Source organism: Drosophila rhopaloa, unplaced genomic scaffold (assembly GCF_018152115.1).
Source record: "Drosophila rhopaloa isolate 14029-0021.01 unplaced genomic scaffold, ASM1815211v1 contig_166, whole genome shotgun sequence".
NCBI classification, from domain to species: Eukaryota; Metazoa; Arthropoda; class Insecta; order Diptera; family Drosophilidae; genus Drosophila; species Drosophila rhopaloa.
This window is the reverse complement of record NW_025335046.1, coordinates 1-288,358: the sequence shown is the minus strand read 5'-3', so window position 1 is coordinate 288,358 and position 288,358 is coordinate 1. Positions and strand designations below refer to the sequence as shown.

At 39.5% G+C, this 288,358-nt stretch overlaps 2 protein-coding genes and 1 long non-coding RNA gene across 6 annotated transcripts; all 3 read right to left on the bottom strand.

The window, feature by feature from the left end:
* Nucleotides 1-52,613: 52,613 nt before the first annotated feature.
* LOC108043962 (poly [ADP-ribose] polymerase) lies at nt 52,614-258,903 on the bottom strand. 2 transcript variants are annotated; one of them, XM_044458382.1, is made up of 6 exons: nt 258,626-258,903; nt 227,991-228,132; nt 227,603-227,933; nt 114,144-114,674; nt 89,109-89,678; nt 52,614-54,090 (listed from the first exon to the last, which is right to left on the bottom strand). In XM_044458382.1, the coding sequence occupies exons 1-6, from the start codon at nt 258,737-258,739 to the stop codon at nt 52,800-52,802; spliced, it is 2,979 nt and encodes a 992-aa protein (XP_044314317.1). In that variant the 5' UTR covers nt 258,740-258,903; the 3' UTR covers nt 52,614-52,799. The 2 variants fall into 2 exon arrangements, with proteins under 2 accessions (XP_044314317.1, XP_044314316.1); XM_044458381.1 differs by lacking the exon at nt 258,626-258,903 and adding an exon at nt 238,026-238,219.
* Nucleotides 238,204-241,999, bottom strand: LOC123037482 (poly [ADP-ribose] polymerase-like). Its single transcript, XM_044458383.1, has 2 exons — nt 241,808-241,999; nt 238,204-238,314 (listed from the first exon to the last, which is right to left on the bottom strand). Exons 1-2 carry the CDS (start codon nt 241,919-241,921, stop codon nt 238,204-238,206), a joined length of 225 nt encoding a protein of 74 aa, XP_044314318.1. The 5' UTR covers nt 241,922-241,999.
* A 3,839-nt stretch (nt 258,904-262,742) lies between the features above and the next one.
* LOC123037483 lies at nt 262,743-287,562 on the bottom strand. Of its 3 annotated transcripts, none has more exons than XR_006417516.1 (6): nt 281,526-282,203; nt 277,732-278,021; nt 273,958-274,247; nt 270,219-270,508; nt 266,444-266,733; nt 262,743-262,791 (listed from the first exon to the last, which is right to left on the bottom strand). It is a non-coding gene; the product is annotated as an uncharacterized LOC123037483 (long non-coding RNA). The 3 variants fall into 3 exon arrangements; XR_006417515.1 differs by lacking the exon at nt 262,743-262,791 and adding an exon at nt 286,921-287,562 and having other exon boundaries at nt 265,919-266,733; nt 281,526-281,815; XR_006417514.1 differs by lacking the exon at nt 262,743-262,791 and having other exon boundaries at nt 265,919-266,733.
* Between the last annotated feature and the right edge of the window lie 796 nt (nt 287,563-288,358).

Genomic DNA, 288,358 nt, shown 5'->3' with positions numbered 1-288,358 from the left:
GTACTTCCATCCCTTATAATATTATGGTATGTACAGAAACCTGGTTAAGGCCAAATATTCTTAGCTTCGAAATTTTCCCGGGTAAGTACATAATTTACAGGCTTGATCGTCAGTCCAGACGGGGAGGTGGAGTCTTGATTGCTGTCGACCCAACCCTTTCGTCTGAATTACTAACTTTCGAAGAATTTAATGTCATCATTCGATGAAGTATAAAATTATCGTTTCATATAATACTTGTTTATATATCCCACCAACATCTGAGTTGCCAATTTCCGCAAATCACCTTTCCATTATCAAGTCCATTTCCAAAAAACTGTAAGATCGAGATCAGTTAGTAGTATTAGGTGATTTTAGTATACCTAGTGCGACATGGTCCCGAGACAAAAACTCTAATATTTTACTTCATTTCGCGCAGCATGAGTTTATTGACGGCTTGCCTTACATTGCGCTATGCAAAGTAAACCATGTTAAAAACACCTTAGGACGTTTACTGGATTTGTGTTTTGTTTCAAATTCAGAAGGCGTTTGTCTATTAAGAACATATCCACTTACACTACCCAAAGATCTATATCAACCAACGCTAGAGCTGACTGCAGATGCGAGAATAGAGCTTGTGGCAAACCGTGCAAATAGCGAACCCTACAGCAGAGGATCCGAAGGTGGGAACCCTGACAACGAGGCATGAGGAATGCGGGCAGTCTAATATATACTGCTAGCAAAAATAATAAAAGAGTGAATTCAGTTTGGAATATAAACGTGTTTTTATTGCTAAGAGATATCCGTTTTGTGAGTTATTACATTGGCGACGAGGTAAAACCGAGACCTATAATTGGTGAATTCTAAACATACATTTAAGAGGAATGGCTGCAAATGAAAATAGTTTTATTGGCATTGCAGTATTTCAGTGCGCATGTATGTGTGACTTGCAAGAACAGTCCTTCTGTTTCTTCCTTTCTGTCATTCGTTGCCGAATGGTGGGAATGACAGAGGAATTCGTGAATTCGAGAATACATCGAAACAAAGTCAATTGAGTCAAAAAGAGAATTTTGATTCAAAGGCAAAAACGAATACATAGCTCCACTTAAAAGAGGGACTGAGTGACACTAAGTTGCAAGTCATGAGAATTATTGTAAAAGCGCACAGGAAAACGCAAAACAGAAATGCGAAATAATTAACTGAAGAACAGTTAGTTTCAAGTTAAAAATGAAAATAATTTTGAATCGAATTATTGGTTACGATGGCCAAATCATAAGCTGACACAGTCAGAGGCAGTTTGCCAAATTCCGCTAAAAAATGGCAGGAACTATCGAGTAGGCCTGTGGCGTGGAGCGCGTTGCTAGCCGAAATGTTTGTCTGCCAGATACCCGCCCTTTATATACATAACAACAAGCAACAACTTAATGAATATGAAATTACTAATTCTATCTATACACACCAATATATATGATACATATACCACATTGGAAATACATACATACATGTGAGCAATGGCATGGAAGAACACAGTAAAAAAAAAAAAATAAGCTGACATGGTCAGAGGCAGTTAGCCGAAACACAAGCTGACACGGTCAGAGGCAGTTAGCCGAAAACACAAGCTGACACGGTCAGAGGCAGTTAGCCCTAATAAGAGTAAAAAAAAAATTTTTTTTCTTTTACTTTCAGATAATAAATAACAAGATGTGCGAAAATATTATTAAACCGTTTCTTTGTAAAACAATAGAAAGGTCTTTATTGCGGAGCGAGTGGGAAAAATGGCTTCGGGCATTCAAAATATATATCGACGCAGAGGACATTGAAACACCCAGTAAGAGACGGAGCAAATTATTTCACTTGGGAGGCGTTGAGTTACAAACGGTCGCTTATTCGTTGCCCGATGCTCTAATCGATCCAGACGAGGATAAACAGACTGATGTATTTTTGGTGTTGGTGAATAAACTAAATAATTATTTTTCGTCAAAACAAAACTCAACCTTCGAACGGCATCTGTTTAGGAGCCTTTCTCCTTTGGAGGGCGAAAGTTTTGCGAAATTTGTTGTCCGTTTGCGTCAGCAAATGCAGAAATACTGTTTCGGAACCACAAAGGCCGAAATTGAAGAGATTTGTTTAAAAGATAAAATTATGGATTCCTGGACTTCCTTTCAATTAAAGAAAAAACTATTGGAAAAAGAACACACCTTGGCTGAAATCATTGAAGCTTCTCGAGTAGACGAGGAAATTAGTAAGCAATCCAAATCGATGCTAGCCAAATCGGATGAGACAATAAATAAGATATTCAACCGAAAGTCTGAAAAGGAAACCGAATGTGGCAGATGTGGTCGCATCGGGCACGCGCATGATAACGCCACATGCCCTGCACGGCAGGTTAAGTGCAACAAGTGCACTCGCATCGGACATTTCGCCCGGAAATGCAGAACAAGTTTCAAACGCCAATACACACAGCCAAATAATAATGGCGCCAAGCGAGTACGGTCACACGTGCGATGGGTTCAAGATGCAGATACCTATTCTGAAGTGAAGGGAACGAAAGATAATTGTTTCCGTATCTATAGTGATGGTGAAGACGATGAATCCATTGATTGCTACATCGGTGGCCAACTTGTTTTACTAATAATTGACTCAGGATCCCGTTTTAATTTAATCAGTCAAACGGATTGGTTGTCAATGGAACAAAACAAAGCAGTAGTCTTCAACATCAGATCAAATTCCGAGAGACGTGGCTACGCCTCAAACAAATTGCTCAGCGTAATTTGTGTTTTCGAGGCTCCCATATCAGTCGGCTCAAACACAGAGGTAGTCGCATCATTTTATGTAATTGAAAATGGTACACAATCACTATTAGGCCGAGATACCCCCATACAATTGAAGGTCCTCGCATTGGGATTGCAAGTAAATCGAATGGAATGAATTACCCCGTTTCCCAAGTGGAAAGGAGTGACGGTCAAGCTCTTAATTGACCCGAAAGTGAGACCCGTACAACAGCCTATGAGACGCATCCCAGTTGCGGTCGAGAATAAGGTTTTGGCTAAATTGGAAGAAGCATTAAACAACGACATTATAGAGCCAGTGCACGGCCATAGCCCTTGGATCTCACCATTCGTGGTAGTTTTTAAAGAAAATGGCGATATACTTATGTGCCTGGACATGCGGATGGCGAATAAAGCAGTAAAAAGGGAACCCTGCAGACTTTTGAGTCATTCATGACTAGGTTGGAAGGAGCAAAATATTTTTCGCGAATTGATTTAAAGGATGCATACCACCAATTAGAACTGGATGAGGAGAGCCGGTACAAGCGTTTAATGTTCGGAATAAATTCAGCTCCTGAGATATTCCAACGGCGGCTCGAAGAACTGTTAGCGCCTTGTTCCAAGGTCCTAAACTATATAGACGATATCATTATTTTCGGAACAGAAGAAGAACACGAAAAAACCGTCACGGAAGTCCGATCAATATTTAAGGAAAATAATGTCTTGCTAAACGATTCAAAATGTGTTTGGAAAAGGAATCGTTTGAAATTTTTAGGCCACATTTTATCTGACAAGGGTGAAGAGTTGGGGCGTCGCGGGTGTTCGTCGATGGAAGGCAGCTTCGTCGGGCGTTGCGGCTGTTGCACGTAGCCGGGCAAGCTGTGGAATAGAAGGTGAAAAACACTCGACGATCGCGGTGCGCAAGAAAAAGAACAAAAGAAACTCGTGGGACTTTTCGTGTTATAGCGCGGACCGGCCGGGCGATGTATTTCAGTAATGAGACAATGAAAGACTAACTTAAGCCTAATTGAGCGCTGCGTTTCAAAGCGCAGTGGAGAGATTCCGGGAGCGGGAAGGCGGGAGAGCCTGGAATCGCAAGCGTCCAGTTCGGGAGAGCGGGAGAGCCTGGAGTCGCGAGCATCCAGTGCGGGCGAGTAGGCATTCGCTACGAGGGAAGCGCGGGCAGTTTAAAAGAGGGGAGAGCGGCGTAAACATTCCGTCCCCCTTGCAATCGCTAACGTTGCAAAAGAAAAAAAAAGCCCACTCCTGTCGTCTAGGCTTGACTGAGGCGCCGGACAGGATCCACCCGAATGCCGTCCTCTGGGCCACTGGGAGTCCCTCGTCGACCAAATGGAAGCCCGGTCGGATGACCTTGGCGTAGACATCCGCACCCAGGACTACAGAGATGGTTGCCGGCAAGTAAAAGCGTTTGTCGGCCAACGGGAGGTCCCCGTATCTGCCGACCACGGTGTCCGAGAGCTCTCGGATGGGGGTGCGGATGCGGACGTTCGGCTCCACTTTCAAGACCACCTCTAGCTTGAAGCCGTTGTCGCACTTCGACCGAATTGTCGCCGTGCGGCAAGCGGAACGCGGACGCCAATGATGCGCTCTGCGAGTTGGCGGATCTTGCCGGCGCGAGCGCTGCTGAGAAGCGGCGGATGCCGAGCGCCTTGGCGAGTTGGCGGATTCTGCCGGCGCGAACGCTGTTGAGTAGCCGACGGCAGGGGACGCTCGTGCATATGGAGGAGCGTGTGGTGCTTCCCGTTGCACGTTTTACATTTGTCGCCACTGCGACAACTCCCGTCGGAGTGCTCGTGGGCGAGACAATTTGAGCAGTACTTATTAATAAGCGAGGAACCATGATGTGATCTGGTAGTGAGTAATGGATAAAAAAAGATGATTTGAAACTGCTTAGATGGCGAGGATTGTTGGGGAATTATGTGGAGGATGTTGGTTGAGGAAGACGGTTGGAGTGTTCTCCTGGCAAAAGAACCACCTTGGACGCTTGTAATCCTACGTGCCGTGAGAATGCTGACGACACGGACATTGCCGTCAGCCCCCGGAAAGACAGAGTCGATTCTGCCAAGGCGCCTCTCATTCGAGGTCCTCCTCCAGATTGTCCTCCTTGACGACTACCATGTCGCCAACGCGGAGATTTGCGGTCGGGGACTGCCACTTGTTACGCTTGTGGAGCTCTTTGAGATACTCCTCTTTCCATCGAGCTTGGAATTGTTGATGGAGCGCCTTTAAGTGTTGCCACCGATTCACAATGGACTTGGATTCCCCTTTTAATTCGGGTTCCGACAGAAGAGGTCCGCCGACTAGAAAATGCCCTGGTGTCAATGCTAAGAGATCAGTGGGATCTTCAGACATAGGAGATAGCGGTCTGGAATTTAGACAAACTTCAATTTTCGCTAGGAGGGTTGAAAGTTCTTAAAAGTGTACTTTCGAGTAGCGGTGGACTTGTAAAACAAGGTTTTGAAGCTTTTGACACCCGCTTCCCACAGGCCTCCCATATGGGGTGCCCCCGGAGGAATGAATTGCCAGTTGAGCTGCTGATGACTATACGCATCAGTCACAGACTCTTTTACGGCTTTTAGAAAATCTCGGGAGAGCAGGGTGGCAGCGCCGACAAAGGTTTTCCCATTGTCGGACTGCACTTGACGGGGACAACCTCTTCTGGATACGAACCGAGCGAAAGCGGCGAAAAATTTCTCGGTCGTCAGATCGGATGTAGGCTCTAGATGGATGGCCTTTGTAGAGAAACACACGAAAACCAACACATACCCTTTTGTAATTAGGCAAGCTCTGCCTGTGTAATTTTTTATGTCGAAAGGGCCAGCGTAGTCCATCCCTGTGTACGTGAATGGCCGGGCAAGAGAGACTCGCTCTTTCGGAAAACTTCCCATCATCTGAACTTGCAATCGCTTCTTATGGATAACGCAGACCTTGCAGGAGTTAATAACGGCCTTTACCAAGTTCTTTATTTTTGGAACCCAGTATCTTGACCGGGTGAGACGTACAACTAACTGGTTACAGACAATCGTGGAATCGGTCCAACAATGGAGTTTCGAGGACAGCATCGGCATATGGGGAGGATGGATTCGGCAATCTCGGATAGCAATAGAGCTCCACACAGGTCTAGTCTGGGAAGCGACACAGTTTTTACTGGCGCCACGCGCGTCTTGGCCGTGAGAAGATGCACTCCATCTCGACGCGCACATAGATCGCAGCACCGTACGCCTTTTGAGAGGCATCACAGAATCCGTGATGTTCCACTCGGAATTCTGGGCGGAAGGAAACCCATCTGGGAATTCGGACTTGATCTAGGACTGAGTAGCTTTTAAGGAAATCACGCCACTTTTGGCACAGTTCAATTGGAAGTTCATCATCCCACCCTAGATCACGCAGCCAGATCTCTTGCTTGAAAATCTTGGCACAGACCACGAAAGGAGCGAGCCAGCCTGCTGGATCAAAGAGCTTCGCAATTTGGCAGAGAACATGCCGTTTTGTGAGTGTAGCTTCGGTGGATAGGTCGGGGAGGGCGAAGAAAAACTCATCGGATGTTGCTTTCCAACGGACTCCGAGAGTTTTCGCCGTGCTTTCCGTATCTATTTCGAGGAAATCGGCAGTTAAAAGATGATCGGTTCCGATATGAGCCAGAACTACTTTGTGGTTGGAGGTCCATTTCCTCAATGGAAAACCAGCCGAATCGAGGGCACTCTGCAACCCGCGAATGGTGAGGTGAGCCTCTTCCGCAGAGTCAGCTCCCGAAAGGACATCATCGACATATATGCAACCACGAATAACTTTACTCGCCCTTGGATGGGTTAGTTGCACGTCGGTCGCCAGCTGTTGCAGAACCCGAATTGCCAGGATCGGTGCACAATTGACCCCAAACGTAACAGTTTTTAACTCAAAATCTCGAATGTATCCTTCCATATCGCGGAATAAGATACGTTGGAACGCTGTCTGCTTCGGATTTACCCAGATCTCCCGGTACATTTTCTCGATGTCAGCTCTCTACACAAATCGGAAATATCGCCACTTCAGGATCTGGATGGTTAAATCGGACTGTAGGGCCGGGCCAGCATGAAGGATATCATTCAAGCTGACCCCATTGTCTGAAGGGCTGGAGGCGTTGAATACCACTCGAAGTTTGGTGGTCGTACTCTCCGGTTTTAATACTGCGTGGTGTGGCAGGTAGTAACATGCTGAATCGTGGGTAGGAAGGACTTCTCTCATGTGATTGAGGTCGAGATATTCTTGAATAACTGAGTCGTACTTGGATTTTAACGTACTGTCCCTTTTTATCCGCTGCTCGTTTCTTAAGAATTGAGCCAGCGCCTGGGATCTGGAATGTCCTAGGGAGCAATTAATGTTCTCAGGATCTCGAAAAGGAAGACTCACGACATACCTGCCGGTCTCGTCTTTTGTGGTGGTCCGAAGGAAATTGTCCTCACAAATCACGTCGGATTCTTTTGCCACTTTTACTGACAGATCCTCCACCTCCCAGAATTTGGTGAGGAGTTTATCGAGAGACGCTTCATACGTGTGTGCAACTTGCGTGGAAAAGGATGATATTTGATCATGCCTCGAAGCGGGTACTGGTCCTGTTAGAATCCAGCCGAAAATGGTCTCTTGACCGAGAAGCGAGCCACAGATGTTCGCTCGGGTACCGCTTAGTAGAATGGAAGGAAGTATATCGGCCCCGATTAGAATATCTATTTGTGCGCTCTCATAAAACTTTGGATCCGCTAACGGAAGTTCGGGAAGGTCTCGCAGGAAATGTTGCGGAAGCGGACATGAAGGAATATTTCCGGCTATTTGTGGAAGCACGTAGGCAGTGGTGTTTAACTGCAAGCTAGGCCGGGTCGGAGAACGGATCGTGAATTGACAGATCTTTTTGGTCTCAGCGGAGACCGTTTGATTAAGTCCTGAGACCTGTGCTCGGATAACCTGGAACGGCAGTTTAATCAGGTTGAAAAGGCGCTCAGTGATAAAGGTCGCCTCAGATCCGGAGTCTATTAAGGCTCGCGCTTGGAAATTGGAACCTCGATGGCATATATTAATTATAGCGGTGCCTAGGAGGACTGACCTAGTGCCTGCCGCAAAATAATTCTGAAGCGTTGACTGCGTGCCACTGGCAGCCGAGGGACCGAGAGTATTTGGTCTGGATCTGGGCGTTGGCGTTGGATTTGCGCGCGCTGGGGATGGGCTGCCTCGGTGTAGGAGGGTGTGATGGCGGCCGCGGCACGTGAAGCAGTTATGTGCGCTTTTGCAGTCGCGCAACTGATGTGTCCGCGCAAAGCAGTTTAAACACAGCTGTTTTCTTTTTATATATGCGATGCGTTGGTCGACCGTCATCTGGAGAAATTTGGCGCATGTGCGTACAGGATGGTTCTCTCTATTACAGAGATCGCACCCTCTAGGTTGCCTAGGTGCTACCCTTGTCTCGTATGAATTTATTCTTTCTAGACGCCGAGTTGGAAGTGGATGCCCTGGGCTGAGTCTGACTAGAACCTGATGGTCGAACATCATCTATTGCTTCTAGTGTCCTGTGACGCTCCGTTAGGAAAACGTTCAGCTCGTGCCACGTAGGGATCTCGGCTTTGTTATGAAGGGACTGCTCCCATAGGGAAAGCGTAAGCTTTGGGAGTTTGGACGCGCATATATACATCAAGAGGCAATCCCAAGTTTCGACCTGAATACCGGACATTTCTAGTGCAGTAAGGCAACCCTGGATGGTACTTTGAAGTTCTTTCAAAGCTGACCCAGACTCGTGTGTGACGGACGGTACATTGAAAAGTATCTTTAATTGACTGTTTACTAACAATCGCTTGTTTTCGAAACGCTCAGTGAGGTTATGCCACGCTGATCGAAAGCCATCATTAGTAAGGGGTGAATTTGAAACTATATTGTGAGCGTCGCCACTCGTTTTAGCATTAAGGTGAAATAATTTTTCGACAGGAGTGAGTCTGGGATTGTTGATATAAATTGCCGTGAATAGATCCCTAAAGGTTGGCCAACGAAGATAGTCGCCGGTAAAAACTTCGGTATCGCACGGCGGAAGCCGGCAGCCGGACGGAATGTATGTCTGAGAAGGATCAGCTGGCGTTGGGGAAGGTTGCGGAAGTTGCGGAGTTTGCGCTATCATATCTGCTATCTGGGCGCCGCACCTTTCGTACGCGCTGTAGCAATAACCGTACTTAGCCTTGAGGACTGGCAAGCTGTCAGCTGCACCTTGTCCGGCTGCTACAAGGCATGCGGTACAGGCATCGTATTCTTTTTTGATGCGGACCCATACCTCTCGGATTTCGTCTCGGCGAATATTGAGGACGGATAACGTAGGAGGGACCGCCGAGGGAATATTTATTCGCGATTCCAATTCGGACAGTCGATCCGAGACTTCAAAAAATTGGCTCATAGCGAGGTCGGCAGCCGTTGCAACCATTTTTGTGCTGGCTCGCGTGGTTCTTTCGATGGAAGAAGGAGCCTTTTTGGGAGGTGGCGTCTTGACCTTTTTAGGTGTGGGCGTCCTTACCGTGATTTTTGGTATTTTCGGTGATGGAACAGGGGATAGTGTGTTGGAACTTTCCCTGGACATACCAAACTAGGATGCTGTTAGGATGGAATGTGCGCACTGATATTTCGGACAAAAATCAGAGAAACAATTACGAACCCACTTATGGACCGGTGGAAATAGGGTATCGACTAGCTCAAAAAAATAGTCGATATGCGTGGTTGAATTATTGTTAAAATATTCCCCAGGCTTTTGGTGGAACGATGGAGCAAGAATGAAAAAAAATACCAAAAAATACCACAAAATAAAAAAATACTGAAAAATACTGTATTTGATCAGGTATTTGTCGTTTAGTATTTTATAGGGGGTGGTTGGCCGAATTAGGATGGGATTGGATGTCCCCGGCAGTGTTTGGAGTTTATTGGTTTTGTTTTTCTTTATTTTTAAAAAAAATATTCGGAGACAAAAAAAATACCTTGCAGTGGTATGCGGGTGGTATTTTTTTCCAATTTTTCTTTTTTAAGCCTAGTATCCAGATCGACAAACGATTACGCTAGCGTAAAAACTTTAATCTTTCTAGTGTGACCAAAAGTTTGAGAGTTCATCAGATTTAAGCGTGCTACGGTCGTACTGTCAATCAGCTGGGTTTGTTGACAAGCAGTTAAAATTCAAATATCGTATTTGCGGGAAAGAGCCCTTAAAAGATATTATCAAATACCTTGGCAAGACAAGTCTGCCGCTGTACAAAGAAATTAAAAAACAAAACAATTTAAATTTAAGTTGTTTTTTTTAATTTACTGATAATTATTTGCTAATTTAAAGTTCATAGCTGCACTTTTATTGTTTTTTCGTACATTTTGGACATAAAAAATATTTTGCTCTGACAAGAGGCACCCCAGATAGTATTAATGTTATTTTGTCCTCACATGTAAACACCTGCAATCGACTTTTGTGAGTTTTTTGAGTTTTTCCCTCCATTTCTTATAATGTTCAGTGAGAAGCGCACGCCAAAAAGATTAAATTTTTTAATCTTTTCGCTAGGGTTCACCCAAAGCTAATTTCCGCAGACTGGCAACGCTATGGAATTTTCTGGTATTTTTTTCGTCGATCAGGAGACCGACGTGAAAAAAAGGGCCGACGAAAAGTTAACGCCAGCTGTTTGCCTCTCGATCTCTCTCATGACTGGCGTACGGTTTTCGTCGATCTGGATACTAGGCTTTATCCCCCAAAAAAAAAGAATTGAGTATCGACATATATGTAGACTTACCAAGCTCAATAAATAAGAAAAAAATACTGGAATGGGCGTTTTTTTGGAAAAAATGTGAAACCGAAGAAACAAATTAATAAATCAATAAATTAATAAATTGATTCCACTAGTTCCACGATGGCGACAGTATTTTATATTACTCTCCGGTTTTAATACTGCGTGGTGTGGCAGGTAGTAACATGCTGAATCGTGGGTAGGAAGGACTTCTCTCATGTGATTGAGCTCGAGATATTCTTGAATAACTGAGTCGTACTTGGATTTTATCGTACTGTCCCTTTTTAGCCGCTGCTCGTTTCTTAAGAATTGAGCCAGCGCCTGGGATCTGGAATGTCCTAGGGAGCAATTAATGTTCTCAGGATCTCGAAAAGGAAGACTCACGACATACCTGCCGGTCTCGTCTTTTGTGGTGGTCCGAAGGAAATTGTCCTCACAAATCACGTCGGATTCTTTTGCCACTTTTACTGACAGATCCTCCACCTCCCAGAATTTGGTGAGGAGTTTATCGAGAGACGCTTCATACGTGTGTGCAACTTGCGTGGAAAAGGATGATATTTGATCATGCCTCGGAGCGGGTACTGGTCCTGTTAGAATCCAGCCGAAAATGGTCTCTTGACCGAGAAGCGAGCCACAGATGTTCGCTCGGGTACCGCTTAGTAGAATGGAAGGAAGTATATCGGCCCCGATTAGAATATCTATTTGTGCGCTCTCATAAAACTTTGGATCCGCTAGCGGAAGTTCGGGAAGGTCTCGCAGGAAATGTTGCGGAAGCGGACATGAAGGAATATTTCCGGCTATTTGTGGAAGCACGTAGGCAGTGGTGTTTAACTGCAAGCTAGGCCGGGTCGGAGAACGGATCGTGAATTGACAGATCTTTTTGGTCTCAGCGGAGACCGTTTGATTAAGTCCTGAGACCTGTGCTCGGATAACCTGGAACGGCAGTTTAATCAGGTTGAAAAGGCGCTCAGTGATAAAGGTCGCCTCAGATCCGGAGTCTATTAAGGCTCGCGCTTGGAAATTGGAACCTCGATGGCATATATTAATTATAGCGGTGCCTAGGAGGACTGACCTAGTGCCTGCCGCAAAATAATTCTGAAGCGTTGACTGCGTGCCACTGGCAGCCGAGGGACCGAGAGTATTTGGTCTGGATCTGGGCGTTGGCGTTGGATTTGCGCGCGCTGGGGATGGGCTGCCTCGGTGTAGGAGGGTGTGATGGCGGCCGCGGCACGTGAAGCAGTTATGTGCGCTTTTGCAGTCGCGCAACTGATGTGTCCGCGCAAAGCAGTTTAAACACAGCTGTTTTCTTTTTATATATGCGATGCGTTGGTCGACCGTCATCTGGAGAAATTTGGCGCATGTGCGTACAGGATGGTTCTCTCTATTACAGAGATCGCACCCTCTAGGTTGCCTAGGTGCTACCCTTGTCTCGTATGAATTTATTCTTTCTAGACGCCGAGTTAGAAGTGGATGCCCTGGGCTGAGTCTGACTAGAACCTGATGGTCGAACATCATCTATTGCTTCTAGTGTCCTGTGACGCTCCGTTAGGAAAACGTTCAGCTCGTGCCACGTAGGGATCTCGGCTTTGTTATGAAGGGACTGCTCCCATAGGGAAAGCGTAAGCTTTGGGAGTTTGGACGCGCATATATACATCAAGAGGCAATCCCAAGTTTCGACCTGAATACCGGACATTTCTAGTGCAGTAAGGCAACCCTGGATGGTACTTTGAAGTTCTTTCAAAGCTGACCCAGACTCGTGTGTGACGGACGGTACATTGAAAAGTATCTTTAATTGACTGTTTACTAACAATCGCTTGTTTTCGAAACGCTCAGTGAGGTTATGCCACGCTGATCGAAAGCCATCATTAGTAAAGGGTGAATTTGAAACTATATTGTGAGCGTCGCCACACGTTTTAGCATTAAGGTGAAATAATTTTTCGACAGGAGTGAGTCTGGGATTGTTGATATAAATTGCCGTGAATAGATCCCTAAAGGTTGGCCAACGAAGATAGTCGCCGGTAAAAACTTCGGTATCGCACGGCGGAAGCCGGCAGCCGGACGGTATGTATGTCTGAGAAGGATCAGCTGGCGTTGGGGAAGGTTGCGGAAGTTGCGGAGTTTGCGCTATCATATCTGCTATCTGGGCGACGCACCTTTCGTACGCGCTGTAGCAATAACCGTACTTAGCCTTGAGGACTGGCAAGCTGTCAGCTGCACCTTCTCCGGCTGCTACAAGGCATGCGGTACAGGCATCGTATTCTTTTTTGATGCGGACCCATACCTCTCGGATTTCGTCTCGGCGAATATTGAGGACGGATAACGTAGGAGGGACCGCCGAGGGAATATTTATTCGCGATTCCAATTCGGACAGTCGATCCGAGACTTCAAAAAATTGGCTCATAGCGAGGTCGGCAGCCGTTGCAACCATTTTTGTGCTGGCTCGCGTGGTTCTTTCGATGGAAGAAGGAGCCTTTTTGGGAGGTGGCGTCTTGACCTTTTTAGGTGTGGGCGTCCTTACCGTGATTTTTGGTATTTTCGGTGATGGAACAGGGGATAGTGTGTTGGAACTTTCCCTGGACATACCAAACTAGGATGCTGTTAGGATGGAATGTGCGCACTGATATTTCGGACAAAAATCAGAGAAACAATTACGAACCCACTTATGGACCGGTGGAAATAGGGTATCGACTAGCTCAAAAAAATAGTCGATATGCGTGGTTGAATTATTGTTAAAATATTCCCCAGGCTTTTGGTGGAACGATGGAGCAAGAATGAAAAAAATACCAAAAAAATACCACAAAATAAAAAATACTGAAAAATACTGTATTTGATCAGGTATTTGTCGTTTAGTATTTTATAGGGGGTGGTTGGCCGAATTAGGATGGGATTGGATGTCCCCGGCAGTGTTTGGAGTTTATTGGTTTTGTTTTTCTTTATTTTTAAAAAAATATTCGGAGACAAAAAAAATACCTTGCAGTGGTATGCGGGTGGTATTTTTTTCCAATTTTTCTTTTTAAGCCTAGTATCCAGATCGACAAACGATTACGCTAGCGTAAAAACTTTAATCTTTCTAGTGTGACCAAAAGTTTGAGAGTTCATCAGATTTAAGCGTGCTACGGTCGTACTGTCAATCAGCTGGGTTTGTTGACAAGCAGTTAAAATTCAAATATCGTATTTGCGGGAAAGAGCCCTTAAAAGATATTATCAAATACCTTGGCAAGACAAGTCTGCCGCTGTACAAAGAAATTAAAAAACAAAACAATTTAAATTTAAGTTGTTTTTTTTAATTTACTGATAATTATTTGCTAATTTAAAGTTCATAGCTGCACTTTTATTGTTTTTTCGTACATTTTGGACATAAAAAATATTTTGCTCTGACAAGAGGCACCCCAGATAGTATTAATGTTATTTTGTCCTCACATGTAAACACCTGCAATCGACTTTTGTGAGTTTTTTGAGTTTTTCCCTCCATTTCTTATAATGTTCAGTGAGAAGCGCACGCCAAAAAGATTAAATTTTTTAATCTTTTCGCTAGGGTTCACCCAAAGCTAATTTCCGCAGACTGGCGACGCTATGGAATTTTCTGGTATTTTTTTCGTCGATCAGGAGACCGACGTGAAAAAAAGGGCCGACGAAAAGTTAACGCCAGCTGTTTGCCTCTCGATCTCTCTCATGACTGGCGTACGGTTTTCGTCGATCTGGATACTAGGCTTTATCCCCCAAAAAAAAGAATTGAGTATCGACATATATGTAGACTTACCAAGCTCAATAAATAAGAAAAAAATACTGGAATGGGCGTTTTTTTGGAAAAAATGTGAAACCGAAGAAACAAATTAATAAATCAATAAATTAATAAATTGATTCCACTAGTTCCACGATGGCGACAGTATTTTATATTACTCTCCGGTTTTAATACTGCGTGGTGTGGCAGGTAGTAACATGCTGAATCGTGGGTAGGAAGGACTTCTCTCATGTGATTGAGCTCGAGATATTCTTGAATAACTGAGTCGTACTTGGATTTTATCGTACTGTCCCTTTTTAGCCGCTGCTCGTTTCTTAAGAATTGAGCCAGCGCCTGGGATCTGGAATGTCCTAGGGAGCAATTAATGTTCTCAGGATCTCGAAAAGGAAGACTCACGACATACCTGCCGGTCTCGTCTTTTGTGGTGGTCCGAAGGAAATTGTCCTCACAAATCACGTCGGATTCTTTTGCCACTTTTACTGACAGATCCTCCACCTCCCAGAATTTGGTGAGGAGTTTATCGAGAGACGCTTCATACGTGTGTGCAACTTGCGTGGAAAAGGATGATATTTGATCATGCCTCGGAGCGGGTACTGGTCCTGTTAGAATCCAGCCGAAAATGGTCTCTTGACCGAGAAGCGAGCCACAGATGTTCGCTCGGGTACCGCTTAGTAGAATGGAAGGAAGTATATCGGCCCCGATTAGAATATCTATTTGTGCGCTCTCATAAAACTTTGGATCCGCTAGCGGAAGTTCGGGAAGGTCTCGCAGGAAATGTTGCGGAAGCGGACATGAAGGAATATTTCCGGCTATTTGTGGAAGCACGTAGGCAGTGGTGTTTAACTGCAAGCTAGGCCGGGTCGGAGAACGGATCGTGAATTGACAGATCTTTTTGGTCTCAGCGGAGACCGTTTGATTAAGTCCTGAGACCTGTGCTCGGATAACCTGGAACGGCAGTTTAATCAGGTTGAAAAGGCGCTCAGTGATAAAGGTCGCCTCAGATCCGGAGTCTATTAAGGCTCGCGCTTGGAAATTGGAACCTCGATGGCATATATTAATTATAGCGGTGCCTAGGAGGACTGACCTAGTGCCTGCCGCAAAATAATTCTGAAGCGTTGACTGCGTGCCACTGGCAGCCGAGGGACCGAGAGTATTTGGTCTGGATCTGGGCGTTGGCGTTGGATTTGCGCGCGCTGGGGATGGGCTGCCTCGGTGTAGGAGGGTGTGATGGCGGCCGCGGCACGTGAAGCAGTTATGTGCGCTTTTGCAGTCGCGCAACTGATGTGTCCGCGCAAAGCAGTTTAAACACAGCTGTTTTCTTTTTATATATGCGATGCGTTGGTCGACCGTCATCTGGAGAAATTTGGCGCATGTGCGTACAGGATGGTTCTCTCTATTACAGAGATCGCACCCTCTAGGTTGCCTAGGTGCTACCCTTGTCTCGTATGAATTTATTCTTTCTAGACGCCGAGTTAGAAGTGGATGCCCTGGGCTGAGTCTGACTAGAACCTGATGGTCGAACATCATCTATTGCTTCTAGTGTCCTGTGACGCTCCGTTAGGAAAACGTTCAGCTCGTGCCACGTAGGGATCTCGGCTTTGTTATGAAGGGACTGCTCCCATAGGGAAAGCGTAAGCTTTGGGAGTTTGGACGCGCATATATACATCAAGAGGCAATCCCAAGTTTCGACCTGAATACCGGACATTTCTAGTGCAGTAAGGCAACCCTGGATGGTACTTTGAAGTTCTTTCAAAGCTGACCCAGACTCGTGTGTGACGGACGGTACATTGAAAAGTATCTTTAATTGACTGTTTACTAACAATCGCTTGTTTTCGAAACGCTCAGTGAGGTTATGCCACGCTGATCGAAAGCCATCATTAGTAAGGGGTGAATTTGAAACTATATTGTGAGCGTCGCCACACGTTTTAGCATTAAGGTGAAATAATTTTTCGACAGGAGTGAGTCTGGGATTGTTGATATAAATTGCCGTGAATAGATCCCTAAAGGTTGGCCAACGAAGATAGTCGCCGGTAAAAACTTCGGTATCGCACGGCGGAAGCCGGCAGCCGGACGGTATGTATGTCTGAGAAGGATCAGCTGGCGTTGGGGAAGGTTGCGGAAGTTGCGGAGTTTGCGCTATCATATCTGCTATCTGGGCGACGCACCTTTCGTACGCGCTGTAGCAATAACCGTACTTAGCCTTGAGGACTGGCAAGCTGTCAGCTGCACCTTCTCCGGCTGCTACAAGGCATGCGGTACAGGCATCGTATTCTTTTTTGATGCGGACCCATACCTCTCGGATTTCGTCTCGGCGAATATTGAGGACGGATAACGTAGGAGGGACCGCCGAGGGAATATTTATTCGCGATTCCAATTCGGACAGTCGATCCGAGACTTCAATAAACTGGCTCATAGCGAGGTCGGCAGCCGTTGCAACCATTTTTGTGCTGGCTCGCGTGGTTCTTTCGATGGAAGAAGGAGCCTTTTTGGGAGGTGGCGTCTTGACCTTTTTAGGTGTGGGCGTCCTTACCGTGATTTTTGGTATTTTCGGTGATGGAACAGGGGATAGTGTGTTGGAACTTTCCCTGGACATACCAAACTAGGATGCTGTTAGGATGGAATGTGCGCACTGATATTTCGGACAAAAATCAGAGAAACAATTACGAACCCACTTATGGACCGGTGGAAATAGGGTATCGACTAGCTCAAAAAAATAGTCGATATGCGTGGTTGAATTATTGTTAAAATATTCCCCAGGCTTTTGGTGGAACGATGGAGCAAGAATGAAAAAAAATACCAAAAAATACCACAAAATAAAAAAATACTGAAAAATACTGTATTTGATCAGGTATTTGTCGTTTAGTATTTTATAGGGGGTGGTTGGCCGAATTAGGATGGGATTGGATGTCCCCGGCAGTGTTTGGAGTTTATTGGTTTTGTTTTTCTTTATTTTTAAAAAAATATTCGGAGACAAAAAAAATACCTTGCAGTGGTATGCGGGTGGTATTTTTTTCCAATTTTTCTTTTTTAAGCCTAGTATCCAGATCGACAAACGATTACGCTAGCGTAAAAACTTTAATCTTTCTAGTGTGACCAAAAGTTTGAGAGTTCATCAGATTTAAGCGTGCTACGGTCGTACTGTCAATCAGCTGGGTTTGTTGACAAGCAGTTAAAATTCAAATATCGTATTTGCGGGAAAGAGCCCTTAAAAGATATTATCAAATACCTTGGCAAGACAAGTCTGCCGCTGTACAAAGAAATTAAAAAACAAAACAATTTAAATTTAAGTTGTTTTTTTTAATTTACTGATAATTATTTGCTAATTTAAAGTTCATAGCTGCACTTTTATTGTTTTTTCGTACATTTTGGACATAAAAAATATTTTGCTCTGACAAGAGGCACCCCAGATAGTATTAATGTTATTTTGTCCTCACATGTAAACACCTGCAATCGACTTTTGTGAGTTTTTTGAGTTTTTCCCTCCATTTCTTATAATGTTCAGTGAGAAGCGCACGCCAAAAAGATTAAATTTTTTAATCTTTTCGCTAGGGTTCACCCAAAGCTAATTTCCGCAGACTGGCGACGCTATGGAATTTTCTGGTATTTTTTCGTCGATCAGGAGACCGACGTGAAAAAAAGGGCCGACGAAAAGTTAACGCCAGCTGTTTGCCTCTCGATCTCTCTCATGACTGGCGTACGGTTTTCGTCGATCTGGATACTAGGCTTTATCCCCAAAAAAAAAGAATTGAGTATCGACATATATGTAGACTTACCAAGCTCAATAAATAAGAAAAAAAATACTGGAATGGGCGTTTTTTTGGAAAAAATGTGAAACCGAAGAAACAAATTAATAAATCAATAAATTAATAAATTGATTCCACTAGTTCCACGATGGCGACAGTATTTTATATTACTCTCCGGTTTTAATACTGCGTGGTGTGGCAGGTAGTAACATGCTGAATCGTGGGTAGGAAGGACTTCTCTCATGTGATTGAGCTCGAGATATTCTTGAATAACTGAGTCGTACTTGGATTTTATCGTACTGTCCCTTTTTAGCCGCTGCTCGTTTCTTAAGAATTGAGCCAGCGCCTGGGATCTGGAATGTCCTAGGGAGCAATTAATGTTCTCAGGATCTCGAAAAGGAAGACTCACGACATACCTGCCGGTCTCGTCTTTTGTGGTGGTCCGAAGGAAATTGTCCTCACAAATCACGTCGGATTCTTTTGCCACTTTTACTGACAGATCCTCCACCTCCCAGAATTTGGTGAGGAGTTTATCGAGAGACGCTTCATACGTGTGTGCAACTTGCGTGGAAAAGGATGATATTTGATCATGCCTCGGAGCGGGTACTGGTCCTGTTAGAATCCAGCCGAAAATGGTCTCTTGACCGAGAAGCGAGCCACAGATGTTCGCTCGGGTACCGCTTAGTAGAATGGAAGGAAGTATATCGGCCCCGATTAGAATATCTATTTGTGCGCTCTCATAAAACTTTGGATCCGCTAGCGGAAGTTCGGGAAGGTCTCGCAGGAAATGTTGCGGAAGCGGACATGAAGGAATATTTCCGGCTATTTGTGGAAGCACGTAGGCAGTGGTGTTTAACTGCAAGCTAGGCCGGGTCGGAGAACGGATCGTGAATTGACAGATCTTTTTGGTCTCAGCGGAGACCGTTTGATTAAGTCCTGAGACCTGTGCTCGGATAACCTGGAACGGCAGTTTAATCAGGTTGAAAAGGCGCTCAGTGATAAAGGTCGCCTCAGATCCGGAGTCTATTAAGGCTCGCGCTTGGAAATTGGAACCTCGATGGCATATATTAATTATAGCGGTGCCTAGGAGGACTGACCTAGTGCCTGCCGCAAAATAATTCTGAAGCGTTGACTGCGTGCCACTGGCAGCCGAGGGACCGAGAGTATTTGGTCTGGATCTGGGCGTTGGCGTTGGATTTGCGCGCGCTGGGGATGGGCTGCCTCGGTGTAGGAGGGTGTGATGGCGGCCGCGGCACGTGAAGCAGTTATGTGCGCTTTTGCAGTCGCGCAACTGATGTGTCCGCGCAAAGCAGTTTAAACACAGCTGTTTTCTTTTTATATATGCGATGCGTTGGTCGACCGTCATCTGGAGAAATTTGGCGCATGTGCGTACAGGATGGTTCTCTCTATTACAGAGATCGCACCCTCTAGGTTGCCTAGGTGCTACCCTTGTCTCGTATGAATTTATTCTTTCTAGACGCCGAGTTAGAAGTGGATGCCCTGGGCTGAGTCTGACTAGAACCTGATGGTCGAACATCATCTATTGCTTCTAGTGTCCTGTGACGCTCCGTTAGGAAAACGTTCAGCTCGTGCCACGTAGGGATCTCGGCTTTGTTATGAAGGGACTGCTCCCATAGGGAAAGCGTAAGCTTTGGGAGTTTGGACGCGCATATATACATCAAGAGGCAATCCCAAGTTTCGACCTGAATACCGGACATTTCTAGTGCAGTAAGGCAACCCTGGATGGTACTTTGAAGTTCTTTCAAAGCTGACCCAGACTCGTGTGTGACGGACGGTACATTGAAAAGTATCTTTAATTGACTGTTTACTAACAATCGCTTGTTTTCGAAACGCTCAGTGAGGTTATGCCACGCTGATCGAAAGCCATCATTAGTAAGGGGTGAATTTGAAACTATATTGTGAGCGTCGCCACACGTTTTAGCATTAAGGTGAAATAATTTTTCGACAGGAGTGAGTCTGGGATTGTTGATATAAATTGCCGTGAATAGATCCCTAAAGGTTGGCCAACGAAGATAGTCGCCGGTAAAAACTTCGGTATCGCACGGCGGAAGCCGGCAGCCGGACGGTATGTATGTCTGAGAAGGATCAGCTGGCGTTGGGGAAGGTTGCGGAAGTTGCGGAGTTTGCGCTATCATATCTGCTATCTGGGCGACGCACCTTTCGTACGCGCTGTAGCAATAACCGTACTTAGCCTTGAGGACTGGCAAGCTGTCAGCTGCACCTTCTCCGGCTGCTACAAGGCATGCGGTACAGGCATCGTATTCTTTTTTGATGCGGACCCATACCTCTCGGATTTCGTCTCGGCGAATATTGAGGACGGATAACGTAGGAGGGACCGCCGAGGGAATATTTATTCGCGATTCCAATTCGGACAGTCGATCCGAGACTTCAATAAACTGGCTCATAGCGAGGTCGGCAGCCGTTGCAACCATTTTTGTGCTGGCTCGCGTGGTTCTTTCGATGGAAGAAGGAGCCTTTTTGGGAGGTGGCGTCTTGACCTTTTTAGGTGTGGGCGTCCTTACCGTGATTTTTGGTATTTTCGGTGATGGAACAGGGGATAGTGTGTTGGAACTTTCCCTGGACATACCAAACTAGGATGCTGTTAGGATGGAATGTGCGCACTGATATTTCGGACAAAAATCAGAGAAACAATTACGAACCCACTTATGGACCGGTGGAAATAGGGTATCGACTAGCTCAAAAAAATAGTCGATATGCGTGGTTGAATTATTGTTAAAATATTCCCCAGGGTTTTGGTGGAACGATGGAGCAAGAATGAAAAAAAATACCAAAAAAATACCACAAAATAAAAAAATACTGAAAAATACTGTATTTGATCAGGTATTTGTCGTTTAGTATTTTATAGGGGGTGGTTGGCCGAATTAGGATGGGATTGGATGTCCCCGGCAGTGTTTGGAGTTTATTGGTTTTGTTTTTCTTTATTTTTAAAAAAATATTCGGAGACAAAAAAAATACCTTGCAGTGGTATGCGGGTGGTATTTTTTTCCAATTTTTCTTTTTAAGCCTAGTATCCAGATCGACAAACGATTACGCTAGCGTAAAAACTTTAATCTTTCTAGTGTGACCAAAAGTTTGAGAGTTCATCAGATTTAAGCGTGCTACGGTCGTACTGTCAATCAGCTGGGTTTGTTGACAAGCAGTTAAAATTCAAATATCGTATTTGCGGGAAAGAGCCTTTAAAAGATATTATCAAATACCTTGGCAAGACAAGTCTGCCGCTGTACAAAGAAATTAAAAAACAAAACAATTTAAATTTAAGTTGTTTTTTTTAATTTACTGATAATTATTTGCTAATTTAAAGTTCATAGCTGCACTTTTATTGTTTTTTCGTACATTTTGGACATAAAAAAAATTTTGCTCTGACAAGAGGCACCCCAGATAGTATTAATGTTATTTTGTCCTCACATGTAAACACCTGCAATCGACTTTTGTGAGTTTTTTGAGTTTTTCCCTCCATTTCTTATAATGTTCAGTGAGAAGCGCACGCCAAAAAGATTAAATTTTTTAATCTTTTCGCTAGGGTTCACCCAAAGCTAATTTCCGCAGACTGGCAGCGCTATGGAATTTTCTGGTATTTTTTTCGTCGATCAGGAGACCGACGTGAAAAAAAGGGCCGACGAAAAGTTAACGCCAGCTGTTTGCCTCTCGATCTCTCTCATGACTGGCGTACGGTTTTCGTCGATCTGGATACTAGGCTTTATCCCCCAAAAAAAAGAATTGAGTATCGACATATATGTAGACTTACCAAGCTCAATAAGTAAGAAAAAAATACTGGAATGGGCGTTTTTTGGAAAAAATGTGAAACCGAAGAAACAAATTAATAAATCAATAAATTAATAAATTGATTCCACTAGTTCCACGATGGCGACAGTATTTTATATTTCTCCCCTTTTTTTTCCTTTTTGGAACTGGCAGTAATTCTCAGTATTTGTTTAATTTTATTGGAGTTGAACTTGGTGTTTATTAATTTTGTTGGAATTTATTTATGGGATGATTGAAAAACAGCTGCCCGAACTTTTGCGGGCTGTGTATTGGTGACGCTGGAATGCGCGGGATTATCGAGCTTTTTGCGGTACTGCAATTCGCGTGTATGTGTAGATGTATGGATGGATAGTGCCCAAAATATGTAAATAAGAAAAACACACTGAGACACAAAAGTTATTTCACGTCGGCTTTAGGAATTTATTTAATATATATTTATTGGATGGCCGATGGAAATACTTGAGCTTTCGGAATTGGGGTGTAGTTATGTAGAACAAGAGAGAACGCTTTAGTCGGGTGCCCCGACTATCAGATACCCGTTACTCAGGTAAAGCGAGTGCGAGAGAGATGGAGATAGAAACTTTGATCACGCATAACTTTTTAACGAATGGTCAGATTTGAAAAATTTTTTCTACACTTCAATAGGTACTGAAGTACACAATAAAACTGCATTTTTACTTTTCCGAAATATTTAAATTTTTAAAATCGTATTTTAGCGATTGTGGGCGTTAAAGGGGGCGTGGCACCTTTTTGAAACAAACTTGCGCTGCGTAGGAACTCCTAGAATCTGCATGCAAAATGCCAATCTTCTAGCTTTTATAGTTTCCGAGATCTCAGCGTTCATACGGACAGACAGACGGACAGACAGACGGACAGACAGACGGACAGACGGACATGGCTATATCGACTCGGCTAGTGACCCTGATCAAGAATATATATACTTTATAGGGTCGGAAACGCTTCCTTCTAGCTGTTACATACTTTTGCACGAATACAATATACCCTTTTACTCTACGAGTAACGGGTATAAAAATATGTATAAATGTATGTATGTATATATATATGGAATATGTAATATGGATGTAATATATGTAATATGGATGTAATATATGTAATATGGATCTAATATATGTAATCAATATGGCGGAAAATTTTATTGTAAATTTTATTTATTGTGGACTGTATTTGGATTTTTAATAATGTAAGCAAATATTGTCACAGCGGATGTACAATAAAAAATTAATATCAAAAATATTTGTGGGCCGAAATTGGCGGAACACTTAATTTTTGTTTCACTTTTTTGTGGAAAATTAATTTGAACTCAATTTTGAAATGAATTTATTTTTCACTGTTCATTGAATTTTTTGAAATTAATTTATTTTTCACTGTACGCTTGACTTTTTATTTGCACACTTTAATTTGGATTTATATTTTTTATTTTTCTTCGATTTGATGTTGGATGTATATTTAGTGGATGTACGGCCAAATGCGAATATGAAACTTGTACATTAATATGCACACGAAAAGGAATTATAAAATAGGCAATATGGCCGCACGTTAAAAGAGAACGAAGAAATAAAAGACGGAATTGGAATTGTAATTTACTAACTGCCGTCGTCGGATTAAATCAGACTTGGATTTTAGACAAATCGTACAGAAAGTCAAACGAATTATGTTCTTCGAATGGCTGACTGTCGACCGGCAGTTAATAAAAAAAATTAATAAATTGGCGGTGCGCAAGAAAAAGAACAAAAGAAACTCGTGGGACTTTTCGTGTTATAGCGCGGACCGGCCGGGCGATGTATTTCAGTAATGAGACAATGAAAGACTAACTTAAGCCTAATTGAGCGCTGCGTTTCAAAGCGCAGTGGAGAGATTCCGGGAGCGGGAAGGCGGGAGAGCCTGGAATCGCAAGCGTCCAGTTCGGGAGAGCGGGAGAGCCTGGAGTCGCGAGCATCCAGTGCGGGCGAGTAGGCATTCGCTACGAGGGAAGCGCGGGCAGTTTAAAAGAGGGGAGAGCGGCGTAAACATTCCGTCCCCCTTGCAATCGCTAACGTTGCAAAAAAAAAAAAAGCCCACTCCTGTCGTCTAGGCTTGACTGAGGCGCCGGACAGGATCCACCCGAATGCCGTCCTCTGGGCCACTGGGAGTCCCTCGTCGACCAAATGGAAGCCCGGTCGGATGACCTTGGCGTAGACATCCGCACCCAGGACTACAGAGATGGTTGCCGGCAAGTAAAAGTGTTTGTCGGCCAACGGGAGGTCCCCGTATCTGCCGACCACGGTGTCCGAGAGCTCTCGGATGGGGGTGCGGATGCGGACGTTCGGCTCCACTTTCAAGACCACCTCTAGCTTGAAGCCGTTGTCGCACTTCGACCGAATTGTCGCCGTGCGGCAAGCGGAACGCGGACGCCAATGATGCGTCGATGCAGCTCGTCGGCGTACACGGGTCGATGAGGGCGGCCGTGTCGAAGGTCTTCAGCCCGGTCTCCAAAGTGACCATGGCCGTCGGCAGGACATTCACACTGTGCCGTTGAAGGATGGACGCAAGTGACGGAGCCGGTCAGAGGAGGCTGAGCCGGCGGAGAGGCAAGCGCTCTGCGAGTTGGCGGATCTTGCCGGCGCGAGCGCTGCTGAAAGCGGCGGATGCCGAGCGCCTTGGCGAGTTGGCGGATTCTGCCGGCGCGAACGCTGTTGAGTAGCCGACGGCGGGGACGCTCGTGCATATGGAGGAGCGTGTGGTGCTTCCCGTTGCACGTTTTACATTTGTCGCCACTGCGACAACTCCCGTCGGAGTGCTCGTGGGCGAGACAATTTGAGCAGTACTTATTAATAAGCGAGGAACCATGATGTGATCTGGTAATGAGTAATGGATAAAAAAAAGATGATTTGAAACTGCTTAGATGGCGAGGATTGTTGGGGAATTATGTGGAGGATGTTGGTTGAGGAAGACGGTTGGAGTGTTCTCCTGGCAAAAGAACCACCTTGGACGCTTGTAATCCTGCGTGCCGTGAGAATGCTGACGACACGGACATTGCCGTCAGCCCCCGGAAAGACAGAGTCGATTCTGCCAAGGCGCCTCTCATTCGAGGTCCTCCTCCAGATTGTCCTCCTTGACGACTACCATGTCGCCAACGCGGAGATTTGCGGTCGGGGACTGCCACTTGTTACGCTTGTGGAGCTCTTTGAGATACTCCTCTTTCCATCGAGCTTGGAATTGTTGATGGAGCGCCTTTAAGTGTTGCCACCGATTCACAATGGACTTGGATTCCCCTTTTAATTCGGGTTCCACTATGGACAGAAGAGGTCCGCCGACTAGAAAATGCCCTGGTGTCAATGCTAAGAGATCAGTGGGATCTTCAGACATAGGAGATAGCGGTCTGGAATTTAGACAAGCTTCAATTTTCGCTAGGAGGGTTGAAAGTTCTTCAAAAGTGTACTTTCGAGTAGCGGTGGACTTGTAAAACAAGGTTTTGAAGCTTTTGACACCCGCTTCCCACAGGCCTCCCATATGGGGTGCCCCCGGAGGAATGAATTGCCAGTTGAGCTGCTGATGACTATACGCATCAGTCACAGACTCTTTTACGGCTTTTAGAAAATCTCGGGAGAGCAGGGTGGCAGCGCCGACAAAGGTTTTCCCATTGTCGGACTGCACTTGTCGGGGACAACCTCTTCTGGATACGAACCGAGCGAAAGCGGCGAAAAATTTCTCGGTCGTCAGATCGGATGTAGGCTCTAGATGGATGGCCTTTGTAGAGAAACACACGAAAACCAACACATACCCTTTTGTAATTAAACAAGCTCTGCCTGTGTAATTTTTTATGTCGAAAGGGCCAGCGTAGTCCATCCCTGTGTACGTGAATGAACGGGCAAGAGAGACTCGCTCTTTCGGAAAACTTCCCATCATCTGAACTTGCAATCGTTTCTTATGGATAACGCAGACCTTGCAGGAGTTAATAACGGCCTTTACCAAGTTCTTTATTTTTGGAACCCAGTATCTTGACCGGGTGAGACGTACAACTAACTGGTTACCTCCGTGCAACGTTATGAGATGCGTAAAGTTCACCAGTAGTCGAGAGAGTGCACTTTCGTACGGAGGATTATAGGATGTCGTTCATCATATCGCAAATTTTCGGAGGCCGTTATTCGGCCGCACGCCCTTATAAGCCCTTTCTCATCTAGAAAGGGGTTCAAGGAGAGGATGGAACTTGTCGCGGACACAGGACGCTTTTGACTCAAGCAGCGATATTCATTAGCAAAATATCTGCGCTGAGTGCTAATGACCATGAGCCGTTCAGCGGCGACAAGTTCTTGGGCTTCTAGATGGACTTCCGGAATCGGCGACTGTTTCCTACATCGCTGGACAAAACGGTGGACATACGCAAGGACCCGTAAAGCTCTATTTAACTTGGAAAAGCGATCAAGGATGTCTTCTGTCGGAATGGACGCAACATGGGCCTTTACAGGACGCCTTTCCACTTCGGTCACCTGTAAGTCGGTGCTTTGGGCAGGCCACTGAGCTCGTGGCTTTTGCAACCAAGTGGGCCCATGCCACCAAAGGGAGTTGTCGACCAGTTCTTGTAATGGCACGCCCCGACTGGACAAGTCAGCTGGATTGTGTTCGGATTGAACTTGCGACCAATTGGCTGCCTCTGTGGACTGGGTGATCTTTGTTACCCGATTGGCAACGAACGTTGTCCACTGGCACGCTGGTTTGGCTAGCCATGCAAGCACAATCGTGGAATCGGTCCAACAATGGAGTTTCGAGGACAGCATCGGCATATGGGGGAGGATGGATTCGGCACTCTCGGATAGCAATAGAGCTCCACACAGCTCTAGTCTGAGAAGCGACACAGTTCTTACTGGCGCCACGCGCGTCTTGGCCGTGAGAAGATGCACTCCATCTCGACGCGCACATAGATCGCAGCACCGTACGCCTTTTGAGAGGCATCACAGAATCCGTGATGTTCCACTCGGAATTCTGGGCGGAAGGAAACCCATCTGGGAATTCGGACTTGATCTAGGACTGAGTAGCTTTTAAGGAAATCACGCCACTTTTGGCACAGTTCAATTGGAAGTTCATCATCCCACCCTAGATCACGCAGCCAGATCTCTTGCTTGAAAATCTTGGCACAGACCACGAAAGGAGCGAGCCAGCCTGCTGGATCAAAGAGCTTCGCAATTTGGGAGAGAACATGCCGTTTTGTGAGTGTAGCTTCGGTGGATAGGTCGGGGAGGGCGAAGAAAAACTCATCGGATGTTGCTTTCCAACGGACTCCGAGAGTTTTCGCCGTGCTTTCCGTATCTATTTCGAGGAAATCGGCAGTTAAAGATGATCTGCAACCCGCGAATGGTGAGGTGAGCCTCTTCCGCAGAGTCAGCTCCCGAAAGGACATCATCGACATATATGCAACCACGAATAACTTTACTCGCCCTTGGATGGGTTAGTTGTACGTCGGTCGCCAGCTGTTGCAGAACCCGAATTGCCAGGATCGGTGCACAATTGACCCCAAACGTAACAGTTTTTAACTCAAAATCTCGAATGTATCCTTCCCTATCGCGGAATAAGATACGTTGGAACGCTGTCTGCTTCGGATCTACCCAGATCTCCCGGTACATTTTCTCGATGTCAGCTCTATACACAAATCGGAAATATCGCCACTTCAGGATCTGGATGGTTAAATCGGACTGTAGGGCCGGGCCAGCATGAAGGATATCATTCAAGCTGACCCCATTGTCTGAAGGGCTGGAGGCGTTGAATACCACTCGAAGTTTGGTGGTCGTACTCTCCGGTTTTAATACTGCGTGGTGTGGCAGGTAGTAACATGCTGAATCGTGGGTAGGAAGGACTTCTCTCATGTGATTGAGGTCGAGATATTCTTGAATAACTGAGTCGTACTTGGATTTTAACGTACTGTCCCTTTTTAGCCGCTGCTCGTTTCTTAAGAATTGAGCCAGCGCCTGGGATCTGGAATGTCCTAGGGAGCAATTAATGTTCTCAGGATCTCGAAAAGGAAGACTCACGACATACCTGCCGGTCTCGTCTTTTGTGGTGGTCCGAAGGAAATTGTCCTCACAAATCACGTCGGATTCTTTTGCCACTTTTACTGACAGATCCTCCACCTCCCAGAATTTGGTGAGGAGTTTATCGAGAGACGCTTCATACGTGTGTGCAACTTGCGTGGAAAAAGATGATATTTGATCATGCCTCGGAGCGGGTACTGGTCCTGTTAGAATCCATCGAGCCACAGATGTTCGCTCGGGTACCGCTTAGTAGAATGGATGGAAGTATATCGGCCCCGATTAGAATATCTATTTGTGCGCTCTCATAAAACTTTGGATCCGCTAGCGGAAGTTCGGGAAGGTCTCGCAGGAAATGTTGCGGAAGCGGACATGAAGGAATATTTCCGGCTATTTGTGGAAGCACGTAGGCAGTGGTGTTTAACTGCAAACTAGGCCGGGTCGGAGAACGGATCGTGAATTGACAGATCTTTTTGGTCTCAGCGGAGACCGTTTGATTAAGTCCTGAGACCTGTGCTCGGATAACCTGGAACGGCAGTTTAATCAGGTTGAAAAGGCGCTCAGTGATGAAGGTCGCCTCAGATCCGGAGTCTATTAAGGCTCGCGCTTGGAAATTGGAACCTCGATGGCATATATTAATTATAGCGGTGCCTAGGAGGACTGACCTAGTGCCTGCCGCAAAATAATTCTGAAGCGTTGACTGCGTGCCACTGGCAGCCGAGGGACCGAGAGTATTTGGTCTGGATCTGGGCGTTGGCGTTGGATTTGCGCGCGCTGGGGATGGGCTGCCTCGGTGTAGGAGGGTGTGATGGCGGCCGCGGCACGTGAAGCAGTTATGTGCGCTTTTGCAGTCGCGCAACTGATGTGTCCGCGCAAAGCAGTTTAAACACAGCTGTTTTCTTTTTATATATGCGATGCGTTGGTTGACCGTCATCTGGAGAAATTTGGCGCATGTGCGTACAGGATGGTTCTCTCTATTACAGAGATCGCACCCTCTAGGTTGCCTAGGTGCTACCCTTGTCTCGTATGAATTTATTCTTCGAGACGCCGAGTTGGAAGTGGATGCCCTGGGCTGAGTCTGACTAGAACCTGATGGTCGAACATCATCTATGGCTTCTAGTGTCCTGTGACGCTCCGTTAGGAAAACGTTCAGCTCGTGCCACGTATGGATCTCGGCTTTGTTATGAAGGGACTGCTCCCATAGGGAAAGCGTAAGCTTTGGGAGTTTGGACGCGCATATATACATCAAGAGGCAATCCCAAGTTTCGACCTGAATACCGGACATTTCTAGTGCAGTAAGGCAACCCTGGATGGTACTTTGAAGTTCTTTCAAAGCTGACCCAGACTCGTGTGTGACGGACGGTACATTGAAAAGTATCTTTAATTGACTGTTTACTAACAATCGCTTGTTTTCGAAACGCTCAGTGAGGTTATGCCACGCTGATCGAAAGCCATCATTAGTAAGGGGTGAATTTGAAACTATATTGTGAGCGTCGCCACTCGTTTTAGCATTAAGGTGAAATAATTTTTCGACAGGAGTGAGTCTGGGATTGTTGATATAAATTGCCGTGAATAGATCCCTAAAGGTTGGCCAACGAAGATAGTCGCCGGTAAAAACTTCGGTATCGCACGGCGGAAGCCGGCAGCCGGACGGAATGTATGTCTGAGAAGGATCAGCTGGCGTTGGGGAAGGTTGCGGAAGTTGCGGAGTTTGCGCTATCATATCTGCTATCTGGGCGCCGCACCTTTCGTACGCGCTGTAGCAATAACCGTACTTAGCCTTGAGGACTGGCAAGCTGTCAGCTGCACCTTGTCCGGCTGCTACAAGGCATGCGGTACAGGCATCGTATTCTTTTTTGATGCGGACCCATACCTCTCGGATTTCGTCTCGGCGAATATTGAGGACGGATAACGTAGGAGGGACCGCCGAGGGAATATTTATTCGCGATTCCAATTCGGACAGTCGATCCGAGACTTCAATAAACTGGCTCATAGCGAGGTCGGCAGCCGTTGCAACCATTTTTGTGCTGGCTCGCGTGGTTCTTTCGATGGAAGAAGGAGCCTTTTTGGGAGGTGGCGTCTTGACCTTTTTAGGTGTGGGCGTCCTTACCGTGATTTTTGGTATTTTCGGTGATGGAACAGGGGATAGTGTGTTGGAACTTTCCCTGGACATACCAAACTAGGATGCTGTTAGGATGGAATGTGCGCACTGATATTTCGGACAAAAATCAGAGAAACAATTACGAACCCACTTATGGACCGGTGGAAATAGGGTATCGGTGGAAATAGGGTATCGACTAGCTCAAAAAAATAGTCGATATGCGTGGTTGAATTATTGTTAAAATATTCCCCAGGCTTTTGGTGGAACGATGGAGCAAGAATGAAAAAAAAATACCAAAAAATACCACAAAATAAAAAAATACTGAAAAATACTGTATTTGGTCAGGTATTTGTCGTTTAGTATTTTATAGGGGGTGGTTGGCCGAATTAGGATGGGATTGGATGTCCCCGGCAGTGTTTGGAGTTTATTGGTTTTGTTTTTCTTTATTTTTAAAAAAATATTCGGAGACAAAAAAAATACCTTGCAGTGGTATGCGGGTGGTATTTTTTTCCAATTTTTCTTTTTTAAGCCTAGTATCCAGATCGACAAACGATTACGCTAGCGTAAAAACTTTAATCTTTCTAGTGTGACCAAAAGTTTGAGAGTTCATCAGATTTAAGCGTGCTACGGTCGTACTGTCAATCAGCTGGGTTTGTTGACAAGCAGTTAAAATTCAAATATCGTATTTGCGGGAAAGAGCCTTTAAAAGATATTATCAAATACCTTGGCAAGACAAGTCTGCCGCTGTACAAAGAAATTAAAAAACAAAACAATTTAAATTTAAGTTGTTTTTTTTAATTTACTGATAATTATTTGCTAATTTAAAGTTCATAGCTGCACTTTTATTGTTTTTTCGTACATTTTGGACATAAAAAAAATTTTGCTCTGACAAGAGGCACCCCAGATAGTATTAATGTTATTTTGTCCTCACATGTAAACACCTGCAATCGACTTTTGTGAGTTTTTTGAGTTTTTCCCTCCATTTCTTATAATGTTCAGTGAGAAGCGCACGCCAAAAAGATTAAATTTTTTAATCTTTTCGCTAGGGTTCACCCAAAGCTAATTTCCGCAGACTGGCAACGCTATGGAATTTTCTGGTATTTTTTTCGTCGATAAGGAGACCGACGTGAAAAAAAGGGCCGACGAAAAGTTAACGCCAGCTGTTTGCCTCTCGATCTCTCTCATGACTGGCGTACGGTTTTCGTCGATCTGGATACTAGGCTTTATCCCCCAAAAAAAAGAATTGAGTATCGACATATATGTAGACTTACCAAGCTCAATAAATAAGAAAAAAAATACTGGAATGGGCGTTTTTTTGGAAAAAATGTGAAACCGAAGAAACAAATTAATAAATCAATAAATTAATAAATTGATTCCACTAGTTCCACGATGGCGACAGTATTTTATATTTCTCCCCTTTTTTTTTCCTTTTTGGAACTGGCAGTAATTCTCAGTATTTGTTTAATTTTATTGGAGTTTAACTTGGTGTTTATTAATTTTGTTGGAATTTATTTATGGGATGATTGAAAAACAGCTGCCCGAACTTTTGCGGGCTGTGTATTGGTGACGCTGGAATGCGCGGGATTATCGAGCTTTTTGCGGTACTGCAATTCGCGTGTATGTGTAGATGTATGGATGGATAGTGCCCAAAATATGTAAATAAGAAAAACACACTGAGACACAAAAGTTATTTCACGTCGGCTTTAGGAATTTATTTAATATATATTTATTGGATGGCCGATGGAAATACTTGAGCTTTCGGAATTGGGGTGTAGTTATGTAGAACAAGAGAGAACGCTTTAGTCGGGTGCCCCGACTATCAGATACCCGTTACTCAGGTAAAGCGAGTGCGAGGGAGATGGAGATAGAAACTTTGATCACGCATAACTTTTTAACGAATGGTCCGATTTGAAAAATTTCTTCTACACTTCAATAGGTATTGAAGTACACAATAAAACTGCATTTTTACTTTTCCGAAATATTTAAATTTTTAAAATCGTATTTTAGCGATTGTGGGCGTTAAAGGGGGCGTGGCACCTTTTTGAAACAAACTTGCGCTGCGTAGGAACTCCTAGAATCTGCATGCAAAATGCCAATCTTCTAGCTTTTATAGTTTCCGAGATCTCAGCGTTCATACGGACAGACAGACGGACAGACAGACAGACGACAGACGGACATGGCTATATCGACTCGGCTAGTGACCCTGATCAAGAATATATATACTTTATAGGGTCGGAAACGCTTCCTTCTAGCTGTTACATACTTTTGCACGAATACAATATACCCTTTTACTCTACGAGTAACGGGTATAAAAATATGTATAAATGTATGTATGTATATATATATGGAATATGTAATATGGATGTAATATATGTAATATGGATGTAATATATGTAATATGGATCTAATATATGTAATCAATATGGCGGAAAATTTTATTGTAAATTTTATTTATTGTGGACTGTATTTGGATTTTTAATAATGTAAGCAAATATTGTCACAGCGGATGTACAATAAAAAATTAATATCAAAAATATTTGTGGGCCGAAATTGGCGGAACACTTAATTTTTGTTTCACTTTTTTGTGGAAAATTAATTTGAACTCAATTTTGAAATGAATTTATTTTTCACTGTTCATTGAATTTTTTGAAATTAATTTATTTTTCACTGTACGCTTGACTTTTTATTTGCACACTTTAATTTGGATTTATATTTTTTATTTTTCTTCGATTTGATGTTTGGATGTATATTTAGTGGATGTACGGCCAAATGCGAATATGAAACTTGTACATTAATATGCACACGAAAAGGAATTATAAAATAGGCAATATGGCCGCACGTTAAAAGAGAACGAAGAAATAAAAGACGGAATTGGAATTGTAATTTACTAACTGCCGTCGTCGGATTAAATCAGACTTGGATTTTAGACAAATCGTACAGAAAGTCAAACGAATTATGTTCTTCGAATGGCTGACTGTCGACCGGCAGTTAATAAAAAAAATTAATAAATTGGCGGTGCGCAAGAAAAAGAACAAAAGAAACTCGTGGGACTTTTCGTGTTATAGCGCGGACCGGCCGGTGATGTATTTCAGTAATGAGACAATGAAAGACTAACTTAAGCCTAATTGAGCGCTGCGTTTCAAAGCGCAGTGGAGAGATTCCGGGAGCGGGAAGGCGGGAGAGCCTGGAATCGCAAGCGTCCAGTGCGGGAGAGCCTGGAGTCGCGAGCATCCAGTGCGGGCGAGTAGGCATTCGCTACGAGGGAAGCGCGGGCAGTTTAAAAGAGGGGAGAGCGGCGTAAACAAAGGGAATTAATGTTGATCCGGAGAAAGTGACGACCATCACATCTTTTCGAAATCCGAAAAATAAGGAGGAGACCCGAAGCTTCCTTGGTGTCGTCACATATGTCGGAAAGTTTATCCCGGACTTGGCCGATCGCACTGAACCACTACGACAGTTGTTAAGGAAAGAAATTAAATTTGTTTGGGGCCCTAAAGAGAAAGCAGCGTTCGATGATTTAAAAATTAAATTGGCCGAAATACCCAGACTCTCGTATTTCAACATAAACCACCGAACACGTCTGATTGCCGATGCCAGCCCTGTGGCACTAGGCGCGGTTCTGCTCCAGTTCACAGATAACAATGAACCATTAATAATTTCCTTTGCAAGCAGGAGTTTGTATGATGTGGAGAGGCGGTACTCGCAAACGGAAAAAGAAAGCTTGGCATTAGTATGGGCGGTGGAAAAGTTCTATTACTACTTAGCAGGATTGGAGTTTGAATTAGTTACCGACCACAAGCCACTCGAGACTATATTTAAACCGTCATCAAAACCACCAGCTCGCATTGAAAGATGGCTTCTTCGCTTACAGGCTTTCAAATTGAAGTTTATCTTTAAAGCCGGAAAAGAGAATATATCAGACTCTTTGTCTCAAATATGCTTCATATCATCAACAAAGGATTTGGAGCCACGAGCAGAATATAGCATTCTTCACATACTACAGAGCTCAATCCCGGCATCAATGAGTATATCCGAAGTAGCAGAGAAGAGCATACGGGACGAAGAAATAGTCGATGCTATGACTTGCCTAAATGACGATTCTTGGACATCGGCGATATCAAAAAGGCTCTACCCATTCAGGCATGAGTTATCGACAGTTGGTTCAATCTTATTGAGAGGAGACCGAATAATAATCCCAACTTCTCTTCGGCAGAAGACACTGGAGTTAGCCCATGAGGGTTACCCGGGCGAATCCGCAATGGAGCGCCGATTGCGTTCCAAGGTGTGGTGGCCTGGGATTGACCGGGAGGCTGAAAAATTCGTAAAATCTTGTAAAGATTGCCTTTTAGTCTTCCAAGCTAGCAATCCAGCACCGATGAACAGAACGACGTTTCCAACGGGTCCGTGGATTCACGTGGCGTCCGATTTACTGGGTCCATTGCCAAACGGCGAGTTCTTGCTCGTATTCATCGACTATTTTTCACGTTACATGGAATTTAAGTTCCTTCGTACTATAACTTCCACAAGCATAATTAACACTATGAAAGACATTTTCTGCCGACTTGGGTTTCCAAAATACTTAAAGACAGACAATGGACGACAGTACATCAGCAAAGAATTTTAAGAATATTGTAAGATCTCTGGAATTGAACAGATTAGAACTCCGCCCTACTGGCCCCAGGCAAACGGCGAGGTAGAAAATATGAACAAGTCACTAGGGAAGAGATTAAACATAGCTCATTAAAACAAGGCTAACTATAAAGAAGAAATCCAAAAGTTTGTTCATATGTATAACGTAATTCCACATGGCAGTACAGGCACTGCACCCACGATGTTAATGTTCAACAGATTGATTCGAAATAAGATGCCAGGAATTCAAGACTTAGGAGGCAAAATGATAGATTCGGCAGGGCGAGACCGCGATGATTGTGTTAAGCAAAAGGGAAAAGATTTAGCTGACAGAAAGAGAGGGGCGAGGGATATCGACATCGAAGTAGGAGACAAGGTACTAATCAAGAATGTTGTATTCCCGTACAAACTAACACCTAGTTTCGACCCCACTACATATGCTGTAATTGAGAGGAAGGGGAACATCGTAACAGTGTCAGGAGATGGTCGCGTTTTAACGCGGAACATTAGTCACCTTAAAAAGGCACCCAGTGAGAGCTTACCGAACGATACATCCAAACCTGGTCTCTTACCCGAAGCACAGCTGATTTCCCCAGAAGATTTCCAGGATGCACAGCAGTCTGAACTTCAACCACCGCAGGCATCCAATATGAAAGAACCGAGCCCGGACCAAGGATTAAAACTGGGACTGGAAAAAAAGGAGGGATGTGGCAACCCGCTGCAAATAGCGAACCCTACAGCAGCGGATCCGAGGCATGAGGAATGCTGGCAGTCTAATATATACCGCTAGCAAACCAACAGTGTGTGGTCTCGGAATAAAAAGTGAATTCAGTTTGGAATATATATTATTTATATTTTATAATGCATTGAATTCCTTATTTTATCTGTGTGTTCCGTTACACTATCCGTCAATTTACAATAAACATCCATGGTTTAATAAGGAGTTGTCGTACCTAAAAAATACTAAGTCTAGACTTTTCAATAAATTTAAAATGTGCGGATTACAATTTGCCTTCTCTCGATACCTAAGGGGTCGGTCAAATTTTATCGTGCTTAACGATTTTTTATAACAAAAAACTATCTGACTCGTTATAGGGTCCAGTTTTCACAAGATCCAGAACAGTTTTTTAATTTTGTTAACACTAAGCGTAAATCAGCCTGTTACCCAGCATCGCTATCATTTAAAATTACAGCAAATACTGATCAGGCAATTGCCGATCTATTTGCCCAGTTCTTCCAGACAACATATTCTGTTTCATCCCGTCATCATATCCAAGTCATCATATCCAAGTCAAACTTAATTTTTTTTCCGAGGTTAAGCGAAAGCTCCCTTCTCTTGGATCTCCATAAAGTTAAACCAGTATATTCACCGGGTCCTGACGGAGTTCCAGGCTGCGTGCTTAGATACTGTGCTAAAACTCTGTATAGACCTCTGCTCACATTTGTATACCCTTGCAGAGGGTATTATAATTTTGGTTAAAAGTGTGCAACGCAGTAAAGGAAACATCTCCGACCCTATAAAGTATATATATTCTTGATCAGGATCGCCTCCTGAGTTGATATAAACTAGGCTCTCAGTTTTGAAGATATCAAATTGAAACTTTGCACACACCCTTCTTTCCTCTGCACGCAGTATATAAGTCGGAACGGCCATAGACTGATTGATCGGAAATCCCATAACTTTGATGTTCGTAAAATTAGGAAGTTGGGATTTTCTATAGGTTTTTTTTTGGCCAATAAATCCGACGTACCAAATTTAATAAGGATCGGCCGACTATATCCCACAGCTGCCATATAACTGAACGATTGGAAATGCCATAACTTTGGTGTTTTTAAAGTTAGGAAGTTGGGATTTTTTATGAGTTTTAAGAATGCATCATAAAAATAGTTTTGGAGAATTTAATCCGCCCTTATCCAAAAATAAGGTAAAAAAGAGAAAGTCTTTGGAAACTTTAGTATTCCCCTTCATATGAAAGGAAGTTAATCGAATACAAGCAATTACAGAGGTATATCGAAATTATCCGCCATCCCAAAGCTTTTCGAGAACGTTATTACACCCCACTTGCAACATCTTTGTAGATCAAAAATATCTCCATGTCAACATGGATTTATAAGGCGAAGATCTACGACGACAAACCTTTTGGAGCTAACGTCATGCAGACTGACGTAGTTTACACTGATTTTAGTAAAGCGTTTGATTCAGTAAATCACTCGCTTCTTGTATTTAAGCTAGACTTATTAGGGTTTCCATGTGATCTTCTAACATGGATCTCAAGTTTTCTGAGTGGTAGGACTCAACGAGTCCTCTTTAAAAACTCGATCTCTGATTTGATCCGAGTTACTTCAGGCGTCCCACAAGGAAGCCACCTTGGCCCACTTCTTTTTACTTTATTTATAAACGATCTTCCTCTAGTCTTGACAAAGTCGCGTGTCCTTATGTACGCAGATGACGTTAAGTTATGCCTGCAATATAACGAAATTTCTAGCAGTTCAGACTTACAATCTGACCTAAACGCTTTTCAAACATGGTGTTCTGAAAATCTCTTGGATTTAAATAGAGCTAAGTGCAAAGTAATGACATTTTTTCGGGTGAACCCACAATATGCAACGTATTCGCTGGGTGGTTGCGCGTTGTCTAGAATTACGCATGTTGATGACCTTGGCGTCCTCCTTGACCCTAAACTTAAGTTTTGTGACCATATTACTTCTATGGTGAATAAAGCCAGGGGAGTACTTAGATTTACTAAAAGGTGGTCAAAGGAATTCGAAGATCTCTATGTTACAAAGACTCTGTTAATTTCACTAGTCCGTCCAATCCTGGAGTACTGTTCAGCACTTTGGAGTCCTCAGTATGGTGTACATATAGACCGGATAGAGACTGTGCAAAATAACTTTTTATTATTTGCTCTACGCGGCCTTAACTGGAATGCAAGCCTTATTTTACCATCCTACTCTAGTAGACTCCTTCTAATTAATCTACCATCCTTATTAAACCGTAGAACGATGCTTGGCACTACTTTTATTCATAAACTTATTCACCGAGATGTGGAGAATAGGGCTCCGAGCGTAACAAGCACAGCTTGGTGTCGTATGGACCACTTGTTGGCGCTGATCATAGAGCATCAACGTCCGAAAAAACAAAAAAAATGTTGCTGCTGCTCGCGTACCTCCATAGCTGGGAGCCATTTGTCCAGATAGGCTTGAGAGTAGAGTTGTAGAACAGGACCTTGTAGTCCAGACGCAGTGACGATCAAATGTTTAATATCCAGTGGAAGCTGCTGGCTTTAGTTTTAGATACAGTTTCTTACTCGTCTGTCGAGGTGGACGCCAAGATACGTTACTTCGTTGACTTGTGAATCGGCGTACTATTCAATGACGTTATGTGTTTACATTTTTGTTCATTTATTATAATACGCTACAATCGAGAACCACTTCTCAACTACGTTGTTGATCGGCAGGAATTGTGGGGTCTTTTCCGGGCTTCGGTATCATTATTATAGTCGATTTTTCCATTTGCTTGAATAGTAGCCGATCACATTGAAGAGTTGCAAACAGCCTCAATATCAGAGTTTGGAAGTTCAATTATTATTTATATTAAAAACGCTTTAGAGATGTGAAGCAAAAGTTTCGGCTCTATCTTCGTCGCTGCGGGCCCAGCTACCTGATGAGATTCTTTTCGGTGAGCCCTCCGCAGAGGATGTTTTGTACTGGTTGGCGAAAGTTTTCCGATGTAACGCAGTTGTGCATTTTCGCCGTTTTTTTTCTCAGTGATCGGTTTAGTGTGCGAGGTTTCCTTAAGACGTTGTTTTGAAGATAGCGATCTGTTGGTTTGCCAAGCACGTCGCAGACGCCACTTTTCCAGTACAAGCTGTTTCATTTGCAGCTTTTTGAAACAAACTTGCGCTGCGTAGGAACTCCTAGAATCTGCATGCAAAATGCCAATCTTCTAGCTTTTATAGTTTCCGAGATCTTAGCGTTCATACGGACAGACAGACGGACAGACAGACGGACAGACGGACATGGCTATATCGACTCGGCTAGTGACCCTGATCAAGAATATATATACTTTATAGGGTCGGAAACGCTTCCTTCTAGCTGTTACATACTTTTGCACGAATACAATATACCCTTTTACTCTACGAGTAACGGGTATAAAAATATGTATAAATGTATGTATGTATATATATATGGAATATGTAATATGGATGTAATATATGTAATATGGATGTAATATATGTAATATGGATCTAATATATGTAATCAATATGGCGGAAAATTTTATTGTAAATTTTGCCGGCGGGTATGTGTTGTAAATTTTCGATTTATTGTGGACTGTATTTGGATTTTTAATAATGTAAGCAAATATTGTCTCAGCGGATGTACAATAAAAAATTAATATCAAAAATATTTGTGGGCCGAAATTGGCGGAACACTTAATTTTTGTTTCACTTTTTTGTGGAAAATTAATTTGAACTCAATTTTGAAATGAATTTATTTTTCACTGTTCATTGAATTTTTTGAAATTAATTTATTTTTCACTGTACGCTTGACTTTTTATTTGCACACTTTAATTTGGATTTATATTTTTTATTTTTCTTCGATTTGATGTTGGATGTATATTTAGTGGATGTACGGCCAAATGCGAATATGAAACTTGTACATTAATATGCACACGAAAAGGAATTAGAAAATAGGCAATATGGCCGCACGTTAAAAGAGAACGAAGAAATAAAAGACGGAATTGGAATTGTAATTTACTAACTGCCGTCGTCGGATTAAATCGGACTTGGATTTTAGACAAATCGTACAGAAAGTCAAACGAATTATGTTCTTCGAATGGCTGACTGTCGACCGGCAGTTAATAAAAAAAATTAATAAATTGGCGGTGCGCAAGAAAAAGAACAAAAGAAACTCGTGGGACTTTTCGTGTTATAGCGCGGACCGGTTGGTGATGTATTTCAGTAATGAGACAATGAAAGACTAACTTAAGCCTAATTGAGCGCTGCGTTTCAAAGCGCAGTGGAGAGATTCCGGGAGCGGGAAGGCGGGAGAGCCTGGAATCGCAAGCGTCCAGTGCGGGAGAGCGGGAGAGCCTGGAGTCGCGAGCATCCAGTGCGGGCGAGTAGGCATTCGCTACGAGGGAAGCGCGGGCAGTTTAAAAGAGGGGAGAGCGGCGTAAACAAAGGGAATTAATGTTGATCCGGAGAAAGTGACGACCATCACATCTTTTCGAAATCCGAAAAATAAGGAGGAGACCCGAAGCTTCCTTGGTGTCGTCACATATGTCGGAAAGTTTATCCCGGACTTGGCCGATCGCACTGAACCACTACGACAGTTGTTAAGGAAAGAAATTAAATTTGTTTGGGGCCCTAAAGAGAAAGCAGCGTTCGATGATTTAAAAATTAGATTGGCCGAAATACCCAGACTCTCGTATTTCAACATAAACCACCGAACACGTCTGATTGCCGATGCCAGCCCTGTGGCACTAGGCGCGGTTCTGCTCCAGTTCACAGATAACAATGAACCATTAATAATTTCCTTTGCAAGCAGGAGTTTGTATGATGTGGAGAGGCGGTACTCGCAAACGGAAAAAGAAAGCTTGGCATTAGTATGGGCGGTGGAAAAGTTCTATTACTACTTAGCAGGATTGGAGTTTGAATTAGTTACCGACCACAAGCCACTCGAGACTATATTTAAACCGTCATCAAAACCACCAGCTCGCATTGAAAGATGGCTTCTTCGCTTACAGGCTTTCAAATTGAAGTTTATCTTTAAAGCCGGAAAAGAGAATATATCAGACTCTTTGTCTCGACTATGCTTCATATCATCAACAAAGGATTTGGAGCCACGAGCAGAATATAGCATTCTTCACATACTACAGAGCTCAATCCCGGCATCAATGAGTATATCCGAAGTAGCAGAGAAGAGCATACGGGACGAAGAAATAGTCGATGCTATGACTTGCCTAAATGACGATTCTTGGACATCGGCGATATCAAAAAGGCTCTACCCATTCAGGCATGAGTTATCGGCAGTTGGTTCAATCTTATTGAGAGGAGACCGAATAATAATCCCAACTTCTCTTCGGCAGAAGACACTGGAGTTAGCCCATGAGGGTTACCCGGGCGAATCCGCAATGAAGCGCCGATTGCGTTCCAAGGTGTGGTGGCCTGGGATTGACCGGGAGGCTGAAAAATTCGTAAAATCTTGTAAAGATTGCCTTTTAGTCTTCCAAGCTAGCAATCCAGCACCGATGAACAGAACGACGTTTCCAACGGGTCCGTGGATTCACGTGGCGTCCGATTTACTGGGTCCATTGCCAAACGGCGAGTTCTTGCTCGTATTCATCGACTATTTTTCACGTTACATGGAATTTAAGTTCCTTCGTACTATAACTTCCACAAGCATAATTAACACTATGAAAGACATTTTCTGCCGACTTGGGTTTCCAAAATACTTAAAGACAGACAATGGACGACAGTACATCAGCAAAGAATTTTAAGAATATTGTAAGATCTCTGGAATTGAACAGATTAGAACTCCGCCCTACTGGCCCCAGGCAAACGGCGAGGTAGAAAATATGAACAAGTCACTAGGGAAGAGATTAAACATAGCTCATTAAAACAAGGCTAACTATAAAGAAGAAATCCAAAAGTTTGTTCATATGTATAACGTAATTCCACATGGCAGTACAGGCACTGCACCCACGATGTTAATGTTCAACAGATTGATTCGAAATAAGATGCCAGGAATTCAAGACTTAGGAGGCAAAATGATAGATTCGGCAGAGCGAGACCGCGATGATTGTGTTAAGCAAAAGGGAAAAGATTTAGCTGACAGAAAGAGAGGGGCGAGGGATATCGACATCGAAGTAGGAGACAAGGTACTAATCAAGAATGTTGTATTCCCGTACAAACTAACACCTAGTTTCGACCCCACTACATATGCTGTAATTGAGAGGAAGGGGAACATCGTAACAGTGTCAGGAGATGGTCGCGTTTTAACGCGGAACATTAGTCACCTTAAAAAGGCACCCAGTGAGAGCTTAACGAACGATACATCCAAACCTGGTCTCTTACCCGAAGCACAGCTGATTTCCCCAGAAGATTTCCAGGATGCACAGCAGTCTGAACTTCAACCACCGCAGGCATCCAATATGAAAGAACCGAGCCCGGACCAAGGATTAAAACTGGGACTGGAAAAAAAGGAGGGATGTGGCAACCCGCTGCAAATAGCGAACCCTACAGCAGCGGATCCGAGGCATGAGGAATGCTGGCAGTCTAATATATACCGCTAGCAAACCAACAGTGTGTGGTCTCGGAATAAAAAGTGAATTCAGTTTGGAATATATATTATTTATATTTTATAATGCATTGAATTCCTTATTTTATCTGTGTGTTCCGTTACACTATCCGTCAATTTACAATAAACATCCATGGTTTAATAAGGAGTTGTCGTACCTAAAAAATACTAAGTCTAGACTTTTCAATAAATTTAAAATGTGCGGATTACAATTTGCCTTCTCTCGATACCTAAGGGGTCGGTCAAATTTTATCGTGCTTAACGATTGGTGTTATAAAAACTATCTGACTCATTATAGGGTCCAGTTTTCACAAGATCCAGAACAGTTTTTTAATTTTGTTAACACTAAGCGTAAATCAGCCTGTTACCCAGCATCGCTATCATTTAAAATTACAGCAAATACTGATCAGGCAATTGCCGATCTATTTGCCCAGTTCTTCCAGACAACATATTCCGTTTCATCCCGTCCAAATCCGTACGCCATATCCAAGTCAAACTTAATTTTTTGCCAGAGGTTAAGCGAAAGCTCCCTTCTCTTGGATCTCCATAAAGTTAAACCAGTATATTCACCGGGTCCTGACGGAGTTCCAGGCTGCGTGCTTAGATACTGTGCTAAAACTCTGTATAGACCTCTGCTCACATTTGTATACCCTTGCAGAGGGTATTATAATTTTGGTTAAAAGTGTGCAACGCAGTAAAGGAAACATCTCCGACCCTATAAAGTATATATATTCTTGATCAGGATCGCCTCCTGAGTTGATATAGGCATGTCCGTCTGTCCGTCTGTCTGTTTCTACTTAAACTAGGCTCTCAGTTTTGAAGATATCAAATTGAAACTTTGCACACACCCTTCTTTCCTCTGCACGCAGTATATAAGTCGGAACGGCCGACTATATCCTATAGCTGCCATACAACTGATTGATCGGAAATCCCATAACTTTGATGTTCGTAAAATTAGGAAGTTGGGATTTTCTATAGGTTTTTTTTTGGCCAATAAATCCGACGTACCAAATTTAATAAGGATCGGCCGACTATATCCCACAGCTGCCATATAACTGAACGATTGGAAATGCCATAACTTTGGTGTTTTTAAAGTTAGGAAGTTGGGATTTTTTATGAGTTTTAAGAATGCATCATAAAAATAGTTTTGGAGAATTTAATCCGCCCTTATCCAAAAATAAGGTAAAAAAGAAAGTCTTTGGAAACTTTATTATTCCCCTTCATATGAAAGGAAGTTAATCGAATACAAGCAATTACAGAGGTATATCGAAATTATCCGCCATCCCAAAGCTTTTCGAGAACGTTATTACACCCCACTTGCAACATCTTTGTAGATCAAAAATATCTCCATGTCAACATGGATTTATAAGGCGAAGATCTACGACGACAAACCTTTTGGAGCTAACGTCATGCAGACTGACGTAGTTTACACTGATTTTAATAAAGCGTTTGATTCAGTAAATCACTCGCTTCTTGTATTTAAGCTAGACTTATTAGGGTTTCCATGTGATCTTCTAACATGGATCTCAAGTTTTCTGAGTGGTAGGACTCAACGAGTCCTCTTTAAAAACTCGATCTCTGATTTGATCCGAGTTACTTCAGGCGTCCCACAAGGAAGCCACCTTGGCCCACTTCTTTTTACTTTATTTATAAACGATCTTCCTCTAGTCTTGACAAAGTCGCGTGTCCTTATGTACGCAGATGACGTTAAGTTATGCCTGCAATATAACGAAATTTCTAGCAGTTCAGACTTACAATCTGACCTAAACGCTTTTCAAACATGGTGTTCTGAAAATCTCTTGGATTTCAATAGAGCTAAGTGCAAAGTAATGACATTTTTTCGGGTGAACCCACAATATGCAACGTATTCGCTGGGTGGTTGCGCGTTGTCTAGAATTACGCATGTTGATGACCTTGGCGTCCTCCTTGACCCTAAACTTAAGTTTTGTGACCATATTACTTCTATGGTGAATAAAGCCAGGGGAGTACTTAGATTTACTAAAAGGTGGTCAAAGGAATTCGAAGATCTCTATGTTACAAAGACTCTGTTAATTTCACTAGTCCGTCCAATCCTGGAGTACTGTTCAGCACTTTGGAGTCCTCAGTATGGTGTACATATAGACCGGATAGAGACTGTGCAAAATAACTTTTTATTATTTGCTCTACGCGGCCTTAACTGGAATGCAAGCCTTATTTTACCATCCTACTCTAGTAGACTCCTTCTAATTAATCTACCATCCTTATTAAACCGTAGAACGATGCTTGGCACTACTTTTATTCATAAACTTATTCACCGAGATGTGGAGAATAGGGCTCCGAGCGTAACAAGCACAGCTTGGTGTCGTATGGACCACTTGTTGGCGCTGATCATAGAGCATCAACGTCCGAAAAAACAAAAAAAATGTTGCTGCTGCTCGCGTACCTCCATAGCTGGGAGCCATTTGTCCAGATAGGCTTGAGAGTAGAGTTGTAGAACAGGACCTTGTAGTCCAGACGCAGTGACGATCAAATGTTTAATATCCAGTGGAAGCTGCTGGCTTTAGTTTTAGATACAGTTTCTTACTCGTCTGTCGAGGTGGACGCCAAGATACGTTACTTCGTTGACTTGTGAATCGGCGTACTATTCAATGACGTTATGTGTTTACATTTTTGTTCATTTATTATAATACGCTACAATCGAGAACCACTTCTCAACTACGTTGTTGATCGGCAGGAATTGTGGGGTCTTTTCCGGGCTTCGGTATCATTATTATAGTCGATTTTTCCATTTGCTTGAATAGTAGCCGATCACATTGAAGAGTTGCAAACAGCCTCAATATCAGAGTTTGGAAGTTCAATTATTATTTATATTAAAAACGCTTTAGAGATGTGAAGCAAAAGTTTCGGCTCTATCTTCGTCGCTGCGGGCCCAGCTACCTGATGAGATTCTTTTCGGTGAGCCCTCCGCAGAGGATGTTTTGTACTGGTTGGCGAATGTTTTCCGATGTAACGCAGTTGTGCATTTTCGCCGTTTTTTTTTCAGTGATCGGTTTAGTGTGCGAGGTTTCCTTAAGACGTTTTTTTGAAGATAGCGATCTGTTGGTTTGCCAAGCACGTCGCAGACTCCACTTTTCCAGTACAAGCTGTTTCATTTGCAGCTTCGTTTTGAAACGGTTGGTTTGCACTTAATTAAATTTGAGTGTTGAAATAGTTGCTGCTGCTACAAGTTCATCTTCAAGAGCATCGGTGAAGCAGTCCGCTTCGATGTTCAGCTTCGGGGTTAGTTCAACGTGGGAACTTACATACTTCTTAAATTTTAACCAGTTTGTTCTGTGCGATGTCAGTCTTTGGGGTAATCTTTAGTTTCTGGGCTTTGAATAAGAGCTATTAGCACTTGCGAATGGTCTTATGAAAGGTCCGAAAGCGCTTTGGCTCTTTTTATATTTATCTCACCGCAAAATCTATTAAGTCGGGAACTTTTCTGGGGTCTGTTGGTCAGTATGTGGGGCTACCTGAGGAAACATAGTCCAATTTGTTGCTCAGTTTTATAATTGCATTAAATAGTCGTCTGCTGCTATGAAGATATCTCCAAGTAAGTTGTAAAGATCCATGAATTGTGCTTAAGAAATTGTAAAGCGAGGCGGGCAGTAGGCAGCGGCTATGGCAAGGTGTCCGTTACCTGACTGCACTTTTATAGACGTGGCTTGGAAGTAATTAGCTGCACACCTTTGGGTGAAAGTGGTGTTTGATGCGTTCCCTGATTAGGATGCCGGTCCCGCCGTGGGCTTTACCGTGGTAGAAATTGGAAATTATATTTGTCTGTGAGGTGCGTCTCTATCAGTAGGAGTTTCGACATGATTTTCATTCAGGAACTGTGTTATTTAATTTTTGTGCCGGGAAACGCCATTGGCGTTCCACATGGTTATTCGTGGATTTGTCATCAATTATTTGGACTGCTTTGCTACAAGCAACTGTAACACCATGTTCTGGTTTTAAACCAGTGTTTGCATGGTCGTTTTCATGAATACTTTGTTGCTTCCAGTGGGCTTTGTCACTGTCCTGGGACTTGCTGAACGTTTCCTAGATAAGACTGGAGTGGGTTTAACGTTCCTGTCGGCATCGGCGTGGCCAAATGAGGATCTTCCAGCCGTCCAGAAAAATACTTCTGGCGTCGTTTTTGAGTAAGTGCACGTTTTGAGTATATTGATGGCGCGTTGTTTTCACTCGTCGCATGTGGTTTTTCAACTCATTGTAGACCACAGTCCTTGTAGTTTGCCGTGTGATTTCATCCGCAGCTTCCACATTTCTTCTTTTGGTGCCTTCCTTGTTGGCAGGGCAGTTAGCGGAATTGTTAAAGTCTCCACAAACTACACAGAGTGATCGAAGTGTGCAGTACGTCCTGGTGTGTCTATACTCCTGACGGTTTTTACATTGCACTGGGCCGTTCGTTTCATGTGGCTCTTCCACCTTAATTCTTCGGTGCAATAGGTATTGTACGTTATAGATGGGGTGCACTTCATTTTTCTTCAAGACTGCTGTCTGGCTCCTGCTCTACTTTGAAGAGTGGTTGCTGTTAATGATATTACTAACATTCTTTTCAGAAAAACAATTTTCTTTGAGGGCATCGATAGCTTCATTGGGGGTTACGTCGGGCTCGATCCCTTTTAGTGAAACTTGCAAGCCCTTGCTGCTTTTTAGTTGGTATGAATAGTAGTTTTCCATAGCTTCCTTCAGAGATTTAGACACAGCTCGGAAATGTTGTTCGGATTTCTGAATTGGATGTGATTTTCTATAGGTTTTATTTTTGGACCATCAATCCGACCTACCAAATTTCATAAGAATCGGACGACTATATCCTATAGCTGCCATATAACTGTACGATCGGAAATGCCATAACTTTGGTGTTTTTAAAGTTAGGAAGTTGGGCTTTTTTATGGGTTTTATATTTGACCAATCAATCCGAAATAAAAGAGTTCATAAGAATCGGCCGACTATATCCTATAGCTGCCATATAATTGAACGATCGGAAATGCCATAACATTGGTGTTTGTACAGTTAGGAAGTTTGGATTTTTTATGGGCTTTACAGAATATTCTGCAAGGGTATATCAACTTCGGGTCCGCCCGAAGTCAGCTTATCTTTCTTGCAGAGAGTATTATAATTTTGGTCAAAAGTGTGCAACGCATTGAATGAGACATCTCCGACCCTATAAAGTATATATGTTCTTGATCAGGATCGCGTCCTGAGTTGATATATGCAAGTCCGTCTGTCCGTCTTTCAGTGTGTCTGCCTGTCCGTCTGTCCGTTTCGACGCGAACTAGTCTCTCAGTTTTAAAGATATCGAATTGAATTTTTGCACACACCCTTCGTTTCTTTGCACGCAGTATATAAGTCGGAACGGCCGGGTTCGGACGACTATATCCTGTAGCTGCCATATAACTGAACGATCGGAAATGATATAACTTTTGTGTTGGTAAAGTTAGGAAGTTGGGATTTTCTAGGGATTTTATTTTTGGCCAATAAATAAGTTTTTTATAAGTACAGGGTGGCCCACCTAGCGTTTACTTTTTGAACTATCGATAATTTTGACGTTGACATTTCGAATGTCATTGTCAATGTGTCAGATATTTAGTGGAAAGTTTGCAGTTAACGAAATGGTTAAGTTTACGCTCGAAGAAAATTGGGAAATATTGAAAACTTTCTTCCAAAGTGGAGACTCTTCAACCGAAACTGCAAGAAAATTGCGGTCAAAATTCGGAAAAAATAAAGCGCCTTCCAGGCAGTTTGTGGATAGTTTTGTGAAGCGTGGGCGTGAGACTGTATCGTTGATAGATAAAACAATACGTTTACGTGCTCGTCCAGTTCGGTCGGTGCCCGAAAGTGTCAATGAGAATCCGTCGACGTCACCTCGGCACCGTGCTCAAGAGTTGGACATTTCGCGCATTCCCTGCAACGGATTTTAACCGAAGACTTCCACCTAAGGCCATATAAGATGCAGTTGGTTCAGCAGCTTAAGCCGCATGACCATCCAATGCGTTTTCGGTTCGCAGAATGGGCTCAAGAGCGCTTGGTCGAAGATGACCATTTTTACCGAAAAATCGTGTTTTCTGATAAGCCCCTTTTTCACCTCGGTGGTTATGTTAATAAGCAAAACAGTTGCATTTGGGGTTCAGAAAATCCACACGTCGTCTTGGAGAAGCCAATGCATCCACAGCGTGTGACTGTTTGGTGCGGGTCGGGTGGCATCATTGGGCCGTTTTTCTTTTCTCGTCACAATCGATCTTTTGCGCGGTACGTTCGAAAATCGCATAATGGCCGATGTCAACTGGCAGCCTCGCAGCTGCTATTTGACCACGTTGGACTATTTTTTGTTGGGTGCCGTCAAGGATAAGTGTTACGCCAACCACCCAGAGACGTTTGACGTCCTAAAGCAGGAGATTGAAGTCGCCATTATGCCATTGAAGGCCATAGCATCGAAAATATGTTTAAAAATTGGGTCGACCGAATGGGCTACTGTGAAGCCAGCCGAGGCAGCCATATGAACGAAGTGGTGTTTCATACGAGGTGTGTTCAAAAAGTAAGGTGACTTTTCAAATTTCGCGGGCAACATATTTTCGATTATCGATTTTTTTGTTTTGTTATATTGGTACACTCTTCCCTAACATCTGTACCAAGTTTCAATGGAACATCCTCTTTCGTTTGGTTGTGAGAGGCGTAAAGTTACAAGTTATTTTGCGAGCTCGGCGATTTTTTGCTATCGAAAAATATGGATCAAAGGATTTGCATCAAATTTTGTGTAAAAAATAAAATTAAGTGCTCTGAAACACTTGAAATGTTGACAGTGGCATACGGTGAAACTGTTCTGAGTAAAAAAAATGTGTACAAGTGGTACAAACTCTTCCAAGATGGCCGGGAAGATGCCAATGACCAGCCTCGCTCTGAACGCCCAAGCACGTCAACAACTGATGAAAACGTTCAAGCAGTGACGAAAATTGTTTTGGAAAATCGTCGAATCACTATCAGAGAAGTTGCTGAAGATGTCGGTATATCGCTTGGCTCGTGCCATGAAATTTTTTCAAACGTTTTGGGTATGAGTCGTGTGTCAGCGAAGTTTGTTCCGAAATTGCTGAATTTTGACCAAAAGAACCGTCGCATGAGCATCGCTCAAGAGCTGTTGAATGACGTCAACGACGACCCAGATTTACTCAAAAGGGTCATAACTGGTGACGAATCATGGGTATATGGTTATGATATCGAAACCAAAGCCCAATCGTCCCAATGGAAGAGCCCAGGCGAGCCAAGACCGAAAAAAGCACGCCAAGTTCGATCAAATGTCAAAGTTTTGATCACTGTTTTCTTCGATTACCATGGCGTGGTGCATCAGGAGTTCTTACCATATGGTCGTACGGTCAATAAACAGTATTATCTGGAAGTTATGCGCCGTTTGCGAGAAGCAATACGAAAGAAACGTCCAGAATTGTGGAAAAACAATTCATGGCTTTTGCATCACGATAATGCCCCTGCTCACTCATCTTTGCTTGTGAGAGATTTTTTGGCCAAAAACAACACCACAATAATGCCTCAGCCACCATATTCACCGGATTTGGCCCCATGTGACTTTTTCTTGTTCCCAAAACTGAAGAGACCTATGAAAGGACGGAGATTTGCAACGATTGAAGAGATAAAGACTGCATCGCTGCAAGAGCTCAAGGCTATACCGAAAAGTGCTTATGGGAAGTGCTTTGAGGATTGGAAAAACCGTTGGCATAAGTGTATTGTATCTGAGGGGGATTACTTTGAAGGGGACAACATAAATATTGATAAATAAATTAATAGTTTTTCTTGAAAATACAAAGTCACCTTACTTTTTGAACACACCTCGTACATAAGCCGCAATGTTCAGGCTATCCAATAAAAAACAAAATTTTGAAAAATATATACTCGTTGTTTTTTTATAGCGATTTTAAAAAGCAAATCTTTCGTGGGCCACCCTTTATTGAGAATGCATTACATGAATAATTTTGGAGAATATTATTTACAGAACAGGGTATATCAACTTCGACTCCTTTCATGTTTTTAGTTGAGGTTGTATTTGGCGCTGCACTCGACAACATCGCCGTCCATTCCGCGATAAGAGCCGTTGCTCTAAAAGTTATTGGTTTTGCTGCATTACAACCAATGTAATTTTTGGTGCGACTTCAGAAGTTTTACCGCTGCATGTTCCTGATGCGCCAAGGGCCATTTCTGAAGGTTGGGAGTTTTACATTGATAACTCCGTTGGAGTGGGAGTATCAGTTAGTAGAGAGGGTGACAACGATCATGCTCTTTGGGTATCGACTGACAGTAGAGCCGGGTTGCTCTTTGTAGACGTTTTTCGCACTTCGCCATCGCGCGTAGAGATATACGAGAAGTACCCGTATCTTCGGCTCCCGGATCCTATGCACTCCTTATATAATTTGTCGGTCTTTGAACTTTTAGCGTGGCACAATTATAAAATAATTTGCACTTGTTTTAATCATATCACTGATTTTTTTTTGTTTTAGCATCTTTTTTCCTATTTTGTAATACACCAGTTTGGTTTTTAAAATTTTATTTGTCATTAACACATTTACTTTCTTTAACTTTTCTCGGATCTTTTTTCTATATATTGGTGGCAATGAATTTAAATTGTCATGACAAGAAACAAGAGAAAAAAATAGATTGAAGAAATTTTAAATTGAAAGAGTTATGAAAGGATAAAAAAGAATATAAGAATAAATGACTTTGATTTCTCTTTGCCTATTTTGTAATACACCAATTTGGTTTTTAAAATTTTATTTGTCTTTAATACATTTACTTTCTTTAACTTTTCCCGGATCTTGCGCGAAACACGTCCGCTCTCTTCAGCTGAACGATACATCCGGGAAAGGGGTGCTGAGCAATTTTTAAAAGAACATATTTCTGTATATTGGTGGCAATGAATTTAAATTGTCATGAAAAGAAACAAGAGAAAAAAATAGATAGAAGAAATTTTAAATTAAAAGAGTTATGAAAAGATGAAAAAGAAATAATATTAAAGAATGTTAAATACAACAAGAGAGAACGTTATAGTCGGGTGCCCCGACTATCAGATACCCGTTACTCAGGTAAAGGGAGTGCGAGGGAGATGGAGATAGAAACTTTGATCACGCATAACTTTTTAACGAATGGTCCGATTTGAAAAATTTCTTCTACATTTCGATAGGTATTGATAAATACAATAAAACTGCATTTTTACTTTTCCGAAATATTTAAATTTTTAAAATCGTATATAAGCGATTGTGGGCGTTAAAGGGGGCGTGGCACCATTTTGAAACAAACTTGCGCTGCGTAGGAACTTCTAAAATCTACATGCAAAATGTCAATCTTCTAGCTTTTATAGTTTCCGAGATCTCAGCGTTCATACGGACAGACAGACGGACAGACAGACGGACAGACGGACAGACGGACATGGCTAGATCGACTCGGCTAGTGATCCTGATCAAGAATATATATACTTTATAGGGTCGGAAACGCTTCCTTCTAGCTGTTACATACTTTTGCACGAATACAATATACCCTTTTACGCTACGAGTAACGGGTATAAAAATACTATTGAGTAGAGTTCGAGCCAAAGCAAGTACGAGCAACAGCAAAAGGAAATCTGCTCTTGTATATCGCGAATGGCGTGGTTCTAGCCTTTGCTGTGTTTATATTTGAGATCAAGAACAGTAATTGTAAGTAACACACATAAGTACCACGAGCCAGTCTTTTAATCTTAATATTTACTATCTTTAAATTAAAGGTAAAACAAGAAAGGAATTAAACTTTGACAAGCCGAAGTTTATATACCCTTGCAGTTATTACAAAACCACTACATTTCGATTTATATGCCTATATTACTAATAACAATGAAGCTATGTCGTTTTTGCGCTGCATTTTGCCATCGTTTCTATGACAGCTATATGCTATTGATATCCGATTTTAATTTAATTAAAACCGTAATTTCATTATATTTAAATATTATCAAATCACACAGAGCAACAACAAAAATTAAAAACAACAAAGTTATAATTTTTTTGAATTGTTTTTCCCGATTGTTCCTATGGGAGCTAGAAGATATAGTCGCACGATCCGGCTCGTTCCAACTTATATACTACCTGCAATAAAAGGACAACTTTTGGGAAAGTTTCATGCAGATAGCTTTAAACCTGAGGGACTAGTTCGCGTTGAAACAGACAGACGGACAGATGGAAATGCTTATATCAACTCAGGACGCGATCCTGATCAAGAATATATATACTTTATAGGGTCAGAGATGTCTACTTCACTGCGGTGCACACTTTTGCAAGGGTATAACCAAAATGATTAAATCGTCAGATTAAAAAAAATGTAAGTCCAATGTAACATATTGTTTACATAACGCATGCTCTCATAACACATGCATCTTGGATAAAGTTCTAAAAAAAATGTTTTTTTGGTTGGTCTTCACGAAAAAGCCTCTGTGACTCTTCTTTATATAAGCTTGCCTATGCATGCCGCCACAGGTATTACATTATTTTATTCTCTTTCTCACTCCAAGCCGTTAGAAACAACTCTGCCACATCTAATTTGTAGTTGGAGCCAAGGAAGGTTTTCTATATATGTATACTCCAAATTTTTTATACGACAATTTTATTTAATTTTAAATCATATAAAGCCTGAAAATTTATAATTAAAATTCCGTGCTTTTCGCGTTTTCCTGCTTGAAGCAGACGGCAACTGTGAATTTGATAGTTCAATAATTTTTATTTTTTTTAAAGTACTTAAATCTATTGAAAGCACAAACAAAGGTTTTTTAAATGTAACCATACCAACTCTTTAGTGGCAAGACAAGAAAATATAATTGTTCGTTAGAAAAAGTGAACAACATTGATACACTTTTTCATCTATATGAACTATCTATTAAACTTACTTAGTACCTATACTTAAATTCCATTCTAAACAAATACTGCAAGTTAACTTGCGCCATATCATATACTATGTACTCATTGTACAATAACGTTGATTTTAAATTTTCATTGGTGACTGTTTTTCCATATGGTATTTCGACTCCATCATTTCTGATATAGCTCATTTTTGGATCTGGCATTGTGCGACCATGACCAAAACAACTATGTTTATCCTTTGGTAGTTTTGTAACATATTTTGCTGCAGTGCATTCCATCATATCCCCTAATGCAACTTCTGAAAGAAGCATTAATCCAGTTGAATTTTGTTGACTTGTGCAACAATAATTAGCTGATTTTGATACCATATCAGCAAAATAAATGCCTTTGCCAAACATATAGCCTGTTGGAGGTGCTTCTGGGGGAGCAATTTTCAAACCATGTGATAATATACCAATGAAATTGGTTAATCGAGATCCGTGCCATAACAATTTTCTATTATGTAGCTTCTTAAATGGTTTATAACGCCTTGCTTCCCCTTGGCGAGCAACTTTGAACACATCTACAACGTGAAGATCATAGGAGCTATGGGTAGAAGCATGAGTATTCTTTACATATTGTCTTAGAATTGAAAATTCTTCACTACTTTTATCTAGTGCAACTAATTCAGTTTTTAATTGCCCGTAATGTTTATCTAAAGGATGAATATTATCAGTTGAGTCCTCTCTTTTAATTAAGTTGTAGGCTATTTCAATCTCAGCTAATGAATCAAGCATTTGTCGAAGATCTTCGATTTGTTTGTGTGTTTCAATTATTGTTGGGGATTCAATTCCAAAGTTATGAGGAATCAATGTATAAAACCTATTCGTAGCATCAATCAGTTTTGTATTAGTGGTTCCGGATTCTATTAATTTAAAAATTTCTGTTATTACACCATAAGCAGATTGAATCTGATTTACACTTAGCTTCCCCAACGGCATTTTATTCGTATCAATTTGAAACTCCATTAATGTTCTATTCATAGAATCAACATCAAACATGAGCCTGATTAAATTTTGCAAGGAAGTATCTAACTTCGACTCAACTGAATGACAGCTGTGGGTAAACAACTTTGAGTCAACATCATACTGAATTTCTATTGGGTACATACGACCGGTAATTTTAACAAAGTTGCCTCGTTGTTCGAATTCATTTCCAGTTTTGTCAGCATATATTTCATTGAATTTTTTTTTGGCGGAGTAACTTGTGTCATACTCCTCAACCTTAGAGCTTCCAATACTTGTTCCGATTCGACCCCATGAACGAAAAATCCAGTATCTGTAATTGAGAGTTCAAAAAGATTATTTAAAAAAAATTTAAAAAGATTTTTTGTATTAATTGACAAATTGTTTTAGAAGTCGCTGCAAAACTGTCATTAACATGTTATGTTACCCAACGGATTTTTGGAAGCTTCGTTTTAGACCTAAGAATATACCTATATATATATAAATCTATCACTAAGAAAACTAGGAATCAACGCACAGCCCAATCCACTGGTTAACAATATTAATATGCATTTTTATCACATTATAATAACTTTAAACTGATTTGCTAAGATTTATTGAAGCTCCCCAAGTGGCCCCAATCGCTTCCAATTGGAAAAAAGGTCAATTTTCTTTTCAAAAATTCTGGACGCTAATCCGTTTAACCAATCGAATCCGTGTCTTCGCCAAAAAATAGTTTAAGACATTATAAATGTTTAAAAAATTTGACCGCTTAAATTTAAGGCTTTTTACTATTTTTAACACACATTCTAAAATTACAATTTAGTCAAAAATCTCTTCAAACGTCGAAAAATGGCACTTCTAAACTGAGTATCAAAAATTCCTTTGGTAAAGTTTTTCCTTAAGCTTTAACGATTCATTTGATGATTTCGCCAAAGCACTAGCTATCTTCTAAACAAAGAAACTAAGCAAAAAGTCAATCTATTATCGAATTTTAATGCTCTTTACAGTTATTGCTGCCAGAATAAGCAAAAGACGTTTTTTTGGCGAAAATCTATTTGGACCGGTTTTTGATAGTGTAGTAAAAATATACCATTCAAATTGTTGTATAATTGGTGTATAATGTGTAAGTGAGCAATAATATTATTATTTTAGTTCGCCTTTCTCGGAATTTTAATTTTTTCTATTGAATGTGCAAATTTGTTGATATCTCTGATGTTAACTTAAAAATTTAATCAGTAAAGTCATAAATGATTTGCATTTAAATGAATATTTAGTTATTTTTTAATTCTGTGCAGTTGTGATATACCAATCAGCATATTTGCATTTTGTAAATACATAAATGCGTTTTTGTAGTTTTTAATCTTATTATTCGATATAAACATTGCATAAATTGCACTATTTAAAAAATATTGTCTTAATATTTAAGAGCGAAGCTGTGGGAGTTATGGTTCTATCCTGTTCCAGGATAATGTCCACGTATCCTCCAAGGGTTTTTGTGGAAGTTAAGATGTATGTATGTAGATTGATCCCAATAAATAATTTAAATAGTACGAGTTGTGATTAAGTGTCCACTGCCTTTGAGTTGAAGGTCTAGGCTTAATTCATATATTCTACAGCGGTGGCCAAGTTGCCACCGAATGTAAAACGAATGTTTACAAAGCATTGTTCCATCGTCTGCTCGTGTCATGTATCCGGTGCCTAGGGGTAGGGGTATCCTGTTGCAGTCTCAGCAATCTTTCGGCGGGGCAACGACTCAAGTGGTCGTTGTCCCGATTTGGGCTGTTGTTAGATTGCAACATAATTACAATCCAAAGTAAGTGGCCACCCAGTTAGCGTACCATTTCCAGGGTAGCTCTGGGAGGTTTAGCTGGAGGCTCGTTACCTACCGGCTGGTCGGTAACTCCTCCCCTCCTGGATTGAAGTGACGGCCAAAGTGACGGCGTGGACGACACGAAACTCGGCTCTGGTATGGTGGTAAAGACAACCCTCTTCGTTGTGCTGATAAGAATGATTGATAATAGGACTCCAACCAATATTAACAAGTATACCGCTCCAAAATTGGTGGTCGTAAAGTTTTTCCAATAAAAGATGGAGTTGTAAGCATTGATGGACCTTAAGTTAAGTTTGTGTAAGTTGATATCCTCAATATGTTCGGTGAAGTTAATGTTTTGCACGATTGGGATTGTAGCCTGTATTTTTTCTTCGAATTGTGCTACTACCATGTCTTAGGGGATCTGGTTAATGAATACCTCGCAATTTTTAAACGTAACTAACGCCGATCCCTTTACAAAAATTTCAGTCGAGCATTTTGATACAATGGTCGTGCTATTTGTGTTTAATATTAAAATGTGTGCTGGTTCTACTTCGGTTATTAGTTCTTGGTTCCCTATCTCTTTGAATTTACAATTAGCTGTGCTTAACGTGAATATATTATAATATAATATATAATATACGTCTTTGGCATTATGGTATGCCATGTAATTGGGTAAGATTAGGAATTTAGCTTCGTTTATCGGTAGAGGAATAAGGTGTGTGAATTGATACATTTCGTGCTTAAAAATAGGTATCATAATTCTAAAGTTGATCTTAATTCCGATCATGAAAATGGCTAATTCTAATATGTCGAGAATGTGTTCATTAGCTAACTCTTGCAATTCTGGGTTATTTATTACTTGTTTGATTACGATTAATTCTTGTTCGGAAACAATAAAATTTGGTACAATATTTTGCTTGGCTAGTAACATACTTTCTTCTATATTGCTTAAATGATTTGAAAATAGATCGATATTCATATTTATTCGTGATATGTACTGAATTTACTGTTTTGAAAATAGTATTCTTGTAATCGTTCAAATAACGATTAATTATCTGTTGTTCTTTGTTAATATGTTCGGTTATGTTCTCGAATCTACTCTTAATGTCGTTATTAAATAAATCTTGCCTGTTCGCGCTTGCTGTTAACTCCCTCTTGTTGTTGGGTTATTGTCGATTCTTTGTCCATCTGTGTCATCTGAGTTTCCCGTAACTATTTTGACGACTCTACTTAGTCCATTAATTAATCCTCGTTTTTGTCTCTTTTTAGGAAGTAACCTATCTACTCTATCTATTAATTGCTGAAGTTTAGTCGAAAGGCTGCCGGCCGCGGCTTTTGAACCCGTATTTATTTTTAATTGGTTTATAGCTCTTTCGAAATTAACGACGCCATCAATAAAATCTTGCAGGTTTATTATGTGTGATAGGTATTTGTGGGATTGAACGATCTTAGCTTGTCCCAAGCTTATTTTTCCCAATTGTTGGACCTTTCAGTCCTGGGTTGCGACGAACGCGAATCTGTAAGATCAATAGGAATTTGTTTTGTTTTATTTCTGTTTCTGATTTTAGACTTGTGTAACTTTTGTTTTCTTGCTGATATTAGTGTGATTCTGTTGTCTTTGAGTACCTTATGTTGAGAAAAAAGGGGGTGAGTTTATTTCTTCTATTTTCTTTGCGGAACACAATGTCGTCTGTCCTGACTGGGTTTGGTTGTTCCCTGTGTTCATTGAGTTTATCGATTCTGCGACTCATCTTTTCCTCTAACTGTGCTTTAACCTTGGGATATAATGTGCCTTGAAATTCGTTTAGTTTCTGAAGATAGTCATGTTCGGAGTTATATTCAATATCTTTATTAAAAATGTGGGTTTTTCCCGAAAGTAGTTCAAATGAAGTATGCTTAGTAGCAGACTGTATGCTATTATTGTAAGTGGTAAGAGTTTCGAATAAAATTTCTTCATGATCCCGTTCCAGCTTATGAGCCTTTCTGGTTTCATAAATAATTCTGTAAATTTCAGTTAGCGAAGAGTGCAACCTTTCTACGGGTGAATTACTCGTAGACTGCTGGAATGAAGTCACATGGGTTATAATATTGTATTGTTTACAAAAATCAGAAAAAATCTTCCCAGAAAATTCAGCGCCTTGGTTAAAAACCAGTTTTGTTGGCACCCCAACAAAACAAAAATAGTGCCGAATTTAGAAAACTTATCGATTAATGTAAGGATTGTCTGACCATTAATCGTATAAATGTCCGTATGCACTATCTGTAAAGGTACCTCGGGAGTTTCAGTTTTTTGAAATACTGGCTTAGGTGGCCTTCTATCATACTTAAGTCTGTGACACATGTCGCAAAGATTGATTATTTTGGCAATCTTTTGCTTCATGTACGGAAAGTATAATGTCCTTTTTAAGTGACTCAGGGTCTCTTCGATACCACGATAATTATTGTTCTGATGATAGTCCCTAATCGCCGTCTCCTGTTCTTGTGTGGTAGTAACGTCTAAATCCTTGCATCTGATTAACTTATAGTTCTTAAAGTGTTTGAGGTAAGCCTCCTCTATCAGCTTAAAAACTGCTTTTGAAGCGAAGATGGCGTGTAATCTGTGATCAGTGATAGGATTTCCTGTAAGATTTCTGTTGGGTGAAAATACGGAAATACAATTTGTTTGTATCTCTACTCGACTTAGGGCATCGGCCACGACATTCTGAGATCCCTTCTTGTACAATACTTCATAATCATACTCCAATAGTTGTAGTTTTCATCTGACCAATTTGGAGTTGGGTTCCTTGAAATTTATCAACCACGTTAAGGGTTTGTGGTCGGTAACTATTTGGAATTTTTGGCCGAACAGATAGGGGCGAAAATATTTAGTTGCCCATATAATAGCTAGCATCTCCTACTCAACGGTCGAGAAACTTGTTTCTCGATCATTGAGAGTTCTGCTTGCGAATGATACCGGTCTGTCAGAACCCAGCGTTCCTTGTGATAGAACCGCACATATCGCCACATTACTAGCATCTGTCGTCAGAATGAAAGGTTTATTAAAGTCAGGGTATTTCAATAGAGGAGATCATTACACAGTAAGGTCTTACAAACATTAAACGCTTTTTTGTATTCTTTCGTTAGTAACACTCAAGCTTTCCCTTTTAATTGTTTGGTTAAAGGCTTGGTGATCTTTGCGAAATCCCGGATGAATTTTCTATAATATCCCAACAGACTCAAAAAAGATTTTATTTGGTTTGATGCCATCCTCTGTGACAATGTGTCCCAGGTATTCGATCTCTTTACGCAAAAGCTCAGACTTATCTGGTTGAATCTTCAAATTAGCTCGCTTTAATCTGGACAATACGGAACCTAGGTCGCTAATGTGTTCCTGAGAAAACTATGTTGTCATCCAGATATACTAGACAACAGTCTCCGTTGAGGTCCGCCAAAACGTTATCCATCACTCTTTGAAACGTGGCTGGGGCGTTTGTCAGACCAAAAGGCATACGAACAAATTCATAATGCCCTCCCTGAGCCGTGAAGGCTGTCTTGGCCGTGACTCTTGGTTCCATTTCGATTTGATGGTCCAAGACATCATTAATATTAGGCATGGGGTATCTGTCCTTCTCGTTCTTTTCGTTGAGCTTCCTAAAATCCACTACCATTCTCCACTTCTTTACTTGGGACGCATCCATTCTTTTTGATACTAAAACAAGAGAGAACGCTATAGTCGGGTGCCCCGACTATCAGATACCCGTTACTCAGGTAAAGGGAGTGCGAGGGAGATGGAGATAGAAACTTTGATCACGCATAACTTTTTAACGAATGGTCCGATTTGAAAAATTTCTTCTACATTTCGATAGGTATTGATAAACACAATAAAACTGCATTTTTACTTTTCCGAAATATTTAAATTTTTAAAATCGTATATAAGCGATTGTGGGCGTTAAAGGGGGCGTGGCACCATTTTGAAACAAACTTGCGCTGCGTAGGAACTTCTTAAATCTACATGCAAAATGCCAATCTTCTAGCTTTTATAGTTTCCGAGATCTCAGCGTTCATACGGACAGACAGACGGACAGACAGACGGACAGACGGACAGACGGACATGGCTAGATCGACTCGGCTAGTGATCCTGAACAAGAATATATATACTTTATAGGGTCGGAAACGCTTCCTTCTAGCTGTTACATACTTTTGCACGAATACAATATACCCTTTTACTCTACGAGTAACGGGTATAAATACTGGAGCCTCCAAGGCGAATGGCTGTGTCTGATTATATTCTGATCTAAGAGCTTGCTTATTTGGTTCCGGATTTCTGTTGACTCAGTGGAACTGAATCTGAATGGTCTGCAGAATACCGGCCTGTTGTCAGTAAATTTGACCTCATGTTTTACCTGGTTGTTGAATATTAGTTTGTCGCCTTCGCGATACACTATGACAGCAAATTTCTTAAAAAGTTGAGACAACTGTTGATTTTCCTCATCGTTTAGATGATCAGTTCTAATATTATTAAAGTTTACGAGACAATGTTTTTCCTCATATTTCACGTTATCCGGCATTACGTTCACCACAGTGAAATCCTCTTCTTTGAACTTGTTTACTTCAAGTCCTAAATCAAAACAGAATTTCTTTGGTGTGGCGGAGAAATTATTAATTTCAACCCGAGCCTAATTGTTGCATGCCGTGTAAATGCCTGCTGTTATGAATAAATCTTCTTCGAGTTGAATATGGTCGCATATGAAAGGTCCTTCCTTAACGTTTACAGGGATTGTTATCAGTGATTTAGACTCCTCGTCTATTTCATATAATTGTGAGGTGATATAGGGTCATTTCGACAGTGGGTGTAGTAAAAGTTTCGCGATATCGATATTCGCCGGAAGTTGGGTCAGAATATTCATACCAATCAAACCGTCGAAAAATCTGTGAAAGTTAAACAACAAGAATGGGTATTTCCTTTGATCGTCCATCTCTTCAAAAATGGTCAATATAGCCATTCCTGGAATGGGATATTCCTGAAGAACTGTTGTGACTGTGACGGGTTTCTCTAGCCTAACCCTTTCTTCTTCCGCTACAAATTTCGGGTTGATAAAGGAACCCTCTGCCCCTGTGTCTATTAGAAATTTTAATTTACTTTTGTTTTGAAAAGACAGTTCGATATATGGTAAATTTGCGTCTAAGCGAAATTTTTTTGTCTCGACATTGAATAGTCTTTGTCCATTAGATTGGGTTTTGTTGTTGCTCATAGAGCTCATTTTAGCGGCCGCATTGGAAGTACTTGCAGTGTCGTCGCCTGCTGTAATTGCAGGGAATCTTTGATTACGAGTACTCTCATAGTTATTCCGGTGGTAATTTGGTCTATCATTACGATTGTAACGATTATAATCCCTATTTTGGTACTGATTGTAATCTCTATTTTGATATTGATTATAATTGTTTCTGTTTGAGAACTGATTTGTACGGAAGCGATCGTTTGGCTTATTAAACTGTCTGTTCTGTGCTCCATACGTAGCACTTTCTGCGAAATATAAATTCCTCTCTTTAATAGCCATGTCATATTGCTCCTCGAGTCCCGTTGGTTTAAACGCTCTGACTATCGCACTTAGGTTTCCCCTAAGTCCCGCAAGGAAAACCGTCAAACAAGTCTGCGACACCACCTTCTGCCTAACCCGAATTGCTAGCTGCTCAGGCTCCGTGTTTATTATCCTGAACAAGGCTAAGTTAATCTTCGTGATTTGTTCATAAGATTTTTGTATGGGTAACTGTTTATGTTTTAAATTATAGAGTTCCGCCATTAGGGTCTCCTCGTCCCTCCTATCTCTGCAATGCCTTATCAATGCGTATTTAATCTCATCCCAAATCAAGTTTGCTCCAATTACCGCTTCGCTAGCCTTGCCCTCAATCTTCTGTCCAATAGTCTGGTGTCTGGTCCGTTCCCCTAATCATCAGAATTCTTTTTCGACATTATTGATAAACTCGTTCAATGTGAACTGATCCCCAGAGTACGATGGTAGGAACTTAATAGCGTCGGGAATTCTCATCGATGCGAACAGATCCGCATGATTTACCACCGCGGAATTGAGATAGGACGGTGACGAGTTTGTGCTAGAGTTCATGATAACGGGTGAAGGTGTAATAACAGGTCGTAGGGATAGGGAGGTCTCTTGGGGTGTTTGATTTTTAGTGGTCTGCTTCCTATTACCGCCTCTAGTAACGATATTATTAGTTGGTAATAGTCTCCTGACTTTAGCAATATTAGGCATTAAGTAGGTTTATTTTGACCTCAGGAGAAATTAATTTGTTTAGTGCTACTGAATATAGTGTACTTAAAATATCGTCTTATCTGTACTTAAATTGTAGTATGTATCAGCTTGTATTGTAGTGTAGTGTTTTTCCAGGAACTTTACTCTTGTGGATTTTGCCGTTAAGAATATTTGTTTAAGTATGTTTCCATAAGACAATAACTTCCCTTCGTAACTGGTGTTCGTTGGGATTTACAAAAATGTTGCATATATATAAGCAAATAAGCAAAGACATTTCATGTGTATACATAGAAAGCAATATATTCTTTTTTTTTTACCCGAGAGACCAGCTTTCGTAATTTGCCATAAATCCGAAGCTGACGTTCTTACAAAACACGCGATGGGATTGTACAACTATCTCTCTGTATCTCTTCACAATATGGCATATATTCAATCATACATTTTGCCTTTATCTTTGCATTTTTTCCTTTTTTTGTATTTAATATTTAAGTTTATTTATTTATTTATTATTACCAACAAATTTTAACAAGGTTCACCCCAAAATGAAATCTGTACACAACGTTTTCCGTAGCTTTATTACAGACACTCCGTAAAACACGCAATGGGATTGCGGAGTTATTTCATACTCAGATATTGAAAATCTACTCTTTAGAACTTCTTTTCTTGTCATAGTCCCCCATTACTTGTCCGAATACCACGAATTTTCTTTACATTAGCCCCCTTTTTCATGGGTGGATTTTCCGACGGCACTGGCCCTAGTCCTTTTTTTTTTTTTTTATTATTATTCTTAATACTTTCTTTTTGAGTTCTGACGGCACTAGCCTTAGTCATACTAAAACGCACTGTATAATATTAACACCAGGGTATATATAACATTGCTCTTTAATTCATATTTAAACACACTTTTGACCAAAATTATAATACCCTCTGCAAGGGTATACAAATTAATGGACTTAAAGGATTTCCTGGCTACGCAGAATTATATGTAGTTGCCGATTGGAATTGGATCGAGACGTACATTGACGCTTTTAGTGATACATACCAGGCAACCCTAAAGCTACAATACAAAAATTTAGTTTATAGTGAGTTCATCACAGTATGGATGGAACTAAAATTGAAATGCGAGAATAGCCACAATTTGATTAAAAAAAAACTAGCGACACAGATCAAAATAAGAGATCGTCTATTTGAGTTGAAACAAGTAAGCTGTATGCCGTAGAATGCTTGAAATTTGGTCCTGTTTTATTTACGTTGTAATTTCGAGAAACTATGTTAATAATTAAAATTGTCTTTGTCAAAAACTAATTTCATTGTTTTTTATCAATTTGTAAATGTAACGTAGTTTGCTTACAGCATCTGCGTTGCGCTAACAACACCATGTTAATTTAACAGTACGAATGTAAAACCTCGAAAACAAACACTGTACAACACTTACTATTCTCTTCTCTCGTTCTTGCCTAAAACTTAAAAGTACACGATCTTAAAACGAAAGCTAGGCCTTTTTATTTTAAATTAATAGGAACGGCCGAAGTGGGATGCAAAACAGCATCTCCTCAAAACAACTTGTCCTACACTAAAATCAAAAAAATATTTCATACTTATCGCTTTACTAGGTGGGGTGAAAAGTAACCTCCTTGACCGCCCGAATGCGCTACTACTGCAAAGAAGGTTATGATTCCTTACGGTGCGTTCATATTTAGGCAAGCATACCAAATTTCAGTGCGATACTGCCCTTAGTTTTGTTTTGGCAGCTGATTGTTGTTGACGTCTTTGGCATTATGTTGAATATGGACAAAAACGATTTTCGTTCTCTCATAAAACATTATTTTTTGAGAGTTTTGCCTCAAACAAAACAAAAGAAAGATTGGACAAATATTATGGGGCAAATGCTCCGTCAGATTACACCGTGAAATATTGGTTTCGAGAGTTTCGTGGTGGCCGCAACTCCACTATCGATGAAGTCCGCAGCGGCAGGCCTTCCGATGCGGTTACAGAGGACAATGTCAAAAAAATACATGAAATGCTATTGGCTGATCGCAAAGTGAAAGTGCGCGAGTTAGCAGATGCCACAAAGATCAGTACTGAGCGCACACGCCATATTTTGAGCGAGATTCTGCATATAAAAAAGTTATCCTGCCGCTGGGTGCCGCGCATGCTCACTCCGGACCAAAAACTCGAACGCGAGAGCAGTTCGAAAGAGTGTTTGGACTTACTGATGCGGAATCCGGCGGACTTTTGGCGTCGATTGGTAACTGTTGATGAAACCTGGAATGTTTTTTTTATTTCCACTATTACAGACCACAGAACAGAATGAGTGCCCGACAATGGACCAAAGCGGCACGAGTGCTCCGAAGCGTCCGAGGCAGGCTCGATGGGTCGGAAAGGTTATGGCGTCAGTTTTTAAGGATTGTCATGACATACTCTTCGTGGACTACCTCGAAAAAGGAAAACCATCAACAGCGAGTATTACTGTGCATTGTTGGAGCGATTGAAGGCCGAAATCGCTGCAAAACAGCTTCACATGAAGCGAAAAAAATTTTGTTTTTGCAAGACAATGCATCGGCGCACAAGAGCGTAGCAACCACGTATAAAATAAGTGACTTAGGGCTCCTATTGCTTCGGCATCCACCTTATTCACCCGATTTGGCTCCCTAGGACTATTATCTCTTCCCGAATCTGAAAAGATATCTCATTAATAAAAAATTCAGCTTACGCGAGGAAGTCATCGACGCCGCGGAGGAGTATTTTGCAGACCTTCCGAAAAATTACTGGAAAATCGCTGGAATAAGTGTATCGAGCTAAAAGGGGACTACATTGAATAAAATAAAAAAACATTTGAGAAAAAAAATTTGTTTGCATAGATAAAGTCTTTTGGGGAACTGTCTGGGAAACATCTGGTACACAACTCAGGCGGGGAATTCGAATAGTCTACACATCATTACGTTTCCGAAGGAAGGGGGAGATGCAGGAGATCGGGTTAGCAACAGCGAAGGAGGCGGGAATACCGGAGAAATAAAGGGAAAGAAATGAGGGACCTGGACCTCATATGGCAAGGGCAACAAGGTCGAACGGTAAACTGGCACTTCGGACCCGCACAAAGGCGACGCACCGTGAATTAACGGTACCGCGATGGACCTTGGACCCACGCCCGGCAAGGGCAACGAGGTCAAACGGTAAACTGGCGGACTTCGGACCCGCACAAAGAGGACACACCGTGAATGAACGGTACTGCAGTGGACCTTGGACCTGAGCTCGGCGAGGGAAATAATGGCACCTCCAGCGCCTATAAAAGGACGGGGCAGCTTGGGACAGTACAAGTGCGAGAATCAAAGCAAGTGCTTGAAAGCGGAATAAGTAAATCGAACCCAAAGGAGTCCTTGCGGTGGCTAGGCAATAAAGGAGAACTCAGTTTTACCTGCTAGGCGATACACCTTGCCGACAAAATCCAGACTAAACTCCGAAAGCTAGGCGATAAGGCGAAACATCGTTTCACCTGCTAGGCGATACACCTTGCCGGCCCCGGTAGGGAAGTTCGCATAAGATCCACGGTCTCAGTGGAGCCGTCCCGATGGAGGAGCGACGCAGCAGAGGACAGCGACAAGGGGCAGCAAAATCAATAGCAATAAGGCTATATTTTGAGAAATAATAACATCACTAACATAATCCTTTCTGGCGTTATCCTTTAGTCACGGGCAGTCACTCATTAGAAATTTGGCTGAACGAACTCACAACCTCTTTGAGCTAGCCGCACGTTTACGTACCGAGCACGAAATAAAGAATCATGTCGTTACAACCTTAATTCCATAATATTTAAATAATACCAAATCCCTAAGAAGTTATAATTTTTTTGAATTCTTTTTTACGATTGTTCCTATAATATAGTCGCCTGATCCGGGTCGTTCCGACTTATATACTACCTGCAAAATAAAGACAACTTTTGAGTACATTTTTTCGTAGATAGCCTTAAAATTGAGTAACTAGTTTGCGTAGAAACGGACGAACAGACAGGCGGACGGACAGATAGGCGGACGGACAGACGGACTCTCTTGTGATGCTGATCAATAATATATGTACTTTATAGGGTCGGAAATGTCTTCTTCACTGCGTTGCAAATTTTTGACTGAAATTATAATAGCCTCTGAAAGGATATAAAGATGCTTACCAGTTATCAAAAGTATTTACACACGTTTTATTCTCGTCAAAAATATAGACACATCAAGTTTTTACATATTAGGTCAACTTTTTTAAATCTAAATATTAAATTTTCAAAAAATATTGGAAATTATGTTACTAATATTTAGTAACACGACCTTTTGTGCAAATCCAACAGTTAAGTTTGACCAAATTTCGGTTATTTCATCACGTTTTCGATGCTTGTCAGTAGTCCTTTGCCGTTTCATAAAAGCTTAAACATTACAAGCAGATGCATAAATTGTTGTTCAAACGAACCTTGGCATTGAAAAGAAGCCTCATCTGTCTATACTCGTAGAACATTGTGCCAAAACTCTATTGGCCTTTTATGTCGTTTGGGCTGGTTCGCTTGGGTAATATCAATTTCCTTTCGCACAACATATAAATTGATATTAATTTCTTTCAATCTGCGACTTTAACAGGACTCATGGAATGATTTTTCCATGATTATTCCAATTATTCGTCTGCATTTCCTTTGATTTAGGGCAGACTGCGATTTATATTTTCCAAATTACCGTAATTTCTTCTTTTTTTTTATCAAATTGTAAACAGTTTTTCGGGAAGTTATGTATGATTTTACCAATTCGGAGGCTGGCATTCCGGATCTAAACTTGGTTTCGATCTCAGCTCGGTTTTGTGCAGATAATTTCTTTGTTTTCACAATTTTTAGAATATTTTTTTAATAGTTCGTGCCTTTAAACTTTAAAGATCTTTAACCAAGAGAAAACAACTGCACTTGATCAAAGCTCGTCAAAGACTACTCTTCTATTTGCCTAGTGTAAATACTTTTTTTTATTTCGTTGAATTTTTCATTCAGCAACCACTATTAAATCGAAATTTAGTTGAGATGTTTAAATAATTGTTTGTTGTGTAAATACTTTTGACCACCCCTGTGCATTGAGTAACTTTTGGCAATTATTTCCTTTGTTCTGTTTACCAGTCTGCATTAGCCCATCAAACAGGCTATGCATTTAGGTTTCAAACACTTAAGAAGCCCAAGGACAAAGTTTTAATCTATGTCGCTGTACCAAAATTATGGAAGTCTTGATCTCAAATTGCTCATATACAATCTTAATCTCCCATGTTTGCTATTGATTCTGAGATAACATCCAGACGAATATTATGCTATTATAGTCGGGTGCAAGACTGATAAAAGCTAACGAAGCGTTGTGTTATACAAATATTATAACATTCTACCAAATCTTTTCTTAAGGCTGGAACGACACATCAAAAATAATAAACCAGAACTTACTTTGCGCCGCAGTTACACTAGTCATGTTTCGAGATGCTGGATTTAGCTCGCCACGTCTGGTTTTAGGGACAAAAACTTCTACTCCTTATTTTTGTGTCCCCTTAGCAAGGACCCGGCAAAGTTGGTTCGTGCACGTCGCCTTGGGTGGCCGCAACCGGCTATCCCGCACAAGTTCCTGCCATCGGTAGTCACACTCTGAAACCGTTTAAACTCGGCGTCGGGAAACCAGATGAGACACTCTATGTAGTTTATTAACTATCGAGCGGAAGATCGCACTTTGCTCACCTGAAGTACTCGTTGGTCATAATCCAATTCTATATTCTATGATACCCAATGCTACTTGTGATTTCCACGTAAACGTCAGTCTCTCTAAAGTAGGTTTTGGGTTCGTTTCACCAAATATATATATTGCCTTGACAGAAAGACAAAGCAAGAGTTGGTTGGGATCGTACTTGTTTTTGTATCTTCTTTATATATCTCTATGTATAGTCTTATCGCTACATCACTGCTACTGCTGCTGCTGCTCATTGTCAAGTAGCTTCTTGTTTGCAGCTGAGGCGTCGCTCCTAGCTTGCTGCTCACCGGTGTATGAGATCGTGACGGCTCCACCGATAGTTTGGATGCTATGCGAACCCCCCTACCGGGACCGGCAGGCACTTAGAACTTCGTTCTGCCTTATATCCCAGCCATCTTTATCGTATACTACTGGAGCTCGGACTCGATTTCGCCTAGCAGGTAGAAGTAGGTTATTTTTTTATTTTTGCCTTTTTTTGCCAGACTCCAAACATGGACTCCTTAAGTTCGATTTAACCAAAATTTATTGTATTGTAACCTCAGCCTCAGCCTCTGCGTCTTGCGTCTTTGCGATCTTGATCCTTGGGATCACACACTCGCTCTGATTCTCGTATTCGTACTGATGGGCTGAGCTGCGCTTGCGCAGTCCCTTCTATTGCCCGTGGTGGCCCCGGTCCAAGGTTCATTGTCCGGCCTCTTTGTGCGGGTCCGAAGACCTTGTTGTCCTTGCCATGTGAGGGCCCAAGGTCCAGCGCGGTAACTTTAGTCCACGGTCTCTCCGCTTTGCGTGCGTCCAAGGTCCGTTTGTTTCCCGTTCGACCTGGATGCCCTTGAATCCTTCTCGTTGCTAGAATGCTTATCTGCGTCGGGATTTCTGGGGAGTCTTATCGGAAACGTGATATAATTGAGGATTTCCTCTCTTGATGTTAGTTCATTCAAATTTTCCCCTGACTTGTATTTCCTGTGTTCCCCAGACAGTTCCCGAATTACTTTATCTATGCAACTCCCTGAAAGACTTAAACATTCCCAAGACTGTTTTGCGTTAGACTTTTCTCAAGACAATGCCCTGATGGACTGGATTCTTTCCTTTACGGTTTCCTGTTCCCTAGACAGTTTTCCGCGTGAAATTCAAACTTTTCCATCCAGACACTCCCTGTTTTGAAATTCACCATTTCGTTTCTTGTTATCTGCCCACTCTCTGGACTCTCACCACGATCACGCTTAGACGTCGCCATCGTTTTTGCCATTATAGTTGTCCTAAGTTGGCCAGTGTTGCCCTAGCATGAACGCTCTTCAGTACGTTTCTGGTGATGGCCTTTTTTGTGGGCGATTACAAAATCGTATGTTGGTGCTCCCGCGCTTATCGTGCGATGATTCTTGATTCAACTATTTCAGGGCATTGTGATCCATTATCATTTTGAAGTGGTAGTCCTTTAGGTACGGCTTTAATTTCCTTGATGTTTGCCGGTGCTTATAACAAGAGACCTGTTTTTGATCGGTTCCGATACCTTGGTCTGTGAATTGGAGCCCCAAGTATTAAGTTTCCAGTTACACTTATCAGCTTTTACTTTCAGGTTCGCCGCCCGCAGTCTCCTGCACACTTCTTTGAGGTCCAATGACGGCGTGGAGTGCAGATTAATTGGTATAGGACTTTGCGTTTAGTTGCCAGAAATCTACACACAGCCTCAATTTTCCAATTTTCTTTCTTATCATGACTATTGGTGAGCGGTACAGAGTCCTTGACTACTTTGGCGTTAATCTCGCCCTACTTTTTTGGGTTTATAGAATAGTACCGCTGTTTGACCAGCTGGTTTTCCTTCAGTGTGATCCTGTGTACATCCCATTTTTTGATTTTCAAATTTCTCCAACTCGGCCTTTACAAACCCGCCCATACCCTCTTCCGCCAATCTCCCCGGCGTCTCCACGATTTCCACAGACAGTCTTTGCTCTAGCCCCCCTGGGTGTCTGTCCCTTGTCCCGGAATCAACACGTTGCGTCCTGCGCATTCTGCTCCGATTCTGCCGAGGAAATTCTATCCTAGCACCAGTCCTTTGCAGGTCGAGTACCTTAAACTCGTTTGCCCGCGCCACCAGTTTGTCCAAGTCCCGACTCTCATACCGACGAATAAGCATTCGAAGAGCCGCTATGCTGTTCTCCTTTACCCTCTCCAGAACAGACATACTCAGGCCGAATCAGGGTCTGCATGTCTACCATATAATCCTTGAGCTTTTCTCCGTGGGCTTGCTTTTATTGCACATTGGCGGAAACGGAGATTTTTATACCCTTGCAGAGGGTATTATAATTTTGGTCAAAAGTGTGCAACGCAGTGAAGGAGACATCTCCGACCCTATAAAGTATATATATTCTTGATCAGGATCACCCCCTGAGTTGATATAGCCATGTCCGTCTGTCCGTCTGTCCGTCTGTCCATCTGTCTGTCCATCTGTCTGTCCGTCTGTCTGTTTCTACGCAAACTAGTCTCTCAGTTTTAAAGCTATCGAATTGAAACTTTGCACACACCCTTCTTTCCTTTGCACGCAGTATATATGTCGGAACGGCCGGGATCGGCCGACTATATCCTATAGCTGCCATATAACTGATTGATCGAAAATGCCAGAACTTTGGTGTTTGTGAAGTTAGGATTTTCTATGGGTTTTATATTTGGCCAATCAATCCGACCTACCAAATTTCATAAGGATCGGGCGACTATATCCTATAGCCGCCATATAACTGATTGATCGGAAATGCCATAACTTTGGTTTTTGTTAAGTTAGGAAGTTGGGATTTTCTATGGGTTTTATTTTTAGCCAATCAATCCGACCTATCAAATTTCATAAGGATCGGCCGACTATATCCTATAGCTGTCATATAACTGAACGATTGGAAATGCCATAACTTTGGTGTTTTTAAAGTTAGGAAGTTGGGATTTTTTATGAGTATTAAGAATGCATCATATGAATAATTTTGGAGAATATAATTTATAGAATATTCTGCAAGGGTATATCAACTTCGGCTCCGCCCGAAGTTAGCTTTCCTTTCTTGTTTTTGCATAAAGTTAGTTTGTTTTATTTTCTTTATTTTTTTTTAAATTTTCTTAGTAGATATGTCCAACCTTTATAAAAATATTACAAATATTTTTTGACCGTGTCTAGATTTTTTGTAGCCCTTTAAAGTCAGCTGATTTTGCTAGGTTTTGTGTCCCAAACTTTTATAATTATAGCTCATATCTTTGATTTTAATTATGCAAAATATTATATTATTATAAAATAATATGTAGGATTTTGTTTCATGTTGTATTCTTGCTGATTTATCAAAGCATATCTTAATTCAAAGTAAGCTTTAAAATAGTTTTGTTTCGTGGATCATAACTAATAAGATTAAGCTGAATTACGTAAAGCGCAAATGTGGAAGTTTTGTGTTATTATGTATATATTTAATATTTTATTTTACATTTTATTTCTGGCTTTAATTGGTCTGATCTTTACTTAAGCAATAATATGTCCGATGCAGTTAATGTTTTTTTACACTACAATAAACTCATTTTTTAATTCCTGTGTTCCGTGGTACTATCTATCAATTTCCAATAAATCACCTTGGTTTAGCAAAGAGTTGACACACTTATGAAATGTAAAGTCCAGGCTTTTTAGGAAATATAAATAAATATATATAAATAAATATATATATATTATATATAATATAAATATATAACGGTTCTCAATCTGTTTTTACTAGATATTTAAGTGCTCGGTCAAGATTTACCGTGCTTAATGCTCAGTGTTAGTTACTTAAACCGTTGTAAGGTCCAGTTCTCTCAGGACCCGAAACAGTTTTATAATTTCGTTAACACTAAGCGTAAATCTAATTCTTTTCCCTCCTCGCTGTCGTTCGAAAACATGACGGCAACCACAGATCAGGCAATAGCCGATTTATTTGCCCAATTTTTTCAAACGACATACTCTACTTTAGATTATTCATCACAGCCTTATTCTTACATCATTTCCCAGTCAAACCTCATATTCTGTCCCACTTTAACAGAAACTTCTCTTCTTTTGGATCTTCTTCGTTTTAAGCCTGTTTATTTGCCAGGGCCCGATGGTATTCCAGGGTTCGTGCTTAGGTATTGCGCTAATTGTTATATTATGCGAGTATTATAACATTTATAATGTTGTGACGAACCCGCCTAGGAGGCGTGTACGCCACAATGGTTTTCTTCTATCATTATATTAGTTTTAAGAGAAATATCATGAAGTTTAATAAATATTAAGACATAGATATATTTAAGTTTAAATCACGGGGTGGCAACGCCATCCGATATTTAGCCAAGACACATTTAATACTAGAAAAGCAAGAAGCTAAGATATCAGTAGTGGGAAAATACTAGAAATCCCGAATGCGGGAAAAAGGAGGAAAAGGGTAGGCGATCACACAACAACCGGACAGCGTGACTTTCTCTCGGGATCGCGGAACCAGGCAGACGTGTGATCGGCACACGGCTCATCGAAACTTCGAGACCCCACGTGTGCTCCGCAAGCTTATTCGCAAGACAGGCCAAACGTAACGCCTAACGCGACCTTTCATAGCTTTCTCATCGCGAGTGTTCCGCCGGATCCGTTCTCCGAGATCCAGGACTTCAACGCCCGTCCAGTATTCTCCCGGTTCGGCCTCGCCCGAAGGTCCAGCCCGGTGGATTTTTCGCCCTTGACGCGAAACACAAGACAAGGATTCCACGCGTCCACGATTTCGTCGATACAAATAAAAACCTTCGGTGCAGACTCCCCATCAAAATCATCCGTTCACCTGTAGAACGCAACTCTCTAGTCCGGTGTTTCGGTGATTTACAAATTTTTTGTAAAGGACTCTTGGATCCGACTGAGATCTGTACCCCGGCCGAGAAAGCATCCTTACAATGTTATTAAGTTTAAGCAATTTTGTAAGGAAACAGTTAGTTTTTACTTAAAGAAATACATGTGTTATCCAACAAACGCTACTGCTTTTAGTTCACGGAGCGTATATTGCATTTACCGTACTACCAATAGGTTTCTTGGGAGAAAGTGCTTCGGAGGCTCAGAACTATTAATTCACGCTAGAAAAAACAGCCGCATAATTAATTTAAGGGGGTATGGTATTTAAATTACTACATCACAAGTAGTTTTTTTTGCCTGTTTTTTTAAATTTGTTTTCTGAATGCACAACATTAGAAGAATATTGCGTTAAAATTTTAGATTCATCCGAGTAAAACTTCCGAAGTTATGGGCAATTGGACGTAGGTGAGCTAGCGATTATTCGATGTCCAAAACTTTAAAAACGCTCTCCTGAAAAGTTGCAATTTCAAAGTCGGTTAACACGATCCTGCAATATCTACTAAACGAATCGTCTTGAAATTTTGCACACAATTTCTGTACCTAAATCCGCAGGTACACGACGAGTTTTTTTTTTACTTTTTATTTTTCGTTTTATAATAACAAATATATCGAATTTTTAGGCTAAAATCACGTTTTTGACTTTAAAGTGTTACCAAAAATCCAAAAATTAAATAAAAACAAGAAAGGAAAGCTAGCTTCGGGCGGAGACGAAGTTGATATACCCTTGCAGAATATTGTGTACATTATTCCAAAAATGTACATATTCTCCAAAATTATTCATATGATGCATTATTAATACTCATAAAAATTCCTAACTTTAAAAACACCAAAGTTATGGCATTTCCAATAGTTCAGTTATATGGCAGCTATAGGATATAGTCGGCCGATCCTCATGAAATTTGGAAGGACGGATTGATTAACCAAATATAAAACCCATAGAAAATCCCAGCTTACTTTACAAACATAAAAGTTATGGCATTTCCGATCAATCAGTTATATGGCAGCTATAGGATATCCGACATATATACTGCGTGCAATGGAAAGAAGGGTGTGTGCAAAGTTTCAATTCGATATCTTTAAAACTGAGAGACTAGTTTGCGTAGAAACAGACAGACGGACAGACAGACGGACAGACGGACATGCTTATATCAACTCAGGAGGTGATCCTGATCAAGAATATATATACTTTATAGGGTCGGAGATGTCTCCTTCACTGCGTTGCACACTTTTGACCAAAAATATAATACCCTCTGCAAGGCTATAAAAAAAAATCAACGTAGTTACCTCTAGAAACATATTAACTAATAAGCGATTTTTTTATTTGTTTTTTCTGACGATCCAGTAACGAGTTCTGCTGTTCACCGCAAAACCTTTTTTCTTGGAGGCGCGAACGGCTCATTTATTTTTTTTAATGAAAATTTGTGAAAACGTAGTTTAAATGTTGTACTTTAAAATGGTTATAAAATAATTGATCTGACATTAACCGTATCGCGTAAAAAATTCATGACAATAGGCCTTTTTGTGGCCGGATTAACCATACCCCCCTCCACCCTTAAGTGATGTGTTTTACAGAGTCCTGGACTCTTCCAATGAAGTCACCAGGCACACTGTCTTCCTAAAAATATATTGTACTTTTCCAATAACTTTTTTTCAGGAGTCAGGCGATAGGGAATATGATTTTGATTTCAAGGAAATGTTTGATTTTGAATTGGATCTTGAAATATAAGTACTTATTTTTAGCAATATACAGTTTTCGATTTCGTTTTTTCTAAATGGCGTCGGGCGAAGAAGCGGTCAAATTGTGAAAAATAAATATGCCAAATGTTAGAACCGTATATTTATACCCGTTACCCGTAGAGTAAAAGGGTATATTGTATTCGTGCAAAAGTATGTAACAGGTAGAAGGAAGCGTTTCCGACCCTATAAAGTATATATATTCTTGTTCAGGATCACTAGCCGAGTCGATCTAGCCATGTCCGACTGTCCGTCTGTCCGTCTGTCCTTCCGTCTGTCCGTCTGTCCGTCTGTCTTTCCGTCTGTCTGTCCGTATGAACGCTGAGATCTCGGAAACTATAAAAGCTAGAAGATTGGTATTTTGCATGTAGATTTTAGGAGTTCCTACGCAGCGCAAGTTTGTTTCAAAATGGTGCCACGCACCCTCTGACGCACACAAGCCACAAGCTGTGGCCACAGTTTTGATGATATGAAAATTTTAATTGATATGTATTTGTTTCGTCAATAAATATCGATTGGCCTAATAAAAGTTTGCCACGCCCACTCTAACGCCCAAAAACCCATTAAACGCGTAAGCCTGGCTAGCGCCTACATTTCCGCCTTTCATGGCGCCATCTAACGGATGACTTTGGAACAGCTGGCCAAGGTGCTCAACAGAGTCAACGTTAATTCTCGATAAGGATTTCTATTAAAGGAAATTGCGATGGTTTTCATTTGTCAATACCGAACTATATCCCAAGAACTATGCAAATCAAATCTAGTTAGCCAAATTGGAGGTCTGAGTCAAACAATGGCGTATGTGGGTATGTATGTAAGCATATACATATGTATGTATTTACATTGTACACAGTTGCAATTGCCCGGCAAAGATAACTCCTTTCAAAGAAAGCTATTCGCTATACCCGTTACTCGTGTTGTGCAAACATTTAGACTTTAATATACATAATACAATTTAAGAATGTATGTGTTTAGCCAATATAAGTATGTATGTTTAATATTTCTAGTCAATTTATTGCACTCAAAAACATACACATAAACACAGCTGCTGGTGCAGGACAAAAGCTGCCTGCGCTAAAGCAGCGCTGGTGCTGATGCTCTTGCTGTAAAGCTGCCAGCACTAAGAGATCGCCGAATTCAAATTGATAATTTGAACTTTTTGTCCTTTTTTCCTATGGTCACTATAATTCACATTATGTTAAAAAAAAAACAACAAAAAACACAAGAAGGCATATTTATATTAAGTTGTTTAGCTGAGTAACGGGTATCTAATAGTCGAGGCACTCGACTATAGCGTTCTCTCTTGTTTAAATTATAGTTTGCTTTAAACCACTTTAGGGCTCAGCTCTGCAGCAGCTCCACATTGCTCTTGAGATCTTGTTTATATCGAGACCGTATGTTACGACTGATCAGTCTATCAGTTCCAGTGACTTATTGTTGCCGTCGTGCGGAAGTTCCGCTTACGGACCAACTTGGTCACATTTAAGTAGCCCTTCGAGTGCTGCCTTGTGCTTTCCTTCTTTTCCCGGAATCTTCTCTCCAGCTCTGATACCAAGTTGACAATATGCGGCTTCTCTGCTGTCTGGCCAATAAAGTCTCCAAAAGTATTCCTCATCGCCTCGCCTGACCCCTCGAATTCTACTTCTAAAGCTTCCTGAGATAATGGTGAAAGTCGAATTGAGAAAACCATAATTTAGTATCCTGTAAATTAAAGTCTACGTCGGAAGCCCGTCCTTTGATATCATGTGATCATTGTGGTCAAGTCAGGTCCGTGCTTTAAATTTCTTTTTTGCCTTTTGAATGCACAACATTTGAAGAATATTGCGTTAAAATTTTTGATTGATCCGAGTTATGGGCAGTTAAACATAGGTAAGTTAGCTCGATTTGTATTCGATTTTTGGGTGTCTAAAACTTTAAAACGCTCTCCTGAAAAGTTACCATTTCAAAGTCGGTGAACACGATCCTTCAAAATCTACTGGACGAATCGTTTTGAAATTTTGCACACTATTTCTGTACCTAAATCCTCAGGTACTGACGTCGACTGCTTTTTTTACTGATTATTTTTCATTTTATAATATCAGGTTGTTTGGTAATGACATACCGGTTTTTACATTCAAATTTCGCTTGTGAATCAAATATAATCGTATCTGGCAATGCTGTATATCGTTTGAAAGGTATTGGCGTCACCTTTAAAATTACATATAGTTTGTTTACATGAGCTTCCACGTTAAAAAATTACAATCGATTGAAATAGAGTGCACAAACGCAGAAATTTGGGTAATTTTGAAATTTTATTTCGCGCAGGGAAAAACTGCTGCGGAATCTCGCAGACAGATTATTGCTGTCTTAGGAGATAACAAACTTTCGATTCAAACCGCCGAACAGTGGTTTAGGCGATTCCGAAGTGGCAATTTTGATACCGAAACACCCAAGCCTTCCGGACGACCAGTGACCGTTGATACGGATAAAGTCATAGAAATAGTGGATCGAGATCGTCATGTGATTATTAGAGCCATCGCAGAGGAGCTGCAACTAAGCACGGAAACCGTCGATGTATGGGTGCCTCATGAGTTATCCCAAAAAAACCTTTTCGACCGTGTATCAATCTGCGAATCTTTGTTGCACCGTAATAAACTCGACGCATTTCTGGATCGGTTAGTCACTGGTGATGAAAAATGGATCACATATGACAACATAAAGCGTAAAAGATCCTGGTCGAAGCACTGTGAGTCGTCTCAAACGGTGGCAAAGCCAGGACTGACGGCTCAGAAGGTGTTGCTGAGTGTATGGTGGGATATCAGAGGAATTATCCATTATGAAGTGTTGCCCTATGGCCAAACCATCCATTCTGACCTGTACTGTGAACAACTGGAGCGATTGAAGATTGCACTTGAACAGAAGCGGCCAGCCATGGTGAATCGTAAGGGCGTTGTGTTCCATCATGACAACGCCAGGCCCCATACATCTTTGGTGACGCGTCACAAGCTACGGGAGCTTGGTTGGGAAGTGTTAATGCATCCACCTTGTAACGCAGTTCTCTGGCCGGGGTAGAATCTCAATCGGGGCCAAGGAACCTATACAAGAAATTTATATAGAAGGGTGGGACCTGTAGTAGGAATTTGTATGGGAAGGCTGTAAGGCGCCTCTACGCGCGAGAGCCGTTGGTCAAACCGATCTGAACACGAGGTTGACGACAAGCCATTTGCTAGAGCGCCGCCTAGCGGCCTGCAGTGGGAATAAGGCCGACCACACTGCTTGGTGCGAAACCCCGGGAGGATCCTGTTTGAGGCGTCCCCTGGTGATAGAACGAGGTACTCAGTGGGTGATCGCACTGCTTGGTGGGGAACTTGGGTGAGACCCGTCAGTAATGCCCTCTGGTAGTGGAGGACGATCGCACTGCTTGGTGGTGAATTCGGATGATTCCGATTGGGGTTGCCTGCGGGGGCTACGGGGAGGGGAACTCCGCTGGCCATGAACGGCGGGGTTGATCCGCTCAGGGTGAGCTTGGGGTCTACGGGGGTCGCCCACTCCGGATATACTCGGAGCCTACGGGTGTCTACACTCCGGATATACTCGGAGCCTACGGGTGCCTACACTCCGGATATACTCGGAGCCTACGGGTCTACACTCCGGATATACTCGGAGCCTACGGGTGTCTACACTCCGGATATACTCGGAGCCTACGGGGTCTACTCTCCGGATATACTCGGAGCCTACGGGTTTCTACACTCCGGATATGCTCGGAGCCTACGGGGATTCTAAGGAGGGAGCTCTCGGCCGAAGTACGTCGTGTGGATGCGAAGACAAACACGCGTCGTAGACCGGGTCGAGAACGGGTGGGATTAGAAGGAGGGGAAGTGTACTGTTAAAGAAATAACACGCGGGGCTTTAGTTCTTTTAATTTCAGGCTTCACAATGGGTGTTCTTGCTTACGTGTAACTTCGAGGATGTTAACTGGTGTGTTGCGGATGAGCACAGTGAAATCTCAGGTTAGGCGCTTGGCTTCTGAATCTCGCGTCGGAGGGTTGTTTGCGCACACGTCTATTCGCGGTGAAAAGTCGAAACCAAAGAGGCCGAGTCAGATTTCTAGAGATCGTACTTCAGCTCGCGTCGTGTTCTCTGAACCAGTTCCCTGTTATCGATCGTGATATCGATTGCCCCCCTTCACGAGTGCGATAGCGGGTTAAGGGGGTTCTGCCCGTGGTGCGTGTCTCGGCTTCAAATGTAAACACCAGCTTAATTAGTTTTTCCTTAGTTACTATTACTTCATATTGAAAACATGGGTGGACTCCGTGTCCAAATCTTAAAGCTAATTCTAATACTATATTAAATACTAACTAGGTGGACTCCGATCCTCGGCACGATTAAGTGAAATTTGTGAGCTGTCCGGTGCTCTCCTCGTCGTCGCTGGGTTCCGACTCCCACTCCATGGCTTTGCCCGTAGAGAGGGTGGTGGATGGTCCGAGGAAAAACGTTGTAGTCGGACCGCGGGAAAGCGTCACGGACGGCCCACGAGGGGGAGGGGTGGACGGCCCTGGTCCCATCTCTTCGTCCTGCGAGCAGGTCACATCAACGGGGCAATCCGTCGGGAATCCGAGGTCTTCGGTTGCCTCGGTCTCGTCAGGCCCCATGATACGCAGGTGCACGGGGGACGGTGGGAAGGTCACGATGGGTACCTCGGGTGGCCGATACGGTGCTTCTATCCGGATCGTCTCCCAGCTGGTTCTCATCAGATAGATCCAGGACCCCTGGTGGTATTCGCAGCGGTCCTCACCCGTGTAAACGTAGTGCGCCGGCTGCTCACCGAGTGTGCGTCCGCGTTGTCGGAGTCGCTGGCATCCTCGACATAGGGGGATTGTTCGTCCCGTTCTTCCTCATCGTCGCTGGGGTAGGGGTTCGGGTGATCCCGGTAGTCCTCGCTGCGACCGCAAGGGTTATACTCCTGTTGCTCTCCGCTGACCCGGCTGGACTCGGGTAGTGCTCATAGTGAGTCGGGTAGATCCGATGTCCGGCCGCGTCCGTGTAGTACGGCGAGGCTCCCCCGGCTCGGGGTGGCGTCGGCATCGACTCGTTCTCGGAGTCGCTGGATTCCGGGGCGCAGTTCGACGCTGCCCGGCGGGATGATGTCCGAGCAAAGGATCTGGGAGAGGATGGGGTCGCTCTTCGCGAGACTCCTGGCTGGCGCCTACCCGTCAGGCATGACCGGGTGGATCTCTCGGCGTACGCCGTTCCTGGGTGTAGCCGAGGATCCCGTGTGGCCGTCGACTGGCGGTTACCTTGAACGCTGGGTTCAAGCTCCTCGTCGCTGTCGCCGGACGACAGTACGATGGTCTCCATTTCTGCTCGTCAGCTCTGTGAAAGAAACAACTAAACTAGGGATAACTGGGCTGCAGCGAAAGAATCTCCTAACTTCATTCTTAAGGTCTTACTGGCTTATGACAAATTTAAACTTAGCGGGGACACAAAGGAAGGTTAGGTTACTTATGATCACCCCTCGTTGCTAATGGCGGTCGGTCTCTGGGGCTGCCCGGGTTGGTCGCCGGTGTCCTCTCTGGGAGTTTCGCTGTCTTCATCCTCGGGGTTACCTGTGGAAGAAGAAAAGAACGCTTTTAAGTCTCCAATATTAGCAAGTCGCCCCTTCCGCTGGCCAGGTAGGCGGATTCGGACGACGTTGGGTGACGGGAAAGCGACCACCTTATACGGTCCGTCAAACTTTGGGGCGAGCTTTGCTGCGAACCCCTCTGCTGCTTTAGACAGATGATGTTGTCGCACGAGGACCAGTGATCCCATTTCGGGCTTCCAGGTTCGACGACGCAGGTTATAATGTCTCCCCTGTTCTCGGCTGGCTTTTTGGAGATTGTTCCGCACGATCTGGAAGATCTCCTTCAGGCGTTCCTCTCTCTCCGATGGGCTCGAGGACGTCGTTGCTGTTCCGGGAGTTACGCTGTCGTACCAGGATCCGGGTAGCCGTGGTTCTCTTGCTTGTAGGAGAAAGGCTGGGCTATACCCGGTCGATTCCGAGACACTTGTGTTGATCGCGAGTGAGAGTTCTGGTAGCAACATATCCCAGGTGTTCTGCCCATTTTCCACGTACTGGGCGATCATAGTCTTCACCGTGCGATTCGCGCGCTCTGTCGGATTCTCTCGCGGGCAGTATGGGGCAGTGAATTGAGGTTCCACTCCCGTTTCCTTGAGGAAGTCTTTGAACGCCTTGCTGGTGAACTGTGAACCATTATCGCATACCAGTTTTCTCGGGGCTCCGAAGTGGCCGATGATCCGTTCGCGGAAAGCTCGTATCAAGGTCGCCGTACTTGCTTTGCGAAGGGGTATTAACTCGACCCATTTGGTGAATATGTCGAAGAAGACGAGGAGCATGGTATTCCCCTCTTTGGAGCGGGGCAAAGGTCCGACGAAATCCGCACACAGAACTCCAAAGGGTTCGCTGACCTGTCTCGTTAGCATCTTTCCGGCCTGTTGTCGCTGTTCTGACTTGTATTTCTGGCACGGGATACATTGTCGCACGTGTCGTCGCACGTCGCGGAACATCCCCGGCCAGTAGTACTTTTGCGAGATCCTGATGATGGTTTTCCTAATGCCAAGATTTCCGGCGGTGGGGGCATCATGGCATTCATGTAGGATTCGATCCCGATGTTCGGCTGCTACGCGCAGCTTCCAGGGCACGTAGTCCTGGTCGTCTGGACGGTGGCCGAGATGGCGATATAGTTCTCCGTTTTCAATGATGAAATCGGGGAACTTCTGGGGGTCGTCCCGAACGTCCTTCATCTTTCTTTGCAGCCACTTGCACTGGTGCTCGCCGTCCGTGAGTCTCTGTAAGTGCTCTAGTGGTTACCACGCTATACTTCCCGCGCCGGTAATGTACATCGTACTGATATTGCTGGAGCTCTAAGGCATATCTGGCAATCCTTCCGGTGGGGTTTTCGATCTGGTGATTACGTCGAACCTGTAGCTTTCGAGGTAGCATCGCAGTTTCCGTATTTCCCAGACGAAGGCCAAACATTCCTTTTCCGTGGGCGAATAATTCAACTCCGCGGCATCGAGTTTGCGGCTGACGTAGGCAATGACTCGCTCCTGGCCGTCGATTTCCTGGGTTAGCACTCCCCCGAGTCCGTAGTTACTGGCGTCAGTCTGGAGCGTAATCTTGACGGAGAAATCTGGGCACGCCAGCACTGGTGCGTCTGTCAGCAAACCTTTCAGGAGATCGAATGCATTCTGCTGCTCCGATTCCCACTTCCACCGTTGGTTTTTCCTTAGCAGGTTCGTCATGGGTTGGACTACCGAGTAGGAGGGTTCAGGTTTCGCACGGCGGCTACCTTGTCCGGGTCGGTGTGGATACCCTGGTCACTGATCACATGTCCAAGGTAGGCCAGTTTTCTCTTGAAGAAGGAGCACTTTTCCTGGTTGATGCGCAGGTTAGCTCTCCTCAATCGTTCGAAAACTTTGCGCAGGTTGTCCATGTGTTCCCCTAGGCTGGCCCCAATGACAATAATGTCATCGAGGTAGGCGAACGCGTATGGGTCGAGGTCGGGTCCGATCACGCTATCTAGGGCTCGCTGAAAAGTTGCCGGGGCCGAATGCAGCCCGAAAGGCATGACGCGCCATTGGAATAGGCCGCGTCCGGGTACCGTGAAGGCGGTACATGCCCGGCTATCTTTGGCCACTGGTATCTGCCAGTACCCGTTGCGCAGATCCAGGGTCGAAATGTATCTCGCGTTTCTCAGTCGTTCTAAGATGTGGTTAATGCGCGGCAACGGGTACGCGTCCGGAATCGATTTCGCGTTTAGTTGCCGGTAGTCCACGCACATGCGCCACTGTCCGGTTTTCTTCCGGACCAAGACCAACGGAGCACTGTTCAGACTACGCGACGGTTCGATACATTCCTGCTCCAGCAATGCGTCTACTTGCTCGTCTATGATCCGTTGCATGGCAGGGTTCTTTGGGAAATAGCGTTGTTTAATCGGCCGGTCGTCCCTCATGGTGATCCGGTGTTCCGCTATGTTTGCTACCCCCGCCATTCCTTCAAATCGCGCTAGCTGTTCGCTAAGGAACGCTTGGACCTGTGGATTAGTCTCGCAGCCGCGTTCCTTGCCCTCCTGATTGAGTACCTGATTCCCCTGGGACACAGTGCCCGTATCGGATGTCCCTCGTGGATTCTCGGCGTGTTCCTCCCGGCGTTTCCTGTCGTGGTCCTCGGTTGCCATGCTAGTGTTTCCTCCTGTGGGGCTGGTCGCGTTTCCCGTACTCTATGCTGCCCTTCGGGCGCATCCCTGTCATGCTGTGACCCTGTCTCGTGGTTGGCTATGCCTAGCCGAGGTTCCGTTCGAAAAGGGTTCCTTTTCCGGGCTATGGCGGAGTCAGCCAAGGGCTCCAGGTGGAAGTGGTTATCCACGGCAGGCGCCGGTCGTACACGTTCCTGTTGCTTGGGAGCTGTAGTGACTGTATCCCTATGGGGTTTTCCCACCAAACGTCGTGGGGCTGCCACGGGGTTTTCCTGGAGCTGCGTTGTATCAGGAGAAGCTGCCGCGCACACCGCGTTCGGTGCGCCGCTTCTCGCTAGGGGCTCCTGCGAGTCCGTTGATGGATGTCCGTTGGCTGTGCTGGGCGTAGCTTCGGGGCTGGTTGGTCCTCGCGATCGGAGTCGAGGTGGTGGTTCTGATGGATTGCCTTGATCGTCAGGCCGTGGTTCCTTGTATCTAATCGCCTGACCTTCTCTGGGTCTTTGTCGGGACAGCGTGAGGCTTGCCGTACCGCATCGGAGGGTAGTGCCGATAGAAGCGAGGAAATCCATCCCTAGGATTAAAGGTTCCAGCATGGCGGGCATTACTAGAAGGGGAACCTGAATTGTCTTCCGGGCGAGCGTCACGTCCGCAAGGAGTAACCTTGTTACCTCTACTCGAGACGTGTCAGCGAGATTAATCTGGGTGGCCGACTACGTCGGCGATGTCCTGGCTAACGAAACTCCTCGATGCCCCGGTGTCGATGGTGGCTAACCGTACGTGTCCTCCAAGGTCGACTTCCGCGGCGATCCTTCTTCTCTCTACCCTAAGCGGTGCGGTTACTGTTGGTTCTCCGGTGGATTGGGTCCCGACGAATTCCGCCGGTCGAGGGGACCCATCCTGTTTCCCGGTTGTTGGCGTCGACAGCATTCGACTGTGCGGACGTCCCGTCGTCCGCAGTCCCAACAGAAGTACTGTCGAGGATTCCGGCAGTCGCGGCTGAAGTGTCCCGGTGCTCCGCAATTTCGGCAAGCATCCCGCACATCGATTCGTCGTTCGGGTGCGGTCACCCGGTTAACCCTAGCTGGCGGGGCAGTTCTGGGCTCTGGAGATGTACGGGGTGGGCTCCTTAGGGGGGCTCTCTCAGCGAACGTAGGTTGGGTCTGACCTTGTGAAGGGGAGCGGTACGCTGTCGGATTTCTGGTGGCGGGGTTATAGTTGTTCCTCCCGAGGCTCCGCTTCTGAACGGCCTCGAACTCGGTGGTCAATTGGGCTAATTCCCTAATAGTACCTCGCTGCGTCGGATATACATCTGGTATTCCGGCGCGACATTTTCGTATAGCCTATCTAGCTCTTGGCCTTCGTTGTAGCCCGCATGGCGCATGAGGACTCGGAGATCTAGCATAAAATCTTTAAATGTTTCCCCTTCCAACTGCTCACGACTCCGAATCTGGTCGTCCAAGCGCTGGAGGTATCGGGGTGGGAGGAAAAACTCGAGGAATTCACGCCGATATGTTTTCCAGTCAGCCCCTTGGAGGCGGCTTGTTTGGAACCATTTGTCTGCTCTGCTCGTCAGCAGCTCTGCCTTGGCTCGCGGAAGGAGTCCTAGGTCTATCCCGTAGGATAAGGCCCGACTTTCGACCTGCTCGATGAAGGCTAAGGGGTCTGAATATCCGTCAAAAATTAAATTGTCGGCAAAAACGGCGATTGGACGGCCAAGTTAGCCACCGAGAGGCACAGTAACCGTGAGGCTAGGGGTAATTCGAGCTCGGTCTGTGGGGGAGACACCGGGGATTGCTCCGACGCTTATGTTCGGGGCGGGGCCGCTGGTGCCGGTTTTGTCTTCCCCCAAAGGTGCGGGGCTCGGAGCACGTGATGAGTATTGTCTTCCTAGGTCGGCTAGTCGAGCCCATACCTCTTGGGTTTGTTCCGAGTCTCTAACTAGGGTGACAAAGTTTCGCCGCAAGTCGTCGACGAGCCCCTCGGCGGAGAACCCGAATTCGTCAGCAAAGGCTAGTAATTCGGCCTTCAAGCGGGAATAAATCCACCGCGAGGGAACCCCGGGATTGTGAAATAAGTGTGGAACGGACTCACCGGCAATTTTCTGGTCGGGGTCCATGTTTGCAGCGAGTCTTTGGTGCGTTGTCTTGGAATGATGTCTTCGCTTGTTGGAGTCTTTACGGGGCTACTTGGGCCATACGTTTGTATTTTCACAGACACTCGATCGCGTGGACTATACGGGATCGCGAGTAAGCTCGTGGGCTTGATACCGGGCGCGTTCACTAGTTCGTTAAGGTCATTCTCCCCGGTCGGGACACTTTCGCGGAAACCGTTAGACTACGTCACTCACTCGGGGCCTACGCACTCCCCCATACAGGTGGTAGTTTTCCTGGTCTTTCTCCCTATCAGGTCCCTGCTCGGGCGCCACTTGTAACGCAGTTCTCTGGCCGGGGTAGAATCTCAATCGGGGCCAAGGAACCTATACAAGAAATTTATATAGAAGGGTGGGACCTGTAGTAGGAATTTGTATGGGAAGGCTGTAAGGCGCCCTCTACGCGCGAGAGCCGTTGGTCAAACCGATCTGAACACGAGGTTGACGACAAGGCATTTGCTAGAGCGCCGCCTAGCGGCCTGCAGTGGGAATAAGGCCGACCACACTGCTTGGTGCGAAACCCCGGGAGGATCCTGTTTGAGGCGTCCCCTGGTGATAGAACGAGGTACTCAGTGGGTGATCGCACTGCTTGGTGGGGAACTTGGGTGAGACCCGTCAGTAATGCCCTCTGGTGGTGGAGGACGATCGCACTGCTTGGTGGTGAATTCGGATGATTCCGATTGGGGTTGACTGCGGGGGCTACGAAGAGGGGAACTCCGCTGGGCATGAACGGCGGGGTTGATCCGCTCAGGGTGAGCTTGGGGTCTACGGGGGTCGCCCACTCCGGATATACTCGGAGCCTACGGGTGCCTACACTCCGGATATACTCGGAGCCTACGGGTCTACACTCCGGATATACTCGGAGCCTACGGGTGTCTACACTCCGGATATACTCGGAGCCTACGGGGTCTACACTCCGGATATACTCGGAGCCTACGGGGTCTACACTCCGGATATACTCGGAGCCTACGGGTTTCTACACTCCGGATATGCTCGGAGCCTACGGGGATTCTAAGGAGGGAGCTCTCGGCCGAAGTACGTCGTGTGGATGCGAAGCCAAACACGCGTCGTAGACCGGGTCGAGAACGGGTGGGATTAGAAGGAGGGGAAGTGTACTGGTAAAGAAATAACACGCGGGGTTTTAGTTCTTTTAATTTCAGGCTTATATTTGATAGTTATTGAAAGTAGTTCCCTGGCTGCTGCCCTCACAATGGGTGTTCTTGCTTACGTGTAACTTCGAGGATGTTAACTGGTGTGTTGCGGATGAGCACAGTGAAATCTCAGGTTAGGCGATTGGCTTCTGAATCTCGCGTCGGAGGGTTGTTTGCGCACACGTCTATTCGCGGTGAAAAGTCGAAACCAAAGAGGCCGAATCAGATTTCTAGAGATCGTACTTCAGCTCGCGTCGTGTTCTCTGAACCAGTTCCCTGTTATCGATCGTGATATCGATTGCCCCCCCCCTTCACGAGTGCGATAGCGGGTTAAGGGGGTTCTGCCCGTGGTGCGTGTCTCGGCTTCAAATGTAAACACCAGCTTAATTAGTTTTTCCTTAGTTACTATTACTTCATATTGAAAACATGGGTGGACTCCGTGTCCAAATCTTAAAGCTAATTCTAATACTATATTAAATACTAACTAGGTGGACTCCGATCCTCGGCACGATTAAGTGAAATTTGTGCGCCCTTAGATTTAGGGCGTTACAACCTTATAGTCCGGACATTGCCCCAAGCGATTACCATCTGTTTTTGGCCATGCAAAATTTTTTCGATGGACAAAAATTGAGTTCAGGGGAGGATTGTGAAAATCGAATCGCCGAGTTTTTTGCCAGTCGGGACAACGACTTCTTTAGGAGAGGCATATACAAGTTACCATCAAAATGGCAGAAAATCATCGAAGACAACGGTACATATAGCACTTAAATCGGACAATGCTAACTATGTTAAAATTGTCGTCAAAAATCAATAATAAAGAAACCGGTATGTCATTACCAAACAACCTATTGTATCGAATTATTAGGCTAAAATCACGTTTTTGAATTCAAAGTGTTACCAAAAATTGAATAAAAAAAAAACTCAACGTAGTTACCTTTAGAAACATCTTAACTAATAAATTATTTTTTTTTTTGTCATGATTGATCCAGTAACCAGTTCTGCTGTTAACCGCAAAACCTTTTTTCTTGGAGGCGCCTACGGAGCTTTGCTGCCAACGGCTCATTTATTTTTTTTTTTTCGATTAAAATTTGTGAAAACATAGTTTAAATGTTGTATTTTGATACGCTTATAAAATAATTGATCTGACATTAACCGTATCGGGTGACAAAATTCATGAAAATAGGCCTTTATTTTGGCTGAATTAACAATAGACATAAGCAGTATCTAGTCTTGTCGTATCTATAATAATAGGCAAAACCTATGTTTTTTTTCCTATAGAATATATATATTTTGTAAAACGTTAGAAACAAGGATAGTATCAGTTACGCTTTTAAAATAAAATCCCTAGTTAAATAATATTTTGTGAGGATCGCTTATTTAACTGAGGAAAATTATTATTCATTCGTCTAATAAACACTTCTTTTTCCAAAGTTCATTTTGTCCTTTGGCGCTAAATATTTTTAATTCTTAATTAAATAAGTATTTTCTTTTCCAACGTTTCGAAGTAAAAAAATCTAGGATTTGTTAAGTGTATAATTATACCCTTGCAGATGGTATTATAATTTTGGTCAAAAGTGTGCAACGCAGTGAAGGAGACATCTTCGACCCTATAAAGTATATATATTCTTGATCAGGATCGCGTCCTGAGTTGATATAAGCATGTCCGTCTGTCTGTCCGCCTGTCTGTCCTTCTGTCCGTCTGTCTGTCTGATTTTGGCCTGGTCATGAAATATCGAAAATATTTTTCAAGTGATTATTTTTTCTTTAAATGCCACTTTGTTGGAAATTTTGTAACGAATTCAATGAGGTTTGCCATACCAATATCATAACCATATCAGATTTCATCCGGATTTTGCCTTGTCATAAGGGCGGAGGTCATGATATTTTTTTCCAAAAATTTTTTCAAATAATATTTATACCCTTGCAGAGGGTATTATAATTTTGGTCAAAAGTGTGCAACGCAGTGAAGGAGACATCTCCGACCCTATAAAGTATATATATTCTTGATTAGGATCACCTCCTGAGTTGATATAAGCATGTCCATCTGTCCGTCTGTCTGTTTCTACGCAAACTAGTCTCTCAGTTTTAAAGATATCGAATTGAAACTTTGCACACACCCTTCTTTCCTTTGCACGCCGTATATATATCGCCGTATATATATACCGACTATATCTTATAGCTGCCATATAACTGATTGATCGGAAATACCATAACTTTGATGTTTGTAAAGTTGGGAAGCTGGGATTTTCTATGGGTTTTATATTTGGTTAATCAATCCGACTTACCAAATTTCATAAGGATCGGCCGACTTAATCTTAAAGCTGCCATATAACTGAACGATTGGAAATGCCATAACTTTGGTGTTTTTAAAGTTAGGAAGTTGGGATTTTTTACGACTATTAAGAATGCATCATAATGAATATAATGTACATAATATTCTGCAAGGGTATATCAACTTCCTTTCTTGTTTTCCTTTCTTGTTTTTTCTCTAACGAATTCAACGAGGTATGCCATTCCAACATTCGACCACTATATTTATACCCTTGCAGAGGGTATTATAATTTTGGTCAAAGGTGTGCAACGCAGTGAAGGAGACATCTCCGACCCTATAAAGTATATATATTCTTGATCAGGATCGCGTCCTGAGTTGATATAAGCATGTCCGTCTGTGCGTCAGTCTGTCCGTCTGTCTGTTTCTACGCGAACTAGACTCTCAGTTTAAAAGATATCGAATTGAAACTTTGCACACAACCTTATTTCCTTTGCACGCAGTATATAAGTCGGAACGGCCGGGATCGGCCGACTATATCCTATAGCCGCCATATAACTGATTGATCGGAAATGCCATAACTTTGGTGTTAGTAAAGTTAGGAAGTTGAGATTTTCTATGGGTATATAAGTCGAAACGGCCGGGATCGGCCGACTATATCCTATAGCCACCATATAACTAATTGATCGGAAATGCCATAACTTTGGTGTTTGTTAAGTTAGGAAGTTGGGATTTTCAATGGGTTTTATTTTTGGCCAATCAATTTCATAAGGATCGGCTGACTATATCCTATAGCTGCCATATAACTGAACGATTGGAAATGCCATAACTTTGGTGTTTATAAAGTTAGGAAGTTGGGATTTTCTATGGGTATTAATAATGCATCACATGAATAGTTTTGGAGAATATAATTTACAGAATATTCTGCAAGGGTATATCAACTTCGGCGCCGCCCGAAGTCAGCTTTAATTTCTTGTTTTCTCAGTTTTTCTGCGGAAATGTAAGTTTGTCCAAACCAAATCGATCTGTTGGATACTTTTTAACCATTAAAATTTAATATTACTAATCATGTTAATAGGTTAATAACTTCAAAAGTATCGTTTGCCACTCAAAATACTATGATACGAATTTAGTCTTTTTCCGTTTACTTACTTTGCCATTTTATCCGCTTCCAAAAGCTGCAACTTGTAAAAGGAATTTTTATTTCTCTGAATATCAGTCAAGCCAAGCACAATATTGTATTTATTTTTATTTTCCACGTATACATGGGCGATGTCCTCGAGCCCACTGTCAGGGTCAACAGCCAGACCGTCTTTTACTTTGAACGTCCTTGATATTGGCACGGATTTGGTATATATACTTTTTAACTTTGAGCTCTTTATTGTATCTGGTAAAGCTCTTGATCTTGGATCTATTCCCCAATTGCAGATACTCATACTATTTATATAAATGAAAGCTCCCTCTGCGTCAGACTCCACAAAATTTAAATATTCAATTGGCACAATATGTATGCCAAGCAACTGTGCAGACTCCATCCGTTTAGATTTTTTTTTTACTTCTGCTTCTGTTGAAATTACTGCTATTGTGGTTTCCGTTATTTTGTTTTCACATTTGCCACCCAATTTTTCTATTCGCTTTTTTAACTCCTCCTCTTGATCTTTTAAACCTATTATTGAAAATTTTAGGTTATATAAAGGTGGCTTTTTACGAGTAATTTTCGGCCTGGAATAATATAAATTGAAAATAATATTATAAATAGCTATTGTTTTATTTTTACAGTATTAATAAAATGAATTGAAAATAATATTAATAAAATGCTTTTGATTTATTTTTTAATATTAATATTTTGTAAAACAACGAAACTGGTGATCATCAGAGATCCAAAAAAGGGTAAGACACATCGCCCTAAGCCACAGCACCCTAGTCTGTGAAAATACTACAGCATTGTTGCTGTATACAGAGTTAAATGTAAAATACCAAAAAAATATTTATATACCCTTGCTGAGGGTATTGAATTTACAGTCAAAAGTTTGTTCTTGATCAGCATTACGAGGAGAGCTAGCCATGTCCGTCTAGTCACTCAGTTTAACAAATTTTATAATTTTCAGTATGTAAATCTATTATTTAATCTAGTATATAAGCCGGATCGGACGACTATATATACATCCAGCTGTGTTCTTTGAAATAGCAGTGCAATAGATGCATATTCATTTTTGTTAGTTTATCACATACAGATTGTTTATGTAAACACAGAGATAAGAAACAAGGCAAAGCTCAGTTAGAGTTGCCTTTTTTTGGGATGTCTTGATATTTTTTAACACGTGCATAACGTTTTGATGCTCTTACACGTAAAGTGCAGAACATTTTTGGTAATTTTGTGAAAAGTGAGTTCAATTAAATTTATTATTTCAATTTATACGATAATACGACAATATTCATTTTAGTGGGTAGAGGGCCTCACTGCTTCAAGTAAAAAAATCGATCAGCTTAAAAAGGAGGGCAAAACTTATAAAGAAATTCAACGTACTTTAAATATTCTGCCAAGATGGATTCCATTGCCATAAATTATAATTCGAAGTATGAAAAAAGAAGGTGTGTACACAAAACCACTACTCTTCAGCAAAGCTAATCCTTTTTCATCCTCTAGGGATATAAAAGCGGAGCTGTGTTAATGATTGCAGGGAGGCATGTCGCTGCTCACGGCGTTTTTGGTTCTGAGATGGGTATTGCAGCAAGATGCTACCCAAAATGATTTTGTGATCGCCTCCGAAGCCGTAGAGTAATATAGAATTCGGATCAAGACCAAGTGAGGCCACGATCAGTGACGATTTCGGTGCTGAACTCCCTTGTGTAAGCTGATAGCTGGGTCGTAGATTTGGCTATGATACTCGCAGCGGTTAATGAAAAGATAACGCTTGACTAAGAGGAAGTGACTCTGTTGATTGGCTGTTATATCAGAACTGATTTACAGAGTGAGAGACAACTTTATCGTGAACCTAGCTAGCACAGATAACGGGCGTCGACCAGCTTCCGTAGTAGAAGTTGGCCGTGCGGACGGTATAGCACTGCCAACTTTTACTACTTAAAAAAATAGAAGTCCTCGGCCATGAGTGCGTCATCGCTACCGAGGCTCTGCTTCTCCGCCATTAGATGAGCCTGATAAACCTTTATCTCTATCATTAAGCAGATCGCGAAGCAACTGGCATTTGCAACTCCTTTATATGAGCAGGCTTAAAAGGGGGTGGTGTCTGGTTGAGTTTTGATAAACAGACACGTAAGTTTAACTCCAATCCATTGTTGTACTAAAATTTTGCAACCCACCTCAAATAACCTATTCCGTCGAGCTGGAGTGTTCCTATCTAAATGTTCCTGCTGCGCCTTCTTTAGGTTCGTGATTTTATCCTGGGCAAAGTCAGCACTAGCATGGATGATCTCAAAATTAAACATATTTGTGAAATTTCCTATTATACTGTACGTTCGCCTCAAGGAATAATTGATCATATATTTTCCTTTACAATGTTATACACCTGGCAATCTGTGTACTGTGTAACCTTTCCACTTATCGTTCGACGTACTGTGTAAGGGTTAGGCAGTTGCCATTCAACATCGCACCTATTGGCTGGATGACCGCAAACTTGCTAACATTATCAAAAGCCGTGAGGAAGTACATTCCCTCTATCGAAAAGATGTAAGGAAACAAATTTTCGTTTCTCGGCTTTCCCATGATCAAACATCTTCTGATGTAGTGTATTATATACATACAAGACAAAACTAAAGCCGATTGTAATAGTGTAAAGGTTTAAGTTTTCTGATGCTAGAGACATTTCATCTTTCAAGATAACTGTCCCTAACGAGCTTTTTGAAGCCATATGCTCGGGCGACTTTTGGCCGGATAATATGGTTGTAAAAGATTTCGAGGCTACGATAACGAAGAAGGGGCCCTTGGGAGTAAAACTTACTAGTCGAGGCCAAACCAGTGTACCAATTTCAAAAAACTAACTTCTAACCTCCTTCTTTCCTATCAGAATGCAAGAGGTTTGCGTATCACTTTCCAGGTAAGTACACAATATATAGGTATGACCAAAGACCAATATAAACTCTAAAATGCGTAACGCCCATACATTGGTTTTGCAATATGCAGCTCGTTTTTTGGTGGCGACGAAAATTCCGCTCTCTCCGCTCGCACAAAGTTGAGAGCGTAAAAATCTAAAAATAGAATTACACGAATAAGGAAGTGCGTATGTGTGCGTATTTGTTCGAGAAGACGATTTTCGTCCAGAAATCATTTCTGGACTAAGAAACTATTTGTGTGTCAAAAGAACTTCTATGATTGAACAGGATGATTATGTAAATTGCATTTATGTACAGTGACAAACTTAATTATTGGCACAGCAAGCATGTTAAACTTTGAGGCTATTTTTCTTCTTATAATATGCTGATATTAAAATAAAACAAAATATTTTTAGATAGAAAAATTAATTTTATGTTAAATACAAGTGACTTCATTAATTTATCTTTTATAAATAATTTATTAAAAATAAAAAACCAAAGAATGGACCGAATTTGCCTGAACAAAATTATTGGCACACTTGGGTTTTAATTAACTATTTTGTTAAAACTTTATCGATTTGGCCACTTTTTTTTTTAATTATCACATTTGCCTCTATAATCTTAATGGTATAATGATTTATTTTATAGCTAAAATTGTTTTAGTGCCTTAAAATAAAGGAAAAGTTGTTTGACTTTACAAGGTAAAAATAAAATCAACCGCATGTGTCCAAAAATTAAAATTTAATAAGCAGGATCAATGCAAATCGAAAGTCAACATTGGGGAAAGGATGCCCAGAAGCCATTTTTCCCATTCGGAGTCCTTTGCTACATTTTAAAGGACCCACGCAGTTGCAAAATGCAGGGCACACTGGCTAATCCATGGCTTTGAGAGGCCAGAAAAACGAATTGCTCCTTGTAAAGTCAAACAACTTTTCCTTTATTCGTTTTCCTGGCCTCTCAAAGCAATGGATTAGCCAGTGTGCCCTGCATTTTGCAACTGCGTGGGTCCTTTAAAATGTAGCAAAGGACTCCGAATGGGAAAAATGGCTTCTGGGCATCCTTTCCCCAATGTTGACTTCCGATTTGCATTGATCCTGCTTATTAAATTTTAATTTTTGGACACATGCGGTTGATTTTATTTTTACCTTGTAAAGTCAAACAACTTTTCCTTTATTTTAAGGCACTAAAACAATTTTAGCTATAAAATAAATCATTATACCATTAAGATTATAGAGGCAAATGTGATAATTAAAAAAAAAAGTGGCCAAATCGATAAAGTTTTAACAAAATAGTTAATTAAATAATAATAATTATTTTTTTAATTATAATAATAATAATTTTGTTCAGGCAAATTCGGTCCGTTCTTTGGTTTTTTATTTTTAATAAATTATTTATAAAAGATAAATTATTGAAGTCACTTGTATTTAACATAAAATTAATGATTCTATCTAAAAATACTTTGTTTTATTTTAATATCAGCATATTATAAGAAGAAAAATAGCCTCAAAGTTTAACATGCTTGCTGTGCCAATAATTAAGTTTGTCATTGTATATGGCAATAAAGCTTGATGTAAAACTTTTTATATACCTTAAAAATTAATATCTGCATATTTAATTCATAGTTTCGTTTACATATTTAAATTAAAGCTAAAAACAAAACTTTTAAATAAAAACATATAAAACTGCTTTATTAAATTTAAAAATTTTTCAAATTTACTATATTTAAATTTAATATATAAATTTAAAGGATATTTAATTAAATATATTTCACTTTATTTTTTAATCCATGGCTAACTTTAAAATAGAAATATTAAATTTAATTTTTATTTAAATATATTAAACTTTGATTTAATGACTTAAAATATTTTAAGTAAATATGAATAACATCATATCTAATATTATCAATCTGCATTTAAATCTATTCTTATTTAGTCAAGCAGTTTTATTTGTTTTGTGTTAAAAGGTATGTTTTTATAATTACTTTAAATATATAAAACGAAACATTTAATTTGATACTTAAATTATTTAATTAATTTAATAGAATATTTAACATATTAACTATTTTAATTATTTAGTGTATTTAATAAAAAAAATAGTAAATATACCAATACATATATAAATATTTATTACTTATTTTTACAGGGTAGGTTTAATTTTCAAAATCTAGCTTCCCTAGGAGTATATTTAAATAAAATACAAGTACATTGTATGTAAGTTATCCATTTTTAGAATTTCGTAAATAAAATAAAATTAGCTTTAATGATTTTGTGCCTTTTAAAGAGAAGCGCGCAAACCTTTTTTGTTTCCCCTTTGAGTTTCTTTTTTTTCTAAACAATTAAAATAGTTAATTTACAAATATTTATATAAATTTAATTTATATTATGATAATAATTTTATATAATGTTATTATAATACTTATAATATAAAAATACCACATATTTTGTAATCCATATATTTAAAATACAATAAATATAAAAATATTCATCCTGTTCAATCGCAAAATTTCTGAGGCTCCTAAAAATCGTTCACACGTCGAATGCTGAATACCCTAATGACAATTATTCCAATGTGAAGTCCAATGTGTACTTAGATATATTTGGTCATTACCAAAAAATATTATACATTCGAATAATTAGTAAATAAAGTAAATATAAAGGCAATACAAAATAAGTATTTTTAATAATGTTATAGTTTTAAAATTAAGAGTATATTTTGACAGCGCGGTGCAGCAAATTTCTTCGCTTGTGAATACATGTGCACACATACATTCGTCGGCTGCCGCAGTATGCGTGCAAAAAAACGGCTGGAGCGCTCTCTCGCTGGCTTTTGGGCAGAGAGCGAAAAGCCAGTTGAAATGCCAGCACAAAAAATTCGTGTGCAAAAAAATCGTATGGCGTTACGCATCTTAGAGTTTATATTGGTCTTTGGTATGACCGTCCCTCTAGACGGGAAGGTGGAGTCATAATTGAAGTTGATTCAAACCTCCCGTCTGAGAAGTTATTTTTTGATGAATTCAATACCATTGAAATTATTTGTGTAAAGTTATTGCTTCCTGGTAGCTCTATATACATAACTTGCTCATATATTCCGCCGTTGTCTGAACTTCCTGATTATTTAAATCACCTTTCCGTTATTAAGTCTGTTGCAAATAAGCTTTCCGATAGGGATCATTTGGTAGTTCTAGTAATTTTAATATACCTGGAGTTACTTAGTCCACTGAGGATGGATCTAAAGTCTTACTACGTATAGCACAGCATGATTTTATTGACGGCCTGCTTGAAATATCTTTATCTCAAGTAAACCATGTTCGAAATTCTTTAGGTAGCCTACTTGAGCTGTGTTTTGTATCAAATCTTGAAGTTGTATTTCCGTCCAGAGTAGCACCACTCACGCAACCTGAAGATCCATATCACCCTACAATCGAACTTTCATTTGATACGAGTAGAGTTATAGAAGAAAAATCAGAAAAATCATCCAAACGAATACATTGTTTTCACAAGGCAGACTTTCTAAGGCTAAATAATTTTATTTCTGGCTTTAATTGGTCTGATCTTTACTTATGCAATAATATGTCCGATGCAGTTAATGTTTTTTACACTGCATTAAACTCATTTTTTAATTCCTGTGTTCCGTGGTACTATCCGTCAATTTCCAATAAATCACCTTGGTTTAGCAAAGAGTTGACACACTTAAGAAATGTAAAGTCCAGGCTTTTTAGGAAATATAAAAATACCGGTTCTCAATCTGTTTTTACTAGATATTTAAATGCTCGGTCAAGATTTACCGTGCTTAATGCTCAGTGTTATAATAGTTACTTAAACCGTTGTAAGGTCCAGTTCCGTCAGGACCCGAAACTGTTTTATAATTTCGTTAACACCAAGCGTATATCTAATTCTTTTCCTTCCTCGCTGTCGTTCGAAAACATGACGGCAACCACAGATCAGGCAATAGTCGATTTATTTGCCCAATTTTTTCAAATTACTTTAGATTATTCATCACAGCCTTTTTCTTACACCATATCCAAGTGAAACCTCATATTCTGTCCCACTTTAACAGAAAGCTCTCTCCTTTTCGATCTTCTTCGTATTAAGCCTGTTTATTCGCCCGATGGTATTCCTGGGTGCGTGCTTAGGTATTGTTGAGTTGCCTGGCTGCGAATACGCTTTTAACAGCGCCCAAATGAATACACGAGGTTAATGTTCAATGATTTACTTTATTTTCACTATTTGGTGCGCTTTTAAACGTCGTCTCCGCATATCAGCAGCAAACTTTCGCTCGCGTTGCGTGGCTGTACGTCGCGGCCTCACATACACCAAAGCTCCGCAAGTAACGGTTCTCGTATGCAGCTGATTTGGAGATGGAATATCCTTTAATCGTTTGAGGCAAAATTTCGGCGGCAACATTCTCCCCCCCGTAAACTGTTCTCTTTGTGAGCGACATCCAGCACAGCGATCTTGGCTACGGGCCTTCGAAGCGTTCCCTTGGTAGTTCTTACGGATACCTGCCTAACCTGGCTTCCTTCGCCAAAGTTGTTTCTTGGATGATGCCTTTGGGCCAACAGTTTCGTGGCAGGTTCTCGTCCACGATAAGGACGACGTCGCCGATGGTTATGGGTGGTCGCTTCATAAACCATTTCCCTCTTCGAGCTAGATCTGGGACGTATTCACGGACCCAGCGTCTCCAGAAATGGTCAGCAAATAGTAGACAGCCACATATGCCGCACGTTGTTTGTCGATTCGAAGACTGGCTTGTGGCCACTCGCGTGCAGCACCTTTTTTATTGAGCGGACGAGCCGCTCCCAGGAAAAAGGTTCAAACTTATTAGTTTGGACTTGCGGTGAATACATTTAGCTCGATCCAAGCATTGGATCTCCGACCCAAACTCGGAAGCCTGTGCGTAGCGCCATAGGATGATTTGTGCCAGTTTCACTAACTGGCAGGATACGCTTCTCGGCAGTGGTTCCTTGCGCACCTTTGCTCGTAGTCGCTCCACGTAAAGTAAGAAAACGGCTAGAGCACGATACAATCTACGCCAGTCTGAGAAGTAATCTTCGTTTAGGAGGGGTCTAAGCGTTCCAGTGTGAATGGCGAGCAGTCCTTGGCGTATTTCCTCTCGCGTTGTGTCGAGTTAAGCCATGTGTTGGCGTTCTTAAGACTGGTGGTTTTCGTTGCGAGATCCGCGGGGATAACGTGGGTAGGTACCCACCGCCATTGGTTCACGTTGGTATGTTCCAGGACTTTACTAACTCTATGCATAACATACTGCTGAAATTTTCGTGGGTCCATACGCAGCCAGCTTAGGACGGTTTTGGAGTCGGACCAGTACCAGCAAGATTTTATTTGAAGTCGTTAGTTGGTGAGGATCTGCTTTCTGAGTCTTGCTCCGATAACCGCGGCTTGAAGCTCCTTCCTGGGAATCGATACTGGACTAAGAGGGGCTACTTTCGCCTTCGATGCCGCAAAACTTAGGTAAGTTGACTCGCCGTGGCATATGCGCAGATAGCAGACCGCTGCGTAAGCCATTTCGCTGGCGTCGACAAATGTGTGCAGCTGAACATTGCTTACGTGGTCATCTGAATGGAAGTAGCATTTTGGAATTTGTATCGCTGCAATAATTGGCAACGAGCGTTTCCATTGTGCCCATTTGGGTACGAGCTCGAATGGTATGCGTTCATCCCAGTTGATCGAGCTTCGCCATACTTCTTGTAGCAAGATTTGTAGCGCGATTGTGTAGCACGAAATAAATCCCAAAGGGTCATAGATTGACATTAGTACTTGTAGTAACTCGCGCTTGGTTGGGGGCACGTCTTCTCCCAGTACATTGCGTTTCAGCCGAGCAAATTTCAAGTTGAAAACGAACTTGTCAACGCTGACGTCGCTGTATAGGAAATCGTCCACGTAGTGATAACTTTTAATGGCATTCGCGGCCGTTGGGTAGATGTTCTGGAAGCGCTCTGCATTGGCGTCGCGGATATAGTCCGCGATAAATGGGGCGCAATTAATTCCGAATGTAAGGCGCTCATAGAGTATATTGAAGGTTGTCCAGCTTTCTCGCCGTGGTCTTACCACAGGAACCTTTGTGCGTGTGCATCCGTGGGTCGGACTCTTATCTGATGGAACATCTTGTGCTATATCGCCGCAGATTGAGACCTGGCCGACCCTGAACGAAACTAGTAGGTCGAAAAGTGGTTGCAGCAGGTCAGGTCCTCGGAGGCAACTAGTTGTTAAGCCATTTCCCGTTGGATTGGGCGGCAGCATCCCAAACTAGGCGAACTCTTCCCGGCTTGTTAGGGTTGATAGTTATGAAGGTGAGCGATCTCCCTGGAAGTTAACTTGCGTGCGTAGCCCTTATTTTCGAGTTTGCCCTCTCAGCTCGCTTTGCTTCAGGAACTTGCGTTGCAGGCACTTAAGCCTGTTGAGTGCGTGGGCATCCTTCCAGGGCAGACCGACTTCATATCGTCCATCGTTGAAAACGGCAGTTGATTGTAGGTGGCTCAGGGCTTGACTATCCTCTGCTGACAACAATTTGCGTTGCGTTGCTGTTTCCATGCCAAATGTTTGCTTTATGGCTTCGTGTAAGTCAGCATCTAGTTGGCCGCAGCTACAAACGTGCACATTAACCCGCTCTGTTGCTGGTCCGCTTGTGTTGGACACTAGTCCATCCTAGCCTTGTTTTCGACGCTATGGGCTGATTCCATGCTCCTTCCCGTATCTTGAGGGGCACAGCCAAATGCCAATTGTTGGCCAATGAGAACAGTGGGGCGAGCATTTTGATATGATTCGATTGGGAGTCATTTTAGATATTGGAATCTTTGAGCGAGCTCGCTCATATCGACTGATTGCGCGGGCAGGTTAAGGCGCTCTACGCTGTGTACATCCCTCAGCTTGAACTAAGATCCGGTGCGAGCGTTGGATATGTTGAGTGAGGCTCGTTCGGATGCGTGGTCGGTGTGCGTAGTATTGTTCGTCCACCTTAGGCAAAGGGATTGCCTGACGACCTTCACGTTCGTTCAGTTGCTCGAAGACCTTTCTGTCGATAAGGGTGACGGAGGAGCCCTCATCTAGAAATGCAAAGGTATGTAGTGATTGTTGATTGTAATTAATAATAATTGGAACAACGCGGAAATTTGTGTTTTCCATACGCCGATGAGTGTGGAGCAGTCCGTTATGGTGGTGAGGGACTTCGTCGGTGATGTCGGTCGTTATAGCTGGCCGCCACGCGTCTGGTTGTAGCCCTCTATGAATCAACGGATGGTGGCTTTGACTGCAGCCGTTGATGCCGCACACTTTTCTCAGGAAGCACTGTCGACGATGCCGGTTTAGGCAATTTTGGCATAGTTTATTGACGCGTTTAACGCGTAGCCTTTCCTCTAGGGCCATAGACTCGAACTCCGGGCACTTATGAAGTTTGTGGTCCGCGCTTTGGCAAGCTATGCACTTGGCTCTGCTATCTTCGTGATCCGTTTCCTCCGTATGGTAGTGCAGAGTGGCGTTCCTCGTGTTGTAGAACGGCGTCGTAACCTTGCTGGCTGCCTCAGCAATTTCGTATAGCAATTCACTAAAGATCCGTACTGATGATGAGTCTCCGTTCTTGGCATACATTGCCCACTGCAGCTTAAGTTGGGAGGGCAGCTTGTCCACGAGCTCTTGCACGAGCATCGGGTTGGTAATGTGGTCCTTAACTTCGCACGCTTCCATCGTCGAGTAAACGCCCAGAGCGTATTCAATAAGCGGCTCTAGCTTGTCCCTGGGAGCCGGGAGTTGTTTGACCTTGCTGAGCACCGAGCGGAGAATAAGTTCGGGTCGCCCAAAGCACATTTGCAGAGTTTTATGATTTCTGGCACCATTGCCGGTAGCATTAACTTGCTCTGGACTACATTCCTGGCTTGACCCTTGAGGCTTGCTTGCAGGCGCATAAGATTTTCCGCTTGAGTGTAGCCTGCGATCTCGGTACCGGTTTGGTAGCTACTGAAGAACAGTGGCCAGCTTTCGGGGTTGCCGTCGAAAGTGGGCAACTATTTAGGGATCGCTTGGCGGGCAGCGATTTGTGCGGCGCTTGGTGCGTTCTGCGCGGACGGGGTTTTATAAGCTTCAGGGAGTGTAGCGCACTTGCCTGAACCCTGACAGTCCCACATGGTCGGTGTGTTTGTCGCCCCATGCGTCCGCGCGATTGAGGTTATGTTTGCAGACGGTTCTCGATTCGCACTGACTACACTTGTTGAGGTTATACACATGTGTGGTGGCAGTCCCGGTGCAAGTTGTGTGTGGGGTTGCTATATGGTGTTAAAGCCGTGTCGTTAATTGTAAGCCATTTCTTACATGTCGTGGGAGTCCACTTGCCAGCCACCGTAGTGGTTTTCGTTGTCAGGGTGGGAACCATTCCTTGGGCTGTGCTCACTGTTGAGGTTATGTAACCCAGGTCAACGAGTGAGTTTTCGGCCGCCGGTGACGAGGTCGCTTGGGGTTTACCCGCTTGCAGTGGGTTCTGATGATCAAGGAGGAGGTCTGTTGTAGCTCTGGCAGCTGTTGTACCATGCAGCTTGTTACTGCACTCGCAGCTCCAGCTAACGCCGGTGCCAGCGTTGTTGGCGCAAACGCTCGCAAAATTATACTATGAGCTGCAGCAGCAGCACTGTACCATTCGGTCGTCATCCCCCAGTTTACATTTTCTGCAGTGAAACGTTCCGCTCGGCGTTTCGGTATCTGGCATCTTCACGTGGTGGTTATCTCACTTATATGTATGTATTAAGTCACATATCAGTGTTCCTTGGCTAGCTGGGACGTTTTAAAGAATGTGGAGTTGCCTGACTGCGAATACGCTTTTAACAGCGCCCAAATGAATACACGAGGTTAATGTTCAATGACTTACTTTATTTTCACTATTTGGTGCGCTTTAATAATAATATAATATCAGCAGCAAACTGTCATTCGCTTTACATGGCTGTACGTCGCGGCCTCACATACACCAAAGCTCCGCAAGTAACGGTTCTGTTATGCAGCTGATTTGGAGATGGAATACCCTTTAATCGGGCTTATTGGCTTGAGGCAAGATTTCGGCGGCAACAGGTATTGCGCTAAGGCCTCTTCACAAGTTGTTTACCCTATCTCTAGAAACCTCCCAACTCCCAAATATTTGGAAGGAATCATTTGTTATTCCTCTTTTAAAAAAAGGCAACAAGTTAGAAGCCAGTAACTACAGAGGTATTTCTAAGTTGTCAGCTATTCCTAAGATTTTGATAAAATAATCATTACTCCTCATTTGCAGCACCTTTGTAGATCAATCATTTCTCCGTGTCATCACGGATTTATTAAACGTAGATCCACGATCACAAACCTTCTAGAGCTCACTGCATTTTTAATAAAAGGCTTCAATAGTAGTTTTCAAACAGACGTCATTTACACTTTCTTTAGTTAAGCATTTGACTCTGTAAATCACTTACTTCTTGTTCAAAAACTTGACCTGTTAGGTTTTCCAGTTGATCTGCTTAAATGGATTTCAAGTTATCTAAATGGCAGGTCACAAAGGGTCCTTTTTAAAAATTCAGTTTCTGAAATTCTCCGTGTTACCTTTGGTGTCCCACAAGCCATCTGGGTCCGTTACTTTTTACATTAACGATCTTCCCTCAATTATAAGTCATTCTCGCGTACTTATGTACGCAGATGATGTTAAGTTGTGCCTGCAGTATAAGGACATTTCCTGCCATTTAGACTTGCAATCCGATCTAGATAATTTTCAAAACTGGTGCCGAGATAATTTACTAAATTTAAACGGTTCCAAGTGCAAGCTGATGACTTTTTATCAGGCCAATCCGATATACGCGACATACACATTAAGTGACAGCTCTTTGGATAAAATAACTCTTGTAAACGATCTTGGCGTTCTCTTGGACGCTAAAATACAATTTTCAAACCATTTCGTCCATGGTTAATAAAGCCAGAGGAGTGCTTAGATTTATTAATAGGTGGTCAAAAGAATTCGATGATCCTTATTTGACTAAAACTTTATTTATTTCGCTAGTCCGTCCGATTCTGGAATATGGGTCTCCCGTCTGGAGTCCACAATACGGAATACATATTGGTCGTATTGAATCAGTACAAAAAAACTTTCTTCTTTTTGCTTTACGGCGCCTAAAATGGGATGCAAATCTTAACCTACCGTCTTGTTCTGGTAGACTTCTGTTGATTAATTTACCCTCCCTAACCAACCGTAGAACAATGCTTGGAACTGTCTTTATTTATAACCTTATACATGGTGATATTGACTGCCCCGACTTGGTAAGTCGGCTAAACTTTTCTGTGCCAAGCAGATCAACTAGAAATTATATTCTCCTAATTTTAAATCATTGTAGATCAAACTATGCCTTGCATGAGTATTATGTTCAGACTATAATAGACTTTTTCCTGTAATCTCAAATCTTGACTCTCTGCCGCTCCTAAAACGAGTAAAACTTTCTTCATTGGTCTTACTATTACTTTTTTCCCGGGACCTTTACCTATATTTTCTTATCTCGCGTCTATCTTCTCGCGAATCGTGCCGTACGGTACACGGCTGCGCCCCTCGGTCGGCTGGGCGGGTAAGTATGCTGTGGGTGCCTATTATATTTTTGACAAACCCTGCAGTTTAAAACCAAATTGCGGACGAAATTTAAATAATTTTTCGCAAAAAAAAACAATACAACACGGAAATGTATCTACAGACGAAATTGATTTTATTTCCACACACCTATACGAAAGTAAGAGAGATAGAGGGTCAAAATCATAAATTGATAAACACTTTTGTGTATGAAGATATCAATCGATATATAATCTACAAGATCGAGGATCTCACGCGCAAGCGCGTTGTGAGCACTTGACACGAGCGCAGCTGTTTTCAAATTCCCGGCTTGTTTCAGAGAGTTAAAACTTACTCTGATATTTTCTAGTGGGTAAATACCCACTCGGATATTACCGAGTGGGTACTACTACCCATACTACCCACGTTAACCGCCGGCCCTGGTTTTCATGTGCTGTGCCGTATATGTTAGCAATAACTGTCCTCTACCATGTTTCTAAAGAGTGGTGATTTGTGGGCGCTATAGTGGGCATGACAAGGTTTGAAATTTGCTTGTGCTCTATAGGGATAATTAGAATCTGTATGGGAGTAGATCTCAATTCTCAAATCCATGTAGTTTCCAAGATCTCGACGTTCACACGGACGGACAGACTGTCAGATGGAAAGACAGACAACCATTGATCCTGATTAAGAATAGGGACGGAAACACTTCCTTCTACTTATTACATACTTTACAACGAATACATTATTAAATGTATTTTAAATTTGTATACCCTTGCAGAGGGTATTATAATTTCAGTCAAAAGTTTGCAACGCAGTGACCCTATAAAGTATATATATTTGTATCAGCATCAGAGTCGATCTAGCCATGTCCGTCTGTCCGTCCGTCCATTTCTACGCAAACTAGTCCCTCAGTTTTAAAGCTATCTGCTTGAAAATTTCCCAAAAGTTGTCTTTCTATTGCAGGTAGTATATAAGTCGGAACGAGCCGGATCGGGCGACTATATCATATAGCTGTCATATAACTGAACGATCGTGTTTTGGTGTTTTTGAAGTCAATCCGACCTACCGAACTTCATAAGGATCGGACGACTATATCCTATAGCCGCCATATAACTGATTGATCGGAAATGCCATAACTTTGGTGTTTGTAAAGTTAAGAAGTTCGGATTTCCTATCGGTTTTATTTTTGGACAATCAATCCGACCTACCAAATTTCATAAGGATCGGCCGACTATATCTTATAGCTGCCATATAACTGAACGATTGGAAATGCCATAACCTTGGTTTTTTTTTAAGTTAGGAAGTTGGTCCTTTCTATGAGTATTAAGAATGCCTAATATTTCATAATTTACAGAATATTCTGCAAGGGTGTATCAACTTCGGCTCCGCACGAAGTTAGCTTTCCTTTCTGGTTTGTATTGATTTTTAATCTTTGCATTCTTAGATAAGGTGCTTTCACTTGGAGGAAGATATTGGGAGTGGACGCCTTCTCCAATATGATCTGGTTCGTGCGCTTGATTAGAAATAATGAAGATTTTTCATTGTGAATAGTGGCTTTACTGGCGTGCCCTGGCTTTTACATAACCTTTGCACAGCTATCTTTAATACGCGCTTTCCTACGTTTTAAATTTGGATTCTTGTCCGAGACCGCAAATATGAGGGGATAGTCCGTAAGTATATTTATGTCACTTTTTGCAAAGAGGTAGTGCTAATAACTATTTCTATTAGAATTTTGCCTCGACAACCTTCTAATAAAACTGTGTAATAGGCAAGTGTACTGTGCTCTTATTGAAATAAATAAAAATAATAATAATAATAATTTAAATATCGTCTTTGACTTTCAAAGTGAACGGTCGTGTTTTTTTTCTGCGCTTCGAATTTTGCATTTTGTTTTCGTTTATTCCCATCGGTGGGTTTTAACAAAACAATTTTAATTCTCGTCCGGTTTATTTAAACATAAATTTAAACTCCGTTCGCTTCGCGAGTGCACTTTGTATTTAATACTAATAAATTGTTTTAGTTTTTCGTAATTCTTATCTGTGTTTTCTTTTCTTATATCCCCGCCGTTTCTCTTTTGTGCATGCACTTTAAATTATTTACGCTCCCACTCTCCTTCTCTCTTTGCTTTGAAAGTTCTAAGCGTGCAGTTTCTGCGCTCTTGCGGTACTTATAACTGCTCGTTTATAAATTTCAATTCGCTTTCTTGGTACAGTGGTAAATAAATAAAATGAATAATAAAAATTTAGTCTGCTTCTGCAAAAAATGCAGCCTTGTAATCAGGTCTGACCAGTCTAATATGACTTTCTGGCTGAGTGAAAATATGGTGCACACCAAGTGCGCCGGTTTTACTGGCCGGACAAGTGATGACCTTTCAAAGGGGCCCAATTTGCAGTTTTGTTGTGACGCTTGTCTTGTTGCGAACGAGATGAAATCGTTCATAGGCCAAACTAAAGGCGGCCTGATGGGGCTGATTAGCTGTTTCGGAGTGGCTAGAGATAGTTTTCGCCGAGCTGATGATCTCCTCTCTGCGCTGGACTCGCAATTTAATAGTCGTAAGCTATTAGAAGAGTCCCCTAAGCGCAAAAAGGCCGCTGGTGGTAAGGAGCAAAAGGGGATCTTCTTCGTATTAAGCCTGTTTATTCGGCAGGGCCCGATGGTATTCCTGGGTGCGTGCTTAGGTATTGCGCTAAGGCCCTGTGCAAACCTCTTCACAAGTTGTTTACCTTATCTCTAGAAACCTCCCAACTCCCAAATATTTGGAGGGAATCATTTGTTATTCCTCTTTTCAAAAAAGGTAACAAGTTAGAAGCCAGTAACTACAGAGGTATTTCTAAGTTGTCAGCTATTCCTAAGCTTTTTGAAAAAATTATTACTCCTCATTTGCAGCACCTTTGCAGATCAATCATTTCTCCGTGTCAACACGGATTTATAAAACGTAGATCCACAAATACAAACCTTCTAGAGCTCACTTCATTTGTGATAAAAGGCTTCAATAGTAGTTTTCAAACAGACGTCATTTACACTGACTTTAGTAAAGCATTTGACTCTGTAAATCACTTACTTCTTGTTCAAAAACTTGACCTGTTAGGTTTTCCAGTTGATCTGCTTAAATGGATTTCAAGTTATCTAAATGGCAGGTCACAAAGGGTCCTTTTTAAAATTCAATTTCTGAAATTCTCCGTGTTACCTCCGGTGTCCCACAAGGGATCCATCTGGGTCCGTTACTTTTTACATTATTTATTAACGATCTTCCCTCAATTATAAGTCATTCTCGCGTACTTATGTACACAGATGATGTTAAGTTGTGCCTGCAGTATAAGGACATTTCCTGCCATTTAAACTTGCAATCCGATCTAGATAATTTTCAAAACTGGTGCCGAGATAATTTACTAAATTTAAACGGTTCCAAGTGCAAGCTGATGACTTTTTATCGGGCCAATCCGATATACGCGACATACACATTAAGTGACAGCTCTTTGGATAAAATAACTCTTGTAAACGATCTTGGCGTTCTCTTGGACCTAAACTAAAATTTTCTAATCACATTTCGTCCATGGTTAATAAAGCCAGAGGAGTGCTTGAATTTATTAAAAGGTGGTCAAAAGAAGTCGATTATCCTTATTTAACTAAAACTTTATTTATTTCGCTAGTCCGTCCGATTCTGGAATATGGGTCTCTCGTCTGGAGTCCACAATACGGAATACATATTGGTCGTATTGAATCTGTACAAAAAAAACTTCCTCCTTTTTGCTTTACGGCGCCTAAACTGGGATGCAAATCTTATCTTACCTTCTTATCTTTATTCTTTCTTATCTTTATTTATAACCTTATACATGGTGATATTGACTGCCCCGACTTGTTAAGTCGGCTAAACTTTTCTGTGCCAAGTAGATTACCTAGAAATTATTTTCCCCTAATTTTAAATCATTGTAGATCTAACTATGCCTTGCATGAGCCTTTTAGAGTATTATGTTCTGACTATAATAGACTTTTTCCTGTAATATCAAATCTTGACTCTCTGCCGCTCCTAAAACGATTGATACTTGCTTCATTGGCACAAGATTGATCTAACTATTACTTTTTTTCCCGGACCTTTACCTTTATTTTCCTATATCGCGTCTATCTTATCGCGAATCGTGCCGTACGATACACGGCTGCGCCCCTCGGTCGGTTGGGCGGGTAAGTGGGCCGTAGGACTCCGCTCGAAAAAAAAAAAAACCCCAATAAAGTGAGATCACTCAGTTGATTAACTAAGTCTTCAGACCTATTCTTCTCCGTGTATCAGATTTTACTAATTAGGAAAAAATACCGTGAGTCGGAGGTAATTATGCAGAGTACTGCTCTGCATGCAAATAAATAAATTACTTACAATACTGTTTCCCATAATAAACTCTTAATTAGAAATATTAAATGTTTTGATCTTGAACTATAATTTTTTCAACATTTAAATATATTATTTTATTACCTTTTCTTTTAATTTCTTCTGGCAATTGATAAAAAGGTTTTACGCTCATAAATCTTTGATAGTTTTCGTTCTAATTTTTCGGGATTTAGTTGTTTTTCCCCGAGGCGTTTTGGTTGCCTTCTCTGCAGCCCAACACAGTCCGTTTTAGGATGCCAATATCAAACCGATTTTAATTTAATCGTGCTTTCGAGACTTCGAGATCTTGACTAGTTTTGGAGGTTGGCAGCGTGGCACATCGCTGCTCAGGAAGTTGTTGGTGCTGAGATGGGTGTGGCGGCAAGTTGCTGCCCACAGCTCAGAACTAATTTCGTGTGCCGTCCGTCGTTGTGCACTGCCCTACTCTTATTACAGTTCACCGTTGTATTGGTAAATTGTACAAATAATCATTCCGCTATTAAAAAATTGAATTAATAGATTAATCGAAGTGAAAAAAACATCTACAAAGAGCAACCCGGCTCTACTGACAGTCGATACCCAAAGAGCACGATCTTGCTCCCCCTTTCTAATCACTGTTAGTCCCACTCCAACGGCGTGGAAATCCCAATTTAAAACACCCACCATCAGTTTCGACACTTGGCGCAACATCAACATGCAGTGCTAAAACTTCTGCAAGCACACCAAAAGTAACAGGAGCAACTTTGCTGCAACGGCAGCAAAACCAACAACTTCCACAGCAACGGCTCTTACCGCAAAATCGACTATGATGATGAGACAACGAATTACCCGGGAGATCCAACCACAACAAATTTGCTCTCCTATAAACTCAACCAGAACTGGGTCAAGAGACCCAACCCAAACCAAAGTCCCCACCAATTTACATTAGGAAGAAAGCGCCAAAGCGCTTTCGGCCTTTCATCAAACCATTCGCCAGTGCTAATAAATCTTCTTCAAAGCCCAGAATCTACAGATCATCGCCAGAGACTGACAACGCACAGAACAAACTGGCTAAAAATATAAAAGGTATGTAAGTTCCCACATAAAACTAACCCCGCAACTCAACATTGAAGCGGACATCGACTGCTCCACCGATGCTCTTGAAGATGTACTCGTGGCAGCAGCCACTATTTCAACACTAAAATGAAAAGACGTGCAAACAATCTTTATTAAAACCAATCTGCAATTGAAATAGCTTGTACTGGTTAAGAGGAGTATGCGACGTGCTTGGCAAACCAAGCTATTTTCAAAACACCGTCTTAAGGAAGCAACTCGTACACTAAACCGAGCCCTGAAGAAAGACGCTGAAAATGCACAAATACGGTACATCGGAAAACTTTCGCCAACCCTTACAAAAATCCTCTGTAGAGGGCTCATTTCGATAAGAAACTCATCAGGTAGCCCGCAGCGACGAAGATAGAGCCGAAACTTTTACTTCACATCTCCGAAACGCTTTCCAACCGAACCCTGCCACTGGTCCATTTCTCCTACCACATATCGAATCAGAAACTATATCTTTACCAACATTACTAAAGTCATCGGGGATCTGAAACCAAAATGATAATTGAACTTCCAAAGTCTGACATTGGAGCCCGGAAAAGAGGACACAATTCCGGCATCCTACATACCAATAAGTTTATTATCGTGTCTAAATTGTACGAAAAATGCCTCCATACACGCATAATACCATATCTGGAAGCACACAATGTTATTCCGGCATCCTACATACCAATAAGTTTATTATCGTGTCTAAATTGTACGAAAAATGCCTCCTTACACGCATAATACCATATCTGGAAGCACACAATGTTATCCCGGCACATCAATTTGGCTTCCGTCAAAGCCATGTAACAACCGAACAAGTTACTGTTAACTACATCAGAAATACGCACAGCCTTCGAGCATCGGGAATATTGGAGCGCAATATTCCTCGATGTATCTCAAGCTTTCGATCGAGTCTGGCTCGATGGCCTCATGTATAAACTACTTGAATCTTTACAGTAAGGTGTGACACAAGAACATCTAAAGACTACATTATCGAAACTTGAGTCCCGCAAGGAAGCGCACCTTCGGCCTACTCCTATTCGCTGACGACACTGCAATCCTAAGTAGCTCGAGGTGCCCAACCTGAGCAACATCACAATTAGCCAATCACCTCATGGTAGTTAAGAGGTGTCTATCGATTTTAGCGTATTATAATAATAGTCCTGCGTCTGGACTACAAGGTCCTGTTCTACAACTCTACTCTCAAGCCTTCTGGGCATATGGCTTCCAGTTATGGGGGAACGCGAGCAGCAGCAACATTGCGACATTGACATGCAGCGCGCACAATCGAAAATCCCGGACTATCACTGGGGCACCAAAACATCCACTACGACATCAGCATTCTTGCAGTTAAAGATGAAATAGACAAACAAAAGACGGCCTACAACGAAAAACTCTCCGTGCACCCAAATCATCTCGCAAGAGGCTTGACTCGGGTTTCTAGCAGAACCCGCCTACAACGCAACGACCTTCCAAACCAGCAATAATTCTCAGGGCCCCATAACTCAGTACCATGTATATGATTGTTAGTCAGATTAGTATAAGATTTGATACACTTATTGTTAGTATCAGAATGGAGAAGATTCAATAAATAAATAGCAAAGCATTATTAAATAGAAAAACAAGAGAGAACGCTATAGTCGAGTGCCTCGACTATTAGATACCCGTTACTCAGCTAAAAAAGTTAAAATTATCAATTTGAATTCGGCGATCTCTTAGAGCTGGCAGCTTTAGAGCACGAGCATCAGCACCAGAGCTGCTTTAGCGCAGGCAGACCTCCAATTTGGCCAACTTGATTTGATTTGCATAGTTGAAAGAATGAAAACCATCGCAATTTCCTTTAATAGAAATCCTTATCAAGATTTAACGTTGACTCTGTTGAGCACCTTGGCCAGCTGTTCCAAAGTCATCCGTTAGATGGCGCTATTGTATTGCGCCATCTACCCCAAGACATTGGTACCACGGGCCATGAAAGGCGGAATTGTAGGCGCTAGCCAGGCTTAAGCGTTTAATGGGGTTTTGGGCGTTAGAGTGGGCGTGGCAAACCAATCGATAGGTATTGACGAAACAAATACATATCAATTAAAATTTTCATAATAGCATCAAAACTGTGGCCACAGCTTGTGGCTTGTGGGCGTCAGAGGGGGCGTGGCACCATTTTGAAACAAACTTGCGCTGCGTAGGAACTCCTAAAATCTACATGCAAAATGCCAATCTTCTAGCTTTTATAGTTTCCGAGATCTCAGCGTTCATACGGACAGACAGACGGACATGGCTCGATCGACTCGGCTAGTGATCCTCAACAAGAATATATATACTTTATAGGGTCGGAAACGCTTCCTTCTACCTGTTACATACTTTTGCACGAATTCAATATACCCTTTTACTCTACGAGTAACGGGTATAAAAAAACTAACAGGAGTTTTGTAAAGTGTAAAGCGAATTGGAGTTTGACATTCTAACGGCAACAAAAGGAAAAAACACATGGAAAATTTGTTAAATAAAGTGGAAGTTGGAAATAAAAAAAAGAGTATTTGTCAACACTACCGGAAATTCAGATATTTTTGAGTTTCCAAAGTTGAACTCATGCATTTAAGAGATGATCTAGGTCCTAACTTTCACTGAACTTATCTAAAACTCTCACTTAAGAAAAGGTAATAAAGTGTTTAGGCTGGTGGGAGCTTTTAACAGCTAAGAATGTGCACAGTTATCCGATAAGGTTAATATCAAACAAAAACAAAACTATTTAACTGCATAAATAAACTTTTTAAAATCTTCTCATTCGTCCCGGTTTATTAAAGGATTTAAGCTTTTGGCCTCCACAATCATTTTTTATAGCAGCGCGCCGAACAAGAACATTTTAAGGGGGTCCTCTACGCTCCAAATTTTTAAAAATCGATTTTTTTTTTGCTTTATTTTGATCATATGTATCTAAGAATACGCCACAGAAAGGGTTTGGTTCAAATCATATTCCTTGTCATGTTTCTGGGAACCGGAAGGTACCCGTGCGCGAGTTGTGCCAATCGACTCGACCAGGAACGTATCGACCGCTCCGAGCGCAGAATGAGTGATGCAGCAAAACAGGCCCGAATACAACAGAGGGAGGAAAATGTGGAGAACCAGGAACATCTGCATAATCAGGAGGGACAACTCTACGGCCACGGTATAGCCGATTGACGCGTAAGTTGCAATAATCATGTTTTACACTGTACTTTATCTTTAAACGCGATTTCCCGAAAGTTGTGTTTTTGTAACTTTCAGGTAAGCCTTTTCATAGAAGTTATAGTTCGATTTTAATAATTTTTTTTTTCAATTGTTCAGAAAACACATCGCTATGTTTTCCCGTGTACGATTTTCGAAATTTTGTTTAGTCAATTTTCATAGCTTCTAATAGGTAAAAAAAAACAGTAAAAATCTACATTTTTCACAAATTGTTGCATAACTTTTATAAATTTTAAAATAAAAAAAATTGTACACGGGAAAACATAGTCAACGTAACTCCGATTACAAAAAATATCCGTTTTCTGATTTCAGATCATCCATGTGGAAAAATCGTTACCTAAAAGTCACAACTGCGTTCTTTAGATGGCGACATTTGATGGCACTCCAAGGTTGCGATATTCGTTTTTTTCGTACAACAGAAGAATTTTTTTAATGTTCAAAAATGTACCTTGCAAATAAAAAATTAATTTTTAAAATCGGTTCAGTAGTTTTTTTACAATCCATCCACGAAAACACCCTTCATTTTCGGGCCTCAAGAGTACAGGACCCCCTTAAAAAGTGTATTTATTTAATCATTGTTCGTCACAAAGATTTGACAAAAGTTTTTGTGTTTTTGGGAAGTGCGATCGTCACGCCGTTTTTCCTCGCTAAGAGGGTTTTTGTTTGATATCAAAGTTCAAGTTTTAAAAATTGAATTAAGAGCACAGCGATTGTACAAAAATAAGCACAAATAATTATTAACGCACAAATACGCTTATAGGCTTTGAGTGCCTACAGCACATGTGATTAGTTGTGCCTAGTAATATATTAAAATTGACCTAGATGTCAATGTGGAAAAAACAATTAGATGTGCCAACATACAAAAATATACAATCGGAAAATGCACTAAAACCTCCCTTTGGTACAGACTGGTATGTATTAGTATAAAAATGTGAATCTACGCCCAAAAAACAACAAAAACGTTTCTAAAATAACCAAAACCAAAAAACATGTTTTGAAAATAAGTTCGCACTTATGGACAATGATCACGAAAAAGAATCTAAATTTAAGACCAAGCCACCATTCCAAACAATTCCTAAAAATTTGTCTCTGGAGTTCAAATGAAAATTTCCAGCACAGTTTCTATCGCAGTTTCTATACCAGATAGAAATTCACATCATGCTAATCTCAGAAACGCATAAAAAATAATTTCCCATTAATGAAAAAATATTTTGTGATAGAAATCATCCGGACGACCAAAAAGCAAAAAAAACACCATCTTCTTCCAGCATATGAAACAAGTTAGGTGCAGGCTACAACAATAAACAAAGAGACAAACTTTGAAATGACCTCACTAGTAGCTGTTTACCATGTTTTTTATTAAAACCGTCATTCCATAATATGTAAATATCACCAAATCCCAAAGAACAAATATTAAAAACAACAAAGTTATTTTTATGAATATTTTTCCGATTGTTCCTATGGGAGCTATATGATATAGTCGCCCGTAGACTTATACCTGCAATAGAAAGACAACTTTTGGGAAAGTTTCAAGCAGACAGCTTTAAAACTGAGATACTAGTTTGCGTAGAAACGGACTAACAGACGGACTGACAGACGGACATGGCTAAATCGACTCTCCTGGTGATGCTCATAAAGAATATATATACTTTATAAGATCGGAAATGTCTCCCTCACTGCGTTGCAATCTTTTGATTGAAATTATAATACGCTTTGCAAGGGTATACAAATGGAAACATATTACCTTCACCCTTCACAAGAAATTGTCCACAATCACTACCTAACCTATCACCTATCAATCTTCCGAACCACTGGAGCGTCTTCCAGGCGGAAGTGTGTGCGATAAGAGAAGCACAAGAGAAGGATAAATTTTAAAAACTATTATAAAAATGTTGGCATCTCTTGCCAAACGTGTCCCATCACAGACGATTTTGATCGTTTTACGCTCTTTTGAAAGTACGACGGATAGGGTTTATGCTAAACCAGCAGGTGACCCGTGCTGAATGCAAAAATGTCAGCTGACAATCAAATCAATAAAATATTGGAACCGATATTGAATATTGAAAATTGCAAGAAAACGGTCAATTCTATAAAATATTAAAATACAACACGGAAATGTATCCACAGAAGAAATTGACCTTGAAAGTCAATAAAATATTCGTGTATGACATATAATAATATATATAATAATGTGTGAATAATACATTACCTTATAAATGGCGTAAAACAACTTCTTATGTAAATAAATTTAAAATGGCAGTTTTAACTTACCAAGATCTTTGTTGACTTAAATATTAGGTTTAAATTTAATAAAACTGGTAATTTTTGACACGAAAAGAGAAAGTTAGTGAAAGAAACTGTTTAGTCGAGTGCGTTGACTATAATAAACCCGTTACTCAGCTTACCAATTGCAACTCAGCTGATGACGTATTTCAACAACTTCAATGCCAACACCACAATGTGTGTATATATGTAGTGACGTCATAATAACCACTTAATTTCCTTATAACTTCTTAATACTGGAGTGATTTGAAACAAGTTTGGTGTGTCGATAGATATTAACAGAATACGTGGTAATGTGCGGTGCCAACATATACACCCAATAACTGTCCTCTACAATGTTTCTAAAGATTGTTGATTTGTGGGCGCTATAGTGGTCATGACAAGGTTCTGAAATATGTTTGCGCTCTATAGGGATAATTAGAATCTGTATGAGATTAAATCCCAATTGTTAAATCCATGTAGTCTCCGAGATCTCGACGTTCACACGGACGGACAGACGGTTCTTATCAAGAATAAGGTCGTAAACACATCCTTCTACCTATTACATACTTTTCAACGAATACAGTACTTCTCCAGGAAAGGGTATAAATATAAATATGAATTTTAAATTTGATATATTGATTATTAATACTAACCCATCCAATTCGTCGCTTTTACTCTTCAACTTTAGATTCTTAGATAAGGTGTTTTTACTTGGAGGAAGATATTGAATAACTCGTGCTGATGGCATTTTTTTTACTTCATTCAAAAAAGTATACTTTGCTTTAAGATCTTTTGGTACATTGCATGGTGATCTAGTCGGTTCTGCAAACAACTTGGTGCATTTTGTCCACTCAGAGAGATTTCCGTTACATATATAACCAGACCGATTAAAAATAAACTGAGAGCTGCCGCATTCAGAGCATGATTCAATAGCACCAAAAGTCAGTAAATCGGCGGCTTGATCTAATAACCTTTCAGAGTCACCAGATAGAGGCTGTTGATTATTCGATTTTAAAAGAACTTCAATGTCACTCTTCTTCATTGTACTTTTAAGTTCATCCCGATACTTAAAAATGACGTCGTTTTGGGTTTTTAATTGTTTTATTTTTTCATTTTCTTCACATGAATCCAATAACTCCGTTTTAGTTTTTTTTGCTTCAGGTAATTCTTCAGATTTTATAGCTCTGTCAAAAAAAGAAAATAAGATTATTTAAATTGTTTTTTTGGCTTACATGTTCAGATAAAAACTTAAATTTAATAAACAAATATTCAATGCTTTGAAACATTTATTCTTAAAATAATAATCGATCAGTCATAGTTAAGGATAAAACTAATAATTACTAATATAATTTGTACGATTAATTTCATCTGTTCATCTAGACAATATATAAGACTAAATTAAATTAAAATATTGGCAATAAATCTTAAAATAACAACCGAATTGCCATAGGAGAAAATGAATAATTATTTATACAAGATTTTACGAGGACCGTTCAACTAGGCAATAGATAAGACTTTTGGCCTACACAGGTATTTTCTATTTGGGCGTTTCAAATGAAAAGATTATCGGACGTTCGAATGAAGAGTTACAATTTGGTAACTAATTTAATTTTTACAAATTATGTTTAGGTACCCTTTAAAGCTAAATTCAAAATGTACGTAAATTTGCTAGGTGTCAATAGAATGATTGATTAAATTCGTTCTTTTTAAAACATTTAATCCCCTTTTTTCTATTATAATGTTTTAAAAACACTTTGAGCCTTCATAAAATTTTGAGTTGATTAAAAAAAGTTTTAAATTTTATTTTTTTGACATTAAACAAATTAAGTGAACTTTTTTCTTCCTTTTACTTACAAACAACTTATTATAACCGTTTCCACATCAAATTGGTGATGCATACTTTTCTCCGAGATTCCATGTCTTAGCAGGGCTATTTGCTCTGAACTTTCTTTTCCTTTACAACTTTCGAAAGCAAGTTATTAGACAAGTTATTGGGCAAAAGTTGAGAAATTATTAGGGCTATAAGCGTAAATATTTATGAGAAACCGGCTAATCGGCACGTGAGAGGTCTTTAAAAACACCTCTTAGCTTAAGTGGTTTAGCTAAGGGCAAACTAGATAGTATTTTAAAATGACGTAAAACAGATATTTTTGCTATAGACCTGTCTAACACAATAAAGATTTGTTCAGCAACCTAAAATAAGTACTACAATTTTTTTATAGCTCCAAACTTTAACCAAAAAAATTTTAATTTTGAAAATTACTAAAAATATATATATATATGCAATTGCTCATTTTTTTAAACAATATTATTTATTATATTTGTCATATTACATTATTGAATGTTCCTTTACCTAATTAAAAAGTTCCAGCTGCTACTGTTTGCGTTTTTGATTGCTAGAAATAACAAGAAAGGAAGCAAACCTCGGCAAGCCGAAGCTTATATACCTTTGTTATTACAAAACGACTATTTCGATTTGTATGCCTATATTACTCAAAACAATGAAGCTATGCCGATTTCGCGCCATCGTTTCTATAGCAGCTATGATATTGCTGTCCGATTTTGACAAAACTAAAAGCGTAATTCTGATATAGTAAATACTTACTATATCTTAAAGGAATATTTTGATAAACAGAAAAACAGCAAAATAACAATTTTTTTAAATATATTGATATAGATGTCCAATTTTAATTTAATTGAAACCGTAATTCCATGGTATTTATATATAGTGATACAGTCGCCCGATCCGTCTCGTTCCATTAGGAAAAAATATAATACCCTCTGCCAGGGTATACTAATGACATGTTTGCAGAAATTGGAAGTTTAAAGTTATATGGTATACAGTTTTTAAATTTATACGTCTTAAGGGGGGAAACCAGTTTAGCTGGTTAAAAATTTTTATACCCGTTACTCGTAGAGTAAAAGGGTATATTGTATTCGTGCAAAAGTATGTAACAGCTAGAAGGAAACGTTTCCGACCCTATAAAGTATATATATTCTTGTTCAGGATCACTAGCCGAGTCGATCTAGCCATGTCCGTCTGTCCGTCTGTCCGTCTGTCCGTCTGTCTGTCTGTCCGTATAAACGCTGAGATCTCGGAAACTATAAAAGCTAGAAGATTGGCATTTTGCATGTAGATTTTAGGAGTTCCTACGCAGCGCAAGTTTGTTTCAAAATGGTGCCACGCACCCTCTGACGCCCACAAGCCACAAGCTGTGGCCTCAGTTTTGATGCTATTATGAAAATTTAAATTGATATGTATTTGTTTCGTCAATACCTATCGATTGGCCTAATAAAAGTTTGCCACGCCCACTCTAACGCCCAAAAACCCATTAAACGCTTAAGCCTTAGCGCCATCTAATGGATGACTTTGGAACAGCTGGCCAAGGTGCTAATTCGAGCGGCGAAAACATACAAGAAGGCATATTTATATTAAGTTGTTTAGCTGAGTAACGGGTATCTAATAGTCGAGGCACTCGACTATAGCGTTCTCTCTTGTTCTATGTAAGAAAGGTGAAAAAATGATATAACAACTTAACATTTTGTTCAAAGACCTCCAAAACATTAAATTTTCAACTATTTCGGTCAGAGTTTGGTTTAAATTTTGTACAAATAAATTACTACAAGTACTTTCAGGTACAACCTCTACTTGAGAATGAATCGCAGGATCCCCAGTAGGAAAGGAAGACATGCGGATCACCAGGAGGTGTAGCCACATTATGTTAAGTTAAGAGCAATAGTGAATAAGCGAAGGCAACAAAACAAAAATAAAAGCGAAAAATTTTCTACAATTAAAAATATCTTAATTAAAAATAAAAAAATTATATAAAAATTTAAAATTTAAAATACAAATTTTAAAGTTAAAACTCTAAAATTTTAATTGCATTTAAATTCTAATTCTTCTAAAATTTAAAATTAAATTTCAATATTTTGAGTTATTAAAATTGTATTCATATACAATTTTTCATTAATAACCATTTTTAAATACAAATTGAATTAAAGTTATAAAAGTATTTTAAGGGAATTAAATTATATTAAACATTTTTACTATATTACAATTAAAATTCGAATTAAATTTACAAAATTAATTTAAGTGAATTAAACATTAATTTTTTAAAACTTAATATTTATAATTATTATTCTTAACAACTATTTTTATTGTAAGACAGACCCATGAAAAAATATCTGACCAATCGGCGGCATAACCTTATACGGTCGTTTAACCCATCAAGAATTACAGCCAGAAAAATTTCAAAATAATCAGTTAAATCAAGTAGAACAACATCAAGCTAACCTAGTTCAACGACAAAGGCAAATTCATAGACAGTAATTACATCAGGAACACAGAGACAATATGGAAGCACAAGAGTTACAAGAAGCAGTCAGACAAATGATTGCTGAGCAATTACCTATCCTATTACAACAAGCACAAAACACAGGATTCGATTTTGCACAGGTTCCAAATCAGGAAATTTCCTATAAAAATCAAGCTAGCCTTGAATGTTTGGATAGGGTACCAGGCATCGTAAAAAGCTTAAGAGAATTTTCTGGCAACCCAACAGAGTTCAGCTCTTGGAAAAAAGGTGTGGATAGAGTTCTTAAAACATATGAAAACATGTGACGCTGGGCGCGCACAAAACAATATGAAAATAAAAAGACTAAAAAAGTTAAATGAAAAGAGCGTTAAATTCAAATTCAAACTAAGAACGCTCGCGCGCCACACTTATACCGGCAAATCCCAAATAGGCGGCGGGCACACTAGATCTCGCCGAGCCCTTTTTAAGGCGGATCACGGGCCATAGGAATTGACTGAGCAGCAGACCGTCTTCGGGTACAGAGGCAACTCCCCAGTGGTGGTGAGCAGCAAAGTCACTTTTGGTGGACTGGATCATTCGATCTAAGTCCGCTTAAAAATTGTAGTTAGTTCCCGTAGTACTTCCCTCTCCCACTACCCTCCTTAAACCCGACTCGGCTTGCCGATCCGAAGCTTTCACTAAGAGACGTTTGATTTCAGGATCACGCCTCCTTACGGCTCAGTTCACCGGCCGCGCTCTCTCTCTTGCGGCTGTCTTTAGGGTCCCCAAGCACCAAACTCTCTCTCTCTTGCGGCTAACTTTAGGGTCCCCAAGCAACCTATTCTCTCTCTCTTGTGGCTGACTTTAGGGTCCCCAAGCAACATACTCTCTCTCTCTTGTGGCTGACTTTAGGGTCCCCAAGCAACATTCTCTCTCTCTTGTGGCTGACTTCAGGGTTCCCAAGCAACATATTCTCCCTCTTGTGGCTGACTTTAGGGTCCCCAAGCAACATACTCTCTCTTTGTTGTGGCTGACTGCAGGGTCCCCAAGCAACATTCTCTCTCTTGTGACTGGCTTCAGGGTCCCCAAGCAACATACTCTCTCTCTCTTGTGGCTGACTTCAGGGTCCCCAAGCAACATACCCTCTCACTCTTTTGGCTGACTTCAGGGTCCCCAAGCAACATACTATTATTTCAGGTCCCGGCCCTCTACGTGGCAACCAGCCGCGGGGTCTATTCTACTAGCAGCCGTAATCCCGTGCTGTTCCTCTCGAGCAGCGGGACGGTTCCCGCCACCCGGCAGTCGGATTGGACGAGGGAAACGAAAGCAGGAAGGGCGGCACACCGCCAGTCAGGAGAATCCGTTGGTCAGAATCAGTCAAATGTCAAGAATCTTACCGAAATAAACCTAGTTATCAATCAATTACGGTGTAATTCTCCACGACTTTTACTCTGGGCTGGGTCGGAATTCTCTTTCAGCAACCACGCCTGACACAAAGAAATTTCTGTAACGAACCCTGGCCATCCCTGAGCCATCCTACAGCGACAAACCGTTATACAAACTGTAGGGACAGCTAAGTATTTTGGGATTCTACATACTATACGTAATAAAATCACGGGACCCACAGACACTGCGTTAGAATCTTATAATACTCCACTTAACTAAAATGCAATTTCTAAATGTCTAACTTTGCACTACGCAGATAAGCGGGATTTAGGCACTCTTGAATACAAAATGACAACTTTATTCTCACCAGACGGTAGAGGAATTTCATCAGTCACTCTTTAAACACCTTTCGCTTATCCTAAATAAGGTTGAATGTATGGAATTAGGAATGGAAGCAGAACAACTCATGACGAAAATGTAGAGGGACAAAGCCTTTTGTGCGCGGACTTCGCGGAAATTTATCTCGTCTTCTCGGTATGAACGAACCAACCGATCTTGCTTCAGCTTTACATTTTTGTCTAAAGTTAGAGAACCAAGTGTTCCGTGCAAACCATGCAGTTAATAGAGGGCAACAATCCGGATTTAGAAACGTGCCTTCCCAACTCATAACAAATTTACAACCAACCAGACCACAGCCAAGCAGTCCACAATTGTCTTTCCCCATAAATACCCAGTATCAAAATCCGTTAGTTCCACCCAGATAAAATAATAATATGTTTATTCAACCACGACCCCAATTTTAATAATAACAATCGAATTCCACCAGTCCCATAATATACTGCAATACGACCTTCAGGAAACTTTCCACCGGCTCGACTTCTGGCTGTAAAGCCACAACCACGACCAGAACCCATGGACATCGACAGGACCTTGCAATCAAGACATATTAATTATATGAACAAACCCGTTCCTTTTTGAAGCTGGTACCACCAATGCCTCTAAACAAAGCAGTAAAAAAATGTAGAACTTTTAATATTCAAGCAGCCCCTGACACTTCTTCAGAAGTGGAAGAAGAAACAGTATCCCTTGACGAATATAACGAAACCGTAAAAACACAGGACGAATCACAATCGGAATATCCTGAATATTCTAAATCCATAAGCCAAGTCGACCAGGAATACCAATTCGTTTATACCTACCTTCATTTTTTAGAATAACCAACTCCTCATTGCCATATTTGGAATGCAAACTGAGGAGTGGCAAAATTTTAAAAATATTAATTGATGCCGGTTCAAACAATAATTACATCTTGCCTAAACATCTTGAAAAACAATAACTAAAAATACTGGAGTGGTGTAATAAAGGCAATCTTATTGCTAAAAACAGTAAATAATAATTAGCACTGCGACCTCGTTAATTTCTGCAACCGCAGCCACTGCAACAACAACATCAACAGTCGCCGTTAACAACAACGCGATTTTGAATGCGTTTGCAACTTCTGCAGCGCCGAATAAAACTACAAAGCCAATTGTAAGTACGAGTGCCAATATCGGCAATATCAAAAAACAACAAGTGGGTCCGGCTATACAGAATGGCATGAATCGTTACATCCAAATCAAACGGAAGCTAAGCCCGCAAAATAAAATGGTTGGAAATACACCAAAACACAATTGCCCTAATAAAGGCAGCGAACAACCAGGGGCATCTAGTAACAACAGATTCGCCCTATTGTCGGAAATTGATTATAATCAATCCGAATCTGGACAGGCTGTTCAAAAGAAACCAAAGCCCCCACCAATTTACATAAGGGAACAGAACTCAAATGCCCTAGTAAAGAAAATTGTTGTGCTGGTCGGGAATGACAACTTTTATGTTACTCCTCTTGTTAAAGGGAATATTCATGAAACAAAGCTTCAAGCTAAAACTGAAGATCAATTCAGAGCTGTAACTAATTACCTAGACGAGGCTAGGAAACCCTACTACACGTACCAGCTCAAGAGTAGCAAGGGCTTGCAAGTAGTGCTAAAGGGCATAGAGCCCGACGTATCCACCAATGAGATAAAAGAGGCACTGAAAGAAAAAGGATTCTTCTCCAAAAATATTATTAATATTATCAACAAAAATAAAAAGCCGCAACCACTCTTTAAGGTCGAACTGGAGCCAGAAAGCAGAGCTTTGAAAAAAAATGAAGTGCACCCGATCTACAAACTGCAATTCCTGTTGCACAGAAGGATTACTGTTGAAGAACCGCATAAGCGGAATGGCCCGCTGCAATGCACAAACTGCCAAGAGTATGGACACACCAGAAACAACTGCTGGCTTCGTTCAGTCTGTGTAGCTTGTGGTGGCTTCCACAAATCCGAACCTTGCCCTGCAAGCAAAGAAGACCCAAAGACAAAGAAAAGCGCTAACTGTGGAGATAACCATACCGCAAACTACAGAGGCTGCCCGGTCTATAAAGAGCTGAAGAGTCAGTTTCAACAAGCAAAACAAGCACGCTCCCAGAATGCACGAAATGCGTACGTGCAATCCCAAACCACACCTAATGTTTTCTTTGCGAAAGCAAACCTCGACATCCGCCTAACCTGGCGGAGGCACATTGAATGCAAGAAAGTACATCTCAGACTTAAAGCAAGCAGCCTACACTGGATTATAAATTCTCGATCACCCCTGTGTCTGGACTTTAAAGTTCTTCTCTACAACTCCACCCTTAAGCCCATTCGGACCTACGGCTCCCAGCTCTGGGGGAACGCGAGCAACAGCAACGTTGACATCATACAGCGCTCAAAATCAAAAATCCTGCGAACAATCACTGGGGCACCATGGTATGTTCGGAACGAAAACATCCACAGGGATCTGGGCATACCACCGGTCAAAGATGAAATAGCAAAGCATAAAGCGGCCTATCATAACAAACTTACATTGCACCCAAATAATCTCGCAAGAAACCTAAGACGGGTTTCGAACAGAACTCGTCTGCATCGTAACGATCTACCAGCCCAGCAATAAATATTAGGGCCCGTTAGACTAAATTCAGTCTACATGACTATAAGTTCAGTTATATTCTTAAGATTTGATATACTTATTGTTAGTCTCATATAGAGAAGATTCAATAAATAAAGCATATATTTAATAAAAAAAAATTTGGGAAACGATAGTTTAAAAAATGTAGGAGCAATAATCAACAAATAATCAAAGTAGGAGCAAAGAAAAAATGCAAAGCAGTAAATCTAATTTTAATTTACTCGAAATTTTAAACAATATTACATTGCACTCAAAGACGAAATTGACCGACAAATAAAAGAGCTCTTAGAAACCAATATAATACGACACTCTAGATCGCCTTACAATTCACCAGTGTAAAAAAAAATTAGATGCCTCCAATATAAAGAAATATAGAATGGTAATAGATTACAGAAAATTAAGTAGTATGACAATAGCAGACAGATACCCAATACCAGATATAAATTTAGTTCTTGCACAACTATTTTTTTTTTTTTTTTTTTTTATATATTTTTATTTGTAATCTATCCTTAGGATAATAAACAAATTTTTTAATGGGCATAATCATGGCAGGATCGATTGCGCTTCACTAAGTACAATCGATATACATATAAGGGTATTAATTTTGACTTATTTTACTATATTTACAAGTTTTACTTAATCTATAATCTATCAGGAAGGTCGAGTACGTGGAAACGTTTAAGACGTCTCGTTTCTCTGCTATTGTCTAGCAAGTTGATGGCTAAGTTATTTTCATGGGAATTCAATCTGTTTATATATATTGTACTTAATCTTTTAACTTCATCTCTAATAAAAGGAATTTGCAGATCTTTATGTATTTCGAAATTGCTAATATACCAAGGAGCCCCTGTGATCTTGCACAACTATGAAATAATAATCTGTGTTAGATCGCAAAAGTGAGTTCCATCAAATTTTTTTGAAAGAAAGCGATATAGAAAAGACTGCCTTCTCCGTGAATAACGGAAAATTTGAGTTCACAAGACTTCCATTTGTGCTGAAAAACGCACCATATATATTTTTCAGCGCCCCCTAGACGACATTCTTAGGGAACACATAGGAAAAATCTGTTATATTTATATCGATAACATAATTGTTTTCAGTCCAGACGAAAAAAAATTTAGATACAATATTTGAAACCTTAAATAATGCTAACATAAAATGTCAATTGGATAAATGCGAATTTTTCAAAAGTAAAGTTGAATTTTTAGGATTTCGGATAAGGGAATAGAAACCAATCCAACAAAGGTAGAGGCCATCTCTAACTACCCCATTCCCAAAAACGTTAAGGAATTAAGATATTTCCTTGGACTATCAGGGTATTACAGACGGTTTATTATGGGCTACGCTGCACTAGCAAAACCACTTACCACATTGCTTAGGGGCGAGGATGGGAGCATCTCGAAGAAAGCTTCATCAAAGAAATCTATTCACTTCAATAATGAAGCCATTCAGGCCTTTAATAAATTAAAAAGCAGCCTAATCTCAAAGGACGTAATATTACAATATCCCAATTTTAACGAGGAATTTGTATTGACAAAGGATGCCTCCGATCACGCAATCGGAGCAGTACTTTTACAGAAAGACAGACCTATAGATTTTATATCTAGAACAATATCTCAAACCGAAGAAAACTATGAATCGGCAAAGAAAGAAATGTTAGCCATTTCATGGGCAGTGGAACTAAGGTTAAAATCTATACTGACCACCAACCACTTACACACGATTGTAATTGGAAGGCAGGTATGGCGATTAAGAGATAGAAATCATATCTTGACGAATATAATATAGAACTACTTTATAAACCCGGAAAAAAAACAGAGTGGCCGGTGCTTTGTCTAGGATTCCTAAAAGCAACCAAATTAACTAATTTACAGCAATACAACACAGCGCGCAGAGCTCTGGTCATAACCTCATCCCCAGCGTTGAAGTACCAATAAATGGCTTTAAGAATCAGATATTTACGAAGAAAGATATGAAAAATTTAACACTGTTTTGTATTAACAAACTCGAAATTTTTTTGCAGGGAAAATTCGACTTTATTTTTGACGACGAAAGCGACGAAAAGGAGTATGCTTAATGAGGTTCATTTAACAACTGACTCTTTAATTTCATTATAAAAATGCTTAAGCCTAACTTAACGAAGTGGCGAGAGACGGGGCGAATTCGCGAGAGCGATTAAAGCTTTATTGCGCTCCCGCTCCCGCCTTACACAATTCAACAAGGATCATCATAAAGCGCAAAGTGCTTGACTAAAAATTTACTATTCCGCCGTACACCACCTTTCATAGACACGCTATAACGCGACCAGACTCATAATATTGATCTTATATTAAATATATTAATATTGATAAAACATTTAAGTCCGTCAATCCTAAATGAAATTTTCACATCAGAAGAGATAATGGGAGAAATACAGCGACTTTATCCGGAACATTTTGGATCCATTAAAATCAGGTTCACACAAAATAAAGTAGAAGATTTGACAGAACAAACTAAGCAGGAAGAATTAATATTAGACACACATAACAGAGCACATAGAAAAGCAGATAAAAACAAAAACCAACTTGCAGAAAAATATTATTTCCCCAAAATGAAACAAAAACAAGAAAGAAAAGCTAACTTCGGGCGGATCCGAAGTTGATATAGGCTTGCAGAATATTCTGTAAATTATATTCTCCAAAACTTATCATATGATGCATTCTTAATACTCATAAAAAATCCCAACTTCCTAACTTTACAAACACCAAAGTTATGGCATTTCCAATCGATCAGTTATATGGCAGCTATAGGATATAGTCATCCGATTCTTATGAAATTGATTGGCCAAAAATAAAACGTATAGAAAATCCCAACTTCCTAACTTAACAAACACAATAGTTATGGCATTTCCGATCAATCAGTTGTATGGCAGCTATAGGATGTAGTCGGCCAATCCGGGCCGTTCTGACTTATATACTGCGTGCAAGGGAAAGAAGGGTGTGTGCAAAGTTTCAATTCGATATCTTTAAAACTAAGAGACCACTAGAAACAGTCAGACATGCTTATATCAACTCAGGAGGCGATCCTGATCAAGAATATATATACTTTATAGGGTCGGAGATGTCTCCTTCACTGCGTTGCACACTTTTGACCAAAATTATAATACCCTCTCCAAGGGTATAAAAATAACGACATTAGTTAAACAATGCAGGAAGGGCGGCACACCGCCAGTCAGGAGAATCCGTTGGTCAGAATCAGTCAAATGTCAAGAATCTTACTGAAATAAACCTAGTTATCAATCAATTACGGTGTAATTCTCCACGACTTTTACTCTGGGCTGGGTCGGAATTCTCTTTCAGCAACCACGCCTGACACAAAGAAATTTCTGTAACGAACCCTGGCCATCCCTGAGCCATCCTACAGCGACAAACTGTTATACAAACTGTAGGGACAGCTAAGTATTTTGGGATTCTACATACTATACGTAATAAAATCACGGGACCCACAGACACTGCGTTAGAATCTTATAATACTCCACTTAACTAAAATGCAATTTCTAAATGTCTAACTTTGCACTACGCAGATAAGCGGGATTTAGGCACTCTTGAATACAAAATGACAACTTTATTCTCACCAGACGGTAGAGGAATTTCATCAGTCACTCTTTAAACACCTTTCGCTTATCCTAAATAAGGTTGAATGTATGGAATTAGGAATGGAAGCAGAACAACTCATGACGAAAATGTAGAGGGACAAAGCCTTTTGTGCGCGGACTTCGCGGAAATTTATCTCGTCTTCTCGGTATGAACGAACCAACCGATCTTGCTTCAGCTTTACATTTTTGTCTAAAGTTAGAGAACCAAGTGTTCCGTGCAAACCATGCAGTTAATAGAGGGCAACAATCCGGATTTAGAAACGTGCCTTCCCAACTCATAACAAATTTACAACCAACCAGACCACAGCCAAGCAGTCCACAATTGTCTTTCCCCATAAATACCCAGTATCAAAATCCGTTAGTTCCACCCAGATAAAATAATAATATGTTTATTCAACCACGACCCAAATTTTAATAATAACAATCGAATTCCACCAGTCCCATAATATACTGCAATACGACCTTCAGGAAACTTTCCACCGGCTCGACTTCTGGCTGTAAAGCCACAACCACGACCAGAACCCATGGACATCGACAGGACCTTGCAATCAAGACATATTAATTATATGAACAAACCCGTTCCTTTTTGAAGCTGGTACCACCAATGCCTCTAAACAAAGCAGTAAAAAAATGTAGAACTTTTAATATTCAAGCAGCCCCTGACACTTCTTCAGAAGTGGAAGAAGAAACAGTATCCCTTGACGAATATAACGAAACCGTAAAAACACAGGACGAATCACAATCGGAATATCCTGAATATTCTAAATCCATAAGCCAAGCCGACCAGGAATACCAATTCGATTATACCTACCTTCATTTTTTAGAATAACCAACTCCTCATTGCCATATTTGGAATGCAAACTGAGGAGTGGCAAAATTTTAAAAATATTAATTGATGCCGGTTCAAACAATAATTACATCTTGCCTAAACATCTTGAAAAACAATAACTAAAAATACTGGAGTGGTGTAATAAAGGCAATCTTATTGCTAAAAACAGTAAATAATAATTAGCACTGCGACCTCGTTAATTTCTGCAACCGCAGCCACTGCAACAACAACATCAACGGTCGCCGTTAACAACAACGCGATTTCGAATGCGTTTGCAACTTCTGCAGCGCCGAATAAAACTACAAAGCCAATTGTAAGTACGAGTGCCAATATCGGCAATATCAAAAAACAACAAGTGGGTCCGGCTATACAGAATGGCATGAATCGTTACATCCAAATCAAACGGAAGCTAAGCCCGCAAAATAAAATGGTTGGAAATACACCAAAACACAATTGCCCTAATAAAGGCAGCGAACAACCAGGGGCATCTAGTAACAACAGATTCGCCCTATTGTCGGAAATTGATTATAATCAATCCGAATCTGGACAGGCTGTTCAAAAGAAACCAAAGCCCCCACCAATTTACATAAGGGAACAGAACTCAAATGCCCTAGTAAAGAAAATTGTTGTGCTGGTCGGGAATGACAACTTTTATGTTACTCCTCTTGTTAAAGGGAATATTCATGAAACAAAGCTTCAAGCTAAAACTGAAGATCAATTCAGAGCTGTAACTAATTACCTAGACGAGGCTAGGAAACCCTACTACACGTACCAGCTCAAGAGTAGCAAGGGCTTGCAAGTAGTGCTAAAGGGCATAGAGCCCGACGTATCCACCAATGAGATAAAAGAGGCACTGAAAGAAAAAGGATTCTTCTCCAAAAATATTATTAATATTATCAACAAAAATAAAAAGCCGCAACCACTCTTTAAGGTCGAACTGGAGCCAGAAAGCAGAGCTTTGAAAAAAATGAAGTGCACCCGATCTACAAACTGCAATTCCTGTTGCACAGAAGGATTACTGTTGAAGAACCGCATAAGCGGAATGGCCCGCTGCAATGCACAAACTGCCAAGAGTATGGACACACCAGAAACAACTGCTGGCTTCGTTCAGTCTGTGTAGCTTGTGGTGGCTTCCACAAATCCGAACCTTGCCCTGCAAGCAAAGAAGACCCAAAGACAAAGAAAAGCGCTAACTGTGGAGATAACCATACCGCAAACTACAGAGGCTGCCCGGTCTATAAAGAGCTGAAGAGTCAGTTTCAACAAGCAAAACAAGCACGCTCCCAGAATGCACGAAATGCGTACGTGCAATCCCAAACCACACCTAATGTTTTCTTTGCGAAAGCAAACCTCGACATCCGCCTAACCTGGCGGAGGCACATTGAATGCAAGAAAGTACATCTCAGACTTAAAGCAAGCAGCCTACACTGGATTATAAATTCTCGATCACCCCTGTGTCTGGACTTTAAAGTTCTTCTCTACAACTCCACCCTTAAGCCCATTTGGACCTACGGCTCCCAGCTCTGGGGGAACGCGAGCAACAGCAACGTTGACATCATACAGCGCTCAAAATCAAAAATCCTGCGAACAATCACTGGGGCACCATGGTATGTTCGGAACGAAAACATCCACAGGGATCTGGGCATACCACCGGTCAAAGATGAAATAGCAAAGCATAAAGCGGCCTATCATAACAAACTTACATTGCACCCAAATAATCTCGCAAGAAACCTAAGACGGGTTTCGAACAGAACTCGTCTGCATCGTAACGATCTACCAGCCCAGCAATAAATATTAGGGCCCGTTAGACTAAATTCAGTCTACATGACTATAAGTTCAGTTATATTCTTAAGATTTGATATACTTATTGTTAGTCTCATATAGAGAAGATTCAATAAATAAAGCATATATTTAATAAAAAAAATTTGGGAAACGATAGTTTAAAAAATGTAGGAGCAATAATCAACAAATAATCAAAGTAGGAGCAAAGAAAAAATGCAAAGCAGTAAATCTAATTTTAATTTACTCGAAATTTTAAACAATATTACATTGCACTCAAAGACGAAATTGACCGACAAATAAAAGAGCTCTTAGAAACCAATATAATACGACACTCTAGATCGCCTTACAATTCACCAGTGTAAAAAAAAATTAGATGCCTCCAATATAAAGAAATATAGAATGGTAATAGATTACAGAAAATTAAGTAGTATGACAATAGCAGACAGATACCCAATACCAGATATTAATTTAGTTCTTGCACAACTATTTTTTTTTTTTTTTTTTTTTTTATATATTTTTATTTGTAATCTATCCTTAGGATAATAAACAAATTTTTTAATGGGCATAATCATGGCAGGATCGATTGCGCTTCACTAAGTACAATCGATATACATATAAGGGTATTAATTTTGACTTATTTTACTATTTACAAGTTTTACTTAATCTATAATCTATCAGGAAGGTCGAGTACGTGGAAACGTTTAAGACGTCTCGTTTCTCTGCTATTGTCTAGCAAGTTGATGGCTAAGTTATTTTCATGGGAATTCAATCTGTTTATATATATTGTACTTAATCTTTTAACTTCATCTCTAATAAAAGGATTTTGCAGATCTTTATGTATTTCGAAATTGCTAATATACCAAGGAGCCCCTGTGATCTTGCACAACTATGAAATAATAATCTGTGTTAGATCGCAAAAGTGAGTTCCATCAAATTTTTTTGAAAGAAAGCGATATAGAAAAGACTGCCTTCTCCGTGAATAACGGAAAATTTGAGTTCACAAGACTTCCATTTGTGCTGAAAAACGCACCATATATATTTTTCAGCGCCCCCTAGACGACATTCTTAGGGAACACATAGGAAAAATCTGTTATATTTATATCGATAACATAATTGTTTTCAGTCCAGACGAAAAAAAATTTAGATACAATATTTGAAACCTTAAATAATGCTAACATAAAATGTCAATTGGATAAATGCGAATTTTTTAAAAGTAAAGTTGAATTTTTAGGATTTCGGATAAGGGAATAGAAACCAATCCAACAAAGGTAGAGGCCATCTCTAACTACCCCATTCCCAAAAACGTTAAGGAATTAAGATATTTCCTTGGACTATCAGGGTATTACAGACGGTTTATTATGGGCTACGCTGCACTAGCAAAACCACTTACCACATTGCTTAGGGGCGAGGATGGGAGCATCTCGAAGAAAGCTTCATCAAAGAAATCTATTCACTTCAATAATGAAGCCATTCAGGCCTTTAATAAATTAAAAAGCAGCCTAATCTCAAAGGACGTAATATTACAATATCCCAATTTTAACGAGGAATTTGTATTGACAAAGGATGCCTCCGATCACGCAATCGGAGCAGTACTTTTACAGAAAGACAGACCTATAGATTTTATATCTAGAACAATATCTCAAACCGAAGAAAACTACGAATCGGCAAAGAAAGAAATGTTAGCCATTTCATGGGCAGTGGAACTAAGGTTAAAATCTATACTGACCACCAACCACTTACACACGATTGTAATTGGAAGGCAGGTATGGCGATTAAGAGATAGAAATCATATCTTGACGAATATAATATAGAACTACTTTATAAACCCGGAAAAAAAACAGAGTGGCCGGTGCTTTGTCTAGGATTCCTAAAAGCAACCAAATTAACTAATTTACAGCAATACAACACAGCGCGCAGAGCTCTGGTCATAACCTCATCCCCAGCGTCGAAGTACCAATAAATGGCTTTAAGAATCAGATATTTACGAAGAAATATATGAAAAATTTAACACTGTTTTGTATTAACAAACTCGAAATTTTTTTGCAGGGAAAATTCGACTTTATTTTTGACGACGAAAGCGACGAAAAGGAGTATGCTTAATGAGGTTCATTTAACAACTGACTCTTTAATTTCATTATAAAAATGCTTAAGCCTAACTTAACGAAGGGGCGAGAGACGGGGCGAATTCGCGAGAGCGATTAAAGCTTTATTGCGCTCCCGCTCCCGCCTTACACAATTCAACAAGGATCATCATAAAGCGCAAAGTGCTTGACTAAAAATTTACTATTCCGCCGTACACCACCTTTCATAGACACGCTATAACGCGACCAGACTCATAATATTGATCTAATATTAAATATATTAATATTGATAAAACATTTAAGTCCGTCAATCCTAAATGAAATTTTCACATCAGAAGAGATAATGGGAGAAATACAGCGACTTTATCCGGAACATTTTGGATCCATTAAAATCAGGTTCACACAAAATAAAGTAGAAGATTTGACAGAACAAACTAAGCAGGAAGAATTAATATTAGACACACATAACAGAGCACATAGAAAAGCAGATAAAAACAAAAACCAACTTGCAGAAAAATATTATTTCCCCAAAATGAAACAAAAACAAGAAAGAAAAGCTAACTTCGGGCGGATCCGAAGTTGATATAGGCTTGCAGAATATTCTGTAAATTATATTCTCCAAAACTTATCATATGATGCATTCTTAATACTCATAAAAAATCCCAACTTCCTAACTTTACAAACACCAAAGTTATGGCATTTCCAATCGATCAGTTATATGGCAGCTATAGGATATAGTCATCCGATTCTTATGAAATTGATTGGCCAAAAATAAAACGTATAGAAAATCCCAACTTCCTAACTTAACAAACACAATAGTTATGGCATTTCCGATCAATCAGTTGTATGGCAGCTATAGGATGTAGTCGGCCAATCCGGGCCGTTCTGACTTATATACTGCGTGCAAGGGAAAGAAGGGTGTGTGCAAAGTTTTAATTCGATATCTTTAAAACTAAGAGACCACTAGAAACAGTCAGACATGCTTATATCAACTCAGGAGGCGATCCTGATCAAGAATATATATACTTTATAGGGTCGGAGATATCTCCTTCACTGCGTTGCACACTTTTGACCAAAATTATAATACCCTCTCCAAGGGTATAAAAATAACGACATTAGTTAAACAATGCAGGGGATATGTTAAGAAGGAAAATATGATAGGCAGCCGCCCAATCCACAAATTAAAGAAACCCCGATTCCTGAAAACCCTGTACACATAATCCATATTGACATCTTCTTAATACTGTATAGTATTTAATTATATTTTCATTTTTTTTTATTATTTTTTTTTTCTGAATGCACAACATCTCGTGAATATTGTGTTTAAATTTTAGATCGATCCGAGTAAAACTTCTGAAGTTATGGGCAGTTCAACGTGGGTAAGTTAGCTCGTTTTGTATTCGATTTTTGGGTGTCCAAAACTTTTAAACGCTTTCCTGAAAAGTGGCCATTTCAAAGTCGGTGTACACGATCCTGCAAAACCTAACGGACGGATCGTTTTGAGATTTTGCACAGTATTTCTCTACAAAATTCCTCAGGTAACGCTGTCGAGTTTTTTTTGTTTTTTTTAATTTATTATTTTTAGAGCAACAAATATGTCGATGTTTTGGGCGAAAATCGGGGTTTTTGACTTTCAAGTGCCTTAAAAAATAGAAAAAAAAGTAAAATCCCAACAGTGTTACCTGAGTAATCTTGTCCTTTAACTAATGCAATTATCTTGTACACCGCAAAACACTTTCATGATTATATTTTAAAACAAAACTATAAATATAAATATAAATGGAAAAAATTTTACAAACAAAGAAAAAATAATAATGAAACCCGAAATCCCACGAAATCAAATTACCCCATTGCAAACACAACGCACACAAATTCTGTGATTAGAAGTATGGGTAGCTCTACATATAAAAAATAGAAAGCACTTACAAACCGTACAGAATGATTTTACAATAAACCGAATAACTACAGTTACATTTATTTGCGCCAATGTCCTTGCTTTGATCGTATTAAAAAACTGTATTCACAGAAAAGAACAAGTAATCCCACATATCCAAGAACCGCCTCCACAAGTTTTAAACAACAAAACTAATATTATATCAAACAATAATACCAGAATTTAATAATATTCCCTATTTCTAATGCCCCTTGAGGACAAGCAGGTTTTTAAGGAGGGAGAGTTAATCACAGAAATATTTCTAAATTTTTTCTGAGAAATATTTCAACATTGTCGACGGCAACATTAAAACATTTCAATACAACGGTCAAGAACTCGCAAGTTCAATAACGTAAACACACCAAGAACCCCCAAGTTCAATAACATAAACACACACATCCGGTTAACAGCCACAGCGTAATGCTGATTCTGCAAACCTTGCAGTTTCAGCCGCTCTATCAGAACTAGGCCACCGCCGCGGTCTCTTCCGCGACGTCGACGTCGCTGGCCCAACGCACAGCTTCGATCAGGGTATTTTTAAATGAATAAAATCAGTCTCAAATTGAACTCCAAATAAATCAAACGTTCAAAAATTATTTTTGTGGGTTTTTATTATCCTGGAAATTAGCTTATACACATAGTTCCAAAACCGGGCGCTGCGCAGGATTGCAAATGCGCCCTGGTACATCAGGATCGACGCCCTAGGAAATGACCTCCACATTCCTTCAGTCAGGGAACAGATAAACCGCCACTCGAGTCGGTACAACGATCGACTCGCTGTCCACACCAACCACCTAGCAGCTTTCCTGGCCAACCCGACGTGTAGACGAAGACTGAAGCGAAGACACCCCGCCGATCTCAGGACAAGAGGATGACTCAAGTCCTTAAGCATTAACCATTTACTGATAATTTGTTAAAAAATTTGTTAATCACATCTGTAATATTTTCACGTTATTTGTTCTTTATTATTCCCAACGTATTATAACCATTTAGTTGGTTGATCGACGTTAATTAAATCTATTTGTTAAACCACAAAAAAAAAATACACATAGTAGGCGCCTCCTCACTTTCTCCATGCTCTGCAATTGAATGAGAGCCATGTAAAGAAAACAACAAAGACTTAATTGAATTTTTGAAGCAACGATTATGTTTGATTAGATTGGCATTTCCGATCAATCAGTTATATGGCGGTTATAGGATATAGTCGGCCGATCCTTATGAAATTTGGTATGTCGGATTAATTGGCCAAATATAAAACCCATCATAAAGCGCAAAGTGCCCGACTAAAAATTTACTATTCCGCCGTACACCACCTTTCAAAGACACGTTATAACGCGACCAGACTCATAATATTGATCTTATATTAAATATATTAATATTGATAAAACATTTAAGTCCGTCAATCCTAAATGAAATTTTCACATCAGAAGAGATAATGGGAGAAATACAGCGACTTTATCCGGAACATTTTGGATCCATTAAAATCAGGTTCACACAAAATAAAGTAGAAGATTTGACAGAACAAACTAAGCAGGAAGAATTAATATTAGACACACATAACAGAGCACATAGAAAAGCAGATAAAAACAAAAACCAACTTGCAGAAAAATATTATTTCCCAAAATGAAACAAAAACAAGAAAGAAAAGCGAACTTCGGGCGGATCCGAAGTTGATATAGGCTTGCAGAATATTCTGTAAATTATATTCTCCAAAACTTATCATATGATGCATTCTTAATACTCATAAAAAATCCCAACTTCCTAACTTTACAAACACCAAAGTTATGGCATTTCCAATCGTTCAGTTATATGGTAGCTATAGGATATAGTCAGCCGATCCTTATGAAATTGATTGGCCAAAAATAAAACCCATAGAAAATCCCAACTTCCTAACTTAACAAACACCAAAGTTATGGCATTTCCAATCAATCAGTTGTATGGCAGCTATAGGATGTAGTCGGCCAATCCCGGCCGTTCCCACTTATATACTGCGTGCAAGGGAAAGAAGGGTGTGTGCAAAGTTTCAATTCGATATCTTTAAAACTGAGAGACCAGTAGAAACAGACAGGCGGACATGCTTATATCAGCTCAGGAGGCGATCCTGATCATGAATATATATACTTTATGTAGGATTGGTGAAGTTAGTATCAGTTATTAACCCTATAACTAAGTCGAAAGTATCAGGAGAGTCCAGCTTTAGTATTAAATTTATTTTATGAATAGCCCTATTTATTTTTAATCGAGGTTATCGAAGACAAAAAGGGCAAACAATCGAGTGGTAGACAATATAGAAGTCGTCGAGAGTGCAGCAAGACAGAAGTGAAGAATAGTGTGAAGTCGTCGAGGAATTTTATAAAAAGTTAAAGTCGTATAAATATGGTGCGGTTTAGAAGTTGGTCTCGGTAAACATTTAAAGTTATTTTATTTTAATCGTATTAATAAATCTAAATTTGTACTATCCCACAAATTTAATGGGGGCTCGTCCGGGATAGTCGCAAAAATAGCAAAAGAACCCTGTATGCGTTAACATACAAAATACGATTAAGTGAGAGCGCAAGCGTTGATCCTAGATAAAAGACCAACATTTTAAAAGTCAAAACTTAATGCTGAAAACCACTCCAAAATTTTCTTTACGCAACCTTGAAAATTATGGTGAAATAAATTTTCAAATGTGTGTGTCACGTGAAGCGTCACTCGCAAGATTTATTTGCAAGCCAAGAAGATTTACTTGTATAAGTGGACGTCACGTCGTAGAAAATTTTGCAACATAAGATGAACACTGGAGAGAAGGAAACAACCGTAGAATAAACTGAAGACCACACCACTAAAGAGAATAGCAGCGAGAAGAACGACTGAATTCCAAATTGGCGAACGAACTGTGACGTTTTTTTGAAGCACGAGCTAAATATTTTAAAAAGAGACTATAAAATCTGCTGAACGACAGCTAAGTCAAAAGCAAGGAGTCAACCGTGTTTTACAAAGTCGCAGGTGCGCTTAACATTACGAGGCTACAACCACAAGGATAAGCAGAAGAGGCGCTACTAGAAGAAGTCCTATTAGGAGAAGTGCTACCAAGGAGGCGCTACTAGAAGAAGTCCTATAAGGAGAACTGCTACCAAGGAGGCGTTACAGAGAAGTGCTACCAGAAGAGGCGTTACAGAGGTGTGTCACCAGAGAGGCGCTACCAGAGAAAGTCCTACAAGGACTATTAAAGAAGTTCTGCCCAAGAAGAATCAGCAGAAGATGTTTCCAGAGACGTACTGCTCGAAGAAGTTCTAAGAGTTGCAACTACGAGAAGAGCTGCAACTACCCAGAAGAGCTGCAACTACCCAGAAGAGCTGCAACTACCCAGAAGAGCTGCAACTACACAGAAGAGCTGCAACTGACGAGAAGAGTTGCAACTACCCAGAAGAGCTGCAACTACCAAGAAGAGTTGCAACTACCCAGAATAGCTGCAACTACCTAGAAGAGCTGCAACTACCCAGAAGCACGAAGACCGCAGTGCTAGCCTGTACTGCAAGCTGAACTTGAGTATTTTCTTTCAATTTCCTTAACATTTATTTACATTTAAAATAGAATTCGAAATTAAGTCACCTTTCTTTTGTAGTTAAATAAAGCATTGTAAACGACATCTTAATCGCAACCATGGACTCGAAAGCTATACTATCGATGACAGTAGCTTCTCTGAGGGAAAAGCTGAGGGAGTTGGGCTTGAATACGGATGGTAGGAAGAGCACTTTGGATCATTTCGAGGTGGCACATACTGTTGATGTTGATGAGGATGAAACCGTAAGCGAGGGTGGATCACACTGAGTTTCATGAAGCTATGAGCAGCATTAGCTCGAGATTTACATTGACAGATGTCCAAGATAGCATATCGTGTTTTTCAGGATCAGATCAGTAAGACATAAGCCATTGGCTTAACGAATTTGAAGATGTAGCTATAACTGTAGGTTGGGATAACCTTCAAATATATATTTACGCAAAACAACTTTTAAGTGGAGCAGCTAAGCTTTTCATTAGAAGTTTGACAGGAGTGCGAGGTTGGAATAAACTTAAGTCCGAGCTGGAAAATGAGTTTGGAAAGCAGTTGGGTTCGGCAGATGTCCACAAAATGTTAAGACTTAGGGAGAAAAAAGTGACAGAAACATGTCTAGAATATTTGTACAGTCTAATGGAATTAAGCAAACCTATTAAGCTAGAAGAACAAAGCTTGGTATCTTACTTTATTGAAGGAGTGCCTGACAGCAAAGCAAACAAAGCCGAAGCTCAAAGTTGAAATAGAAATCTATGAGAAAATAAGAGGAAATGCTGTAAATAAAGAAGAAAAGAAAACTAATTCTCACCATAACCAGAAGCAAGTTAAGAAAATGCAGAGTAGTTCGACCAGAAAGTGCTACAAATGCGGAAAGGAAGGACATTTCGCTAAAGAATGCGTTGACCAAATAATTTGCTACAAATGCCATAAAACCGGCCATATTGCTAAGCAGTGTGAAGAAGTGAAACAGTCGTCCACGGTCAAGAAGGAAGCAACATATAAGCAAGGAAGCAACAATATTAGCTTTACCGCAATGATAGATTCTGGCAGCGATCTATGTCTCATGAGAGAAGATGTGTTCAACAAATTCGACAGGCTGCTACTCAGAAAAGAAATCAAGCATCTTAAAGGCATTGGAAGAGGTGAACTGATTACCACAGGATGTTTTGACTTAAACGTTTTTGTTGACAATATAAGCTTTACAATAACTTTTCACGTAGGTAAACAAGAAGAGTTTGAGTATACGGCTATTGTTGGCAATAATATACTGCAGAAGGTTGACATATTGTTCAGTACAAAAGGAGTCAGATTCATTGCAATAGCCACTGAAGACGTATTTGCTGAAACTTTTAAGTCGATGTGTGTGACAGAAATGATTGAGGAACAAAAAGCAGTAGATAGAATCGACTTAAGCCACTTAGATAAGTTTCAAAAATCTAAAGTGGAAAAACTGATCACGGGATACAAACCGAATCAGTCAAATAAGTCGCCAGTCGAAATGAAAATAATATTGGAAGATGATATCCCAACATCTTACGAGAACAAGATATTAATCGAAAAGCAAGTTCAGGAATGGCTAGATGCAGGAATCGTCATTCCCAGCTGCTCAGAGTACGCATCCCCCGTGGTACTAGTGTCGAAAAAGATGTCTCGAAACGTTTTTGCTGTGATTACAGAAGGCTTAATTTGAAAATAAAGAGAGACAATTTTCCCATGGCATTAATCGATGACGTGCTAGATCGCTTGCAAGGCTCAAAAGTATTTACTACCTTAGATTTACCCAACGGATTTTTTCACGTACCTGTCGAAGCAGAGTCCAGAAAATGTCCTGCCTTCGTAACTCACAACGGGCAATATGAGTTTACACATGTCCCGTTCGGTATAAGCAAATCCCCCGCAGTATTCTAATGCTATGTAGGAGCCGTACTAAGAGACCTGATACAGTCCAAGAAAATTGTCGTATACATGGATGACATTATCATACCAACAATTGATGAGGATACAGGTCTATTGGTATTAAAAGAAGTATTGCAAGTAGCATCTAAAGCCCGGCTGCGTATCAAGTGGGAAAAGGGTCAGTTCTTGAAGCGGAAAATTACATTCCTAAGATACGTAATTGAAAACGCAACTATCGCGCCGACAGAGGATAAGGTCAAAGCTGTTGTTAACTACCCAGTACCGCAAAGCAGAAAAGCACTTGAAAGATTTTTGGGATTAACATCATATTTGCGTCGTTTCATGAGAGGCTATGCTCTGGCAGCGAAACCTTTAAGTGATATACTTCGTAAGACAGACAAGTTTTGAGAGGGAAGGAACATTCAGTTAGACGATCAGTGCTTAGTCAGCTTCGAGAATCTGAAGAGCTTATTAATAACTGCACCAGTTTTAAAACTATATGATCCTTGCGCTATAACCGAAGTCCACACAGACGCGAGAAAATTCGGATTTGGAGGAATTCTCATGCAAAAAGACTCAGAAGACCAATTATTTCTCCCAGTAGAATTTATGAGCAGGAAAACTACACAGTGTGAGGAGAAATACAGCGCGTATGAGCTAGAAGTTTCAGAAGTCATCAATTCCGTTAAAAAGTGGCGTATATATCTGTTGGGAATACATTTTACAATAATTACCGATTGCGTGGCATTTGCGATGACCATGAAAAAAGACGATGTCCCACCAAGAGTCGCCCGATGGGCTATGTACTTACAGGAGTTTAAATTTTCCGTTCAACACAGAGCAGGAAATCAGATGAAACACGTAGATGCACTCAGTCGCCTAAACTGCTTTCTTATCGAAGATTCAACAAAATATCGACTAAGAGAAGCGCAGAACCGGGATGATTGGATTAAAGCAGTCAAAAAAGTACTTGATAGCGTCGAGACTTACGAGGATTTTTTCGTCAAAAACAACATACTCTACAAAGATGTTACGAAAGAGCTTTAAGTCGTTCCAGAATCCATGCAAGAAGACATAATCAGAATAGTGCATATCGAAGGCCACTATGGAGCAAAGAAGACAAAGAAGCTAATTGAGAAAGCGTATTACATCAAAAATATTCAAGACAAGGTGGAGAGATTTGTCAAGAGTTGCGTAAAATGCCTTATTATAGATTCCAAGAGAGTTAAGAAAGAAGGATTGTTGACGCCAATCGACAAAATCCAAGAACCGCTGGGTACATACCTTATTGATCACGTCGGACCGCTTACGGACACCAAGAAGAAATACAATCACATAACGCGATCTACAGGAACAGACGAAGTAATAAACAAGCTCGAAAAACAATCTGCGATTTTCGGAAACCCTCGACGCATAGTAACGGACAGAGGCACCGCGTTTACATCCAGTTCATTCAAGGACTATTGCAGTAGCCAGGGAATCCAATTGCTGCAGATAACAACGGGCATGCCGAGAGGTAATGGACAGGTTGAGAGGATCCATAAAATCGTCATACCGATGCTAAGCAAACTTTGTCAGAATAACAAAGCAAACTGGTATTGTCACGTGGATAAAGTCCAACAAATTATCAATGACACACCACCCAGAACGACGAAATATTCTCCCTTTAAAATTCTTACAGGAACGAATATACGTAAGAAAGATGATGACATTAGAAAGCTTCTCGAGGATATAGAAATAGAGGAACTAATTGGTGAACGAAACGAAATAAGGAGGAAAGCTCAGGAAAATATTGAAAAGGTACAACAGGAAAATAGGAAAACATTCAATGAAAAAAGAAAGATTGAAACAGAGTACGATATAGGTGAACTAGTGGGAATAAAGCGAACTCAATATGGAGTAGGAATGAAACTCAGACCTAAGTTCTTCGGACCCTATAAGGTTACAAAGAAAATGAAACATGGACGTTACGAGGTCGAGAAAATTGGAAACCAAGAGGGACCAAAAATAACAACTACAGTAGCTGAATACATGAAAAAGTGGAGTTCATTCGGGGGCGAATAAAATTTCAGGATGGCCGATTGAAGGATTGGTAAAGTTATCAGTTATTTACCCTATAATTAAGTCTAAAGTATCAGGAGAGTCCAGCTTTAGTATTAAATTTATTTTATGAACGGACCTATTTATTTTTAATCGAGGTTATCGAAGACAAAAAGGGCAAACAATCGAGTGGTAGACAATATAGAAGTCGTCGAGAGTGCAGCAAGACAGAAGTGAAGAATAGTGAGAAGTCGTCGAGGAATTTTATAAAAAGCTAAAGTCGTATAAAGTGTGGTTGCGGTTTAGAAGTTGGTCTCGGTAAACATTTAAAGTTATTTTAATCGTATTAAGGGGGTATATACCTTTTTTTGTCGAAAAAAATAGGAAAGTTTGGATTTTTTTTATGAATGTAACTATTGTTTTTATTAAATGAATGATTATATTTTCTGAAAGTTTAGATTGTTAACAATGTTTATGCAAAACATTTTGAAAAAATATTTAATAGTTTTTAAGGTGTGGCTGTTTCCCTTAAACGCCTTTTTTTAAAGAGCCTTGCGGTGATAATTCCCCAGGACAAACGGGTCAACTGATACCGAAAAAATAAAAATATTTCATTAGTTTAAAGTAGTATCCTGTACTTGAACGAACGTTTTAAAAAAAAATTTTTTTTTTGTGCATACGGGAACGTTTTATGCAAAAAATTACGTTTTTGGACGCTTAAATTCTTATAAAACTATCTATTTCGGCGAAATAAAAATTTTTACATGAAAAAACTATCGTTCAAGTACTAATAAAATTCATTACGAACATTAAAAAAAAAATTGAAAAGAATCGGTTCAGTAGTTTTTCGCCAATCCATATCACCGCAAAGTCATTTTTCAAAAAACACCATTTCGAGATATTCGCGTTTAAAGTTTCAAGTTTGGGTTTGGGAGGGGACGAGGCGCGCGGCTAGGAGCGCTGTAACTTTTTTTCTCCTGCTCAAATCTCTAAGAAAATTTGAGGAAATGTTCTCAAGAAGTTGTTCATTAAGATAAAGCAAAATGAAAAAGGTATGTACCCCCTTAATAAATCTAAATTTGTACTATCCCACATTTATAGGGTCGGAGATGTCTCCTTCACTGCGTTGCACACTTTTGACCAAAATTATAATACCCTCTGCAAGGGTATAAAAATAACGACATTAGTTAAACAATGCAGGGGATATGTTAAGAAGGAAAATATGATAGGCAGCCGCCCAATCCACAAATTAAAGAAACCCCGATTCCTGAAAACCCTGTACACATAATCCATATTGACATCTTCTTAATACTGTATGGTATTAAATTTTTTTTTCATTTTTTTTTATTTTTTTTTCTGAATGCACAACATCTTGAGAATATTGTGTTTAAATTTTAGATCGATCCGAGTAAAACTTCTGAAGTTATGGGCAGTTCAACGTGGGTAAGTTAGCTCGTTTTGTATTCGATTTTTGTGTGTCCAAAACTTTTAAACGCTCTCCTGAAAAGTGGCCATTTCAAAGTCGGTGTACACGATCCTGCAAAACCTGACGGACGGATCGTTTCGAGATTTTGCACAGTATTTCTCTACTCCTCAGGTAACGCTGTCGAGTTTTTTTTGTTTTTTTTAATTTATTATTTTTAGAGCAACAAATATGTCGATGTTTTGGGCGAAAATCGGGGTTTTTGACTTTCAAGTGCCTTAAAAAATGGAAAACAAAGTAACATCCAAACAGCGTTACCTGAGGAATCTTGTCCTTTAACTAATGCAATTTGATTTTTTCAAATCAGATGATTCTGTGACCAGTTATCGTGTACACCGCGAAACACTTTCATGAAACGAAACTATAAATATAAATATATTTTTTTTTTTTATTTAACTTTGCTTTTATTTATTGAATCTTCTCTTAATTTTGAGACTAACAATAAGTTTACGAATCTTAACATTAAAATTTAACTAACAGTATAATAAGACTGCATTCTGGTTGCGCGTGCCTCAAGTCGGTCGCTGGGTGGGTAAGTCATTGCGACGAAGGCGTGATTGGTTGATCAACCTTGTAAGACCTCTCGCCAGGTGGTTAGGGTGCAACGATAGCTTGGTAAAGTACTTTTCCTTCTGTTCTGCGATCACTTCTTTGACTGGTAGAATGTTTAAGTCGCGATGTATGTTTTCGTTGCGAACGTACCACGGTGCCCCGGTGATTGTTCTCAAGATCTTCGACTGAGCCCGCTGGACTATGTCAATATTGCTATTGCTGGCATTCCCCCATAACTGAGAGCCGTACATCCATATAGGTTTTAGTACCGAGATATACAGCAGGACTTTATATTCAAGACTAAGGGGAGACCGAGCGTTGATAAGCCAATGAACGCTACTGGCTTTTAGCTTTAGGTGTGTTCTTTTGGCTTCAATGTGCCGGCGCCATGTGAGTCTTCTGTCGAGGTGTACTCCTAGATATGTCACTTCGTTTGCTTGCGGGAGTAGAGTATGGTTTAACATGAGCGGCGGGCAGTTTTGCCTGTTCAGGGTGAACGTAACGTGCTTGCATTTTTGTTCGTTCACTTTAATTCGCCAATCTGAAAGCCACTTTTCTACATCGACCAGATGAAGAGCGAGCTGCGCAGTTGCTTGCATCGGGCATTTTGAGCGGCTAAGAATGGCTGTATCATCAGCAAACGTAGATGTTGTTTGTCGTGTGCTTGTTGGGTTGTCTGCTTTGTGGAGGACATATAATGTTGTCCCGAGCACGCTTCCTTGAGGAACTCCAGCTCCAATAGTGAAATCGTCAGTTATAGCAGTGTTGCATTGAACAGCAAATTTTCTGTCGTAGAGGTAAGACTCTAAAAGCTTATGGGTGTTGAGGGGAGCATTGTCTTGATCTTGTACATTGGACCTTCTAGCCAAACTCTATCAAATGCTTGAGAGACGTCTAAAATATGGCAGTACAGTACTCTCGTTTTTCGAACGCGTTCCGAATTTCTGATGTTATCCGGTTTACCTGCTTACTTGTTCCGTGCTTTTCACGAAACCCAAATTGATGTGACGGAATTCCTTCCTGGATTCTTAGGTATGTGTTTATCCGAGTCAATACGCATTTTTCAAAGAGTTTAGATAAGCATGAGAGTAGGCTTATAGGTCTATACGACGTGGGAATTGTGTGGTCTTTTCCTGGCTTTGCTATCATTATTATAATCGACTTTTTCCATCTCACTGGAAAGTGGCCAAGTTTTTCGATGGCATTAAAAAGCTGGGTGATAGTGCAAACGGCGCAATATGGGAGCTCAATAATCATTTTGGGAGTTATGAGGTCGCAGCCCGGGGATTTTTTCGGATTCAGCTGATTTTTGATGATGTTAACGATTTCGTTTGGGCGAAACTCAATTGGTTCATGTTGAAGCTGAGGCTCATGTGGTAAAGTCGGCAAGGTGAACGCACTAGTGGCAGGATTTGGTTGGAAGACATTTTTAAGGTGGTTGGCGAACGTGCTGGCTCTGTCTGAATCGCTGCGCGCCCAGCCGCCTGTGGGATTTCTAATAGGCATCACGGTTACTTTCGGTGAGCTTAGAGTAGGGTGAGCTCTCCATAGTGAGTGTTTTGTACTAGATGTTGACAATTGCTCTATGTAGCGTCGGTGGACCTGTGCTTCTTCTTGCTGTTCTTTGCCTAGCAGATGGTGATCTGTGAAGTTGCCACTCTCGACGTAAGCGTCGGTTTTCGAGGACGAGCTGTTCTATTTGTAGATTTGTCTCCTTTTGGTTGCTTTGTGTACTTGTAGTTTGGGGTGTTGAAACTCGAGCTGCAGAGACGAGTACAGACTCCAGTGTATTAACAAATCTGTCTACGTTGGCTTCATCGTTGAGATGAGGACTTAGCTCAATGTGTGAGCTAATGTATTTCTTGTACTTAACCCAATTGGTTTTCTGAGATGTCAATTTAAACGATTGCTCCAATGCGCCTGGATGTCGGAGTAGAATAAACAGGACAGGCGAGTAATCCGATGAAAGATCCGAGAGGCATTCGGCGCTTATCAGATTTTTAGGAATGTTTTTGGTAATTGCAAAGTCTATTAAATCGGGTAGTTTCCTTGGGTCTGCCGGCCAGTATGTTGGTCTGCCAAGAGAAACATAGTCCAGCTTGTTTTGGCTTTTATAACTGCATTATAGAGCTATTTTCCTTTTGGAGTCACGAGACGTGATTCCCAGTGTGTGTGCTTGGGGTTGTAGTCCCCTGCTGCTATGAAGAGGTCTTCTAGTGAGTTGAAAAACTGCATAAACTCATCTTCAGCGAGGTGAAGCGAGGGGGCAGTATACGGCGGCTAGTGTAAGTTGGTTGCCAGTATTTGTTTGTATATTTATAGATGTGGCCTGTAGGTAATTTTTAGCAAATTTGTTATGATAGTGGTGCTTAATACGGCTTCTGATTAGAATTCCAGACCCACCATGTGCTTTACCATCTGGATGATTTGTTCCGTAGAATGAATAACCTCGTAGTTGAAAATTGTATTTGTTTGTAAGGTGTGTTTCTGAAGTAGGAATTGAGCTAACTCAAGTTTATGCTGTGAGACGCCGTTAGAGTTCCACGTAGATATCCTTAGGGAAGTCATTATTTGGATTGTTGTGAAACCAGCATTTGAATCAATAGATTTTGGTTTCGCATTAAATCTTGCATAGTTGTGCGTAAGGCTTTGCTGCAGGCTGTATATCATATCTTCAAAGTTGCTTTTTGACTGCTCCGGGAGTTGTTGCTGCTGAGCCGTGTTCGATTCTTGGTATGCTGATTGCAGAAATGAACTCTTTGAGACAGGGTTAACCAGTTCTGATTTTAAAGCGCTTGCGTAAGTCACATTTTTATCAGAGTTTAAGGGTCCTAGTGAGGATCTGGCTGCAGTCGAGAAGAAGACTTTAGGGTTTGATCTGGAAGCTGTCATCTGTTTATTTTGGGTGCGGGCGGCAGTTCCTCTCTGATGGATGCGACTTTTCAGCTCCTTATAAACAGGGCAGCCTCTGTAGTTGGCAGTGTGATTGCCACCGCAGTTGCCGCACTTTTTCGAGTTGCAGTCATCTTTGCTCGCTGGGCAGTGTGCGGAGTCATGAAGATCTCCACAAACTACACACACCGGGCGCAGTTTACAGTATGACCGGGGGCTCCCCCCGAACAAATGCGAGGGGAAAGGCACTGAACTCTGGAACGAAACCGACCTTCTCTAGAGCCGGAACCAGTTCCATCATTGACCTCACATTCGCGAGCGCTGGATTGGCCTCAGGCTCCAGCTGGGAGGTTAGTGACACCTACATGGGTAGTGACCATGCAGCAATAATCTGCACGATAAAACCAAGAAATGGCCCACCACGGGTTCCTAAGACCGTGCCAGGGTACAAAATAGAAACGCTAGACGTGGAGATGGTACAGATGCTGTTTGAGGACCTCTCCACTAGCGGTACAGCTGAAGAGCGGGCAAACCACATCGCAGACTACACAAAGCTAGCCTGTGATGCATCTATGCAGAGAAAGGGGAAAAACCCATCAGGAAGAAGGCCTGCATACTGGTGGAACCAATCCATTGCGGAAGCCAGGAAAGACTGCCACAGGGCAAGACGCGCATACCAACGCTCAAGAGGAAGGCCCGAATTTGAGGCACTTCAAATACTTTTCAGGGAAAGAAGACGAGCCCTGGAAAAAAATATAAAAGAGAGCAAACGCAGATGCTTTAATAATATATGCGAAGAAATAGACTCCAACCCATGGGGCTTCGCATATAAACTCCTCACAAAACGGCTGCGGGTATTTAGTAGGCCATCGCAAAGCAGAAAAGCACTTGAAAGATTTTTGGGATTAACATCATATTTGCGTCGTTTCATGAGAGGCTATGCTCTGGCAGCGAAACCTTTAAGTGATATACTTCGTAAGACAGACAAGTTTCGAGAGGGAAGGAACATTCAGTTAGACGATCAGTGCTTAGTCAGCTTCGAGAATCTGAAGAGCTTATTAATAACTGCACCAGTTTTAAAACTATATGATCCTTGCGCCATAACCGAAGTCCACTCAGACGCGAGTAAATTCGGATTTGGAGGAATTCTCATGCAAAAAGACTCAGAAGACCAATTATTTCTCCCAGTAGAATTTATGAGCAGGAAAACTACACAGTGTGAGGAGAAATACAGCGCGTATGAGCTAGAAGTTTCAGAAGTCATCAATTCCGTTAAAAAGTGGCGTATATATCTGTTGGGAATACATTTTACAATAATTACCGATTGCGTGGCATTTGCGATGACCATGAAAAAAGACGATGTCCCACCAAGAGTCGCCCGATGGGCTATGTACTTACAGGAGTTTAAATTTTCCGTTCAACACAGAGCAGGAAATCAGATGAAACACGTAGATGCACTCAGTCGCCTAAACTGCTTTCTTATCGAAGATTCAACAAAATATCGACTAAGAGAAGCGCAGAACCGGGATGATTGGATTAAAGCAGTCAAAAAAGTACTTGATAGCGTCGAGACTTACGAGGATTTTTTCGTCAAAAACAACATACTCTACAAAGATGTTACGAAAGAGCTTTAAGTCGTTCCAGAATCCATGCAAGAAGACATAATCAGAATAGTGCATATCGAAGGCCACTATGGAGCAAAGAAGACAAAGAAGCTAATTGAGAAAGCGTATTACATCAAAAATATTCAAGACAAGGTGGAGAGATTTGTCAAGAGTTGCGTAAAATGCCTTATTATAGATTCCAAGAGAGTTAAGAAAGAAGGATTGTTGACGCCAATCGACAAAATCCAAGAACCGCTGGGTACATACCTTATTGATCACGTCGGACCGCTTACGGACACCAAGAAGAAATACAATCACATTTTAGCCGTGGTAGACGGATTTTCCAAGTTTGTCTGGTTATATCCAACGCGATCTACAGGAACAGACGAAGTAATAAACAAGCTCGAAAAACAATCTGCGATTTTCGGAAACCCTCGACGCATAGTAACGGACAGAGGCACCGCGTTTACATCCAGTTCATTCAAGGACTATTGCAGTAGCCAGGGAATCCAATTGCTGCAGATAACAACGGGCATGCCGAGAGGTAATGGACAGGTTGAGAGGATCCATAAAATCGTCATACCGATGCTAAGCAAACTTTGTCAGAATAACAAAGCAAACTGGTATTGTCACGTGGATAAAGTCCAACAAATTATCAATGACACACCACCCAGAACGACGAAATATTCTCCCTTTAAAATTCTTACAGGAACGAATATACGTAAGAAAGATGATGACATTAGAAAGCTTCTCGAGGATATAGAAATAGAGGAACTAATTGGTGAACGAAACGAAATAAGGAGGAAAGCTCAGGAAAATATTGAAAAGGTACAACAGGAAAATAGGAAAACATTCAATGAAAAAAGAAAGATTGAAACAGAGTACGATATAGGTGAACTAGTGGGAATAAAGCGAACTCAATATGGAGTAGGAATGAAACTCAGACCTAAGTTCTTCGGACCCTATAAGGTTACAAAGAAAATGAAACATGGACGTTACGAGGTCGAGAAAATTGGAAACCAAGAGGGACCAAAAATAACAACTACAGTAGCTGAATACATGAAAAAGTGGAGTTCATTCGGGGGCGAATAAAATTTCAGGATGGCCGATTGAAGGATTGGTAAAGTTATCAGTTATTTACCCTATAATTAAGTCTAAAGTATCAGGAGAGTCCAGCTTTAGTATTAAATTTATTTTATGAACGGACCTATTTATTTTTAATCGAGGTTATCGAAGACAAAAAGGGCAAACAATCGAGTGGTAGACAAAATAGAAGTCGTCGAGAGTGCAGCAAGACAGAATTGAAGAATAGTGAGAAGTCGTCGAGGAATTTTATAAAAAGCTAAAGTCGTATAAAGTGTGGTTGCGGTTTAGAAGTTGGTCTCGGTAAACATTTAAAGTTATTTTAATCGTATTAAGGGGGTATATACCTTTTTTTGTCGAAAAAAATAGGAAAGTTTGGATTTTTTTTATGAATGTAACTATTGTTTTTATTAAATGAATGATTATATTTTCTGAAAGTTTAGATTGTTAACAATGTTTATGCAAAACATTTTGAAAAAATATTTAATAGTTTTTAAGGTGTGGCTGTTTCCCTTAAACGCCTTTTTTTTAAAGAGCCTTGCGGTGATAATTCCCCAGGACAAACGGGTCAACTGATACCGAAAAAATAAAAATATTTCATTAGTTTAAAGTAGTATCCTGTACTTGAACGAACGTTTTAAAAAAAAATTTTTTTTGTGCATACGGGAACGTTTTATGCAAAAAATTACGTTTTTGGACGCTTAAATTCTTACAAAACTATCTATTTCGGCGAAATAAAAATTTTTACATGAAAAAACTATCGTTCAAGTACTAATAAAATTCATTACGAACATTAAAAAAAAAATTGAAAAGAATCGGTTCAGTAGTTTTTCGCCAATCCATATCACCGCAAAGTCATTTTTCAAAAAACACCATTTCGAGATATTCGCGTTTAAAGTTTCAAGTTTGGGTTTGGGAGGGGACGAGGCGCGCGGCTAGGAGCGCTGTAACTTTTTTTCTACTGCTCAAATCTCTATGAAAATTTGGGGAAATGTTCTCAAGAAGTTGTTCATTAAGATAAAGCAAAAAAAAAATTTTCGATTTTTCGAAAATGAAAAAGGTATGTACCCCCTTAATAAATCTAAATTTGTACTATCCCACATTTATAGGGTCGGAGATGTCTCCTTCACTGCGTTGCACACTTTTGACCAAAATTATAATACCCTCTGCAAGGGTATAAAAATAACGACATTAGTTAAACAATGCAGGGGATATGTTAAGAAGGAAAATATGATAGGCAGCCGCCCAATCCACAAATTAAAGAAACCCCGATTCCTGAAAACCCTGTACACATAATCCATATTGACATCTTCTTAATACTGTATGGTATTAAATTTTTTTTTTCATTTTTTTTTTTTTTTTTTTCTGAATGCACAACATCTTGAGAATATTGTGTTTAAATTTTAGATCGATCCGAGTAAAACTTCTGAAGTTATGGGCAGTTCAACGTGGGTAAGTTAGCTCGTTTTGTATTCGATTTTTGGGTGTCCAAAACTTTTAAACGCTCTCCTGAAAAGTGGCCATTTCAAAGTCGGTGTACACGATCCTGCAAAACCTAACGGACGGATCGTTTTGAGATTTTGCACAGTATTTCTCTACAAAATTCCTCAGGTAACGCTGTCGAGTTTTTTTTGTTTTTTTTAATTTATTATTTTTAGAGCAACAAATATGTCGATGTTTTGGGCGAAAATCGGGGTTTTTGACTTTCAAGTGCCTTAAAAAATGGAAAACAAAGTAACATCCAAACAGCGTTACCTGAGGAAACTTGTCCTTTAACTAATGCAATTTGATTTTTTCAAATCAGATGATTCTGTGACCAGTTATCGTGTACACCGCGAAACACTTTCATGAAACGAAACTATAAATATAAATATTTTTTTTTTTTTTTATTTAACTTTGCTTTTATTTATTGAATCTTCTCTTAATTTTGAGACTAACAATAAGTTTACGAATCTTAACATTAAAATTTAACTAACAGTATAATAAGACTGCATTCTGGTTGCGCGTGCCTCAAGTCGGTCGCTGGGTGGGTAAGTCATTACGACGAAGGCGTGATTGGTTGATCAACCTTGTAAGACCTCTCGCCAGGTGGTTAGGGTGCAACGATAGCTTGGTAAAGTACTTTTCCTTCTGTTCTGCGATCACTTCTTTGACTGGTAGAATGTTTAAGTCGCGATGTATGTTTTCGTTGCGAACGTACCACGGTGCCCCGGTGATTGTTCTCAAGATCTTCGACTGAGCCCGCTGGACTATGTCAATATTGCTATTGCTGGCATTCCCCCATAACTGAGAGCCGTACATCCATATAGGTTTTAGTACCGAGTTATACAGCAGGACTTTATATTCAAGACTAAGGGGAGACCGAGCGTTGATAAGCCAATGAACGCTACTGGCTTTTAGCTTTAGGTGTGTTCTTTTGGCTTCAATGTGCCGGCGCCATGTGAGTCTTCTGTCGAGGTGTACTCCTAGATATGTCACTTCGTTTGCTTGCGGGAGTAGAGTATGGTTTAACATGAGCGGCGGGCAGTTTTGCCTGTTCAGGGTGAACGTAACGTGCTTGCATTTTTGTTCGTTCCCTTTAATTCGCCAATCTGAAAGCCACTTTTCTACATCGACCAGATGAAGAGCGAGCTGCGCAGTTGCTTGCATCGGGCATTTTGAGCGGCTAAGAATGGCTGTATCATCAGCAAACGTAGATGTTGTTAGTCGTGTGCTTGTTGGGTTGTCTGCTTTGTGGAGGACATATAATGTTGGCCCGAGCACGCTTCCTTGAGGAACTCCAGCTCCAATAGTGAAATCGTCAGTTATAGCAGTGTTGCATTGAACAGCAAATTTTCTGTCGTAGAGGTAAGACTCTAAAAGCTTATGGGTGTTGAGGGGAGCATTGTCTTGATCTTGTACATTAGACCTTCTAGCCAAACTCTATCAAATGCTTGAGAGACGTCTAAAATATGGCAGTACAGTACTCTCGTTTTTCGAACGCGTTCCGAATTTCTGATGTTATCCGGTTTACCTGCTTACTTGTTCCGTGCTTTTCACGAAACCCAAATTGATGTGACGGAATTCCTTCCTGGATTCTTAGGTATGTGTTTATCCGAGTCAATACGCATTTTTCAAAGAGTTTAGATAAGCATGAGAGTAGGCTTATAGGTCTATACGACGTGGGAATTGTGTGGTCTTTTCCTGGCTTTGCTATCATTATTATAATCGACTTTTTCCATCTCACTGGAAAGTGGCCAAGTTTTTCGATGGCATTAAAAAGCTGGGTGATAGTGCAAACGGCGCAATATGGGAGCTCAATAATCATTTTGGGAGTTATGAGGTCGCAGCCCGGGGATTTTTTCGGATTCAGCTGATTTTTGATGATGTTAACGATTTCGTTTGGGCGAAACTCAATTGGTTCATGTTGAAGCTGAGGCTCATGTGGTAAAGTCGGCAAGGTGAACGCACTAGTGGCAGGATTTGGTTGGAAGACATTTTTAAGGTGGTTGGCAAACGTGCTGGCTCTGTCTGAATCGCTGCGCGCCCAGCCGCCTGTGGGATTTCTAATAGGCATCACGGTTGCTTTCGGTGAGCTTAGAGTAGGGTGAGCTCTCCATAGTGAGTGTTTTGTACTAGATGTTGACAATTGCTCTATGTAGCGTCGGTGGACCTGTGCTTCTTCTTGCTGTTCTTTGCCTAGCAGATGGTGATCTGTGAAGTTGCCACTCTCGACGTAAGCGTCGGTTTTCGAGGACGAGCTGTTCTATTTGTAGATTTGTCTCCTTTTGGTTGCTTTGTGTACTTGTAGTTTGGGGTGTTGAAACTCGAGCTGCAGAGACGAGTACAGACTCCAGTGTATTAACAAATCTGTCTACGTTGGCTTCATCGTTGAGATGAGGACTTAGCTCAATGTGTGAGCTAATGTATTTCTTGTACTTAACCCAATTGGTTTTCTGAGATGTCAATTTAAACGATTGCTCCAATGCGCCTGGATGTCGGAGTAGAATAAACAGGACAGGCGAGTAATCCGATGAAAGATCCGAGAGGCATTCGGCGCTTATCAGATTTTTAGGAATGTTTTTGGTAATTGCAAAGTCTATTAAATCGGGTAGTTTCCTTGGGTCTGCCGGCCAGTATGTTGGTCTGCCAAGAGAAACATAGTCCAGCTTGTTTTGGCTTTTATAACTGCATTATAGAGCTATTTTCCTTTTGGAGTCACGAGACGTGATTCCCAGTGTGTGTGCTTGGCGTTGTAGTCCCCTGCTGCTATGAAGAGGTCTTCTAGTGAGTTGAAAAACTGCATAAACTCATCTTCAGCTATGGTGAAGCGAGGGGGCAGTATACGGCGGCTAGTGTAAGTTGGTTGCCAGTATTTGTTTGTATATTTATAGATGTGGCCTGTAGGTAATTTTTAGCAAATTTGTTATGATAGTGGTGCTTAATACGGCTTCTGATTAGAATTCCAGACCCACCATGTGCTTTACCATCTGGATGATTTGTTCCGTAGAATGAATAACCTCGTAGTTGAAAATTGTATTTGTTTGTAAGGTGTGTTTCTGAAGTAGGAATTGAGCTAACTCAAGTTTATGCTGTGAGACGCCGTTAGAGTTCCACGTAGATTTCCTTAGGGAAGTCATTATTTGGATTGTTGTGAAACCAGCATTTGAATCAATAGATTTTGGTTTCGCATTAAATCTTGCATAGTTGTGCGTAAGGCTTTGCTGCAGGTTGTATATCATATCTTCAAAGTTGCTTTTTGACTGCTCCGGGAGTTATTGCTGCTGAGCCGTGTTCGATTCTTGGTATGCTGATTGCAGAAATGAACTCTTTGAGACAGGGTTAACCAGTTCTGATTTTAAAGCGCTTGCGTAAGTCACATTTTTATCAGAGTTTAAGGGTCCTAGTGAGGATCTGGCTGCAGTCGAGAAGAAGACTTTAGGGTTTGATCTGGAAGCTGTCATCTGTTTATTTTGGGTGCGGGCGGCAGTTCCTCTCTGATGGATGCGACTTTTCAGCTCCTTATAAACAGGGCAGCCTCTGTAGTTGGCAGTGTGATTGCCACCGCAGTTGCCGCACTTTTTCGAGTTGCAGTCATCTTTGCTCGCTGGGCAGTGTGCGGAGTCATGAAGATCTCCACAAACTACACACACCGGGCGCAGTTTACAGTATGACCGGGGGCTCCCCCCGAACAAATGCGAGGGGAAAGGCACTGAACTCTGGAACGAAACCGACCTTCTCTAGAGCCGGAACCAGTTCCATCATTGACCTCACATTCGCGAGCGCTGGATTGGCCTCAGGCTCCAGCTGGGAGGTTAGTGACACCTACATGGGTAGTGACCATGCAGCAATAATCTGCACGATAAAACCAAGAAATGGCCCACCACGGGTTCCTAAGACCGTGCCAGGGTACAAAATAGAAACGCTAGACGTGGAGATGATACAGATGCTGTTTGAGGACCTCTCCACTAGCGGTACAGCTACTACACAAAGCTAGCCTGTGATGCATCTATGCAGAGAAAGGGGAAAAACCCATCAGGAAGAAGGCCTGCATACTGGTGGAACCAATCCATTGCGGAAGCCAGGAAAGACTGCCACAGGGCAAGACGCGCATACCAACGCTCAAGAGGAAGGCCCGAATTTGAGGCACTTCAAATACTTTTCAGGGAAAGAAGACGAGCCCTGGAAAAAAATATAAAAGAGAGCAAACGCAGATGCTTTAATAATATATGCGAAGAAATAGACTCCAACCCATGGGGCTTCGCATATAAACTCCTCACAAAACGGCTGCGGGTATTTAGTAGGCCATCGCCGACATGCCCAGCCGGCCTAAAGAGGATAGTGGAAACACTATTCCCAGAGTATGGCGCGAACCTCACAGATCGTGAATACTGCGACCATAAAGCTCACAAGTGGCGAAGAAGTCCATCGGGTATTGAAGACAATACTGGACGACAAGGCACCGGGAACAGATGGCATCCCGAATAACGTCCTTAAAATTGCTATTAAGGATAACACAAAAGAGTATGTTGACATGTATAACGCATGCCTAACAGAAGGTGTGTTCCCTAGTCGCTGGAAAATACAGCGGCTGGTACTCATACCAAAGGGGGACAAAGCCAGCGGAGGAGCCTTCTTCATATAGGCCACTCTGCATGCTAGACACGGTGGGTAAAATTCTTGAAAGAATAATCCACTCCCGGCTAGAAGGTGCTCTTGACGAAACCAACGGCCTCTCAGAGATGCAGTATGGTTTTCGAAAGGGTCTATCCACCATCGACGCTGTCGGTAAACTGTGCAAGGGGAAAAGGTGGTTGTACGGCACAAAGCAGTACTGCATAGCGGCAACGCTGGATGTTAAAAACGCATTCAACTCCGCTAGCTGGGACCACACACTAAATGCATTGAGAAATCTTAATGTTCCAATGTATATACAGAGAGTAATAGCGAGCTACTTTGAAAGCCGCCTGCTCCTGTATGAAACTGATTCTGGGCAATCGACCCACAGGGTCTGCGGGGGGAGTCCCACAAGGATCAGTCCTAGGCCCCTTGTTGTGGAATGCCATGTACGATGGGATCCTTAGGATCGCGATGCCCGAAGGTGCACGACTCATTGGCTTTGCCGATGATGTAGCCATAGTAGTCACTGCAAAGAAGCTACCAGATGCAGAGAGAATCTGCAACGAAGCTGGGGAACGAGCAAGCGCATGGCTCGACGCCAAGGGACTCACTTTGGCAGCGCACAAGACGGAAGCAGTCCTGATAAGCACCAGGCAGATAGTAGAGACGGCTAGTATCAAAATTGGAGAAGCCACAATTAAATCTCGCCCAAGCCTAAAATACTTGGGTGTTATGATTGACCACCGGCTAACCCTCAAAGAACATCTAGCGTACGCTAGTGGCAGGGCAGGCAGGACTGCGGCCGCGATCTCAAGGATTATGGCAAACTCTCGGGGACCGAGGCAACCAGGTCGGAGATTACTGGTAAGCGTTGTCACATCGACGCTGATGTATGCTGCTCCCATATGGGCCCGAGCCACAAAAAATGGAAGTTATATGCAAGATGCTGACTCCGTGCAGAGACTGTGTGCCCTGCGGGTATGCTGTGCGTTCCGCACGGTATCCCATGACGCGGCGTTGGTAATCTCGGGAGTTATACCGATTGACTTGCTGGCATTGGAATCAGTTGAGATCCGAGCAGGTAGCACGGAAATCGAAACAGCTGAATCCCTACGGAAAAGGTGCAGAGAACTTACCATTGCGAAGTGGCAGGAGAGATGGCAGAAAGTAGCAAAGGACGATGGACGTATAAGCTTATCCCAGAACTGCAGAGATGGCTGGGACGGAAGCATAGACATGTGGACTTCTACTTAACGCAACTGTTGACAGGACATGGATGCTTTAAATACTATCTTAATAGATTTAAGCATGAACGTTATCCGCACTGTCCACTCTGCGAGTCGGATAACGAGGACGCAGAACACGTGTTTTTTGTCTGTCCGAGATTTGAAAATGAACGAAGAGATCTGAGCATTAGGGTTGGGAGGACGCCAGCCGCTTGTAACCTGGTGGACATTATGCTCGTCTCAGAAGAAAATTGGTCTGCAGTATGCAATATGGCCACAATAGTACTCAAAAAGATGCGCAACGCAGAAAGACCGCGAAATTCCAATAGGATAGAATCCTAGAGAGCCCTAAGGGCATTCCCCCCCCGGTGAAGTAATACCTAACGGTTCCGCCAGGGAAGCGGGGAGGGGGTGGAGTATTTACTGGGTTAGAGTCCCAGACTTCGGCAAGCTATCTCAGCTCCGAGTTGGCTTTCGATGCTTTAGACCACCACTAAAAAAAAAAAAAAAAAAAAAAACAGTATGACCTTGTATGGCCATATTCTTGGCAGTTCGCACATTGTACCGGTCCATTGCGTTTGTGCGGTTCCTCAACTGTAATTCTGCGGTGCAGCAGGAACTGAAGATTGTAAATGGGGTGCACTTCGTATTTCTTTAGGGGCTTATTTTCTGGTTCGACCTCAACCTTAAAGAGTGGCTGTGGCTTTCTATCCCTGTTAAGGATGTTGAAGACTGTCCTAGCGTTAAATCCCTTCTCTTGAAGCGCCTTTGTTATCTCTGCAGGCGTTACGTCGGACTCTATGCCCTTAAGTACGACTTGCAGGCCCTTGCTACTTTTTAGCTGATACGTGTAAAAGTTCTTTTTATTCTCGGAAAGATATTTCGATAATACTCTGTAATTATCTTCAGACTTCATTTGAACCTTTGTTTCCTGGATGTTGCCCTTTACTAGAGGTATTATGTGGAAGTTATCATTTCCAATAAGCTCGATAATTTTGTTGACAAGAACATTGGAACTTTTTTCTCGAATATAAATAGGCGGAGGTTTTGGCTTCCTTTTCTCGACTTCAGTGGATTCGGCCGCCTCAACGTCATAGGCGTCTTCCAAGATTTTAAATCGGTTTGAGTTCGTGGGCGTTTCTATTCCAGCTAGGCTAGCATTGTTACGTGTTATTTTGCGTTGAGAATTTAGAGGGCTCAGCTTCCTTTTGATTTGGATGTAGCGATCCATACCAGTCTGCACAGCCGGCTTAGCACATTCATTGGTTTTGTTCTGTTTTTCGGGCAGCGCAGCGGAAGACGTATTAATATTTGCGCTGCTAGCTGATGATGTCATTAAACGCGCAGTCGATATGGTTGCAGTTGTTGTTGTAGTTACAGTTGACGTTGTTAAAGAAATTTCGGTGCTAGTTACTGCTGATGAGCTTAGGTTATTGCATACCTGCATTGAAGCACTTTCAGCGCTCTTTGGCCGCAGAGACGTCGATGGTAGCGAGGGGGAGCAAGAACGCGCTCTCTCGCTCGCTACGTTTAAGAACTCGGTCAAGTTGGGGGTAATTGCCCGCGCTTGATCAGAGCTTGTATTATTTTCGGTTGCTTTAAAAGAAAAGTACGCGTTATTTCTTTGTACTGAGAGCCGTCTCGGAGCACAATAAATACACGTCTGCATGCGACGACGGTTTAAAGCATTATAAATATAAATGGCAAAATTTTTACAAACAAAGAAAAAATAATAATGAAACCCGAAATCCCACGAAATCAAATTACCCCATTGCAAACACAACGCACACAAATTCTGTGATTAGAAGTATGGGTAGCTCTACATATAAAAAATAGAAAGCACTTACAAACCGTACAGAATGATTTTACAATAAACCGAATAACTACAGTTACATTTATTTGCGCCAATGTCCTTGCTTTGATCGTATTAAAAAACTGTATTCTCAGAAAAGAAAAAGTAATCCCACATATCCAAGAACCGCCTCCACAAGTTTTTAACAACAAAACTAATATTATATCAAACAATAATACCAGAATTTAATAATATTCCCTATTTCTAATGCCCCTTGAGGACAAGCAGGTTTTTAAGGAGGGAGAGTTAATCACAGAAATATTTCTAAATTTTTTCTGAGAAATATTTCAACATTGTCGACGGCAACATTAAAACATTTCAATACAACGGTCAAGAACTCGCAAGTTCAATAACGTAAACACACCAAGAACCCCCAAGTTCAATAACATAAACACACACATCCGGTTAACAGCCACAGCGTAATGCTGATTCTGCAAACCTTGCAGTTTCAGCCGCTCTATCAGAACTAGGCCACCGCCGCGGTCTCTTCCGCGACGTCGACGTCGCTGGCCCAACGCACAGCTTCGATCAGGGTATTTTTAAATGAATAAAATCAGTCTCAAATTGAACTCCAAATAAATCAAACGTTCAAAAATTATTTTTTGGGTTTTTATTATCCTGGAAATTAGCTTATACACATAGTTCCAAAACCGGGCGCTGCGCAGGATTGCAAATGCGCCCTGGTACATCAGGATCGACGCCCTAGGAAATGACCTCCACATTCCTTCAGTCAGGGAACAGATAAACCGCCACTCGAGTCGGTACAACGATCGACTCGCTGTCCACACCAACCACCTAGCAGCTTTCCTGGCCAACCCGACGTGTAGACGAAGACTGAAGCGAAGACACCCCGCCGATCTCAGGACAAGAGGATGACTCAAGTCCTTAAGCATTAACCATTTACTGATAATTTGTTATAAAATTTGTTAATCACATCTGTTATATTTTCACGTTATTTGTTCTTTATTATTCCCAACGTATTATAACCATTTAGTTGGTTGATCGACGTTAATTAAATCTATTTGTTAAACCACAAAAAAAAAATACACATAGTAGGCGCCTCCTCACTTTCTCCATGCTCTGCAATTGAATGAGAGCCATGTAAAGAAAACAACAAAGACTTAATTCAATTTTTGAAGCAACGATTATGTTTGATTAGATCGGTTCGGGATAAAAAGACAGTTAAACAAGAAAAGAAAGCTAACTTCGGGCGGAGCCGAAGTTGATATACCCTTGCAGAATATTCTGTATATTATATTCTCCAAAATTATGCATATGATGCATTATTAACACTCATAAAAAATCCCAACTTCCTAATTAAAGAAACCCCGATTCCTGAAAACCCTTTACACATAATCCATATTGACATCTTCTTAAGGGAGGGTATAGTATTTAAATTTTTTTTTTTTTCTGAGTGCACAACATCTTGAGAATATTGTGTTAAAGTTTTAGATCGATCCAAGTAAAGCTGCCGAACTTATGGGCAGTTGAACGTAGGTAAGTTTAAGTAGGCAAAACTTTAAAACGCTCTCCTGAAAAGTTACCCTTTTCAAAGTTGGTGTACACGATCCTGCAAAATCTATCGGACGGATCGTTTTGAAATTTTGCACAGTTGTTCTCAATTAATTCCTCAGGTAACGCTGTCGAGTTTTTTTTTATATGATGGGCAATCAAAATCTTATTATCCGTTCTAGCAGTACAATCTGGCGCAATACTTAGAATTCCTTGCGTTGGTAAATCAAGTAACTGAATTTGTGCATTCGTACACTGTACTCTTACCTTGGAATTAAAGGGAACCTTAAACAACCAACTACCTTTCTTTTCTAGCTCTGTCCAATTTTTTTTTTTTTTTAAATTGCTTTGCTACTAACAATAAGAGTATCAAATCTTATACTAATCTGACTAACAATCATATAACTGGTACTGAGTTAAGGGGCCCTGAGAATTATTACTGGTTTGGAAGGTCGTTGCGTTGTAGGCGGGTTCTGCTAGAAACCCGAGTCAAGCCTCTTGCGAGATGATTTGGGTGCACGGAGAGTTTTTCGTTATAGGCCGTCTTTTGTTTGTCTATTTCATCTTTAACTGCAAGAATGCTGATGTCTTAGTGGATGTTTTGATCCCCCAGTGATAGTTCGGGATTTTCGATTGTGCGCGCTGCTCGTCAATGTCGCAATGCTGCTGCTGCTCGCGTTCCCCCATAACTGGAAGCCATATGTCCAGATAGGCTTGAGAGTAGATTTGTGGAGCAAGACCTTGTAATCCAGATCTTAGTATCCAGTGGAAGCTGCTGGCTTTAGTATTAGAAATAGTTTCTTACTCGTCTGTTGAGGTGGACGCCAAGATACGTTACTTCGTAGACTTGGGGAATCGGCGTACTATTCAACGACGTTATGTGTTTACATTTTTGGGCACCCCGAGCTACTTAGGATTGCAGTGTCGTCAGCGAACGTAGATGTTGTTAGCTGCTTGTTCGAAGGAAAATCCGCTGTATATTGGACGAACAGAGTAGGCAACCTTTGTTTCGATTGTGCGCGCTGTATGACGTCAATGTTGCTGCTACTCGCGTTCCCACATAGCTGGGAGCCATATGTCAAGATAGGCTTGAGAGTAGACTTGTGGAGCAGGACCTTGTAGTCCAGACGGAGGGGCGATCGAATTTTCAATATCCAGTGGAAGCTGCTGATTTGATTTTTTGCATGAGGCCATCGAGCCAGACTCGATCGAAAGCTTGAGAGACAACGAGGAATATTCCCGATTCTCAAGGGCAGTGCGGATTTCTGATGTTATTCTGCTAACTTGTTGGATTGTACCATGTCTTTGACGGAATCCAAATTTATGTGCCGGGATATCATTGTGTGCTTCCAGATATGGTATTATGCGTGTAAGAAGGAATTTTTCGAACAATTTAGACAGACACGATAGTAAACTTATTGGTCTGTAGGATGAAAGAATTGTGTGGTCTTTTCCGGGCTTCGGTATCATTATGATAGTATATTTTTTCCATTTGCTCGGATAGTAGCCGAGACGTATGATCCCATTGAAGAGTTTACAAATAGCCTCAATAGCAGAGTTTGGAAGTTCAATTATCAGTTTTGGTGTTATTAGGTCACTGCCCGGAGCCTTTTTCGGTTTCAGATCCCCGATCACTTTCGCTATCTCTTTTGGCTGAAGCAATGTTGGTAAGGATATAGTTTCCGATTCAATTTGTGGTAGGAGAAATGGACCAGTGGCAGGGTTCGGCTGGAAAACGTTTCGGAGATGTGAAGCAAAAGTTTCGGCTCTATCTTCGTCGCTGCGGGCCCAGCTACCTGATGGGTTTCTTATCGGAGTGACTGTTTCGATTGGAGGGCTCAGATTTGGGTGAGCCCTCCACAGAGGATGTTTTGTACTGGTTGGCGAAATTTTTTTCAGCGTCTTTCTTCAGGGCTCGGTTTAATGTGCGAGTTGCTTCCTTAAGGCGTTGTTTTAAAGATGGCGACCTATTGGTTTGCCAAGCACGTCGCAGACGCCTCTTTTCCTGTACAAGCTTATTCAATTGCAGATTAGTTTTGAATTGCTTGATTTGCACGCCCTTCGGTTGTGGTGTTGAAATAGTGGCTGCTGCCACGAGTACATCTTCAAGAGTGTTAGTTCGATGTGAAAACTAACATACATTTTATATTTTAACCAGTTTGTTCTAACCAGTTTGATCTGTAGTTTCTGGGCTTTGAAGAAGAGTTATAAGCACTGGCGAGTGGTCAGATAAAAGGTCCGAAAGCGCTTTGACGCTTCTTATATTGCGTGGAATGTTTTTTGTCACCGCAAAATCTATTAAGTCTGGGCCCTTTCTGGGGTATGCTGGCCAGTATGTGGGGCTACCTGGGGAAACATAGTCCAATTTGTTGCCTAGTTTTATAATTGCATTATATAATTGCCTTCCTTTGGGAGTCACGAGTCGTGATCCCCATTGGTTATGTTGGGCATTATAATCTCCTGCTGCTATGAAGCGATCTCCAAGTAAGTTGTAAAAATCCATGAATTGTTCTTCAGAAATTGTAAAGCGAGGCGGGCAGTAGACAGATGCTATGGAAAGGGGTCCGCTATCTGACTGCACTTAGTTGCAAACCTTTTGTGAAAGTGGTTTTTGATGCGTTCCCTGATTAGGCTGCCGGTTCCGCCGTGGGCTTTACCATCTGGATGACCTGTGCGTAGGATGTGTAGCATCTTATTTGGAAATTGTATTTGTTTGTGAGGTGCGTCTCTATCAGTAGCATAATGTCGATATGATTTTCATTCAGGAACTGTGTTATTTCATGTTTGTGCCGAGAAACGCCATTGGCGTTCCACATGGTATTTCGTAGCTTTCAATACTTTGTTGCATAGTAACCATCATAGCTTCCAGTGGGCTTTGTGACTGTCCTGGGACCTGCTCAACGTTTCCTAAATAAGACTGGAGTGGGTTTTCCGTTCCTGTCTGAATCTGTTGTTATTGGATCTCCCGGTTATTCGTTGTCTCTTTGGACTCGGTTTATTTTTGGCTTATAAGCCACCGCGGTGTTCTGCGCGCTAAGCTTACGCTTAATTTGGATGTAGCGATCCATGCCGGTCTGTATGGCCGGGCCCGCTTGTTGAATATTTGCTTGATTTTGTTTTGTCATAATTTTAGTTGACGTTATATTCGGCGCTGCAGTCGACGACATCGCAGTCGATTCTGCAATAAGAGCCGTTGCTGTAGAAGTGGTTGGTTTTGCTGCCGTTGGTGTAGTTATTGCTGTTACTTTTGGTGCGATTGCAGAAGTTTTACCACTGCATGTTGCTGATGTGCCAAGGGTTGATTCTGATGGTGGGGGAGTTTTACATTGAGAACTCCACGCCGTTAGAGTGGGAGTAACAGTGAGTACAGAGGGCGACAACGATCGTGCTCGTTGAGTATCGACAGACAGTAGAGCCGGGTGGGTCTTTGTAGAGCTTAAGCGCTCTTTATTTGGTTCGTCGGTCATTAAACTTTTAGCGTGGCACTATTATAAAATAATTTGCCCTTGATTTAATCATATCACTGATTTTTGGTTTTATTTTGTTTTAGCTTCTTTTCGCCTATTTTGTAGTACACCAATTTAGTTTTTTTTATACCCTTGCAGAGGGTATTATAATTTTGGTCAAAAGTGTGCAACGCAGTGAAGGAGACACCTCCGACCCTATACACATGCAAGAAAAAGTATGCGTACAAACATGTCCCGCAACTTTAGAGCTTAAAAAAACCTTTTGAAAAAAATCTTACAAATTTAATTTTTATTTTAACAGATAGTACATTTATTTACCTTTCGTTTGATGTATCTTAACCCTTCTTACACTTTATAATTTTCCTAATATTCACAAAAATGTACAAAATGGCCTGATTTTGCATCAGAAAAAGTATGCGTACAAAGACAAAAATCAAAAGGAAACTTCATATTTTTGGCAAAAGGACTTGAATTTTATACGAAGTCAGGTACCCCTTTCGTTTTAGGAATTCAGCCAACCGATTTGGCATTGACTGGACCAATCTCGTAGTGTCCTCCACCGATATTTTATTCCATTACTAGACCATCACTTTTTTTTAGCATATCCTTTAATGTAATGGTGTGCTGGCGGATCCTGCGCTCCCGGAGCTCCTGGAGCTCCCACAAATGCTCAATGGGATTGAGATCTGGGGACTGCGGTGGCGAATTTAACCGATTTTTCACATTATAGAGCACCCAAGGCTTCGTATTTATGGCACAATGCTTTAGGTCGTTGTCCTGTTGGAACCAAAAGTCATCCTCCAGTCCCAGTTTCGTGACTCTTTGATGTAAATTTTCTTTTAGGATGTTGATATACATCTTGTGATCCATTGTGGACTCAATGCAAACAAGATTTCCAACTCCACTGGCCGCCAAACATACCCAAACCATAATGCCACCACCACCGTGCTTAACGGTTGGGGCACGGTTTTGGATGTCGAGGGCTGTACCATTCTTTCGCCACACAAGCTTACGGACCTTTATCCCGAATATGCAAAACTTGCATTCGTTGCTAAAAATCACTTTTTTCCAGAATTCCTGGGGCTTATTATTGCATTTTCTGGAGAATTCCATTCGTTTGATTTTGTTGACTTATGATATGAGTAATTTCTTCCGGGCAGTACAGCTGTTTAGTCTTCATTCTTCAAAATTTTGCAAACTTTTTTTCCATGATGATCGTTATTATACATGTCCTTAATATCCTTTGCCATTTGGGAGTTTGTTGTGCTTGGATTTATTTTTATTGTCTTCAAAACGCTTCTCCTCCGACGCTCAGAAAGTTTGACCCACAGGAACCCGATAAATTAAAATTTTCAAGGACTCTTTGTACAGAGCAGTGTGATCTGCCAACTATCCCACCAATTTCCCGATAGTTTTCCTTTAATCACGTAGTTTTACTATGACTTTCCTCAAATCATGGTCAATTTCTTTTATATTTTTTCCCATCATAAAAATAACGTCTGGTTACAACATAAATATGCCAGATTTGATTACAAACTATTAATTAAACTTTGATTATCAGTTATCCATGAAAAAACTGCAATTTAAAAGCTTTTAATACCGTCCTTTTTGATTTATTTTTTTTTGTACGCATACTTTTTCTGATCCTAAATCGGGGCATTTTGTACATTTTTCTTAATATCGGGAAAAGTATAAGTGTTAGAAATTTAAAAGTTACATCAAACGAGAGGTAAATAAATGTACTATCTGTTAAAATAAAAATTAAATTTGTAAGATTTTTTTCAACATGTTTTTTTTAACTCCAAAGTTGCGGGACATGTTTGTACGCAAACTTTTTCTTGCATGTGTATATTCTTGATCAGGATCACCTCCTGAGTTGATATAGCCATGTCCGTCTGTCCGTCTGTCTGTTTCTACGCAAACTAGTCTCCCAGTTTTAAAGCTATCGAATTGAAACTTTGCACACACCCTTCTTTCCTTTGCACGCAGTATATATGTCGGAACGGCCGGGATCGGCCGACTATATCCTATAGCTGCCATATAACTGATTGATCGGAAATGCCACAACTTTGATGTTTGTAAAGTTAGGAAGTTGGGATTTTCTATGGGTTTTATATTTGGCTAATCAATCCGACCTACCAAATTTCATTAGGATCGGCCGATTATATCCTATAGCTGCCATATAACTGAACGATTGGAAACGTCATAACTTTGGTGTTTGTTAAGTTAGGAAGTTGGGATTTTCTATGGGTTTTATTTTTGGCCAATCAATCCGACCTACCAAACTTCATAAGAATCGGCCGACTATATCCTATAGCTGCCATATAACTAACGATTGGAAACGTTAACGATTTAAAGTTAGGAAGTTGGGATTTTTTATGAGTATTAAGAATGCATCATATGAATAATTTTGGATAATATAATTTACAGAGTATTCTGCAAGGGAATATCAACTTCGGCTCCGCCCGAAGTTAGCTTTACTTTCTTGTTTTAATTTGATTTTTCTTTAATACATCCACTTATTTCAGCTTTTCCCGGAGGGGTTTAAAATGTCCAATACGATAAAGAATCTATTACTGTTTTGTATATACAATTGAAACTCTGTTTTGCTTAAGTGGTTGTACTTCACCAGAATTGTCATTAGCAGAATTCAAAGGCCAACTTCCTTTGCAAATTCTCTAATTTTGCTGCCATCTTTCACACTGACTTAAAGTTGATACATATTACGTGACAAGAATCGATTTCAATGTTATAAATTAAATATTCCGAAGAAATATGAACCATAATCATTCTGTCTTCATTCTGTATTGATAAAGGAATAATTCTTTCTGCAATTTTACAGCCCTGTGACCTTTTTGCCCTTCTCCAGGTAGTCGATGTAGATCACACTTTGTGGATTCCAAAAAACTGTGGCCATCGCCTTTCCAGCCGATGGGACAGTCTTCGCCTTCTTCGAAGCAGGTTCGCCGGGTGAAGTCCAGTGGATCCATGTTTCGTCGACGGTCACGAAACGACGCAGAAACTCCTTCGGATTGCACTTAAACAGCTTCAAACACTGCTCTAAAGTGGTCTCACGGTTGCGTTTGTTGTCCGGAGTGAGCAAACGCGGCACCCATCGCGCCGAGAGCTTTTTCATGCCCAAAATTTCATGCAGGAAATGACCCGCGCGTTCTTTTGACATGCCTACTGTCTCAGCTATCTCGCGTATCTTCAATCGGAGGTCTGCCAATACGAGATCGTGGATTTTTGTCACGTTATCCTCTGTGGTAGCCGTTTTCGGGGCACCTAAACGTGGCTCATCAAAAACCGACGTGCGACCACGTTGGAACTCGTTAAACCAAATTTTGACGGTCGCCATCGAAGGAGAAGAGTCACCGTACACAGCATCCAACGCTCTTTGATTTCGCTGCGCGATTTTCCTTCCAAAAACAAGAATCGAATCACAGACCGATATTGCTCTTTCTCAATTTTTCTAAAATCCGCGGACACGTCCGATTCCACACGCAGTCAAAACAAAACTACGAGTCCGATTCGGCTGAAATTTCGAGAGTAGCCGTCTACGAGAATGTACTACACGATAGTAAATTTCTCTTGCGATAGTGACGCCACCGGGAAGTGAGGCTAAGTACTTATCGGACTACCCTCGTATAGTCAACTTATTTTCGATAAATAATCCCCTAGCTGTCAATAGCGTATAGACTTCCTTAATCTCAGTAGCTGTCTTTTTCCCTGGAAGAACTAATGTTTCGGAAAGGATACCTTGAATTTTGGATATTTCATTTTGTAATTGATTTGGCTTAAGGATGTTTGTGTTTAATCTACCATAGTTAATGACAATTAACAGACTTATGATCGCTGCCTGCACCCTTTCACCTTCTTCAATCAATGACTGAAGTTGTTTAGTTACCATAAAGAAATTAATTGACTCCTTATAAACATAATAACTTTCTATAAGAACTTCAGTCATATTTTCAATTCTTGTATGCATACTTTTAAAGTTATCGGTAATGTCTTCAGTCGTTTTCTTTAATAATTTATTTATTTTTATTTATTTTCATTTATTTTTATTTTTTATTTATTTTCTTTTTTTATTGCTGCTGCAAGTGTCACAACTTGACAGAACAATGTAAGCAATAACATAACCATGACGGTGCCTAATTTAGAAAATCTAGGTGAAACCTTTTTCTTTGTTTTCAACTGCCTTTTCCATAACATCCTCTGCTTGTTTTACATCAATTAAGGGACAGATTTTTGTTATTGGTCTTGTAAATTAAGTTTCTTGGGTCTTAACTTTTACAGCTCGCCTTTTATCATCTTTACCTTCTTCTTCCAATTTCCAAAATCTTCATTAATTTGGGAGGACAATTGCCTCCACTGCTAACTCATTTTTCCTTTATTTTATGGGTTTAATGTTCAGTTTTATTTTATGATTTGATATGATTTTTATCGAGGAAACTCCACTAATCTCAGTATAATTTTTTATTTTTGGCAATTTGAGAATTTGTGAAGCTTCCTCCGATATTATCGTACTCTGAGATCCACTGTCAATCACCGCTCTGAGTTTTTCGAAGCTTCACCTAGCTGATTTCACATGAATCAATGCTGTGGCCAATAAGGCTTGTTCCGTCGTCCTACACGTATTTACTTTTTCTCTATTATTGTTAATGTGAAGAAGCGTGTGTTGCGGTTTCTTGCAATTCAAGCAAAGAATTTCATTAGAGCACTTTTTATTGCTTAAATGCTTCAGACTGTTTTAAACAAATGTGTCTTTTTTTTGCCCAGTTATTTCTTTCTGCTGGTTCCATGCCCTTAAATTTATAGCTCTGTGTTATATTATGGGTTGGTATATTACAACAATAACCATGTTCTTTGCTGATTTTGCTTTGAAACTCTTATCTCAAAGGTTTATTATCCTGTGGAAAAGAGGAAACAGAGCTGAATCTTTGCTCTAAAAACTCCAGAAAGTGCCTGAATTTCCTTTGTCCTTTTAACATGGCTCTCATATAAATTTAGAGAATCCTTGTTAAATTTCCGAAATATTATATGGGCAAAAACTGTAGATAAACTTCGGATATTTTTGTCTTTTGTAATTGTGTCAATAAATGTTTTAATTTGCTTATTGGTTTCCAAAATTAGATTGGGTAAATCCATAAGCCTAATTATGTGATCAGAGAAAATTTTTCTTCTGTTCTCATATCGCTTGGTTAGCAACTCCCAAGCAGCTTCATAGTTATCTCCAGTGCCTTGCAGTAAATGGAAAACTACGTTCTTGGCTTCTCCTTTTAACGCTGACTTGAGATAATTAAATTTAAGAGCAGTGCAGTATGAATGAGTTCCAACAACTCATTAAATAGATCCCATTCTTTGGAATCACCAAAGAAAGTTGGTATCTTAATTTTTGGCAGCTTAGGTAATTCCTCTGCCTTTACAGTTATATATTTCTTAACCTGATTTTGTTTATCGTTAAGTCTTTCATCTATAACCTCTAAAATGCTGACGACATCGAATTCTAATTCTAATTCTAAATCTTGTCATAAAATTCTGAGCTTTCAACACAACTTTTTAACTTATCTAATAAACCAAAAATTTTAGTTTTCCAAAATTGAATTTTCTTTTTTATAATTTTAAGGGAAAGTAGATCGCAGTTTAAATTATTAAAGGTGCAAAATCGGTAATTTTTTAAGAATTTTTAATTGGCGATACGGATAGTCATAGCTCAATTTTGGATTTTGCATGTGATAGGGCAACTGTGAATTTTTTCATCCAAAAATATTAAAAATTGAGTGAGATACAGGCAATCTCCGGCGGCGCCTCGAAGAAAACACGTTTTGCGTTGTACACGATAACTGGTCACTGAATCATCTGATATGAAAAAATCAATTTGCATTTGTTAAAGGACAAGACTCCTAAGGTAAAGCTATCGAGTTTTTATTTTTTTTTTCAATTTTTTAAAGTTAAAAACCCCGCTTCTCGCCCAAAACGTCGAGATATTAGTTGTAGAAAGTAGATCGCAGTTTAAATTATTAAAGGTGCAAAATCGGTAATTTTTTAAGAATTTTTATTGGCGATACGGATAGTTATAGCTCAATTTTGGTTTTTGCATGTGATAGGGCAACAACAACTGTGAATTTTTTCATCCAAAAATATTAAAAATTGAGTGAGACACAGGCAATCTCCGGCGGCGCCTCGAAGAAAACACGTTTTGCGTTGTACACGAAAACTGGTCACTGACTTATCTGATATGAAAAAATCAATTTGCATATGTTAAAGGACAAGATTCCTAAGGTAAAGCTTTCGAGTTTTTATTTTTTTTTTCGATTTCTTAAAGTTAAAAACCCCGCTTCTCGCCCAAAACGTCGAGATATTAGTTGCTCTAAAAATAATAAATTAAAAAAAAAACGACAGCGTTACCTGAGGAATTTAGTAGAAAAATACTGTACAAAATATCAAATTGAACCGTCCGTCGTGTACACCGACTTTGAAAATGGTACATTTTCAGGAGAGCGTTTTAAAGTTTTCTTTTTTGAATACAAAACGAGCCCTACATTAAACTGCCCATAACTTCGGAAATTTTACTCTAATCGATCTAACATTTTAACACAATATTCCCAAGATGTTGTGCATTCAGAAAAAAAAATAAATTTAAATACTATACCCCTCTTAAGATGCTTTAAAAAACAAAACAGACTATTTATTAATTTTTTTTTTTTTTTTTGTTCAACACTTTTGTCTCTTACCACTGGTGGGGGAAAACAATCGTGTGAATCTATTTGCAACCTTTAGCTGCAAGTGTCTAGCACTTGACAGAATCTTTAAGGTTTCTTACCACTGGTGGGGGAAAACTGCAAAGTAGTCTGGCCAATTGTTACGCAAGGAAAAAAAGGATCAAGTAGCCTGTACTTAAGATTACAATTGTTTACGGCTCTAGATAGATATGATAATTAGTGTTCTCCTTGAACAATACAATTGCAATGGCCGGAATACTAAGACTTGAACTTTGAAATTACAATTTCCCGTTGATTTGCATTTTATAAGTGTATTTACCAATTTAGCATCAACTTTTTTTTGGAATAAAACTTTATAAATATTATATATTTATATTTTTATATATTATACTCGAAACCCATTGATTTCTTGATTTGTGTCTTCAGTTTGGTTTAAGAGGCTTAAGGTCATAACTGTTATCGTTTGGAATTACCCACAGCTAAGTCTCTTCACAAACTCTTTGGTTAAAGTACCACCTTTAGCACTAATAAGTAGTAGATTCTGCCATGAGAAGATATGCATATTACACAAATTAAACCAAAGTCAGCTATTTCTTTCAACTACGCCTTCAATCGAATCCCGTCCATATCAATTTCACATACTACGCATCAGACGGATACTGTTAACACCACAGTTGATACTATAAACACCAGAGCCACATGTCTGCTGATGTAACCACCAATTTCCGGCAGAGATTTCAATTCAAATTTAATTGACAAATTTCATCTCATATTCTCCGACTCTCTTGGTTTATTCTTTTAATCAGTTTTCGGCTTTTAAGCCGAGGTTAGATTATTTTGATTATTAAATTCGAGGATCGCAGTCAGTTTTTTCATACAAGTAGTAAAGTCCTAAATAAATAAGTGAAGAGCATCTTTTATTCTAAATTACAATAATACAATTATTAGTGACCGTAACAAAACAGTTTATTGCAAAAAAAAAACAGTTAAAAACAAGAAAGGAAAGCTAACTTCGGGCGGAGCCGAAGTTGAAATACCCTTGCAGAATATTCTGTAAGTTATATTCTCCAAAATTAGTCATATGATGCATTCTTACCACTCATAAAAATCCCAACTTCCTAACTTTACAAATACCAAAGTTATGGCCTTTCCGATCGTTCAGTTATATAGCAGCTATAAGATAAAGTCGGCGGATCCTTATGAAATTTGGTAAGTCGGATCGATTGGAAAAAATAAAATCCATAGAAAATCCCAATTTCCTAACTTTACAAACACCAAAGTTATGACATTTCCGATCAATCAGTTGTATGGCAGCTATGGGATAAAGTCGGCCGATCCCGGCCGTTCCGAATTATATATTGCGTGCAAAGGAAAGAAGGGTGTGTGCAAAGTTTCAATTCGATATCTTTAAAACTGGGAGACTTATTCGCGTAGAAACAAACAGACGGACAGACAGACGGACAGACGGACATGCTTATATCAACTCAGGAGGCGATCCTGATCAAGAATATATATACTTTATAGGGTCGGAGATGTCTTCTTCACTGCGTTGAACACTTTTGACCAAAATTATAATACCCTCTGCAAGGGTATAGTAAGCAATTAAGAAGAGGATTGAGGGAACTTCCTCGCCGCAAAAAACTTTTACAAAGAAGGAAGACGACAAAAATATAAAAGCCAACTAAAAGGACGACCCTAAACAAGATCATCAATTTCAAGAAGGACGACCCTGAATAGGTTTTGATTGGTTTTGTAGGGCAGCTTTCTTCGAATGCGCAAGTAAGTTGAGATCGGGCCACAAAAATCGATTCCACAGCGAGAAATAGGTCGGGAAGGAGTGATTCTTTCGACAGGCAAATTTCCCATGACCTGTTGGAGTAGTTTGGGCCGATAACGCACACAATGTATGCAATTTCTGCGTTGATGATTCAAAACTGTAGACGAGTTATTGCCACTAATGCCTTGGGTTCATCATAGTAGTTATTGACAAACGAGTCGCTTTTTGGTAGTAGGATCGGATGGATGTCTTTCATTCCAGCCGGCCTACTACATAAAGCGAGTAAAAATCCATTGACATTCTGTAAGGAATTAATGTTTAAGTCGACTGCATACTTGAGTTTCCCTATGGATTGCTCGGATTTCGTCAGCGAAGTACACTTGTTGAAGATTCCATATAATGCAATGACATGCTGAAACCAATTCTTCAGGTGATGGTGAGATGTTGTATCGAATGCGGTTGTTTTGCGGTAGGGGTTCCCAAATCTTCTCATCAAAGCTGCGACGCGCAAACATTTCCTTTATGAGCTGATCTGTCGAACTAAATAATTCCTTTCTGGTCCTTGAATGACCATAAAGGCAGATTTTCGCTTTTCTACATTATTAATGTCCATATCCAGTGTTTCGCAAGTGTTGGCCGGCCATCCCTTCTCGGGCTGCCGCAAATATGACCTCCGAACCATACTGAGTTTCTAAGCTTCTCCGATGAGCATAATCTCGATTCTAGGTCCGCAGGGTTGAGACGAGTTGGAACGAACCTCAACACGCAGTCCTGGGTAAGGTTTTGTATTTCTGCAATCCGATTGCGACAGTATCGGAACACTGCCTGGGATTCCAACGATTATAACGACGTTACAAACGAATTTCAAACTAGATTAAGTGCCTGTGGTATTGACTTATCCCATTGTAATTTTAACAGCCACAGTTCATTAAGTCGAATTTTATCCGACACGATTATCAGCGCTAGTAATCCGGGCGGGTCGAATAGCGATGAGCCAGTAAACTGTTTCGGTCTGAACGCGAATGTAGACACGTTTCGATGGTGGTCTTAATTAAGTACCAGAGTGCTACTCGATGATTTAATGTCCAAGTTTAATTCCTTGAATTTTGGGGCAGACATGAATTCGGTTCATCCATTTTTTTAGTTCCCAGAATTTTTGTAACTTCTGGTTGAATTTTATGCAATTCCACAACAGAGTTCGTGCCGCAACTGAGATCGTCTACATAAAATTATTTTTTTATTATTTCGGCCCCAGTGGGAAACTTTAGTATGTGCACATATCGAATGCACACTGTACTCAGTGTTATGCATTAATATACGTACAAACACATTGTAGCACAATATTTACATACAAATCTACAACCCAAGCAGTTCCCACAGTGCACGGTAATATGACCACTCTTGAGTGCACTGGGACTGGACATTGCAGATTCAGCATAATTGGCATGCGCGACCGCACGCAATGGCACCAAGTGAACATTGTACCTCTCTCTTCTGCCGGCGTCTCTGCCGGCATAGCTGAGCGATCGTTACCCATATGCACCAAGGCAATAGAATCAAAGAGCAATTCAAGTCGAAAGCCTCAGCAGCTATGGTGACAGCCAAGTTACTTAATTTAAATAAGTAAGCTTACAAGTGTACTAATAATAAAGAAGATCGAATAAAGTGAAAACAACTAAACGGAAAGTCTTATTATTGCCCAAAACAAAAGTGGATTCAAAAAAAATACCTGCTAAATTACTAAAAACTTCTCTTCAAGCTGATCATCATAATATCTTGCAGCTGAAAAGAGCGGACGTGTTTCGCGCAAGCTCTGGGACAAGTTGACGAAATTGGATGAATTCAAAACAAATAAAATTTAAAAACTAAATTGGTGTATTACAAAAAAGGCGAAAAGACAGACGCTAAAACAAAAAAATTAGTCATATGGTGGCACGCTAAAAGTTCAATGACCGACGAACCAAATAAAGAGCGCATAAGGTCCGGGAGCCGAAAAGACGGGTAAAGAAAAGAGGAACCCGATTCTACTGACAGTCGTTACCCAAAGAGCACGATATTGCTCACCCTCTTACTTCAACTCCAACGGCGTGAAATTTCAATGAAACCCAGCGGTAAAACTTCTGCAATCGCACCAAAAGTAACAGCAACAACTAGAGTAACGGCACCAAATCTAACCACTTCCACAGCAACGACTCATATCGCGGAATCGACTGCGATGTCGTCGACTATAGCGCCAAATACAACGTCACCTAAAAATATGACAATAAAACAAAACCAAAACAATATTAAACAGGCGGGCCCGGCCATACAGACCGTGATGGATCGCTACATCCAAAGTAAGCGTAAGCTTAGCCCGCAGAACACCGCGGTGGGTAATAAGCCAAAAATAAACTGTGTCCACAGAGACAACAAATTAACCCGGGAGATCCTACAATAACAGATTTGCCCTCCTAGCTGAAATTCAACCAGAACTGGGTCAAGAGACCGAATCGAACCCAAAGCCCCCACCAATTTTTATTACGGAGAAACGCTCAAAAAATTGTTGCGCCGGTCGGGGACGGAAATGTTGTTCATGATGTTCCGATCACAAAAGGGGAATATTCACGAAACCAAACATCAGACCAAATCCGAAGAACAATTTCGAGCTGTGTCTAAATACCTGGAGGAAGCTAACAATAAAACTACTACACGTACAAACTAAACAGCAGCAAGGGCTTGCAAGTTGTATTAAAAAGAATCGAGCCCGACGTAACCCCCAATGAAGTTATCCATGCCCTCAAATAAAACGGATTTTCTGCAAAGACAAACAAAATAAAAATGAAAATCATATCGACATTATGCTATTGAATTATATATTGCGTGCAAAGGAAAGAAGGGTGTGTGCAAAGTTTCAATTCGATATCTTTAAAACTGGGAGACTAATTCGCGTAGAAACAAACAGACGGACAGACAGACGGACAGACGGACATGCTTATATCAACTCAGGAGGCGATCCTGATCAAGAATATATATACTTTATAGGGTCGGAGATGTCTCCTTCACTGCGTTGAACACTTTTGACCAAAATTATAATACCCTCTGCAAGGGTATAGTAAGCAATTAAGAAGAGGATTGAGGGAACTTCCTCGCCGCAAAAAACTTTTACAAAGAAGGAAGACGACAAAAATATAAAAGCCAACTAAAAGGACGACCCTAAACAAGATCATCAATTTCAAGAAGGACGACCCTGAATAGGTTTTGATTGGTTTTGTAGGGCAGCTTTCTTCGAATGCGCAAGTAAGTTGAGATCGGGCCACAAAAATCGATTCCACAGCGAGAAATAGGTCGGGAAGGAGTGATTCTTTCGACAGGCAAATTTCCCATGACCTGTTGGAGTAGTTTGGGCCGATAACGCACACAATGTATGCAATTTCTGCGTTGATGATTCAAAACTGTAGACGAGTTATTGCCACTAATGCCTTGGGTTCATCATAGTAGTTATTGACAAACGAGTCGCTTTTTGGTAGTAGGATCGGATGGATGTCTTTCATTCCAGCCGGCCTACTACATAAAGCGAGTAAAAATCCATTGACATTCTGTAAGGAATTAATGTTTAAGTCGACTGAATACTTGAGTTTCCCTATGGATTGCTCGGATTTCGTCAGCGAAGTACACTTGTTGAAGATTCCATATAATGCAATGACATGCTGAAACCAATTCTTCAGGTGATGGTGAGATGTTGTATCGAATGCGGTTGTTTTGCGGTAGGGGTTCCCAAATCTTCTCATCAAAGCTGCGACGCGCAAACATTTCCTTTATGAGCTGATCTGTCGAACTAAATAATTCCTTTCTGGTCCTTGAATGACCATAAAGGCAGATTTTCGCTTTTCTACATTATTAATGTCCATATCCAGTGTTTCGCAAGCGTTGGCCGGCCATCCCTTCTCGGGCTGCCGCAAATATGACCTCCGAACCATACTGAGTTTCTAAGCTCCTCCGATGAGCATAATCTCGATTCTAGGTCCGCAGGGTTGAGACGAGTTGGAACGAACCTCAACACGCAGTCCTGGGTAAGGTTTTGTATTTCTGCAATCCGATTGCGACAGTATCGGAACACTGCCTGGGATTCCAACGATTATAACGACGTTACAAACGAATTTCAAACTAGATTAAGTGCCTGTGGTATTGACTTATCCCATTGTAATTTTAACAGCCACAGTTCATTAAGTCGAATTTTATCCGACACGATTATCAGCGCTAGTAATACGGGCGGGTCGAATAGCGATGAGCCAGTAAACTGTTTCGGTCTGAACGCGAATGTAGACACGTTTCGATGGTGGTCTTAATTAAGTACCAGAGTGCTACTCGATGATTTAATGTCCAAGTTTAATTCCTTGAATTTTGGGGCAGACATGAATTCGGTTCATCCATTTTTTTAGTTCCCAGAATTTTTGTAACTTCTGGTTGAATTTTATGCAATTCCACAACAGAGTTTGTGCCGCAACTGAGATCGTCTACATAAAATTATGTTCTTATTATTTCGGCCCCAGTGGGAAACTTTAGTATGTGCACATATCGAAAGCACACTGTACTCAGTGTTATTATATTGTGTTATGTAATAAGCCAAAAATAAACTGTGTCCACAGAGACAACAAATTAACCCGGGAGATCCTACAATAACAGATTTGCCCTCCTAGCTGAAATTCAACCAGAACTGGGTCAAGAGACCGAATCGAACCCAAAGCCCCCACCAATTTATATTACGGAGAAACGCTCAAAAAATTGTTGCGCCGGTCGGGGACGGAAATGTTGTTCATGATGTTCCGATCACAAAAGGGGAATATTCACGAAACCAAACATCAGACCAAATCCGAAGAACAATTTCGAGCTGTGTCTAAATACCTGGAGGAAGCTAACAATAAAACTACTACACGTACAAACTAAACAGCAGCAAGGGCTTGCAAGTTGTATTAAAAAGAATCGAGCCCGACGTAACCCCCAATGAAGTTATCCATGCCCTCAAATAAAACGGATTTTCTGCAAAGACAAACAAAATAAAAATGAAAATCATATCGACATTATGCTATTGAAGGAGACGGACCTCACAGACAAATACAATTTCCAAATAAGATGCTACACATCCTACGCACAGGTCATCCAGATGGTAAAGCCCACGGCGGAACCGGCATCCTAATCAGGGAACGCATCAAACACCACTTTCACAAAAGGTTTGCAACGGACCCCTTTTCATAGCAGCTGTCTACTGCCCGCCTCGCTTTACAATTTCTGAAGGACAATTCATGGAATTTTACGACTTACTTGGATATCGCTTCATAGCAGCAGGAGACTATAATGCCAAACATACCCACTGGGGATCACGACTCGTGACTCCCAAAGAAAGGCAATTATAAAACTGAGCAACAAATTGGACTATGTTTCCCGAGGTAGCCCCACTTACTGGCCAACAGACCCCAGAATAGTCCCGGACTTTATAATTTGGTGGTGACAAAAAACATTCCACGACTTTCAGACTTTTCATCAGACCATTCACCAGTGCTAATAACATTTCTTCAAAGCCCAAATACTAAAGATCACCTCCAGAGACGAACATCGCACAGAACAAACTGGTTAAAATTTAAAAAGTATGTAAGTTCCCACATTGAACTAACCCCGAAGCTTAACATCGAAACGGACATCGACTGCTCCACCGATGCTCTTGAAGATGTACTCGTAGCAGCAGCCACTATTTCAATACCAACATTGAAGGACGTGTAAACCAACCTTTTCAAAACTAAGCGCAAATGAAACAGCTTGTACTGGAAAAAAAGCCTCTGCGACGTGCTTGGCAAACCAACAGATCGCCATCTTTAAAACACCGTCTTAAGGAAACCTCGCACACTAACCCGATCCCTGAAGAAAGACGCAGAAAATGCACAACTGCGGTACATCGGAAAACCTTCGCCAACCAGTACAAAACATCCTCTGTGAAGGGCTCACCCAAATCTGAGATCTCCAATCGAAACAGTCACTCCAATAAGAAATTCATTATGTAGCTGGGTCCACAGCGACGAAGATAGGGCCGAAACTTTTTTTTTCATATCCCCGAAGCGTTTTCCATCCGAACCCTACCATTAAACCATTTCTCCTACCACAAATCGAATCTGAAACTATATCCTTACCAACATTGTTTCAGCCAAAGGAGATCACTAAAGTCATCGGGGATCTGAAACCGAAAAACGGCTCCGGGCAGTGACCTAACAATACCAAAAATTATAATTGAACTTCCAAAATCTGCTATTGAGGATATTTGTAAACTCTTAAATGGGATCATATGTATCGGCTTTTATCCGAGCAAATGGAAAAAATCTAATCATAATGATACCAAAGCCCGGAAAAGAGCACACAATTCCGGCATCCTACTTGCCAATAAGTGTATTATCGTGTCTGTCTATATTGTTCGAAAAATGCCTCCTTACACGCATAATACCATATGTGATAGCAACACAACTAGCCAATCACCTCATCGTACTTGAAAGGTGATTATCTGATTGGCGTATTAAAATAAATGAACAAAAAACAAAAACACATAACGTTTACTCTCAACAGACCAACATGCCCTCCACTATCATTAAATAGTAAGCCGATTCCCCCAAGTCGAAGAAGTTACGTATCTTGGCGTCCACCTCGTCAGACGACTAGCCTGGAGAAGACACATTGAATGCAAGAAACTCTAAAACTAAAAGCCAGCAGCTTCCACTGGATATTAAACATTCGCGCACAATCAAAAATCCTGCGGTCTATCACTTGGGCACCGTTGAATTTTCGAAACCAAAACATCCACAGAGTGAAAGATGAAATAGACAAACAAAAAACGAACTACAAAGAAAAACTTCACCCAAGAGGCTCAGGTTTCCAGCTGTACCCGCCTACAACACGTTGAATTGTTAGTCCTATTAGTAAAAGGTTATTCAACGAATTTGCCGAGGTAGTTCGACATGATGCGTCAAACACCACCCTCAGTTTTGTGAAAGTGCATAGATGGGTTATATAATAGTGCGGTTGAACCAGGATTGGTTTAGTAACTTCCATGTGATTCGAACCGATGTATTTATCCATGAACTTCGCGTACAGAGTTTTCAGCTCTATATCTTTGTTTAGTCGTCGATCCAACGACGAGAATCTAGTACGATCGCGTTCGATTGACGATCCAAGAAGGCAGTGTTCTGCTTTGAACGGTAATCTGCCTTTTGATTCTCTGCGAATTGATTGGGTGAATATATTCTCACATAATTGGAATCTGTCGGTGGGTTTGTCAATATCTTCAGTGATCCAAAAACATTAAAAATTTGTATAAATTGATTCTTCGACTGAAAGGTAAAAATTGTGTGAAGTTCCATTTCCTAAGCTTTCAGCGCGACCAGCAACTATCCATTCAAATACGGGTTTCTGTAGCTTTGGCAGCTAGTTTGATTTGCCCAACAGTTCCAAGTAAGAGATTGATGAAGGCTTCGTTTGCTAGCGGGGTATTTAGAGGGATATTACAAGATAAAACATCAACATCCGAGTCCAAATTTTTTTTTTTTTATTAAAACTTGGTTTTATTTATTGGATCTTCTCTTTATGAGTTAACAATAAGGTTGCAAATCTTAAAATAATACATTATCTAACATTTTAATTTTAACTGAATAGAGACTTCATGGTCCTAATAATTAGCGCTGGATTGGAAGGTCGTTGCGGCGAAGACGAGAACTGCTGGAAACTCGCGTGAGGGCTCACGCGAGATGATTTGGATGTACTGATAGCCTGTTGTAGTACTTTGTTGTGATTTGTGCTATCTCTTCTCTGACGAGTGATATGTGAAGGTCCCTGTGAATGTTTACATTTTGAACGTACCACGGTGCCCCGGTGATGGAACTGAGAATTTTTGATTGAGTTCTTTGCATTATATCCACACTGCAGTTACTGGCATTCCCCCACAACTGAGAGCCGTACATCCAGATTGGTTTCAAAACGGTGTTGTATAGAAGTACCTTATAGTCCAGGCTAAGGGGCGAGCGGCTATCGATAAGCCAGTAGAGGCTGTTGACTTTGAGCTTTAAATGTGTTGTTTTGGCTTCAATGTGGCTGCGCCAAGTAAGACGTCTATCGAGGTGTACGCCAAGATATGTTACTTCATTTGCTATCGGAACCACTGTGTTGTTTAGAGTAAGTGGAGGGCAGTCTTGCCGGTTAAGTGTGAACGTTACGTGTTTGCATTTTTGTTCGTTATTTGATTATTATTTGATTCGCCAGTCGGATAGCCATTTCTCCACTGCCACCAGGTGTTTAGAGCATTTCTGTTATTTTGTGCATTAAACCTTCTAACCATATTCTGTCGTATCACAGTCCAGAAATATCGCAGTGCAGTACTCCCTTTGTTTGACTTGCTCGATGGTTCCATGTTTTTCTCGAAAACCGAATTGATGAGTCGGGATTTTGTTGTGTGTTCTGAGATATGGGGTAATATGTGCCAAGAAGCATTTTTCGAAGAGTTTTGATAGACACGTTAGTAAACAAATTGGTCTATATGATGAAGCAATTGTGCGGTCTTTGCCAGGTTTTGGTATCATTATGATGATCGACTTTTTCCATCTCTCTGGGAAGTGTCCATGTCCCGTTATTGCATTGAAGAGTTGGCAAATAGCTCGAACTGCACAGAAAGGAAGTTCAATAATCATTATACCCTTGCAGAGGGTATAATTTTGGTCAAAAGTGTGCAACGCAGGATCACCTCCTGAGTTGATATAGCCATGTCCGTCTGTCTGTTTCTACGCAAACTAGTTTCTCAGTTTTAAAGCTATCCAGTTGAAACTTTGCTCACAGCCTTCTTTCCTTTGCACGCAGTATATATGTCGACTATATCCTATAGCTGCCATATAACTGATTGATCGGAAATGCCATAACTTTGGTGTTTGTAAAGATAGGAATTGGGATTTTCTATGGGTTTTATTTTTGGCCAATCAATCCGACCTAACAAATTTCATAAGGATCGGCCGACTATATCCTATAGCCGCCATATAACTGAACGATTGGAAATGCCATAACTTTGGTGTTTTTAAAGTTAGGAAGTTGGGATTTTTTATGAGTATCAATCATATGAATAATTTTGGAGAATATAATTTACAGAGTATTCTGCAAGGGTATATCAACTTCGGCTCCGCCCGAAGTTAGCTTTCCTTTCTTGTTTTTGGTTATATTATGTCGCATCCTGGAAATTTTTTTGGGTTGAGTTGTTCATTTATGATTTTGAGTAACTCATGTGGTCGAAATACAATTGGTTCATTCGTAGATGTGTCGATATCTGATGCTGTATTGGGCTGAAATACATTTTGAAGATGTTCTGCAAATCTTTCGGCTCTTTCTCCGTCGCTGCGCGCCCAATTTCCTGTGGATGTCCTTATTGGCATTGCAGATTCTAATGGTGCGCTGAGTGATGATTGTGCTCTCCAAAGGGGGAACTTGGAGCTCATTGGCGATAACTGCTCTATGTAATGTTTTTGGGACCTTTCCTCTTCATGACGTAATGCATCTGAGAGCCTCCGTATAGCGTCTTTTAGCCGTTGTTTTGCAGATGGTGATCTGTTGGATTGCCAGACTCGCCGTGAGCGTCGCTTTGCTAGAACAAGCTGTTCTATTTCAACGTTCGTGTATCTATGATTGTACGATGTTTTTTTGCGTTTGTAGAGTTGACATGCGAGCTGCTGCGACCAAGAAGGATTTTGGATAAGTTGATATCAGCTTCGTCATTCAAACGTGGATTCAACTCAATATGCGAACTTACATATTTTTTGTACTTAAGCCAATTGGTTTTATTCGTTGTTAGTCTGAATGGTTTATCTACCGCAACTGAATGTAGATTTAGTTGAAGGAGTACAGACGAGTGATCAGACGATAGATCTGATAAGGAGTTGGCGCTTATCAGGTTGCGTGGAATGTTGTTTGTGACTGCAAAATCTATCAAGTCTGGCAGTTTTCTGGGATCTGTTGGCCAATATGTAGGTGTCCCAGGTGACACACAGTCTAGCTTGTTGCTTGCTTTTATTATTGCATTGTACAACTGCCTTCCCTTTGGAGTCACAAGTCGAGATCCCCAGTGCGTATGCTTGGCATTAAAGTCTCCTGCTACTATAAATTGTTCGCTCAGAAAGTTGAAATAGTCCATGAATTGGGATTCGGATATTGTAAACCGAGGAGGACAGTATACGGCGGCAAGCTTTAAAGAACGGTGATCCATCTGTACATCTATAGATGTAGCTTGCATGTAGTTAGTGGCGAAGCTATTGTGGAAGCAGTGCTTAATGCGATTTCTAATCAGAATCCCAGTGCCTCGTCAGGGTGGTTCGTGTTATAAAAGAAGTAGTCTCGAATTTGGAAATTGTATTTATTTGTTAGATGAGTTTCTGCGAGTAGCATTACATCGATATGGTTATTATTAAGGAATTGAGTTAACTCGAGTTTGCGCTGTGAGACGCCATTTGCGTTCCACAGTGATATACGGAGTGGAGCCATTGATTACTTAGTCTGTTTTTGAGTAACAAGCAGCTCAATCAAAGCAAAGCTTTCGGGTTTGTCGGTGAACTCATTATTAGCTGAAGATTTAACGGCTATAGGGGGGAAGACATCACGCGTAGATTTCATAGGTGTTATATGTAAGCGAGCAGTGGTCACTCTTTGGTGTGCACGACTTTTCAGTTCCTTGTAGACTGGGCAGCCCCTGTAGTTAGCCGTATGGTTACCTCCACAGTTTCCACACTTTTTGCTGCTGGAATCCTCTTTATTTTTTGAGCATTTGGGGTATGGGGTTTTATCCCACAAGAGCGCTGGAGAGCAAGAGCGCGCCCTGCCTTGCAATGTTAGATTGAGTTCATTACTCGGGCTTGGGGTTATTGATCGGGGTTGGTTAGTTTTTGTTGGGTTTGCGGTCGCGTTGTCTTGCATTGACATGATTGAATGGTATGCGTTGTTACGTTGCAGAGAGAGCCGTCGCTCGTCTTGCTGACGTTGGAGCACCGTATGAGTGTGGAATTCACTCATAGTTTAATGTTTTAGATTTTCTTCTTGTTTATTTACACAAAAAGTACGAAGTTCACTAAGCGTCTTTTCGCCCACTGTGTGTTGTTACTTAGAGCTTGCACTGCTTTTATTTAAATTTTCGTTGACGATAAGGAGACAGGAAAAACACGTCTGCACTCGCCGACGTTCGCGAGCGAAATGGTATACGATATGTTGAGTGACGCAGCAAGCAATAGACATATCGGAGCTTCCAAAGTGCGGTTTGAGTGTAGTGTTTGATGTGTGTACTTCATTCTCCAATGCTTCTTATATCCATGTGAAACTTCTGCCTAGGTAAACGAAGAGTTTGGGCGTACTTCTTTGAGATGAAATTTACGTGAGTCGACGAATCAAGGAGTGCGCGAATATTTGATTGATCTGAGCATGAGTCGTTTTGCGGTTTCGTACCGCTGCATAATGTTCATGTCACCAAATTGAGCGCACCTGAAAGTCCTGACTGGGAAAGGATTTGCGGAGCAATTGAAACTGTGTCCCAAACGTGACGGCTGATGATGACGATTCCTGTTTGTTCCTTTGTGAACGGTAGAGCAATCGAGCTCGGGTGTAGTCGTGGAAACCAGATACTGGCAATGGCGCTCCATCATTTGCAAGCAATATGACCAAGATGGCAAGTTAGAAGATTGCGGAGATTCGTTCCATTTTTTGTCGAACGTATTCTACTTTCTCCATGACGATCCAGATAAGCATTGCTTGATTTATCTGGGAGTCGCTACCTAGCGATTGCAGCGAATTAAACAATGCTAAGGCGCGGTCGATCAAACTCCGTAGGTTTTTACTGCTTCGATCGGATTATCATAGCGAGGTTTTGATAATAATTAGTCAACATGAGATATTCAGTATGGGTAGAGGTGCAGCAACCGATAACAACCGTATTCTTTTGCAAACAAGTTTGAACTTTTTTAATGTAATCCCGAGAGAATGTGAGAGAGCTGTTTACGGTGATCAGAGAGCAACATAAAGCGGATTCAATTATGAGCTTTTGCTCATCACAACGTAAGCTTAGGTACCAACAATTTATTAATATAGTGAGATTTAACACTATCTCACGCTGAGGGGTTAGTTCAGCAGATTCACCAAGCTTCCCGCTCCTTCTAGAAGTACACCTATTCCTCCTCCTTCTTGTGTTTCTGCTAAGAAATTGCTGCATTGGACAGAAAAGGTCATCCACTTCGCCGCGTCTGGATGGAAGACTACTGTGTCAGAGCTTAGACAAGTCCTTTGTTCGGCCAAGTCATGCCACTATTGCTCTACACTCTGGGAATATTCTCAAGAACGAAGAAAAGATGACGTACCTCGGAGTTACCTTAAACCGTCGCCTTTGTTGGAAGGAACAAATTGATCAGTCTTTGGGTCACCGAGAACAAAACATTATAAAATGGACTGGCTCCTTCGATCAGGTAGGAGACAAGGTAGGGCTTTGTCCATTCAACATTAATATGGGAAATCACTTGCTGGGGTACGGCCTGTGATTCATCATCAAAAAGAGTGCAAACGTGCATTACAAAGGCTTTCAGTAGAGAAGGTGGCACCATTATGTGGAAAATCAAGTTATGTTCCAGGAAACGGGAGTGTCCGTGGTAACGAGGACGATTTGTAAATCCTCAACTCGATACCGGGAACGTCTGCTTACAAATATAAACTGTAAGGCAGGACATGTTGCCAAACCAGTGGGTCGACGGCGTATCCGCAGACAATATCCGGCAGACCTATGGATTCTCGGCTGTGACAGACACCGGCGCCTTCTATAACAATGTTATGACCGGCTATGACCACACCAAAGACCAATATAATCTCTAAGATGCGTAACGCCATACGATTTTTTTTTTACCCGAATTTTTTGTGCTGGCTTTTCAACTGGCTTTTCGCTCTCTTGCCCAAAAGACAGCGAGAAAGCGCTCTAGAGCCAACCGCTCTCTTGCACGCATACTGCGACAGCCGGCGACTGTATGTGTGCACATTTATTCACCAACATTTCTTCGCTGCAGCGCGCTGTCGAAATATACTCTATATTTTAAATTCTAACATAATTAAAACAAGAGAGAACGCTATAGTCGAGTGCCTCACTATTAGATACCCGTTACTCCGCTTCCTTTAATAGAAATCCTTATCGAGAATTAACGTTAACTCTGTTGAGCACCTTGGCCAGCTGTTCCAAAATCATCCGTTAGATGGCGCCATGAAAGGCGGAAATGTAGGCGCTAGCCAGGCTTAAGCGTTTGTAAAGGGTAGCTTTTCGAGTGGTGTAGGTTTATTTAGGGATAATTAGGTTGAATATATATTACATATTAAAATTGTAACTTAAAGCGTCTTAAGACGTTCTGCCCAGGAGTACGACTCTATTTCGACTGCCTATAATTATAAGTCTGGTAACACTACCAAAAGGGACTTATCGATACTTTTCGAGGGTTGATGACGATATACTAAATTAGGCGCTGTTCACAGTCGGCCTCTCCTGACAAATCTCTGCGTCCTCGCAAGATTCAGGGGGTGGATCATCTTCCAAGTCGTCATCTTCATCTGGCTCCTCTGGTGGCATCTCACACAAGCGTTTCATCTTGTCGGACGAATACACCGACTTGTAGTGTCTCTGCTTCCGTTGTGCGTGAGGGATATCTTCAACAAGATATCTGTCGTTCGGCAGGACCTTGTTGATTATAAAAGGACCTTTATAGCGAGGCTCCAATTTGCAAGATGTGCCCGTGTTAAATGGCTCATTCTCGACCAACACAAGGTCTCCAAGGCTGTAAACAGTTGGCTTCGCATGTTTGGCATCGTAGCGTTTCTTGGCAGTAGCTCGATGATCGTTGACAGTTTTCGCAGCATCTGCTCTAAGCTGGGTCAATTCCGCATCTGTTAGCATCTTTTGGTCCTGGCTTTGAATTATGTTGGTTATGGCGTTCTTCAAGATATCTCGGGGTTCATAACCGTACAGGAGCTGAAATGGGGAGCATTTAGTAGTACTATTTACCATGGTATTGATGCTCCACTGGATTGATCGAATGTTGTCATCCCAACGCTTATCGATGTCATTCGATGGCAACAACATTGACAAGATGATTCGGTTTGTTCGCTCTGCGTGACCATTGGCTCTGGGTGTCCTCACAGCATTTAAGATATGTTTTACATTGTTTGATTTGCAGTACTTCTCGAAGTCTTTGGATGTAAAAGCTGTTCCACGATCGGTGACAATGCGATCTGGCATTCCCAGGTAGCTGGTTACCTCTTGCAGGACATCCAGGACATGTTCGGTTGCTGTACTTTTTACCGCTCGTACGATGGTGAATTTGGTGAATGCGTCGACTATCACGAGAATATGCTCGTTTCTCTTGGAACTCTTTGGAATTGGTCCCAGGTGGTCCATATGAATCGTGGAAAAGGGGATCGGCTTGATGTCATCGTAGTGGTATTGACCTTCCTGACGTCCACCTGGTGTTTTATAAAGCGCACAGCCCACACATGACTTGATGAAGCTTTTTACATAGTTTCGCATTCGGGGAAACCAAAACATATTTAGAATTCGGGCCATTGTCTTATCTGTGCTCATATGTCCGGCCTTATCGTGACATTCAAGTAGAATGTGGAATCTTAACTGCTTCGGCACAACCCATAACAAATTGTCGTTATGTTTTCGAAACAAGCGATCTTGCTCAATCACGTACTCGTCGGTTTCAGCTTTCTTTTTCAACTTCATGTCTGCAACAATTTTCTGAATCTTCTCGTCTTGTAGTTGTATAGTAAATAGCCAATCCTCTTCGTCGATTATGGTCTTTGCTATCTTCAGACATGCAGTATCCATCTCTCGAGCATCTTCGAATGGAGCTCGACTGAGTGCGTTTACATGGTTCATATGGGTTCCTGCTCGTCTATGTGGAATTCCTGAATACGCAACCACCATCTTGCGATCCGCGGTATCAGTTCTCTCTTTTCCATCGACGTCTTAAGGGCATTACAGTCGGTGACAACCTTTATCTTCTTGCCATAAATGTAATATTTAAATCGCTCCAATGACTCCACGACGGCTAGAGCCTCAAGTTCGTAGCTGTGATAATTCTTCTCCGGTTTGGAAGTAGCTCGGCTATATTAAGCGATTGGTTTCAGCTGATCCAACTCACGCTGTAGCAATACTCCGGCTAAACCAACGGCACTGGCATCCGTATGTATGAGCATGAACTCTGCGTCTAGGCGATAACTAATGACAACTGGATTTGAGATTAGACAATTCTTCAACTCGTCGAAGGCTTCTTCTTGTGGCGTTTTCCAAGTAAACAGCTTATCCTTGAGCAATAGACTTCTCAATGGCGCTGAAATTATAGCATACCCAGCAACAAATTTTCGGAAATAACCAGTGAGACCCAAAAACCTTCTCACATCGGTAACATTTGCTGGTTTCGGAAACATTCTGATGGCGTTCGTCTTAATTTCTCCAGGACTGATTCCTTCTGCGTGTATCTGGTGACCAAGGAATGTGATTGACTGCTTATATAACTCACATTTGTCCAGGTTTAACGTTAATCCGCACTCCTTTAAGACTTTCAGGATCCTAGCAAGCTTCTCGTACATCTCATCAAATGTTTGGCTGCCAATAAGGATGTCGTCCATGTAGTGTATCATATCGCCTTTCTGCACCCTCTTCTGTAGCTCTGCCATGAGTCGATTGAAAACTGCAGGTGCGTTCTTCAATCCGAACGGAAGTCTCTTGAACTCGTACAATCCCTCTGTGGTGATGAACGCTGTATACTTAAGGCTCTCTGGTGCTATATCTATCTGATAGTATCCACTGTTGAGATCCAGGGATGAGAAGTACTTAAATCTTTTCGCCTCCTGCAGACGCTCTTCGATGTTCGGCACTGGGAAATTCTCCTTTTTTATCAGCTTATTCAGGCGGCGGTAATCGACGCACATTCGATCGCTACCATTTGGCTTCTTGATGAGCACCACCGGGCTGGCGTACTCTGACGTTGACATCGTGATCACATCCTGTTTTAGCAGCTCGTCGACCATTCTGCTAACGACTTCCTTCTTTGGCTCTGAAACTCGGTATGGGGCTTGTGCTACTATCTGATTGCTTTCGACGGTGATGTGTGCTTTGACCACGCTTGTCTTTCCTATGCCTTCCAATCCTGTCGAGAAAACATCAGCAAACTTCTCCAGTAAGCTGTGCATTTGCTCACTTTCCTTGTCGTTCTGAAAATTTTCCAGAAGCTTTGCGATCTTGGTAGCATTTACAGGGGTTGTCGGCTGATGGACTGCTCGTTGTATTTTTGAATCGCCTGACTCAAAGTTGAGCTCGAGATGAGCGGAGATGATGACGTCCTGTCCCAATAGAAAATCATCTAGCAATAGATCGTCGTCCGCTATATACACCTTTGCTGTGATCATCTTTCCATCGATTCCTATATCCACAGTCATCTCTTCTGTGAGGATTCGTGAACCTCCGCAAATGCCTCTTATCTTCATAGAGCACTTGTGGCGCTTGGCGTTGATTTGCTCGGCAACTGCTTTTCGGATGAGACTGGCTTGACTACCTGTGTCGATGAAAGCGCTGTAATCGTGCGAGTGTACGCAGATTTTCCGGGTGAACAGATTGTCCTGATTTGCGGCTCCTAAACGCATGACATTCGTAGCTTGGCAACGTCCGTTTGGTTCGTGGAACTTGTTGCATTTGATACAGCGTGACTTTTTGCTCTCCTTTGGACACGAATTAGCAAAGTGCCCCATTTCTCCGCAATTGTAACACTTCAGGGATTCCTTCGACCTTGGCGGCTTAACTTCGGTGTCCTGCTTCTGCTCGAAGTTGCTGGCTATCGTTGAATATTGTTTCTGGGTCGTACTCGGCCTACCTCTGTAAAGAAAATAAGACTCGGCTGCATCTCGAAGTTGTTTCATTGTTGAGAAATGAATTGCTGCAATACTATTTTGCAATTCTCGATGTTGTAGACCTGAGCGAACATATCTGATGATCGCTGCCTCGCTGAGCTTGTACCGCACCCCAAGGGCTGACATCCTGAAACAGTACTCCTTTACCGTCTCCTTTGATCGCCTGGTTGCATTGGCCATGTTGAAATGCACTTCTGCTTCGTCTGGATTGGCACCAAACTCGTCCTGTATAGCATCGGCGAAGTGCTTCCATGTAGTATGTAGAACGGGTGATGAATCTAGCCACATCTTGGCTGGACCTTTTAGCCTGGTATAAATGGCAAGTAACAGGAACTTCTCGTCCCACTGGTAGGCATCAACCACTTTGTTGACACGATCGATGAACTGTTCGACTGAAATGGCACTGTCGTCGCTGGGATCATATTCTGGCAAGGTGTTGGCAATTTCCTTGACTGAAGCTTGCCTCACGTTGTTCGTAGCCTGTACAGGAATGTTCCTCTCGTTGCTGATCTCGTCGATATCTAAATCGATAATTGGCTGCTGTTGTTGCTAATAATTTTCTGCCTGTGCAGGTGCTGCGTTTCCCATTTGAACGGTAACTAATTGCGCTAGCATGTCCTTTAGTTCCTTCATTTCATTTTGCAGTTGAGAAATTGCTGCTGACTGAGCTGACATCGCTTCTTCTTGCTGCATGGTGAGCCCCACTGATGCTGGCAACTCGACGTCCTCTGATTGTTCAAATTCTATTAATCTTTGAACCAATTCGGCTCTCGTGCCCGAAACTGACGCGTTTCTAGATCTTAGCAGGAATCTTAACACGTCGCACTTAAGTTCTGCTATCTTCGGCATTTCTGGCAATTCCTGGTATTTTTGACTACTAGGTGCAAGCGAGACAACTATATGTACCTCACAAAGTTGTGCATCTGCTTGTTCACTCTACGAATACACACAAACTCCTTGTATGCTTCTAGAGAATTCGGCTTCTAGAGAATTCTTATTTTCTTCGAATTGTGAAATTCACCAATACTCACAACTGGTTTGTGTGTATGTGCTCTGGCTTCTCTTGAGACTTCTGCTGCTCTTGAGACTTCTGCGGCCACAGGCTCACTAAGAATCCTGATCTTACTCCTTTGCTTGAGTCCACGGGTTCACTAAGACTCCCGATCTGTTTCGCTTGAAACCGCCTGCCACGTAGAACTGGAACACATCCGTAATCTGCAATTTCCGTTGTCACATAGACCTTTGGGAACACATCCCATTGCAAACTTTCCACGCCGACGATTTTCGCTGCTTTTCCTAGAGTTTTTGGCGATACTCCTCCGCTTCACACATATCCAACCACACTAATCTCACTTCTGAACTGTAAAGGGTAGCTTTTCGAGTGGTGTAGGTTTATTTAGGGATAATTAGGTTGAATATATATTACATATTAAAATTGTAACTTAAAGCGTCTTAACACGTTCTGCCCAGGAGTACGACTCTATTTCGACTGCCTATAATTATAAGTCTGGTAACACTACCAAAAGGGACTTATCGATACTTTTCGAGGGTTGATGACGATATACTAAATTAGGCGCTGTTCACACGTTTAATGGGTTTTTGGGCGTTAAAGTGGGCGTATTGACGAAACAAATACATATCAATTAAAATTTTCATAATAGCATCAAAACTGTGACCACAGCTTGTGGCTTGTGGGCATCAGAGGGGGCGTGGCACAATTTTGAAACAATCTTCTAGCTTTTATAGTTTCCGAGATCTCAGCGTTCATACGGACGGACAGACAGACGGACAGACGGACATGGCTAGATCGACTCGGCTAGTGATCCTGAACAAGAATATATATACTTTATAGGGTCGGAAACGCTTCCTTCTACCTGTTACATACTTTTGCACGAATACAATATACCCTTTTACTCTACGAGTAACGGGTATAAATACTTATTTATACGTATTTCCTTTATATGATAATTATTCAAATGTAGAATATTTTTTAGTAATGACCAAATATATCTACATATAAAAAGATACATAATTTATTTCATACATGACTTCACATTGGAATAATTATCATTAGGGTATTCAGCGTACGATGTGTGAACGATTTTTAGGAGCCTCAGAAATTTTGCGATTGAACAGGATGAATATTTTTATATTTATTGTATTTTAAATATACGGATTTAAAAATATGTGGTATTTTTATATTATACGTATTATCATAATATAAATTAAATTTATATAAATATTTGTATATTAACTATTTTAATTATTTAGAAAATAGAAAAACCCAAAGAGGAAACAAAAAAGGTTTGCGCGCTTTTCTTTCCAAAAAAGCTTCAAATCAAATTTAAAAGGCACAAAATCATTAAACCAAATTTTATTTTCATACGAAATACTAAAAATTGATAATTTATATAAAATGTACTTGTATTATATTTAAATATACTCCTAAGGTAGCTAAATTTTGAAAATTAAACCTACCCTGTAAAAATAAATAATAAATATTTGTATATGTATTTGTATATGTTAAATATTCTATTAAATTGATTAAATAATTTATAATACATTAAATATACTATTAAATAATTAAAATAAAACTGCTTGATTAAATATGAAAATATTTAAATGCAGGTTGATAATATTAGATATGATGATATTCGTATTTACTTTAAATATTTTAAGTCATTAAATCAAAGTTTAATAAATTTAAATTAAAATTAAATTTAATATTTCCATAAATCATTAAATCAAAGTTTAATATATTTGAATTAAAATTTAATTCAATATTTCCATAAATCATTAAATCAAAGTTTAATATATTTGAATAAAAATTAAATTTAATATTTGCATTTTAAAGTTAACAAAAAACAGACATGGATAACATCCTTTATCCTTTAAATATATTTAATTTAAATAAACTTCGCTTTGTTTTTGTTTAAGAATCATATTCATTTAATATATAAACTTTATTGAAATATTTTTAAATTTAGTTAGTTAGTTAAAGTTATGTTTTTAGCTTTAATTGAACATCAAGCTTCATTGCCACATGTACATAAATCCAATTTAAATAAACATCCTGTTCAATCATAGAAGTTCTTTTGACACACAATTAGTTTTTAGTCCAGAAATGATTTCTGGCTGATTTCTGAAAATCGTCTTCTCGAACAAATACGCACACATACGCACTTCCTTATTCGTGCAATTCTATTTTTAGATTTTTACGCTCTCAACTTTGTGCGAGCGGAGACAGCGGAATTTTCGTCGCCACCAAAAAACGAGCTGCATAGTGCAAAACCAATGTATGGCCGTTATTCATCTTAGAGATTATATTGGTCTTTGACCACACCTTATTCGCACAAGAATGGAGCTCTCTCCGCTACCCACTTTTTTTAGAAATAATTTGACAATACACGAAAATAAGGTCCATCCTTGTATGGCAACAAAATATGTAAAAAAAAAATGTTCTTATTGGTTACAACCTATTGAAACAAAATCGGAGCTGTAATTGACACAGAAAAAGGGGAGGAAAGGAAATTAAATTATGATAATTGTAACATTTTAAACCAACTTTCCTTGTCTAAAGAAAGCAACATTCTTCCATTAAAAAATAAATTATAATAAAAAAAACTTTAATCAAAAGGCTTAAATCATAAACGAATCATAGCATATTAAGTTTGGGAACCAAAAATATGAATATTCCGACAAAAATAAAAGTTTGAGAATTTAAAATACTAAACACGCCCGCGTTGAGTTATCGGACACTATTATATTTTTAAAAATATTATTAAATATCCAATTCCTAAAAACGTTCAAGAGCTTAAAATTTGTGCCAAATTACGCGAAGATTGCCATCCAATAACAAAGCATTTAGTATGCCAAAATGGCAAAGTATCTAAAAAAGCGTCAGTTGGACGATTTGGCCGTAAGAGCTTTCAACGAGCTTATAGATTATTTAATTGCACAAATAGAATAGTACAACCGGACTATAATAAAATAGTCCCTTTAACAACCGATGCGTATGACTTCACTAATGGTGCTGTTCTTTCTCCGGAAGCAAATGCATGCAACCAGGGACTTCTAAGAATTCCGATTTGTCCGTAGTGGTTTCACAATTAGTGGATCCACCTATCTCTCAGAATGTAGCATCTCCACCACAAGGGACTACTGAGTCCGGACAACCGGCTCAAGTTGGTTTTGCAGAAACAATGTCTGCTCCACCAAAATCCCTTTTAGTGGTTCCACTAAAGAAACAAATTTTCGTTTTTCGGCTTTCCCCTGATCAAACTTCTTCTGATGAATTGTCTTATATACAAGACAAAACTAAAGCCGATTGTAATAGTGTAAAGGTGGAAAAGTTTAAGTTTTCTTATGCTAGAGACATTTCATCTTTCAAGATAACTGTCCCTAACGAGCTTTTTGAAGCCATATGCTCGGGCGACTTTTGGCCGGATAATATGGTTGTAAAAGAGTTCGAGGCTAAGATAAATAAGAAGGGGCCCGTGGGAGTAAAACTTCCTAGTCGAGGCCAAACCAGTGTACCAATTTCAAAAAACTAACTTCTAACCTCCTTCTTTCCTATCAGAATGCAAGAGGTTTGCGAAGCGTACTCAATAATTGTATTCTGATAGCCTTTCCTTTGCATCTCATATTATAGTGTTCACAGAAACCTGGTTAAAGCCGGAGATCTTTAGCTCCGAAGTTTTTCCAGGTAAGTACACAATATATAGGTATGACCGTCCCTCTAGACGGGGAGGTGGAGTCTTAATTGGAGTTGATTCAAACTTCCCGTCTGAGGAGTTATTTTTAGATGAATTCAATACCATTGAATTTATTTGTGTAAAGTTATCGCTTCCTGGTAGCTCTATATAAATAACTTGCTGATATATTTCGCCGTTGTCTGAACTTCCTGATTATTTAAATCACCTTTCCAGGAAAAAGGTTCAAACTTATTAGTTTGGACTTGCGGTGAATACATTTAGCTCGATCCAAGCATTGGATCTCCGACCCAAACTCGGAAGCCTGTGCGTAGCGCCATAGGATGATTTGTGCCTGTTTCACTAACTGGCAGGATACGCTTCTCGGCAGTGGTTCCTTGCGCACCTTTGCTCGTAGTCGCTCCACGTAAAGTAAGAAAACGGCTAGAGCACGATACAATCTACGCCAGTCTGAGAAGTAATCTTCGTTTAGGAGGGGTCTAAGCGTTCCAGTGTGAATGGCGAGCAGTCCTTGGCGTATTTCCTCTCGCGTTGTGTCGAGTTAAGCCATGTGTTGGCGTTCTTAAGACTGGTGGTTTTCGTTGCGAGATCCGCGGGGATAACGCGGGTAGGTATCCACCGCCATTGGTTCACGTTGGTATGTTCCAGGACTTTACTAACTCTATGCATAACATACTGCTGAAATTTTCGTGGGTCCATACGCAGCCAGCTTAGGACGGTTTTGGAGTCGGACCAGTACCAGCAAGATTTTATTTGAAGTCGTTAGTTGGTCAGGATCTGCTTTCTGAGTCTTGCTCCGATAACCGCGGCTTGAAGCTCCTTCCTGGGAATCGATACTGGACTAAGAGGGGCTACTTTCGCCTTCGATGCCGCAAAACTTAGGTAAGTTGACTCGCCGTGGCATATGCGCAGATAGCAGACCGCTGCGTAAGCCATTTCGCTGGCGTCGACAAATGTGTGCAGCTGAACATTGCTTACGTGGTCATCTGAATGGAAGTAGCATTTTGGAATTTGTATCGCTGCAATAATTGGCAACAAGCGTTTCCATTGTGCCCATTTGGGTACGAGCTCGAATGGTATGCGTTCATCCCAGTTGATCGAGCTTCGCCATACTTCTTGTAGCAAGATTTGTAGCGCGATTGTGTAGCACGAAATAAATCCCAAAGGGTCATAGATTGACATTAGTACTTGTAGTAACTCGCGCTTGGTTGGGGGCACGTCTTCTCCCAGTACATTGCGTTTCAGCCGAGCAAATTTCAAGTTGAAAACGAACTTGTCAACGCTGACGTCGCTGTATAGGAAATCGTCCACGTAGTGATAACTTTTAATGGCATTCGCGGCCGTTGGGTAGATGTTCTGGAAGCGCTCTGCATTGGCGTCGCGGATATAGTCCGCGATAAATGGGGCGCAATTAATTCCGAATGTAAGGCGCTCATAGAGTATATTGAAGGTTGTCCAGCTTTCTCGCCGTGGTCTTACCACAGGAACCTTTGTGCGTGTGCATCCGTGGGTCGGACTCTTATCTGATGGAACATCTTGTGCTATATCGCCAGATTGAGACCTGGCCGACCCTGAACGAAACTAGTAGGTCGAAAAGTGGTTGCAGCAGGTCAGGTCCTCGGAGGCAACTAGTTGTTAAGCCATTTCCCGTTGGATTGGGCGGCAGCATCCCAAACTAGGCGAACTCTTCCCGGCTTGTTAGGGTTGATAGTTATGAAGGTGAGCGATCTCCCTGGAAGTTAACTTGCGTGCGTAGCCCTTATTTTCGAGTTTGCCCTCTCAGCTCGCTTTGCTTCAGGAACTTGCGTTGCAGGCACTTAAGCCTGTTGAGTGCGTGGGCATCCTTCCAGGGCATACCGACTTCATATCGTCCATCGTTGAAAACGGCAGTTGATTGTAGGTGGCTCAGGGCTTGACTATCCTCTGCTGACAACAATTTGCGTTGCGTTGCTGTTTCCATGCCAAATGTTTGCTTTATGGCTTCGTGTAAGTCAGCATCTAGTTGGCCGCAGCTACAAACGTGCACATTAACCCGCTCTGTTGCTGGTCCGCTTGTGTAGGACACTAGTCCATCCTAGCCTTGTTTTCGACGCTATGGGCTGATTCCATGCTCCTTCCCGTATCTTGAGATGCACAGCCAAATGCCAATTGTTGGCCAATGAGAACAGTGGGGCGAGCATTTTGATATGATTCGATTGGGAGTCATTTTAGATATTGGAATCTTTGAGCGAGCTCGCTCATATCGACTGATTGCGCGGGCAGGTTAAGGCGCTCTACGCTGTGTACATCCCTCAGCTTGAACTAAGATCCGGTGCGAGCGTTGGATATGTTGAGTGAGGCTCGTTCGGATGCGTGGTCGGTGTGCGTAGTATTGTTCGTCCACCTTAGGCAAAGGGATTGCCTGACGACCTTCACGTTCGTTCAGTTGCTCGAAGACCTTTCTGTCGATAAGGGTGACGGAGGAGCCCTCATCTAGAAATGCAAAGGTATGTAGTGATTGTTGATTGTAATTAATAATAATTGGAACAACGCGGAAATTTGTGTTTTCCATACGCCGATGAGTGTGGAGCAGTCCGTTATGGTGGTGAGGGACTTCGTCGGTGATGTCGGTCGTTATAGCTGGCCGCCACGCGTCTGGTTGTAGCCCTCTATGAATCAACGGATGGTGGCTTTGACTGCAGCCGTTGATGCCGCACACTTTTCTCAGGAAGCACTGTCGACGATGCCGGTTTAGGCAATTTTGGCATAGTTTATTGACGCGTTTAACGCGTAGCCTTTCCTCTAGGGCCATAGACTCGAACTCCGGGCACTTATGAAGTTTGTGGTCCGCGCTTTGGCAAGCTATGCACTTGGCTCTGCTATCTTCGTGATCCGTTTCCTCCGTATGGTAGTGCAGAGTGGCGTTCCTCGTGTTGTAGAACGGCGTCGTAACCTTGCTGGCTGCCTCAGCAATTTCGTATAGCAATTCACTAAAGATCCGTACTGATGATGAGTCTCCGTTCTTGGCATACATTGCCCACTGCAGCTTAAGTTGGGAGGGCAGCTTGTCCACGAGCTCTTGCACGAGCATCGGGTTGGTAATGTGGTCCTTAACTTCGCACGCTTCCATCGTCGAGTAAACGCCCAGAGCGTATTCAATAAGCGGCTCTAGCTTGTCCCTGGGAGCCGGGAGTTGTTTGACCTTGCTGAGCACCGAGCGGAGAATAAGTTCGGGTCGCCCAAAGCACATTTGCAGAGTTTTATGATTTCTGGCACCATTGCCGGTAGCATTAACTTGCTCTGGACTACATTCCTGGCTTGACCCTTGAAGCTTGCTTGCAGGCGCATAAGATTTTCCGCTTGAGTGTAGCCTGCGATCTCGGTACCGGTTTGGTAGCTACTGAAGAACAGTGGCCAGCTTTCGGGGTTGCCGTCAAAAGTGGGCAACTATTTAGGGATCGCTTGGCGGGCAGCGATTTGTGCGGCGCTTGGTGCGTTCTGCGCGGACGGGGTTTTATAAGCTTCAGGGAGTGTAGCGCACTTGCCTGAACCCTGACAGTCCCACATGGTCGGTGTGTTTGTCGCCCCATGCGTCCGCGCGATTGAGGTTATGTTTGCAGACGGTTCTCGATTCGCACTGACTACACTTGTTGAGTTTATACACATGTGTGGTGGCAGTCCCGGTGCAAGTTGTGTGTGGGGTTGCTATATGGTGTTAAAGCCGTGTCGTTAATTGTAAGCCATTTCTTACATGTCGTGGGAGTCCACTTGCCAGCCACCGTAGTGGTTTTCGTTGTCAGGGTGGGAACCATTCCTTGGGCTGTGCTCACTGTTGAGGTTATGTAACCCAGGTCAACGAGTGAGTTTTCGGCCGCCGGTGACGAGGTCGCTTGGGGTTTACCCGCTTGCAGTGGGTTCTGATGATCAAGGAGGAGGTCTGTTGTAGCTCTGGCAGCTGTTGTACCATGCAGCTTGTTACTGCACTCGCAGCTCCAGCTAACGCCGGTGCCAGCGTTGTTGGCGCAAACGCTCGCAAAATTATACTATGAGCTGCAGCAGCAGCACTGTACCATTCGGTCGTCATCCCCCAGTTTACATTTTCTGCAGTGAAACGTTCCGCTCGGCGTTTCGGTATCTGGCATCTTCACGTGGTGGTTATCTCACTTATATGTATGTATTAAGTCACATATCAGTGTTCCTTGGCTAGCTGGGACGTTTTAAAGAATGTGGAGTTGCCTGACTGCGAATACGCTTTTAACAGCGCCCAAATGAATACACGAGGTTAATGTTCAATGATTTACTTTATTTTCACTATTTGGTGCGCTTTAATAATAATATAATATCAGCAGCAAACTGTCATTCGCTTTACATGGCTGTACGTCGCGGCCTCACATACACCAAAGCTCCGCAAGTAACGGTTCTGTTATGCAGCTGATTTGGAGATGGAATACCCTTTAATCGGGCTTATTGGCTTGAGGCAAGATTTCGGCGGCAACAGGTATTGCGCTAAGGCCTCTTCACAAGTTGTTTACCCTATCTCTAGAAACCTCCCAATTCCCAAATATTTGGAAGGAATCATTTGTTATTCCTCTTTTAAAAAAAGGCAACAAGTTAGAAGCCAGTAACTACAGAGGTATTTCTAAGTTGTCAGCTATTCCTAAGATTTTGATAAAATAATCATTACTCCTCATTTGCAGCACCTTTGTAGATCAATCATTTCTCCGTGTCATCACGGATTTATTAAACGTAGATCCACGATCACAAACCTTCTAGAGCTCACTGCATTTGTAATAAAAGGCTTCAATAGTAGTTTTCAAACAGACGTCATTTACACTTTCTTTAGTTAAGCATTTGACTCTGTAAATCACTTACTTCTTGTTCAAAAACTTGACCTGTTAGGTTTTCCAGTTGATCTGCTTAAATGGATTTCAAGTTATCTAAATGGCAGGTCACAAAGGGTCCTTTTTAAAAATTCAGTTTCTGAAATTCTCCGTGTTACCTTTGGTGTCCCACAAGCCATCTGGGTCCGTTACTTTTTACATTAACTATCTTCCCTCAATTATAAGTCATTCTCGCGTACTTATGTACGCAGATGATGTTAAGTTGTGCCTGCAGTATAAGGACATTTCCTGCCATTTAGACTTGCAATCCGATCTAGATAATTTTAAAAACTGGTGCCGAGATAATTTACTAAATTTAAACGGTTCCAAGTGCACGCTGATGACTTTTTATCAGGCCAATCCGATATACGCGACATACACATTAAGTGACAGCTCTTTGGATAAAATAACTCTTGTAAACGATCTTGGCGTTCTCTTGGACGCTAAACTACAATTTTCAAACCATTTCGTCCATGGTTAATAAAGCCAGAGGAGTGCTTAGATTTATTAATAGGTGGTCAAAAGAATTCGATGATCCTTATTTGACTAAAACTTTATTTATTTCGCTAGTCCGTCCGATTCTGGAATATGGGTCTCCCGTCTGGAATACATATTGGTCCTATTGAATCTGTACAAAAAAACTTCCTTCTTTCTGCTTTACGGCGCCTAAACTGGGATGCAAATCTTATCTTACCTTCTTATTTTAGTAGACTTCTTTTGATTAATTTACCATCCCTAGCCAACCGTAGAACGATGCTTGGTACTGTCTTTATTTATAACCTTATACATGGTGATATTGACTGCCCCGACTTGTTAAGTCGGCTAAACTTTTCTGTGCCAAGTAGATTAACTAGAAATTATTTTCCCCCAATTTTAAATCATTGTAGATCTAACTATGCCTTGCATGAGCCTTTCAGAGTATTATGTTCTGACTATTATAGACTTTTTCCTGTAATATCAAATCTTGACTCTCTGCCGCTCCGAAAACGATTGATACTTGCTTCATTGGCACAAGATTGATCTAACTATTACTTTTTTCCCCGGACCTTTACCTTTATTTTCCTATCTCGCGTCTATCTTATCGCGAATCGTGCCGTACGATACACGGCTGCGCCCCTCGGTCGGTTGGGCGGGTAAGTAGGCCGTGGGACTCCGCGCGAAAAAAAAAAAAAAAAAAAAAACACCAATTACATTTATTTCAATAACTCTAACCAAACCCGAACTTTAGCCATAGAATGGGCTTTTTAAAATTTGCGAAATAATTTATATGGTTTTAACAACATCAAGATCTTCACAGATCATCAACCTCCTTCCTTCTCTATTTCTCAAAAAAACCCAAATATCGGGAAATCTAATTTCGGGCGGAGCCGAAGTTTATATACCCTTGCAGAATATTCTGTAAGTTATGGTATTTCCATTCGTTTAGTTATATGGCAGCTATAGGATATAGTCGGAAGATCCTTATGATATTTTAAAGGTCGGATTGATTTGCCAAAAATAAAACCCATAGAATCCCAACTTCCTAACTTTACAAACACCAAAGTTATGGCATTTCAGATCAATCAGTTATATGGCGGCTATAGGATATAGTCAGCCGATCCCAGCCGTTCCGACTTATATACTGCGTGCAAAGGATCGAAGGGTGCGTGCAAAGTTTCAATTCGATATCTTTAAAACTGAGAGACTAGTTCGCGTAGAAACAGACAGAAGGACAGACGGACATGCTTATATCAGGACGCGATCCTGATCAAGAATATATAATTTATAAGGTCGGAGATGTCTCCGTTGCACACTTTTGACCAAAATTATAATACCCTCTGCAAGGGTATAACAACATAGTTATAATTTTTTAATTTTTTTTTCGATTGTTCCTATTGGATATAGTCGCCCGATTCGTCTCGTTCTAACTTACATACTTCCTGCAATAAAAAGACAACTTTTGGGAAAGTTTCAACCAGATAGCTTTAAAACTGAGGGACTACTTTGCGTAAAAACGGACGGACGGACGGACGAACGGACAGACAGACAAAGCTAGATCGACTCTGCTGTTGAGGCTGATCAAGAATATATATACTTTGTAGAATCGGAAATGTCTTCTTCACTGCGTTGCAAACTTTTGACTGAAATTATATTACCTTCTGCAAGGTTATAACCAGGAGCAACAAATGCTGTTGCAGATGCCTTGTCAAGGATCCAAATCAATACCTTAGCGGAAAGTATCGAATCGGTCTCCGAGAATAGTTTTGAGAATGTTATACAAGCAACAATTGCAGATAACAACAGGTACATAAGTCGATTAATGTATTCGGTAATATCAGCATATAAAAGAGTATGCTACACCAGTAAATTTAATATTAATCTTAAGGGAATATATTCCACATAATATAACAATAGGAATAAGACTTTAATAAAATTCAAAAACCACTCATTGTGGAGCACACAGAGCGCTTTACGAAAATAATTACAAATCACCCGACTATATTATTGGCCAAACTGCAATCAAAACAAATATAATAGTCACCCAGTGCAAATCCCTATCGGATAGGCACCTATCGCGGATGGAGGAGGTGAAAATTTGCACATCGACATATAATACGCCCGAAATCTAATTTTCATTACTTGTATAGATTCTAATTCCAAATTCTTAGAATAAAAATAAATTCTAAATAAAATAAATATAGAGCACAGTTTTAGAAATTTCTCAACAGTATCCAATAGCCAAAACCATGATGTTAGATAACGAGTTAAGACACGGGATCTTTATTATCTTTATTAACAGAAATTGCTCGCTGCATTAACCCTCAACCCACACACAGGGTGAATTTCACCCAGCGCGATTTTTCGGCGGTTCGGCATTTAAAAATGGAAGGAGGATGGGGCTTGGGAGTGGGGGGGCAAAATCTTATGCGCCACCACTACTCGCACTCCGAGTTTCAGCTTCCGTGTCCCAAAATTCGTTGAAGGGGAAACATCGAAAGTTGCTCAGCGGGTGAATTTCACCCAGTGTGTGCGTTGTGTTCCAAATTCCACGTAAGTACAGACATCGTGTTATTTGGAAATTTTAATTGTAGACCCCCTTTTTCGCGTTTTTACATGTGACATATCATTATTTTCATAGAAAAGGCGCCAATATGGTGACGCGGGCGAGAGTGCGCAATTCGCACGAGGTAGACAGGTTTTTGATCAAGAAGAGCAATTGTCGTCGAGTAATGATGCATCCTCGGACGACTCGGATGCCGAGACATGCTACTTCGCGATCCTATCGTAAAGATATAGATCTTGTCGAATTGAAAGCTTTCATAGGGTTCTTATACTATTAAACAAATCCAGTAATGTGGACGCTAAGCATCTGTGGGGTATTCATGCAAGCCCCTTTTATAAAGCAACTGCGTCTCTAAATAGATTCAAATTTCTGATTGAATGTTTGCGCTTTGACGATAAAAGCACACGTGCTCAGAGGAAGGAAGCTGATCGATTCACGCACATTCGCAAAATTTCATATATGAAATAAAATTTTTGAAAAAGTAATGAGATTTCCTTACAGAACCAAACAACCATGAATATTTACTTGAAAATATGAAATATTCTTGAGATTTGTTAATTTATATTAATATATGCATCATAGGAGATAATTATTATGAAACAAGAAAGAAAAGCTAACTTCGGGCGGAGCCGAAGTTGATATACCCTTGCAGAATATTCTGTAAATTATATTCTCCAAAATTATTCATATGATGCAATCTTAATACTCATAAAAAATCCCAACTTCCTAACTTTAAAAACACCAAAGTTATGGCATTTCCAATCGTTCACTTATATGGCAGCTATAGGATATAGTCGGCCGATCCTTATGAAATTTGGTAGGTCGGATTGATTGGCCAAATATAAAACCCATATAAAATTCCAACTTCCTAACTTTACAAACACCAAAGTTATGGCATTTCCGATCAATCAGTTATATGGCAGCTATAGGATATAGTCGGCCGATCCCGGCCGTTCCGACATATATACTGCGTGCAAAGGAAAGAAGGGTGTGTGCAAAGTTTCAACTCGATAGCTTTAAAACTGAGAGACTAGTTTGCGTAGAAACAGACAGACGGACAGACGGACATGGCTATATCAACTCAGGAGGTGATCCTGATCAAGAATATAAATACTTTATAGGGTCGGAGAGGTCTCCTTCACTGCGTTGCACACTTTTCACCAAAATTATAATACCCTCTGCAAGGGTATAAAAATGTAAGTGTGACATTAAAACAAAGAATTTGAGCCCCAACATGCATTACTCTATACCACACTTTACCCGCAACAACGAAAAAATTGAGCCATTTTCAAATGACTAAAAAAATATACTTTTTGTAGAGTACGGTTAAACTGCCATTAAAGTCTGAAATTTCGTACCCTGAACTCTCGAAAAAATACTTTCTTTTGTAGACTGATCACTTTTTTCATTTTAATAACAATTATTGAAAAAAAAGTGACTTTTTCATAAACACCAATCAGTTTTTTACGAATTAAAGTATGAAAAATTAAATTTACAACTTCACAGCTTATACCATTTTATTCTTGAGAAAATTCTCCATACTACAAGAAAAAAATTTTTGAAAATCGGACAATTAAAAGTAAAGTTATTAACGGGCAAATTCGAATGTGTGAAAAGCACCCAGTGTGTGCGTTGTGTTAAAAAACGGAGGTGTGTGCGTTGAGGGTTAAGGACGAACCTAATTTGTTTGATTATTTGGAAGTTATAATTAGATCAGCACAAAAATATAACTTGACAATTCACACTATAACAAACCAACGACCGTATGATATATTTATACCCTTGGTATTATAATTTTGGTCAAAAGTGTGCAGCGCAGTGAAGGAGACATCTCCGACCCTATAAAGTATATATATTCTTGATCAGGATCACCTCCTGAGTTGATATACGCATGTCCTTCTGTCCATCTGTCTGTTTCTACGCAAACTCTCCGTTTTAAAGATATGGAATTGAAACTGTGCACACACCCTTCCCGACTATATCCTATAGCTGCCATACAACTGATTGATCGGAAATGCCATAACTTTGGTGTTTGTAAGGTTAGGAAGTTGGGACTTTTTATGAGTGTTAAGAATGCATCTTATGAATAATTTTGGAGAATATAAAATTACAGAATATTCTGCAAGGGTATTTCAATTTGGTTCCGCCCGAAGTTAGCTTTCCTTTCTTGTATTTAATAAAACCGAACATAATAAAATTTCCCAGTTATTAAAACAAGCACAAGAGAAAATGTTAAATTTACAATACAATCATGTAGGAGAAGAAATTTACGAAAAAAACACGGGGAAAGAAATAAGATCAACTCTATACATATAATCTTCTAAAAGGGTTACTATAAATACCATACGATAAAGATAATATTAAATGTAAAAAAAATGATTTGTCTTAAATTCCAGATAATGATTTCAATAATGTACCTATAGCTACAACCATATCCGAAAAAATGGATTATACGAATCATGAATTTTTTTTTCACAAAGATATCAAATATGTCCTCACTTATAAATTATACGCAGATTGATTTCATATAACTAACATACATTTTTATAGAGATATAATCAATATAGAAAAATAATTTATAAACAATCCTAATAATCAGAATTTGCATTGGGAAATAAAAAATGATCAAAATGAATACACAATTTACACACAAGGTATCAATGAAGTTCGAACTATGAGCAAGATGATAGCAGGCACACCAGATCATGATGATTTCATAGCAGTCAAAAACAATATCGATGATTTAATTCAAAATAATAACGATCATTTTGTTAATATTCCTAAAATATTTAAATAAATAAAAAATCTATATAACGATTTTAAAACAGTCTTTAGAGATCAAAAAATTAAACTTAAAATACACCGTCTCCGCTTGCTTATTTACGATCTTATGAATTAAATGGACATTGTGTCACTTCTGAATTCAAAATTTTTTTATTACATATAAAATACATTATAATTACCGATCGTTGTGAATTATATATTGAAAATCACGACGCGAAATTTAGAAATAAGTATTATGTAATGTCTAATTTCAAGACAGAAATATTTAATAACTACTGCACATTAAACCCAAAAGGTTCTTGTTTTACCAAATTACTAAATGGAAAAAAATCTTAATTAATAAAATCAGATACAAAATTAAAAATGTAGATGTTCTTCAAGAAGGAGACATTTTTGTAAATACACTTAATGACACTCAACTAGATGGGTCATACTAAATAACTTTAAATGTCACCTCCAAAATTAATAACATATCCTCACTAATATAGACAATTCGATATTGGAATACATCACTACAAGAAAATATGCCGACTTCTTAATATCCGAATATATCAAGTCAAATGATTCGGAACTCTCATTAAACATATTAAATCCTTTTATTCAAATCAAACAAACTCAAATACCAATTACATTAATATTAATCATATTTGCTTTTATATATTTAATAATAATTATCATGCGAGATAAATCCGAAGTCGGCTGTTTCTTTCAACTTAGCCTCCAATCGATTCGAACGCAGATCAGTTCACAAACTTCGCATCAGACGGATACAGTAATCACCACAGTCGATACTATAAATATCAGAGCCTCAAAGTCCGCTAATGTGAACACCAATTTCCGGCAGAGTTTTCCATTCAAATTTAATTTAATATTATTAATATTAATATTAATATTATTTAATTGACAAATTTAAATGTATTTACCGACTGTCTTGTGTCATTCTTTTAATCAGTTTTTGGAGATAATTCATTTAAGCCGAGGTTTGATTATTGTTTAGTAAACTCGAGGACGGCAGTCCGTTTTATTATCCGAATAGTAAAGTTTGCCCGAAATAAATATAAAATATTTTTTTTTTGTATGCTTTGCTATTTACTTTTTGAGAGTTCTCCTTTCTGAGAAGTAACAATAAGTGTATCAAATTTTATAAAAATGATCTAACTAACTTGTAATGAGTTATAGGGCCCTGAAAATTACTCCTGGGTTGTCGTTGCGTTTTAGGCGGGTTCTGCTGGAAACTCGAGTTAAGCCTCTTGCGAGATGATTTGGGTGCACAGAGAGTATTTCATTGTAGGTCGTCTTTTGTTTGTCTATTTCATTTTTTACTGCAAGAATGCCGAGGTCCCTGTAAATGTTTTGGTTGCGAATATACCATGGTGCTGAGTGATAGTTCTTAAGATTTTCGATTGTGCATGATGTGTATAATGTCAATGTTGCTGCTGCTCGCGTTCCCCCATAGCTGGGAGCCATATGTCCAGATAGACTTGAGAGTGGAGTTGTAGATCAGGACCAGTAGTTCAGACGCAGAGGCGCTCGAGCGTTTAAGATCTAGTGGAAGCTGCTAGCTTTTAGTTTTTGATGTAGTTTCTTGCATTCGATGTGTCTTCTCCAGGTTAGTCGTCTGTCGCCGAGATACTTGGGGATGACTTGAGGAATCTGCGTGCGACTCAATGATAGTGGAGGGATGTTTGCCTGTTCATTTATTTCAATACGCCAATCTGATAGCCACCTCTCAACTACTATGGGGTGATTTGCTAGTTTTTAGGATTGCAGTGTCGGCAATAAAAGAAGAAGTTGTTAGCTGCTCGCTCGTAGGAATATCAGTTGCATATTGGACGAACAGAGTAGGCCCTAGTGAGCTTCTTTGCGGGACTCCAGATGTCAGATGTTCTTGTTTTGCAACTTACTGCGAAGCCTTTTCCGTTCCAGTTCGAAGGGCATCGGCGTATGAGAAGACCTTCTGGGTATTTAGCTGACGAAATGAGAATCTGGCAGCCGTCCCGAAAAATACTTCCTTCGTCGTTTTTGGGAAAGTGTACACGTTTTGAGTATTTCGAGGGCGTGTTGTTGTCACTGGTCGCATGCGGTTTTTCAACTCCTTGTAGACTACACAGCCCCTGTATGCACTTCATTTCAGCTCTACATTGAAGAGCGGTTGTGGCCTTTTGTTTGTTCGGTCATGCCGCAGCCTAAATAAATTCTTAAAGTTTCTAATCTTAACGTAAATTGAATTCTTGATGTTTGTTTTTTGCCTTTTCTATTTGCCCTGCGTGGCATCTCTTTCAATTACTGTAATTGCTACTCCTTTTAAATTCCTTCGCCGATCGCTGCCTGGCCCTTTGTCCACGGCAAGCATCTACTTAAGTTCAGTTTCGATTTTGTACTCGCTCGCTGAAGGCACGGTCGCAGATCGCCTGCCTATTCTATTTGTTTATACTTTCGCTGTTAAAAGGCACAGTCAAATCGGTCTGCCTGCCCAACCAAATAATCTTAAACATAAACATTTAACATTGTAATTAAGGCCTTGGTGTCTTTTAGAATAAAATTAGTGCATATTTAATTGAAATCTTGTGCGGTTTTATTTTAATTGGGCACCATCAAAGGTTTGCGTTAAAAATAAGCGTTAAAAATTAGCGTGAAAAATCTCACTGACCCAACATTTTGGTGACCCCGACGTGATTTAAAAACAATAAAAACTGAAGTGCAACCAAACAAATAATTTAATTTTCGTTCGTTTGATTGATCGCGGATATACATAACCTGCAAGTTCTATGTACATATGCAAGCGCAAGCGGTAATACATAAACTCCGCTAGAAACTCACATCGTAGCTGCCCCGCGCATCATAGAGAACATTTTGGTTTCGTCTTTGTGTCTTCGTTCCCGCTTTGAAACGTTTTACAGCGGCGACCAAACGTTTTTGTTCGCGAGTTCGTTGCACCCCCTTCCACCGCTATATTGCCGTTTATGTGCAAATAGACGCACATACATTCCGTTAGTTTTTCGGTGGTCAAGAGTTTTGGTACAGCACGCACTGCACAGTGGAATTTAATTATTTTGCGAGTGATAAAAGCTGAAAATAATAAAATAAATTTATTAAAATGTCAACCGAAACAACTTTAGCTGCTTCAGGAAGAATTAGAGCTTCGTGTTAAGCTCTCAAAGGAAAATAAAGCTGCATTTGCCCAGGTCCATGACAGTCTTGAGGAACTCGATTTTAATGAAATCGGCAGCCAGGTTCGCGATGATTTTGAAGAGCTCATCATATCAATACAAATCATGCTAAATCGAGAATTGGGTAAGCGTCAACGTCCAGCACTTCGAAGTTCTACGCTCAGGCCAGAGCCATCTCTGGATTTCCATTCTGTGCCGGCTAAGATCTCATTTGCCTGAATTGAGATTGCCTGAATTTTCTGGTGGCTATACTGAATTTGTCGACTTTCAATCCATGTTCAAAGCTATCATCGACAATGACGTGGAGCTCACTAACATTGAGAAGCTGCAGCATTTAAAGTCTAGCCTGAAGGGTTCCGCCTTGGATACAGTGCGCTCATTAGAAATTTGTGACAGCAACTATGCTGTAGCCTTGGAGTTATTGAATATCCGTTTCAATAATAAGCGTCTAATTTTCCAGTCCCATATAACTGCAATTTTGGGTCTCCCTAAAGTGGAAATGCGGTCCGCAGCGAAGCTGAGAGATATATATATATATATCTGATAAAATAAATGCTAATCTACGTGCTCTTCAGTCAATGGGCTCGGTTGAACAAATCTCAAATTGCATTCTGGTTCATGTTTTACTCCAAAAATTAGGTAGCAAAACTCAGGCCAATTGGGAAGAATCTGCGGCTATTGATGAAATTCCTTCGATTGATCAATTTACAAAAATTGGAAAATGTAGAGCATACTGCAGCATCTCATATAGTTCACAATCAGGAAAAAGCCGCAACAAAAGCATTTTAATTGCCTCTAACACTTTAGGAAATGGATGTGTTGTGTGCGACAACAGTGGCCAGTCAATTTCAAGAAGGGCCATCAAATGCGCAATTGTAAGTCAGGCTGCTGTCGAACTTGCAGGTCCAAGCATCACATCCTTTTGCACCTTGGCACTCGGTCTTCGACCCAGGTTATGCGAGCTCCAGCTGCAGAAAGAAGTAGTAGTAGAAGTAGTTCCCGTTTACGTTAAGTTAAAGTCGCACACTTCTTCAATCTGCTATTGTTGCTCCAGCGATTACCGGCAATCAACCCAGTTTGACCGTTAAACCCGATGGTTGGAAAATTCCCTCGAATATTCAGCTGCCCGATCCGGATTTCTATAGATCTCGGCGAATAGATCTCCTTATTGGAGAAAGCATGTTCTTTCAGCTATTATCTGGCTGCTGGGTTACCCCTATTGCAGAAAACAAGGCTTGGTTGGATCGTTACAGGAGGTAGATCTTGTACTCTCAAGACAACTGCATTACACGGCCAAGCTGTGCACCGTGAATTAGTTGCTGCTGAAGTTCATATGGATGAATTAGTCCGTCGCTTTTGGGAAGTTGAGAGCTGTGGTGAAGGCGTGGTCACAGCCACCAAAGAAGAACTGAAGTGCGAAGCTCATTTCAAGACCAACTTTCGTCGTTTAGACTCTGGTGAATATTCCGTACGATTACCTGCGAAGAACACTCTAGAATTACTGGGTGAATCGTACAATCAAGCTTATCGTCGATTTCTCAATTTGGAGAGCAAGCTAGAGCGCAAGCCAGAAGTCAAGGTCCAATATTGGGCATTCATTCGTGAATATTTGCATTTGAAGCACATGTCGGTCGTGCCCAGAAACTCCGTGAGTCTTTGCAAATATTTTCTGCCCCACCACTGCGTTTTCAAAGAAGACAGCACCACGACTAAATTGCGAGTAGTTTTTGATGGGTCTGTCAAAACGTCAAGTGGACATTCGCTAAACGAGGTTCTCATGGCAGGGCCTACCATTCAACAGAAGCTGTTCAACACGCTGTTACAGTTTAGGACTTTCCCTGTTGCATTGACTGGTGACATCTGCAAGATATATCGGTGTGTTCGCGTGGCTGAACCCGATAGCTTCTTCAATGAATTCTTTGGCGTGACTTACCGGACCAGGAGGTGCAGGTATTCAAGCTTGATACCGTGACCGTGGAACTAAGCCCGCAGCCTTTTTATCCGTTCGCGCGATGCATCAACTGGCGAATGATGAGAAGAGCACATTTCCAATCGGTTCTAAAATCATTTTGCGGGACTTTTACGTTGACGATCTGATCACAGGAGGCCAATCATCACAGGAAGTCCTCGAAATCATGTCTCAAACAGCAATCTTGCTTGCACGAGGTGGCTTTAAGCTCAGGAAATGGTGTTCCAACGAGCGCGATGTCCTTGATAAGGTTCCTGACTCGGAAAAAGAAACATTCCTGAAGTTTGACGATGGCAGCGACTTTGCCAAGACAGTGGGTCTTGCTTGGGATCCTGCAGCGGATGTCTTTTGTTTTTCTCTTTCTCCCATACAGGTCTCTCCAAAGCAATGTAAACGGCTGGTGCTTTCCACAATTGCTCGCGTGTATGATCCGCTTGGTCTCATTGGTCCTGTGGTTGCCAAGGCCAAGATCTTCCTGCAACAAGTCTGGAGAGCGAAGTTGGAGTGGGACGAAAGCTTTCCTGAGGCACTCAACACATCATGGCTGAAGTTGTCATCTGACATGGGTCATACTCAGCAAATGAAGTTTCCTCGACGTGCGCTGCATCCAAATGGTGCTATTGAGATCCACGGATTCTATGACGCTAGCATCGACGCATATGGAGGATGTATCTATCTCGTTTCAATAGCTGATGGCAAACGAGAAGTGCATCTATTTTGCTCAAAATCTCGTGTGGCACCTTTGAAGACTCTCACTGTTCCCAAATTAGAGTTGTGCGCTGCTTTATTACTGGCTCAACTGATGCGGGATGTACGCAACATGAAGCTCTTCGATTGCCCGTTTTTTTGCTGGTCAGATTCTGCTGTAGCTTTATTATGGATAAGCAATGAACCTTCACGTTTTCAAGTTTTTATTGCTATCTTTATTTCAAGAGCTATCCAGTGGCATGAATTGGCGCTATGTACCGACCGACTGCAATCCAGCCGACATCCTGTCAAGAGGTGCTTCCCCGAGCGAGCTTCTGGAATCTGCCCTTTGATTCAGAGGCCCAGAATTTTTGCATAAGGATCAGCGCGCTTGGCCCGAATCTTGTATGCCAGTAAAGACTCTTCCCGACCTCAGAAAGCGCATTTTGGTCGGCGTCGCTAAAGAAGTGGACCTATCTTCAAAATGCAAGTTCGTCAATTCTTGGCAAAAGATCTCCCACACTTTTGGATACGTATACAAATTTGTTCACCGCAAAAGACGTCCTGGTCTCGATGTCGAAGATGTAAAAATGGGCACTCAGATGCTTATCAGATGCATCCAAATGAGCAGCCTGGCTGATGACTACTGGAGGCTGCATTCTAAGCGACAAATTACATCACTTTGGCCTCACTTTCTCCATTCATCGATAGCTTTGGGCTGATGCGAGTTGTTGGCAGACTACAAAATTCGTCCTTGGATTACAATGCGCAGCATATACTCATACTACCACGCCAGCATCCAGTTACAAGTGCATACTGGACTTGCATCGAAAAAAATTGCATTCTGGTCCGCGAGCGCTGCTCGCTAACATGCGTCTTCAATTTTGACCGATAGGTGGCCGAAAAACAGTATCATCTGCAACGTCCAAGTGCGTCAAATGCTTCCGAGCTAAACCACAATTATCTCAGCATTTAATGGCTGACCTACCGAAGGATCGTGTAAATGCAACATCAACGTTCATGGTTACTGGTCTGGATTTCTGCGGCCATTTTGCTACAAAACCGGAGTTCGAAGCAAGGTGCCTGTGAAAACGTACGTCTGCGTTTTCATCTGTTTCGCGACGAAAGCGATCCACCTGGAGCTTGTTCAGGATCTTTCATCACAAGCGTTCTTGGGAGCATTGAAGCGGTTTATTATCACCAGAGGCAACCCTGCCCGGATATGGTCAGATAATGCTACGAACTGGCTGAGCTGAAGAATCTATTCCTGTCTGGCCCACATATTCGAGCTTTAGAGGAATTCTGCCTAGAAGATTAAATTGTGTGGCGTTTTATTTCCCCACGTTCGCCTCACTTTGGAGGCCTCTGGGAGGCTGCAGTAAAAACGGCCAAATTTCATTTTTATCATTCGGTTGGCCCATCTCTATTATCATTCGATGAATTGCGTACACTCGTTTGCCACATTGCAGCAATTATCAACTCACGACCTTTACTACCTCTTTCAGAGAATCCAGCAGACCTTGAGGTGCTAACTCCTGCACACTTTCTTGGCACAGTTCCGCTGGTTTTGTACTCTGAGCCTGACGACACAAAACTAAATTTCAACCGTTTGGACCGCTGGCAGAGAATTGCTTATTTTCAACAAATCTTCTGGTCACGGTGGCGTGAAGAGTATCTGACCCTGTTGCAGCAACGGTCAAAGTGGCGCATCCCCAAACCTGCGCTACAAGTCAACGATGTCGTCCTGGTTCAAAACGAGAACTTGCCTCCTATCAAATGGCCATTATGATGGAGTTGCTCGTGTGGCAGTAATACGAACATCAACTGGAACCACTCGAAGAGCTGTCCGCAAGTTGTACGTCCTGCCGAAGCAAGATCTGGTTGAAAGCCCTGGTCTTCCAACGGGGGGAGAATGTTCGGTCATGCCGCAGCCTAAAAAATTCTTAAGGTTTCTAATCTTAACGTAAATTGAATTCTCGATGTTTGTTTTTTGCCTTTTCTATTTGCCCTGCGTGGCATCTCTTTCAATTACTGTAATTGCTACTCCTTTTGAATTCCTTCGCCGATCGCTGCCTGGCGCTTTGTCCACGGCAAGCATCTACTTAAGTTCAGTTTCGATTTTGTACTCGCGCGCTGAAGGCACGGTCGCAGATCGCCTGTCTATTCTCTTTGTTTATACTTTCGCTGTTAAAAGGCACAGACTTTGTAATTAAGGCCTTGGTGTCTTTTAGAATAAAATTAGTGCAAATTTAATTGAAATCTTGTGCGATTTAATTTTAATTGGGCACCATCAAAGGTTAGCGTTAGTGAAAAAGCTCACTGACCCAACATGGTTCTTGTTAATAATGTTAGTGACATTCTGAGCAGGAAACCCGTTTTTTGTGAGGGCATCGATAACTTCTTTGGGGATTACGTCGAAATCGATTCGTTTTAGTACAACTTGCAAGCCCTTGCTGTTTTTTAGTTGGCATGTGTAGTAGTTTTTCTTAGCTTCCTCCAGGTATTTGGACACAGCTCGGAAATTTTTTTCAGATATGGTCGGAAGTTTGGTTTTGAGAATATTTCCTTTAGTGAGCGGAACAACATGAAAATTTCCTTCCCCGACCAGCGCAACAATTGTGTTGACCAGGGCGTTCGAGCTTTCTCCCTTATGTAAATTGGTGGGTGCTTTGGTTTCGGTAGGATCCCATGACCCCGTCCTGGTTAAATTTAAGCGAGGAGGGTAAATCTGTTGTCCTTGGATCTCCCGGGTAATTCGTTGTCTCTTTGAACACTGTGTATTATTGGCTTAATTTGGGTATAGCCATCTATGCCGGTCTGTATGGCCGGGCCCGCTGGTTGAATATGGTTTTGGTTTTGTTGTCATAGTTTTTGTTGCCGTTGTAATTGGCGCTGCAGTCGACGACATCGCACTCGATTCCCCCGTTGCTGTGGAAGTGGTTGGTTTTGCTACCGTTGGTGTAGTTGCTGCTGTTACTTTTGGTGCGATTGCAGAAGTTCTACCGCTGTTATTGGTGCGCCAAGGGTCGAATATGATGGTGGGTGTTTTACACTAAGCGCTCCAAGCCGTAGGAGTAGGAGTAAGAGTAAGTATAGAGGGTGAGCAAGACCGTGCTTTTGGCTATCGACTGTCAGTAGAGCCGGATTACTCTTTGTAGATGTTTTTTTGCATATCGCTGTCACGCGTAGAGATATACGAGAAGTACCCGTCTCTTTGGCTTACGGAGCTTCAGCTTTTCATTTGGTTCGTCGCTTATTGAGCTTTTAGTGTGGCACTATTATAAAATAATTATGAACTTTTTTTAATCATATCACTGATTTTGTGAGTTGATAACTATTTTTTGTGTGTTTTAGTGTCTTTTCGCTTATTTTGTAACATACCACTTTAGTATTCATATTTTTGTTCTTGTATTTAATACATCACCTTTCTTCGACTTTTTCCGGAGCTCTCGCGAAGCAAGTCCAACCTCTTCGGCTAAACTTAGAATGAGACCACACTATTGAACAGCATTATGTTGATTTAATTAAAATAATTAATATTTTTCAACGAGCAAATATAAAAATTTCTTCCAAAAAATAATTATTCAGTAAATTTCTAGGTAACGTTGTTTTTCATAATTTAATTAAAACGGATCCAGAAAAAATAGACACAATTACAAAATATGCGATTCCACGAAATAGTCCTAAGATTTCTACGCCTAACGAGGTATCAACTATGCAAAAATTGCTAAACCATTAACAAAATATTGTAGTATGCGCATATATTGAATATCTACTGTAAACACACTGTAATACTTTGTTGCAGTGCATTCATAAAGGCCCGGTCAAAAAACCCAAGTGGCAAAACACGAGTCAATCGGCGCGCTCACAGAAAGTGCAAGTGTCAGCATTCTGTTACACGCGCCGGCCGAACTCAAGTGCATGCATATACCCTCGCGCTCCAGCTTAAGAGAGCATAATTTAATACATATAATATATAGGTACATAGCCGTCTCTCTGCCGCCGCCTGCGAGCAGCGCAGCTACGAGACTTAGACTTAATTAGACTTAAAGAATATTGTAAAAGCACAGAGACATTTTGATCGTTGGAGCGGCACCTTTGCTGCTCCTACTAAATAAAAAAACACAAATTGGAACCAAACAGAATAAACTTATTTCATGGCGACCGTGACAGGACCACAAGGAGCAGCGAATCGGGAAGATTAATAATACAATGAGGATACAAGGAGGATATACACAAAAAACACGTACGTGGAGGTCAGAAGAATAAAATTAATAAAAGAATAGCCCGCATAAAGTGGCTGCTATTTGCTCAATCAACACCGCCCGCGTGGACGACGGCGCAAAAACTTTATAATGAGCTTGAATTTTTAAAGGAAACCCTCCAAAATAGAGTACCACAAGGCACAACTCACTCAGCAACCCAAATACAAATAATAAATGAAAAACTAATAACGAAACCAAATATTCCCAAGCCACTGCCGAAACGACCACAAGTCTGCCCGACCGACTGCCCCGGACCTCTCAACTCTGCGGCATGCAATTCCGCATGCATGAAGCCGAAGACCAGTGCGAAGACCAGCACCGGTACCGCCTGAGCCCATAGGCCCAGGACAGCAGCAGCAGATATCAAGCGTGGGAGGCACGACCGCCACCTGCGCCTTCGAAGGAGCGTCAGCGTAGCCAAACCGGCGACGACCAGTTGACGTAGAAGGAAGAAAGAGAAACCAACCAAGCTGGAAGCAAAAATTTTTTTCTACCCATGCACTGCGTTGCATAATTTTTTTGATTGCACTACGATGCATATTTTTTTTCAATAATATAATATTTTGTAAAATTGAGCGGAACCTTTTCTGCCCGATTAGATGTGTAGCCCGTAAAGCTATGCAAAAAACTAGGTAGGAAGTTTGTTAATTTAAATGCGCAGTAATGCGATAAGTAAATTTTCAATAGAAGATCATAATAATTTTAATAAAACACTTTATACACATAAAATAAAAGTATATGCAAAACCCACCAAAATGACTTTGGACATAAAAACAGTGGATTCACTGCCAATGTCATCAACAAGGTAGAATCTAGCAACATCAATCTATATTGGGTACATATACTCTTGATAATCATTGTTGTTATCATGTGCGTCACTCTCTTTTACAAAATTTACAAGCTGCATATTAATTGTATGAAAAAAAGGTATATGAGCCGGGGAAATGACCTGGATAAAATATAAGCAGCAAAATAAATAAATAAAAAACAGGAAAGGAAAGCTAACTTCGGGCGGAGCCGAAGTTGATATACCCTTGCAGAATACTCTGTAAATTATATTCTCCAAAATTATTCATATGATGCATTCTTAATACTCATAAAAAATCCCAACTTCCTAACTTTAAAAACACCAAAGTTATGGCATTTGCAATCGTTCAGTTATATGGCAGCTATAGGATATAGTCGGCCGATCCATAGCATCCAAGCTTATACCAGTTTTTGATGGTAAGGCTGAAAATTTAACAAGCTTCATTGATGCTTTACAAATAATAGAATCAATAAAAGGCGAGCACGAAGAATTAGCTGTTTCCATAATTAAAACAAGGCTAAAAGGTGTCGCCAGAAATCTAATCGGTAATGAAACAAATATTACTGAAGTGATTTCCAGACTAAGAGGCAACGTCAAAGGCGAAACTGTAGAAGTATTATCAGCGAAGCTGATGAACCTACAGCAGCGCAATAAAACTGCTAACCAATACACACAAGAAATTGAGCAGATGACGAAAGCCTTAGAAGGTACATATATAACAGATGGTTTACCTTTAGAGCTAGCCAGAAGTTATTCCACGCAACATGCAGTCAAGGCAATGACTAAAAATTGCTCAATTGATAAGGTAAAACTTATAATGCAAGCTGGCACCTTTAGTACTATGAACTTTGCCGTTTACAAATTTGTCAATAGTTGCACTGAAGCAACTGGACAGTCAAACACCGTCCTATATTTCAAGAACTATCCACAGAGCGGCTCAAATCGCGGACGTGGAAATTATAGAGGTAATTTTCGTGGTAATCACAATAACTACAACAACAATAACTACAACAACAATAACTATAACAACAGATGTCATTTACACTGACTTTAGTAAAGCATTTGACTCTGTAAATCACTTACTTCTCATTCATAAACTTGACCTTTTAGGTTTTCCAGTTGATCTGCTTAAATGGATTTCAAGTTATCTAAATGGCAGGTCACAAAGGGTCCTTTTTAAAAATTCAGTTTCTGAAATTCTCCGTGTTACCTTTGGTGTCCCACAAGCCATCTGGGTCCGTTACTTTTTACATTATTTATTAACGATCTTCCCTCAATTATAAGTCATTCTCGCGTACTTATGTACGCAGATGATGTTAAGTTGTGCCTGCAGTATAAGGACATTTCCTGCCATTTAGACTTGCAATCCGATCTAGATAATTTTCAAAACTGGTGCCGAGATAATTTACTAAATTTAAACGGCTCCAAGTGCAAGCTGATGACTTTTTATCGGGCCAATCCGATATACGCGACATACACATTAAGTGACAGCTCTTTGGATAAAATAACTCTTGTAAACGATCTTGGCGTTCTCTTGGACGCTAAACTACAATTTTCAAACCATTTCGTCCATGGTTAATAAAGCCAGAGGAGTGCTTAGATTTATTAATAGGTGGTCAAAAGAATTCGATGATCCTTATTTGACTAAAACTTTATTTATTTCGCTAGTCCGTCCGATTCTGGAATATGGGTCTCCCGTCTGGAATACATATTGGTCCTATTGAATCTGTACAAAAAAACTTCCTTCTTTTTGCTTTACGGCGCCTAAACTGGGATGCAAATCTTATCTTACCTTCTTATTCTAGTAGACTTCTTTTGATTAATTTACCATCCCTAGCCAACCGTAGAACGATGCTTGGTACTATCTTTATTTATAACCTTATACATGGTGATATTGACTGCCCCGACTTGTTAGGTCGGCTAAACTTTTCTGTGCCAAGTAGATTAACTAGAAATTATATTCCCCTAATTTTAAATCATTGTAGATCTAACTATGCCTTGCATGAGCCTTTCAGAGTATTATGTTCTGACTATAATAGACTTTTTCCTGTAATATCAAATCTTGACTCTCTGCCGCTCCTAAAACGATTAATACTTGCTTCATTGGCACAAGATTGATCTAACTATTACTTTTTTCCCCGGACCTTTACCTTTATTTTCCTATCTCGCGTCTATCCTATCGCGAATCGTGCCGTACGATACACGGCTGCGCCCCTCGGTCGGTTGGGCGGGTAAGTGGGCCGTGGGACTCCGCGCGAAAAAAAAAAAAAAAAAAAAACAATTACCAAAATAACAATGGAGGACGAGGACATTATAGTGGAAACTATAGAGGTGGTGGTAACTCGAACCGAGGCCACAATGGCAATAACCAAAGCAATGTCAGAATAACCCAAAATACTAACCAAAACACATCGGAAAACTCCCAAAGCCCTTTAAATACTCAACAATAAAAGAAGTCAGAGTTCACACCATTAATCTCAGCCAAAATATATTCGTTTCATTTTTCAATGTAGCTACTGGAAAAGAACTTATCTTTTTAATAGACACAGGTGCAGACATTTCCATTTTAAAAGAAACTTCGGATAACTTCCAAAACATCCAAGATGATTACATCATAGACATAAAAGGCATAAGTAAAGAAATAACCAAATCCCAAGGTTTAGTTTCTATGGAGATAGAGACAACTAAATACATAATTCCACACGATTTTCATATCGTAAATTCACATTTCCCTATTCCATGCGATGGAATATTAGGCATCGACTTATTAAAAAATACAACTGTCAATTAGACTTCAAGCCATCTGAAGATTGGCTCATAATTAGACCCAATAATTTAAAATTTCCAATTAATGTACCAATAGCTCATAGTTCTGGCAATAATTCAATACTTCTGCCAGCAAGATCCCAAGTTATTCGGAAAATTGAACTTAATTCAAAAGAAGACAGTGTATTAATTCCAAATCAGGAAATTCAGCATGGTATTTACGTTGCAAATACCATAGCAACATCCAATAATGCCTTCATAAGATTAATAAACACAACAAATACCGACCAAGTAGTCAGTACAGATAACCTAACATATGAATCACTTTTGAACTACGATGTAGTCAACACAAATCCAGACAATAGAAAAAAATCCGTACTATCACAACTTTCAAAAAACTTCCCTCCACAGTTCAAGGCACAGCTTTCTAGCTTATGCACCCAGTATAGCGATATATTCGGATTGGAAACCGAATCAGTAACCACTAATAATTTTTATAAACAGAAACTGAGATTAAAAGATGATGAACCAGTCTATATAAAGAACTATCGAAGCCCACACAGTCAGGTGAACGAAATACAATACGGCTCATATCGCTTCACGCGATTACCATTCGGATTAAAAATAGCTCCTAATTCGTTTCAGAGGATGATGACTATTGCGTTCTCTGGTCTAGAACCTTCTCAAGCATTCCTTTATATGGATGACTTAATAGTAATTGGTTGTTCCGAAAAACATATGCTTAAGAACTTAACAGATGTTTTTGAGAAATGTAGGAAATACAACCTAAAGTTACATCCAGAAAAATGTTCATTTTTTATGCATGAAGTGACTTTTCTAGGTCATAAATGCACTGATAAAGGAATACTTCCAGATGACAAGAAATACGATGTCATTATGAACTACCCAGTTCCGCACGACGCGGACAGTGCTAGACGTTTCATAGCATTCTGTAACTATTATAGACGTTTTATAAAAAATTTCGCCGACTATTCACGGCACATAACAAGATTATGTAAAAAGAATGTTCCTTTTAAATGGACGGATGAGTGTGAATATGCATTTCAATACTTAAAAACAAAACTTATGGAACCTACCTTGCTACAATATCCAGATTTCACTAAAGAATTCTGTATAATAACAGATGCAAGTAAGCAAGCATGTGGAGCGGTTTTAACTCAAAACCACAATGGTCTCCAACTTCCCATTGCATACGCATCAAGAGCATTTACAACAGGTGAAAGTAACAAATGTACTACTGAGCAGGAATTAGCTGCAATTCATTGGGCGATATTACATTTCAGACCATATATATATGGAAAACATTTCTTAATAAAAACAGACCATAGACCTTTAAAATACCTTTTCTCAATGATCAACCCCAGTTCTAAACTGACACGTATGAGGCTCGAACTAGAAGAATACGACTTTACAGTCGAATATTTAAAGGGAAAAAATAATTATGTAGCTGATGCGTTATCAAGGATAACCATCAAAGATCTACAAAATAAAACTGGAAATATATTGAAAGTCACTACTAGATATCAAAGTAGACAAAAATTCCGCGCGGAAAATCAAGAACAAGAATTGCCTACGCAATCTCTAAATAAAGCTTCCAAGCCCAACGTATACGACGTCATAAACAATGATGAAGTACGTAAAGTAGTGACCTTGCAGATAAAAAATACGTTATGTTTATTTAAACAAGGCAGAAAAATTACTGCAAGATATGATGTTAGCGATTTATATACTAATGGAGTTATTGACTTAGATCAATTTTTCCAAAGGCTTGAAATGCAAGCCGGTATACATATATAATCAGCCAACTCAAAGTGGCACCGTAGGAAAATATCTTTGAACATACTTCAATAGATAATTTCAAATTAATGGGCAATAAAATCTTGAAAACATTAAGAGTAGCGCTACTCAACCCGGTGACCCAAATAACAAATTTAAAAGAAAAAGAAGCAATTTTGTCTACATTTCATGATGATCCAATTTAAGGAGGTCATACTGGCATATCAAAAACTTTGGCCAAAGTAAAAAGACACTATTACTGGAAAAGTATGTCTAAAGATATAACTGAGTACGTAAGAAAATGTAAAAAATGCCAGAAAGCCAAAATAACTAAACACACAAAGACCCCTTTAACAATTACAGACACACCAATAAATGCTTTCGACAGAGTGATAGTGGACACAATTGGTCCACTACCAAAATCAGAAAATGGCAATGAGTATACAGTCACTTTACTATGTGATTTAACTAAGTATTTAGTTGCCATACCTGTTCCGAATAAAAATGCTAATACTGTCGCTAAAGCAATATTTGAATCTTTTATCCTGAAGTACGGTCCAATGAAGACGTTCATTACGGACATGGGAACAGAATATAAGAATTCAATTATAGACGATTTGTGCAAATATTTAAATATTGAAAATATTACATCCACAGCACACCACCACCAGACAGTTGGAACAATAGAAAGAAGTCATAGAACTTTCAATGAGTACATAAGATCTTACATATCGGTTGATAAAACTGATTGGGACGTATGGCTTCAATATTTTGTCTTTTGTTTGAACACGACCCCCTCTATGGCACATACTTATTGTCCATATGAGCTAGTATTCGGTAAAACAAGTAATTTACCGAAACATTTTAATAGCATAGACAGTGTAGAAGCACTATATAATATAGATGACTATGCTAAGGAGAGTAAGTATAGATTAGAAGTAGCCTATAAAAGAGCTAGAGTTATGTTAGAAGCAAATAAGAATAGAAATAAACTAATATACGATCATAAAGTAAGGGATATAGATATATCAGTAGGTGACCAAGTTTTATTAAAAATCGAGACAGGTCATAAGTTAGATCCTAAATATACAGGTCCGTATAAAGTAACGGAAATAGGAGAAAGAAATAACATTATAATAATGAATAACAAAAACAAAAAACAAAAAGTTCATAAGGATAGATTAAAAACGTTTATTTCATCATAATTGCATTTAGCATGGCCATGCATAGAAATACTTCTTTCTTAAATAAGAATACTATTATAAATTCCATTCTCTTTATATCAAAAAAAAATTTTTTAAAATTTTAATAAAAAAAAAATTATTATTATTCCTTTAAGTAAAATATACCAATAAAATAACTTCATAATATATTACGTTATTTTTCAAAAGGAGGGAGATGTAGTATGCGCATATATTGAATATCTACTGTAAACACACTGTAACACTTTGTTGCAGTGCATTCATAAAGGCCCGGTCAAAAAACCCAAGTGGCCGAACACGAGTCGATCGGCGCGCTCACAGAAAGTGCAAGTGTCAGCAGCATTCTGTTACACGCGCCGGCCGAACTCAAGTGCATGCATATACCCTCGCGCTCAAGCTTAAGAGAGCATAATTTAATACATATAATATATAGGTACATAGCCGTCTCTCTGCCGCCGCCTGCGAGCAGCGCAGCTACGAGACTTTGACTTAATTAGACTTAAAGAATATTGTAAAAGCACAGAGACATTTTGATCGTTGGAGCGGCACCTTTGCTGCTCCTACTAAATAAAAAAACACAAGTTGGAACCTAACAGAATAAACTTATTTCAATATCAAGGAGGACAAAATGGAAAGGTTTCTAAATGAATGTCTACAAAAATTTAATTCGGTTTGATGACTAAACTGTACAAGCTTTGAACGAGCTAAAAGAGAATTTAAGAGCACAGGTTGAATTAGTATAGCCAGAATATAGTAAAAAATTATCTTTTACAACAGACGCAATGGACGTAGCCATCGGAGCAATATTAACAAAGGATAATAAACCAATCTCTTTTAATTCTAAAACATTAGGTATAACGAAATAACTTTATGGAACAAATAAAGAAGAATTGTTAGCCATAGTGTGGGCTTTGAGAAATCTCTGAAATAATTGTTATAGAGCTTTTGGTATAGAAATACAAACGGAATATCAATCTTTATCCTTCACTATTTCGGAAAAAATCCGAACGTAAAAATGAAAACCATCTTTTCATTCATTATTTCATCAAAAATTTTACCCTAAAAATAAAATATAAACCCGGAAAAACAAATGTTGTACCCGAATACAAAAAGATAATATTACAAACAGCGATTTAGATATGTACATATATCAGAACAGCCAATCGCAGATCAAGATACACAGCATTTGCTAAAGGTACATAGTAGTTTTGAAAATGTAATACAAGAAACCCGGAAGCCGTTAAATCAATTCAAACAAAAATTGTTATTTACAACTGGGAGGTATACAATACGTGAGTCACTGGAAGTTTTTAACAAGAAAAGACAAATAATCGAAAATGATACAGCTGAAAATGTTGTATCTAAATTAAGTGTTTGCGCACTTGGCGCGTTAATTTAAATTTTTTAGTTGTAAGGCGACAACTGGAGCCAATAAATCTTTCATTCAATCAGCATAGGTTTTAAGAGAAGTAATATGAAATTACAAAGACAGTGTTAAATCGAATCCGATCAACACCACACTCCTTTTCGTCGTCGCTATTTTCGCTCATTAAATCGTCGCTATTACAAATCTAAGTTTGCGGTTTTTCTTTGTTGATACAAAATAGTATTAACTTTTCAGTCTTGCTTTTCCATTTCTTCGTTTAAATCTTGCTTATATCAACTATTCCATCCACAATCGGAGAGTTCTTCACATTACCTGCTGCTTCAATCCGGCGTATTTATAATATGTATTCGTGAAATGTTTCGATTTTTTCTTTCTGTTTTGTAGCGAACTCATGAAGAAGTACGCGTTTCAGCTCGTTGTCACTGACACACACAGAATGTAAAAACAATTTTTCAGTGTTTTTGTTTTGTTCGAAAATGTCGAACCACTGCTAAACAACATTCTCGAAATTTCTCGGTTTAACGTGACTACCTTTGTTCTCCTCAATTTAAAATGTTTAATATCTTGAACTTCTTGCTTCTTTTTTGCTGGCATTAATTAATGTGACCAGTTTTTGTATTTCACTACAACTTGGTTTTTTTACATATTCTGCGGAACCCTGTTAATTTTTCGCCACTTATTTGGGTATCTCAGACTTATTTAAATGAATAGTAAGCTGATATTTTAAATAAATCAGCAATGTTTACAGCAAAGCTTTTAACTTAAGGCAGGCTTGCACCTTGTGAGGTCAAAAAAATCCATTTTTTTTTGCAGTTTCGGATAGATACATGTTTCAATTTTACTCTCCTAAAATTTCAAGTCGAAATCTCTTGAATTACGAAAGTTATCGGCCGTTTGGTGGACCGGACATACATTGTTACCAATATAGTGCAAATTTTCAAAAGCGTTTTTCTCGAAACCATGTTTTTCGAGTTGGCGGAAGTCGTACAAGTCGCAAAAATTGAGCAATCGTCATGAAATTTTTTATACATGTTCCTCAGAAGTATGTGCATGTCTGGAACTAGAATCTTTTGAAAATATTAAAAAATTGTTTATTTAAAAAAATAATGAGTAACGAAAAAATGAGGAAAAAACCGATTTTTTTTTCAAAAGCTCATAATTTTTGCATTTTTTATGTTTTTTCAATTATCCTAGTTCAAGCCATGCGAACAAGTGTACAGATTAAGAATATATTGGTTTTTTGCGTTTCAGATTATTTCTTAAACTTCCAAAAAATCCGCCATGAGGACGAGTTTTTCGAGGACATGCCGCCATTGTTGGGTACTCCCCCTCCCCCCTTCGCGTGGATCGCACTCAAAAAAATTGTGTAGCTTCAATAAACTGTACCCTACAACTGACTGACTAAAATGTTATTCCCATACCTACCATACTTTCCAAGAAATAAATTCCAAAAAAAAATCAGGTTTTGGGCGCCAACAAGGTGCAAGCCTGCCTTAAAATTACAACTCAACTTAAAGGGGCAGATGCCTTTTTTTTTGCAGGTACAACCTGAAGAGTTGGATAGTCTAATTTGACCCAAATGGAAACCGGGTTTGTTCACCAACAAAATAAATATTCGGTTTGCTCCCTAACGAGACAAATATTATAATTTTTTAACACGATTTTCCATAAAGGAAATAATTATAAAATTATTATTATAATTATTTAAACCAAATAAATATAATAATCAAACATCTGATTCATTAGTTTATATAAATGCAAGGACAGCAATGCGCCATGTATTCATTGAATACTCGAAAAGTTAAAAAAAACATGCTACTCCAAAATTGTGGAATAGTTGGCAGAGGCCTTATCATATCATATTTTTGCCATTAGATAAAGGTCAGAATCTTTTTGGAAAAACATAATATTTGAAATATTTGCTCCAGTTTTGTTAGTGCTGCTTTTTCTATGGGTTTACAAAAATTCTTTGGGAGTAAATTGTAAAATCCAAACGCAGATAATGTTAAACCCAACATCTGACTAATGCGCACAATTTAGACTAGAAACCTAGCAAAATAAATCCAAAAGTAGATCCGCGAGGAAGTTGAACTAAAGAGTATTACTGAGTTCAAGTACTTGGTGCTTACGCTTCCTAACATGCGTTAACATACAAAGCATATTAGGTCTTTCAAGCTTTATTAGGAAAACATCGCAATCCCATTAACACACAATAACAAGATAAAAAGCAGGGCTGTGAACCACTCCGGAGCTGAACCACTCCGAACCGGAGTGGTTCACATTTTTTAGAAAACGAACCGAACCGTAAACCGGAGCGCCGAAGTTTTTTATAATTGAACCGGAGCCGAACCGGAACTTTTTTTTTTGATATTCGGTTAGGTTCAAAAAAAATTGATTTTGTGTGTTCTTGTTTTTCTATTCAACATTGTGGGGGATTTTCTGATCATATTAACATAGAGTTTATTTACTAAGGGAAATAAAAATGCTCAAATATATTGTCTATGCAATGCCTGCATCTAACTCAATCAATCTAATAATATATAATTATCATCTTCCAAAACTTTTCGCAGTATGCCCACATTAAAATTACATGATTAAATTCATGGTAGTATACTAATAATAGAGTATTTCCAGTAAGACGATTTTCTATGCGGAATGTTAAAAAAACATATTTAATTATGTGAATGTAACAAAAAAACAAGAAAGGAAAGCTAACTTCGGGCGGAGCCGAAGTTGATATACCCTTGCAGAATACTCTGTAAATTATATTCTCCAAAATTATTCATATGATGCATTCTTAATAACATCTATGTTTCGATGGGTTTCAGAAAAAAACATCGATATATCGATACATCGAATTCTATACTAATTTTAACGTATATTTTAGTTTTTATACCCTTGCAGAGGGTATTATAATTTTGGTCAAAAGTGTGCAACGCAGTGAAGGAGACATCTCCGACCCTATAAAGTATATATATTCTTGATCAGGATCACCTCCTGAGTTGATATAGCCATGTCCGTCTGTCCGTCTGTCCGTCTGTCCGTCTGTCTGTTTCTACGCAAACTAGTCTCTCAGTTTTAAAGCTATCGGATTGAAACTTTGCACACACCCTTCTTTCCTTTGCACGCAGTATATAAGTCGGAACGGCCGGGATCGGCCGACTATATCCTATAGCTGCCATATAACTGATTGATCGGAAATGCCATAACTTTCGTGTTTGTAAAGTTAGGAAGTTGGGATTTTCTATGGGTTTTATATTTGGCCAATCAATCCGACCTACCAAATTTCATAAGGATCGGCCGACTATATCCTATAGCTGCCATATAACTGATTGATCGGAAATGCCATAACTTTGGTGTTTGTAAAGTTAGAAAGTTGGGATTTTCTATGGGTTTTATATTTGGCCAATCAATCCGACCTACCAAATTTCATAAGGATCGGCCGACTATATCCTATAGCTGCCATATAACTGATTGATCGGAAATGCCATAACTTTGGTGTTTGTAAAGTTAGAAAATTGGGATTTTCTATGGATTTTATTTTTGGCCAATCAATCCGACCTACCAAATTTCATAAGGATCGGCCGACTATATCATATAGCTGCCATATAACTGATTGATCGGAAATGCCATAACTTTGGTGTTTGTAAAGTTAGGAAGTTGGGATTTTCTATGGATTTTATTTTTGGCCAATCAATCCGACCTACCAAATTTCATAAGGATCGGCCGACTATATCCTATAGCTGCCATATAACTGAACGATTGGAAATGCCATAACTTTGTTGTTGTTAAAGTTAGGAAGTTCGGATTTTTTATGAGTATTAAGAATGCATCATATGAATAATTTTGGAGAATATAATTTACAGAGTATTCTGCAAGGGTATATCAACTTCGGCTCCGCCCGAAGTTAGCTTTCCTTTCTTGTTTATATTTAATTAATCAAAAATGTGTTAAGATTACCAAGATTCTTTCCTGCCAAACACTGATGGGTAAAGAGGAAACATCGATGTTTGTAAACATCGATGTTTCCCAAGTTTTGGAAAACATCGATGTATCGTTACATCGCCGATGTTATTTCCAGCTCTAGTTGGGAGTTCCAATTCTTCGAAATGGCTCTTTTACCAGCAGCAATGGAAAACCATAAAGTTCACGACTTCTTCATTTATAATGAAGACAATAATAAAAATAAGTGTAAACTTTGCGATTTCGAAATGACAGGCAAACATGCCTCAAATTTAAAACGGCATATTGAAAGGAAGCACAAGGAGTTGGTACAGAAAATTGAAACAAATAAGAAGCAAGTAGCAGCCGACCAGCCACCTATAAAGCAATTCTTGGAAACAGCGTATGTCAAAGTGAAAATCACCAAAGCTGACATTTTAGATGCTTGCCTGGAACTAGTCACTAAAAATGGGCGTCCATTAAAAATAGTTGAAGATTCTGGTTTTTTAAAAATTCTAAAGCCCATGTGTGACGCTTTTAGCCCTCCATTGAAAATCAATCGCTTTAACATACGGAACTTAATTCAGGAAAAAGCTAGTCGCATTCGCTTACACATTAAAAATGTTCTACAAAATCGGTTAGTCCAACAGAACCCCTGTTACTTGGTGATATTACATTTTGTTTTATATATTTTTTTAGACTTATATCTATAAAAGTGGATTGTGTAAGCCGTTTGGATCGTGCTTTCATCGGAATAAACGCTCAGCTTCATAATGGTTCGGAAGTAAGGTGCTACACATTAGCTATGAAAGAAATACACGTGCAGCATACAAGCGTAAACTTAACCACGATTATCCAAAAAGTGCTGGAGTCTTTTGAAGTTTCGCTCCGACAAATATATACGCTGACGGTGGAAAATGGTGCCAATATGGTTTTGGCGGGAAATAAACTAAACCAATTATGTAGGGTTGACCTCGATGCAGAGCACTCCGAATGCGAATGCATTTTTACAGAAATTGAATAAGATCAAATTCAAGTGGATTTACCTCAGGACTCAATCACCACAGTGCGTTGCGAGCGCACACTTTAAATTTAGTTGTTTCTGATTTTTTAAAAGAAATCAAGGATTGATTTATCTAAAATACGCACTTTATGTAAAAAACTAAGAACTCCAACCATTCTAAATCTGCTTCATTTAGAAAATTTAAACAAGCCGATATTAGACTGCGCCACGCGGTGGAATTCCACGTATTTAATGTGCGACCGAGTTCTTACATTAAAAGAATTTTGTCTAAAAAGCTCAAATGACATAAAAGAACTTCGTTTAAAAAACACCGAATGGGACGCAGTGAAAAATTTGTGTGATTTGCTGAAACCTCTTTATGAGTTCTCTTTAAAGCTTCAGAAACTGAATTTGTTGCCAAGTGACTTCTATTTCCAGTGGTTTTCTCTTCGCTTTAAGACATTAAAATCGTCCTCTAAATATAGTGTAGCATTGTCAAAATGCTTAGAAAAGCGATCACACATATTGAATTCAGTTCCTATAATATCATCCGTTTTTCTTGACCCTAGATATCAAGTAGTATTATTAAGAGAGCAAAAAAATGACGCTAAGGCACACCTACGTGAAATATATCAAAGGCAACTTGCCTTGGGTGATGATGCCGTTTTCAATGCCTCTGCGGCCTCTGCATGTTCAATAGATGATGAAAATGAAAATTTATTATCTCAATATGATACTAACTATAATATTAAAGGCAGGAAAACAGCTTGTGATTTTATTAATTCTTTCGATGGCATAGAAAGAATTAGAATGAAAGACGATAGTATTTTGAAGTTTTGGGACGTCTATCGATGTGAAAACTTAAGAAAACTAGCTTATGTTGTTCATGCCGTACCTGCTACACAGGTATCAGTAGAAAGGGCGTTTTCCACTTTGAAATTTGTTTTATCTGATCTCAGGGGTAGCATTGATGAAGATATTTTGGAAGATATTATGTTAGTTAACCTCAACTGATGAACACTTTATAAATCATAACTCTTGTAACTTTACTTATAAGTCTTAATGTTATGGTACATATTTGAAGGAAAATACATGGAAATAAATGTTGACTTTATTATTTCATTAAAAAAAAAAATATTTATTTGAACCCTGGTTCGAACCCGAACCCTGCTCCGGCTCATCAATGAACCGGTTCGCAAACCGGAACATTATCTGTCGATTAGGTTTGAACCCCGAACCGAACCCATGCCAAAATAATATGGGTTCACAGCCCTGATAAAAAGACCGATTTAACCTATTGCCCCAAAGCACATAGATAACTAAATTTAGCCTACTTTATAAATTATTTAGTACACTGGAAACGAGAACAGTAATCATGCCGATTGTCTACAAGCCAAATGTTAAAAACAGTCACTGAACGGTTTGTATGAGTATAGGGAGTATGTAGCGCAGACTATCTACAGGTGTGCAATAGTGATAGAATTTAGAGGTAACACTTTCGGATATGATTAGATGACAAATGCTTAGTTAATGAATCTTCTAATCAGAAATTATTAGAGAAAACTTACTTCATTCTTAAACAATGCTCCTCAGCATAGAACAAAAATAATGGGTCTTTGCAGCGATCAGATTGATTCAACGGTATATTGATCTGCAGTAAGAAATCTTATGTGGCTTGCACTTACAAACTTATGGCTAGCATCAATTATGTTTTAATAAATTTCGAAATAAGTATATAGTTAAGTGGAAAAAACGTTTTGTTATAGAAGAAATTAATATTCGAGTTTAATCAATAACTGCAATAAATTTCAAAAGGTCAACAAAAACCAACACCCAATCCAAAATTAAATTAATTAATGTGAAATTCTGGATTTCTCGACTTCTTGTAAATAACTTCAATCAGATAAAATACGTGGAAACAAAAAAAAAATGTTAATAATCAAGTAACAACCAATTTAGGAAAGGTTATCGAAGGGTCTATTAACATTAAAACAGATTTTAATTTTTGTGAATAGAACGGTGAAATCAAGATATACTTACGGAAGGACGCTTTGTATTTCAGCTTGATCATCACATGTTAAGCCCTTATAACCTAGCAAATTTGCTCCTGAATCAAACCAGCCAAGTTCAGAACGCAATTGGGCAAAGCAATCTAAGTGATGCCAAAGAGGCTGACCTCCATACTTCATACCAACTTCAGTATCAAAAACAGTTTTACGTATCCGAACCTGATTCTTGTTTATTTTTTGCTCACATCCACGACATGTTGATCGACTTGATCTCGCATATTCGATTCCAAAGTCTTTTAATGCTAAGTTACAAGCCTTGGAACGCTTTGCTCCCGATTTTGCATGAATAACTCCAATATTTCCTAAGTAAATTTTATAAAATTTAAAACACATTTAGCTTAAAACCTTTACTCTCTTACCAATAAGATCAGTCAATTCTTTTTGATCAATAAATCGAAGGTTTTGAAAGTTCTGTATGTCTCCCACAGAGGCGGGACGTTGGTTTTTAAAAAAGCAGCTTTTATGAAACCAGTTCGGTACTTTTGCATCATGAAATGCTGACTGTTGAAAAAAAGAAAATACAATATTAATATTAGAATATTTAAAGCAGAGCAACAATTTTGACATGAAATAATATGTAACTAATAAATAGAGTGCCCCGATTATCAGATACCCGTTACTTTTGCTTTAGCCGAGTTTCATATAAATATGCCTCTAGCAGATGGCACAATTTGTAATTCTACTGGTGCTATTTAGCAGGTGGCAGAGGCTGTCGTCACTATTCCTTTTGACAAATATTTCTTTATAATGCTTAGGCTCAACATCATATTATGCGCTATTAGCCGAATAAATATATATTGTCCACAAACTTAAACAGTTCATAAGCAGTTCATAAGTAGTACCCATGATATCGACATTAATACGAACATTGTTAGTAATATCGGTGGTAATGAATTTTCGTTTGCATTGTCGTTCTAACCAACGTTCGCCGATTTCATGCATTTTTAAATTCTATTGAAAGACGTAATGCAAAACCTGACATATTGTCATTGTTACATTCTCCTTAGATTAATACCTGACCGCCACAATATCAGAACCTTGCCTCCAATCATATGCATCCTTGCCATCAAGCTTTTCCTTTGATCACATTCCGCTTAGGACATATCTATGCGTTGCTGTCCTAGTTGAACCTAAAAAACCTTAAAAAAGTTATGATCAACACACTTTTTAACAGTCTCAAGAGCATAAAAAACAAAAATTTTTTTTTTAATTTGCGAAAAATGTTAGAGTTTCTCACTTTTTGATCAATTTTTTGGAATTTTTTTTCTGATGGAAATTGCGACCTACATCTTTCCCGCCGCACGACACATGCACACTCGAGGCGCCTCTGCGAAGTGCTTGTACCAGGCATAATGACATATATTTTAAGAAGACTGTTGAAATATATACCAATAAAACCTGAAAGTTTCGTTTCAATCGAATTTTTCTTTCCTTCCCAAAAAAAAGTCCTCGGAAAATTCGATTTTTTGAAGCTTCTAAAGCCGGCCCCTTAAATAAATAAGCATTCTCTTAGGGAGAAGTAAGTGAAAATTCGAACGCCTATTCCAATTTTAGCCTTAGCTCTAGCATTACAGATCACTTCCCAAGCAGACTTTTCCTCTTTATCGGGCACTCTTCAGAAGATGAAGTCCGCTTTTAAGTGCTTCTAAGTTGTACAAATATTTAAGCATTTTAGCCCATGAAATCATAGTGGGTCATAGAAGCGAGCAATTGTGGACAAAGGTAGAACGTTTTGTTGGCCTAGAAGACATTGACTTGGGCGAGACAGAGAAAAGAAATCGATCTGAAACAGGATCCCAAGATAGTGAAGTCGGTTCAATCGTGAAACTTCAGTAAATTCTCCAAATCCTTGCTAGAAACTCCATTAAAAAATTCAGATGCGTTAGAGCACCATTTCTGATTTGAAAATGTCCTCCTTTAAATAATTATGTTGTCTGCTTCATGATCTCTGTCACTTATTTTATAGATTCACCTCCTGTCATTAAACATCGAAGTAAAAATTTAGAATGACAGAGCCGATCGGATATGCAACATGATCGGCCTGTGTGTAATGATTCTTGTGGCAACAGGAGTTGCCTTTTTAACTAGATTTTGATTTGGAGAGCGGTTAGCACTGGGACTTTTTCGGCTAAGACTTCGTCGGATTGAGGGGGATCTTTTATCAAAACTAGCTAACGAAATTACAAAAGTGGCGCCCAAAGTGTAGGCAACGAACCAAGAAAGGCATTAAAAGAAATACAGAAAATGTTGAATTTAACACCAACATCCGTAAAGCCTTATTCGTTCAAAGCTATGTCTAAGCAATTAAAATTGTTGGAGAAACCTCTGGAATACTGTACATAGCCGTCCGAAGTATGCAAAAACAACTGTTTTATGAGCTAAAATAAGAATTTTGTGTTAGGAATGTAACATTGCCCCTGGATTTCTTTAAGGTTATTATGCTAGCCATTAACTTTACTGCCCGGAAAGACAAAATATTTTAATAATTGTGAGAAAAGTTAAAGTTTTGCGTATATATAAAAAAACAAGAGAGAACACTATAGTCGGGTGCCCCGACTATCAGATACCCGTTACTCAGGTAAAGGAAGTGCGAGGGAGATGCAGATAGAAACTTTGATCACGCATAACTTTTTAACGAATGGTCCGATTTGAAACATTTCGATAGGTATTGATAAACACAATAAAACTGCATTTTTACTTTTCCGAAATATTTAAATTTTTAAAATCGTATATAAGCGATTGTGGGCGTTAAAGGGGGCGTGGCACCTTTTTGAAACAAACTTGCGCTGCGTAGGAACTCCTAGAATCTGCATGCAAAATGCCAATCTTCTAGCTTTTATAGTTTCCGAGATCTCAGCGTTCATACGGACAGACAGACAGACAGACGGACAGACAGACGGACAGACGGACAGACGGACATGGCTATATCGACTCGGCTAGTGACCCTGATCAAGAATATATATACTTTATAGGGTCGGAAACGCTTCCTTCTAGCTGTTACATACTTTTGCACGAATACAATATACCCTTTTACTCTACGAGTAACGGGTATAAATACGTCAATGAAGACAATAAATTATAATTATGTTTAAAAAAAAGAATGGGTTGAATATATGCATAAATGGCCGAACAGCTAGGGTTTAAAGTTAGATTTTGAAATTTTTTTGGGGTGTACGCAGAGATATGCGAGTGAGTGTATCTTGCCAAAGGCTTGTTCTGGCCGTCCGCCTTTGCTTACAAACCGCGAGCAGAGGAATATTATCAAATCTATTCAGCTCAACCCAAGGACGACAGCTCATCAGGCAAAGCTGAAGGTCGAGGATAGATTTTCCAAAACAGTTTCCAAGGATTCTGTAAGCCGGACCATAAAATAGGCTGACTACCATAGCAGAGTCGCCCGCAAAAAACCTCTCATATCGGAAGTCAATCGACAAAAGCGCCTAACCTTTGCTAATGAGTATATTTCCAAATACCAAGACTTCTGGAGTAAGGTTATATTTTCCGTCGAATGTAAATTCTGCATATTTGGAATCAAGGGAAATGTTTTGGTATGGAGGAAAAGCGGAGAAGCCTCCCTGCAGTACCGTTCATCACCTTTTAATCGCTTTTTCATCACCAAAAATTCATCAATGCTGATTAATCGGCGATGAAACTTCATACAAATTAGAGATGAATTTAACATTGGCATGTCCTAGGAGTTAAGCAGTGAAAAATTCATCACTCTTTAATCAGTAATTCATCACTCTTTTTTCAGTTTTTCATCACTCTTTGAACAGCGTTTACTGATGAACATGCGATTAACGAGTGATTAAAATGCGATGAAATAGTGATTAACGAGTGATGAATTACTGATTAAAGAGTGATGAATTCATCACATTTTCATCAGTAATTCAACACTCTTTAATCAGTAATTCATCGCTTTTTCATCGCATTTTCATCGCTTTTCATCGCATTTTCATCGCATTTTCATCGCTTTTTCATCGCATTTTCATCGCTTTTTCATCTCTTTTTTTCATCAGTAAAATTCATTCAGTAAATTTTCATATAAATTTATTTTTTTATTTTATTACATTATTTCATTATTATTTCATTTATTTAATTACATATAACTAATTAATTTAACTTAATTCAATCTACATATGTACGTTTTCAGTTGTCTCGAAGGTGTTGAGGATGTTTCGGTTTCGGTGCTCTTTTTTTGACTTCGTGCTTTATGTACTGGCTCTTCCTGACCAAGTATATCTAAAATAGAAAAATTATTATAAAATATATAAAAACTTACTGCGTAGTTTATGCTGGCCCAACAGTTTTATTATAAGCTTCGCCTTAAATAATGAATAAATATAATAACAGTATATGTAGGTACAGTTCAAAATAATTAATAAAATAACACTTACCTAAATTTCTGATAAATTTAGTTATAAAATTTCACAAAAAATCTCAGCTTCGATCTGTTCTCTCCGTTCTCTCAAATGCAAGTGCACGTAAAAACCGCGAAAACAACTTCAGTTGTTGTTCTTTCCTTTGCCTAATTTGTCTTTACATGTTTCGCTTCGCGTCAAAGAAGGGTATATAAAAGCATGTCCGACTATGAAAAATAATTACATAACTTAAATTCACTTAAAAAAGGAATCAATACCTTTCAAAACTATCATAATAATTTTATTTTTAAAAAGTATTTCCATAAAATAATATAATTAATAAGAATCAACGACTACAATACAAAAATTATGCTAATTTATTTTCAAGGTTAATGATTTTAATACAATGTCCTCCACCTCTCAGCTCATTTTATGGGGAGAGAGACAGAGTAAGAGAGGGAGATGGAAATTTTTCTGCGTTGCCTACGATCGGGGACTGATCGGTTCTGCCTGCGTCGCACTCGGCTCTGCCGACTTTGCCTTTGGCTCTGCCGGCGTCGCAGTCCGCTGCTGATTAAACAGTGATGAATTTTTGTAGTGATGAATTTCGGAACTGCAGGGCTTTAATAAAGAAAATTTGGTTGGCACACTAAAGCACGGAGGAAGCGGAATAATGGTGTGGGGGTGGAAAATTGGTATTTATCGAGTAAATAATGTATCAGAAAATCTATATTGACATATTAAAAAACAATTTAAAAGAAAGTGCTGAAAAATTAGGGCTCGAAAGTGAATATTGGTTCCAACAAGCTTTGGCTGCTGTATAACGTGAAAAATCAGCTGCGAACACCTCCCCAGAGTCCTGCTCTAAACCCAATTGAGCATTTCTTAAGAGGAAAATCCGAAGACACACGATAACATCTAAAACAAGAAAGGAAAGCTAACTTCGGGCGGAGCCGAAGTTGATATACCCTTGCAGAATACTCTGTAAATTATATTCTCCAAAATTATTCATATGATGCATTCTTAATACTCATAAAAAATCCGAACTTCCTAACTTTAACAACAACAAAGTTATGGCATTTCCAATCGTTCAGTTATATGGCAGCTATAGGATATAGTCGGCCGATCCTTATGAAATTTGGTAGGTCGGATTGATTGGCCAAAAATAAAATCCATAGAAAATCCCAACTTCCTAACTTTACAAACACCAAATTTGCATTCCTATAGTCACATCAAAAATAAAATCCATAGAAAATCCCAATTTCTAACTTTAAACACCAAAGTTATGGCATTTCCGATCAATCAGTTATATGGCAGCTATAGGATATAGTCGGCCGATCCTTATGAAATTTGGTAGGTCGGATTGATTGGCCAAAAATAAAACCCATAGAAAATCCCAATTTTCTAACTTTACAAACACCAAAGTTATGGCATTTCCGATCAATCAGTTATATGGCAGCTATAGGATATAGTCGGCCGATCCTTATGAAATTTGGTAGGTCGGATTGATTGGCCAAATATAAAACCCATAGAAAATCCCAACTTCCTAACTTTACAAACTCGAAAGTTATGGCATTTCCGATCAATCAGTTATATGGCAGCTATAGGATATAGTCGGCCGATCCCGGCCGTTCCGACTTATATACTGCGTGCAAAGGAAAGAAGGGTGTGTGCAAAGTTTCAATCCGATAGCTTTAAAACTGAGAGACTAGTTTGCGTAGAAACAGACAGACGGACAGACGGACAGACGGACAGACGGACAGACGGACATGGCTATATCAACTCAGGAGGTGATCCTGATCAAGAATATATATACTTTATAGGGTCGGAGATGTCTCCTTCACTGCGTTGCACACTTTTGACCAAAATTATAATACCCTCTGCAAGGGTATAAAAATGCTCAAGAATGTGATTCTGGAAGAGTGGGGGAAAATTACTGCAGATGAGCCAAAAAAACTTGTGGATTCCATGCCGAGACGCCTCACGGAAGTTTTGCAGAGAAAAGGATACCCTACCAGTTACTAAAAATAATATTATTTATGTTTAAAATAGGTGTACGCAGACTTTTGCGGGTACATTTTTTAGTAGTGTTAAGTTTAAAATTAAAAACAATATATAAGTCACTGTTGAATAACTTTTAAAAAAATACGTCAATGAACACAATTATGTTTAAAAAACGAATGGGTTTAATATATGCATAAATGGCCGAACAGCTAGGGTTTAAAGATCGATTTTGAATTTTTTTTGGGGTGTACGCAGAGATTTTTTTTTGTGTTCAAGCTAAAATTTCAGTGGTGCGCGAAAATAGTTTTCCAAAATTAATTTTTGTAGCGCTAAAAAACAAGTTGAAATATCCAGAAAATACTCAATTGTGTATCCAATGATAATTAAATGCAAGCGAAGATTTACATGAAACAAGCCGATAAATACATATCGTAAAACGAGTTCGCCAGCGAAAAACTTTAATCTTTTGGTGTAACAGCATTTTGGAGTTTATCAGAATTGATTGTGATGCGGTCGTACTGTCAATCAGCTGGGTTTGTTGACAAACCGTTAAAATGCAAATACCTTGCTTACGGGAAAAAGCCTTAAAAGGATATTCACAATAACCTTAGCATGACAAGTCTGCCGCTGTACAGAGAAATTGGAAAACCATACACTTTATATTTAAGTTGTTTTTTTTAGTTCACTGAAAATTATTTTCTAATTTTTATCTAAGAAACACTCTTCCCCGAAAACATACGCCTCAAAAGATTACATTTTTTTACCTTTTCGCTAGGGCCTGGCGAATATCCACCCAAAGTTCGTTTCAGCAGACTGGTAACGCTATTCAATTTTCTAGTATTTTTTCCGTCGGTAAGCCTAGTATCCAGATCGGCAAACGATTACGCTAGCGTAAAAACTTTAAAATTTCGAGTGTGACCAAAATTTTAAGAGTTCATCAGATTTAAGCGTGCTACGGTCGTACTGTCAATCAGCTGGGTATTTGCAGGAAAGAGCCTTTAAAAGATATTATCAAATACCTTGGCAAGACAAGTCTGCCGCTGTACGAAGAAATTGAAAAACAATACAATTTAAATTTAACAGTTGTTTTTTTTAATTTACTGATAATTATTTGCTAATTTAAAGTTCATAGATGCACTTTTATTGTGTTTTTTCGTACATTCTGGACCTAAAAAACATTTTGCTCTGACAAGAGGCACCCTAGATAGTATTAATGTTATTTTGTCCTCACATGTAAACACCTGCAATCGACTTTTGTGAGTTTTTTGAGTTTTCCCTCCATTTCTTATAATGTTCAGTGAGAAGCGCACGCTCTCTTTTCGCTAGGGTTCACCCAAAGTTCATTTCCGCAGACTGGCAACGCTATGCAATTTTCTGGTATTTTTTTCGTCGATCTGAGTAGCGACGTGACAAAAAAGCCCAACGAAAAGTAAAAGCCAGCTGTTTGCCTCTCGCTCTCTCTCATGACTGGCGTACGGTTTTTGTCGATCTGGATACTAGGCTGTATGGGTAACGAGGAGCACAAAAGGACTGACGAAATGTGATCGCCAGCTGTTTGCCTCTCGCTCTCTCATAGCTGCCGAACAGATTTCATCAATCTGGGTAGCAGTCTTTAAATGTTATTTACAGCAATAAAATTGTGCAATTTCTATGTACAAAAACAAGTATTTTTAGGACTATAGGACTATAGGACATATAGGACTACAAAACATTCACACTTTAAAATGTATTTAAGTATATGCATACATAAATATCTGCATGAAATAAACTGTAAGCCACTGTACCTGCTTCTAAGATTTGTTGATACCATCGGCAAATTAACTTTAAAATTGATAACAACTTGATACCGAGTAAGTTGAGGTCCATATGTACATACAGTGGACAAAAACAGTTTAAGTACACCATAGTTGTGCAACTTAAAGTACTCAAAACGATATTAACTAAAACAGGTACAATTTTCAAATCATTTCCGTTTGGTAGGTTATAAATTTTTAGAACATAAAAGTCTTCTTGTTTCCATATTTTATATAAAATAACAAGATTATAAAAACAAATCGTAAAAATACTTCAAACAAAAAAGGAAGCAAACTTCTGCAAGCCAAAGTTTATATACCCTTGCAGTTATTACAAATCGACTACTTTTCGATTTTTAAGCCCATATTACCAAAAACAATATGTCCATTTTGCACTGCATTTTGACATCCTTTCTAGTGCAGCTATATGATATTGTTGTCCATTTTAACATAATTAAAACCATCATTTCATAATATTTAAATATTACCAAATCCCAAATAACAAAAAAAAAATTAAAAACAACAAAGTTCTAATTTTGTTTGATTTTTTTTCCGATTGTTCCTAAGGGAGCTATATGATATAGTCGCCCGGCTTTTCCGACTTATATACTACCTGCAATAGAAAGACAACTTTTGGGAAAGTTTTAAGCAGATAGCTTTAAAACTGAGGGACTAGTTTGCGAAGAAACGGACAGGCAGACGGATATGGCCAGATCGACTCTCCTGGTGATGCTGATCAAGAATATATATACTTTATAGGGTCGGCAATGTCTCCTTCACTGCGTTGCAAACTTTTGACTGAAATCATAATACTTTCTGCAAAGGTATACAAAGTTTAAGTACACCTTTTTTCAATTTTTTCCCATTCTTTTGTCTATATTTGGTGTTTTCTGAGCGTTTTATCTAACAAATTACAAACGTGCTCAATGGAATTGAGATCTGGAGACTGTGGAGGTGTATGCAATTGCTTGCAGTTGTAGAGTAGCCACTCGTTGACTAAATAGGAGGTGTGTTTAGGGTCGTTGTCGTGTTGAAAAATAAATGTAGTCTCATTCAACTGGAGCTGGGTCGCGCTGTCCTTAAGGTTATCCTTTAAAATTTTGAGGTATAGATGCTTGTCCATTGTAGTGTTTATAAACACAAGTTTCCCAACTCCAGCTGTCCCAACACACCCCCAGACCATCACGTTACCGCCGCCACGCTTAACGTTTGGTGTTAATTTTTTAAACTTCATCCTTATTTTTTGGGAGCCATCTGAACCAAAAATATTACATTTTGATTCACCACTCCAGATAACGATGTCCCAAAATGATTCCAGCTCGTTTACATATTTGTATGCGAAATCCAGCCTTTTTTTTCGATTTTCCAAGGAAATCAAAGCCTTTCTACGAGGTGTTTGTGTGTTGTACCCCTCCTTGTGGAGCACATTTCGTACAGTTTGAGGCTGAACTGTTTTGCATTTTGTATTTTTGGTGCTGAATTTTTAGGATTGGCATTTACTGAGCCCAGGATTTGGCGTTCACACCTATCGGTCAATTTTTGGGACGACCTAATCTTGGCTTTACTTTGAAGGTTCCAGAGTTCCCGTAGGAATTAATATTAGTTTACACGCTGGATGGAGGCCTCTGAAGCATCCTGCCAATAGCACGAGTTCCTTTTCCTTCCAAATAATGTTTTAAAATAAATTTAAGCGTTTCAAGTGGAATTTAGCTTCCTCGACCCATCTTGACCTCTCACTCCAGCAAAATCAAATTAAATGAACTTAAAATGGATAAAAAGGGAAGCATCAGAAGTAGACTGAAGGAAGAATTCACGAACACCGTTAGATTTGGAAGGGAAATTCCAAAGAAACAGAGAGATGACGAGTGTACGTAAACTTTTTTGGTGGGGTTTTTAGCCATTTTTTTTTTATTTCTGTGAATATAATGTTCACGAAGGAGTGACGTAGTATATATAATTGTATATTCGAAATCCTAAAGATTAAGTTTATTAATTATTATTATTTTGATAAGTCTCAATACATATTTTTTACAAAAAGCACTGAGGTATGAAAAGTACTTAAACTTTTTGGTCCACTGTAAAAGTATATTTCATGGGTATGCATGTTTGTGTAGATATGGTTGTGCCAATACGGAGATCAAACAAATTTTAACTAAAAGCCCGCGTAAATTCAGTAGAGTTTGTTTTTAATCTTACTTGATTACGCTGAGATATGCCTGCCACTATAGAAACTTACTTGAACCATAACAGCGATGCGAAGGCTATTTTTGGGAATCGAACATTTGCATCCTTTACAAGAGGCTCTCCCACTTTTGGCATATTCCACTACATACGGCAATTCAATGTCCATAATAATATTCAAACTTTGTATATTGTTAAAATAGTTAAGGAAAGCAGCCTCCTATCGATTAAAATTAAGTTTTTGAATCGATTCTCATTAAGGGTATTTTCCACTGCAGTACGATATTATTGCTTGCTGTCAGTAGATTCACATAATACCCAATCATGAAGTATATACTAGAGAGCTGAAAAATGTATATAATTGAACATAATAAAGTTAGAAATAGAAACAATTACCTTCTACAGTTAATGACAAAGTTTTTGTCTTAAGCTATTTCACACAGTCTTGTACAACTTTATATAACTACTTTTAAAAATAAATATAATGGCCAAGAACATAGAAAAGCTGGATTAAACCTTTTCCTGGAAAGGTTTACGGAGAAAACTTGAAAATCTTTCTAGGAAATATAAGTTATCCTCAGCTGGACCATCGAGTTAGAATCTATTAATGTGCTCTACACACTGCCCCCTATTTGCCTATCGAGTCAACTAACGATTATCCTGTCCACATTGGGCTTAAGCCTAGTACTCAGATCGACAAACGAGTATGCTAGCGTAAAAACTTTAATCTTTCCAGTGTTACCAAAATTTCGAGAGATCATCAGATTTAAGCGTGCAGCGGTCGTACTGTCAATCAGCTGGGTTTCTTGACAAGCAGTTAAAATTCAAATATCGTATTTGCGGGAAGGAGCCTTTAAAAAATATTATCAAATACCTTGGCAAGACAAGTCTGCCGCTGTACAAAGAAATTAAAAAACAAAACAATTTAAATTTAAAAGTTGTTTTTTTTAATTTACTGATAATTATATGCTAATTTAAAGTTCATAGCTGCACTTTTATTGTGTTTTTTCGTACATTCTTGACCTAAAAAACATTTTGATCTGACAAGAGGCACCCCAGATAGTATTAATGTTATTTTGTCCTCACATGTAAACTCCTGCAATCGACTTTTCCGAGTTTTTTGAGTTTTTCTCTCCATATCTTATAATGGTCAGTGAGAAGCGCACGCCAAAAGATTAAATTTTTTAATCTTTTCGCTAGGGTTCACCCAAAGTTCATTTCCGCAGACTGGCAACGCTATGCAATTTTCTGGTATTTTTGACAAAAAGGCCCGACGAAAAGTAAAAGCCAGCTGTTTGCCTCTCGCTCTCTCTCATGACTGGCGTACGGTTTTTGTCGATCTGGATACTAGGCTGTATGGGTAACGAGGAGCACAAAAGGACTGACGAAATGTGATCGCCAGCTGTTTGCCTCTCGCTCTCTCATAGCTGCCGAACAGATTTCATCAATCTGGGTAGCAGTCTTTAAATGTTATTTACAGCAATAAAATTGTGCAATTTCTATGTACAAAAACAAGTATTTTTAGGACTATAGGACATATAGGACTAAAAAACATTCACACTTTAAAATGTATTTAAGTATATGCATACATAAATATCTGCATGAAATAAACTGTAAGCCACTGTACCTGCTTCTAAGATTTGTTGATACCATCGGCAAATTAACTTTAAAATTGATAACAACTTGATACCGAGTAAGTTGAGGTCCATATGTACATACAGTGGACAAAAACAGTTTAAGTACACCATAGTTGTGCAACTTAAAGTACTCAAAACGATATTAACTAAAACAGGTACAATTTTCAAATCATTTCCGTTTGGTAGGTTATAAATTTTTAGAACATAAAAGTCTTCTTGTTTCCATATTTTATATAAAATAACAAGATTATAAAAACAAATCGTAAAAATACTTCAAACAAAAAAGGAAGCAAACTTCTGCAAGCCAAAGTTTATATACCCTTGCAGTTATTACAAATCGACTACTTTTCGATTTTTAAGCCCATATTACCAAAAACAATATGTCCATTTTGCACTGCATTTTGACATCCTTTCTAGTGCAGCTATATGATATTGTTGTCCATTTTAACATAATTAAAACCATCATTTCATAATATTTAAATATTACCAAATCCCAAATAACAAAAAAAAAATTAAAAACAACAAAGTTCTAATTTTGTTTGATTTTTTTTTCCGATTGTTCCTAAGGGAGCTATATGATATAGTCGCCCGGCTTTTCCGACTTATATACTACCTGCAATAGAAAGACAACTTTTGGGAAAGTTTTAAGCAGATAGCTTTAAAACTGAGGGACTAGTTTGCGAAGAAACGGACAGACAGACGGATATGGCCAGATCGACTCTCCTGGTGATGCTGATCAAGAATATATATACTTTATAGGGTCGGCAATGTCTCCTTCACTGCGTTGCAAACTTTTGACTGAAATCATAATACTTTCTGCAAAGGTATACAAAGTTTAAGTACACCTTTTTTTCAATTTTTTCCCATTCTTTTTGACTATATTTGGTGTTTTCTGAGCGTTTTATCTAACAAATTACAAACGTGCTCAATGGAATTGAGATCTGGAGACTGTGGAGGTGTATGCAATTGCTTGCAGTTGTAGAGTAGCCACTCGTTGACCAAATAGGAGGTGTGTTTAGGGTCGTTGTCCTGTTGAAAAAGAAATGTAGTCTCATTCAACTGGAGCTGGGTCGCGCTGTCCTTAAGGTTATCCTTTAAAATTTTGAGGTATAGATGCTTGTTCATTGTAGTGTTTATAAACACAAGTTTCTCAACTCCAGCTGTCCCAACACACCCTCAGACCATCACGTTACCGCCGCCACGCTTAACGTTTGGTGTTAATTTTTTAAACTTCATCCTTATTTTTTGGGAGCCATCTGAACCAAAAATATTACATTTTGACTCACCAGCTCGTTTACATATTTGTATGCGAAATCCAGCCTCTTTTTTCGATTTACCAAGGAAATCAAAGCCTTTCTACGAGGTGTTCGTGTGTTGTACCCCTCCTTGTGGAGCACATTTCGTACAGTTTGAGGCTGAACTGTTTTGCATTTTGTATTTTTGGTGCTGAATTTTTAGGATTGGCATTTACTGAGCCCAGGATTTGGCGTTCACACCTATCGGTCAATTTTTGGGACGACCTAATCTTGGCTTTACTTTGAAGGTTCCAGAGTTCCCGTAGGAATTAATATTAGTTTACACGCTGGATGGAGGCCTCTAAAGCATCCTGCCAATAGCACGAGTTCTTTTCCTTCCAAATAATGTTTTAAAATAAATTTAAGCGTTTCAAGTGGAATTTAGCTTCCTCGACCCATCTTGACCTCTCACTCCAGCAAAATCAAATTAAATGAACTTAAAATGGATAAAAAGGGAAGCATCAGAAGTAGACTGAAGGAAGAATTCACGAACACCGTTAGATTTGGAAGGGAAATTCCAAAGAAACAGAGAGATGACGAGTGTACGTAAACTTTTTTGGTGGGGTTTTTAGCCATTTTTTTTTTATTTCTGTGAATATAATGTTCACGAAGGAGTGACGTAGTATATATAATTGTATATTCGAAATCCTAAAGATTAAGTTTATTAATTATTATTATTTTGATAAGTCTCAATACATATTTTTTACAAAAAGCACTTAAAAAGTACTTAAACTTTTTGGTCCACTGTAAAAGTATATTTCATGGGTATGCATGTTTGTGTAGATATGGTTGTGCCAATACGGAGATCAAACAAATTTTAACTAAAAGCCCGCGTAAATTCAGTAGAGTTTGTTTTTAATCTTACTTGATTACGCTGAGATATGCCTGCCACTATAGAAACTTACTTGAACCATAACAGCGATGCGAAGGCTATTTTTGGGAATCGAACATTTGCATCCTTTACAAGAGGCTCTCCCACTTTTGGCATATTCCACTACATACGGCAATTCAATGTCCATAATAATATTCAAACTTTGTATATTGTTAAAATAGTTAAGGAAAGCAGCCTCCTATCGATTAAAATTAAGTTTTTGAATCGATTCTCATTAAGGATATTTTCCACTGCAGTACGATATTATTGCTTGCTGTCAGTAGATTCACATAATACCCAATCATGAAGTATATACTAGAGAGCTGAAAACTGTATATAATTGAACATAATAAAGTTAGAAATAGAAACAATTACCTTCTACCGTTAATGACAAAGTTTTTGTCTTAAGCTATTTCACACAGTCTTGTACAACTTTATATAACTACTTTTAAAAATAAATATAATGGCCAAGAACATAGAAAAGCTAGATTAAACCTTTTCCTGGAAAGGTTTACGGAGAAAACTTGAAAATCTTTCTAGGAAATATAAGTTATCCTCAGCTGGACCATCGAGTTAGAATCTATTAATGTGCTCTACACACTGCCCCCTATTTGCCTATCGAGTCAACTAACGATTATCCTGTCCACATTGGTCTTTAGCCTAGTACTCAGATCGACAAACGAGTATGCTAGCGTAAAAACTTTAATCTTTCCAGTGTTACCAAAATTTCGAGAGATCATCAGATTTAAGCGTGCAACGGTCGTACTGTCAATCAGCTGGGTTTCTTGACAAGCAGTTAAAATTCAAATATCGTATTTGCGGGAAGGAGCCTTTAAAAAATATTATCAAATACCTTGGCAAGACAAGTCTGCCGCTGTACAAAAGAAATTAAAAAACAAAACAATTTAAATTTAAAAGTTGTTTTTTTTAATTTACTGATAATTATATGCTAATTTAAAGTTCATAGCTGCACTTTTATTGTGTTTTTTCGTACATTCTTGACCTAAAAAACATTTTGATCTGACAAGAGGCACCCCAGATAGTATTAATGTTATTTTGTCCTCACATGTAAACTCCTGCAATCGACTTTTCCCAGTTTTTTTGAGTTTTTCTCTCCATATCTTATAATGGTCAGTGAGAAGCGCACGCCAAAAGATTAAATTTTTTAATCTTTTCGCTAGGGTTCACCCAAAGTTCATTTCCGCAGACTGGCAACGCTATGCAATTTTCTGGTATTTTTGACAAAAAGGCCCGACGAAAAGTAAAAGCCAGCTGTTTGCCTCTCGCTCTCTCTCATGACTGGCGTACGGTTTTTGTCGATCTGGATACTAGGCTGTATGGGTAACGAGGAGCACAAAAGGACTGACGAAATGTGATCGCCAGCTGTTTGCCTCTCGCTCTCTCATAGCTGCCGAACAGATTTCATCAATCTGGGTAGCAGTCTTTAAATGTTATTTACAGCAATAAAATTGTGCAATTTCTATGTACAAAAACAAGTATTTTTAGGACTATAGGACATATAGGACTACAAAACATTCACACTTTAAAATGTATTTAAGTATATGCATACATAAATATCTGCATGAAATAAACTGTAAGCCACTGTACCTGCTTCTAAGATTTGTTGATACCATCGGCAAATTAAATTTAAAATTGATAACAACTTGATACCGAGTAAGTTGTGATCCATATGTACATACAGTGGACAAAAAGCGTTTAAGTACACCATAGTTGTGCAACTTAAAGCACTCAAAACGATATTAACTAAAACAGGTACAATTTTCAAATTATTTCCGTTTGGTAGGTTATATATTTTTAGAACATAAAAGTCTTCTTGTTTCCATATTTTATATAAAATAACAAGATTATAAAAACAAATCGTAAAAATACTTCAAACAAAAAAGGAAGCAAACTTCTGCAAGCCAAAGTTTATATACCCTTGCAGTTATTACAAATCGACTACTTTTCGATTTTTAAGCCCATATTACCAAAAACAATATGTCGATTTTGCTCTGCATTTTGACATCCGTTCTAGTGCAGCTATATGATATTGTTGTCCATTTTAACATAATTAAAACCATCATTTCATAATATTTAAATATTACCAAATCCCAAATAACAAAAAAAAAATTAACAAGAAAGGAAAGCTAACTTCGGGCGGAGCCGAAGTTGATATACCCTTGCAGAATACTCTGTAAATTATATTCTCCAAAATTATTCATATGATGCATTCTTAATACTCATAAAAAATCCGAACTTCCTAACTTTAACAACAACAAAGTTATGGCATTTCCAATCGTTCAGTTATATGGCAGCTATAGGATATAGTCGGCCGATCCTTATGAAATTTGGTAGGTCGGATTGATTGGCCAAAAATAAAATCCATAGAAAATCCCAACTTCCTAACTTTACAAACACCAAAGTTATGGCATTTCCGATCAATCAGTTATATGGCAGCTATAGGATATAGTCGGCCGATCCTTATGAAATTTGGTAGGTCGGATGGATTGGCCAAAAATAAAATCCATAGAAAATCCCAACTTCCTAACTTAACAAACACCAAAGTTATGGCATTTCCGATCAATTAGTTATATGGCAGCTATAGGATATAGTCGGCCGATCCTTATGAAATTTGGTGGGTCGGATTGATTGGCCAAATATAAAACCCATAGAAAATCCCAACTTTCTAACTTTACAAACACCAAAGTTATGGCATTTCCGATCAATCAGTTATATGGCAGCTATAGGATATAGTCGGCCGATCCTTATGAAATTTGGTAGGTCGGATTGATTGGCCAAATATAAAACCCATAGAAAATCCCAACTTTCTAACTTTACAAACACCAAAGTTATGGCATTTCCGATCAATCAGTTATATGGCAGCTATAGGATATAGTCGGCCGATCCTTATGAAATTTGGTAGGTCGGATTGATTGGCCAAATATAAAACCCATAGAAAATCCCAACTTCCTAACTTTACAAACACGAAAGTTATGGCATTTCCGATCAATCAGTTATATGGCAGCTATAGGATATAGTCGGCCGATCCCGGCCGTTCCGACTTATATACTGCGTGCAAAGGAAAGAAGGGTGTGTGCAAAGTTTCAATCCGATAGCTTTAAAACTGAGAGACTAGTTTGCGTAGAAACAGACAGACGGACAGACGGACAGACGGACATGGCTATATCAACTCAGGAGGTGATCCTGATCAAGAATATATATACTTTATAGGGTCGGAGATGTCTCCTTCACTGCGTTGCACACTTTTGACCAAAATTATAATACCCTCTGCAAGGGTATAAAAACAACAAAGTTCTAATTTTGTTTGATTTTTTTTTCCGATTGTTCCTAAGGGAGCTATATGATATAGTCGCCCGGCTTTTCCGACTTATATAATACCTGCAATAGAAAGACAACTTTTGGGAAAGTTTTAAGCAGATAGCTTTAAAACTGAGGGACTAGTTTGCGAAGAAACGGACAGACAGACGGATATGGCCAGATCGACTCTCCTGGTGATGCTGATCAAGAATATATATACTTTATAGGGTCGGCAATGTCTCCTTCACTGCGTTGCAAACTTTTGACTGAAATCATAATACTTTCTGCAAAGGTATACAAAGTTTAAGTATGGAATTGAGATCTGGAGACTGTGGAGGTGTATGCAATTGCTTGCAGTTGTAGAGTAGCCAATACGTTGACCAAATAGGAGGTGTGGTATACAAAGTTTAAGTACACCTTTTTTTCAATTTTTTCCCATTCTTTTGACTATATTTGGTGTTTTCTGAGCGTTTTATCTAACAAATTACAAACGTGCTCAATGGAATTGAGATCTGGAGACTGTGGAGGTGTATGCAATTGCTTGCAGTTGTAGAGTAGCCACTCGTTGACCAAATAGGAGGTGTGTTTAGGGTCGTTGTCCTGTTGAAAAAGAAATGTAGTCTCATTCAACTGGAGCTGGGTCGCGCTGTCCTTAAGGTTATCCTTTAAAATTTTGAGGTATAGATGCTTGTCCATTGTAGTGTTTATAAACACAAGTTTCCCAACTCCAGCTGTCCCAACACACCCCCAGACCATCACGTTACCGCCGCCACGCTTAACGTTTGGTGTTAATTTTTTAAACTTCATCCTTATTTTTTGGGAGCCATCTGAACCAAAAATATTACATTTTGACTCACCACTCCAGATAACGATGTCCCAAAATGATTCCAGCTCGTTTACATATTTGTATGCGAAATCCAGCCTCTTTTTTCGATTTACCAAGGAAATCAAAGCCTTTCTACGAGGTGTTCGAGTGTTGTACCCCTCCTTGTGGAGCACATTTCGTACAGTTTGAGGCTGAACTGTTTTGCATTTTGTATTTTTGGGGCTGAATTTTTAGGATTGGCATTTACTGAGCCCAGGATTTGGCGTTCACACCTATCGGTCAATTTTTGGGACGACCTAATCTTGGCTTTACTTTGAAGGTTCCAGAGTTCCCGTAGGAATTAATATTAGTTTACACGCTGGATGGAGGTCTCTAAAGAATCCTGCCAATAGCACGAGTTCTTTTCCTTCCAAATAATGTTTTCAAATAAATTTAAGCGTTTCAAGTGGAATTTAGCTTCCTCGACCCATCTTGACCTCTCAACTCCAGCAAAATCAAATTAAATGAACTTAAAATGGATAAAAATGGAAGCATCAGAAGTAGACTGAAGGAAGAATTCACGAACACCGTTAGATTTGGAAGGGAAATTCCAAAAAAACAGAGAGATGACGAGTGTACGTAAACTTTTTTCGATGGGGTTTTTAGCCATTTTTTTTTTATTTCTGTGAATATAATGTTCACGAAGGAGTGACGTAGTATATATATTGGTATATTCGAAATCCTAAAGATTACGTTTATTAATTATTATTATTTTGATAAGTCTCAATACATATTTTTTACAAAAAGCACTGAGGTATGAAGTGTACTTAAACTTTTTGGTCCACTGTAAAAGTATATTTCATGGGTATGCATGTTTGTGTAGATATGGTTGTGCCAATACGGAGATCAAACAAATTTTAACTAAAAGACCGCGTAAATTCAGTAGAGTTTGTTTTTAATCTTACTTGATTACGCTGAGATATGCCTGCCACTATAGAAACTTACTTGAACCATAACAGCGATGCGAAGGCTATTTTTGGGAATCGAACATTTGCATCCTTTACAAGAGGCTCTCCCACTTTTGGCATATTCCACTACATACGGCAATTCAATGTCCATAATAATATTCAAACTTTGTATATTGTTAAAATAGTTAAGGAAAGCAGCCTCCTATCGATTAAAATGAAGTTTTTAAATCGATTCTCATTAAGGGTATTTTCCACTGCAGTAGATTGCTGTCAGTAGATTCACATAATACCCAATCATGAAGTATATACTAGAGAGCTGAAAAATGTATATAATTGAACATAATAAAGTTAGAAATAGAAACAATTACCTTCTACAGTTAATGACAAAGTTTTTGTCTTAAGCTATTTCACACAGTCTTGTACAACTTTATATAACTACTTTTAAAAATAAATAAAATGGCCAAGAACATAGAAAATCTGGATTAAACCTTTTTCTGGAAAGGTTTACGGAGAAAACTTGAAAATCTTTCTAGGAAATATAAGTTATCCTCAGCTGGACCATCGAGTTAGAATCTATTAATGTGCTCTACACACTGCCCCCTATTTGCCTATCGAGTCAACTAACGATTATCCTGTCCACATTGGGCTTAAGCCTAGTACTCAGATCGGCAAACGAGAATGCTAGCGTAAAAACTTTAATCTTTCCAGTGTTACCAAAATTTCGAGAGATCATCAGATTTAAGCGTGCAGCGGTCGTACTGTCAATCAGCTGGGTTTCTTGACAAGCAGTTAAAATTCAAATATCGTATTTGCGGGAAGGAGCCTTTAAAAAATATTATCAAATACCTTGGCAAGACAAGTCTGCCGCTGTACAAAGAAATTAAAAAACAAAACAATTTAAATTTAAAAGTTGTTTTTTTTAATTTACTGATAATTATATGCTAATTTAAAGTTCATAGCTGCACTTTTATTGTGTTTTTTCGTACATTCTTGACCTAAAAAACATTTTGATCTGACAAGAGGCACCCCAGATAGTATTAATGTTATTTTGTCCTCACATGTAAACTCCTGCAATCGACTTTTCCGAGTTTTTTGAGTTTTTCTCTCCATATCTTATAATGGTCAGTGAGAAGCGCACGCCAAAAGATTAAATTTTTTAATCTTTTCGCTAGGGTTCACCCAAAGTTCATTTCCGCAGACTGGCAACGCTATGCAATTTTCTGGTATTTTTGACAAAAAGGCCCGACGAAAAGTAAAAGCCAGCTGTTTGCCTCTCGCTCTCTCTCATGACTGGCGTACGGTTTTTGTCGATCTGGATACTAGGCTGTATGGGTAACGAGGAGCACAAAAGGACTGACGAAATGTGATCGCCAGCTGTTTGCCTCTCGCTCTCTCATAGCTGCCGAACAGATTTCATCAATCTGGGTAGCAGTCTTTAAATGTTATTTACAGCAATAAAATTGTGCAATTTCTATGTACAAAAACAAGTATTTTTAGGACTATAGGACATATAGGACTACAAAACATTCACACTTTAAAATGTATTTAAGTATATGCATACATAAATATCTGCATGAAATAAACTGTAAGCCACTGTACCTGCTTCTAAGATTTGTTGATACCATCGGCAAATTAACTTTAAAATTGATAACAACTTGATACCGAGTAAGTTGTGATCCATATGTACATACAGTGGACAAAAAGCGTTTAAGTACACCATAGTTGTGCAACTTAAAGCACTCAAAACGATATTAACTAAAACAGGTACAATTTTCAAATTATTTCCGTTTGGTAGGTTATATATTTTTAGAACATAAAAGTCTTCTTGTTTCCATATTTTATATAAAATAACAAGATTATAAAAACAAATCGTAAAAATACTTCAAACAAAAAAGGAAGCAAACTTCTGCAAGCCAAAGTTTATATACCCTTGCAGTTATTACAAATCGACTACTTTTCGATTTTTAAGCCCATATTACCAAAAACAATATGTCGATTTTGCACTGCATTTTGACATCCGTTCTAGTGCAGCTATATGATATTGTTGTCCATTTTAACATAATTAAAACCATCATTTCATAATATTTAAATATTACCAAATCCCAAATAACAAAAAAAATTAAAAACAACAAAGTTCTAATTTTGTTTGATTTTTTTTTCCGATTGTTCCTAAGGGAGCTATATGATATAGTCGCCCGGCTTTTCCGACTTATATACTACCTGCAATAGAAAGACAACTTTTGGGAAAGTTTTAAGCAGACAGCTTTAAAACTGAGGGACTAGTTTGCGAAGAAACGGACAGACAGACGGATATGGCCAGATCGACTCTCCTGGTGATGCTGATCAAGAATATATATACTTTATAGGGTCGGCAATGTCTCCTTCACTGCGTTGCAAACTTTTGACTGAAATCATAATACTTTCTGCAAAGGTATACAAAGTTTAAGTAATGGAATTGAGATCTGGAGACTGTGGAGGTGTATGCAATTGCTTGCAGTTGTAGAGTAGCCAATACGTTGACCAAATAGGAGGTGTGGTATACAAAGTTTAAGTACACCTTTTTTTCAATTTTTTCCCATTCTTTTGACTATATTTGGTGTTTTCTGAGCGTTTTATCTAACAAATTACAAACGTGCTCAATGGAATTGAGATCTGGAGACTGTGGAGGTGTATGCAATTGCTTGCAGTTGTAGAGTAGCCACTCGTTGACCAAATAGGAGGTGTGTTTAGGGTCGTTGTCCTGTTGAAAAAGAAATGTAGTCTCATTCAACTGGAGCTGGGTCGCGCTGTCCTTAAGGTTATCCTTTAAAATTTTGAGGTATAGATGCTTGTCCATTGTAGTGTTTATAAACACAAGTTTCCCAACTCCAGCTGTCCCAACACACCCCCAGACCATCACGTTACCGCCGCCACGCTTAACGTTTGGTGTTAATTTTTTAAACTTCATCCTTATTTTTTGGGAGCCATCTGAACCAAAAATATTACATTTTGACTCACCACTCCAGATAACGATGTCCCAAAATGATTCCAGCTCGTTTACATATTTGTATGCGAAATCCAGCCTCTTTTTCGATTTACCAAGGAAATCAAAGCCTTTCTACGAGGTGTTCGTGTGTTGTACCCCTCCTTGTGGAGCACATTTCGTACAGTTTGAGGCTGAACTGTTTTGCATTTTGTATTTTTGGGGCTGAATTTTTAGGATTGGCATTTACTGAGCCCAGGATTTGGCGTTCACACCTATCGGTCAATTTTTGGGACGACCTAATCTTGGCTTTACTTTGAAGGTTCCAGAGTTCCCGTAGGAATTAATATTAGTTTACACGCTGGATGGAGGCCTCTAAAGAATCCTGCCAATAGCACGAGTTCTTTTCCTTCCAAATAATGTTTTCAAATAAATTTAAGCGTTTCAAGTGGAATTTAGCTTCCTCGACCCATCTTGACCTCTCAACTCCAGCAAAATCAAATTAAATGAACTTAAAATGGATAAAAATGGAAGCATCAGAAGTAGACTGAAGGAAGAATTCACGAACACCGTTAGATTTGGAAGGGAAATTCCAAAAAAACAGAGAGATGACGAGTGTACGTAAACTTTTTTCGATGGGGTTTTTAGCCATTTTTTTTTTATTTCTGTGAATATAATGTTCACGAAGGAGTGACGTAGTATATATATTGGTATATTCGAAATCCTAAAGATTACGTTTATTAATTATTATTATTTTGATAAGTCTCAATACATATTTTTTACAAAAAGCACTGAGGTATGAAGTGTACTTAAACTTTTTGGTCCACTGTAAAAGTATATTTCATGGGTATGCATGTTTGTGTAGATATGGTTGTGCCAATACGGAGATCAAACAAATTTTAACTAAAAGCCCGCGTAAATTCAGTAGAGTTTGTTTTTAATCTTACTTGATTACGCTGAGATATGCCTGCCACTATAGAAACTTACTTGAACCATAACAGCGATGCGAAGGCTATTTTTGGGAATCGAACATTTGCATCCTTTACAAGAGGCTCTCCCACTTTTGGCATATTCCACTACATACGGCAATTCAATGTCCATAATAATATTCAAACTTTTATATATTGTTAAAATAGTTAAGGAAAGCAGCCTCCTATCGATTAAAATGAAGTTTTTAAATCGATTCTCATTAAGGGTATTTTCCACTGCAGTACGATATGCTGTCAGTAGATTCACATAATACCCAATCATGAAGTATATACTAGAGAGCTGAAAAATGTATATAATTGAACATAATAAAGTTAGAAATAGAAACAATTACCTTCTACAGTTAATGACAAAGTTTTTGTCTTAAGCTATTTCACACAGTCTTGTACAACTTTATATAACTACTTTTAAAAATAAATAAAATGGCCAAGAACATAGAAAAGCTGGATTAAACCTTTTCTGGAAAGGTTTACGGAGAAAACTTGAAAATCTTTCTAGGAAATATAAGTTATCCTCAGCTGGACCATCGAGTTAGAATCTATTAATGTGCTCTACACACTGCCCCCTATTTGCCTATCGAGTCAACTAACGATTATCCTGTCCACATTGGGCTTAAGCCTAGTACTCAGATCGGCAAACGAGAATGCTAGCGTAAAAACTTTAATCTTTCCAGTGTTACCAAAATTTCGAGAGATCATCAGATTTAAGCGTGCAACGGTCGTACTGTCAATCAGCTGGGTTTCTTGACAAGCAGTTAAAATTCAAATATCGTATTTGCGGGAAGGAGCCTTTAAAAAATATTATCAAATACCTTGGCAAGACAAGTCTGCCGCTGTACAAAGAAATTAAAAAACAAAACAATTTAAATTTAAAAGTTGTTTTTTTAATTTACTGATAATTATTTGCTAATTTAAAGTTCATAGCTGCACTTTTATTGTGTTTTTTCGTACATTCTTGACCTAAAAAACATTTTGCTCTGACAAGAGGCACCCCAGATAGTATTAATGTTATTTTGTCCTCACATGTAAACTCCTGCAATCGACTTTTCCGAGTTTTTTGAGTTTTTCTCTCCATATCTTATAATGGTCAGTGAGAAGCGCACGCCAAAAGATTAAATTTTTTAATCTTTTCGCTAGGGTTCACCCAAAGTTCATTTCCGCAGACTGGCAACGCTATGCAATTTTCTGGTATTTTTGACAAAAAGGCCCGACGAAAAGTAAAAGCCAGCTGTTTGCCTCTCGCTCTCTCTCATGACTGGCGTACGGTTTTTGTCGATCTGGATACTAGGCTGTATGGGTAACGAGGAGCACAAAAGGACTGACGAAATGTGATCGCCAGCTGTTTGCCTCTCGCTCTCTCATAGCTGCCGAACAGATTTCATCAATCTGGGTAGCAGTCTTTAAATGTTATTTACAGCAATTAAATTGTGCAATTTCTATGTACAAAAACAAGTATTTTTAGGACTATAGGACATATAGGACTACAAAACATTCACACTTTAAAATGTATTTAAGTATATGCATACATAAATATCTGCATGAAATAAACTGTAAGCCACTGTACCTGCTTCTAAGATTTGTTGATACCATCGGCAAATTAACTTTAAAATTGATAACAACTTGATACCGAGTAAGTTGTGATCCATATGTACATACAGTGGACAAAAAGCGTTTAAGTACACCATAGTTGTGCAACTTAAAGCACTCAAAACGATATTAACTAAAACAGGTACAATTTTCAAATTATTTCCGTTTGGTAGGTTATATATTTTTAGAACATAAAAGTCTTCTTGTTTCCATATTTTATATAAAATAACAAGATTATAAAAACAAATCGTAAAAATACTTCAAACAAAAAAGGAAGCAAACTTCTGCAAGCCAAAGTTTATATACCCTTGCAGTTATTACAAATCGACTACTTTTCGATTTTTAAGCCCATATTACCAAAAACAATATGTCGATTTTGCACTGCATTTTGACATCCGTTCTAGTGCAGCTATATGATATTGTTGTCCATTTTAACATAATTAAAACCATCATTTCATAATATTTAAATATTACCAAATCCCAAATAACAAAAAAAAAATTAAAAACAACAAAGTTCTAATTTTGTTTGATTTTTTTTTCCGATTGTTCCTAAGGGAGCTATATGATATAGTCGCCCGGCTTTTCCGACTTATATACTACCTGCAATAGAAAGACAACTTTTGGGAAAGTTTTAAGCAGACAGCTTTAAAACTGAGGGACTAGTTTGCGAAGAAACGGACAGACAGACGGATATGGCCAGATCGACTCTCCTGGTGATGCTGATCAAGAATATATATACTTTATAGGGTCGGCAATGTCTCCTTCACTGCGTTGCAAACTTTTGACTGAAATCATAATACTTTCTGCAAAGGTATACAAAGTTTAAGTATGGAATTGAGATCTGGAGACTGTGGAGGTGTATGCAATTGCTTGCAGTTGTAGAGTAGCCAATACGTTGACCAAATAGGAGGTGTGGTATACAAAGTTTAAGTACACCTTTTTTTCAATTTTTTCCCATTCTTTTGACTATATTTGGTGTTTTCTGAGCGTTTTATCTAACAAATTACAAACGTGCTCAATGGAATTGAGATCTGGAGACTGTGGAGGTGTATGCAATTGCTTGCAGTTGTAGAGTAGCCACTCGTTGACCAAATAGGAGGTGTGTTTAGGGTCGTTGTCCTGTTGAAAAAGAAATGTAGTCTCATTCAACTGGAGCTGGGTCGCGCTGTCCTTAAGGTTATCCTTTAAAATTTTGAGGTATAGATGCTTGTCCATTGTAGTGTTTATAAACACAAGTTTCCCAACTCCAGCTGTCCCAACACACCCCCAGACCATCACGTTACCGCCGCCACGCTTAACGTTTGGTGTTAATTTTTTAAACTTCATCCTTATTTTTTGGGAGCCATCTGAACCAAAAATATTACATTTTGACTCACCACTCCAGATAACGATGTCCCAAAATGATTCCAGCTCGTTTACATATTTGTATGCGAAATCCAGCCTCTTTTTCGATTTACCAAGGAAATCAAAGCCTTTCTACGAGGTGTTCGTGTGTTGTACCCCTCCTTGTGGAGCACATTTCGTACAGTTTGAGGCTGAACTGTTTTGCATTTTGTATTTTTGGGGCTGAATTTTTAGGATTGGCATTTACTGAGCCCAGGATTTGGCGTTCACACCTATCGGTCAATTTTTGGGACGACCTAATCTTGGCTTTACTTTGAAGGTTCCAGAGTTCCCGTAGGAATTAATATTAGTTTACACGCTGGATGGAGGCCTCTAAAGACAAGTCCTTTTCCTTCCAAATAATGTTTTAAAATAAATTTAAGCGTTTCAAGTGGAATTTAGCTTCCTCGACCCATCTTGACCTCTCAACTCCAGCAAAATCAAATTAAATGAACTTAAAATGGATAAAAATGGAAGCATCAGAAGTAGACTGAAGGAAGAATTCACGAACACCGTTAGATTTGGAAGGGAAATTCCAAAAAAAACAGAGAGATGACGAGTGTACGTAAACTTTTTTCGATGGGGTTTTTAGCCATTTTTTTTTATTTCTGTGAATATAATGTTCACGAAGGAGTGACGTAGTATATATATTGGTATATTCGAAATCCTAAAGATTACGTTTATTAATTATTATTATTTTGATAAGTCTCAATACATATTTTTTACAAAAAGCACTGAGGTATGAAGTGTACTTAAACTTTTTGGTCCACTGTAAAAGTATATTTCATGGGTATGCATGTTTGTGTAGATATGGTTGTGCCAATACGGAGATCAAACAAATTTTAACTAAAAGACCGCGTAAATTCAGTAGAGTTTGTTTTTAATCTTACTTGATTACGCTGAGATATGCCTGCCACTATAGAAACTTACTTGAACCATAACAGCGATGCGAAGGCTATTTTTGGGAATCGAACATTTGCATCCTTTACAAGAGGCTCTCCCACTTTTGGCATATTCCACTACATACGGCAATTCAATGTCCATAATAATATTCAAACTTTTATATATTGTTAAAATAGTTAAGGAAAGCCGCCTCCTATCGATTAAAATGAAGTTTTTAAATCGATTCTCATTAAGGGTATTTTCCACTGCAGTACGATATATGCTGTCAGTAGATTCACATAATACCCAATCATGAAGTATATACTAGAGAGCTGAAAAATGTATATAATTGAACATAATAAAGTTAGAAATAGAAACAATTACCTTCTACAGTTAATGACAAAGTTTTTGTCTTAAGCTATTTCACACAGTCTTGTACAACTTTATATAACTACTTTTAAAAATAAATAAAATGGCCAAGAACATAGAAAATCTGGATTAAACCTTTTTCTGGAAAGGTTTACGGAGAAAACTTGAAAATCTTTCTAGGAAATATAAGTTATCCTCAGCTGGACCATCGAGTTAGAATCTATTAATGTGCTCTACACACTGCCCCCTATTTGCCTATCGAGTCAACTAACGATTATCCTGTCCACATTGGGCTTAAGCCTAGTACTCAGATCGGCAAACGAGAATGCTAGCGTAAAAACTTTAATCTTTCCAGTGTTACCAAAATTTCGAGAGATCATCAGATTTAAGCGTGCAACGGTCGTACTGTCAATCAGCTGGGTTTCTTGACAAGCAGTTAAAATTCAAATATCGTATTTGCGGGAAAGAGCCTTTAAAAGATATTATCAAATACCTTGGCAAGACAAGTCTGCCGCTGTACAAAGAAATTAAAAAACAAAACAATTTAAATTTAACAGTTGTTTTTTTAATTTACTGATAATTATTTGCTAATTTAAAGTTCATAGCTGCACTTTTATTGTGTTTTTTCGTACATTCTTGACCTAAAAAACATTTTGCTCTGACAAGAGGCACCCCAGATAGTATTAATGTTATTTTGTCCTCACATGTAAACTCCTGCAATCGACTTTTCCGAGTTTTTTGAGTTTTTCCTCCATATCTTATAATGGTCAGTGAGAAGCGCACGCCAAAAGATTAAATTTTTTAATCTTTTCGCTAGGGTTCACCCAAAGTTCATTTCCGCAGACTGGCAACGCTATGCAATTTTCTGGTATTTTTGACAAAAAGGCCCGACGAAAAGTAAAAGCCAGCTGTTTGCCTCTCGCTCTCTCTCATGACTGGCGTACGGTTTTTGTCGATCTGGATACTAGGCTGTATGGGTAACGAGGAGCACAAAAGGACTGACGAAATGTGATCGCCAGCTGTTTGCCTCTCGCTCTCTCATAGCTGCCGAACAGATTTCATCAATCTGGGTAGCAGTCTTTAAATGTTATTTACAGCAATTAAATTGTGCAATTTCTATGTACAAAAACAAGTATTTTTAGGACTATAGGACATATAGGACTACAAAACATTCACACTTTAAAATGTATTTAAGTATATGCATACATAAATATCTGCATGAAATAAACTGTAAGCCACTGTACCTGCTTCTAAGATTTGTTGATACCATCGGCAAATTAACTTTAAAATTGATAACAACTTGATACCGAGTAAGTTGTGATCCATATGTACATACAGTGGACAAAAAGCGTTTAAGTACACCATAGTTGTGCAACTTAAAGCACTCAAAACGATATTAACTAAAACAGGTACAATTTTCAAATTATTTCCGTTTGGTAGGTTATATATTTTTAGAACATAAAAGTCTTCTTGTTTCCATATTTTATATAAAATAACAAGATTATAAAAACAAATCGTAAAAATACTTCAAACAAAAAAGGAAGCAAACTTCTGCAAGCCAAAGTTTATATACCCTTGCAGTTATTACAAATCGACTACTTTTCGATTTTTAAGCCCATATTACCAAAAACAATATGTCGATTTTGCACTGCATTTTGACATCCGTTCTAGTGCAGCTATATGATATTGTTGTCCATTTTAACATAATTAAAACCATCATTTCATAATATTTAAATATTACCAAATCCCAAATAACAAAAAAAAAATTAAAAACAACAAAGTTCTAATTTTGTTTGATTTTTTTTTTCCGATTGTTCCTAAGGGAGCTATATGATATAGTCGCCCGGCTTTTCCGACTTATATACTACTCTACAATAAGAAAGAAAGACAACTTTTGGGAAAGTTTTAAGCAGATAGCTTTAAAACTGAGGGACTAGTTTGCGAAGAAACGGACAGACAGACGGATATGGCCAGATCGACTCTCCTGGTGATGCTGATCAAGAATATATATACTTTATAGGGTCGGCAATGTCTCCTTCACTGCGTTGCAAACTTTTGACTGAAATCATAATACTTTCTGCAAAGGTATACAAAGTTTAAGTAAATTAGATCGATGGAGACTGTGGAGGTGTATGCAATTGCTTGCAGTTGTAGAGTAGCCAATACGTTGACCAAATAGGAGGTGTGGTATACAAAGTTTAAGTACACCTTTTTTTCAATTTTTTCCCATTCTTTTGACTATATTTGGTGTTTTCTGAGCGTTTTATCTAACAAATTACAAACGTGCTCAATGGAATTGAGATCTGGAGACTGTGGAGGTGTATGCAATTGCTTGCAGTTGTAGAGTAGCCACTCGTTGACCAAATGAGGAGGTGTGTTTAGGGTCGTTGTCCTGTTGAAAAAGAAATGTAGTCTCATTCAACTGGAGCTGGGTCGCGCTGTCCTTAAGGTTATCCTTTAAAATTTTGAGGTATAGATGCTTGTCCATTGTAGTGTTTATAAACACAAGTTTCCCAACTCCAGCTGTCCCAACACACCCCCAGACCATCACGTTACCGCCGCCACGCTTAACGTTTGGTGTTAATTTTTTAAACTTCATCCTTATTTTTTGGGAGCCATCTGAACCAAAAATATTACATTTTGACTCACCACTCCAGATAACGATGTCCCAAAATGATTCCAGCTCGTTTACATATTTGTATGCGAAATCCAGCCTCTTTTTTCGATTTACCAAGGAAATCAAAGCCTTTCTACGAGGTGTTCGTGTGTTGTACCCCTCCTTGTGGAGCACATTTCGTACAGTTTGAGGCTGAACTGTTTTGCATTTTGTATTTTTGGTGCTGAATTTTTAGGATTGGCATTTACTGAGCCCAGGATTTGGCGTTCACACCTATCGGTCAATTTTTGGGACGACCTAATCTTGGCTTTACTTTGAAGGTTCCAGAGTTCCCGTAGGAATTAATATTAGTTTACACGCTGGATGGAGGCCTCTAAAGCATCCTCCAAAAGTTCTTTTCCTTCCAAATAATGTTTTAAAATAAATGTAAGCTTTTCAAGTGGAATTTAGCTTCCTCGACCCATCTTGACCTCTCACTCCAGCAAAATCAAATTAAATGAACTTAAAATGGATAAAAAGGGAAGCATCAGAAGTAGACTGAAGGAAGAATTCACGAACACCGTTAGATTTGGAAGGGAAATTCCAAAGAAACAGAGAGATGACGAGTGTACGTAAACTTTTTTCGGTGGGGTTTTTAGCCATTTTTTTTTATTTCTGTGAATATAATGTTCACGAAGGAGTGACGTAGTATATATATTGGTATATTCAAAATCCTAAAGATTACGTTTATTAATTATTATTATTTTGATAAGTCTCAATACATATTTTTTACAAAAAGCACTGAGGTATGAAGTGTACTTAAACTTTTTGTCCACTGTAAAAGTATATTTCATGGGTATGCATGTTTGTGTAGATATGGTTGTGCCAATACGGAGATCAAACAAATTTTAACTAAAAGCCCGCGTAAATTCAGTAGAGTTTGTTTTTAATCTTACTTGATTACGCTGAGATATGCCTGCCACTATAGAAACTTACTTGAACCATAACAGCGATGCGAAGGTTATTTTTGGGAATCGAACATTTGCATCCTTTACAAGAGGCTCTCCCACTTTTGGCATATTCCACTACATACGGCAATTCAATGTCCATAATAATATTCAAACTTTTATATATTGTTAAAATAGTTAAGGAAAGCCGCCTCCTATCGATTAAAATGAAGTTTTTAAATCGATTCTCATTAAGGGTATTTTCCACTGCAGTACGATATTATTGCTTGCTGTCAGTAGATTCACATAATACCCAATCATGAAGTATATACTAGAGAGCTGAAAAATGTATATAATTGAACATAATAAAGTTAGAAATAGAAACAATTACCTTCTACCGTTAATGACAAAGTTTTTGTCTTAAGCTATTTCACACAGTCTTGTACAACTTTATATAACTACTTTTAAAAATAAATATAATGGCCAAGAACATAGAAAAGCTGGATTAAACCTTTTCCTGGAAAGGTTTACGGAGAAAACTTGAAAATCTTTCTAGGAAATATAAGTTATCCTCAGCTGGACCATCGAGTTAGAATCTATTAATGTGCTCTACACACTGCCCCCTATTTGCCTATCGAGTCAACTAACGATTATCCTGTCCACATTGGGCTTAAGCCTAGTACTCAGATCGACAAACGAGAATGCTAGCGTAAAAACTTTAATCTTTCCAGTGTTACCAAAATTTCGAGAGATCATCAGATTTAAGCGTGCAACGGTCGTACTGTCAATCAGCTGGGTTTCTTGACAAGCAGTTAAAATTCAAATATCGCATTTGCGGGAAGGAGCCTTTAAAAGATATTATCAAATACCTTGGCAAGACAAGTCTGCCGCTGTACAAAGAAATTAAAAAACAAAACAATTTAAATTTAAATTTTAATTATATGCTAATTTAAAGTTCATAGCTGCACTTTTATTGTGTTTTTTCGTACATTCTTGACCTAAAAAACATTTTGCTCTGACAAGAGGCACCCCAGATAGTATTAATGTTATTTTGTCCTCACATGTAAACTCCTGCAATCGACTTTTCCGAGTTTTTTGAGTTTTTCCCTCCATATCTTATAATGGTCAGTGAGAAGCGCACGCCAAAAGATTAAATTTTTTTAATCTTTTCGCTAGGGTTCACCCAAAGTTCATTTCCGCAGACTGGCAACGCTATGCAATTTTCTGGTATTTTTGACAAAAAGGCCCGACGAAAAGTAAAAGCCAGCTGTTTGCCTCTCGCTCTCTCTCATGACTGGCGTACGGTTTTTGTCGATCTGGATACTAGGCTGTATGAGTAACGAGGAGCACAAAAGGACTGACGAAATGTGATCGCCAGCTGTTTGCCTCTCGCTCTCTCATAGCTGCCGAACAGATTTCATCAATCTGGGTAGCAGTCTTTAAATGTTATTTACAGCAATTAAATTGTGCAATTTCTATGTACAAAAACAAGTATTTTAAAAATATAGGACTACAAAACATTCACACTTTAAAATGTATTTAAGTATATGCATACATAAATATCTGCATGAAATAAACTGTAAGCCACTGTACCTGCTTCTAAGATTTGTTGATACCATCGGCAAATTAACTTTAAAATTGATAACAACTTGATACCGAGTAAGTTGTGATCCATATGTACATACAGTGGACAAAAAGCGTTTAAGTACACCATAGTTGTGCAACTTAAAGCACTCAAAACGATATTAACTAAAACAGGTACAATTTTCAAATTATTTCCGTTTGGTAGGTTATATATTTTTAGAACATAAAAGTCTTCTTGTTTCCATATTTTATATAAAATAACAAGATTATAAAAACAAATCGTAAAAATACTTCAAACAAAAAAGGAAGCAAACTTCTGCAAGCCAAAGTTTATATACCCTTGCAGTTATTACAAATCGACTACTTTTCGATTTTTAAGCCCATATTACCAAAAACAATATGTCGATTTTGCACTGCATTTTGACATCCGTTCTAGTGCAGCTATATGATATTGTTGTCCATTTTAACATAATTAAAACCATCATTTCATAATATTTAAATATTACCAAATCCCAAATAACAAAAAAAAAATTAAAAACAACAAAGTTCTAATTTTGTTTGATTTTTTTTTCCGATTGTTCCTAAGGGAGCTATATGATATAGTCGCCCGGCTTTTCCGACTTATATACTACCTGCAATAGAAAGACAACTTTTGGGAAAGTTTTAAGCAGACAGCTTTAAAACTGAGGGACTAGTTTGCGAAGAAACGGACAGACAGACGGATATGGCCAGATCGACTCTCCTGGTGATGCTGATCAAGAATATATATACTTTATAGGGTCGGCAATGTCTCCTTCACTGCGTTGCAAACTTTTGACTGAAATCATAATACTTTCTGCAAAGGTATACAAAGTTTAAGTATGGAATTGAGATCTGGAGACTGTGGAGGTGTATGCAATTGCTTGCAGTTGTAGAGTAGCCAATACGTTGACCAAATAGGAGGTGTGGTATACAAAGTTTAAGTACACCTTTTTTTCAATTTTTTCCCATTCTTTTGACTATATTTGGTGTTTTCTGAGCGTTTTATCTAACAAATTACAAACGTGCTCAATGGAATTGAGATCTGGAGACTGTGGAGGTGTATGCAATTGCTTGCAGTTGTAGAGTAGCCACTCGTTGACCAAATAGGGAGGTGTGTTTAGGGTCGTTGTCCTGTTGAAAAAGAAATGTAGTCTCATTCAACTGGAGCTGGGTCGCGCTGTCCTTAAGGTTATCCTTTAAAATTTTGAGGTATAGATGCTTGTCCATTGTAGTGTTTATAAACACAAGTTTCCCAACTCCAGCTGTCCCAACACACCCCCAGACCATCACGTTACCGCCGCCACGCTTAACGTTTGGTGTTAATTTTTTAAACTTCATCCTTATTTTTTGGGAGCCATCTGAACCAAAAATATTACATTTTGACTCACCACTCCAGATAACGATGTCCCAAAATGATTCCAGCTCGTTTACATATTTGTATGCGAAATCCAGCCTCTTTTTCGATTTACCAAGGAAATCAAAGCCTTTCTACGAGGTGTTCGTGTGTTGTACCCCTCCTTGTGGAGCACATTTCGTACAGTTTGAGGCTGAACTGTTTTGCATTTTGTATTTTTGGGGCTGAATTTTTAGGATTGGCATTTACTGAGCCCAGGATTTGGCGTTCACACCTATCGGTCAATTTTTGGGACGACCTAATCTTGGCTTTACTTTGAAGGTTCCAGAGTTCCCGTAGGAATTAATATTAGTTTACACGCTGGATGGAGGCCTCTAAAGCATCCTTTTCCTTCCAAATAATGTTTTAAAATAAATGTAAGCTTTTCAAGTGAAATTTAGCTTCTTCGACCCATCTTGACCTCTCAACTCCAGCAAAATCAAATTAAATGAACTTAAAATGGATAAAAATGGAAGCATCAGAAGTAGACTGAAGGAAGAATTCACGAACACCGTTAGATTTGGAAGGGAAATTCCAAAGAAACAGAGAGATGACGAGTGTACGTAAACTTTTTTCGGTGGGGTTTTTAGCCATTTTTTTTTATTTCTGTGAATATAATGTTCACGAAGGAGTGACGTAGTATATATATTGGTATATTCGAAATCCTAAAGATTACGTTTATTAATTATTATTATTTTGATAAGTCTCAATACATATTTTTTACAAAAAGCACTGAGGTATGAAGTGTACTTAAACTTTTTGGTCCACTGTAAAAGTATATTTCATGGGTATGCATGTTTGTGTAGATATGGTTGTGCCAATACGGAGATCAAACAAATTTTAACTAAAAGCCCGCGTAAATTCAGTAGAGTTTGTTTTTAATCTTACTTGATTACGCTGAGATATGCCTGCCACTATAGAAACTTACTTGAACCATAACAGCGATGCGAAGGTTATTTTTGGGAATCGAACATTTGCATCCTTTACAAGAGGCTCTCCCACTTTTGGCATATTCCACTACATACGGCAATTCAATGTCCATAATAATATTCAAACTTTTATATATTGTTAAAATAGTTAAGGAAAGCCGCCTCCTATCGATTAAAATGAAGTTTTTAAATCGATTCTCATTAAGGGTATTTTCCACTGCAGTACGATATTATGCTTGCTGTCAGTAGATTCACATAATACCCAATCATGAAGTATATACTAGAGAGCTGAAAAATGTATATAATTGAACATAATAAAGTTAGAAATAGAAACAATTACCTTCTACCGTTAATGACAAAGTTTTTGTCTTAAGCTATTTCACACAGTCTTGTACAACTTTATATAACTACTTTTAAAAATAAATATAATGGCCAAGAACATAGAAAAGCTGGATTAAACCTTTTCCTGGAAAGGTTTACGGAGAAAACTTGAAAATCTTTCTAGGAAATATAAGTTATCCTCAGCTGGACCATCGAGTTAGAATCTATTAATGTGCTCTACACACTGCCCCCTATTTGCCTATCGAGTCAACTAACGATTATCCTGTCCACATTGGGCTTAAGCCTAGTACTCAGATCGACAAACGAGTATGCTAGCGTAAAAACTTTAATCTTTCCAGTGTTACCAAAATTTCGAGAGATCATCAGATTTAAGCGTGCAACGGTCGTACTGTCAATCAGCTGGGTTTCTTGACAAGCAGTTTAAATTCAAATATCGTATTTGCGGGAAGGAGCCTTTAAAAGATATTATCAAATACCTTGGCAAGACAAGTCTGCCGCTGTACAAAGAAATTAAAAAACAAAACAATTTAAATTTAAAAGTTGTTTTTTTTAATTTACTGATAATTATATGCTAATTTAAAGTTCATAGCTGCACTTTTATTGTGTTTTTTCGTACATTCTTGACCTAAAAAACATTTTGCTCTGACAAGAGGCACCCCAGATAGTATTAATGTTATTTTGTCCTCACATGTAAACTCCTGCAATCGACTTTTCCGAGTTTTTTGAGTTTTTCTCTCCATATCTTATAATGGTCAGTGAGAAGCGCACGCCAAAAGATTAAATTTTTTAATCTTTTCGCTAGGGTTCACCCAAAGTTCATTTCCGCAGACTGGCAACGCTATGCAATTTTCTGGTATTTTTGACAAAAAGGCCCGACGAAAAGTAAAAGCCAGCTGTTTGCCTCTCGCTCTCTCTCATGACTGGCGTACGGTTTTTGTCGATCTGGATACTAGGCTGTATGAGTAACGAGGAGCACAAAAGGACTGACGAAATGTGATCGCCAGCTGTTTGCCTCTCGCTCTCTCATAGCTGCCGAACAGATTTCATCAATCTGGGTAGCAGTCTTTAAATGTTATTTACAGCAATTAAATTGTGCAATTTCTATGTACAAAAACAAGTATTTTTAGGACTATAGGACATATAGGACTACAAAACATTCACACTTTAAAATGTATTTAAGTATATGCATACATAAATATCTGCATGAAATAAACTGTAAGCCACTGTACCTGCTTCTAAGATTTGTTGATACCATCGGCAAATTAACTTTAAAATTGATAACAACTTGATACCGAGTAAGTTGTGATCCATATGTACATACAGTGGACAAAAAGCGTTTAAGTACACCATAGTTGTGCAACTTAAAGCACTCAAAACGATATTAACTAAAACAGGTACAATTTTCAAATTATTTCCGTTTGGTAGGTTATATATTTTTAGAACATAAAAGTCTTCTTGTTTCCATATTTTATATAAAATAACAAGATTATAAAAACAAATCGTAAAAATACTTCAAACAAAAAAGGAAGCAAACTTCTGCAAGCCAAAGTTTATATACCCTTGCAGTTATTACAAATCGACTACTTTTCGATTTTTAAGCCCATATTACCAAAAACAATATGTCGATTTTGCACTGCATTTTGACATCCGTTCTAGTGCAGCTATATGATATTGTTGTCCATTTTAACATAATTAAAACCATCATTTCATAATATTTAAATATTACCAAATCCCAAATAACAAAAAAAAAAATTAAAAACAACAAAGTTCTAATTTTGTTTGATTTTTTTTTCCGATTGTTCCTAAGGGAGCTATATGATATAGTCGCCCGGCTTTTCCGACTTATATACTACCTGCAATAGAAAGACAACTTTTGGGAAAGTTTTAAGCAGATAGCTTTAAAACTGAGGGACTAGTTTGCGAAGAAACGGACAGACAGACGGATATGGCCAGATCGACTCTCCTGGTGATGCTGATCAAGAATATATATACTTTATAGGGTCGGCAATGTCTCCTTCACTGCGTTGCAAACTTTTGACTGAAATCATAATACTTTCTGCAAAGGTATACAAAGTTTAAGTACACCTTTTTGATTTTTCATTCTTTGACTATCTTGGTTTTTTAAAACTGGAAGGGAGGTGTATGCAATTGCTTGCAGTTGTAGAGTAGCCACTCGTTGACCAAATAGGAGGTGTGGTATACAAAGTTTAAGTACACCTTTTTTTTAATTTTTTCCCATTCTTTTGACTATATTTGGTGTTTTCTGAGCGTTTTATCTAACAAATTACAAACGTGCTCAATGGAATTGAGATCTGGAGACTGTGGAGGTGTATGCAATTGCTTGCAGTTGTAGAGTAGCCACTCGTTGACCAAATGGGAGGTGTGTTTAGGGTCGTTGTCCTGTTGAAAAAGAAATGTAGTCTCATTCAAATGGAGCTGGGTCGCGCTGTCCTTAAGGTTATCCTTTAAAATTTTGAGGTATAGATGCTTGTCCATTGTAGTGTTTATAAACACAAGTTTCCCAACTCCAGCTGTCCCAACACACCCCCAGACCATCACGTTACCGCCGCCACGCTTAACGTTTGGTGTTAATTTTTTAAACTTCATCCTTATTTTTTGGGAGCCATCTGAACCAAAAATATTACATTTTGACTCACCACTCCAGATAACGATGTCCCAAAATGATTCCAGCTCGTTTACATATTTGTATGCGAAATCCAGCCTCTTTTTCGATTTACCAAGGAAATCAAAGCCTTTCTACGAGGTGTTCGTGTGTTGTACCCCTCCTTGTGGAGCACATTTCGTACAGTTTGAGGCTGAACTGTTTTGCATTTTGTATTTTTGGTGCTGAATTTTTAGGATTGGCATTTACTGAGCCCAGGATTTGGCGTTCACACCTATCGGTCAATTTTTGGGACGACCTAATCTTGGCTTTACTTTGAAGGTTCCAGAGTTCCCGTAGGAATTAATATTAGTTTACACGCTGGATGGAGGCCTCTAAAGCATCCTGCCAATAACTTTCCTTCCAAATAATGTTTTAAAATAAATGTAAGCTTTTCAAGTGGAATTTAGCTTCCTCGACCCATCTTGACCTCTCACTCCAGCAAAATCAAATTAAATGAACTTAAAATGGATAAAAAGGGAAGCATCAGAAGTAGACTGAAGGAAGAATTCACGAACACCGTTAGATTTGGAAGGGAAATTCCAAAGAAACAGAGAGATGACGAGTGTACGTAAACTTTTTTCGGTGGGGTTTTTAGCCATTTTTTTTTTATTTCTGTGAATATAATGTTCACGAAGGAGTGACGTAGTATATATATTGGTATATTCGAAATCCTAAAGATTACGTTTATTAATTATTATTATTTTGATAAGTCTCAATACATATTTTTTACAAAAAGCACTGAGGTATGAAGTGTACTTAAACTTTTTGTCCACTGTAAAAGTATATTTCATGGGTATGCATGTTTGTGTAGATATGGTTGTGCCAATACGGAGATCAAACAAATTTTAACTAAAAGCCCGCGTAAATTCAGTAGAGTTTGTTTTTAATCTTACTTGATTACGCTGAGATATGCCTGCCACTATAGAAACTTACTTGAACCATAACAGCGATGCGAAGGTTATTTTTGGGAATCGAACATTTGCATCCTTTACAAGAGGCTCTCCCACTTTTGGCATATTCCACTACATACGGCAATTCAATGTCCATAATAATATTCAAACTTTTATATATTGTTAAAATAGTTAAGGAAAGCCGCCTCCTATCGATTAAAATGAAGTTTTTAAATCGATTCTCATTAAGGGTATTTTCCACTGCAGTACGATATTATTGCTTGCTGTCAGTAGATTCACATAATACCCAATCATGAAGTATATACTAGAGAGCTGAAAAATGTATATAATTGAACATAATAAAGTTAGAAATAGAAACAATTACCTTCTACCGTTAATGACAAAGTTTTTGTCTTAAGCTATTTCACACAGTCTTGTACAACTTTATATAACTACTTTTAAAAATAAATATAATGGCCAAGAACATAGAAAAGCTGGATTAAACCTTTTCCTGGAAAGGTTTACGGAGAAAACTTGAAAATCTTTCTAGGAAATATAAGTTATCCTCAGCTGGACCATCGAGTTAGAATCTATTAATGTGCTCTACACACTGCCCCCTATTTGCCTATCGAGTCAACTAACGATTATCCTGTCCACATTGGGCTTAAGCCTAGTACTCAGATCGACAAACGAGTATGCTAGCGTAAAAACTTTAATCTTTCCAGTGTTACCAAAATTTCGAGAGATCATCAGATTTAAGCGTGCAACGGTCGTACTGTCAATCAGCTGGGTTTCTTGACAAGCAGTTAAAATTCAAATATCGCATTTGCGGGAAGGAGCCTTTAAAAGATATTATCAAATACCTTGGCAAGACAAGTCTGCCGCTGTACAAAGAAATTAAGAAACAAAACAATTTAAATTTAAATAATATATGCTAATTTAAAGTTCATAGCTGCACTTTTATTGTGTTTTTTCGTACATTCTTGACCTAAAAAACATTTTGCTCTGACAAGAGGCACCCCAGATAGTATTAATGTTATTTTGTCCTCACATGTAAACTCCTGCAATCGACATTTCCGAGTTTTTTGAGTTTTTCCCTCCATATCTTATAATGGTCAGTGAGAAGCGCACGCCAAAATTTTTTAATCTTTTCGCTAGGGTTCACCCAAAGTTCATTTCCGCAGACTGGCAACGCTATGCAATTTTCTGGTATTTTTGACAAAAAGGCCCGACGAAAAGTAAAAGCCAGCTGTTTGCCTCTCGCTCTCTCTCATGACTGGCGTACGGTTTTTGTCGATCTGGATACTAGGCTGTATGAGTAACGAGGAGCACAAAAGGACTGACGAAATGTGATCGCCAGCTGTTTGCCTCTCGCTCTCTCATAGCTGCCGAACAGATTTCATCAATCTGGGTAGCAGTCTTTAAATGTTATTTACAGCAATTAAATTGTGCAATTTCTATGTACAAAAACAAGTATTTTATAGGACTACAAAACATTCACACTTTAAAATGTATTTAAGTATATGCATACATAAATATCTGCATGAAATAAACTGTAAGCCACTGTACCTGCTTCTAAGATTTGTTGATACCATCGGCAAATTAACTTTAAAATTGATAACAACTTGATACCGAGTAAGTTGTGATCCATATGTACATACAGTGGACAAAAAGCGTTTAAGTACACCATAGTTGTGCAACTTAAAGCACTCAAAACGATATTAACTAAAACAGGTACAATTTTCAAATTATTTCCGTTTGGTAGGTTATATATTTTTAGAACATAAAAGTCTTCTTGTTTCCATATTTTATATAAAATAACAAGATTATAAAAACAAATCGTAAAAATACTTCAAACAAAAAAGGAAGCAAACTTCTGCAAGCCAAAGTTTATATACCCTTGCAGTTATTACAAATCGACTACTTTTCGATTTTTAAGCCCATATTACCAAAAACAATATGTCGATTTTGCACTGCATTTTGACATCCGTTCTAGTGCAGCTATATGATATTGTTGTCCATTTTAACATAATTAAAACCATCATTTCATAATATTTAAATATTACCAAATCCCAAATAACAAAAAAAAAATTAAAAACAACAAAGTTCTAATTTTGTTTGATTTTTTTTTTCCGATTGTTCCTAAGGGAGCTATATGATATAGTCGCCCGGCTTTTCCGACTTATATACTGCATACTACTATATATACTATATACCTGCAATAGAAAGACAACTTTTGGGAAAGTTTTAAGCAGATAGCTTTAAAACTGAGGGACTAGTTTGCGAAGAAACGGACAGACAGACGGATATGGCCAGATCGACTCTCCTGGTGATGCTGATCAAGAATATATATACTTTATAGGGTCGGCAATGTCTCCTTCACTGCGTTGCAAGCTTTTGACTGAAATCATAATACTTTCTGCAAAGGTATACAAAGTTTAAGTAACACCTTTTTTCAATTTTTTCCCATTCTTTTGACTATATTTGGTGTTTTCTGAGCGTTTTATCTAACAAATTACAAACGTGCTCAATGGAATTGAGATCTGGAGACTGTGGAGGTGTATGCAATTGCTTGCAGTTGTAGAGTAGCCACTCGTTGACCAAATGGGAGGTGTGTTTAGGGTCGTTGTCCTGTTGAAAAAGAAATGTAGTCTCATTCAACTGGAGCTGGGTCGCGCTGTCCTTAAGGTTATCCTTTAAAATTTTGAGGTATAGATGCTTGTCCATTGTAGTGTTTATAAACACAAGTTTCCCAACTCCAGCTGTCCCAACACACCCCCAGACCATCACGTTACCGCCGCCACGCTTAACGTTTGGTGTTAATTTTTAAACTTCATCCTTATTTTTGGGAGCCATCTGAACCAAAAATATTACATTTTGACTCACCACTCCAGATAACGATGTCCCAAAATGATTCCAGCTCGTTTACATATTTGTATGCGAAATCCAGCCTCTTTTTCGATTTACCAAGGAAATCAAAGCCTTTCTACGAGGTGTTCGTGTGTTGTACCCCTCCTTGTGGAGCACATTTCGTACAGTTTGAGGCTGAACTGTTTTGCATTTTGTATTTTTGGTGCTGAATTTTTAGGATTGGCATTTACTGAGCCCAGGATTTGGCGTTCACACCTATCGGTCAATTTTTGGGACGACCTAATCTTGGCTTTACTTTGAAGGTTCCAGAGTTCCCGTAGGAATTAATATTAGTTTACACGCTGGATGGAGGCCTCTAAAGCATCCTTTTCCTTCCAAATAATGTTTTAAAATAAATGTAAGCTTTTCAAGTGGAATTTAGCTTCTTCGACCCATCTTGACCTCTCACTCCAGCAAAATCAAATTAAATGAACTTAAAATGGATAAAAAGGGAAGCATCAGAAGTAGACTGAAGGAAGAATTCACGAACACCGTTATATTTGGAAGGGAAATTCCAAAGAAAAAGAGAGATGACGAGTGTACGTAAACTTTTTTCGGTGGGGTTTTTAGCCATTTTTTTTTTATTTCTGTGAATATAATGTTCACGAAGGAGTGACGTAGTATATATAATTGTATATTCGAAATCCTAAAGATTAAGTTTATTAATTATTATTATTTTGATAAGTCTCAATACATATTTTTTACAAAAAGCACTGAGGTATGAAGTGTACTTAAACTTTTTGTCCACTGTAAAAGTATATTTCATGGGTATGCATGTTTGTGTAGATATGGTTGTGCCAATACGGAGATCAAACAAATTTTAACTAAAAGCCCGCGTAAATTCAGTAGAGTTTGTTTTTAATCTTACTTGATTACGCTGAGATATGCCTGCCACTATAGAAACTTACTTGAACCATAACAGCGATGCGAAGGTTATTTTTGGGAATCGAACATTTGCATCCTTTACAAGAGGCTCTCCCACTTTTGGCATATTCCACTACATACGGCAATTCAATGTCCATAATAATATTCAAACTTTTATATATTGTTAAAATAGTTAAGGAAAGCCGCCTCCTATCGATTAAAATGAAGTTTTTAAATCGATTCTCATTAAGGGTATTTTCCACTGCAGTACGATATTATTGCTTGCTGTCAGTAGATTCACATAATACCCAATCATGAAGTATATACTAGAGAGCTGAAAAATGTATATAATTGAACATAATAAAGTTAGAAATAGAAACAATTACCTTCTACCGTTAATGACAAAGTTTTTGTCTTAAGCTATTTCACACAGTCTTGTACAACTTTATATAACTACTTTTAAAAATAAATATAATGGCCAAGAACATAGAAAAGCTGGATTAAACCTTTTCCTGGAAAGGTTTACGGAGAAAACTTGAAAATCTTTCTAGGAAATATAAGTTATCCTCAGCTGGACCATCGAGTTAGAATCTATTAATGTGCTCTACACACTGCCCCCTATTTGCCTATCGAGTCAACTAACGATTATCCTGTCCACATTGGGCTTAAGCCTAGTACTCAGATCGACAAACGAGTATGCTAGCGTAAAAACTTTAATCTTTCCAGTGTTACCAAAATTTCGAGAGATCATCAGATTTAAGCGTGCAACGGTCGTACTGTCAATCAGCTGGGTTTCTTGACAAGCAGTTAAAATTCAAATATCGCATTTGCGGGAAGGAGCCTTTAAAAGATATTATCAAATACCTTGGCAAGACAAGTCTGCCGCTGTACAAAGAAATTAAGAAACAAAACAATTTAAATTTAAATAAATATGCTAATTTAAAGTTCATAGCTGCACTTTTATTGTGTTTTTTCGTACATTCTTGACCTAAAAAACATTTTGCTCTGACAAGAGGCACCCCAGATAGTATTAATGTTATTTTGTCCTCACATGTAAACTCCTGCAATCGACATTTCCGAGTTTTTTGAGTTTTTCCCTCCATATCTTATAATGGTCAGTGAGAAGCGCACGCCAAAAGATTAAATTTTTTAATCTTTTCGCTAGGGTTCTGGTATTTTTGACAAAAAGGCCCGACGAAAAGTAAAAGCCAGCTGTTTGCCTCTCGCTCTCTCTCATGACTGGCGTACGGTTTTTGTCGATCTGGATACTAGGCTGTATGAGTAACGAGGAGCACAAAAGGACTGACGAAATGTGATCGCCAGCTGTTTGCCTCTCGCTCTCTCATAGCTGCCGAACAGATTTCATCAATCTGGGTAGCAGTCTTTAAATGTTATTTACAGCAATTAAATTGTGCAATTTCTATGTACAAAAACAAGTATTTTATAGGACTACAAAACATTCACACTTTAAAATGTATTTAAGTATATGCATACATAAATATCTGCATGAAATAAACTGTAAGCCACTGTACCTGCTTCTAAGATTTGTTGATACCATCGGCAAATTAACTTTAAAATTGATAACAACTTGATACCGAGTAAGTTGTGATCCATATGTACATACAGTGGACAAAAAGCGTTTAAGTACACCATAGTTGTGCAACTTAAAGCACTCAAAACGATATTAACTAAAACAGGTACAATTTTCAAATTATTTCCGTTTGGTAGGTTATATATTTTTAGAACATAAAAGTCTTCTTGTTTCCATATTTTATATAAAATAACAAGATTATAAAAACAAATAGTAAAAATACTTCAAACAAAAAAGGAAGCAAACTTCTGCAAGCCAAAGTTTATATACCCCTGCAGTTATTACAAATCGACTACTTTTCGATTTTTAAGCCCATATTACCAAAAACAATATGTCGATTTTGCACTGCATTTTGACATCCGTTCTAGTGCAGCTATATGATATTGTTGTCCATTTTAACATAATTAAAACCATCATTTCATAATATTTAAATATTACCAAATCCCAAATAACAAAAAAAAAATTAAAAACAACAAAGTTCTAATTTTGTTTGATTTTTTTTTTCCGATTGTTCCTAAGGGAGCTATATGATATAGTCGCCCGGCTTTTCCGACTTATATACTGCATACTACTATATATACTATATACCTGCAATAGAAAGACAACTTTTGGGAAAGTTTTAAGCAGATAGCTTTAAAACTGAGGGACTAGTTTGCGAAGAAACGGACAGACAGACGGATATGGCCAGATCGACTCTCCTGGTGATGCTGATCAAGAATATATATACTTTATAGGGTCGGCAATGTCTCCTTCACTGCGTTGCAAGCTTTTGACTGAAATCATAATACTTTCTGCAAAGGTATACAAAGTTTAAGTACACCTTTTTTTCAATTTTTTCCCATTCTTTTGTCTATATTTGGTGTTTTCTGAGCGTTTTATCTAACAAATTACAAACGTGCTCAATGGAATTGAGATCTGGAGACTGTGGAGGTGTATGCAATTGCTTGCAGTTGTAGAGTAGCCACTCGTTGACCAAATGAGGAGGTGTGTTTAGGGTCGTTGTCCTGTTGAAAAAGAAATGTAGTCTCATTCAACTGGAGCTGGGTCGCGCTGTCCTTAAGGTTATCCTTTAAAATTTTGAGGTATAGATGCTTGTCCATTGTAGTGTTTATAAACACAAGTTTCCCAACTCCAGCTGTCCCAACACACCCCCAGACCATCACGTTACCGCCGCCACGCTTAACTTTTGGTGTTAATTTTTTAAACTTCATCCTTATTTTTGGGAGCCATCTGAACCAAAAATATTACATTTTGACTCACCACTCCAGATAACGATGTCCCAAAATGATTCCAGCTCGTTTACATATTTGTATGCGAAATCCAGCCTCTTTTTCGATTTACCAAGGAAATCAAAGCCTTTCTACGAGGTGTTCGTGTGTTGTACCCCTCCTTGTGGAGCACATTTCGTACAGTTTGAGGCTGAACTGTTTTGCATTTTGTATTTTTGGTGCTGAATTTTTAGGATTGGCATTTACTGAGCCCAGGATTTGGCGTTCACACCTATCGGTCAATTTTTGGGACGACCTAATCTTGGCTTTACTTTGAAGGTTCCAGAGTTCCCGTAGGAATTAATATTAGTTTACACGCTGGATGGAGGCCTCTAAAGCATCCTTTTCCTTCCAAATAATGTTTTAAAATAAATGTAAGCTTTTCAAGTGGAATTTAGCTTCCTCGACCCATCTTGACCTCTCACTCCAGCAAAATCAAATTAAATGAACTTAAAATGGATAAAAAGGGAAGCATCAGAAGTAGACTGAAGGAAGAATTCACGAACACCGTTAGATTTGGAAGGGAAATTCCAAAGAAACAGAGAGATGACGAGTGTACGTAAACTTTTTTCGGTGGGGTTTTTAGCCATTTTTTTTTTATTTCTGTGAATATAATGTTCACGAAGGAGTGACGTAGTATATATATTGGTATATTCAAAATCCTAAAGATTACGTTTATTAATTATTATTATTTTGATAAGTCTCAATACATATTTTTTACAAAAAGCACTGAGGTATGAAGTGTACTTAAACTTTTTGTCCACTGTAAAAGTATATTTCATGGGTATGCATGTTTGTGTAGATATGGTTGTGCCAATACGGAGATCAAACAAATTTTAACTAAAAGCCCGCGTAAATTCAGTAGAGTTTGTTTTTAATCTTACTTGATTACGCTGAGATATGCCTGCCACTATAGAAACTTACTTGAACCATAACAGCGATGCGAAGGTTATTTTTGGGAATCGAACATTTGCATCCTTTACAAGAGGCTCTCCCACTTTTGGCATATTCCACTACATACGGCAATTCAATGTCCATAATAATATTCAAACTTTTATATATTGTTAAAATAGTTAAGGAAAGCCGCCTCCTATCGATTAAAATGAAGTTTTTAAATCGATTCTCATTAAGGGTATTTTCCACTGCAGTACGATATTATTGCTTGCTGTCAGTAGATTCACATAATACCCAATCATGAAGTATATACTAGAGAGCTGAAAAATGTATATAATTGAACATAATAAAGTTAGAAATAGAAACAATTACCTTCTACCGTTAATGACAAAGTTTTTGTCTTAAGCTATTTCACACAGTCTTGTACAACTTTATATAACTACTTTTAAAAATAAATATAATGGCCAAGAACATAGAAAAGCTGGATTAAACCTTTTCCTGGAAAGGTTTACGGAGAAAACTTGAAAATCTTTCTAGGAAATATAAGTTATCCTCAGCTGGACCATCGAGTTAGAATCTATTAATGTGCTCTACACACTGCCCCCTATTTGCCTATCGAGTCAACTAACGATTATCCTGTCCACATTGGGCTTAAGCCTAGTACTCAGATCGACAAACGAGTATGCTAGCGTAAAAACTTTAATCTTTCCAGTGTTACCAAAATTTCGAGAGATCATCAGATTTAAGCGTGCAACGGTCGTACTGTCAATCAGCTGGGTTTCTTGACAAGCAGTTAAAATTCAAATATCGCATTTGCGGGAAGGAGCCTTTAAAAGATATTATCAAATACCTTGGCAAGACAAGTCTGCCGCTGTACAAAGAAATTAAGAAACAAAACAATTTAAATTTAAATAAATATGCTAATTTAAAGTTCATAGCTGCACTTTTATTGTGTTTTTTCGTACATTCTTGACCTAAAAAACATTTTGCTCTGACAAGAGGCACCCCAGATAGTATTAATGTTATTTTGTCCTCACATGTAAACTCCTGCAATCGACATTTCCGAGTTTTTTGAGTTTTTCCCTCCATATCTTATAATGGTCAGTGAGAAGCGCACGCCAAAAGATTAAATTTTTTTAATCTTTTCGCTAGGGTTCACCCAAAGTTCATTTCCGCAGATTGGCAACGCTATGCAATTTTCTGGTATTTTTGACAAAAAGGCCCGACGAAAAGTAAAAGCCAGCTGTTTGCCTCTCGCTCTCTCTCATGACTGGCGTACGGTTTTTGTCGATCTGGATACTAGGCTGTATGAGTAACGAGGAGCACAAAAGGACTGACGAAATGTGATCGCCAGCTGTTTGCCTCTCGCTCTCTCATAGCTGCCGAACAGATTTCATCAATCTGGGTAGCAGTCTTTAAATGTTATTTACAGCAATTAAATTGTGCAATTTCTATGTACAAAAACAAGTATTTTATAGGACTACAAAACATTCACACTTTAAAATGTATTTAAGTATATGCATACATAAATATCTGCATGAAATAAACTGTAAGCCACTGTACCTGCTTCTAAGATTTGTTGATACCATCGGCAAATTAACTTTAAAATTGATAACAACTTGATACCGAGTAAGTTGTGATCCATATGTACATACAGTGGACAAAAAGCGTTTAAGTACACCATAGTTGTGCAACTTAAAGCACTCAAAACGATATTAACTAAAACAGGTACAATTTTCAAATTATTTCCGTTTGGTAGGTTATATATTTTTAGAACATAAAAGTCTTCTTGTTTCCATATTTTATATAAAATAACAAGATTATAAAAACAAATCGTAAAAATACTTCAAACAAAAAAGGAAGCAAACTTCTGCAAGCCAAAGTTTATATACCCTTGCAGTTATTACAAATCGACTACTTTTCGATTTTTAAGCCCATATTACCAAAAACAATATGTCGATTTTGCACTGCATTTTGACATCCGTTCTAGTGCAGCTATATGATATTGTTGTCCATTTTAACATAATTAAAACCATCATTTCATAATATTTAAATATTACCAAATCCCAAATAACAAAAAAAAAATTAAAAACAACAAAGTTCTAATTTTGTTTGATTTTTTTTTTCCGATTGTTCCTAAGGGAGCTATATGATATAGTCGCCCGGCTTTTCCGACTTATATACTGCATACTACTATATACCTGCAATAGAAAGACAACTTTTGGGAAAGTTTTAAGCAGATAGCTTTAAAACTGAGGGACTAGTTTGCGAAGAAACGGACAGACAGACGGATATGGCCAGATCGACTCTCCTGGTGATGCTGATCAAGAATATATATACTTTATAGGGTCGGCAATGTCTCCTTCACTGCGTTGCAAGCTTTTGACTGAAATCATAATACTTTCTGCAAAGGTATACAAAGTTTAAGTACACCTTTTTTCAATTTTTTCCCATTCTTTTGTCTATATTTGGTGTTTTCTGAGCGTTTTATCTAACAAATTACAAACGTGCTCAATGGAATTGAGATCTGGAGACTGTGGAGGTGTATGCAATTGCTTGCAGTTGTAGAGTAGCCACTCGTTGACCAAATGAGAGGTGTGTTTAGGGTCGTTGTCCTGTTGAAAAAGAAATGTAGTCTCATTCAACTGGAGCTGGGTCGCGCTGTCCTTAAGGTTATCCTTTAAAATTTTGAGGTATAGATGCTTGTCCATTGTAGTGTTTATAAACACAAGTTTCCCAACTCCAGCTGTCCCAACACACCCCCAGACCATCACGTTACCGCCGCCACGCTTAACTTTTGGTGTTAATTTTTTAAACTTCATCCTTATTTTTTGGGAGCCATCTGAACCAAAAATATTACATTTTGACTCACCACTCCAGATAACGATGTCCCAAAATGATTCCAGCTCGTTTACATATTTGTATGCGAAATCCAGCCTCTTTTTCGATTTACCAAGGAAATCAAAGCCTTTCTACGAGGTGTTCGTGTGTTGTACCCCTCCTTGTGGAGCACATTTCGTACAGTTTGAGGCTGAACTGTTTTGCATTTTGTATTTTTGGTGCTGAATTTTTAGGATTGGCATTTACTGAGCCCAGGATTTGGCGTTCACACCTATCGGTCAATTTTTGGGACGACCTAATCTTGGCTTTACTTTGAAGGTTCCAGAGTTCCCGTAGGAATTAATATTAGTTTACACGCTGGATGGAGGCCTCTAAAGCATCCTTTTCCTTCCAAATAATGTTTTAAAATAAATGTAAGCTTTTCAAGTGAAATTTAGCTTCTTCGACCCATCTTGACCTCTCACTCCAGCAAAATCAAATTAAATGAACTTAAAATGGATAAAAAGGGAAGCATCAGAAGTAGACTGAAGGAAGAATTCACGAACACCGTTAGATTTGGAAGGGAAATTCCAAAGAAACAGAGAGATGACGAGTGTACGTAAACTTTTTTCGGTGGGGTTTTTAGCCATTTTTTTTTTATTTCTGTGAATATAATGTTCACGAAGGAGTGACGTAGTATATATATTGGTATATTCAAAATCCTAAAGATTACGTTTATTAATTATTATTATTTTGATAAGTCTCAATACATATTTTTTACAAAAAGCACTGAGGTATGAAGTGTACTTAAACTTTTTGTCCACTGTAAAAGTATATTTCATGGGTATGCATGTTTGTGTAGATATGGTTGTGCCAATACGGAGATCAAACAAATTTTAACTAAAAGCCCGCGTAAATTCAGTAGAGTTTGTTTTTAATCTTACTTGATTACGCTGAGATATGCCTGCCACTATAGAAACTTACTTGAACCATAACAGCGATGCGAAGGTTATTTTTGGGAATCGAACATTTGCATCCTTTACAAGAGGCTCTCCCACTTTTGGCATATTCCACTACATACGGCAATTCAATGTCCATAATAATATTCAAACTTTTATATATTGTTAAAATAGTTAAGGAAAGCCGCCTCCTATCGATTAAAATGAAGTTTTTAAATCGATTCTCATTAAGGGTATTTTCCACTGCAGTACGATATTATTGCTTGCTGTCAGTAGATTCACATAATACCCAATCATGAAGTATATACTAGAGAGCTGAAAAATGTATATAATTGAACATAATAAAGTTAGAAATAGAAACAATTACCTTCTACCGTTAATGACAAAGTTTTTGTCTTAAGCTATTTCACACAGTCTTGTACAACTTTATATAACTACTTTTAAAAATAAATATAATGGCCAAGAACATAGAAAAGCTGGATTAAACCTTTTCCTGGAAAGGTTTACGGAGAAAACTTGAAAATCTTTCTAGGAAATATAAGTTATCCTCAGCTGGACCATCGAGTTAGAATCTATTAATGTGCTCTACACACTGCCCCCTATTTGCCTATCGAGTCAACTAACGATTATCCTGTCCACATTGGGCTTAAGCCTAGTACTCAGATCGACAAACGAGTATGCTAGCGTAAAAACTTTAATCTTTCCAGTGTTACCAAAATTTCGAGAGATCATCAGATTTAAGCGTGCAACGGTCGTACTGTCAATCAGCTGGGTTTCTTGACAAGCAGTTAAAATTCAAATATCGCATTTGCGGGAAGGAGCCTTTAAAAGATATTATCAAATACCTTGGCAAGACAAGTCTGCCGCTGTACAAAGAAATTAAGAAACAAAACAATTTAAATTTAAATAAATATGCTAATTTAAAGTTCATAGCTGCACTTTTATTGTGTTTTTTCGTACATTCTTGACCTAAAAAACATTTTGCTCTGACAAGAGGCACCCCAGATAGTATTAATGTTATTTTGTCCTCACATGTAAACTCCAGCAATCGACATTTCCGAGTTTTTTGAGTTTTTCCCTCCATATCTTATAATGGTCAGTGAGAAGCGCACGCCAAAAGATTAAATTTTTTTAATCTTTTCGCTAGGGTTCACCCAAAGTTCATTTCCGCAGATTGGCAACGCTATGCAATTTTCTGGTATTTTTGACAAAAAGGCCCGACGAAAAGTAAAAGCCAGCTGTTTGCCTCTCGCTCTCTCTCATGACTGGCGTACGGTTTTTGTCGATCTGGATACTAGGCTGTATGAGTAACGAGGAGCACAAAAGGACTGACGAAATGTGATCGCCAGCTGTTTGCCTCTCGCTCTCTCATAGCTGCCGAACAGATTTCATCAATCTGGGTAGCAGTCTTTAAATGTTATTTACAGCAATTAAATTGTGCAATTTCTATGTACAAAAACAAGTATTTTATAGGACTACAAAACATTCACACTTTAAAATGTATTTAAGTATATGCATACATAAATATCTGCATGAAATAAACTGTAAGCCACTGTACCTGCTTCTAAGATTTGTTGATACCATCGGCAAATTAACTTTAAAATTGATAACAACTTGATACCGAGTAAGTTGTGATCCATATGTACATACAGTGGACAAAAAGCGTTTAAGTACACCATAGTTGTGCAACTTAAAGCACTCAAAACGATATTAACTAAAACAGGTACAATTTTCAAATTATTTCCGTTTGGTAGGTTATATATTTTTAGAACATAAAAGTCTTCTTGTTTCCATATTTTATATAAAATAACAAGATTATAAAAACAAATCGTAAAAATACTTCAAACAAAAAAGGAAGCAAACTTCTGCAAGCCAAAGTTTATATACCCTTGCAGTTATTACAAATCGACTACTTTTCGATTTTTAAGCCCATATTACCAAAAACAATATGTCGATTTTGCACTGCATTTTGACATCCGTTCTAGTGCAGCTATATGATATTGTTGTCCATTTTAACATAATTAAAACCATCAATCATAATATTTAAATATTACCAAATCCCAAATAACAAAAAAAAATTAAAAACAACAAAGTTCTAATTTTGTTTGATTTTTTTTTCCGATTGTTCCTAAGGGAGCTATATGATATAGTCGCCCGGCTTTTCCGACTTATATACTGCATACTACTATATATACTATATACCTGCAATAGAAAGACAACTTTTGGGAAAGTTTTAAGCAGATAGCTTTAAAACTGAGGGACTAGTTTGCGAAGAAACGGACAGACAGACGGATATGGCCAGATCGACTCTCCTGGTGATGCTGATCAAGAATATATATATATACTTTATAGGGTCGGCAATGTCTCCTTCACTGCGTTGCAAGCTTTTGACTGAAATCATAATACTTTCTGCAAAGGTATACAAAGTTTAAGTACACCTTTTTTCAATTTTTTCCCATTCTTTTGTCTATATTTGGTGTTTTCTGAGCGTTTTATCTAACAAATTACAAACGTGCTCAATGGAATTGAGATCTGGAGACTGTGGAGGTGTATGCAATTGCTTGCAGTTGTAGAGTAGCCACTCGTTGACCAAATGAGAGGTGTGTTTAGGGTCGTTGTCCTGTTGAAAAAGAAATGTAGTCTCATTCAACTGGAGCTGGGTCGCGCTGTCCTTAAGGTTATCCTTTAAAATTTTGAGGTATAGATGCTTGTCCATTGTAGTGTTTATAAACACAAGTTTCCCAACTCCAGCTGTCCCAACACACCCCCAGACCATCACGTTACCGCCGCCACGCTTAACTTTTGGTGTTAATTTTTTAAACTTCATCCTTATTTTTTGGGAGCCATCTGAACCAAAAATATTACATTTTGACTCACCACTCCAGATAACGATGTCCCAAAATGATTCCAGCTCGTTTACATATTTGTATGCGAAATCCAGCCTCTTTTTTCGATTTACCAAGGAAATCAAAGCCTTTCTACGAGGTGTTCGTGTGTTGTACCCCTCCTTGTGGAGCACATTTCGTACAGTTTGAGGCTGAACTGTTTTGCATTTTGTATTTTTGGTGCTGAATTTTTAGGATTGGCATTTACTGAGCCCAGGATTTGGCGTTCACACCTATCGGTCAATTTTTGGGACGACCTAATCTTGGCTTTACTTTGAAGGTTCCAGAGTTCCCGTAGGAATTAATATTAGTTTACACGCTGGATGGAGGCCTCTAAAGCATCCTCAAAAATCTTTTCCTTCCAAATAATGTTTTAAAATAAATGTAAGCTTTTCAAGTGAAATTTAGCTTCTTCGACCCATCTTGACCTCTCACTCCAGCAAAATCAAATTAAATGAACTTAAAATGGATAAAAAGGGAAGCATCAGAAGTAGACTGAAGGAAGAATTCACGAACACCGTTAGATTTGGAAGGGAAATTCCAAAGAAACAGAGAGATGACGAGTGTACGTAAACTTTTTTCGGTGGGGTTTTTAGCCATTTTTTTTTTATTTCTGTGAATATAATGTTCACGAAGGAGTGACGTAGTATATATATTGGTATATTCAAAATCCTAAAGATTACGTTTATTAATTATTATTATTTTGATAAGTCTCAATACATATTTTTTACAAAAAGCACTGAGGTATGAAGTGTACTTAAACTTTTTGTCCACTGTAAAAGTATATTTCATGGGTATGCATGTTTGTGTAGATATGGTTGTGCCAATACGGAGATCAAACAAATTTTAACTAAAAGCCCGCGTAAATTCAGTAGAGTTTGTTTTTAATCTTACTTGATTACGCTGAGATATGCCTGCCACTATAGAAACTTACTTGAACCATAACAGCGATGCGAAGGTTATTTTTGGGAATCGAACATTTGCATCCTTTACAAGAGGCTCTCCCACTTTTGGCATATTCCACTACATACGGCAATTCAATGTCCATAATAATATTCAAACTTTTATATATTGTTAAAATAGTTAAGGAAAGCCGCCTCCTATCGATTAAAATGAAGTTTTTAAATCGATTCTCATTAAGGGTATTTTCCACTGCAGTACGATATTATTGCTTGCTGTCAGTAGATTCACATAATACCCAATCATGAAGTATATACTAGAGAGCTGAAAAATGTATATAATTGAACATAATAAAGTTAGAAATAGAAACAATTACCTTCTACCGTTAATGACAAAGTTTTTGTCTTAAGCTATTTCACACAGTCTTGTACAACTTTATATAACTACTTTTAAAAATAAATATAATGGCCAAGAACATAGAAAAGCTGGATTAAACCTTTTCCTGGAAAGGTTTACGGAGAAAACTTGAAAATCTTTCTAGGAAATATAAGTTATCCTCAGCTGGACCATCGAGTTAGAATCTATTAATGTGCTCTACACACTGCCCCCTATTTGCCTATCGAGTCAACTAACGATTATCCTGTCCACATTGGGCTTAAGCCTAGTACTCAGATCGACAAACGAGTATGCTAGCGTAAAAACTTTAATCTTTCCAGTGTTACCAAAATTTCGAGAGATCATCAGATTTAAGCGTGCAACGGTCGTACTGTCAATCAGCTGGGTTTCTTGACAAGCAGTTAAAATTCAAATATCGCATTTGCGGGAAGGAGCCTTTAAAAGATATTATTAAATACCTTGGCAAGACAAGTCTGCCGCTGTACAAAGAAATTAAGAAACAAAACAATTTAAATTTAAATAAATATGCTAATTTAAAGTTCATAGCTGCACTTTTATTGTGTTTTTTCGTACATTCTTGACCTAAAAAACATTTTGCTCTGACAAGAGGCACCCCAGATAGTATTAATGTTATTTTGTCCTCACATGTAAACTCCTGCAATCGACATTTCCGAGTTTTTTGAGTTTTTCCCTCCATATCTTATAATGGTCAGTGAGAAGCGCACGCCAAAAGATTAAATTTTTTTAATCTTTTCGCTAGGGTTCACCCAAAGTTCATTTCCGCAGATTGGCAACGCTATGCAATTTTCTGGTATTTTTGACAAAAAGGCCCGACGAAAAGTAAAAGCCAGCTGTTTGCCTCTCGCTCTCTCTCATGACTGGCGTACGGTTTTTGTCGATCTGGATACTAGGCTGTATGAGTAACGAGGAGCACAAAAGGACTGACGAAATGTGATCGCCAGCTGTTTGCCTCTCGCTCTCTCATAGCTGCCGAACAGATTTCATCAATCTGGGTAGCAGTCTTTAAATGTTATTTACAGCAATTAAATTGTGCAATTTCTATGTACAAAAACAAGTATTTTATAGGACTACAAAACATTCACACTTTAAAATGTATTTAAGTATATGCATACATAAATATCTGCATGAAATAAACTGTAAGCCACTGTACCTGCTTCTAAGATTTGTTGATACCATCGGCAAATTAACTTTAAAATTGATAACAACTTGATACCGAGTAAGTTGTGATCCATATGTACATACAGTGGACAAAAAGCGTTTAAGTACACCATAGTTGTGCAACTTAAAGCACTCAAAACGATATTAACTAAAACAGGTACAATTTTCAAATTATTTCCGTTTGGTAGGTTATATATTTTTAGAACATAAAAGTCTTCTTGTTTCCATATTTTATATAAAATAACAAGATTATAAAAACAAATCGTAAAAATACTTCAAACAAAAAAGGAAGCAAACTTCTGCAAGCCAAAGTTTATATACCCTTGCAGTTATTACAAATCGACTACTTTTCGATTTTTAAGCCCATATTACCAAAAACAATATGTCGATTTTGCACTGCATTTTGACATCCGTTCTAGTGCAGCTATATGATATTGTTGTCCATTTTAACATAATTAAAACCATCAATCATAATATTTAAATATTACCAAATCCCAAATAACAAAAAAAAAATTAAAAACAACAAAGTTCTAATTTTGTTTGATTTTTTTTTTCCGATTGTTCCTAAGGGAGCTATATGATATAGTCGCCCGGCTTTTCCGACTTATATACTGCATACTACTATATATACTATATACCTGCAATAGAAAGACAACTTTTGGGAAAGTTTTAAGCAGATAGCTTTAAAACTGAGGGACTAGTTTGCGAAGAAACGGACAGACAGACGGATATGGCCAGATCGACTCTCCTGGTGATGCTGATCAAGAATATATATATATACTTTATAGGGTCGGCAATGTCTCCTTCACTGCGTTGCAAGCTTTTGACTGAAATCATAATACTTTCTGCAAAGGTATACAAAGTTTAAGTACACCTTTTTTCAATTTTTTCCCATTCTTTTGTCTATATTTGGTGTTTTCTGAGCGTTTTATCTAACAAATTACAAACGTGCTCAATGGAATTGAGATCTGGAGACTGTGGAGGTGTATGCAATTGCTTGCAGTTGTAGAGTAGCCACTCGTTGACCAAATGGGAGGTGTGTTTAGGGTCGTTGTCCTGTTGAAAAAGAAATGTAGTCTCATTCAACTGGAGCTGGGTCGCGCTGTCCTTAAGGTTATCCTTTAAAATTTTGAGGTATAGATGCTTGTCCATTGTAGTGTTTATAAACACAAGTTTCCCAACTCCAGCTGTCCCAACACACCCCCAGACCATCACGTTACCGCCGCCACGAGCCATCTGAACCAAAAATATTACATTTTGACTCACCACTCCAGATAACGATGTCCCAAAATGATTCCAGCTCGTTTACATATTTGTATGCGAAATCCAGCCTCTTTTTCGATTTACCAAGGAAATCAAAGCCTTTCTACGAGGTGTTCGTGTGTTGTACCCCTCCTTGTGGAGCACATTTCGTACAGTTTGAGGCTGAACTGTTTTGCATTTTGTATTTTTGGTGCTGAATTTTTAGGATTGGCATTTACTGAGCCCAGGATTTGGCGTTCACACCTATCGGTCAATTTTTGGGACGACCTAATCTTGGCTTTACTTTGAAGGTTCCAGAGTTCCCGTAGGAATTAATATTAGTTTACACGCTGGATGGAGGCCTCTAAAGCATCCTATATTCTCTTCCAAATAATGTTTTAAAATAAATGTAAGCTTTTCAAGTGAAATTTAGCTTCTTCGACCCATCTTGACCTCTCACTCCAGCAAAATCAAATTAAATGAACTTAAAATGGATAAAAAGGGAAGCATCAGAAGTAGACTGAAGGAAGAATTCACGAACACCGTTAGATTTGGAAGGGAAATTCCAAAGAAACAGAGAGATGACGAGTGTACGTAAACTTTTTTCGGTGGGGTTTTTAGCCATTTTTTTTTATTTCTGTGAATATAATGTTCACGAAGGAGTGACGTAGTATATATACTCCTCGTATATCTCACTAAACCCCAAAAAATACGTTTAAAATCTAATTATTATTCGGCCATTTATGCATAAATCTCAATCACCATTCTTTTTTTAAAACATAATTATAATTTATTGTCTTCATTGACGTATTATTTTTTTTAATTATTCAACAGTGTCTTATATTTTATTTTTAATTTTAAACTTAACACTACCAAAAATGTAGCCAAAAGTCTGCGTACACCTGTTTAAAACATAAATAATATTATTTTTAGTAACTGGTAGGGTATTCTTTTCTCTGCAAAACTTCCGTAAGGCGTCTCGGGATGGAATCCACTTTTTTTTTGTCTCATTTGCTGTAATTTTCCCCTACCTCCTCGAGAATCACATTCTTGAGCATTTTTTAGATGTTATCGTGTGTCTTGGGATTTTCCTCTCAAGAAGATCCCAAAATGCTCATTTGGGCTTAGATCAGGACTTTGGGAGGGTGTTCGCAGCTGATTTATGACGTTATACAGCAGCCAAAGCTTGGTATTCTGCGCCGTATGCTTCGGGTCGTTGTCTTGTTGGAACCAACATTCACTTTCGAGCCCTAATTTTTCAGCACTTTCTTTTAAATTGTTTTTTAATATGTCAATATAGATTTTCTGATCCATTATTAACTCGATAAATACCAATTTTCCAACGCCACTTGCTGCCATTCACCCCCACACCATTATTCCGCTTCCTCCTTGCTTTACTGTGCCAACCAAATTTTCTTAATTTGAGGCTTCTCCGCTTTTCCTCCATACCAAAACCTTTCCCTTGATTCCAAATATGCAGAATTTAGTTTCGTCGGGAAATATAATTTTATTCCAGAAGTCTTGGTGTTTGGAAATATACTCATTAGTAAAGGTTAGGCGCTTATGTCTATTGACTTCCGATATGAGAGGTTTTTGCGGGCGACTCTGCTATGGTAGTCAGCCTTTTTTATGGTCCGGCGTACAGTATCTTCGGAAACTCTTTTGGAAAATATATCCTCGACCTTCAGCTTTGCCTGGTGAGCTGTCGTCCTTGGGTTGAGCTGAATAGATTTGATAATATTCCTCTGCTCGCGGATTATAAGCAAGAGCGGACGGGCCAGAACGAGCCTTTGGCAAGATACTTCCAGCCGAGTTGTAGTTATCTATCACTCTTTGGATGGATGAGTGGGTTCTACCAACTAAAGCAACAATTTCTCTATAAGATTTTCCATCCAAAAACCTTTTAATATAATTTTCCACTCCTCAACAGAAATTTCCTTGCCTTTTTGTTCCATGTTGCAATATGCTCGTTATTATAATGAAAAAGTTTCATTTTAACTGCGTAATGTCTATTTTTAGACATTCTAAAGTAGATCGGCGACAACAAAATTAACGGAAATCGCACAATCCTGCATTCCTCGAAGTTGAAAACTGCTGTACGCAGACTTTTGCGCGTACACTTTTTCGTAGTGTTAGGTTTAAAATTAAAAATAAAATATAACCCCCCTGATGAATATTTCTAATATTTCTACGTCAATGAAGACAATAAACCATAGTTTTGTTTAAAAAAAGAATGAATAAAATACATGCATAAATGGCCGAACAATTAATGTTCAAAGTTAGATTTTGAAATTTTTTTGGGGTGTACGCAGAGATATGCGAGTGAGTGTATATTGGTATATTCAAAATCCTAAAGATTACGTTTATTAATTATTATTATTTTGATAAGTCTCAATACATATTTTTTACAAAAAGCACTGAGGTATGAAGTGTACTTAAACTTTTTGTCCACTGTAAAAGTATATTTCATGGGTATGCATGTTTGTGTAGATATGGTTGTGCCAATACGGAGATCAAACAAATTTTAACTAAAAACCCGCGTAAATTCAGTAGAGTTTGTTTTTAATCTTACTTGATTACGCTGAGATATGCCTGCCACTATAGAAACTTACTTGAACCATAACAGCGATGCGAAGGTTATTTTTGGGAATCGAACATTTGCATCCTTTACAAGAGGCTCTCCCACTTTTGGCATATTCCACTACATACGGCAATTCAATGTCCATAATAATATTCAAACTTTTATATATTGTTAAAATAGTTAAGGAAAGCCGCCTCCTATCGATTAAAATGAAGTTTTTAAATCGATTCTCATTAAGGGTATTTTCCACTGCAGTACGATATTATTGCTTGCTGTCAGTAGATTCACATAATACCCAATCATGAAGTATATACTAGAGAGCTGAAAAATGTATATAATTGAACATAATAAAGTTAGAAATAGAAACAATTACCTTCTACCGTTAATGACAAAGTTTTTGTCTTAAGCTATTTCACACAGTCTTGTACAACTTTATATAACTACTTTTAAAAATAAATATAATGGCCAAGAACATAGAAAAGCTGGATTAAACCTTTTCCTGGAAAGGTTTACGGAGAAAACTTGAAAATCTTTCTAGGAAATATAAGTTATCCTCAGCTGGACCATCGAGTTAGAATCTATTAATGTGCTCTACACACTGCCCCCTATTTGCCTATCGAGTCAACTAACGATTATCCTGTCCACATTGGGCTTAAGCCTAGTACTCAGATCGACAAACGAGTATGCTAGCGTAAAAACTTTAATCTTTCCAGTGTTGCCAAAATTTCGAGAGATCATCAGATTTAAGCGTGCAACGGTCGTACTGTCAATCAGCTGGGTTTCTTGACAAGCAGTTAAAATTCAAATATCGCATTTGCGGGAAGGAGCCTTTAAAAGATATTATCAAATACCTTGGCAAGACAAGTCTGCCGCTGTACAAAGAAATTAAGAAACAAAACAATTTAAATTTAAATAAATATGCTAATTTAAAGTTCATAGCTGCACTTTTATTGTGTTTTTTCGTACATTCTTGACCTAAAAAACATTTTGCTCTGACAAGAGGCACCCCAGATAGTATTAATGTTATTTTGTCCTCACATGTAAACTCCAGCAATCGACATTTCCGAGTTTTTGAGTTTTTCCCTCCATATCTTATAATGGTCAGTGAGAAGCGCACGCCAAAAGATTAAATTTTTTAATCTTTTCGCTAGGGTTCACCCAAAGTTCATTTCCGCAGATTGGCAACGCTATGCAATTTTCTGGTATTTTTGACAAAAAGGCCCGACGAAAAGTAAAAGCCAGCTGTTTGCCTCTCGCTCTCTCATGACTGGCGTACGGTTTTTGTCGATCTGGATACTAGGCTGTATGAGTAACGAGGAGCACAAAAGGACTGACGAAATGTGATCGCCAGCTGTTTGCCTCTCGCTCTCTCATAGCTGCCGAACAGATTTCATCAATCTGGGTAGCAGTCTTTAAATGTTATTTACAGCAATTAAATTGTGCAATTTCTATGTACAAAAACAAGTATT

Bases quoted from the DNA above. Each gene is read 5' to 3' on its own strand.
- LOC123037482 (XM_044458383.1), bottom strand. From the start codon at position 241,921: ATGGACATTGAATTGCCGTATGTAGTGGAATATGCCAAAAGTGGGAGA. The intron at 238,315-241,807 runs GTAAGTTTCTAT...TACATTTTTCAG, and splicing joins GCATCGCTGTTATGGTTCAA to CTCTCTAGTATATACTTCAT.
- LOC108043962 (XM_044458382.1), bottom strand. From the start codon at position 258,739: ATGGACATTGAATTGCCGTATGTAGTGGAATATGCCAAAAGTGGGAGA. The intron at 114,675-227,602 runs GTAAGTATATCT...TTTTTTTGACAG, and splicing joins GAAATACAAAGCGTCCTTCC to AGCTATAAAATCTGAAGAAT. The intron at 89,679-114,143 runs GTTAGTATTAAT...ATATTATTCCAG, and splicing joins AAAAGCGACGAATTGGATGG to GCCGAAAATTACTCGTAAAA.